Genomic DNA, 221,369 nt, shown 5'->3' on the forward strand with positions numbered 1-221,369 from the left:
CATCAACGCTAAGAGTGGGCCAACCCCACATTGAATTCCAGCATTACCTGAGAAGGGCGCCACGAACTTGTAAGTCATTTTCAGTCAGGTGTCCGGATACTTTTGATCACATAGTGTAAATACCTCCAGGCTTTCAATATACGAAAACTACAAGGCATATAGTGACACATATTAGTGGATAGAGCATCTATCCAAGTTTTTAACTTACGCTACAGGTGCTCAGTATGGGAATAGTTTATGTTGCAGCGTACGTCAATTTTTGAGTGCATTCCATTGAAGTGGCAGACTTGAATTACAAGGGCAGCAGCGGCAACAGCCCGCTGTGCAAATCTATTCATTGGGTTGCCTGTCTGCAGGTGCGCACGGATTATGTGCGGCAATATGGAGCGGATGATTCGTCTACTCCAGGCCCAGCCAGACAGCGCTCCGAGATCGCGAGCGCTCCTAGCACAGTGGCAAGGGGGGCTGAGAGGAGAAGAAGGGAAAATGAAAGCTGCAGCCGGACACCGATAGAGCAAGCCTGTCGCAAAGCAGTCTGCTGACAATAACACTTCTGTTAAATCAGACTTACGTTCCGCATTAGGAATACTATGACATCTTCATACTTGCCCACAAAAAAAAAAAAAAAAAAAAAAAAAAAAAAAAAAAAAAAAAAAAAAAGAAAAAAAAAACTGGAGAAGCCACATCGCTCAATGCCGAATGGGAATTACCTTACTTTTCGTATCATTTGAATGTCATGCAATATGCCATCACATTACTATGAGTTGGAACAATATACGAGGTGCGGCTAGAAAAAAACCGGACTGATGCTGGAAAAAACATTTATTTACAATTTCATGTTATCTCCTTCAATGTACTCTCCTCCTCGGTCTCTACACCGCTCCATACGAATTTTCCACTGTTCATAGCAATGCTGCAGATCATTTTCGGTAAGTCCATACATTACTTCCGTCGCTTTTTCTTTTACTGCTTCAACAGTCTCAAATCTAGTTCCTTTCAAAGCTGACTTGACTTTAGGGAAAAGAAAAAAGTCACAGGGGGCCAAATCAGGTGAGTAGGGTGGATGATCTAAGATGGGAATGTTGTGTTTTGCCAAAAACGTCTTCACTGACAGCGCACTGTGAGCTGGGGCATTGTCTTGGTGAAGGATCCATGACTTTTTTCTCCACAAATCGTTCCGTTTTCTCCGTACTCGCTCACGTAGGGTAGCCAGGACGCTAATGTAGTAATGCTGATTCACTGTTTGTCCCTCTGGTACCCAATCAATGTGCACAATCCCTTTGATGTCAAAAAAAAAAAACAATCATCATTGCCTTGAATTTCGATTTTGACATTCGTGCTTTTTTTTGTCGTGGAGAACCAGGAGTTTTTCAATGCATCGATTGGCGTTTAGTTTCGGGATCGTAAGTAAAAAACCACGATTCATCGCAAGTAATAACATTTTGTAAGAAGGTGGGATCACTTTCAATGTTTTCCAGGATGTCAGAACAAATCATTCTTCGGCGTTCATTCTGTTCAATTGTGAGACGCTTTGGAACCATTTTTGAACACACTTTGTTCATGTTGAAACTTTCATGAAGAATCTGCCTAACACTTTCCTTGTCAACTCCTGTTAACTCAGACACTGCTCTGATTGTTAAACGGCGATCTTGTCGAACAAGTTTACCGATTTTTTCAATGTTTGCATCAGTTTTTGCTGACAATGGTCTGCCAGTGCGAGTGTCATCACTGGTGTCTTCGCGGCCATCTTTAAATCGTTTAAACCACTCAAACACTTGTGTTCGCGATAAACAATCATCGGCGTACGCTTGTTGTAACATTATAAACGTTTCACTTGCAGATTTTCCTAGTTTGAAACAAAATTTTAACGCGCTGTTCTTTCTGTACACTCAACAGTTTCCGACCGACAGACAAAACGTCAACTACTTAAAACAGACGCCACGGGCAGACTGAGTGCAGGAGGCAGATGAAACTCGAGCAGTAGGCGGAGCGAGAGTCACGTGACAGGCCACGCGACTTTCAGCCTTATTGCATTCGTTTTATTGTTTCACCAGTACTAGTTCGGTTTTTTTCTAGCCACACCTCGTATATTGGAACCCCAATACAATATCACAAAACCGATATAATTCACTTATTTTCTGAGCAACGATAGAATATGTCAGATGAACTGGAGTGGTGGTTATGGTGAATACTGAGTGTACGATAACTCGACCGTCGACAAAATCTTCTATGTTCGACTTTACCAATTATTTAAATTCGTGAAGTGTCTTAGTGCAAGGTGTAATCTCCCCCGTCCTTCTTAATTCCTGCTATTATCCACAATAAACAAAGTATTTTATGAAAAATTTGAGAATAGAGGAAAAAATGGCTCTGAGCACTGTGGGACTTAACTGCTGTGGTCATCAGTCCCCTAGAACTTAGAACTACTTAAACCTACCTAACCTAAGGACATCACACATATCCATGCCCGAGGCAGGATTCGAACCTGCGACCGCACGGCCACTCCGGCCGGCGAGAGAATAGAGAAGATTACCATAAACTTTCTAGTTGAGTTAGCTTTTCGCGTAGAGTTGGCTCCATTTTTTATCTAGGGTCAGATTCTTGAAGCTGAAATTCTCACATTTTAGGTCCTCGTGGTTGAATTGGTCTAAGCAAATTTGAAGATTGTTGTTGCAGAATTTTTGTTGTTACGTTAATACGTTTTGTCACATTTTAGTATATCATACAGTCTTTTGAATTTTCACATCAACAAAGCCGAAATACAAAAATACGCCCGGTTACATCAGAGGCATACTTACTACTACTTAACTCTTCGGCAATAACCATATTCCAAAAGGTTTACATTTTTTCTTGACAAACGAATTTCTATTAATTTCGATTATTATTTCATAAATGAGTCCATAAGTAAAGATAGTAAACAGTACTGGACTGCGCAATTGATCATAGAAATTTTAAGTGTGTCAAATAATTCGTAATTTCAAATGTTTCTAAATTGTAACATCGAAAATAAAGAAATTTCTTTCCATAAATTTTAGCTTGAAACATATTGTGTATAAAATCACATGAAAGTTTACAGAAAAGCAGCTGAGATAATATTGGCCTGTCCAAAATTTGAAAAATAATACTGGTATCGACAACTACTGTTGAGAAAAGGCAATGCTACAGGAGGATGTCCCGTTGCAAAGGGGAGAATCATATGGTGACAGATATGGTGGGCAAGATTGATGCTATGAAACAAAACCTAATCTTATGGGAAAAATCACTTTCAGGGTCATGACATGGAACATTTCGAGTAACTCAAAGCAGTAATTTGTAGACCAGATGTGACTGACTACGTCGGAGTAATCGAAACATATCTCCATGAGTTCTCAAAGTATCTTCTAATACATTATACGACTGAAGACAGATTTCGAGTTATTTGTCAGACCATTACCGCTTTTGGCTGCTAATTAACTTCCAACTTGAGCTGACAGACGTACAACGATCTGTTTGTCCAAACGAGAAATTAGTCAGATTTTTATAAATGTTACCCCAGGAGCAATATTTTCGACTGAACAGACAAGCCCACCAAAATTATTTCAAGGTTTGGTTCAACACACGTGTCTGAACTTTTTCTTTCTGTTCTGAAACCGACAAAACTCCGCCACCATGAAAGTTTAATAGATTTTAATCTGCGTAATTTCAAGTGTTGTCTGTATGACGAACCTTAATTCCAGATATATTACATATTCTAAAGTCGAAATATGTGTAAATTTATAAACCTCACAAGTAATGGTAAATGCTTGTATGCAAAGCTTTTTATTCTGCTCTTCATGTTAGCACTATCTCTATCTACATATACATGGATACTCTACAAATCACATGTAACTGCCTGACAGAAGGTTCATCGAACGAACTTCACATTTCTCCATTATTCCATTCTCGTATAGTGCGCGGAAAGAACGAACACCTATATCTTCCCGTACGAGCTCTGATTTCTCTTTTTTGTTATGGTGATCGTTTCTCCCTTTGTAGGTCGGCGTCAACAAAATATTTTCCCATTCGAAGGAGAAATTTGATGATTGAAATTTCGCCACAACGAAAAACGCCTTTCTTTTAATGATGTCCACCCCAAATCCTGTATCATTTCAGTGACACTGTCTCCCCTATTTCGGGATAATACTAAACGTGCTGCCCTTCGTTGAACCTTCTTGATGTACTCCGTCAATCCTATGTGGTAAGGATCCCACACTGCGCAGCAGTCCCTTTAGCAGATCTGTTGCATATTCTAAGTGTTCTTCCAATAAATCACAGTCGCCTTCCCTACAATTTCTATTCGTTCTTTGCAATTAAGTTGTTCGTAATTTTAATTTTCAGGTATTTAACTAAATTTACATCTTTTAGATTTGATTGATTTATCGTGTAACTAAAGTAAACTGGATTTCTTTCAGCACTCATGTGCGTGACCTCACACTTTTCATTAGTTAGGGATAATTTGCAATTTTCATACCATACAAATATCTTCCATAAATCGTTTTGGAATTTGTTTTTATGTAACATTACAAGTCGATAAAAGACAGAGTCATCTGCAAACCATCTAAGACGGCTACTCAGATTGTGTCCCAAATCGCTTGTATACAAGAGGGACAGCGAAGGACCTATAACATTGCCTTGGGGAACACCAGAAATCACTTCTGTTTTACTCGATAGTTTTCCGTCAGTTACTGCAAACTGTGACCTCTCTGACAGGAAATCACGAATCCAGTCACATAACTGAGACGATATTCCATAAGCACACAATTTCACTACGAGTAGCTTGCGTGGTACAGTGTCGATAGCCTTGTGGAAATCTAGAAATACGGAATCAATTTGAAATACCCTGTCAATAGCACTCAATACTTCGTATGAGTAAAGAGCTAGTTGCGTTTCAAAAGAACGATGTTATCTAAATCCGTGTTGACTGTGTGTCAATAGACCGTTCTCTTCGAGGTAATTCATAATGTTCGAACAGAATATATGTTCCAAAAACCTGCTGCATATCGATGTTAATGATATGGGCCTGTAATTTAGTGGATTACTCCTACTACTTTCCTTCAATATTGGTGTGAACTTTGAAACTTTGCAATCTTTGGGTATGGAACTCTAGTCGAGCGAACGGTTGTATATGATTGTTAAGTGTGGAGCTATTGCATCAGCAAACTCTGGAAGGAACCTAACTGGTATACAATCTGGACCGGAAGACTGGCTCTTGTTAAGTGATTTAAGTTGGTTCACTACTCCGAGGATATCTACTGTACTTCTACATCACTCATGTTGGCAGCTGTTCCTGATTCGAATTCAGGAATATTTACTTCGTCTTCTTTGGTGAAGGAATTTCATAAGTTTTTGTACAGTAACTCTTCTTTGACAGCACTCTCTTCGATAGTACCTCCACTGCTATCGCGCAGAGAAGGTTTTGACTGTGTCTTGCCGCTATCATACTTATGTAATGTACTTATTTAAGCAAACAATAAAAGTTGTTGCTTTGACAGAAAAATAAAAAGTTGAAAATAAGCACACACATTAAACTCCTCCTTATAAAAGTATGCTGCAATATTCGACTCTCAGAAGTAATTGTACTGTGTTACAAATATTTCTTCTTAAGTTCGCCACCGGTGCAGCGTTCAGCTCCGGGAGAGCAAGTTTTGGCCAGGCCAGATATGTTGTGACGCACCTGTCCCCCTAGTGCAGCTACGCCACAGCGCTCTATCCTTTGTTAAGTGTCGTTTTCAATCCATGTACAGTACTACGTTCGCCTAGAACATGGAATAGTCAAAAATGTCTCATTATCGCCTCCAAAAAAATTAAGTCACATATTTAATGTTTGCAGGCAAACCCCTGGAGTCTTGGAATACATAGAAATCCCTGCGTCAAATTACCGTAGCCCGCAATTTAGGTGTGAAATTTATATTCAACCATTTTCCCAGTCTGTTGTTGTTTACAGTGGCATTATAAACTGTTAAGACATGTTAAGACATGAAGGCAACATGAAACTACCAGATCAGTAGTGATTTTTTCAAAATATTCTCCTCTCAATAGGTCTATCCATCCTCACAAAAGTTCGTCAGAAATTCTTGTACAGCTTTAGACCGTTTATATAGTAACCTTCCTTTTCTTCATCTTATACTCTTACCAGTCGACTGCATCGGGTTAGAAAGATTATCTTTTCAGCCCACATCCTCCTCCTGTGATCCAAAATAACCAACTCAGTGTGTGACTGGAGAAATGGAGAAACTGTGCCCTCGCTTTCAGCATCTAATATTTTCCGTAGACTCGGTCTTCGGCCAAGTCGCACGGAGATTTTTTGCTTGAAGGGCTTCTTTTCTTCCTACGCAGCATTTATGACAGCCTTCATCATGGCCTTCAGTTTTGTCGATTTGCAAGGAAGATAGTAGTGTCGCTATGAAGGCAGTGGCTGAAGAAGTAGTCTGGTCTTAACAGACGGATGTCAGCTTCTGTGTTCATGTCACAGGTAAGGAAATAAACTGGTCCTCGAGTATTACCTCAGAGCTACTAAATATGCATTAATTTTAACCGTCAAAATTTTTGCCCCTCAAATCGTTCAGCGTTCGTCTTCAGGCGGTATCCACATTCACCACTGTCATTTCCAGCAGCATTTCGGTTTATACGGCGTCTTGTACAAATTAATCCATCGGGACGGTGTAATGTTACAAACCATCGTTATTGTTCTGACGTCAGAGAATGTGTTTTCTAACTGTTTATTTGTCCACATTTCTCTGTGTAATGTTGCCCACAAACTGATGATCAAGCTGACAAATTTTATAAGTTATAACATTTTTATAGTATGAAGACGACTCTGAATGCTACGATTATTAGAACTAATTTACTTTTAAGACACAATTGGAATTATTTATAAGTTCGTGAAATCATGTAGTTCTCCAAAAATGGTTCAAATGGCTCTGAGCACTATGGGACTCAACTGCTGAGGTCATAAGTCCCCTAGAACATAGAACTACTTAAACCTAACTAACCTAAGGACATCACACACATCCATGCCCGAGGCAGGATTCGAACCTGCGACCGTAGCAGTCGCGCGGCTCCGGACTGAGCGCCTAGAACCGCTAGACCACCGCGGCCGGCTTAGTTCTCCTGTGCAGCACTTGGTTCTTAGGACGGCCGTAACTGTCACTGCGTCTAAAAATAAAAATCATTCTAACACTGACAACTGGTGCAAATGTCTGTACAACTTAAGTTTTAAGTACATATCCGCAGTCCTTGCACACATCAAAATCTCTGTTCCACAGCACCACAGTACGCCAGTAGAGGAACCGAAACGAATAGCGAAACCCATTGACGAAATGGAGCATCGGGCAGAAATTCGTTTCCTGCATTTGAAAAGGAACACCGCTGCAACAGACCATACTGCGATGGTGGAAACATAACGTAAACTGCAGATTTAATTATTAAGGGTCAGTAGCCTGGTTATATCTGTATGTATTCCGGACGTGCCTTCCTATGCCCTCAGAACTAAGTAAGTGAAGTATACAAATTGCCTAAAAGTGCTTTCAATTTTTACGGCGGAGACTGTGGCAATTTTGGAAACAATCAAGTTTGTATTTTTCACTTCCTTGTTAAAGAAATTAATCGTGTCCGATTCCCAGACTGTTCTTAAAAAGATGGAATAAAACAACCAACCGCTACATTTTGGATGTGGTGCTGGAATATGTTCGCTGTAAACAGTAAAGAGCAGACAGCCATTCTGCTGTGGATGCCATTCCCGCGCTGGCATCCACAGTAATGAGGAAATTGATGTCTTAGCGAGGCAGGCTGTGCCTAAATGAACTGTTCTCGATTTCAGATTATCGTATATAGGCTTCTTACGTGAAATTTAGAGCAACGGAAATCAGCAATGACAAGAGATGTGGAATGTGTCCGAACAAACAAAAAATGGATACGATGGGCTTTCAATACATAATGAAACAAATTTTTATCGGCCAATTTCCTCTGAAAAAAATGGGGAATTTACTCTGGGACATCGTGGAATATTCCTGCTTCCTGTTTCATTGAATTTCCGGTAGGTGGCGGGGCTATACATAGCCTTCAAAATGGCTGTGGGGCGGCGGTTGGAAAAATTTTCTCTATTGTTGCCGTTCTCAACACAGGCTCTCTAACTACAATCCTGGCAATCAAAAAGTGATTAGCAAAAACGTGATGCCTGTAACTGAAGATCACTGTGCCCACTCTGATGGAAAAATTGAAGGTCATTACACTGAGGATTTGGGAGATGATAGATAAACTCCAGTAGAAGTCTCTGCAGGAGAGACGCTCAGTAGCTCGGTACGGGCTTTTGTTGAAGTTTCGCGAACGTACCTTCACCGAGGAGTCAAGCAGCATATTGCTCCCTCCTACGTATATCTCGCGAAGAGACCATGAGGATAAAATCAGAGAGATCAGAGCCCACACAGAGGCATACCGACAACCCTTCTTTCCACGAACAATACAAGACTGGAATAGAAGGGAGAACCGATAGAGGTACTCAAGGTACCCTCCGCCACACACCGTCAGGTGGCTTGCGGAGTATGGATGTAAGTGTAGATGTAGATGATGTCTGGGATTCATAGAAAATGCAGTTTACTATAAAATTTTTCACTATATTCTGAAAACGAGAAAGCATAAAGTTCCAGACAAATGTTTACCCATGCAATGCTACTATCAGCTATTGTACTATCAGAGCTGTTCAAAGTCTATTGTGCGGGTCCTATTATCCCTAGATAATGAAACTGTTCAATAATTGTTATCGATGTAAATGTTCAAAGTGAATGCTCGCCAAAATTTGATATTAACACTCAAATGCCACGCTAGTAATGGTAGAAGGTCTGTCCTGCAGTGACACGTGAAAATACGACATCCGCAAACAGAAGAAATCACTGAGGTCGTTCCACAATTAACACTTTACCACAATGCGAACTCATTGTTACGTGTATACCGATTTGCGTAATACGGCATCCAAGGCAGTTCCTTGCAACTGCACAGACGCGACGCGTCTTCAGACACTGAGTGCGCGCTGATACGAATCTAGAAGAGAACTGGGGCCTGGCTCTAGCTTGCACGATCGTATTTACATAGCCGCGGTGCGGACCGCCGAAGGCGCAGCCGACAACATTTGCCTTCCTGACTAGCCACTGGGGCTAGCAGAACACCACTTCAAGTCACTAAATAATTACTTGCTTCATTCGCTGAAGGCCAATGAAGCTCTCAATTTAATTCTGTTATCAACACATAGGTAAGTATCTATAATAAAATTCTGATGTGGCTATGTTAAATACTTTTGGCGAGAGAATTATTTTAGTTGCACTGCACGCAATAGATGAGCTCTCAATTTTCCCTTTGGAGAGACGCTACAGCTATAGTTTTATAGCTATCTTTTGGAAACTTCTCACATCTTTGTTATTATAGCGTATCTCCATTCTACCTAGATCTAAACATCCTAGCTTTATCTAATCACTTACTTAATCTATCTTGCTTCCATACTTTTAGGACACAAAAACAGAAAATCATGAAACTCAACCAAAATATTACTTTGTGTGATCTGGCATGCTGTTTCCACTAAATTACAATGAAAAAGGAATCCGAATATAAATTTTGAAGTTTCTAGCTCCTTCCTGTTGCGCCGATGATTTTTACGTAAAACGTCCAAATTTCGAAAATTGTTACTAAACTGAAACTTAACACATTTTTATTTTAGCATCACTCCTGACACGCTATTAACTTTTCAGATTATTTACTTTACTTTTAAGGTATGACGCAACATTCGTGATGTCACAGCTAGTTACAGCGGACTAGGCTGGCACGTAATGGAAAGCATATGACATCTACAGGGTGTTACAAAAAGGTACGGCCAAACTTTCAGGAAACATTTCTCACACACAAAGAGAGAAAATATGTTATGTGGACATGTGTCAGGAAACGCTTACTTTCCATGTTAGAGCTCATTTTATTACTTCTCTTCAAATCACATTAATCATGGAATGGAAACACACAGCAACTGAACGTACCAGCGTGACTTCAAACACTTTGTTACAGGAAATGTTCAAAATGTCCTACGTTAGCGAGGATACATGCATCCACCCTCCGTCGCATGGAATCCCTGATGCCCTGGAGAATGGCGTATTGTGTCACAGCTGTCCACAATACGAGCACGAAGAGTCTCCACATTTGGTACCGGGGTTGCGTAGACAAGAACTTTCAAATGCCCCCATAAATGAAAGTCAAGAGGGTTGAGGTCAGGAGAGCGTGGAGGCCATGGAATTGGTCCGCCTCTACCAATCCATCGGTCACCGAATCTGTTGCTGAGAAGCATACGAACACTTCGACTGAAATGTCCAGGAGCTCCATCGTGCATGAACCACATGTTGTGTCGTACTTGTAAAGGCACATGTTCTAGCAGCACAGGTAGAGTATCCCGTATGAAATCATGATAACGTGCTCCATTGAGCGCAGGTGGAAGAACATGGGGCCCAATCAAGACATCACCAACAATGCCTGCCCAAACGTTCACAGAAAATCTGTGTTGATGACGTGATTGCATAATTGCGTGCGGTTTCTCGTCAGCCCACACATGTTGACTGTGAAAATTTACAGTTTGATCACGTTGGAATGAAGCATCATCCGTAAAGAGAACATTTGCACTGAAATGAGGATTGACACATTGTTTGATGAACCATCCGCAGAAGTGTACCCGTGGAGGCCAATCAGCTGCTGATAGTGCCTGCACACGCTGTACATGGTACGGAAACAACTCGTTCTCCCGTAGCACTCTCCATACAGTGACGTGGTCAACGTTACCTTGTACAGCAGCAACTTCTCTGACGCTGACATTAGGGTTATCGTCAACTGCACGAAGAATTGCCTCGTCCACTGCAGGTGTCCTCGTCGTTCTAGGTCTTCCCCAGTCGCGAGTCATAGGCTGGAATGCTCCGTGCTCCCTAAGACGCCGATCAATTGCTTCGAACGTCTTCCTGTCGGGACACCTTCGTTCTGGAAATCTGTCTCGATACAAACGTACCGCGCCACGGCTATTGCCCCGTGCTAATCCATTCATCAAATGGGCATCTGCCAACTCCGCATTTGTAAACATTGCATTGACTGCAAAACCACGTTCGTGACGAACACTAACCTGTTGATGCTACGTACTGTTGTGCTTGATACTAGTATTGTAGAGCAATGAGTCGCATGTCAACACAAGCACCGAAGTCAACATTACCTTCCTTCAATTGGGCCAACTGGCGGTGAATCGAGGAAGTACAGTACATACTGACGAAACTAAAATGAGCTCTAAAATGGAAATTAAGCGTTTCCGGACACACGTCTACATAACATCTTTTCTTTATTTGTGTGTGAGGAATGTTTCCTGAAAGCTTGGCCGTACCTTTTTGTAACACCCTGTATATGGCGTGAGTAGGCTGCTTCCCTACATGGCGTCTGTAACGGAGGTGCATTCCAAGCGAAAGCTGTTATTGAGAGACATCGTAAATATTCATAGGCGCTCGCAGAGTGTCTGCTGAGAGATGACAGTGAACAAAAGCTCACTGAGTCGTTGGGCAAGGCGTTTGTCATCATTGCAACACAGTTGCGCAAATCTGTCCGATCTTCCTCGTGTCGGTCGGCAGCTCACCAATTGTGACTCCTGCAACGTTGGAACTTGCGAACACTCTCATTCGAGGTGATGGACGGATCACAATCAAACACCTCGCTGCTCTCTGTTGGTAGCGCTGACATACTCGTCCACCAGTTGGCGTATTCAACGGTGTGTGCCCGCTTGGTACCTCACCCTGTAACAGAAGACCAGAAAGAACAACGAAGGGTCATGTATCTGGAATTGTTTGCGCATTACAAGGCTGATCGTGACAATTTTTTGTCAAAATCGCCACTGGCACCTTCATCACTTCGAACCAGAAACAAAACGCCACAACACGTTGTCTTTGAAGAAAATGTTCTAAGCCGTGCCCTCAGCCGGTGTCATGGCAATGATCCTCTGGGACTTCGAAGTGGCTATTCTGTTAGATGTCGTCCCTCATGGTGCAATGATCAACTCTGAAGTGTATTGCACTACCCTCGGGAAATTGAAGACAGGACTTCAGGGTGTTCGTAGCTACAAAAATGCGAACGAACTTGTCCTCCATGAGAACGCAAGGCCTCACAAAAGTCTGCGCACCCGAGAGAAGCTCACAAAACTTCATTGGACTGTTCCTCCTCATCCACCCTACAGCTCAGATCTCGCATCTTCCATCTGTTTGGCTCAATGAAAGATGTGAACCGCGGGAAGCAGTACGTGGCTGATTAGGGGGTTATTGATGCCGCAAGGCGTTGGTTCCGAAGTCGACTAGTACAGTCGTGCCATGTGGGTAAACAGTCCATCACAGGAGGGTGGCATAAACCCATCGCATTGAACGGAGATTATGTTAAAAAATAGGGTCATGTGGCCAGATGTTTGAGAAATGTGGTTTATTGGAATCCTGAATAAAACCAACCTACTGTCAGAAAAAAAATGTCTTGCATTACTTATTGAACGCAAATCGTATTATGCGGCACTACAGTATACAATTTTTACAAGACCTTGGTTGACGAGAACGCATTTGGACCGATCTACCATTTTCACCATCGTTCGACTGCGATTTCACGATGCCACGGCCCGCATCTCGTGGTCGTGCGGTAGCGTTCTCGCTTCCCACGCCCGGGTTCCCGGGTTCGATTCCCGGCGGGGTCAGGGATTTTCTCTGCCTCGTGATGGCTGGGTGTTGTGTGATGTCCTTAGGTTAGTTAGGTTTAAGTAGTTCTAAGTTCTAGGGGACTGATGACCATAGATGTTAAGTCCCATAGTGCTCAGAGCCATTTGAACGATGCCACGTTTCCTGTACATCTGTACAGAATCAACATTTATAATTCCTCTGCACGTGAGTGCGATTCTGAGTCAGAAACTGATGTAAACCACATTTTGTTTTCGTGCGCGAAATTTTACAGTTGAGGATCGGAAATTTTGAAGACTTTAATGAGAATGGGCTACCTCCACCCTCAATCAGCGTCTTCTCTTTTGGATTCTAGACATTCGCCTTTATAAAGCGATTGTGAATTTCCTTAAGAGTATAGGGAAAAAATCTGTAGACTTTAATAGTATTCATATACTCATTTATCTGTATCGCTTATTATTCAATTTAAGAAATGGTGAGAACTGATAACACAAAAATTGCTAGTTTACATATTAGCTACGTACTGCTTCCCATGGATAGAAATACTTAAAAAGGTAGAAACATTTTTATGTTTAGCAAAAGTGACAAAAAGCAGATTTCAGAGTACTTGACGGCTCAACACAAAAGTTTTGTCTCAAGTACGGGTAGTGTTGAGGATCAGTGGACAAAGTTCACAACCATCGTACATTATGCATTAGATGAGAGTGTGCCAAGCAAGATCGTAAGAGATGGAAAAGAGCCACCGTGGTACAACAACATAGTTAGATAACTGCTGTGGAAGCAAAGGGAACTTCACAGCAAACATAAACATAGCCAAAGCCTTGAAGACAAACAAAAATTACGCGAAGCGAAATGTAGTGTGAGGAGGACTATGCGAGAGGCGTTCAATGAACTCGAAAGTAAAGTTCTATGTACTGACTTGGCACAAAATCCTAAGAAATTTTGGTCTTATGTCAAAGCGGTAGGTGGATCAAAACAAAATGTCCAGACACTCTGTGACCAAAATGGTACTGAAACAGAGGATGACAGACTAAAGGCCGAAATACTAAGTATCTTTTTCCAAAGCTGTTTCACAGAGGAAGACTGCACTGTAGTTCCCTCTCTAGATTGTCGCACAGATGACAAAATGGTAGATATCGAAATAGACGACAGAGAGATAGAGAAACAATTAAAATCGCTCAAAAGAGGAAAGGCCGCTGGACCTGATGGGATACCAGTTCGATTTTACACAGAGTACGCGAAGGAACTTGCCCCCCTTCTTGCAGTGGTGTACCGTAGGTCTCTAGAAAAGCGTAGCGTTCAAAAGGATTGGAAAAGGGCACAGGTCATCCCCGTTTTCAAGAAGGGACGTCGAACAGATGTGCAAAGCTATAGACCTATATCTCTAACGTCGATCAGTTGTAGAATTTTGGAACACATATTATGTTCGAGTATAATGACTTTTCTGGAGACTAGAAATCTACTCTGTAGGAATCAGCGTGGGTTTCGAAAAAGACGATCGTGTGAAACCCAGTTCACGCTATTCGTCCACGAGACTCAGAGGGCATAGATACGGATTCACAGGTAGATGCCGTGTTTCTTTACTTCTGCAAGGCGTTCGATACAGTTCCCCACAGTCTTTTAATGAACAAAGTAAGAGCATATGGACTATCAGACCAATTGTGTGAGTGGATTGAAGAGTTCCTAGATAACAGAACGCAGCATGTCATTCTCGATGGAGAGAAGTCTTCCGAAGTAAGAGTGATTTCAGTTGTGCCGCAGGGGAGTGTCATAGGACCTTTGCTATTCACAGTATACATAAATGACCTTGGGGATAACATCGGAAGTTCACTGAGGCTTTTTGCGGATGATGCTGTAGTATATCGAGAGGTTGTAACAATGGAAAGTTGTACTGAAATACAGGAGGATCTGCAACGAATTGACGCACGGTGCAGGGAATGGCAACTGAATCTCAATGTAGACAAGTGTAATGTGCTGCGAATACATACAAAGAAAGATCCTTTATCATTTAGCTACAATATAGCAGGTCAACAACTGGAAGCAGTTAATTCCACAAATTATCTGGGAGTAGGCATTAGGAGTGATTTAAAATGGAATGCTCATATAAAGTTGATCGTCGGTAAAGCAGATGCCAGACTGAAGTTCATTGGAAGAATCCTAAGGAAATGCAATACGAAAACAAAGGAAGTAGGTTACAGTACACTTGTTCGCCCACGGCTTGAATATTTCTCAGCAGTGTGGGATCCATACCAGATAGGGTTGATAGAAGAGAAAGAGAAGAGCCAACGGAGAGCAGTGCGCTTCGTTACAGGATCATTTAGTAATCGCGAAAGCGTTGCGGAGATGATAGATAAACTCCAGTGGAAGACTTTGCAGGAGAGACGCTCAGTAGCTCGGTACGGCTTTTGTTGAAGTTTCGAGAACATACCTTCACCAAGGAGTCAAATAGTATATTGCTCCCTCCTGCGTATATCTCGCGAAGAGACCATGAGGATAAAATCAGAGAGATAGAGCCCACACGGAGGCATACCGACAATCTTTCTTTCCACGAACCATACCGGACTGGAATAGAAGAGAGAACCGATAGAGGTACTCAAAGTACCCTCCGCCACGCACTGTCGGGTGGCTTGCGGAGTATGGATGTAGATGAAGATCACGTCTTTCATTGGGCCAAACAGATGGAAGATGCGAGATCTGAGCTGTAGGGTAGATAAGGAGGAAGTGTCCAATGGCGTTTTGAGAGTCTTTGCGCAGACTTTACCGGTATTGGTTTTGCCACATTTACATTGGAAATGAAAAGAAAATTGAACCGTGTTTGTAGTGTAATATCGAAAACATTTCAATGAAAACATCTTAGAAATTATGAAGCAGTTGTGTAAAGAAATATCAAAATACAAATCCTCTATACGCTGGGCGCAGCTGATTGGCGTGTCTGCAAAGCGGTTTTGTAAACTGCTGTATGGCAACGCCTCTTCATAGCTATACCGACGGCTATTGTTTTCGCCTACAGCCGTTTGCGGTTCGCAGTTGAAAGTTGTCGAAAGCGCTGCAAGGTGTCAGTATTTTACTTAAGCTGACTCGGCTGTAGGAGTGTCTTAGTAGTAAAGAATAACTGTACTGAAACTTCATGCACGATGCGCCAGTTTTTCAGGCATCCCAGTGTCTGTGACGCCCATATCTCTTGAACTACGTGTCGTAAAATGATGTATTTGTGTAGGTACATTCAGTTGCGTGTGTAGATAGTATCCGCGAAATCTGTCGCAAATACATTTAGTAGCAAAAAGGCAATAAATTTAAATGTCATGGATGATGCGACAGTTTTTCACGGGTCTCATTGTTTATGACGTCATATCTCCTGAAACGTGGCCTACGCTAAATACAGCCCTAAGCGCACGGCTTTATGACGGTAACAATGTAGTGTTCGTGGCCAACGATACTTAACGAAGCATACAAACATTTGTGTGTCTGTGTCAAAGCCCTTTGATCATATCATTGACAGTGTAGTAGGGAAGGTTCTAACAATGATCTATGCAAAAGGCCATTTTACATGTCACATCGATTGTTTCAGTAGTCCGTTTAAGCAATAAATTGACGAAGTATATCTGGTGCGGGGCTACCACCACAATGATCGTTGCGAAGTGTGAAAAATATAGGATTCTTCATACCACAAAGCACGCTGACTACAAAAACAGTAATAAGAGGTTGCAGTCTTACAAAGAAGTAGTTGTAGGAATCAGCTACATTCGAAGTTGCTGCATTGTGGATAATGTTAAGCCTACATTTAAAAAGAAAGGATGCTGAAGGAGGTGGAGGTGTGAAAAGCCAAGGGTGTTCGAAGAGTACCTAAGTGGAATAAATGTCTTTGTTTGTACTCCAAATAACGTAAAATCACCTTCATAAATGCCTCATTGGGTGATTTATATATTGGTTCACATGTTGCCGCAATAATACTTATAATGGTACATTGTGGGATGCGAGTAATATATATGGAAAGCTAGAATAGCTTTCGCCTGTTGCTAAAAACCTTAAATTAGTCATGAGATCATCTTTAGCAGAACCAACATTCATGATTTAAAGGATGTAACACTGCACCAGTTATGTATTTTTCACGATTTGCACAATGCTTTGCGGGAATTTATTCTCATGATCAAGTACAAATATTTACACATGTATTTTGTGTGATGTTTCGGAAAATCGCCCAAAAGAAATCTGTCCAACTGCAGTTGATCGTAACAACATAACAGCAGGGTAAGATAGGGAGAACAACATACATACCACATACCATATCTATTTGAATATTTCTTTTTGCTAATGAGAATAAATTCTCGAAAAACGTCATCGTAAGCATAAAAAGTATGTAACTAAAGCAGTGTTTCATTATTTAAATCGTGAGTGATACAATTGCAGGTTTTCAAACGCGTCGACTATAAGAATGTAATGCGTATCGTGTATGGAAGTATGACGGACCAGTTGCACGAGGGCAGACTGAAATGCCTGTTCTCCTACTGTCAATTAATTTCCGTTGTTCTTTATGTCCTCGCATTATATCTCTCTCACTATCGACGGTTTCATCCGCTATCGTTCCCATTTCTCTTTCTTTTCAAGCAGTGCACTCGCCACCAACATAAACAGAACTGTTCGGCATCCATTCCCAAACAACTGTGACGATGAGTTGTACTGTTGTGTAATACCTTCAGTGAAGTACTTTGGTCAAAGAAGTTTGACGAAATCTTTGACAAAGCAAGAGTTTCTGTCGGCCTTCCAGGTTAAAATAAGGGCAGATAGCGTTCGTTACCTATACTGAGTACAAGGAAGATTCTAAACTCATTGGTGTTCAAAAATGGCTCTGAGTACTATGGGACTTAACTTTTGAGGTCCTCAGTCCCCTAGAACTCAGAACTACTTAAACCAAACTATCCTAAGGACATCACACACATCCATGCCCGAGGCAGGATTCGAACCTGCGACCGTAGCAGTCGCGCGGTTCCAGATTTTTTCTTTTTATTTGTTTTTCTAAGCGCCTAGAACCGCTCTGCCACACCGGCCGGCACTCATGGGTGTCAGCCGACAGTTAACATTACATTGCTGATGTCACACAGATGTGCGCTTAAGGCTGTATTTATCGTTGGCCAAGTCCCGAACTATGACATTTAAATGCTGTTGCCTGATACTAAGAAATACACTCCTGGAAATTGAAATAAGAACACCGTGAATTCATTGTCCCAGGAAGGGGAAACTTTATTGACACATTCCTGGGGTCAGATACATCACATGATCACACTGACAGAACCACAGGCACATAGACACAGGCAACAGAGCATGCACAATGTCGGCACTAGTACAGTGTATATCCACCTTTCGCAGCAATCCAGGCTGCTATTCTCCCATGGAGACGATCGTAGAGATGCTGGATGTAGTCCTGTGGAACGACTTGCCATGCCATTTCCACCTGGCGCCTCAGTTGGACCAGCGTTCGTGCTGGACGTGCAGACCGCGTGAGACAACGCTTCATCCAGTCCCAAACATGCTCAATGGGGGACAGATCCGGAGATCTTGCTGGCCAGGGTAGTTGACTTACACCTTCTAGAGCACGTTGGGTGGCACGGGATACATGCGGACGTGCATTGTCCTGTTGGAACAGCAAGTTCCCTTGCCGGTCTAGGAATGCCAGAACGATGGGTTCGATGACGGTTTGGATGTACCGTGCACTATTCAGTGTCCCCTCGACGATCACCAGTGGTGTACGGCCAGTGTAGGAGATCGCTCCCCACATCATGATGCCGGGTGTTGGCCCTGTGTGCCTCGGTCGTATGCAGTCCTGATTGTGGCGCTCACCTGCACGGCGCCAAGCACGCATACGACCATCATTGGCACCAAGGCAGAAGCGACTCTCATCGCTGAAGACGACACGTCTCCATTCGTCCCTCCATTCACGCCTGTCGCGACACCACTGGAGGCGGGCTGCACGATGTTGGGGCGTGAGCGGAAGACGGCCTAACGGTGTGCGGGACCGTAGCCCAGCTTCATGGAGACGGTTGCGAATGGTCCTCGCCGATACCCCAGGAGCAACAGTGTCCCTAATTTGCTGGGAAGTGGCGGTGCGGTCCCCTACGGCACTGCGTAGGATCCTACGGTCTTGGCGTGCATCCGTGCGTCGCTGCGGTCCGGTCCCAGGTCGACGGGCACGTGCACCTTCCGCCGACCACTGGCGACAACATCGATGTACTGTGGAGACCTCACGCCCCACGTGTTGAGCAATTCGGCGGTACGTCCACCCGGCCTCCCGCATGCCCACTATACGCCCTCGCTCAAAGTCCGTCAACTGCACATACGGTTCACGTCCACGCTGTCGCGACATGCTACCAGTGTTAAAGACTGCGATGGAGCTCCGTATGCCACGGCAAACTGGCTGACACTGACGGCGGCGGTGCACAAATGCTGCGCAGCTAGCGCCATTCGACGGCCAACACCGCGGTTCCTGGTGTGTCCGCTGTGCCGTGCGTGTGATCATTGCTTGTACAGCCCTCTCGCAGTGTCCGGAGCAAGTATGGTGGGTCTGACACACCGGTGTCAATGTGTTCTTTTTTCTATTTCCAGGAGTGTATGTGTACCAAGTTTAGTTGAAATCGGCGCAATGGTTCAGGAGGAGGAACATACATACACACACACACACACACACACACACACATATATATATATATATATATATATATATATATATATACGGATTTGTTAAATATTCGTTCTGAAAATCTATAGATGTGCCTTTCTTTGTACAATTATGTATTCCGTATAAACATGTGTTTTCGATGGGTTTTCGATGGGTAAACAGAGTAAGAACTCAAAACGAACCAAACATACGGCAACAATGAACTATCATATGTCAAAGTGGTTAGGTGCTACAGGCGCTTTTAGTGCGTTCACACAAGTCTTAAGGAGGAAGAACGGAGAGCAGATCATCTCTCTGTGAAGAAACGGGAATCGCTAGAGAAATGGATGCGATGGTGCTCTAAGACCACCGTATCGCGATCTAGGCGATAGTGGAAACAACAAACCTTAGTCACGGTCAGTTATCAACATCTTGCAAGGCATTCTGATCGTGAAGAAGGTCGCCGCTCGTTTAATTCGGAAACTGCTCACATCTGTTCAAAAAAAAGCCTGCCGAAGCGAGGTAACAGGGAAAATGTTGCAAGTGTGAGAGGCCAATCCAGATAACTTCTTTAGCCGCCTAATGAGGAGTGCTGAACGTATTACTACGGCCCCGAGACAAAGGAGCAAAGGAAGCAATGGAAATGTGCCAGAATGAGATTTTCACTCTGCAGCGGAGTGTGCGCTGATATGAAACTTCCTGGCAGATTAAAACTGTGTGCCGACCGAGACTCGAACTCGGGGCCTTTGCCTTTCGCGGGCAAGTGCTCTACCAACTGAGCTACCGAAGCACGACTCACGGCCGGTACTCACAGCTTTACTTCTGCCAGTACCTCGTCTCCTACCTTCCAAACTTTACAGAAGCTCCCCCAGGCTGTGGCTAAGCCATGTCTCCGCAATATCCTTTCTTTCAGGAGTGCTAGTTCTGCAAGGTTCGCAGGAGAGCTTCTGTAAAGTTTGGAAGGTAGGAGACGAGGTACTGGCAGAAGTAAAGCTGTGAGTACCAGGCGTGAGTCGTGCTTCGGTAGCTCAGTTGGTAGAGCACTTGCCCGCGAAAGGCAAAGGTCCCGAGTTCGAGTCTCGGTCGGGCACACAGTTTTAATCTGCCAGGAAGTTTCAATGGAAATGTGAATTCGCCGCCGCCGAACTGCCATGGTGTGCTGCTAACAGATCGCTCTCGTAAAGGGCAACGGTCACACGAATATACAACTGATATCTCCTGACGAGATTAAGAGAGGCTTTCGAGACGAAGAGTCACGGAAGGCTGACCACGTGTGCGTGTTTGATCCACGACAGTGCTCCAACGCAGTTTGCTCGGGACTCTGTCACACGTGTTGGCTGCTTCTTCGGACTATCAAATTATACCTCATTTCCTGTATTCTCCTTACATCTACAGCTACATACATACTCCTCAAGCCACCATACGCTATGAGGCGAAGGGTAACCTGTACTACTACTAGTCTCTTCCTTTCCTGTTCCATTCACAAACACAGTGAGCGATAAACGACTGTCTATATGACAGTGTATGAGTCCAAATTTTTCGTATCTTATCTTCGTAGTCCTTACGTGGAATTTATCGGTTTTCTGAATTTTCTCAATAGTTTCCTCGAAAAGAACGTCGCTCTCCCATTTTAGCTCCCGAAACATCTCCGCAGTACTTCTATGTTGTTGTTGTTGTGGTCTTCAGTGCTGAGACTGGTTTGATGCAGCTCTCCATGCTACTCTATCCTGTCCAAGCTTATTCATCTCCCAGTACCTACTGCAACCTACATCCTTCTGAATCTGCTTAGTGTATTCACCTCTTGGTCTCCCTCTACGATTTTTACCGTCAACGCTGCCCTCCAGTACTAAATTGGTGATCCCTTGATGCCTCAGAATATGTCCTACCAACCGATCCCTTCTTCTAGTCAAGTTGTGTCACAAACTCCTCTTCCCCCCGATTTTGTTCAGTACCTCCTCATTAGTTATGTGATCTACCCATCTAATCTTCAGCATTCTTCTGTAGCACCACATTTCAAAAGCTTCTATTCTCTTCTTGTCCAAACTATGTATCGTCCATGTTTCACTTCCATACATGGCTACACTCCATACAAATACTTTCAGAAACGACTTCCTGACACTTAAATCTATACTCGATGTTAACAAATTTCTCTTCTTCAGAAACTCTTTCCTTGCCATTGCCAGTCTACATTTTATATCCTCTCTACTTCGACCATCATCAGTTATTTTGCTCCCCAAATAGCAAAATTCCTTTACTACTTTAAGCGTCTCATTTAGTAATCTAATTCCCTCAGCTTCAACCGACTTAATTCGACTACATCCCATTATCCTCGTTTTGCTTTTATTGATGTTCATCTTATATCCACCTTTCAAAACACTGTCCATTCCGTTCAGCTGCTCTTCCAAGTCCTTTGCTGTCTCTGACAGAATTACAATGTCATCGGCGAACCTCAAAGTTTTTATTTCTTCTCCATGGATTTAAATACCTACTCCGAATTTTTCTTTTGTTTCCTTTTTGCTTGTTCAATATATAGATTGAATAACATCGGGGGAAGGCTACAACCCTGTCTCACTCTCTTCTCAACTACTGCTTCCCTTTCATGTCCCTCGACTCTTATAACTGCCATCTGGTTTCTGTACAAATTGTAAATTTGTTGTTCGAGCCTACAAATCTAGCAGCCGGCCTCTCAATTGCTTCGACGTCTTTCTTTAATCCGCCCTGGTGGTGATCCAAAACACTCGAGCAGTACTCAAGGATAGGTCGTACTAGGATCCTACATGCTTTCTCCTTTACAGATGAACGAGACTTTCCTAAAATTCTCACAACAAAACCGAAGTCGACCATTCGCCACCCCTTACACGATCTTCGCATGTTTGTTCCATTTCATATCGCTTTGTAAGCTGACGCCCAGATATTTAAACGATGTGATTGTGTCAAGCAACACACTACTAACGCTGCATCCGAACATTACAGGTTTGTTTTTCCTACTCATCCGCTTTCATTTATATTTTTCTACTTTCAGAGCTAGCTGCCATTCGTCACACCAACTAGAAATTTTCTCTAAGTCACTTTGCATCCCGATACAGCGGTCCTATCACACTTCCCTGGCGCACTCTGACGAACAATCGCCGACGAGGACAACATGTTGCGTTCTGTTACTTAAGAGGCCTTCGAGCCACTCACATACCTGGGAATCTATTCCATATGATCCTACCTTCGTTGACAGCCTGCAGTGGACTACCATGTCAAATGCTTTTCGGATATCTAGGAATATGACATCTGCCTTTTGCCCTTCGTCCGTAGTTCGCAGTATATCATGCAAGAAAAGGGCAAGCTGAATGTCGCACCAGTGATGCTTTCTGTATTCGTGTTTATTCATGGCCAGGAGCTTTCCGTCTCAAGGATATTTATTGCATTTCAACTGAGAACATGTTCAAGAATTTTCCAACAAACCGATGTTAAAGATATTGGTCTGTAATTTTGCGGATTCGTTCTTTTATTATGTACATGAGCCACCTGCGCTTTTTTCCAGTTGTTTGGAACCGTGTGCTGCGCGAGTGATTCGCGATAAATGCAAGCTAGGTAAGAGGCCAATGCTGTAGACTATTCTTTGTAAAATCGAACTGGATTCCATCCGGAGTTAGCAACTTAATTTCTTTTTAACTGTTTCAATTGTTTCTCTCCGCCAGAGATGCTTATTAGTACATCGTCCACCCAGGACTCTGTGCCATGGTCAGACGACGGTATGTTTGAACGAATCTCCTGCGTGAACGATTTCTTAAACTCGAAATTTAAAACCTCAGCTTTCGTTTTGATGTTTTCTACTGCCACACCAGACCGGTGAACGAGTCTGGCAGCTACTGACTTCTGCCCCGCTGCTCGGATGAGTAAATCTTTGGCGTTTCCCTAATGACATCGATTTTGTGTAGAATCTTAGAGCATATTCTGGACTCAGACGTAATGAGGTTACTTGTACAGTACGACCACCTCCTGCCAACCGGCATGGACACCGTAAACTTTGATCGTGTCAGACCCAACTGATACTTTTCTCACATGACGTAGCGAAAACCTTGGATCAAGGCAACCAGGTAGATGCAGTATTTCTCGATTTCAGAAAAGTGTTTGACTCGGTACTACGGCTACTCTTACTGTCAAAACTACGATCATATGGGATACCAAGTGAAATTTATGGCTGGACTGAGGACTTCTTGCTAAAGAGGACGTAGCAAGTTATTGACAGATGTAAAAGTATCTTTGGATTTGCTGCAGTGTGCAGTGAAGTGTGTTCCGATTCTTGCTGTTCATGTTGTACGATAACGACCTTTCGGACACTATTGGTAGTAATCTCAGGCTGTCTAAAAGAAGCTGAACAAATATTGATTCTGATCTTGATAAGATTTCAAAGTGGTGCAAAGACTGACAACTTGCTTTAAATGCTCAGAAATGTACACCTGTGCACTTCACAACACGAAAAGCCGTAGTATACTATAACACCAATAAGCCGTAATAGTAATCGGTCAGCTGAATCAAGTGGCAAGGTATGAAACTTATTGATCACATAGGCTCAGTATGGATAACACAGGTGACGACTTTGGTATATGTGTAGAATACTGGGGACATGCAACCATTCTACAAAGGCGATTGCTTACGAATCACTCTTGTGACTCATCTTAGAATACTGCTCAAGAGCATATATGAGACCCATAGCAAATAGGAGTAGCAGGGGACATTGAACGTACACAGAGAAGGACAGCACGAATGGCCACAGGTTTGTTGGACGCGTGGGACAGTCTCACAGAGACGCTGAAGATACTGAACTAACAGATTCCTCAAGATAAATGTAAACTATCTCGAGAAGGTCTACTTACAAAGGTTGAAGAACAAGCTTTAAATGATGTACTACAACTCCCTAAGCATCGCTGCCGTAAGGATCGTGAGGACGAGATTAGATTAGTTATAGCACGCACGGAGACAATTAAAAATCATTCTTCCCAACCTCCTCACATGAATGGAGCGGGGAAAAAAGACTAATAACTGGTACAATTGGACGTATTCTCTGCAATGCGCTAAGCAGTGGTTGAGAGAGTATAGCTATAGATGTTGGTGTTGATTTTCGAGGGCAACGGTTTCTGAGCAGCCAAAATGTAGACTTCTACAACCAAGGCCTCCACCAAATCATTCGTCATTGTAAAAATGTGTCACATTGCAAGGAATATGTGAAGAGAAGCAGCAACTCTTATCAGCAAGTTTCGTGGTCGCAGATCGATTTGTTCGGGGGTGAAAATTAAAAATTTTTGACTACACCTCGTAGAAGATGAAAAATGAACCTTCAGAAACATTAGCCTATTTCGTACTTCAAAACTTGCGCTTTAAAAATATCTGAATGGACCGTTAAGGTTAGACTACCGTAGAGGAACGACCTGAACTCAGTGGAAAGCGAGGATTTGACGGAGAAGCAGAACGGTCGTAGCAATAAAATACCGCACTAGAATCTAAATGACGCAATTCTCAAATAAACGCAGACTAGTTGATGAACTGTTTGCTTGTCTTCGCGTGTGCTATGCCTGTGGCTGTAAATCAGGAAGTTAGCTGCTGCTAGCCATCAACATTGCCGAAGAATTAAAGTGCAAGAAAAGAGATCAGAGGAAGTTTATTTTCCACATCAGTTACACGCGGTTTCTTAGAATAGAATAAAATAGTGTAATAATGGAAAAAAATGAGCTGGAGAATGTACACTTTAAGGGGAAAAAAACGACGAACCACGAAGGAATTATCCGAAAAGTACGGAAATTGGTAGATGTGTTGTACATGTACAGACAAACAAATGACAACGATTTCAGAAAAAAACGGGTGTTTTGTTCAAGAGAAAGAGGTTCGCAAACTGAGCAAGTCAATAATTCTTTGGCCCAACTCTGGTCCTTTGTTGTTGTTGTGGTCTTCAGTCCAGAGACTGGTTTGATGTAGCTCTTCAAGCTACTCTATCCTGTGCAAGCTTCATCATCTCCCAGTACCTACTGCAACCCAATCCTTCTGAATCTGTTTAGTGTATTCATCTCTTGGTCTCCCTCCGCGCTGCCCCCCAATACTAAATTGGTGATCCCTTGATGCCTCAGAATATGTCCTACCAACCGATCCCTTCTTCTAGTCAAGTTGTGCCACATATTTCTCTTCTCTCCAATTCTGTTCAATACCTCCTCGTTAGTTATGTGATCTACCCATCTAACCTTGAGCATTCTTCTGTAGCACCACATTTCGAAAGCTTCTCTTTTTTTGTCTAAACTATCTATCGTCCACGTTTCACTTCCATACATGGCTACACTCCATACAAATACTTTCAGAAACGACTTCCTGACACTTAAATCTATACTCGATGTTAAGAAATTTCTCTTCTTCAGAAACGCTTTCCTTGCCATTGCCAGTCTACATTTTATATCTTCTCTACTTCGGCCATCATCAGTTATTTTGCTCCCCAAATAGCAAAACTCCTTTACTACTTTAAGTGTCTCATTTCCTAATCTAATTCCCTCAGCTTCACCCGACTTAATTCGACTACGTTCCATTATTCTCGTTTTGCTTTTATTGATGTTCAGCTTATACCCTCCTTTCAAGACACTGTCCATTCCGTTCAGCTGCTCTTCCAGGTCCTTTGCTGTCTCTGAGAGAATTACAGTGTCATCGGCGAACCTCGAAGTTTTAATTTCTTCTCCATGGATTTTAATTCCTACTCCAAGTTTTTCTTTTGTTTCCTACACTGCTTGCTCAATATACAGATTGAATAACATCGGGGATAGGCTACAACCATATCTCACTCCCTTCCCAAGCACTGCTTCCTTTCCATGCCCCTCGCTCTTATAACTGCCATCTGGTTTCTGTACAAATTGTAAATAGCCTTTCCCTCCCTGTATTTTACCCCTGCCACCTTCAGAATTTGAAACAGAGTATTCCAGTCAACAATGTCAAAAGCTTTCTCTAAGTCTACAAATGCTAGAAATGCTAGAAACGTAGGTTTGCCTTCCCTTAATCTATTTTCTAAGGTAAGTCGTAGGGCCAGTATTGCCTCACGTGTTCCAACATTTCTACGGAATCCAAACTGATCTTCCCCGAGGTCGGCTTCTACCAGTTTTTCCATTCGTCTGTAAAGAATGCGTGTTAGTATTTTGCAGCCGTGGCTTATTAAACTGATAGTTCGGTAATTTTCACATCTGTCAACCCCTGCTTTCTTCGGGATTAGAATTATTACATTCTTTTTCAAGTCTGAGGGCATTTCGCCCGTCTCATGCATCTTGGTAGAGTTTTGTCAGGGCTGGCTCTCGCAAGGCTATCAGTAGTTCTAATGGAATGTTGTCTACTGCCGGGGCCTTGCTTCGACTTAGATCTTTCAGTGCTCTGTCAAACTCTTCACGCAGTATCATATCTCCCATTTCATCTTCATCTACATCCTCTTCCGTTTCCATAATATGGTCCTCATGAACATCGCCCTCGTATAGACCCTCTATATACTCCTTCCACCTTTCTGCTTTCCCTTCTTTGCTTGGCACTGGGTTTCCATCTGAGCTCTTGATATTCATGCAAGTGGTACTCTTTTCTCCAAAGGTCTCTTTAATTGTCCTGTAGGCAGTATCTATCTTACCCCTAGTGAGATAAGCCTCTACATCCTTACATTTATCCTCTAGCCATCCCTGCTTAACCATTTTGCACTTCCTGTCGATCTCATTTTTGAGACGTTTCTATTCCTTTTTGCCTGCTTCATTTACTGCATTTTTATATTTTCTCCTTTCATCAATTAAATTCAATATTTCTTCTGTTACCCAAGGATTTCTACTAGCCCTCGTCTTTTTACCTCCTTGATCCTCTGCTGCCTTCACTACTTCATCCCTCAAAGCTACCCATTCTTCTTCTACTGTATTTCTTTCCCCCATTCCTTCCATTTGTTCCCTTACACTCTCTCTGAAACTCTGTACAACCTCTGTTTTAGTCAGTTTATCCAGGTCCCATCTCCTTAAATTCCCACCTTTTTGCAGTTTCTTCAGTTTTAATCTACAGTTCATAACCAATAGAGTGTGGTCAGAGTTCACATCTGCCCCTGGAAATGTCTTACAATTTAAAACCTGGTTCCTAAATCTCTGTCTTACCATCATATAATCTATCTGATAGCTTTTAGTATCTCCAGGGTTCTTCCATGTATACAACCTTCTTTCACGATTCTTGAACCAAGTGTTAGCTATGATTAAGTTATGCTCTGCACAAAATTGTACCAGGCGGCTTCCTCTTTCAATTCTTACCCCCAATCCATATTCACCTACTACGTTTCCTTCTCTTCCTTTTCCTACTACCGAATTCCAATCACCCATGACCATTAAATTTTCGTCTCCCTTCACTATCAGAATAATTTCTTTTATTTCATCATACATTTCACCAATCTCTTCATCATCTGCGGAGCTAGTCGGCATATAAACTTTTACTACTCTGGTAGGCGTGGGTTTCGTATCTATCTCGGCCACAATAATGGGTTCACTATGCCGTTTATAGTAGCTTACCCGCATTCCTATTTTCTTATTCATTATTTATTCTCTCCCTTATGCAAACAATTATCTAGCTTGACATTGATTGGCCGAGTTGTTGGATGTCTTCCTGAGGGACACCGTGCCAAATTTTGTGCAACTGGCGCGTTAAATCGTCAAAATCATAAATGTCCTCGATTAGGGAGAGATCCGGCGACCTTGCTAGCCAGGATGGGATTTGGTAAGGACGAAGACAATCACGTCTTCGCTGGTTATCGGTGCTCAGTTCGAAGCGGTCCTCATCACTAAAGACAGTTCTACTTCAGTCAATGAGCTTCCATCCCGTTTTGTTGCCCTTCATGGGAAGCCATTCTGGGCTCCCATTTCAGTAAGATAATGCCCGCCCACACACGGCGAGAGTTTCTGGCACTTGCCCTCGTGCTTGCCAAACCCCACCTTGTCCAGCAAGGTTACCGAACGTCATTCCAGTTCAGAACGTATGGAATATTATAGGTAACCGTCCCTCCCCTCCAACTATCTCGGGATTTTGACTGTCTAACGCGCAACTAGAGGGAATTTGTCACAATATCTTTCAGGAGGACATCAACAACTCTGTCAATCAGAGCCAAGCCGACAGTTTGTATAAGAGCCAGAGATGGACCAACGCTTTATTGACTTGTTCAATTTGGGAAACCCTTTCTCTTGGATAAAGTCTCCAATTTTTCTGAAATGTCTGTATAGGTACATCACACCTACCTACATCTACATACATACTCCGCAATCCTCCATACGATGCGTGGCGGAGGGTACCTCGTACCACAAGAAGCATCTTCTCTCCCTGTTCCACTCCCAAACAGAACGAGGGAAAAATGACTGCCTATATGCCTCTGTATGAGCCCGAGTTCCTGAAGCATTTCCGTAACACTCACGTGATGATCAAACCTACCAGCAACAAATCTAGCAGCCCGCCTCTGAATTGCTTCTATGTCCTCCCTCAATCCGACCTGATAGGGATCCCAAACGCTCGAGCAGTATTCAAGAATAGGTCGTATTAGTGTTTTATAAGCTGTCTCCTTTATAGATGAACCACATCTTCCCAAAATTCTACCAATGAACCGAGGACGATTATCCGCCTTCCCCACAACTGCCGTTACATGCTTGTCCCACTTCATATCGCTCTGCGATATTACGCCCAAATATTTAATCGACGTGACTGTGTCAAGCGCTACACTATTAATGGCGTATTCAAACATTACAGGATTCTTTTTCCTATTCATCTGCATTAATTTACATTTATCTATATTTAGAGTTAGCTGCCATTCTTTACACCAATCACAAATCCTGTCCAAGCCATCTTGTATCCTCCTACAGTCACTCAATGACGACACCTTCCCGTACACCACAGCATCATCAGCAACGCTATCAACGTTGGAATGCTTTCTGTGTCTTCGTCCGCATAAAAATAACTTTGAAACTCTAATACACCGGTACATTGCTATCCACCCCATCCGAAAGATCATTTATGTAGATAGAAAACAACAGCGGACCAACCACACTTCTCTGGGGCACTCCAGATGATACCCTCACCTCCGATGAACACTCACCATCGAAGACAACGTACTGGGTTCTATTACTTAAGAATTTATTTCCGTCCCATTCGAATAATTCCTTCGTGCTACATCGTTCTTCTTCTTCTTTTCTTGTCGTTATTTTTTAAGTTGTATATTCCCTAGGTTCTTCCTTTCATTAGCACACTATGAGTAATGGCGTCTCTTATTTGAACATTTAATGTTTCTTGTCTAACGCGTTAGATTACGTATTTATTCGCTCCGCCAACTGACTGACAAAGAAGAGAAGAATTCCGAAGTGGCCACACCCTTTTGCCAGAACAGGTTCGCTGCATCACGAGATTTCTAGGTCTGTGTAACCACTTGGCTGCACAAGATGTACCGAAACGCAGATTTAGGGGCTTACGAGACGAGGTTGCAACGCGTGTCTGTCGCATCTCGGTGACCCTCTTCCTTGTCTGCGCCACGGTACAGTAGCCACCTGGCGAAACTCACAACCGCTGCCGCACGCACTATATCTGCCTCCTGCTACAGCCGCCAGTGGCCACAATCACCAGTGCGACCGATACCGGGATCTCTGCAACAGGCCACGTTGCTCTCACAGGTAAGACAGCCGTGGAGATATAATGCACGCTATCAACGTTGGAATGCTTTCTGTCTCTTCGTCCGCATAAAAATAACTTTGAAACTATAATACACCGGTACATTATTTTAATCATGTGGGTAAAGTGTAGCAAAGGGCAAGTTTTCGATAAGGCGAATCTGTGAAGCGTTCCACCAAAACCCTCGGTTTGGCCGGTAGAACCGACTGTGTGTGTGTGTGTGTGTGTGTTAGTGTGTGTGTGTGTGTGTGTGTGTGTAAGTACAATCTAACTTCTGCACCATTTCAGTGCAGTAATGTGTTCATTGTAAATAAGTATTATAGTAGTTGTATTACACGTTTATTACCTTATAAATAAATAAAAAAACTTTTTTATTTTAAATTCAGTGCATTAGTATTTGTAAAATGACTTTCATATAGTGTTCATTAAATAATGACGATCATTCCACCTGGGACCTGTGAATGGTACATTAGCTTATTTGTTTTAGTTGTAAATATTTGTCATGTATTGTTGTTTTTCTGACATGTTCTACATCCTGGAGGACCTCCTCGCTACGGATCATTTGGAATGAAAGTAAATCTAATCTAATCTAATCTAAGAGTGAAGTAAGATGGTCCTCGTCTCCCCAGTTCGACTCTTTGCTCTGCAACCATGGCAAATGAACTGCGGGAATCGTAACTCTATGACAGCGTAATGTGTTGTGTCGTACTCGATACGTAGTGATTCCCAACATTCCTGAGACAATTACCCCCGACCTAGTTTCCCCGGCCCCCTCCATCCACATCATTAACTTTAGCGCCTAACTATAGAATGAAAAGGGTTTTCTTTGAACACTTTCATTTTTAAAATGACGAAAGATAAATGATATTTAGTTTTTATAGGTGTTTTATCGAGCCACGATTTAATGAGTCAGTGAGACATTGCTACCGTTTATTTCTAACGACTTTTTTTGTAGAACAATGCCGCGCGGGATTAGCCGAGCGATCTAAGGCGCTACAGTCATGGACTGTGCGGCTGGTCGCGGCGGAGGTTCGAGTCCTCCCTCGGGCATGGGTGTGTGTGTTTGTCCTTAGGATAATTTAGGTTAAGTAGTGTGTAAGCTTAGGGACAGATGACCTTAGTAGTTAAGTCCCATAAGATTTCACACACATTTGAACATTTTGTTTTGTAGAACAATGAAGCAATTCTTAGCGTATCGAAACTGCTACCTACAACTCCTTCTCAGAAAAGAAAGCTACCTGTCCACACTGAGGACAGACACTTGTTACAAAACATGCTTCCTCTTCGCCACTCCTCTCCCTAGCAACACTTACTTCACCTATATACTACACCCCATTTAACTAATAATAATAATACTGTGTCGGCCCTACGCTCAGATTGTAGACATTACATAGTAACTGTGTTGTGCTGTCAATTAGTTGCTTTCAGTGTTGTGAGGTGAATAATGAAGGAATTTCTGGTCCACTGAGGGAACTACCTGCAACTCAGAGGAGCTATTTTCGAGAGCTATTTTAGCATATATGACGAAAATGTCCCAAATTTGCTATCATAGACGCACAGTATAAAGTACAAAGCATGTATGTAGTGGATAGACTATGTGAGGAAGACATGAGGTGTACTAGCAGTTGCGAAAGTGAATATTGGTGCCCTGCCGGGACTCTAACACGGATTTCCCTCTTATCGAGAGCAGTCGCCTTATCATTAAGCTATCCGAGCACGTTACACGACCTGACTCGAACCATGTGTCTACAGTCTGCACTATTATGGCAAGTTATGGCTCTGAGCACTATGGGACTTAACATCTATGGTCATCAGTCCCCTAGAACTTAGAACTACTTAAACCTAACTAACCTAAGGACATCACACAACACCCAGTCATCACGAGGCAGAGAAAATCCCTGACCCCGCCGGGAATCGAACCCGGGAACCCGGGCGTGGGAAGCGAGAACGCTACCGCACGACCACGGGCTGCGGACCTGCACTATTACATCCATCATGTATATTCACGTACATGGGAGTCATATTAATTGAAAGTCTGTTGCCAGGTTCAAAAAATGGCTCTAAGCACTAGGGGATTTAACATATGAGGTCATCAGTCCCCTAGACTTAGAACTACTGCGACCGTATCAGCAGCGCGGTTCCGGACGGAAGCGTCTAGAACCGCTCCGCCAGCTTGCCAGGTGTCGGCAGATAAATACGATACTGCAGTACCAATGTTGTTCAGAAATACGATGCAATGTTCCTTTGGAAATGTATGCATTTCCGAAGGAACAGGCACAAAGGCAAAGCAATATCGTATGTGAGGAAGATGTTTTTCATACATTCGTTTCACAAACTGTAATCTACGCCACAGTGTCAAGCGTTAATCCCGATATTTGAAAAAAATATAGTAGTTATTGGTAACTTATGCAACCGGTAACACAGTCTTAAGAAGTAGTGAAAATAGTAACGATCTTTAAAAAATAATATCGTAACGGAAACCCAATAGAACCTTCTTGTTTTCATCCCTCAGAAGATTTCTTTTTGCCTCTCAGGATTAATGACATCTAGAATGGGAACCACTGAGACACAATTTTAGAGGACATGTTTTCGATATTGAATTTTCAGAGTTTTTTTCCTTCTCTTCCAGTAGAGAAAACGGTATCTCTTTTTCTCGGTTGGTGTATTTGGGGTCACAGATGAAGTATGAATGAATATACTACATAGCATGGCCGTGTTCTTCAGGTTCTGCTACAACAGTTGTGCCTTGTAAAATTGAATGTGGTGTCAGGAAACCTTTTAGTGCAGCGTAGTGATTAAGATGTAGGAGGGATGTCCTTCTGGCATTTGGGTACAGTGTCGAGTAGGAATACTGCAGCTATGTTTGTTTTCTAGCACTGTTTGAACTGCAGCTCGATAACGGTTGTACAAGGATGCGATCTCCATTTCGGCAATGTTCTACAAGTTTCACAAACGGCATTACTGCAAAACCGCGCCGAAACTAGCGCCGCTCCATGGAAACGGAATAATTTACGATCAACAGCCTGACAGTCAAACGAAACCCAAGTTATGCATTTCTCTCTGAAACCACGGTATTTCCATTTGAACTTGGCAACGCTATATTGCAGTTTAGACGGTTATTTTTAGAAATATGTAATAATTTTGTAATGAATAAAAAGTTTGTCTATCAAATTCTATAATGGACAAGTGGTTTCTCTTGCCGCTCCTCCTTCTTCCGTCCCCTTTTAAGTTTATAACCGTACTAGAAGTACTACAGCTTTAAAAATTATTTTTTCAGTTTTATTATTCGAATTATCAGCAAAAAAAATGAAAGGTCATGAAAGTAACACAAAAATGAAATAACATTATCAGCTGTGAAGATCTGTCTGCAAAAACGGTGTTTTAAATGGTATCGAAGCTGAATAAGTGTTTTTCAAACTTTATTTTCTGTTCCTACACTTTTAGGTGTTAATCACTGACATTTTTGTTGGCTATTTTTGTTGATATCCAACGGTGACGTTATTGGTCTACAAAGAAATATAAATTTTGCTGTTATTTTACAATCGTGTGGGGATGCAGTTTCTGGTCGTTAAATGAAAATGGTGTCATACATGCACATATTAATAATACATTAGATTAATACTTGTTCCATAGATCACGAGTACAACATTTCGTAATGATGCGGAACGTCTCAATTTAACATATATTCCTTTTTTCTTTACAATTACTTCTTTATATTTAAAAAGTCATCTACTGAGTAGAAGGAGATGTCATTAAGAAATTCTTTCAATTTGTATTTAAATACTGGTTGGCTATCTGTCAGACTGTCAGACTTTTAATGCTATTTGGTAAATGACCAAAGATTTTTTTGGTAGCATAATTCACACCTTTCTGTGCCAAAGTCAGATTTAACCCAGAATAGTGAAGATCATCCTTTCTTCTAGTGTTGTAGCTATGGACTTTGCTATTATTTTCAAACTGGGATGGGGTATTAGTGACAAATTTCATAAGTGAATATGTGTATTACGAAAGTACTGTGAATATCCCGAGTTCCTTAAATTAATGTCTACAAGGTGATCTGGGTGAGTTCCAGCTATTGTTCTGATTACACACTTTTGTGCACTGAAAACGTTTTCTCTTAGTGATGAATTGCCCCAAAATATGATGCAATATGAAAACAGTGAATGAAAAGAGGCACAGTAGGCTAGTTTAGTGATATTTTTACGACCACAATTTTCAGTAACCCTAATAGCATAAGTAGCTGAACCTAAACGTTTCAGTAGATCTTCAATGTGTTTCTTCCAATTCAATTTCTCATCAATGTACACACCCAGAAATTTTGCATATTTCGCCCCTTAGCAACCGACTTCTGTTCAAAGTCTATATTTATCAATGATGTTATGCCATTTACTGTACAGAACTGCATATACTGCGTTTTCTCAAACTTCAGTGAGAGTTGCAGAGAACCACTTAATAATTTCCTGAAATACATTATTTACAATTTCCTCAGCTAATTCTTATTCGTTGGGTGCGGTTACTATATTTGTATCATCAGCAAAAAGAACTAGCTTTGCATGAATATAGAGTGGCAACTCATTAATATGTACTAAGAACAATAAGGGACCCCAGACTGAACCCTACTGGACACCATTCTTGATACCTCCCCAGCTAGAGGACCCTGAAAATGAACTTTACATACACCAATGAAACGCCTTTTAGGTATCAAAGTAATCTACTTTTTTAAAAATATCAAGTTGATAATTATCAAATGTTACAGATAGTTACAAAAGGAAATTCTTGCACTTGCTGCCAAATTTCGTTCTTTCGGGATGACATGTTCTCAGACTCACCGAATCAGTTATACTAGAAATGGAAATTTTTGGCTCTTACTCCTATTGGGTAAATTTAGGCGGATGCCCATAACATCGTCCTAACTAAGCACGAAATAGAAATTTCGGTCGTTCTCGATATTTGCTCCCTTACTAACAGCATATAAGAACACCTTCTGCGCCTTCAGATTTGCCACCAGAAGTCTGACGTTATTTCAGGAGTGACAGGCCGAGCGAAGTGCAGCAGGGCTTAACACTCTATTCACATTACATTGGAACAGAGACCTCAAGTCTGGTAGTCCGTATTTCGACCCCCGCACCAGATCACTTAATGTTGGGAGGGTCCCTATGAAAAGGACTTGGCTGATTTCCTTCCCCACCCTGGTTCTAGCGCTCTGCCACTAATGACCTCATCGTTGACGGTTTAGTTAAGTGCAAACTTAATTGCTTCTTTGGCAAAATTACTATCTCGAAATATGCTTTGTTATTTCGTACTGAGGCGAAAGTAAAAGGTACCAGTAGTTACCTCTTTTAGCGTATTTCACTTGCTCACATCAGTGTTAATGGTAATTAAGCGATCAGTATTCAGTTATAGTCCGAAAGTTACGACCCAAAGTAACCCTGGATATTTATGGAATGCATTGCTATACTGAGGAAGGGTGGCCCTCACTTAAAAGCGCTCTTTGTCGAATGTTCACCTTCTTCTTGTAGATGACTGTGCGGGTTAAGTTAGGGGCGGAGGAGAGGGGAGGGGCAATAATGCTGCATGTGTCGACGTGTGTGGAATTCAAGAAAAGCAGATATAGCAAAGTGCTCTGTCGAACAACGTCCTCATTTCACGGATAGATCACCGCCAAACGTACCAAGTGCCCTCCCTCATTGTGATCAACACAGGGTACAACTCAGAGTATAGCGATCAGGGACTTCTCTACCATCTGTCCCCCCATTGTCGGCCAAATGAACGAACGATAATTTGTTTACCACCACGATTAAAACCGGCTATCTTCACGTCGAACGTCATATCACTAGCTGGCGCGTGAAAGCAAAAGGATGAAAATTTTGTTGTTACGTCCCGTTGACAGCGAGGTCATCAGCGATGGAGGGCAAGCTCTGATTGGTGAAGGACATCTGTGTGTTTTCATACGAACCATCCTGGCATTTTCCATAAGCGACTCAAGGGAACCACGGAAAACTTAACGGGAGTTGGACAAAAACATAGAACCACTGTGAGAAATGCATGCTCGAACACAAATGCAGATGCTAGCCAAGCGTGCTAGTTGCACCATTGTGTTTCACCACGGACGGCATCTGTGCAATGTCCTCAGTACGTTGCAAGTGTCAGTCGTGATCAGACCACAGTTGTGAGTGCTTTTTGTGAATTCGAACGTAGGCAAATTGTTGGTGCTCATATGGCGAGTGCTTCAGTAACAAGGGAGCCAAAGTGTTTAGTGTTTAAAGAGACATCGTATTGAAGATTTATCTGAAAAACATCATCCGATAAGTCACAACGCAGACAAAAGTGTGTGTTGAGCGATGGTGGCAGATGTGCACTGAAGAGTGTTGTGACGAAAAATAAGGAGATAACAGCTGCAAAAGTGACTGCAGAACTGAATGTCGCACTCGCGAACCCTGTCAGCACCAAAACAACACGACGGGGGTTCCAGGCGCAGGTAATTACTCGGTGAAGTGGAATTCCGAAACCACTCATGAGTGATGCAAATGCCAATAAGAGGAAAACGTATTGCAGATACCGTAAAACTTGGACTCTGGATAAATGAAAGAATTATCATTTGGATGGATGGGTCTTGTTTCACACTGTTTCCAACTTCTGGCAGAGCTTATGTCCCAAGACTGAAAGATGGTAGGGGTTCGGTGATGATTTAAGCAACCACATCGTGGTATTGTGAGGTCCCATAGTTACTCTAAAAGGTCGCATTATTGCCAGGAATACGTGACCATTTTGGTTTATCGGGCCCATCCTACGGTAAAATGTTTATTTCCAAATGGTGATGCTGTTCCAAGACGACAGGGGCGCTGTTCACACATCTCGCGTCGTCTAGGACTAGTTTTATGAGCACGAGGATGAAGCGTCGCTTCTTCCTTTGCCACCAGTCACCACATCTCAATATTATTGAACCTTTGTGGTCAACTTTGAGAAGATGGGTGCGTGATCGGTGTACACCTTCATCGTCGTTACCTCAACCTGCCACTGTTTTGCAGGAAGAACGCTACAGGCGTCCCTTGGAGACCATACAGGACACGTATTTATCCATTCCGACACGGCTGGAAGCTTTCTTTAACCTACGCCGTATGGTAACGTGCTTTTGGTGTTCCCGTATTCTTGTCCATCGCCTGTAGATCTGCACAGCTGGACTCGGATTTGTATCTTACTTAATACGAGCCCAGTTTGTTAGCACTGCGCCCTCACACTCGGTGCTGGCCTTAGAGATCTCTGCTGTGGGAATGGATGGTAATAATAAACATACTGAATATGCAAAGACAGTTCTGTCCGAAAGAAAAGGTTGGTTGCAACTACCGATAGGAGCAATTTGTTTTAAGTTAAAGCTATTTCTTTGTTATAGTATCATCCTTCTGATTCATAAGTGGAGAATGAATTGTAAGAGGTAACAATGATCGTCTCCTCAATCTTATAAGTTTAGAAATTTATAATTATTTAAACAAAAAAGGAGATTTACAAGGAAAATAATGGCTCCACAAAACGCAGCGTAATGTTGGAAATTACGAAGTAATGCTGCAGTATACCAAAATATAGAAAATATCTCGAATGCAATGAGAAAAAGAAGGCCCTTGTTTTTGGACATTTATTGCGAATGCAAGACAGTAGATTAACTAATATGATTGTCAAATATTTGTGGAGTGAGAAGTGCACAGCAAACATGGTCAACAAAGTAAAAAAGCATTTAGAAAAAAAAACAATATAAAAACAGAAGGTATAAACAACAGAGAAGCCTTTCGGGGAAAAGTATTGAAACTGAAAGGATTCCAAGGCAGGGTAGCTAAAACGACTGGTTCGAAATGGTATCAAGATAGAAAGAAGAAACACAGCGAGTAGATTAAATATGCCGATAGAAAAGAAAAGAACAAGGAACGAAGAACTGCAATCGGAACGAGATCCTCGGATTGCTTATTCGAAGAAAAAAATCTTTTTAATGTAACGCTATTTAACAAGGTCTAAGAAGTACAAAATAATTTCCCCTAGCGCTGTACAGATTCCTAACCCTTTACAGATAATCCTGAAAATTGGCGCTTGTGAATTTTTAGTAGCTTTGAAAATACTTGTACAACTTAAAAGGGAAAACTCGGGGTGTATGCAACGGATAATAGTAACTAGGTGAACCGTTCAGCCATTAATTATGTATTGCGCGTGCCCCACGTTTTTCGTTTTAAATTCTACAAATATTTTCATAGCTATAAAAACTTCACAAGCACAAATTTTCAAGAGTGTCTGTGTGGCGTTAGGAATCTGTATGGGACTAGCAGAATTTTTTTAAATACTTTTTAGGCCATATTAAAAAGCGTTATATTAAAAAGTTTTTTATTTAAATAATTATTTTCTACTTTTTAGGCCTGTGTGTATCAAAGTTTTCAATCGATTTCAAACATTTTCATAAGATTACAACAGAGACATGTAAATTTCAGGATGATTACAGTTTCTCTTCACTTGAATCAACCAATACACTGCTTCCTCTTATGATTATCTCACGAAGAGACCTCAAAGGTAAAAATCAGAGAGAATTGTGTGGTGTCGCTCTTAACAAACTGGGTACCACACCAGTGATGGAGGAAATTGCAAGATCAGAAAGGCCCATGTGACTGAAGTGAAATTCTCTCCATATCAGAGATGGCCCTAATTATGGATCATAGCATTTGAGCTCCAGCTCCACTGGGGCACCGAAGGCTGAATGCTCAATCAATTACGAAGCAAATTACTAATTTCTATTACAATATTATTAATTTTATTTTACATCTAATCTTGAGCAATGGATCAATTTTATTTGAGTGACAGGTTTCTAAACGCATATGATTCACATGTTTAATCTGGGCGTCTTTTATGTAATTCCAATGCTACAAAATTTTTGTATTTCGTACTGGACATAGCCACTAGTTTTGTGTGGAGAGACTAGGAAATGTCATCTGGGTGATAATAAGTGATAATTCTGCAAAATATGTTTGTGTGTAATTCTGAAACAAAACTGATTCCCCAATGCATTTCTGAACACCAGTACTAGGGAGGGATTATCTTGTCAGCCAAAGTTCAATATTAGCAGCAGGTTCCAAGATAGTGATTGCACCCCAACAATAGAAACGCTAGTCCATTTCTGTAGTCAACAAATTAGGTATATAATAACACACTAATGATTATGTAGAAGGGCAATATTTTTACTGTTAACAGTTGAACATTATGGTCAGTTAAACTGTTTGCTATTGGGTTTACAGCCAAATAACTGCAGGTTGTTAGCTTTAAAACCAAATAGCCCATGGGTATCACACACTGTCTGTCAATCCTACTAGGAAAATTTGACATCAAATTCGGTAAATTTCCATTCGTAATCAACTTTTCGGTTAAAAATAATCTGAAGCTGGACATCAATAACTCTACGTGCCCATCTGATATAAAATCAACACTAAAGTCTCCACACACAGCAGTTCCCCAGTTAAGTTGACATAATCTTATGAACACTGCTTCCATTTGCTTTGTGAATCTGAAGATACTTCCTGGTAGTTGTCTATAAAATGTCAGTACTACACTCTTGCACGTTTCATAATCCTCTATTGTAGAACAAAACATTAATTAACCTGAAAAGCCTGGGACATAATTCCATTTTATGCATGTAGCAACTCTTCCTTTCGTCTTATTGGTTCTATGGTAGTGACATATTAGCTTTTGTTCATCAAGATGAACGTCTTCAATTTCAGTAATTTCCATAGGATGGTCTGATTTGCACAACAAATCTGCTGAAATTTCACTTATCTTCTCATTTATCCATATGGACATGAGAAGTTCATTCTTTTTATGAATGGATCTTTTGATGGAAGACACTGACTGTATTTTCTATAATACGTTGCTTTGTCCATGCTGTAGTATTTTGTTTTGCTAGTACCCATTTAATTTTAACTCTATATTTACTGCAGCTCTATCTTTCGAATGAATTACCCTAAAAAGGCCTAGTGAACACATTGGAAATCACTGGGGTAGGACAGATACTGCTTTAGTCAGAATGAATGCCTCTGGCAGTTAGCCATGCAAGTAGCCTCTTACCAAAAGCATTCAGATACAAATCTGCCATGTATTATGTGACAAAGGGACAGGCAAAGCATCAGTTACACTCATGTGAATGTCCTCTCTGCTGAGCAATCTTCCAAGCTCTGCATTAACATATCCACAGAACACTTCATCCAGAACTTATCATATAGCCCCAAGAATGACACAGTCTTTGCACTAGTGTGAGGAGCATCCTCAACAACTTGCCAGTTGTCATCCTCAGTTGTGTGGCTAAGGTTATGGTCCAAACTCCCGTCTGATTCCCCTACTATTATTAACATGATCGTCTTTTCCAAGAGCTTTCCCCAAAGAGTCTAAACAGCAGATGACATCACTTAGCACTGCACTAGGCTTAAAATCTTAGTTACCCAGTGTGAACACTAACAAAAGACTTCTCTACCACTCCCATGACTACTACCCAACAATAAGATCTGCTTGGTATTCTTAATGTTTATCTTCCTACAGTTAACTTGCAACTTATGTCCTGCGCTGTCAAACTACTTTTTCTCCAAACCAATGATGCGGCCATCACTCTGCAAAAGACTAAAGTGGGACTTGTCTGGAAATACTATATTTTGCCTTTGGCACAACTTTTTCATATGCTCATTTCAGTCTCAGTGATTTTGTACCAAGTGAAGTCGAAGAATGAGACAATTACCACCTACTGCAATGTTTTTTGTGGAATAACATTTATGATCTAATTTGAAGTACTAGCTGAATTTTTATCTCACTTGTCTGGTGGGCAGGAATACACTTATTATCTGAGTGAACTATCTGTGCATACTGTCAAATACATATGTTATTAAGCAGTAAATACGGAGATGATTCAGTCATCTTTCATAAAAAGACTAAGCATATAGAGTGTGGGAAAAAAAGTACAGAATTGTTAAAACGTTCACAGCAGTTATCAGAAGAGTCATCTCATGTTATTAGCAAATCTGAGTGGGTGACAAAAAGTTTATTCAAATATGGTTGTAGGTTAATGCCAGTTATTGGCACTTTTCAGTAGCATCAGAAATAATTTAGTGATTTGTTCATCAGTTGCTGCTAGAAAGATGATTACATATTTGTGTAGAGAGGGCTAGCTAGAAATCCTGCAGTCAGTGGATTCCCAGACTTTGGAGATCCAGTGTGATGTGGCAGAGGATGGTAGAGCACATTGGTTGACAGATGGCTCAGAATTTGAAGTCTGATGGAATGCAGAAATAGAGGAACCAAGTGCATAGCTGGTATTATGATTACTAACAGCTAGCAGAAACAGTACTGGTGAACCAGCGCAGAAGATGGCACAGAGCAATGTTCGCGCACCTGACAAGTGCATGTCAAAGGTGTCCAGTGCTGGTGTAGTGGAAGTACTGCACCATATTTATAGTAAGTGGCAATAGCATTTTGCTTTTTGCTGATCATTCAGAAAGATGGTTTTCCAATTAAATTGCTGTCACATATGTGCACCATCTGATCATGGTTGCCATTCATGCTGTTCTTGTGGATGGAGTAATTTCTTCCAGCTGCACACCACACTGCCCTCAACCAGGTGACATCTTGAGTAAATCTGTGATCAGGTCCTGAAGAAACCATGATGCTCACTGGCCTGCCAATTGCACCATTTGAAAGTGATACGAGGGAGGAGGGGGGCATGTAGTGAGGACACCATTCTCCCGGCGTTTCTCAGCTTTCTGAACATTGTAGATGTTACTTCTTATTTAAGTAGTTCCTTAAATGGCCTTATGAGGCTGCGTGCATCCTGGTCCAGTCCTCCCACCAAGGGAAGGTCGATGGCAATTAAGGAATTCAACACAGGTTCTCCACATGGCATGCTTACTGCTTCGCTACAGATGCAGGCAATGAGTCATCTGGAATTCAGAATTGAAGTTAGATTTCAGTTTCAGTGGAACAGGAAATACAGTGCTATAAATTACAGTAAATGCCCCCCTCCCCAACCCTTGCCTCCCCATGCAGACACACAGAGCAAGTAAGACCAGAAACATTCTGCCTTATATTGTGCCTCAGAAACTCTCCACAAATTACCTGCTGCAAATGTCATTCCTACTCCCAATATATGAAGGTCCCTGTGGTTAAAGGGACCTAACAGTACTCTTCCACAGACAGCTTACTATTTGGAACACCCTTCACATTTACAGGTACACAGAAATATTACTGTCCTATTTCGTTACAACAGAGGTAACCATACTTGACACTGTCTGAGACCCAGCCGCCCTGATGATGCTCCCCATCATACATATTCTTTGGGTTCCAAAGGTACAAATCATAACTAGGTCTCTAGGCTGAAAGTCGAGCTGATAGTGCATTATGTTCCTGCTATCCGTCATGTGGAATAATTACTGCAGCATCAGTGAGTGATGTCATGTAAAATCTCAGTCAACCTCTTGTCACTGGCATGCCACCCCAGTACATGCTCAGAAACAGTATTTCTGCATTATCCCTTGTCTTTGGCTGAGTCTTGAGCATATTATTTCAGAAGTCCAACCATTTGTCTGTCTCTCCATTGCAGATGGAACATGGCCAGGTAATCCCATTCCTGCCACAATATTCTAGAAATATATGTAACCTAATTTTTGAGGTCATTGTCTGTGACTATCATCTGTGACAGTCTTTCCATAGTGAGAAGTTTTATTAGCATTCACAAGATTGTGTCTTTCTTGCTAGAAGTCCTGGGTATCATGAAGTTAAAGACTCTGTGGCAGAGAAACCCTAAAAGATAATTTAAAATATATTTTCCAGTAATGTACTATAGGACTTGAATGATGAGGAAGCATTTAGAATATTTTCCTCTCACATTTAAACAGTAACAGTAAACGCTTTTTGAACTGTTCATATCCAGTGATGATTTCCAAACAGGTAGTAGCTAGTGTTAAGGCTTCACCTTAAAATGCCAGTTAGCTCCATGTAGCAGAGGTATAGGGGTGTGCCTTCGGTAAAGTACAGTTCTTATGGACTTCTGGAAGGCTCAAGTAGCAGAGCTTAAGGGAATCATATTAAACTCCACATGATTTTCATGTTTAACTTTTTTATACAAAGGGTAATCAAAAGAATGGCTGAAATTTCACTCACAAATCACTGTCTCTGGATCTTTCTATGTTTTGATGCATCAAGAAATATTCAAGAGTGGAATTAAAATTCATGGTGGAAGGATACCAATGACAAGATTCAATGATGACTTTGCTATCCTGAGTGAAAGTGAAGAAGAATTACAGGATCTATTGAATGGGATGAACAGTCCAATGAGTACAGAATATGGACTGGGAGTAAAGCAAAGAAAGACAAAGCCAAGGGGATAGCAGAAATAAGAACAGTGAGAAACTTAACATGAGGATTGGCGATCATTAAGTTTAGGAATGCTACGACCTATGCAGCAAAATAATCCATGTCATATGGAGCAAAGAGGACATAAAAAGCAGACTAGCACTGGCAAGAAGGGCATTTCTGACAAGAGAAGTCTACTAGTATCAATCATAGGTCTTAATATGAGGAAGAAATTTCTGAGAATGTACATTTGGAGTACAGCATTGTGTGGTAGTGAAACATGGACTGTGGGACAACCAGAAAAGAAGAGAATTGAAGCATCTGAGATGTGGTGCTACAGAAGAATGTTGACAATTAGGTGGACTGATAAAGTAAAAAATGAGGAGGTTCTCCAGAGAATTGGTGAGGAAAGGAACATATGGAAAACACTGACAAGAAGAAAGGACAAAATGGTAGTACATTTGTTAAGGCATCACGGAATAACTTCCATGATACTAGAAGGAGCTGTAGAGGGTGAAAACTCAAGAGAAAAACAGAAATTGGAACACATCCAGCAAATAATTGAAGACATAGATGGCAAGTGCCACTCTGAGATGAAGAGGTTGGCACAGAAGAGGAATTCGTGGAGGGCTGCTTCAAACCACTCAGAAGATCCAAAAAAATAAAAAAAATAAGAAAAACAGAACATGGGGTGCATATTGACAGTCTTTGTAACGTGTGCATGGTATTTTGAGACAGCTGAAGTGCACAAAATTTGTTAAGTCTCTTGACACTAGAGAATTTGTTCACTTTGCAACAAATTCACATCTTCCACATTGTGGAAACTGTAAGCCACATCTGGTATTGTGTATAAAAAATCTGAAAATCTGTGAATGACAAACATCTATCAAGATTATAGAAACAAGCCAGCAAACTCAACATATACTTTCAATCCACATATATCTTCTTTTGTGTAGCCATATTCTCCGTAGTTGCTTTATAATTATGATTGCTATTTTAAATTCGTCTTTGCAACTACAAGAGAATGCTTATTTTTGTTAAAAATATTCATTTTCTTATAGTTGCAAAGACAGATTTAAAATACCTTTAACATGCATCAAATGGCTATGGCAGGATGGGCCATGGGGTGGTTTGGCTGGGTGCCGCTTGATGCTCAGTAAAAACTTCACATCCACAGGCTTACCATTCTGTCATTGGTAATGTGAGTTTGGTAAGAACAGTGGTGCACCAATTGCCTCAATATAGCTATATCCACAGATTTTGATGTAATGAGCAGAGTGTCCCCACCAATTAGTGGCAAAGGTATTACCTCCAAACATCTGTCAATGAGTAACTGAAGTAGAACAATGCTTTCTAGTACTATCAGATGATGTTGTAAATGAAAATATTGTATAATTTCTGGATCAAGCACCTGTCTCTTTGAGGATGGCCCAATATATGAACTTCCAAACTTCTGACAGGACTGAATTGTGGTTAGCCAATTTGGGCAATGGGAGACGTGTCCACCGAGTGCAGTTCCTTCTGTCTGAGCTGACTGTGCCCATATCATATCTTCCTTTGTGTCAAGAGCTACATCATGTTCTGATGGCAGGTGATACACCTGACAGCAAAAAAAAATTGGGCACTGTGGACAAGACAGCAGAAAATTAAGACCATTTGGCGATATCAGCAAAAAAATGGTCCAGAGTGTGACTTCACTTTGAGGAATTGAGGCATTGATCTAAGAAATGTGAGAGACACCCAATGCTGTATGTGTAATGGCTTATATCCTGCACATTGCAAGGTGAGCCAGGCCAAGCATCAAAATCCTGATGATGTAACTGAAAGATACAGCTTTTTCAGGACAAGTGGGCAGTTCCTACACCCTCCAGTCATGGATTTGTTATTCCATTTGAGGCTGAAACAGTACATTGACACAACAAATGAATTTCCAACCAGTACAAGTATCCATCACTTCTAGCAGAGGCACTCGCAGTCTGGCAGTGCTTACTACTACAAGAAGAATACACCAATGCTGGAGTGATATGGGTCATCAACCAACCAACACAACTTCAGGCCTCAGTTACTGCTGGACCATCTTCTGGTACTAAGTCCTCCTCACTGGACTTGGTGCCTTCTACAGGTAAGCTGCCTTTTGGCTCACTTCAGCAGCATCCCGATTCCTGCCCTGTGGGACAGCAGATCATGACCAGGGCTGTACAGCCACTCACCCGCCTACACAGATGTAGGTGTCCGGACACGACATACCTCTGCTCACAGGGACCAGTTCTGCCCCTGGAAACTGGCACCCCCTGCAAAAATTCAGGCAGACTTCTACGCGATGCTTAACTGAGACACATGCCACTGGCCAGCTCCTGGGTGTCAGCATTCCTGGTGGGGCCCCGTCATGTGCATCACAGCACATTAGTTTACAGATCTTATAAGTTGCAGCAACCATCTCCAGGAGGAAGTGAGTCGCTATCTCAGAGCACTTTAATACTTCATAGCTGCACATTTAAATGGACTCATGCCTCGACAACATGTAAGGACTTTATGGGGTACCTTCTCACTGCCTGCCCTGGATGTAGCTGAATGTTCGCGATGTATGGTGGGCAAGGTGACTAACATCATGTCACTGGTTCACTGCTGGGCCCCAATTACTAGATGCTGACATCATGACTGGCTTCCTGCTGACACCTGACCGCAGCATGCACTGCGGGTCAGCCACACAATCTGCTGAAATGGGTGTGGACAGTGCACTGCAGTGCTATGACTGTAGTAGCATGAATTTCAAAAACGTGTTCGACTTTCTGATACTGTTTTCATGATCTATCAATCGTCTGCACCCTCACCAAAACCAGCCACCCCAACTCAAGCCTGCACAGTAGTGGCTCTTCACCGTGGGCCAATAAACTTGCTTGGCTGGTTGGAAAATGACGCTTCAGAATACCTGGTGGTTACAAGACAGATTATGGACCTGATTGACCATTCAAAAAGTGGCGATGGCAGTTGGATATGAATACATATGAGGCAAGGGTGCTATAAAACTAATAAGAATGCGTTCAAAAATCCTCAGTAACTATCATTTAGGGTTAATTGTTTAAATGGAAATAACGAAAAAATGAAAGTCCTATTATACAATGAGGTTACAAAAATCATAGGATACCTGCTAGTATGGTTCCAGATCTCCTTTTGCCTGGTGTAATACAGCCACTCAACTTGGCATGGACTCAACAAGCCACTGGAAGTCCCCTGCAGAAACAGTGAGTCATGCTGCTTCTATAGCCATCCATAATTGCAAAGTTGCCAATGCAGGATTTTGTGCATGAACTGATCTCTTGGTTATGACCCATAAATATTTGATGGGTTTAATGTCAGGCAATCTGGGTGGCCAAATCATTCACTCAAATTGTCCAAAATGTTCTTCAAACCAACAGTGAAGAACTGTGGCCTGGTGACACGACACATTGCCATCCATACTAATTCCATTGTTATTTGGGAACATGAAGTCCACGAATAGTAGTCAAACATAACCATTTCCAGTAGTCCATAATTGGTTCAGTTTGACTAGAGGACCCAGTCCATTCCACATAAACACACCCCACACCATTATGGAGCCACCAGCAGCTTACACAATGCTTTGTTGACAACTTGGGTCCATGGCTTCATACGATCTGTGCCACACTCAAACCCTATCATCAGCTCTTAACAACTGAAACTAGGACTCATATGACCAGGCCACAGTTTTCAAGTCATCTAGGCTCCAACCGATATCGTCATGAACCTGGGAGAGACACTGCACACAACGTCATGCTGTTAGCAAAGGCATTCATGTCGTTCATCTGTCGCCACAAACCATTAACGCTAAATTTTGCCACACTGTCCTAACATATATGCTCGTTGTACTTCCCACATTACTTTCTGCTATTATTTCACAAAGTGTTGCTTGCCTGTTAGCACTGACAACTCTACGCACACACCTCAGCTCTCGGTCATTAAGTGAAGGCCCTGGCCATTGTGCTGCCTGTGGTGAGAGGTAACACCTGAAATTTGGCATTTTTAATACGCTTTTGACATCTCAGATCTCATAATACTGAATTCCTCAACTATTTTTTAAACAGAAAGTCCCATATGTCTAGCTCTAACTGTCATTCCACAATCAAAGTTGCCTGACTGTAATCACATTGGAAACCTTTTCACACAAATCACCTGAACACAAATGACAGCTCCGGCAGTGCACTACCCTTTTACACCTTGTATACATGATACTATCGCCATATGTATATTGCACACAGCTATACCATGACTTTTGTTGCCTCACTGTACCTGCATGTTTTTTAATAATATCACCAAACCTCATCTTTTGCAAACTGAAATTATAGCTTTTCACATTTTGGAATGCAGATTAAGGCCAAAACGTTTCCTACCAAAAGTGTACGGACTCATGTGATGATGTACAACACTCTCTCACATCAATTTTCTCATGGTGTAATGGTTTGAGGAGAGGAGCAGGAATCTGAAATTGAATGCTGTCCATTTTTTATTAAAACCTTTATTTGTCATGATCATAATGTAGAAAACAGTGATTACCAGTTTCATCCTCTTAAACGGTGATCTTCAGATCAGAATACAAACAAATGGTGTCTACTTCAAGAGAATAGATAAGACTCATTGTCAGTCATGAGGATGAAAAACTGTCTTGTTTCAAGTCTCTTGTATCTCAAATGTTCTTAAAATTCTGTTAGTGAATAGAAACAATGATCTAATGAGAATGCCCTTAGGGTTTTACAAAAGGATGTGAATAATGGTATGATTTTCACCTTATGTGGAAGGCTATTGTAAATTTGTACATCACTGCTTATTGTAGAAGTTTTTTAGGCTGATGAATTTACTGATTGGACATACGCTTTTCCTTTTGCCTTATATCATGCTCATGGATAATAAATTTTTCATTTATGTCTTTTAATTTCTTCCTAACATACTTACAGATTTCTAGTATGTACACACGGGGATGTGAGAGGATTGATGACTTTTGAAAGAGGGGTTTGGAAGAATCTGTTTGTCAAGCATGTTGCTTTACTCTTGCAGATCTTTTCTGGGTTAGGAATAAGAGTGAACTAGGCACTGTATTACCCCAAAATATACTTCCATACAATAGGATGCCATGGACTGAACAAAATAGGCAGTTTGGACAATGTTAAAACTTGCTTTAACAGAGAGTAACTGTAGACTATAATGTACTTTATTTAGCATTCCATTTATTTTGTTTATATGTTTATGCCATTTGAAGTTGTTTTGAAGCCATTTGCCTAAAAACATTATTTGTTTATTGTTACCCTGGTGTTGCATTCATCACCTTTTAAACAGATATTTTGGAATTTTTTTTTTTTTATTTTTTATTTTTTTTATTTTTTTTTTTTTTTATTCCACTCAAACCACCTACTTAGCTGTTCTGTAGTTTCATTTACAGCTGCTTGTAGCCAACTTGGGGTGTTTCCTGTAATATGGATGCTAGTGTCTTCTGAAAAAAAAATTTGCTTGTAACTCAATGATTGGGTCTCAGTTGTTTATTTAGAGGAGAAAGAGGACTGGCCCAAGAATGGATACCTGAGGGATTCCTTCTTTTAGAATTTCTCCATCTGAGGGACATAACCTAATATTTTCCCTTAGTTCAGGTTTTATTTGTTTTTTATGCTTCGTGTTTGTCAAGTATGATGTTAACCATTTTAGTGCAATGTTCTAATGCCATGTACCTGGATCTTGTCCAACAGTATGTTGTGGTCCAGTATGTCAAAGGCTTTATTTAAGTCTAAAAATGGTAGTGACACTTTGTTTTTTGTCCATTGTTTGCAGGGCATTGTGTATAAAATCATAGATGACACTAGTTGTTGATTTTTACTAAATCCTTGCTATCAGTGAGAATTTCACTTTTCTCTACAAATTTCATTAACCTATCATACAATACTTTTCCTATGATTTTACAAAATCCTGATTATAAGGCAATTGGTCTATAGTTTTCTATATTTGATTTGTCTCCTTTCTTATGGATAGGACCACTTTACCAATTTTTAAACAGTCAGGAAATGGCTCTGTTAGAAAAGATGAATTGACTACATCTGCAAGAGGCAGTGAAATGTGTGTAATAAATTGCTTATGATACAATCAGAAATATCATTAATTCCTGATGACATTTTCTTAAGAGCTGATGCAACATGGATGATTTCATATGGAGTTGTTCAACAAATACAGATTGAAGAGGAACATGAATGCACTTTGTTTTCCTATTTCTTTTTGGTATTTGTTTTATCACTGACTATTAAATTATTTGTGATATCTGCACAGTAACACATGAAAAGATTTGCAATGTGCTGGGGATCAGTTACCTGCTTGTTCTCATGGTTCAGAGTGATGGTTTCCATTTTCAGGATCACTTTATTTGCTTCCTTCTTCATTACTTTCCTTATTGTTTGAGATTTATTTGCTGACTCTGTTATGAACTTATCTTTGGACTTTTTTTGCCTGGGTTATGACTCTCTTGTAGATTTGAAAGTATTTCTGAATGTAGTTGTTCAGAAGTGGGGTTATGTTATTATTTTTCCTATATTGGAGTAATTATTTTTCCTATATCTGAGCAATTCTCTTTTCCTTGCACTTGGGATTTTGATACCTGTTGTTACCCATCCCTTTGCTTTCGGAGTTGTGCCTCTTATTACTTCACAGGGAGTGCAATTTCAAAGTAATCACTGAAGGTGCTAGAGAATTTCTCAAACTTTTGTTGATGTCATCTATTTCTAAAACTTCTTCCCACCTTTCTCCTGATAATAGGAAACTGAATGTTTCTATATTACATGTACTGAAACTTTTTGCTGTTACAGTTCTTTTGTAGTTCTGGGTAGGCAGAAAGTAGCTTTGGAGAGCAACAACTTGAGCTTCATGATCACTATGGCTTGTACTTTTATATTTTGCAGTACAGTTTGTATTCACAAATAGCTGATCCAGAGCAGTGGCAGCAGTTTTTGTGATTCTTGTTGGGGTTGTTATAGTTTGTTTCAAGTTGAAAGTATCTGTGAGGTCGAGCAGTAGCTCTTTTCTTTTGTTGGTTCCAAGAAAATCCCCACACAGCATTATTGATTTCTTCTCTAGATGGTGCCTATTTAGTACATATTCAAGCTTATTTAGGGCTGACTCAAAATTTCCATTTGGGGAATGGAAAAATATACACTAATACTAACAAAGAGATAGAGGGGCTGGCCAGTACTTACCTCAGCTCAGTACAGCCGATAGATACACATGAAACAGAACTGAAAATTTACATTCCTAGCTTTCGGAACTTTGTTCCTTCATCAGGGAGGAGAGAGGGGAAAAAAGGGAAGAAGGGAAAGTGGATTCAGTTACTCACAACCCAGGTTATGAAGCAACAGGGAAAGGTAAACAGGGAGGGTAGCAAGGATGGAGGCATGGTTGTCAGAGGGAAGCCAAAGATATTCTACTGTAAGTACTGTGCCAGCTTCAAACCAAAGAGGATGCATACAGAAGTAAAGAGGTCTATGGTATAAAGATAAACACAACTATGTAGGATGACAAGATGCGTGAATGGCTAAAGAGGAAAGGGAAAGAGGAGAAGACTGAAGAGTGAATGGGAGTGAGGTTGTTTAATGTAGGTTCAGTCCAGGGGGATGGCGGGATGAAAGGATGTGTTGGAGTGCAAGTTCCCATCTCCGCAGTTCAGAGGGACTGGTGTTGGGTGGGAGAAGCCAAATGGCACATACGGTGTAGCAGGTTCCTAGGTCCCTAGAATTATGCTGGAGGGCATGCTCCGCTACTGGGTATTAGGCATCTCCTAGGCGGACAGTTCGTCTGTGTCCGTTCATGCGCTCAGCCAGTTTAGTTGTTGTCATGCCGATGTAAAAGGCTGTGCAGTGCAGGCATGTCAGTTGATAAATGACATGTGTAGTTTCACACGTAGCCCTGCCTTGAATTGTGTATGTTTTACCAGTAGCAGGGTTGGAGTAGGTGGTTGTGGGGGGATGCATGGGGCAGGTTTTGCAGCGGGGTCGGTTACAGGGGTAGGAACCGCTGGGTAGAGAAGGTAGTCTGGGAATATTGTAGGGTTTAACAAGGATGTTATGGAGGTTAGGGGGGTGACGAAAGGCAACTCTGGGTGGTGTGGGGAGAATTTTGTCAAGGGATGATCTCATTTCAGGGGTTGACTTGAGAAAGTCATATCCCTGGCGGAGTAATTTGTTGATGTTTTCGAGGCCAGGATAATATTGGGTGACAAGGGGGATGCTTCTGTGTGGTCTGGGGGTAGGAACATTGTTGTTGGACAGGGAGGAATGTATTGCTCGGGAAATCTGTTTGTGGACAAGGTCTGCAGGATAGTCGCGGGAGAGGAAAGCACTGGTCAGGTTATTGGTGTAATTGTTGAGGGATTCGTCACTGGAGCAGATACGTTTGCCACGAATACCTAGTCTGTAGGGAAGGGAGCGTTTGATGTGGAAAGGATGGCAGCTATCAAAGTGAAGGTACTGTTGTTTGTTTGTGGGTTTGATATGGACAGAGGTGTGGATGTGAGCTTCAACAAGATGAAGGTCAACATCCAGGAAGGTGGCTTGGGTTTTGGAGAAGGACCAGGTGAAATTCAGATTCGAAAAGGAGTTGAGGTTATGGAGGAAATTAAGGAGTGTTTCTTCACCATGAGTCCAGACCACAAAGATGTCATCTATAAACCTATACCAGGCCAGGGGAAGCAGCTGTTGGGTCTTCAGGAAAGCCTCCTCCATGCGGCCCATAAAGAGGTTGGCATAGGAGGGAGCCATCCTGGTTCCCATGGCTGTTCCCCTGATTTGTTTGTAGGTCTGGCCTTCAAAAGTGAAGTAATTATGGGTGAGGATGAAGTTGGTAAGTGTGATAAGGAACGAGGTTTTTGGAAGATCTTCGGGTGGGCGTTGGGAGAGGTAGTGCTCAAGGGCAGAGAGACCATGGGTATGTGGGATGTTTGTGTAAAGGGATGTAGCATCTATGGTGACAAGAAAGGTTTCAGGTGGGAGAGGAGTTGAAGCTCATATCCACACCTCTGTCCATATCAAACCCACAAACAAACAACAGTACCTTCACTTTGATAGCTGCCATCCTTTCCACATCAAACGCTCCCTTCCCTACAGCCTAGGTATTCGTGGCAAACGTATCTGCTCCAGTGACAAATCCCTCAACAATTACACCAATAACCTGACCAGTGCTTTCCTCTCCCGCAACTATCCTGCAGACCTTGTCCACAAACAGATTTCCCGAGCAATACATTCCTCCCTGTCCAACAACAATGTTCCTACCCCCAGACCACACAGAAGCATCCCCCTTGTCACCCAATATTATCCTGGCCTCGAAAACATCAACAAATTACTCTGCCAGGGATATGACTTTCTCAAGTCAACCCCTGAAATGAGATCATCCCTTGACAAAATTCTCCCCACACCACCCAGAGTTGCCTTTCGTCGCCCCCCTAACCTCCGTAACATCCTTGTTAAACCCTACAATATTCCCAGACTACCTTCTCTACCCAGCGGTTCCTACCCCTGTAACCGACCCCGCTGCAAAACCTGCCCCATGCATCCCCCCACAACCACCTACTCCAACCCTGCTACTGGTAAAACATACACAATTCAAGGCAGGGCTACATGTGAAACTACACATGTCATTTATCAACTGACATGCTTGCACTGCACAGCCTTTTACATCGGCATGACAACAACTAAACTGGCTGAGCGCATGAACGGACACAGACGAACTGTCCGCCTAGGAGATGCCCAATACCCAGTAGCGGAGCATGCCCTCCAGCATAATTCTAGGGACCTAGGAACCTGCTACACCGTATGTGCCATTGGCTTCTCCCACCCAACACCAGTCCCTCTGAACTGCGGAGATGGGAACTTGCACTCCAACACATCCTTTCATCCCGCCATCCCCCTGGACTGAACCTACGTTAAACAACATCACTCCCATTCACTCTTCAGTCTTCTCCTCTTTCCCTTTCCTCTTTAGCCATTCATGCATCTTGTCATCCTACATAGTTGTGTTTATCTTTATACTATAGACCTCTTTACTTCTATATGCATCCTCTTTGATTTGAAGCTGGCACAGTACTTACAGTAGAATATCTTTGGCTTCCCTCTGACAACCATGCCTCCATCCTTGCTACCCTCCCTGTTTACCTTTCCCTGTTGCTTCATAACCTGGGTTGTGAGTAACTGAATCCACTTTCCCTTCTTCCCTTTTTTCCCCTCTCTCCTCCCTGATGAAGGAACAAAGTTCCGAAAGCTAGGAATGTAAATTTTCAGTTCTGTTTCATGTGTATCTATCGGCTGTACTGAGCTGAGGTAAGTACTGGCCAGCCCCTCTATCTCTTTGTTAGTATTTGTTTCACATATTATATGAGATTTTCCATTAATCATTTAAAATATACACTAAAACGGTATTTGCCTCATTGAGTTCAGTGATTGCCAGATCAAAGCCTCTTTCTGCATTGAGATGCTGAAACGTATTAACAGCTATATATTTTAGGCCTTGGTTGATAAAAATTACAGTACTTCTATTTTTATAACTATTTCTACAGAAATAATTTGCTAGTATGTACCCTGGTGTAGAGATAGAGAGAATTTGGTCCATATTTAGCCGGTGTTCTGTAATGCACATTGATAGATTTGGAGTTCTGAATTTAATTAAATTTCTATATCTAAAATTGTGTTTGTTATTAACTGAATACTTTGATGGCGAACAAAACGACCTTTACTGCTGCATTTTATTTGATTACCATTACTGATTTTTATACTAACATCAGAGATCTGTTACACCCCTAACCTCGTTCCTGCTTGGTAAGGATTTTTCTATAAAAAATCATCTGTAAGGGAGCCTGGATGCTTCTTTTGAGTTGCTGGAGTCCAAATCTTTTCTTCCAATGAGCTATGGTCCACTTGTCCATAAGAGGGAAATAACAAAGAAGACATGAAGATTTATCTGTTTTCTGTGATGCTGGATGTCTTATCCCCACTTTCTTGATGACACATCTGCTAATTTTTCCGACCACAAGCCGCTACCTTAGCCCATTTAAGTGTAGTCCATGTGCAGTGTAGAATCTACAGCCTATACCACTGAGATTACAGCTTCTACATTCTCATAATGTGTGCATATTTTCAAGAGTAGTACATTTGCCATACTTATCTCTTTGTTTACACGTGACCATGAAGGTAGGTTATATCAGTGTGGAATAGTCATTAACAGGATATTATGAGTTAAATTACTGAATTCAGACAAGTGGACAAGTTTTTCTGTTTTGCAAGCACCAGTTAACACATGCTGTTGCTTTTCCAATTATTCTGTAATTGATCTGAGTTGAGTAGTAATCCCAGGGCCATGACTATCAGCAAGGACAATAAACTTTCTGTTACTTTTTCATATTCTGATACACTGGGGCTGTACATCATAATGAATTCCAGTATCTATGGCAGGTACCTGTGAATCTTCATTAAAATTCGAGAATCACATTTTAGTATGTCTTTTTTGTGTCTATTTTCCATCATCCCAAAAATAATAAAAAATATCAAGCACTATTTATTTAAATTATACATTATCATTCATTTCTCTCTCTCTCTCTCTCTCTCTCTCTCTCTCTCTCTCTCTCTCTCTCTCTCTCTCACACACACACACACACACACACACACACACACACACACACACACACACACATACTAAAAGAGAGGTCTCGAGCATCCAGAGAGACACACGAAACAATGATTAATTCTGGCAACATTGGTTTCTCAAGTCATTGAGGGTTGGGGCGGGGGGGGGGGGGGGGGGGAGGGGGGAATTCTAATTTATGTGTCTATGTGTGAACACTGAGTTCCAACAGCAGTTTCTGACCTTTGAAGGTGAGTGTTGTAACTTAGTAACGAAGTGCAAGACATTACAGAAGCAATTTCCAGAAATTTTTGGCTGATTGGTAATTTTTTAGTTCAAAGTAGTGTGTGGAGACTTAGATGGAACCAGCATTATTAACAGAAGGCAACTTTATCATGTAAATAACTTGTAGTTGGAGTCTTCTTCAAAAGAAAATTAACTGTATTGTTTCTGTAAGAACCAATATGTTTTATCTTTGTTAGATTTTCTTGTTTTAAATATTGACCTGAGAATTTTTCTTTACTGACATTTTTGATGACGTTGCAGTGTTGTATTTTGGAGTTAAGTGAAGTGTGATAGTGATGTATGTTTGTGGTTCAGTGATACTGATTTGGAACTTAATGGAATGTAATCAGTTTGCTACAGAATTTTTGGTAGTATATAGGTGGTTCAACTTTTTTATCCTTATCTTGTGAATCAAGGCATGGCTGGTGACCATTTTCTAAACTATTTTGTGAATACTCAAATTTTGGAAGATGATCTGGGTCCTTGCATCAGTTCTTACCATAACAACCTATCTGCCTAGTGTAGAGAGACTGCACACCTTATCATATCAGAACTGTGTTGATGCTCGCCACTGTAACCACAAACTGCAAAAGTAACACTAAGTCATTAAAAGACAAATAAAAATATGAAAAGTAACAGACACAATGCACTTGCTTTAGAGTACAAATATTTTGTCCGTTCCATAGCCATATTCTCTAAAACTGTTACTTTAGCATTTTTGAGCTATTCTTGGCTTCCAACTGTGGGGCACTAATCTCAGTTTGAAGTTGTTGTTCCCTTTTGTTATATTTAAGTGAGCCCCCCCAGTTTTTAGGTTAACTCTCAAGCAGTTGCACCAATTTTTACAACATAAGTGGTTGCATGGTTGACTCTGTCAGCCAGCCACTGCATCCTTTAGAGGCACAAACAATACTGCTTCAGTATGTCGGGTAATGAAAAAAAAAGCTTTATTTTGCTTTATACATACATAAACATATATTTTAATGTTTGAAGTTTACTTCTCCTTAATAGGTAGTTACAAAAGCTAATAAAAGTACTCTTTCAATTAACAACAAATTTCTAAAACACACAAATTAATCTCATGTCACGCTTGGCCTACATTTATTTTGCACTGCACAATACTTCCACAGCACTTATTGCACCACATCAGTTTATTTATTAGATGTGTTTTTATTTTTATTATGTGTACTCAAATTTTACTCATCCTCTTCCTCCAGGTTGTCCACAGTGTTACATGCACACTTTTCACAAACAATGAATGAATGTTTTTTGCACACAAAAATCTTCCACTGACAACAAAGAACTGTAGCAACAATATTCTTTTTTCTACCACATGTAAATCAGTGACTCTTCTTTTATTTTTAGGCTCTCCCAGTTGTTGAGGTTCTTCCAATTTTAATGTTCCAAAAATATTTTGAGGTCATTTGGAATCATAGGAGTGTGGGACCCTGTATCTAAATGAGCTTTCATAAGTTGCTGAGAGAGCTGTTTCAGAAATATCCTCCTTGATTTTCTTGGGTTTTCTGCATTGGACTGAAACAATATTTGGGCACTGATGTCAATGATCTTTAATAAAGTAAGCCATATAGCCACTGTTCATCTTCTAGTTACATGATCCATAGAGTATTTACTGCACATCAGTTGCACTGTGCCAACCCCTCCCTTTGTCATGTTGTAGTCTGTGATAATGTGTGGTTATTGGTTCCTTCATCAATAGTACTTTCACTGTGCATGACGCTAACTAGAACAACACTTTTACTTCCTCTGGGGCATGACTCCATTGTGATTTCCAATTGGTAACTAGTATACCAGTTATCAAAAGAAATATTCTGACTGGAGCCATTCAGAAATTCTGCCAGTTGATGCACAGGTCATTTGGTACTTGTAAGGGCCATCAACTGATGCTGTGTAGAATGTTTTGGCATCACAAATAGCAAATAATTTCAACCCATATTTGGCTGGTTTGTTTGGTGTGTATTGAACAAATCAACAGCTTCCTCTAAAAGGTGCTAATCTCGTATGTGGTTGTGAACTCTCCCAAACTACACCTTTCCTTACAATTTGTAACAAATTTATCCAAATACAACCTGATGGCTACTAATTTGCCACTTTATTGTCAAATCTCACACTTCTGAGGAGGAATAAGAACTATATGTACAGCATACAAGCTCTGAGAATCATCACACCAGTGCAATCATTACTCCAAATTTCTTCAAGATTTGCTTTATTTTCACCCAATAAGAGCACAGGCCTCTTCCCTCAATGCCTCCTTTACATCCCAATCTCTGGAATAGTAGTTTTGTGATATCAAGTGTCTAATATGAAAGTTGCTGTATTCCACAAGTGAATCAATCATGTCCTCACTAATAATCCTGTTGAACATCATCACTTCCTGTATAACACCCTCAGTAGATGTCTTTAGCCACAAATGGTTTTTATTATATTATCTAAGGGAACTGTTGCTTTTTTTCTATAACACCTTCCCTGGACCACTTATTTTTACCATCTTCACCAAAAAAAGACCCACAAATAAAATCAAAATCATCACCAACATCTTCTTCATGATGTGGGATTTCCTCTTCTTCAAAATGAATATGTTCATTTCCCTCCAAAGGACCTGCTCCTATTTCTGATTCACTGTTGTGATCACTAACTAGTATTTGTTCTTCCTTACCTTTGGACCAGATCATTTAGAAGTTTTTCAATTTCCTCTTCTGCCAACCCTTTTTTGAACTGTGCTCTTAAAATATAAACAAAAATGAAACTTATTTGATAATGATAGATTTTAACCCATAAAAATGATGGTGTAAGTAATTAAAATAAAGAAATTTTGACTTACGTTACTGGCTGCATGGTTGACTCTGCATGCCAAACAGTGCGCAGACAAAAATAAGCTGCAATTATTGCCAAATCTTCTCACTAAAACTCCAGCAATGATACAGGTGACTAACAGACGTGCAACTTGAAGGTAGGTTGAACTGCAAACAGTCCAACAATAATTAATTAGAATTCAGAGTAAAACAATGACTTCTAGTAGACTCAGTCAACCAATGCAATCATTTGAGTGTTAAGCAAGAGTTTATAGGTATTAACGTCAGGAGATAGATTGATGTCCCCATTACCTACCTTGAAGGCATTATTCTGGCCTTACAACAGCATCCAAGAGCTTTTGACTGGATTTGGATATCCTGAACAGTTTATGTGCTGAAATCAAATAATTTTGTTTATACATCTTTAAATCTGTAAATTAGAGGGTTTAACTACCACAAAGAATGACATTCTCATTTGAAAGTATCAGATTATTTCCAGGGACATAAATTACACTGCATCCTCACCTATTTAACAAACTGTTCAGTGCCACTCAGTATTTAATGAAATTATGTGCTCAAAACCAATTAAAGTTTTTCAGCTGAAGCTGAAAATTTCTGGGCTTAAGCTTCCAATATGGGTGCTTATGTGTCAGATATGGAGTGACAGTGTTTGTTACCTTATCTTGGAAAGCAGGAGGGAGGGAAATCCCCCCTTTGTTGTAGCCTCCTCTTTTGGCCCCATCCTACTTCAGTCCTGACCACTGCCTGCTACGGTAAACAGCAAGCTAGTAACAATTGTTTTGTTACTGAGGAATATGCGTGACCCTCCGTGGACGTTTTTACATCAGTTGGTGTCTCCATGCAAAAAAATAAATAAATAAATAAATACAATAAATAAATAAATAAAACTTTTCATTTTCTCTTATATATTATTAAATGTTTAATGCTTATTAGTTATTTAAAGTACTGTACATCTACATCTACATATCTACATATATACACTGCTAGCCACCAAGTGATGTGTGGTGGAGGGCACAATTCGCGCCAAAGTCATATTTCCCCCCTCTGTTCCACTCGCGGATCGCACAAGGGAAAAACGACTGTCTGAATGCCTCAGTATGAGCTCTTATTTCCCTTATCTTTGATGATCATTATGCGATTTCAAAGTTGGTGGTAATAATATATGCTCTGCATCCTCAGTGAATATTGGATTTCAGAATTTAGTGAGCAGCCCCTTCTGTTTAGCGCGTCGTCTATCTGCAAGTGTGTCCCACTTCAAACTTTCTATGAGATTTGTAATGCTCTCCCAATGGCTAAATGTATCAGTCATGAATATTGCCGCTCTTCTTTGGACTTTCTCAATTTCTTGATTCAGATCCAACTGGTAAGGGTCCCATACAGATGAACAATACTCTAAGACTGGATGAACTAACATATTGTAAGCTATTGCCTTTGTTGAAGGACAGCATCGCTTCAGGATTCTACCAATAAACGGCAATCTAGAGTTTGCCTTACCCGTTACTTGTGTAATCTGATCATTCCATTTGAGATCATTTCGAATAGTCACACCCAGATACTTGACTGATGTTACTGCTTCCAAAGACTGATCATTTATTTTGTACTCACACGTTAATGGGGATCTTCACCTTGTTATACGCAGTAGGTTACACTTACTAATATTGAGTGATAACTGCCAGTCATTACACCATGCATTTATTTTCTGCAGATACTCATTGATTTGTTCACAACTTTTGTGTGATACTACTTTCCTGTAGACTACAGCATTATCCACAAACAGTCTAAGGCCACTGTCAATACCACCAACCAGATCGTTTACGTAAATTTGTAAAAAGCAGAGGACCTATTTTGCTGCCTTGGGGCACACCTGAAGTTACTCTTGTTTCTGTTGAAGTTACCCCATTCAGGATGACATACTGCTCCTTGTCTGTTAGAAAACTTTCTGTCCACCCACATATGTCACTGGATAGACCATAAGCACACACTTTTTGTAGCAAGCAACAGTGCGGAACTGAGTCGAACGCCTTTTGAAAGTCAAGAAATATGGCATCAACCTGGGAGCCGGTATCTAGAGCCTGTTGTATATCATGCACAAAGAGGGCCAGCTGTGCCTCCCATGACCACTGTTTCCTAAAACTGTGCTGGTTTCTGTAGATGAGCTTCTCAGAGTCTAAAAAGGTCATTATGTCTGAACACAAAATATGTTCCATGATTCTACAACAAATCGATGTCAGTGAAATTGGTCGGTAATTATGTGCATCCGATTTTCTACCCTTTTTATAGATTGCTATGACCTGGGCCTTCTTCCACTCCCATGGAACTTTCCACCGTTCCAATGATCTCTGATAGATGATGGATAAGAATGGTGCTATATTTGTAGTATAGTCAACATAAAACCTTACGGGGATACCGTCTGTGCCAGATCCCTTTCTGGCGTCTAAGGATCTTAACTGTTTTACAATCCCGGATACACTAAACACTATGTCAGCCATCATTTCGTTTGTTCGATAATTGAAAGGGGGAATGGTGCTGCAGTCCTCTATAGTAAATGAGTTTTTGAAAGCTAGGTTTAAAATTTCGGCCTTCTGTTTATCATCATCAGTTACATTACCCATACTGTCAGCAAGAGAAGGTATTGAATTATTTGTAGCGTTCATAGATTTTACGTATGACCAAAATCTTTTGGAGTTATTTTTAGAATCTGCAGATAAAATATTCCTTTCAGATTTGTTAAAAGAGTCTCTCATTGTCCTTCTGATGGCGGCTTTCATATTGCATAATTGCTGTTTGTCAGATGCTCAGTGACTACGTTTAAAACAACTGTGCAAAATTCTCTGTTTTCTCAGCAACTTCCTAATATGTTTGTTGTACCAAGGTGGATCCTTTCCCTCCCCTATACTTTTGCTAGGCACATGGTGAATTTATGTGTGTCTTGAATTGACAATGAAATTAAACTAAATTGTGTGTGTCAGATACGCGTGACCTTCAATGCTTGCATCATGTTATTTATTCAGTTTCGTTTCATATTTATTTCTTAGGTACTATGGGGGACAAAGAGACGTACAATTTTAACAATCCTTTGGATGTTGAAGCTGTGATAAATGCAATTCTGCATGATACCAATTTGAGGATGATAAGGACAACAGTTTTAGAGGACAGTGACACTGATGAAGAAGGCCACATATTGGAAAGAGATGGAGATTCTGATACAGAACTAAATGCTCAGTCCAACTCAGAGGATGATGACGATGGGAGCACCAAATTGACATTTCAAGCTGTTCAAAGTAAAAATAAAAAAATAATTGAAATTTGGTCATGGCAAAAAAAAAGCCAAGAAACAAGCAAAGAAAAGGTAAACAAAATATTTTACTTCATCTGCCCGGAGTCATCAGACCTGTGAAAAAGTGACTAATATTCTAAATTCATGGAAATGCCTCATATCTGACACAACAATTCAACGTATTGTACAAAATACAAACAAATTTATTTTTACAATACAAGATAACTATTCTCATTCAAGGGATGCTCGACAGACAGACAAAATGAAAACCTTATTCAGGCTGTTTTATCTCACTGGGGTGTACTACACAAATTGTATGAATATCTATGACTTATGGCAGATGGATGACTTCCTAACTGTCATGAGTATACAAAGATTTTTATTTTTAATGCGATCTATTCATTTTGATGATGTGGAAACAAGAGGGGCATGAAGAAAAACTGACCACCTAGCTCCTATAAGTATTATTTTTGAAGAATTCGTTGTGAACTGCCAAAAATGCAATTCTCTTGGTGAAAATATCACAATTGATGAAAAACTTGAGGCTTTTTGAGGTAGATGCAGTTTATACAACAATTGAAAAAAAAAAGAAGCAGAAGCAAATATGGCACAAAAATTTATGCTTTGGTCGACTCTCAGCTATATTATACATATAATATGGAAATATATGCTGGAACCCAACCAGAAGGTCCATGTAGTGGAAGCAATAAACCATTCGATGTTGTGAAAAGGTTAGCAGCACCCATTTTCCACAGTGGGAGCAATATCACGACCGACATTTGGTTTATGGATTACATTTGGTAAAGGAATTGGCATACAAAAAAAATTTCATACGTTGTCACGTTACTTTAAAAAAAAAAATCAGATTCCTCCAGAATTCACAGCGACCAGAAAGTGAGAGCCCCACTCAAGTCTGTTTGCTTTTCGCAAAGAGGCAACACTTGTTTCATAGATGCCAAAAAAGTACAAGAATGTTTTGTTGATATCCAGCCTTCACAACAATGGAAAAATCAATGAAGGAATAGGTGATCTCAGGAATTATAACTTTTTACAGTCACACAAAATGAGGTATTGACACTGTCAATGAACTTTGTGGGTTTTTCAATGCTGCTAGAAACACAAAGCAATGGCCCTTGGTGGTGTTTTTCTTGATGATGAACATTGCTGCCATAAATTCATTTATAATGTGGAACGGAAACACCAGCTATAATCTCAAGAGAAGAAAATATCTCAGATATTTTGGAACAAACTTGTGCAGGAACATGTAAAAAGGAGAAGTACTAAAATAACTGGAGACCTCCATACAAAAGTTTTAAAAGTGTCACACACAGAAGATGAACACCAACAGCAACAAGGAAGAGGAGAAGAAATCAGTCTCAGGAGCCTCTGAAGAAAAGATGTAGGTCATGTTTAGTTAGTAAGAAAATGAGAATCACCCATTTCAAATGTGAAATACATTGACAGTTCATTTGTTCACAGCATTCAAGAAATGTTTGCAATGATTGTATTTCAGCTTCTAAATAATCAACCATTTCAAATGTGAGATATGTGGATGGTATATTTTGTTTACATCATTCAAGAAATGTTTGCATTGATTGTATTTCAACTTCTGAATAACTTTAGTATATTGAGAAACCAAAATTTCAAGAATAATCCTGTGTAAATTTGACATTCATTAGTATCAGTACCTCGAGAAGCTGTGGGAAGAAAATGTGTGTTTTGAAACATGACTTTATTGTTAAATAAATTATTTACCTTGCTTTTGTTTGTATAACCCATGAATAATACCTAATATTACTTTTATGATAAAAATTTAATGTTTAAAAAGACAAAGTTTATTAACAACGAGTAGTATCTGCGAGATGTGTGCGACCGCCCTTGTCCGAATAGAAGGCGCGCCTGTCAGAAGGTTAACAAGTGTGTAATTTGGGAATTTTGTGAGTTTTTCATCTTCAGATCTGTAAGGTACAGATCAGGGTTATGAGCAGATTTACAATACAGAGGTTTTCTTAATATTTCCTTCTTGATTTTCGATCTGGCAATTTAAATAAGAGGAAAAATGCAGGTGCTATATACTAGTCCTCAAAAACGACCACTGTTACAGAACCCTGGTAGTTTAGTATAATGAATTAATAGTCTCCAATCTGAATCATCCCATTCATATTTCCTAACATAGCTATGGGGTCCTGGGTGTAAATACCAAACCAAGTGAAAACTTCGTTTTGTTTTTAAGAAATTAGTGTCGTGGAGCCCTTCAGAAGTATAAGAGCCACAATATCTTACTAATTGCTACTAAGTGCAGCAGTTTGTTCTAGCAATTACTCTTCAGTGACTCCCTTACAAATATTGTATGCTGTAGAGACATCATTTCTATGAAGCCATCAAGCAATAAATTAAGAGCAAACTGCAATGGCTGTGAGGCATTTCATTTTGAGTGTGGCCCACTCTCAGCTAGGTGAACCTCTTATTGCAATTTCTGTCTCTCTCTGTCATTAACATAGTGCAGATTGAACAGCTTATTCATAACAAGGTTTTCACTTCTATGAACAAACCATGGCAATCATTTGTTTTGTATTCTTTATGGGTAGAAGTTACTTTTTATCCTTCTGGTTACTGTAGGCTGAATAACAGTTTTACTTTAGAATTACAAGTTAAAGACTTTCCTGTCAGCATACCATGTTCCATTCTGCATTCCCTGCTTTCATTCATTTATACCTTTGCAGTGTGTTTTTTCAATCATTATGCATTGTATATTTGCAAAATTCACTTGAAAGTTTGTGGCTTTGTATTTGGTGTAGCTTGAAGAATTTCTCTGTGGATATTCATGTTTTGCACTCAGTGCTCTGTTATTGTCTTCTCATTTGTGTTCCTCTATGCTGGACATAGTGCCAATGACAGAATTCTTAAGCAAAATCTTTTTTAAGTCCATAGCAATCAATAGATGTGTCACCTGTGCATAATGCTTAGATTATAATCGCTATAGTCGCTCCACAAAAGAGAATTGCATCTGATGAATGTAACTTTTTGTTAGCTGTACACATGAAAAAGAAAAACAATAGTAATTGTGCCAGCTACCGATTTATCAACAATCAGCAAACATGGAGTTTCCCTTAACTGAGCTATTGATTTTTGATGTTCAGCTTGCAGTGAGTGTATCTGAGTATTATTATCATCCACCCCTACCCCCTAAGTGTATTTACAGAAATGAGAGTAAAAATCACTGTATTATTCTATGTTATTTTAACCTTGACTAAATTCAATGGCCATGTCTTTAAGAAGTGAGATGCATTCCTCAGATAAAGTACTGGCTGTACAAACATATTCGTGCTATTGTGAGTATAATCAGCAACAGCACAGAATATGTTTGGTGTGCCACGATCATTGAGTTACTTACATCACTAACACAGAATTATCCTTATTCTTTTTATGAAACCCCCAACCCCAACTATTTATCCTATAAATTTACCTTCTATTAATCATTCCAGTTTCTTCTAAGTCCCACAACACTGAGCTTCAAACTACGAAATTACTGATCAGCTGTTACTACTGGAAGTTTCCTCTGCAAAGTCTCACACCTCTGTACTAAACAAACACTCACTTTCAAAAAGGCTTCTGTTGAACCTCCACATTCACACACAGGAACATAACTTAGACCTCTTGTAATCTGTAACTTGTGCTGTCCCCACAGACAATAAATGAGTTCAGAAATCAACATGTTGCCAAAATTAATTGCTGTGTCAATGCATCTCTCTGGATGCTACAAACTCTCTTAGGCCATGTTCAGAGTGACACTAACAAAACTCAGCAGACATTATCACCAGAGGCACCTGATAACATTGGCCGACAGCCTGGTCACAGTGGGTCTGATCTCTGTTGTCAGCTTTTGTGGGATCAAGCAGGTGAGATTAGTTTACGTAAGAAAGATTAGAATTTAATATAAATATGACTAAAAATGCTGATAGGCTGCAGAAGTGGAGGGGATCTTGTTGGTAGTAAATCCTCTATTATGCTGATGCTTTTCAGGCAATACCTATCATCAAAGTTCCACTTCTTATAAAAGAAGTTAAGGTGGACATATAATGACGTCCATACAAAACGACAAACAACGTTTGTTGTTGAACACAGTAAGTGACATGTATCAGTCAAAACCAAAACATTTTGCTTGCAACTGATATGTCACTTACTGTATTTGACAACAAATGTTGTTTGTCAGTTTTGTATGGACATCATTATGTGCCCACTTTAACCTCTTTTGTAAGAAGTGGCACTCTGATGATGGGCTTTGCCTGAAACACTTCAGAACAATAGAGGATTTATTACCATCTAGACCTCCTTCATTTCGGCAGCCTATCAGCATTTCAGAGTCATACTTATATTGATTGTGATTATGGCTGCATACATCCATCAAGACTTTAAGTCTGATCTATGAGATTAGAATTTAACATTCTTTTGACAGTATGATAATGAGCAATGGAGCACAAGCTTGGGTTACAGAATGGTGAGGAAGTTAATTGGTCATGTGCCCTTTACAAAGGAACCATCCTGGCATTTCTTTGGAGCAATTTAGGGAAATCACAAAAAATCTAAATCTGGATAGCTGGACATGAATTTGAACCATCCTCCTCCCGAATGCAAGTCCAGTGTGCTAACCGCTGCACCACCTCACTCAAAATGTTATGTTAGATTACAATTTTTTATGTGAAGGAGATCAGAATCAACTTTAAGCACCATGGGTGGGTTGGATGGCATGATGCGTCTGTACTTGGAGATAACTCCTGCATTGTGGCCTTTGCTGTTAAAGAGACAATGAGTGCATGTGAATGAGCTATATCTGTCTCAAAAAGAAGCTGGTGAGTACTATGCACCCTTCTCTCAGCTATTGTAATGACCAGACAAATTTTGCAAATATACAAGATGAAGAGAGAATTGTTCTGTTACATACTCAAGGTAATTCATGGTGACACTGAAAAGCAAGATTACAAACAGTCTACACAACTTCAAAATAATTCAGCAAGACAGACACATGTCAATTAACCTTCAGTGACTGTCATTCAGTTTTATGTGTGAAAGACAAACATAAATTTTAGAATAAGGTACTCTGAACACCTAAAAGATTGGAAAATGGAGACACATACCGCACATTTGCAAACCACCTCATATGAAAGAATCACCATCCTACTTGCGTAACACCAGTTATCAGTACAAACAATTCATAGACAGCTAATGCCCATCCATCACAACCCAAGAAAGTTCCACTGAAGTAACTTTAAACATGTAATATGCCACCCTTCTCACTTGAACAAATCAGTTGTTGGGATTATAATTTACTCCTAAAATTTCCAATAAAGATTTTGCCTAAACGTGGTTTCTGATAAGCCTGCAATTTCAGTCCATAGATTCCAAGTTATATCCTGATTATGATATTTTTCATTCCCAGGATGCCACAAACTCATTCTTTTTTGACTAAACTTACCAGTTTCTCACAGTCCGTATTTCATGTGCAAGAATTTGGGCTGAATCAGTCGAAGAAAAAAAAAAAGAAAAGAAAAGAAAAGAAACTGATTTGCATTTCACTGACTGTCATCCAAAATCTGAAAAATCAGATGATGATATCACTACATTGTGAGTGCATATGTACTGGCTTATTGATTTGAAAAGATCTGCCATCCCCAGCCAGTGTAGGTCATCGGTGGAATCTATCAATGTTGGTGCCACAGTATTATATCCTTAACCTGTGTGTGTGTGTGTGTGTGTGTGTGTGTGTGAGAGAGAGAGAGAGAGAGAGAGAGAGAGAGAGAGAGGTGGGTAGCAAGGAATAAGGAGGAGATTGTAAAAGTAAAATAGATTGAGAAGTAAGCAAAGTAAGATAAGTATACCATAATTCCATTTATGTTAGGAGAGAGAGAAAATGATACTGGGCATGAATGTTAGAATGAAGAATTGGTAAGTAAATCAGGATCCAAAATTGAACTATGTCATAGATTTTGGGAGAAATGATACAGGAGGAATGTAATAGAGTGATATCTTCAAGAAAACATATACATTGGTGTCCAAAATTAAAGAAACAAACCACTATTTCCCAGCCTGTGTCTAATTCACAATATAATCATACAAACTGTCAACAGATGTCCATAAGATCATGTTCTGCATGCAAGATGGCATTCCAGTCAATGGACAACCACGCCAATGATGACATGGCACCTATCAAATGGGCTAGTATTTAACAGGTAGTCTCACATCCACAATCTGTGTGTACACAGTCACATATGGTGCAGTATGGCACAGAGAAGATGCCTACCAGACTCTCTGTAGTGGAGGGCCATAGGAAGAATGGAAATGGGACAGTCACAAATTGATGTTGCCCAATGCCTTAATGTGAATCATTCTGTTATTTCTCAGATGTGACGAGAGTTTATAGAGACCAAAACTGAATTCCGAAGACTAGCACAGAGTTGATCACATGCGACATTTGGCTGTAAGGGCACAACTGTACCACCTTAGTACTGCATGCCAACTGGCATCTGAACTAGCAGCATCCACTGGATGTCTTGTGTCAAGGCAAACTGTGTACAGAAGGCTTCAGCAAAGTGGCCTTTATTGTTAGAGACCTGCTGTATGTGTACCTCTGATGCACCTTCAAAGAAAGAACATCTAGAGTCAAGTTGTCAACATGCCACCTGGATGATCAAACAGAGGGCCAATGTTCTTTTCACAGATGAGTCACTATTTGATCCGGAGAATGATTCTCGAAGGATTTGCACCCGGAGGGAATGTAGAACACAATGTCAGGACCAAAAGAGTGTGGAGAGAGACTGATATTAAGGAGTAGCACTAATGGTGTGGCAAGGGATTATGTTGACAACTCTTCATGAAATTGTACAGGTGAATCAACAAGGTTTAACTGCTGTCAGGTATTGTGAATAGATCAGACTTTGTACTGATGGACAATTATGCTCGACATCATAGAGCACGGGTAACTAATCTTTTCTTGGAAATAGGAGGTACTACACACATGACATGGTCTGGTCACTCTCCCGATTTGAATCCCACAGAGCATGTCTGGGACTCACTAGGGAGACTGGTTGCATCATGTCAGCATCCACCAACCACTCTCCAACATTACGAGTAGCTCTGCATGAAGAATATGCATTATTGTTTCAATATGACACTGATGACATCATTCACAGCATGCCCCTTCATTGTCAGACCTGTATTGCTGTCAGAGGTGGTCACATCCCCTTCTGAGAACATTAACCAGTTGTCGGAATGTGTGTACCAGTCCATTAAGTTGAGAAAAACGAAGAACATGTTTGTCTACCATTACGCATATTGCAAATGTTTATGTTCTGTATTCTTTACAGTGCCTCTACTCTACCATCTCCTGTTTATACTGTTTCATGGCAAAATAAATGCAACCTTGCAAAATAACCATTTTTGCTTTAATTTTGGACACAAGTGTAGTGTAAATGAACATCATTTAGTATGTCACGTTTAGGAGAATGGAGCAAACGGGCATGGGGAGGAAGATTGGAGACTTAGAATGAGGGGAAGAGAGAGGAAAAATTTGAAGTTCAGTTCTTTCTTTTAAGAATCACTTTCCAAAAATCTATTATTTTTCGTTGAATACTTTTTCTGACATAAGGCACCATATCTATTTCAATTAGATAAATAGCCTCTTCAGTTTCCCCGTCCTTTCCTTCTAGTGAATTCATTCATCGAAATGCTAAGAAAAGCTATGCAATTTCAGATTACCACTCCACTCCCAGAACCATTACATCATGAGAAAACTGATGCAAGAGAGTGTTCTCCATGACGACACTAGTGCATACACTTGTGTTATGTTACAGGCGGCCACCAAGTGCTCAATTTCTCTGTCAATACCGGGCCAGTACACATGTCTGCGAGCCAAGGTTTTAGTACGGGAAACACCCCAGTGCCCCTCATGTAATAACGTGAGGACTTCCCTTCGCAAACTTGCAGGAAAAACCACACGAGGAGCTGTATCATTGGTAGCCAGAAGGAGAACACCTTCCAAGGCAGAGAGGCGGTCTCATAGAACAAAATAATTATGAATAGGGTCCAAGGCCCGGCCTGGAGGTCGGGATGACCACCCCTGCTGAATGAGGCCAACTACTTGCCGGAGAACTGAGTCAGCTGCCATTTCCCTGGCAACTCTAGAACTAGTGATCAGGAAGCCATTAAGCACTTGGCAGGATGCCACATCCAAATGAAAACGCATAATCTCCTCTCGATCGAACTGAGGATCCGGGCCCACCAGAAGACGGAAAAGAGCATCTGCGTTGGCATGCTGTCCGGTAGGGCAAAAATGAATGTCATAATGGTACTTAGAGAGAAACAAGGCCCAGCGCTGTAGTCTGTGGGCCGCCCTATCCGGAATCTGAGAGGCGGGGCCAAATAATGATATTAACGGCTTATGGTGATTAACTGAAACTTCGTGCCATACAAGAAAGGGTGAAACTTGGTAACAGCATAGACAATGGCCAAAGCCTCTTTTTCTACCTGGGAGTAATGGGCCTGTGCAGGACTATGAGTTTTAGATGCAAACGCCAGTGGCTGCTCGGAACCATCCCTGTTGCGATGGGCCAGGACCGCCCCCATCCCATTCTGCGAAGCATCTGTAGCGAGGACTAACAGCTTATGGGGGTCAAAAGTAGCCAAACAAGGCGCTGACGTGAGGAGGCCCTTCAACGAGGTGAATGCTCCCTTGCATGCAGGTGACTAATCAAAAGGAACGCCCTTGCGCAGAAGACAGTACAGGGGCCAGGCTATGGTGGAAGCTCTGGGAATGAACCGGTGGTAATAGACAATCTTGCCTAAAAAAGCTTGTAACTCCTTCAGCAAAGCAGGCCGCGGAAGGTTGGCGATACCTTGGACCAAACTTCCTAGCGGCTGGATGCCGTGCTGAGAGATGGTGTATCCCACATACCCAATGGACAGTTGGAAGAAGTTTGACCTATGCAGGTTGCAACGCAAGCCCACAGACCTGAATTTGAGAAAGAGGGTGCGAAGCTTGTGTAAGTGTTCCTTCATGATGCGGCCTGTGACAATTATGCCGTCTAGGTAATTAACACAATGAGGGATTGTCGACATGACGTGCTCAAGATAACACTGGAAGATCGCCAGAGCACTGGATATTCCGAAGGCCAACCACTGGTATTGGTAAAGACCAAACGGGGTGTTGACGACCGCCAGTCGTTTGGAGTCCTCATCAAGTGGTATCTGATGATAAGCCTCCAAAAAATCGATTTTCGAAAAATATTGGCCTCCCGCCACGGCGGAGAACAATTCATCAGCACGAGGCAAAGGATAGGTGTCCACCACCAATTGGGAATTAATGGTGGCCTTGAAATCGCCACAAAGACATAATTTTCCCGAGGGTTTCCTGACAATAACGAGGGGCGAAGCTCACTCACTAGAATAAATGGGAAGAACGACCCCTAGGGCTGTCAGACGGTCTAGCTCTTCTTTAACCTGAGGGCGGAGAGCCAAGGGGATCTGCCTCACGCGTAGAAAACGCGGGCGAGCCGACGCCTTCAATGTTAAGTGAGTTTCAAAGTCCGAAACAAGCGCCAGGCCCTCCTCAAAGATATCCGGAAAGTCAGAGATCAAAGATTCCAATGATTGATAGGAAACATCTTCAGAGACCAACTGTATGGTGTCAGCGATAGAAAAACCGAAAGCTTGAAAGGCATCCAGCCTGGAAAGGTTAGCGGAGCTCGCATCACTGACAACAATAAAAATAATAGGTCGAGTGACTGATTTGTAAGTCACGTCAGTAGTGAATTGACCCAGTAGGGGAATGAACTGTTTACCATAACCACGTGGATGCCTGTAAACTGGGGCCAACGGGGGCGATCCAAGCTCGGAGTAAGTTTGTGCATTCAACAAAGAAACTGCCGCACCCGTATCTACTTGCAGTTGTAATCGGCGAGACCGAACCGACACCTCGATAAAGAGTTTGTGTGCTGATGCATCAGGAGCCTGGCCCAATGAAACTTACTGAATGTCAATGTCCATGTCCTCTGTACCTGCTTCCTTCGGTTCTTTTGAGGCTGAGCGGCAAACTTCAGCAATGTGTCCTTTTTTATTACATTTGCGACAAACAGCCCAACGCTGGGGGCACTCTGACCGATCATGATGTATATAGCACAACGCACAGGATGGCAGCAGGGGCCAGCGGGCGGAACTCTGCTTACGCGCCGTGTGGGAGCGGCCGTAACGGCCGGATTGTACCGCTCGCACGTCGTCCACCCCGGACGCAGTGGACGCGGCCGCACCGCCCTGAACCGCCGCGACGTCGCACCACGCTTCCAACTGTTGGCCTGCGGTGTGAGAGACTTCATATGATTGAGCAATGGACAGGACTTCCTCAAGGGAAGGGTCTTCTAACTGCATGGCCCGTTGCCAGACCTCCCTATCAGGGGCCGAACGAACAATGACATCATGCCCCATAACGTGGGCATACAACTCTCGCGATTTCTCCGTGGCAAAATGACACTTGCGATTAAGACCGTGCTGGGTAGCGGCCCACGCTTGGTAAGACTGATGGGGCTGTTTCTTGCATTGATAGAACTCGACCCTAGCCGCCACAACATGGGTGTGGCGGCGATAATATAAAGACAGCAATGAACACAATGCATCAAAAGACAAGGACGAGGGTTCCTGCGATGGCGCTAGCTGCTGCAAAACTTGATACAGCGAGGGAGATATCCAAGACAAGAAAAGAGCACGACATACCTCCGCATCAGCAACATGAAACGCCTGGAAATGCTGCCGAAGGCGATGTTCATATGCGCCCCAATCCTCTGCCGTCTCGTCATATGGGGGAAAGGGAGGAGGGAATGGCACTGGAGCAGACTGCATGGAGAGCAACGCTGGAAGCACTTGTTTCATGGTGGCCATGAGCTCCGTCTGCTGCTCAACCGAAACCCGCACTAAATTCTCCATGCCGTGGATAAGCTGTGAAACCGGAACAATGATGCAACACGCGAAAGAATGACCCTACTCGTCGCCAAATTGTGTAGTAACACGGATCGCGTTTTCCGTCGCACTTCACATAGCGTAGACCGGGAACTGTCTCCTAGGCAGGCCCAATGTGAACTGACTGGGCACGGCCCGTGCTGCCTGAGTTGTTGTTGTTGTTGTTCCGTCGGCAGAGGTCGCGGCCGAATTCTCGTGTGCCCTCTGGTGGACAGGTCTCTACTTGCGGCAACTACCGTCCGTGATGCGCCGTGCCGATGTGCGCCTCCCGCGATCTTTCTGGTGGCTACTGCATGTATATTCAGAGGACAGATGGATTCCAAAACAGCAGTACATCATCTGCACATCAGGCATCCATCAGTGTTCTCCAGAGACATAGGTCAGGATCTGGCAAAATGGCTGAAAAGATTTGACCAAGTCAGCAGATGCAACATATAGGTGACATGATATGTTTGGCAATTGTGAGCTTTTACTTGGATGGCCCAGCCCAGCAGTGCTTCAGGAAAACTGAAGAGAAGCTGAATAGCTGGTACAAATTCCAGGCTGAATGGAAGAAAATGTTCTGCAACAATCAGCAGCAAGTCCATTTGGTGGAAGAACAGGTGAAGAAAAGACACCAACATAATGGGGAAACAATACAATTGTACACACACATGTTCTGGCTTTATGTCACACCATAAATAAAAATATGACAGAAGCCAACAAAATCTCACACTTGATTAAAGAAGTCAGGTACAAATCTCTTTTTGGGAAAGGATATCACAACAACTGATGAATTCTTCAAGTGATGCCCAGTGAACTGAGGAAATGCACAGAAAAGAGTCGGACAATAAAGGTATGAGCGACTGCCGAATGTGGTCCCTATGACAGTTGTGGAAGACCACCATGAGCTCACCACTCTCATATTCCAGACAGCAAGAGAAGACATACAGCACTGTAGGGCAGCTAGAAATGTCAGATAAAGTATACAAGGGATAGTAGCCATGAATGTCAACCCCATATATCAGGAGATAATAGAGAATGTCGAGAGGAGGTGGGTAATTCTTCAGGCTTTGCCAGTGGTCTGTTGATATCTTGAGATGTCAGGTATCAGCATTATTCATATGTGATATTTCAACAATGTGATTCATTATCTTCATTAGGTACTACCTGAGACTGCTTGTTGAGTGGAATGGGTTGAGTAGTCGACTATTTAGACTTATGTCCTTCCCCCTGAATGGCTGGTTCAGGTATCCTCTCTGCGGAATGCCAGATCTCAGCCTGGCAGATTGGACTGAAGAGGGAATGCCTAATGACACTTCTAGCAGGAGTGGACCACAAAGGGAACACCTGGAACTGGCTGTGGAAAGGGATAACCGTAAGTATAAATACTGGACCCATTCCACTCAATGAGCAGTCTCAGGTAGCACCTGATGAAGACAATGAGTCATGTTGTTGTGAATGACATTGATATCTGGCAGAACACCAAATACCTCAGCATGTCAAGGAGAGTTTATCAATCTTCAGCACCAATCTCCACCACTTTTTGAATGTGCTATAAAGAATGAACTCTGCCAGCTCCAGCTTATGTCACAACCATCAAAGGACAACCCTCTGTCAAATACAATGTTCCACAGAAAAACAAACATTTTGAGAACTGATTAGATTAGATTAGATTAGTACTTGTTCCATAGATCATGACTACGACACTTCATAATGATGTGGAACGTGTCAGGTTAATAAAAGGTGTCCATACAAGATATTACATTAGACAAAATATTACATGACACTCAATATCTTTAATTTTTTTGTTTGTGGGGGTTGGGAAAATACCCACTTACTATATCCAAAATTTCATCTAATGAATAGAAGGAGTTGCCATTAAGAAATTCTTTTAATTTCCTTTTAAATACTATATGGCTATCTGTCAGTCTTTTGATGCTATTAGGTAAGTGACCAAAGACTTCTGTGGCAGCATAATTTAACCTTGAGTAGTGAAGATCATCCTTTCTCCTAGTGTTGTAGCCATGTACACTGCTATTACTTTTGAATTCGTTCGGATTGTTAATAACAAATTTCATAAGTGAATATATACATTGTGAGGCTACAGTGAAGATTTATAGCTCTTTAAATAAGCGTCTACAGGATGATCTTGGATGAGCTCCAGCAATTATTTTGATTACATGCTTTTGTGCAATGAACACTCTTTTACTCAGTGATGAGTTACCCCAGAATATGATGCCATACGAAAGCAGTGAATGAAAATAGGCATGGTAAGCTAATTTACTGAGATGTATATCGCCAAAATTTGCAATGAGCCTAATAGCATAAGTAGCTGAACTCAAATGTTTCAGCAGATCCTCAGTGTGTTTTTTCCAGTTCAACCCCTCATCAATGCATACACCTAGAAATTTTGGATATTCTACCTTAGCTACTGAGAACAATGTCCTGGTATGTTTTCACAGTAGGCACATTGTAAGCTAAACTACAGAGAGAGAAGACAAGTGTTCAATGACTATTACATCACAGGAGGTCAACCATGACATCAGTCCTATTCATGCCAGTTCACTGCAAATGATTATAGCTGACCTGTTGGATGAAGCGCATCACCATACCCCCAAACATGCCCTAGGTGTTCCCCACCACCTACAGGGATACCAGCTGCTCACCTAGCCGCCAAATTCAGGAAAACCAAGTGAGTTGATTATTTATGGAAGTGAGGCCACTAAGAGGAAATTCTTCTATGGATGACAGTCACTAAGATGTCAGGAAATCTAACTGGAATCATCACTGACGGCCAATCAGTCTGGGTGCTAATCGATTCATGTGATTCTTTTTCTGTAATGTTGAGTGCTTATCATCATCATCATCATCATAGCAAATGTGCTAAAGGAGCAAATGGAAAACTTAACTTGCTGATGGGAGCATACATTGCAAGAATAACTACCAGTGATAGAATGCAGTCTTTTGAATTTGTCATTTTAGCAGATTGCAACAATATTAGAAAAGGATAGTTGCTACTCACCATATGGCAGAGACACTGAGCCGCAGACAGGCACAACAAAAAGACTGTCAGAAAGTGATCTTTTGACCAACAAGGCCTTTATTCAAAATAGACAACATAAACACACACAAACACACTCAGGCAAACACAACTCACACACACTCGACCATAGTCTCTGGATGCTGAGGCCACACTCTCAGCAGAAGCCTATGATAGGAAAGGCAACTGAGTGTTGGGGGTAAGAAGGAGAGTAGGGCAGGAAGGCTGTGCCTTTGGATTTTTACACCTGTGCAGAAAGTAGGAATATCGGATAAGTTAGTAAAGGGCTACTTCGGATGGTATCAGATCCATTGTTGCTTGTCGGATGTCACATATGAAGTTGAGGATTATGATCTTTTATCAGGAAGGCAACAGTGCAGAGATGTTTTCCACATCCTCCGTATGAAGCCTTACAATGGTCCAATGCAGAGATCGACACTAGGAGACGCAAGCAGACTGAAGACCCACTCAACAATAGCAAAGCTTCAGTGATAGAGCCTACCTTTGATGCTTATCATAGTGAAGAGGATGTAACAACATGACGAGAATGCAAGGATCCACCAGCACTGCCATCCAGAGGACCACTGACAAGATGAATGAGTAGATACATGATGCTGTAGTCAACTTCAATGAGAAATTCTGAGCAGCAGGTCACTGTCTCTCAATGCTATGAGCTATGGCACACACAGTGTGGTGTAGTGGTTAGTATCACAGCAGCCTTGCTGTGTGTCACCAGTTCAAACCTGACATCAGCAATTAATATTCATCATTTCTGGAATGTTTTTGAAATACATTATCTTATGTTTTTAATGTCTGTATATTCTGGAATATTTGATGTTTGTGAAAATAGTTGCACTCTCTGTCCAAGAGCTCAGTTCTGTTCTGGCTGTGAGCTGGTGTCAGTAATAAATGTGCTTTCAGTTCTAAGTGTTATTCTTCACTGATGTCCCTGCATTGAACTTAGCCTTGACTGTGGTTTTGATGTGACAGTACCATATTTTACATTTTAGATTAAAGGGTTATTACTGACATTACTCATAGGCTGTGGAAAAATACTTCACTTCCATCTGAAATTCTGGTTTTGTGTCATGAAAATATTTTTGTGTATATAGTTTTATTTTCTGACTAGACTTACTTTAATTTTACAGGTATTCACCATTTTTATTAACAAAAATAACTAGGAATATGATGCACAAGAGCTTACAAACAATGCAAGTCTTCATTATCACATTGTCAGCAGTGGCAAGTATTCTTGCTGAAGACAATGAGATTCACCCAGTGAATTCTAGTCCAACTCAAGAAATTACACAGACACCATTTCACAACCATGAAACATCTGGACATGGTAAGACTTATTCATTTTGGTCTGTGTTACCATATCTCACATGTGCTTTGGTGCTGACATTTTTTTAGGCTCTTTGGAAACACTTTTGCATATAGCAGCAAATCATATATTTTTCATTGTTTTACATTGATGTATTCCTTCATGTTCAAGAATGGCTGTCAAATACTCAATAATGCCTACATTTTGTGACCATTTAAATTTGACTATCAATCCAACAATTCAATCTATCTCATGTGATGCTTGTGTCATTAAATATCTGTAAAAGTCTTGTTGTGCTATCAACCATGTTGTTTGCAGTGCAGGATTCCATGTTGATATGCAGGTGGATAGTGCATTAAGTGGTAGGATCCACCTGTTCATTAACTGCGTCAAGATTTTAGTAGATCAAATGTCTGATGGGTTGCACAGCTTCTCAAAACGATAGACATTCCTCATGTATTCTAAAAGTCGTTACTGCACAAAATGTGCACATTAGATAGGTGCATTGTCAGCTGAGAGTCTTCCAGTTATGAGGAAGATTCATAACTGGATGTGCTCAGCATTTAAGTACTAGGAACCAGTCATACATTTCCGAAAGGGCACACAATGTGAGCTCCAAGGATTGTGAATCCCTTGCCTTGGTCCTACTAATTCACAAAGTAGAGTAAAAACTATGACACTGCATACAAAGAACTAATTTTTCAGCATTCAAGCACCCTCCTGCCACAATTGTTGCACCAGGTGAGCTGTTTTTCATGATGAGCCCACAAGGTTCAAGTGAAAGAAGGAGTCTGCAGGAGTAGTTCATATGTACATGTAAGTTAGAACAGAGTTTTCAAAAGAATGTTGTCTGCATGACCACTATAGGTCTGGCTGGCCATGTGCTGTGCTTGTATATGTTGACTTCTGTCAAGTCAGATATCTGTTGATCATTGTCATCTGCTCTTTATTAAATATTGCAACATTCAGTTTCTCATAATATTAGATTTATGGGTGACTGCTTATTGATCTATCTAGTGCTGTATCCATAGGATTGGTGGAATGATTCATCACAAACCTAATGAAAAATCAAAGTGATTATTTCAGTCTAAATTGTGAGATGAATCAAATGATTATTGCTAACCATCATTTGAGGCTTACTGCATACAAAAGAAAAAACTGGTTTTGAAATATGATCTCATAAGATATCGCATATAGTTAATACATGTACGGGGAGACTTCAAAAAGTAAGTGCTACACACTAAGACTATTGAACAAAAAGAGTTGAGTACATGCTCTGGCTCAATGTCAACAGGACATTAAATTCAATCTTCCATCCTTACATGTTCTCGGTTTCCTCCCAGTTCTACTGTAGTATGGGTAACCGGTGGATCACAGTGTAGAAGTGAAATGGTGAGGTAACTGGAAATGTACTCCAAAGTTGGAACATGTAAGACAGTACAATTCTTGTGGGCGAAACATCTAAATTGCACACAGATTTACTGAAAGGCCTGGCAGTATATGGACCAAATGCAACGTCCCATCCAGGCATAGTGAAATGGTCCTAGTGGTTCAACCAAGGCCACACAGACTTGTCATGATGATCGGGAAGGACATTCATTAACCTTGACCTCAGATAACAATGTCCAGGCAATTGAGGAACTGATTCATAGCAATTGCAGAGTTCCTATCAATGAGGACAAGCACACAGCAGTTCTTGAATATCTCCATGACCAAGGAGGGGATTTCTATTGAGGAACTGAATGACTGGTAGAACATTTTAACCATTGTTTACTAGGACTTCGGGTCTATGTTGAAAAATAGTGTCAGGTATCTGTGTCACTTTACAGTGTAGTTTAGCAATCAATACCACTTACTTGACCTGCCATAATAATGCCTAGCTTACTTTTTGAAGTCTCCCCAGTAAACAAAAGCCATGCACTCTGGTGTGCACACAATTGCTTGCAGTGAATGTAACAAGTTCTAGTGGGGCAGACAAGTGGGAACAGTGAGATGTGCTTTAAAGAGCACACAATTGAGAATCAACAATACAGTGCTTATCACAATTGAGGACTATTTTTCCAGAAGATGATAAATGCAAAAAAGTAAATTTTCAAGAAAATGCATTTTTAGGTGTTACACCAAATGACTAATTAGATAAATGAGGTAATTTAACATTTACACTGCTCTCCAGGCATGATTCTGATTTTTGTCTCAGAGTAGAAGAACAAAGTTTATGAGTGTCAAAAGTCAATAAATGCAACAATGGAAGTTAAAGTTTTTCTTAATATAGATATTTAAAGGGTCTTTTTGTTTTCTTTTTATCTTCAGTTACAAAGAAAGTTATATATTGAAAGTAATCAATAGATTTTCAGTTTAGTATGGTTGTATCCAGTATTTCATGTTGTATTTTAATAATGTATATTTGTTTAATAATGTATATTTGTTTAATAATGTATATTTGTTATACTTTCCATAAATGTTTGATAAGCAGAAGTACAAAATAGCAACAAACAATATTAAAATACAACATGAAATACTGGATACAACCTATCAAATTGGAAATCTGTTTATTACTTTCAACAATGTCCTTATAAAAGTCTTCCGCTCCTTCTGTAGATTAAAATGCCTAGCAAGTTTTAAGATATCCTTCTTCTTTTCTTTGTTGATCATATTCTTCATTTCCAAGGTGGCTGCTTTCCTGATTTCCTAGTTGCAGTTTTCGGATTTCCGTACCTCAAACTCTATGGGACTTCCGTTATAAGTGTCCAGTACTGATAACAGTACCTTCTTCTAAACAGTTTCATAAAACATCACTCTCTGAGCAATTACTCTCAAATGTATCTTAGATTGTGGGCCTGTAGTGCACTGGGCATGAAATCCTTTGTTTCCCAATCTTTATTTAGTATCCTGTTGAAGCCATGTTGTTCCACAACTTCATAACATTCAGTTGGTGAAAGAATATCTTCCTTTTTTTATAGTCTTTTTCAACTCTACCAAACACTCTGTCAGGAGGCATTTAGCGGTAACCACAAGTAGGGAAATAGTGTATACCAGCTTATTAAATTATTAAATTGTCTGGTCTCTTCCATGAATGCCATTAGTATGCCCATCCTTGCTGTATTTTTATTTTAACTGGTACAGGAATCAGAAAATAAATTAATTTCATTTTGACCATCTTCTGACTGGGACACCTCAAGGTTTCTGAGAACATTGTATAGAGCAGAGGCCATGGGGTTATATCCTTTTGGTCCTTCTGTCTCAAGCCAAGTATAAAAGCAATCTTTTCCTTTGACTGTGCTCAGGAATGAATCATAATTTACAAACTGCATAGTCAAACCTGTCTTGAACAGAATACTTCACCTACAGAGAGCTTAGGTACTGGCTAATCCTGTTGTATATCAAAACATACGTCAACCACAGTTGGATTTATGATTTTCCTCCTTCTTTATTGCATAGAACTTTTTTGCATAAAGTTTGTGTAACTTGTGGTTTGTTATTAATTGATTCTCTTTCTCCAAATCTTGTTCCCTTTTTTTAATTTTTGAAGACCAGTCTGGCACATTGAGTATATACTTGTATGGGGAGGTTTAAATGACACATTAAAGCAGTGATAGTAAATATGTTTGTAATTCAATAAAGAGCAAACAGAAAGGCCTGACAACTCCCTTCCTTCACAAAAATGTTTCCATGTTTTGACTGTATTCAGCTCATATGGTAAATATCATCTATTGGACTTTTTTCTTGAATAGTGGCTCTCTCTACATATACAGGGTGGCATACGAAATGTGTTACCAATTGTTTCTTTCACAATTTACGATGCACATTAGATATCCCGCTGGGATCTCTACAGCAGTACCAGCAGAGCTTCAAAAAACAAATTAGTTATGAAATGATGTGTAATTCATGATTCTGCCACTAGGAGACTAGTAAGCAGCAATGGCTGACAATGGAAGACTGACGAAACAGCAACGATCGGCAATTGTGTTACTTTTTCATGAAATGAAAAGCCTTGTTGTGACTCAGAGGCATTTTTGACAACAGTTTAACACACAATGGGTCCCTTGCAAGAAGACCATCCACAGGTTGTACGATAAATTTGTACAGGAAGGAACAGTATTGGAAGTGAAGCAACCTCAGCCTAAGCCTGTTTGTTTGCCGGAGAATATTGAAGTGGTACAAGTTGCTGTACAGAGAAGTCCCAGGAAATAGTGTAGAAAGGCAGCAGTGCAACTGGGAATATCCAGGCACTTCGTTCAATGCATTCTTAAAAGTGACCTCTATATGTACCTATACAAGATGACCTGTGCACAGAAGCTCACTGAAGAACACAAGCAACAGAGACTACTGTTTGCTCAGTGGGCAGAGTATAGGGAAGAAACTCTCAACAACATTTGGTTTTCAGACGAGGTGCATTTTCATTTAGTTAACAAACAAAATGTATGCTTTTGGGCCACTGAAAACCCGCAAGTGCTTCATGAACGACAACATTATGCTCCGAGGATTACAGCGTGGGCAGAAATTTCCAGTTTCTTTGAAGAAACAGTCAACAGTGAGCATTATTTGAACATGTTTCGCAGTAGCTTCATTCCACAGCTTCTTGCTCCTGCCTTGCCCTTCAACACACAGTGGTTCATGTAAGATGGAGCAAGGTCACATACTGCAAACACTGTGTTCGAGTTTTTACACGAGCATTTCGACATGCGGATCATTTCACTCAGGTTTCCAGGTCGCTTCAATGACAGACAAAATTGGCCCCCCCAATAGTCTAGACCTCAATTCATGTGACTTTTTTCTTTGGGGGTACCTAAAGGAAAAAATTTTCCCAAAACGTCCACGTGATTTAATGGATCTCAGAAGACTTATTCTTCAAGCTTGCAGTGAAATTACGAAAGACATGTGCCGCAGAGTAATCACTAACTTCAGTGTTCATTTGAAAGAAGTTAGGAAACAAAATGGTGGACATATTGAGCATGTGCTGAGTTAGAACAAATCTCCATGGATGGCTCTTCATTGTAGTATATGTTCCTTTCAGATTGTATTGACAATAAAGTTTATATTCAAAACAAGATGGTAACACATTTCGTGTGCCACCCTGTATATGTTTTATATGTTTTGATATTATTCTTTACAGCTTGTGCAATGTCCTCATCCTTAGTAGTGCTATGGTCTTCCCCTAAGTTTTCAATCTGTCACTTCCTTGTTACGTGAAATTTATTGGCCAGATTTGAGAATGCGTCTTTGGACATCCCTGATGTTGCATGAAACACTGTGGCACATTCAGGTACAGTTTGGTCATCTCTTCTCCTTATGCTGTGCTTTATCAAAACAGTATTCTTCCTTTTTGCTTCTTTCTTGATGTTCCTGTATTTTGGTGATGTGATTACCTGTATTTTAGTAATATTTTATCCTGGTTAATTTTGTTTAAACTATCCATGAAAAGTTGTGATATCATCATAAGTGAGAGCAGCTGCTCTGCATTATTTTCTTCCTAACACTTTTGGGTCCAGTGATATATCTGGTAGTCCATATGAACAGGCAGTAGCTGGCATTTTCTTGTTCTTGATGTACTTCTTGGATGATTTCACTCTCAACCTGGACTTCCTACCACTCAGTTACATGTATACCATTTTCTGAATCTCTCGTATTAACCTCCATTTTATAGTTTAACAGCCTACTCTTTTACCGCAAACTTGTATCTGACAATTTTTAATTTAACACTGGAATATTCTGAACAACCAAAACTGGAAGCGAAAATAAAATAACTTTTCGATTGCACAGCTGTTTGGCGAATTTCACTGTTAACTATTTGACCATCCGCTGTCCCATGTCCACAATGGATCATCAGAGACTGTCTCTGACAATGCTGGCTTGAACTGAGTGATAATACTGCAACTTAAGTAATTAAAACAATATTGATTGTTTATTAAGCTGTATCAATTTGATGATATATATGTTTAGAAAAACAACATTGAAAAGTTTTCTAACCACTTACAAAAATAAATCACTTTTCTTAGATCTTGTTCCAATGAGAGCAGATGACGTGTTGCTGCAGGACAGATGGCCAAATATGAAGAAACCAGTTCCTTATACAAATAGTGCTGGAATGTCAAATGCCATTGATGCAGAGCCTCAGGCATCAGCTAGTATATCCTATCAAATTCCACACACTGGTAAGAAGTTTTCTTTCTGTATTCTCAGTTCACAATGTTTAAAAATATTGAAGGAGACACTCTTGTATAGCACCACTGGAATATATTACTACCAATGCATTTATAAATATTATGTCCAACAGGATTTCCTGTGCCGGGCTTGCCACAGGGCGTAGATTACTATGGAACACCTTATCAACCACTAAATAATTTCTTACCTCTGAAGGAGCATCCTACAGGTCACAGGTGATTATGGTATTTGTCTTGCATTGACTCATCCTATGCGCTGCAGTTTGTCAACTAATGAAAATTTATTTTGTAATCAATTTGTGTATGAAATACAATGACTGTCTCACTTCTGGATTGTTTAGTCTTTCTGTATCAAATTGTTAGATGTGCTGGTGTTTATGATGATAAAGATAAATACTAATTATATCATTCATAATATTTCTGTTCATAGATCAGTATTACATGCATACACAGATAACAAAGAAATAATGACTCAAAGATGGTTCACACTTAATCAATGGCTACAACAAGGATGAAATTAGGGGCCACATTTCCAACATAACAACCCTACCACTTAATCTGATGACAGTTTCAACTTATGAATATGATACATATTGCTCCCTATCAAGTTGTTTAGTTCATAAATCAATAGGCGTTTCATTTGCCTGTAAGTACTTAATAACAATCCCACTTCTTTTCACACGTTGTCTATTAAAATATACATTAGCACAAACATGTTTCAATCTAGAATGCAGGAGAGAATTTTGTGACAGTGTAACAGAACTCTGGCTGTCATGCTCTAGAACACTTGCCCGCAAAAGGTAAAGGTCCTGAGTTCAAGTCTTGGTCCAGCACACAGTTTCAATCTGCCAGGAAGTTTCATATCAGCACACACTCCGCTGCAGAGTGAAAATCTCATTCTGGAACATCCCCCCAAGGCTGTAGCTAAGCCATGTTTCCGCCATATCCTTTCTTTCAGGAGTGCTAGTTCAGCAAGTTTCGCAGGAGAGCTTCTGTAAAGTTTGGAAGGTAGGAGACGAGGTACTGGCAGAAGCAAAGCTGTGAGGATGGGGTGTGAGTTGTGCTTGGGTAGCTCAGATGGTAGAGCACTTGCCCGCAAAAGGCAAAGGTCCCGAGTTCGAGTCTCGGTCCGGCACACAGTTTTAATCTGCCAGGAAGTTTCAGCACTCCCATATTTTGACAACCTAGTGGAAAATCCCCATTTTTAAACACAATTCCAGGGTTCATAGCCTTCTTGAGATAGTGAAGGACTCTTTTTCATGCGCTCCAATGTACTCTAGTAAATTTACAATCATACTGCCTAAAAAATAGGGTATAATATGAGGTCTGTCTAAAAAATACCCAACCTCTGATTTCCCCATGCAAAATAGAGATGATAGTGCAGTGCAGCTGTACACAGTAAAGGAAGAGACCTTTATGTGTATGGGTGATTTTCGTCCCCGCCTTCCAGCACTTCAGTGGCGCCTGTCAGTCACTGAGTGAGGTGTTACACAACGTGTTTGTCAGATTACCGATTCTCTGAAAAAAACTGAGTGTGTTGAGCAAAGATACTGCATCAGATTTTGTGAAAAGCTTCGTGATTCTCAAAGCAAAACAATTCATAAGATTCAGCAGGTGTGGACGGCGAAAAACTTGACAACTGCATCATGACAATGCCTCCGCACATTCATCCCACTTGATCGAAAATTTCTTAGCCAAACATGGAATTACATCCACTCACCAACCTCCCTACTCTCCAGACATGGCTCCTTGTGACTTCTTATTGTTTCCAAAATTGAAGACGCCACTGGAAGGATCCCATTTTGAGGGTAGAGAAGAGATCATGCAGAACACGACGACAGAGCTGAACACCAATCCAAAAGAAGATTTACAGAAGTGTTTCCAGCAGTGTAAGGATTGGTGGGCTAAGTGTGTGCAAGCACAAGGGGTCTACTCTGAAGTGGATTAGAGTCCCAAGCCCATCAGGTACTCGAAATATTTTTTTCTGGCCAAAGGTCAGATACTTTTTAGACAGGCCTCATATATGTCAGATCTTGTATTAGTATTCATATAAAGCAAACATCCCACTCAAACCTTATCACTCTGCACATCTCAAATTTCAATGCAGACTCAGTTGGTGTTTTACAGGAGTACAATCAAACATATTAAAGCATTTCAGCACATCTGCAGTCTAACCCTTCTGGTCAAGTTTTAAATTACCTTCCTCCCAGTTTCTAGCAATACACACGCCTACACAGGACTTTGCATTTCCTTGATCTTTAACTTCAAAATGATCAGATAATCCCTGATACTCTTTGGTTTTCACCACATTGTTATTACACAAAGAATAAAGTAATCTACATACAAAGCAACAATTGCAAGATTTTTACCTGATCTTTTAATGAACACACTATGTACATCAGTATTTACAAAATAACTCAGTTCTCAAAGTACATTGTTTGCCTATACATTTCACTGTCTAGCTGGTCGTTTTAAATAATAAATGGCCTTGGGTAGTTCATACACTTTACCTTCATTACTTTCTGATATAAATCCATCTGGTTGCTTTGTGATAAATCCATCTGGTTGCTCACATATGGTTGGTCAGTAATAACACACACTAAGCATTGAATATGAATACTGAATCACTGAGACAGAACAAACAAACATGGCAGAAGAACAAGTTACACACCAAGAAAAGAACTAGAACAATGCAGTCCAAAGAAATAAGAGTCAAATATAGGGTGCTCTGTGCCAGAGATGATACAGAGCCCCCCCCCCCTTCCTTCCCCTCGAGTAGTGTGCAGCATGGTGGAGGGAAGCTTCATCACATGAATTCATAATCTTCATGCCAGCATAGCGGTTGTAGGCAATGAATTCATAATCTTCATGCCAGCATAGCGGTTGTAGGCAGTGGCTGGAGTGAGAAGTAGGCACGGTGAAATCTGTGGTGCAAGGGTCCCATGGTTCCAACGGCTGCACAGGCAGAGAGACGTTGGCCAAAGGGAGCATCAGGAGCAAGTCGGTAAGTGACCACGTTGGTTTCAGTCAATTAACAGACACAGTCTGTGGATGGCCATGTAGGTTGATAACGAACATGTTCGTACCATGACGTAGCACACAGTGAGGGCCCAAATAAGGCAACTGCAAGGCTGCTCGCACAGTGTCGTCCAGCAGCATCACAAAGTCACATGAAGCAAGGTCTTTGTGGACGAACACAAGCGGGCATGGAAGGGGGAGGCAGAGGCACGCAACGTATGTATGAATCTGTTCAACCAGAGTGAGAAGATCCACAGTAGCAGCTGACAGTGAGTCCTTGATGAACTCAGTGGGAAGGAGGCGGGGGGTTTGCCATATAGAATCTAAGCGAGTAAGGCATTCAAGTCTTCTTTATGGGCCAAGGGAATGCCCAGTGGGACCCATGGGAGGGCCTCAGACCATAGGCCACCATGGCACATAAGCGCGTCCTTGAGTGTGTGGTGTCACCGTTTGACCAGGCTGTTTGCCTGCGAGTGGTAAGCCGTGGTGTGAAATTTGGCGATGCCACAGTGTTTCAAGAGCCGTGCAAAGAGGACAGACAGAAACTGGTGTCCCTGGTCAGTCGTGACAGATAGGGGACAGCCGAAAGAGCAACCCACGCTGAGACAAAAGAACATGCGATGGTCTCGGCCATGATATCAATAAGAGGGACCACCTCGACCCACCAGGTCACATGGTCGATGATCAGTAAGATGTATCTGTAACCCTCAGAATGGGGGAGGGGACCAATGACATCTATATGGACGTGCTGAAGATGCCCCTGGGTCATTCCATGTCAAATGAACACACTGATTCAGACTTGATGTCTCAGATTTCCATGACTTTTGGTATGCAGCGATATATCATAGACTTTTGGAAAAATACCAAATTTCAGTTATGAAGCACAATTATTTTTGAAGTTATAATTTTTAAAGATTTAAATTTTTATGAAGAAATTTCATGTTTTGGCACCTTTGGATGCCTACTGGCTGGCAACCAGTGATGATATAAACCTGGGAGTGGTCTCATTTTAAAGCTATTGAATAGGGCTTTAATATGATATGCCACAAGATAGTGGTTGCAATTTTTAAAAAATTGAAAATTTTAAAATTTAAGTTTCTCAAAAAGTAGCAATTTTAAAAATTGCTAAAAATTATCAAATATAGTTTGTAATGTCTTAATACATTCAGCAAAATTCTATCATGGGATCTCAATGGGATCAGGAGGTACAGGACTTCAGAAATACACGTTTTGTGAAAAATACCAGAATTAGTATAGTTTCAGAAAATTTTGAATAGTTCATTGAATGAAACAAGCAACATATTACAGTGAAACAAGCAGTAGCTATTACTTTTACATTTTTCTAATGGAGAAAGTTCACACAAACATGTAAGTGTAACATTAAAAATGTAATATTATGAGTAAAGTTACGAGTTAACAAATTAGTTCATCAAGACTTCAATCGTTGGAAGATACCCACACATTTGTTCACTTCACTGACAGTCTGTGTGACACGGTTCACCTTGCATATCACATCTGCAAAAGGGATCCACAGTGTATCAGGTGGTATGGGATAAATAAATGAGTGTGATGGACCAGAAAGATGGAGAAATGTAACTTGCACTTTACTGCAATCTTCATCTTTATCCAGAACATAACTCAACCATCAAGTGTCACCTTAGATTGATATTACATACCCATTAATATCTGCAAAAAATATCTGCTGTACGTCCTTTACAACAGGAAATATGCTTGAAACAGCTGCGGAAAAAAATAATTTCACATTTACTTTGGTTCCATATTTGGAGGTATGAAGGCATGAAATTTCTGGATGCCTGATATATCAGTATTGTACTGGTTGGTCAGTTGTTCTTCAGTTTTAATGTATTCTCCAAGGGTCATAAATACAAAGTCTATGTTAGATATGTTCTGATGTGACCATTCAAATAGTTGCCTTGCATCCATAATTTGGTCCTTATACAGTCTTTGTAGGCTTGCTCTGACTGCTAGTCTTTTTACTGTGGCCTCCAGCCTATCGCATGGTCCTTTGCCATGTGTTGTTGCTGAAAAATGCGATATTCCATCAACTTTGTCTGGAACAGGTAGACAGCTGTAGTGTTTTAGTTGAGGCAGTCTGATATTATTACAAAATTTAAATGTTTGACTTCTTTCTTTTTAAAATACACCATAAAAGGGTGAGTGGTTGGCTGATTATTTGACCAATAATACGATTGTGCCTCATCTTGCAAAATAATCAAAGACTTCACAAATGACAGCCACTTCACATTCCAGAAGATTTTCCTTAGTATGTCTCAGAAATGCACTTTGTTCCTTTGCTGTGAAATTATGACGAAGTAGGACAGGAAGTTTTTCACAAAATACATCAACAAATTCACTTACCAGTTTTTGAATTATTTCTAAGTTACATCAATCCACAGAGATCCACTGTCTGTATGTGACAGCCTCAATTGCATTGTCTTCATATGTTTTTCCTGAAAGTTCTCTAATCCTTTTGGTACCTGGACATGAAAAACAATCAGAAAAGAAGCAGTCAGTTGATGGTGGGCTGCAAACCATCATTTGCACAGGCAGTCCTTGTATTTTTCAATTTTGCCATCCATCACTGAACTCATTCTTGCATTTTCAAACATAAGCTTCACATTCTGATGAGTGGTGCACACACAGACTGAGTGTGTTCCCCTCTGGCCTGCTAGCACACAATTTTTAGGCTTAAGTTCTGCAAACTTAGAAAATCCCACTTTTACCGTTGGGAATTGAAAACTATACACGCTTCTTTCAAATTATTAAGCATCAACCTTTTTGGAACATGTTCTGTACCACCTGTCCACCTGTGCTGTTGTCTTTCACTGATATAAAGTCCTTCATCCCTGACATCACTCTGCTCATTTCATCACTTGTAAAAAATCCTTTCTTTTTTTTTCCAACTTCTTGGCTTGTCAAACTAAGTAGTTAGAGGCCAAAAATTCCTGTATTACTTTTCTCACACTCCAGCTGTCAGGCAAAAGAGTCAGCAGTTAAAGCTTCTTCTTCCTACTAGTGAAGCTGTTGTTCACCTTTACATGTGTTAAGAACTCATCTTGTGAATCATCATTCTCATCATCACTAGATGCATTCATTAGCAGTTTTCTCTTGACAGCCACATTGATTCTGTTGGCCTTCTTAGTAGAGTAAATTTTGGATTGCATCCTCTTTTTGTCTACAGACAACTCTCCCATCTCTAAAGGAGAGCTGTTAAGAGAACTCAGAGCTACACATTCATCTGAAAATGGCATATCAATAGCTTCTTCAGTTTCAGTATCAGACTGACTTTCTTCATGTATGTTGCTAGTTCCAGTGGAAATTTCTCTATGTTTTCATTTTTCAACTTTGTCAGCTGCTTCCAACAAATGTCAACTCAGGTGTTCCTGGAATCAAGTCACACATCCATGAAGTAACATGTCTCAAACCTTTTCTTGCATGGGAGTGATTAGGCTTATCAAAAGGATTAAAACAATCTATTTTTACTATCTTGTCAGTGGTATCCTTCCTGCAAGGGATAAACAGTGAGAAATTAGTTAGGAAAAGTGCAGTGGCCAAGAAATGGGTTGTGTTCTAAACATACAATATCACAGAAAACATCAAATGAACATCATACAAGCAACTCTGATGCTACACTGGCTATAAATGACTGGTCTTGTCCAATTAACCAATCAGCTTCCACCTTGTGAAAGGGGATTTCCCATGAGGGAAATCCCCTTTTTATCTGAGTAAAAGAGGATTTCCCTCTATTTGTAGGCCAATCAGCTTTAGTTTTCTTTTAAAGAGAGGTTTCTAAACATGGTACACTATAAAGTAATCATTGTGTTTTATTAATTTAATAGTGTCTTGTACACTGCTTTGCAAAATTAGTAATTAAAAAATAAAATTTTACTAATTTGGTACATTATTTACAAAATGTGTATTTCTGAAGCCCTGTATCTCCTGATCCCATTGAGATCCCATGATAGAATTTTGCTATAAGTTATAACACATTACAACTATATTTGATAATTTTTTACAATTTTTAAAATTTCCACTTTTTGAGAAATTTAAATTTTAAAATTTTCAATTTTTTTAAAAAAATTGTAATGCCTAACTTGTGGCATATCATATTAAAGCCCTATTCAACAGCTTTAAAATGAGATCATGCCCAGGTTTATATAATCACTGGCTACCAGCCTATAGGCATCTAAAGGTGCCAAAATATGAAATTTTTCAAAAAAATTGAAATCTTTAAAAATTAATAACTTCAAAAATAATTGTGCTGTGTAACTGAAATTTGGTATTTTTACATACGTTTATGATATATTACTACACAACAAAAATCATGAAAATCTGAGACATCAATTCTGAAAATCTCCCAAAATTGTGTTGATTTTACATGGAATGACCCCCCTTTGGAATGTCAAACTTGCCCAGTGGAGGTTGAACGTGCCTGCCGACCTTGCTGCGCTGGCACAGGATGTGCGCATGGGCCAAAGTGTGGCAATTATGCTTCAGTTGGGCCTGACAAAAAGCTCCGTAACCAGCCACGTCATGGCTTGCATTCCAGGGTGGGCCAAGCTGTGAAAGGCAGTAAAGACCCAGTGACGAAGGGTGGTAGGGACCAGGCAGCGGGGTGTGCCTGTAGCAGTGTCACAAAAGACAGGAATCATCGACACTCGTAGTATATGGGGCTGGACAGAGAGTGATGACTCATTGCTTGATATTATTCACTGTATATATCATTGTCTTAAAGCCTGAAGTTGGGTGAGCTCCTCCAGATTCAGCAGTGCGGTTAGCAGGTAGATGCGGGAAAGATAGTCCACCACAATGTTCTCCGTGCTGCGGATATAGCATGCGTCGGAAGGGTGATGACAGATGTAGTCCAAATGGCAGAAACGCCTTGGTGGAAGGTCCTTAGCTGGATTATGAATAGCATCCACAAGTGGCTTGTGATCTGTATAGATTGAGAAACGTCACACATCATGGTCACTATGGAAATGTTTAATCGCCTCGTACATGGCAAGGAGATCACAGTCCAAAGCCAACCATTTACACTGGCTCTTAATCAGTTTCTTGGAAAAGAAGCAGAGGGTTAGGGTGGAGTCAGTGTTGTGCCGTTGTAAAACAGCACCCACAGCTGAGTCACTGGTGTCTGTAGTGATTGAGACACGGTCCTCAGGATCAGGGTGGGTGAGTGTGATGGCTTTGATAAGGGCAGTTTTAAGGTTACGAAATGCATCGAGCATGGGTTTGGTCCACTCCAACTTCCATTTCCCAATGGTGTTTTTGCCAGAGAGAGTGTCAGGGAGGGCCATTTGGTGGGGGACAGCCTGAGGAATATGGCAGCGATAAAAGTTAGCCATACCCAGAAAACGATGGAGCTGAGCATAATCCTCAGGGAGAGGGAGATCAAGTATGGTTTTGACATGAGAACTCGGTGTTGGTTACAAATGATAATGCAAGCCTGATCCGCCATGTATAAGCAAACCTCTAGTGAGTGTGCAACGTGAGACAGTAGATGAAGTTGCAGATCTGAAGCCAATTTCACCATCCACAATATCCAAAGAGTGGCATCATGTAATGCTTGATCATCGATTAAAGCATGTAGGCACCACCAAAGTTGCGAAGGGGTGCGGTAATCAAGATGCTCCTCGTGAATAGTTTAATGGAAAGCCTCCACCAGATAGTGGGAAAGGCGCTCAATAAGCAGTGATTTGGCCATCAAATATTTGTGCGAGGTGAGTGATGAGAGGAGCAAATCGCTGATGAGGTCCATATGTATCGTGGATGTGGTTCATCAGGCAGACAAAACAAACGCCAGCACCAGAAATGCCATGGATGTCCAAGAGGTGGTCCACTAAGGCGAACCAAGTTTTTGGATTGTATTTATGCAAAGCAGGTAGCTTTGGAAACCAGCTGGATAACACATGTCAAGGCAGCACCGGCAGCTGGAGATCTGTGTGAGCAGAGCAGGACACCTCCGACACTGAAAGTGCAGTAGCCGTGAATGGTGCGTCGCCTGAGGTCTGCATGTGGCAGTGGCTGCATGTAGCATATGGTGTGGAGGGGGTTGGTGTAAAAGTCGACACCATGTGTCCAAACTGCAGTCCTGGAGAAGAACACAGCACGGTTGTACTGGCCAGTGCCATTGCAACAGCAAGCAGAAGGCAGTCATGGCACAGCCATGGGGATGAGGGGGGGGGGGGGGGGGGGGGCTGACCTAGGAGTCAGCCTGGGTGGAACGGCTGGTGCCATTATGAAAACAGGTGGAAGACAGTCGTGGTACAACCATGGTGCAATGGCCGCAGAAACCAGCACAGTCAGGGTGACTGGCATTGCTGAGACATGTGGGGGGCGTGCTGCGACACTAGGCATATAAGAATTTGCTACCCCGTGCATAGGAATGTTAAATTCACAGTTCTGGAACTTCGTCGGCACGTCAAAGCAACCTGAAGGTAATGCCGTAGATGAAGGATGAACCACAATATCTTTAACAGGAAGATCATCCACGTTGTCGTTAGGTGGCTTGCACTGTTTGTGTTGTGGCTCTTGTTGTACTCCCATGCTGGGCGGTGGCCATGTTGTGGCGGTTAAGGTTAGGTGGCCACCAGTGTGGCCGGGTGTAAATAATTGTTCACTTTTAACCAAATTCAAAGTAGGTACATTTGTCCATTTGTGGTCGCAAGCATAGTTCATAGGGCCTGTCACACTTGCACCGAAAGACGCTGGTAGATCCATTGTGGTGGGGGGGGGGCAAAAAAAAAAAAAAAAAAAAAAAAAAAAAAAAAAAAAAAATATGGCAAAAGACAAAAGAACAAGTTATGCACCAAGAAAAAACTAGAACAAAGCAGTCCACAGAAATAAGAGTCAAAGATAGAGCGCTCTGCACCAGGGACACCACAGCTTCATGAGAATGGTTCCCTGCAAGTCCTCATACAGAAAAGTAGTCTTCACATCAAAATTATTAATGTTGGGATCAAGATTTACATTTACACTAATGACAGCTCTGAGAGTAATAATCTCACAACTAGTGAAAATGTTTCATCATAATCTATACCAAGCTTCTGAGTAAATGCCTTAGCAACGGGTCTAGCATGATAAAGTGCTGTGCCATTTGTACTTCTTTTCAACTTAAATACCCACTTGTTACCTACAATACTTTTGCTCTTTGGTATGTCCACAGGCTACCAAACACCGTTATTCAGAAAACACTTTATTTGCTCTTTCATGGTACTTATCCAGTCTTCTCTGTCCTCTTTGAAGTGGCATCCTCCATGTTAACAGGATCTTCTCCCAAACTGAAAATGTCACTTACCAAATAGGTGACATAACCTGCATTGTCCTTGGATTTTGGTATATGGACTGACCTTTTGACTGACTTTTCATCTTCTGGAGCTTCAGGGTCCACTGGTAGCATCTCATTATCCTCGATGTGTACCAGTGACAGAGCATCCTGCATGTAGTCTGCATTTTAATTGGAATCTACACTGTCACTCCCAGTATGGCTGACTTCCATCACTACTCCTGCCTTGCCCCATTCAGCATGCTGTTCACTCAGACTGAATGTACAGTAGTCTTCATTTGCATCTGGTGCCCTGGTACTGCCACTCCTGCACTCCACTCATCCTCCAGAAAACAAAATTCCCATCTTTCTCAATTTTGTTAGAATTCTGTGTATCACTTAGTCTGTAACATTTCATCATTTACTTGTAGTCTACAAAAACAAATTCCTTAGCCTTGGCATCCCACTTTGGTCTATTCTGATCTAGTATATGAAAAAGAGCTTGGTAACCTAACACTTTTAAATGGTTCAAAGAAGATACTTTACCCTTCCAGATCTGCGGAGTCTTATCATTAAGCACTCTGTGAGGAATGTAGTTCTTCATGTAAACAGCAGCATTGCATGCCTCTGCTCAATATTGTTTAGGCAGGCCAGAATCAAACAACATACACTATGCCATCTCTCAAATTGATCTGTTAGTCCTTTCCACTGCAACAATAATCAAATGCTCAATCACATTCTCTCAGAGAAATTAATCAAACTTAGAGTATACATATTCACTGCCACTGTCTGCTTTAACACCATTGATTGTTTTAAACTCACAGAAAAAATCAGATGTTTGATCTCTACTACTGAGAAAATAATGGAATATCTTTCCGGAATAATTATTCTCTAGTACAGCATTTTACAACTGCCACATCATGACTCATGGTATGTCACAAATACATGTCAGATGTGCCATGAGATTTTAAATTTTTTCTATTTTTCCACAAATAAAATATCTACAACATAAATACTATTTTGCCAAATTGTTTCTGAGAGAAGCCCAAATTTCCCATCATTAGTTACTATTACACACATTTAAATACGTATCATATCATAATAATTATATATTCTTTGCATTCCACTCTAAAATGAATGATACCTCATTCAATGAATAATCTTCACCACAAAAGTCCCATTCAAGAGTCTTAGATAATAAATTTGTAAATTTTGTAGCTCATAGTGGTTTCTTAAAAAAGAAGATTGTATTTCATGTACTTTATGTGTTTGCCTTTTTGCATCTACAAAAAAGATCACTTAATCATACTTAGTGACATCCTCTCCTTGGGGCCACATAAGTCCATATACACCAAGCTAAGCACCTCAAGGCACGTTGTTCTCCAGACTTATGAAATGCAAGTTTAAACATCTTACCAAGCACATATGATTTAAACATGTACAGAGATTAAGAATCACAACACTTCAGCGTTATGCCTCTACCTCATAAACATAACTTAAGTCCAATGCCAGCACTAACATGATCGAATCACTAATTTTTCTAACAACTAGAGCAAACTCAGCTGACACAAGTTCAGCATTTCTTTGTTTATAAATGCTATTTGACTCTGCTCCAGAACAAGTAGCTTGAACATCTTACATCTTATATCAAAAGGAAAGCTGCTACTCACCATATAGTGGAGACCTGAATCGCAGATAGGCACAACCAAAAGTCTGTCACAATATAAGCTTTTCGCCAACAAGGCCTTTGTCAAAACATAGATGACACACACACACACACACACATATATGACTGAGTCGTGTGTGTGTGTGAGTGTGTGTGTGTGTGTGTGTGTGTGTGTAGTCTATTTTTGACAACCTTTCTGTCTGAAGATACAGCTGATGAACTGACAATAACATTGCCTTTCCCTTCACTTACTAAGGCAACATTACTAGCACAATTCACAATTTTTTGTTTGCAATTTTCTGACAAAATCTTGAAGCCACAATTTTCTAAAACCCATGTATGGTGATGCACGAGAATTCATGATCTATTCATTGTGGTCGAAATCTGACATATCAAGTGCACAAAATAATGACATGTCTGCTCCCATGGCATATTTCTTTGGCGGTTCTTGCTTCTTGAAACAGTCATATTTACAATGATAACATTTCCAGAAACTGAAACTTTTTTCATTTATTGTTTGTCTTTGCAAAATCCTACTGTGATTTCTTATAATGTTCTGTGAATATAGCACTATCACCACCACCTTTTCCCAACTTGCATTTAGCGACTTTTCTTTGATGTTTTCTGATGTGAAATTTTCATCCATCATCCTGGGCTCTATATGCATCCAGTAAGGCAGACATACTTTTGGTAAGCCTATCAGCTTAATGACTGCAGTTAGTCCACCATTAACTAGTTCGCCCATGCTCTGAAGTTTGTTGGCTGCATCCAGAATATGAGTTACATAATCCGAACATTTCCTTCAAATCTGGATAATTTGGTGTCCAACTCATCGTCCCAGGAATTCATCCACCTATTTTCATTCTTACCAGGGGAAAAAGATAAGTATCCATGCATCTGTATCCTTCTTTGCATTAGTAACAACAACATCCATAGTGTTTTTTAAGCTTCTGTAGCGTGTCCCCAGTTTTAGTTTACAGTAATTAGGAAGTGACCCAAATTAGCATTTCGCTCTTTGAATCAAATGAAAAAAGGTAGTCTCCTATGACTATAATGTCCGTGAGTCACAGTTGGAATTGGCCAACTCATACAGATACCTGTAGGGATATACAAATACTTTGTAGGGCTATGAAATGGAATGATCACATAGGTTCTGTTGTGGGTAAAACAGGTGGTAGACTTCAATTTATTGGTAGAATACTGGGTAAGAGCGGTCAGTATACAAACATTTGTGTGACTCTGTCTGGGATATTGCTCAAGTGTGTGGGATCCATATCAAATAGGACTAACAGGGGATATTGAATGTATACAGAGATGGTCAGCATGAATGGTTACAGGTTTGTTTGACCCCTGGGATCATGTAACAGTGATCCTGTAGAAACTGAACTGCCAGACTCTTGAAGATAGACTAAACTATCCTGAGAAGGTCTATTAACAAAGTTCCAAGAATGGGCTTAAATGATGACTCTACGAATATACTACAACACCTTACATATCACTCACGTACGGATTGTGAAGACAAGATTAGAATAACTACATCACACACACAGGCATTCAAACAATCATTCTTCCAATGATCCATACATAGATGGAATGGTAAAAAACCCTAATAATTACTACAATGGGACAAACCTTCTGTCATGCACTTCTCAGCAGTTTGCAGAGTAAGGGTGCAACTGTAGATGTAGATGTAGAACTAGCTAACATACATGACATTCTTCTTATGTGTTGTATGTATCAGAAATTCAGTGTCAATATCAGAAATAGGTTTGCAGTCCTTGCACAAGATAAAAATGGGAAGAGGCAAGAAAATTAATGGCAAATGCGCAGAAATATGGCCAACTGTCAGAGAGTGTACAGAAAAACTTTGTTGGAAAGATGAGACCCAAGAGTAAATGGCTCAGTGGGGTAGCTAGAACAACAGGAAGACTGTTATATGTGAGATAACCACTGAGTCCCCAAGCAAAACTTCAAAAATCGAAGAGAAGCATCATGAGTGTCCACTGAAATTCATCGAATAGGGGGCAAGATTTTAAAATTGCCATTTTTTATATACCAGATTAGGTGAGTTTGAAGATGTGTGATGACCCAAAAACTAAATTGCCATTTTTTATATACTTGATTAGGTGAGTTTGAAGATGTGTGATGACCCAAAAACTAAATCTGATAAAAGTACACAAAACTTATTGTATCTCAAACAATTGATAGTTATCCATTAAACATATTTTTAAGGCAGATACACATTGGTACACTATTTCACTACTATAAGCAAAGTAAATCATTTTATATTGTTAATATGATTGTGAATAGCACCTTTTTGGCCCAATTGTCTGAAATTACATCCTCCTCGCATGATTAAATCCAACATATGGTTAGGAAATTAAGGCACTAAATATATATAAAAGCTGTATTGCTGCACACCTAAATAATGTTATGTTGAGACTGAAAATTAAAATCGAAAGTGAAATAAAGCCAGAAGAAATGAGAAAATTCTGTTAAATATCAACAAATATAAGAGGAAAAAAGACAAGAAATAAAAACACTGATTTTACTCATCATAATGGATACATATTTGAATAAATTTAAGAACATTTTACTTACAAACACTTCTCATTCAGTTGATGAATGTCTAAAGATCAGTTTGCATTAAATCCACTTGAATCTTAATCATTCTTATTGTTAGTACTGCATTATAATTCTTATTACTTCAAATGTTACAGTATTACAGAATTGTAGTGTATAAGGCTGCAACATAAGTTACACAGTTCCTATTGAACTGCTGTACACAATTTTGTTATTATGGCTTACTATTGTACCTTATAATGTTTCTCTGCTGCATTTTTGTATTTGTATGTACATGACTTGTTCTATATGTTTTGTACATTGTACAATGCCCGATTCTTGAGACTAAAATAAATAAATAACCAAGGCCACCTTAACATTGACAGAAAAGAACTGATGCTGTCTCTTCGAAAACACAAAGACTTCTACATGTGCCCATAGGGCACTGTGGCTTGTCATAAAGAGAGAGGTTATATATTATATCATAATGTGCTAATGAACACAGAAATCATAGGAGGTATTTTTCAACCTAAGTAAGAACATTCCTCATCACTGTCATTATTCTGATTTTAATTATGATTGCATTCCTCATAAGGGGAAAGCATACATATTAGTTAGCACATTTTTTGCATTTACCTCTTAGCAACAAAGCTTATAAAAACAAGACTTTTCACTTCTAAATGTTATCTACTGCATTTTTCATCAGTAAAAAGCTTTTATATATTGTTCATTTAGTTATATTGAACTACGCAGACCATAATTTGATAGTTGTCTTTTTATTTTGATTTTCATTTATTTGTTTATTTATAATAGGCATTGTGTTTTAATGGATCTGTGCCAAAAGCCTCAGTTTTAATATGCAGTTGGTCCTATGATTTTTCTATCAGTTATCACTTCTTTGATTAATCTGAAATATGCAGATCTGCTATATTGTCTGGTTAAGTCAGCTCAAATGCCAGAGGAAGGAAAATGAAACAGTCTCTAATAGGACCAAGCCTAGTAACAGACAACTGTGTTCAAACCAACCTTCGAATTGAATACAAATTTACTTTAAATAACAGGTCCCAGATACATGAGAGTGTAGATATAATTTTTAAAAATGATAATTGGTCTTCAAATATTAGGGGAAACTTTTGAAGTGATTCATTTTTACAAGGATAAGGCTGACAGTATTCAGTACCCACTAATATACCCATCTACCCATTTAATACCAATTTTCTTGTTACCTCCATCTCATGGAAATAAAATTTAGTAGCTTTAAATTGTTAATTGTGTTTTGATTATAAAGATGAAATATTGTAAACCAAAGAAAAAATTTCTCAGTGTTCTAATTTCATTTCAGGCTAGAAGAGGGTCACGAAAAGCATATCACAGCTAAGGATGTCGCAATGGCATTTCTGGCTTATATGGCTGTTTTAAGCATTTTACAGGTATTTACAGTTCTCTCAACATAATTATATTGAACTGATAGAAAAGAAAAAAGTATACATCTTCAGTTAATTATCAAACAGTATGTTAATAAAATTTAGAGATTAGAGGTATGATGGAGGAAGGAAAGGGGGTGATACACATTCATATTATGTCTTAAATGATGTTCAACATTGTTTGCAGTTTTTTATGTTGATGTAATGTTCAAAAGCCTCCATTAAGAATACAGAATGTATTCTGCACTGGTAACCCATAATACCTCGTCTCAAAACATAACCCACAACTATATATATACTAAGATGGTATCTGTTCTTTTGGACATACATATAATTAAGGCTCACTGGCCACTTGACCATCTTCTTCTTCTGTGCGGATGCACCAACAGTGCCCGAACTCTTACAGGAATCGGCAACGTGCCGCGAGTAATGAGTATAATGGGCGGGGGCACTGTGAATGTAGTGCAGGACAATACGATGAGAGCGTGATTGTCACAGGAGGCGTGCCAGAGATGTCCCTGCAGTCGCACTATCCTCTGCGTCCTTGGTGGCTCAGATGGATAGAGCGTCTGCCATGTAAGCAGGAGGTCCCAGGTTCGAGTCCCGGTCGGGGCACACATTTTAATCTGTCCCCATTGATGTATGTAAACGCCTTTCGGTCATGTCCGAAAGAACAGATACCATCTTAGTATATATATATAGTTAAGGCTCACCAGCCACTTGACCATCTTCTTCTTCTGTGCGGATCCACAAACAGTGCCCGAACTCTTACGGGAATCGGCAACACGCCGTGAGTAATGAATATAATGGGAGGGGGCACTACGAATGTAGTACGGGACAATACATAGAGAATGTGGGTGTTGTGTGAGGTGTGCCAGAGATAAGTCCCTGCAGTCACACTATCCTCTGTGTCCTCGGTGGCTCAGATGGATAGAGCATCTGCCATGTAAGCAGGAGATCCCGGGTTCGAGTCCCGGTCGGGGCACACATTTTCATCTGTCCCCGTTGACGTATGTCAATGCCTGTAAGCAGCTAAGGGTTGTCATTTCACTGTAATAACCCACAACACCATAGACATGCTGATGATGTCTACTTCACAGTGAAATTTATTCTGATTGTACCATCAGTGACTCAGAACCCTATAGATGGGAATTTGCTCTGCAACCATGTACCAACTTTTATTAATCTCTGTTGCTTATTTATATCTTCCTTTCCCTTTGACATATTCCTTATTTTAATTTCATTACTACCACCACATCAATATATATAACTTTTTTTCCTTTCCATCTCTTGTCTATATTTTATGGTTACTGTTGTTCTCCCCCTCTATTATTCCACCTTGTTTTCTTTCTGTATCTGACCAGTTCTGTTTTGTTTAGAATTTCTTTCCTAATATGGCTATATTTTATCTCTCACATGTCAGTTGATATCTGTTGATTTGGTTTTTCCTTTTCACCTATTGTTTTTTTTTTTTTTTTTTTTTTTTTTTTTTTTTTTTTTTTTTTTTTTTATCCATAATTCTGGATTGCTTTCCTAGTTGAATCTGGTACATTTCCATTTCCTCCAATTATATTCTCTCTCTTTAGGCAGACAAAGAAACTCCATAACTATGAAAGTTAGTGCATTTGACAACTTTTGTATATTTTTGTCTGTCTGCTGCTAGCTCTGTCAGATTGTAATTTCGTTTTTTGCTATTCTTTTCTTTCTAATGTAAAAAATTTTGCTAATCACCTAACTTACTCATGGTAATTATATGTGCACAATACAATGTCATTTTCAAAACCATTTATCAGGTTTGCAGATAATTTTTTGATTCTTTTGAATGAGTATGCCATAAAAAGAGGAGGAATAACTGAATTGGATTACCACATGAATGCATCCAGAGCAAAGAAAAGACAATGACACAATAAACTAAAATATAATATACATCCCAATTTTACTAGGTATACAAATGTTACAGGTTTTTAAAGAGTGCTGTGGCCAGTAACAGTTATTACAAATGAAGATGCCTTCCCAAAACACAACAAGAAATCTGAGGCCATATGGACTGCTATCAAATCTGAGCTTCTTATTGCAACTGGCAGCCAATAAACACCCCCAAAATTAAGTTAGGCAATGAAGTTACCATAATAGCTATTCAAATATCAGAGCAGTTGAATGTATTTTAATGTGTAGAAAACAGTAGTTGATGTGGATGGTCACTTAAAAAATTTGAAATTAGATTTTATACTGAACTGTATTCAAGTATGGTAGACAAAATTCTTCCATTCACATATTGTGTCCCCATCAGTCCCACCTTGAAGGAGGGCCTCCTGGGATGTGAAAGAAGTCATGTTATACATTAACAGGCAGAAGCAACCACTATTTCTGTAAAATACACTAACTTCACATTATGGCTAGCACTAACCCACTCAAGCTGACAGCTGTGGTAATTACTTCTACATTACTTTACATATGTATGCTCAGGTTGTGTTATTATAAATGCTTTGTCAGACCAGCACACAGTAGAACTAGGTATGAACATAAAAAAGGTTCTTACACACAGTTTCTACAGATACATTATGATGAATATAGACCAAAACATAACTCATTCGAATAACACGAAAGGAATGTGGATTGGAACAGTATTCTAATGACACATTATAGTTATGGCAAATTCTCAAGTGAACTATACTACATTCTCAACCAAGCATGCCCATTAATAAAAAAGAGAATTCAATCACAAGCCATAACCCGAAACTTGATATTCAGTTCAGTCACTGAGGCTGCAGAAAAACTAAGATGGTATGATAATGTTATGTTAACTGACTTGAGCAATAAAAAATTAAAAGAAGAGTTCAAAAAGTACGAGAAATACTACACGGACCTCGTAATTTCTGAAAAACAGAAACATTTCGAAAGTCTCATTCAAAACTCAAATGGTTCAAATGGCTCTGAGCACTATGGGACTTAATATCTTAGGTCATCAGTCCCCTAGAACTTAGAACTACTTAAACCTAACTATCCTAAAGACATCACACACATCCATGCCCGAGGCAGGATTCGAACCTGCGACAGTAGCAGTCCCGCCATTCCGGACTGCAGCGCCTAGAACCGCAAGACCATTCAAAACTCAAATAATATTTCCAAAACATCATGGTAACTAGTAAATAGAGAAATTCTGGGAAACATACAACTGAAAATCATTTGCTGATAAATGACACAATAGAAACTGATCAGAATAAGGTAGCAGATCTATTTAAGAATAACTTTGCCTCTGTTGGCTCCAGCATAAACAATCAGCTTAAAAATCACAAATACAAATTCAGAAGAACACCAGTGTCAGGATAGTATATTTTTGACAGCAACAAATGGAGAAGAAATAATTAAAATTGTTAGTGGCTTGAAGAATTCTCATTCAGCAGGATATGGTGGTCTAAGTCTGGACACTCTTAAGAAATGTATTCATAAAACTGCATCACCTTTATCAGCAATTATCAACTTTCATATGGAAGATGACCTATTTCCAGAAAAGTTGAAAATTGCTCAAATTCTGCCTATTTTTAAAAAAGGAAAAAGAAATCTAGTAGAAAACTTTCAACTCATATCTGTTCTTCCAATAATATCCTAAATCTTTGAGAAAGTAATATATATAAGAATCTGGAACTTTCTGGTAAGCAAAAAAATGATTTCTAAGGGGCAGTATGGGTTTGTGAAGTGGTCATCCACCATTACAGCAGCGTCCAATGTAATCGAAGATGTCACTCAAGCAATAGATAATAAAGAACATGTTTGTGGCGTCTTTCTAGATTTACAAAAAGCTTTTGACTGTGTTGATATGATCATATTGCTGAACAAACTGTGGAACTATGGCATTCAAGGCACAGCCCATAATCTGATTAGACCCTGCTTGACAAATAGGAAGCAGTTTGTGTCTATTAGCGCAACAAAGGTAGCATACAAATCAAACACCACTAACATTAATTTTGGTTTGCCACAGGGGTCAATATTCAGAACACTTCTTTTTATTATTTATGTTAATTTATTTAGCATCATTGTATCTCATCATTATAAAAATGGTATAGGATTCAGTCTACAACAAATCCCACTACAGTTATCTCATATGCTAATGATACCACATTAATATGCCACAATCCAAGCTATTCGCAGCTCGAAGTGGAATTCAATACTGCAGCACGCATAATTTTGCAGTATTTTAATGAAAACAATCTAAAATTAAAACCAAATAAATCTGTCTATATTGAATTTGATCTTGGGAGGCAAAAAACTCATGAAAACCAAATTTTAATGGGTGATGAATACATTAAAAAAGAATACGTGACCAAATTTCTTGGCCTGACACTTGACACAGAATTAAACTGTTCTGATCATGTAAATGATATTTGCAAAAAGCCATCTACTACCATATATGCCCTAAGAAAACTGACACCCCTTTGTGACATTACCACCCTGAGACAAATATATATTGCACTATTTGAATCCCATCTAAGCTACAGGATAGAGGTATGGAGATCAAGCAGCAAAGGTAATATGAAAAGCGTACTTATTCCACAAAAGAAGGCACTTAGAATTATGGGAAAGAAATGTGCCAGACAGTCCTGCAGAAATTTGTTTAAAGAATTTAAAATACCAACAGTTCATAGCCTGTATGTAATTAAAGACATCAAAGACACCAACCACTTTCTCGAACGCCTGGAATCCTTACCCAATCTGTTACCTCCAGAAACCATCCTTGTAACTATTGATGCCACTTCCTTATACACAAATATCCTAACCCACAACTTCTTCACTTTTGAAAGCCAGACATACCAACAATTAAAGGGAACAGCCACGGGTACCAGAATGGCCCCCTTGTACACCAACCTATTTATGAGTCACTTAGAGGAAGCCTTCTTGGTTACCCAAGCCTGCCAACCCAAAGTCTGGTATAGATTTATTGATGACATTTTCATGATCTGGATTCACAGTGAAGAAGAACTCCAGAATGTCCTCTCCAGCCTCAACTCCTTTGGTTCCATCAGATTCACCTGGTCCTACTCCAAATCCCATGCCACATTCCTCAACATTGAACTCCATCTGTCCAATGGCCAGCTTCACACATCCATCCACATCAAACCCACTAATAAGCAACAGCACCTCCATTATGACAGCTGCCACCCATTCCATATCAAACGGTCCCTTCCCTACAGTTTAGGTGGACGGCGGACGGTGGACACCAAGAGTGTCTTTCTGCTGTCCACCTAACCTTCGTAACCTCTTGGTTCATCCCTATGAAATCCCCAAACCACCTTCCCTACCCTCTGGCTCCTACCCTTGTAATTGCCCCCGGTGTAAAATATGTCCCATGCACCCTCCCACCACCACCTAATCCAGTCCTGTAACCCGAAAGGTGTACACCATCAAAGGCAGAGCCACGTGTGAAAGCACCCACGTGATTTACCAACTGACCTGCCTACACTGTGAAGCTTTCTATGTGGGAATGACCAGCAACAAACTGTCCATTCACATGAATGGACACAGGCAGACAGTGTTTGTTGGTAATGAGAATCACCCTGTGGCCAAACATGCCTTGGTGCACGGCCAGCACATCTTGGCACAGTGTTACACCGTCCAGGTTATCTGGATACTTCCCACTAACACCAACCTGTCAGAACTCCGGAGATGGGAACTTGCCCTTCAGTATATTCTCTCTTCTCATTATCCACTAGGGCTCAACCTCCGCTAATTTCAAGTTGCCGCCGCTCATACCTCACCTGTCATTCAACAACATCTTTGCCTCTGTACTTCCGCCTCGACTGACATCTCTGCCCAAACTCTTTGCCTTTACAAATGTCTGCTTGTGTCTGTGTACATGCAGATGGATATGTGTGTGTGTGTGCGAGTGTATACCCGTCCTTTTTTCCCCCTAAGGTAAGTCTTTCCGCTCCCAGGATTGGAATGACTCCTTACCCTCTCCCTTAAAACCCACATCCTTTCGTCTTTCCCTCTCCTTCCCTCTTTCCTGATGAAGCAACCATTGGTTGCAAAAGCTTGAATTTTGTGTGTATGTTGCGTTTGTTTGTGTGTCTATCAACATGCCAGCACTTTTGTTTGGTAAGTTACATCATCTTTGTTTTTATATATATATCCTTTTCATAATATTGTCATTATTACATTCTGGCTTTTCCATTGTTTAATCTTAGTTACAACTATTTACATAATGGCTTCAGCAGTAGACCTCTTCTTTTTATTTCATAAATAGTGTGATAGATAACACTCTTTCTGCAGTAGTATTCACACAAGATAGAGTTAACACAAACACAGTAATTAGCTGCAAATTCTTGCAGCATATAGATTTTGTTCAGTTTGGTTTAATCAAACATTGTATTTTCTTTATTCTTTGGGTATAATCACATTTGCTCTTACTTTGGTTATGCTGCATGTAACTTAAAAACACACTATTTCAAAATATAGAGGACTGTTAATGAAATACAGGAATATGTACAGGGTGATTATGATTAAAGTTAAACTTTCAAGCTGCTGTTGAAATAACGGCCCTGGTCAGAGTGATGCCAAATTGCAACAGCATATTATCAGAGATGTGTGGCATAAGAAAAATACATAGTTACAAAATGTAGCAATATATGGCGCTGTAAGCATCATAATTTAATAGTGGTCAACCACAAATGACAAATGAATCATACAATAATGCCTAATGTGTATGTTTGCCATTAAACTAACTGTACAACTCAGTGTGCATGGGTGTACAGGTGTGATACTGTTAGTTACGTAAGCCCATCCACCATGACAAGGTCATATCACATCAGATGGGAAAAATCGGTTAATTGTCCTGAGGCCAAAAATCGCATAAAAAACATTACCCACATTGGTTTTTAATTGTCCTGAGGCAAAAAACAGCATAAAAAGCATCAATCACATCAGTTTTTAACTGTCCTGAGGCCAAAACCCACATAAAAGACATCAATAACATTGGTTTTTAATTGGCCTGATGCCAAAAACTGCATAAAAAGCATCAGTCAAAGTCAAATCGGATTACTAATTTCCATGTAACTGGCGCAAAACATGTTCAATATGCTGTCCACCATTTTCTGCAACAATTTGAAATTGAGAAACAGCATGTTCCACAACTAATCAAAGTGTATCTGGGGTCACATTCAGAGTGTGTTGCGCAAAGCATGCCTTCAATGCAGCTAAGTTTTCAATCAGAACACTGAACACAACATCTTTCAGATAGCCCCACAGCCAGAATTCACACAGATTAAGATCAGGTGATTGGGATGGCCAGGCTGTAGTGAAATGGTGGCTGATAATTCTAGCAGTTTCGAAATGGTGTTTCATCAGCTGCTTAAATGGATTTGCAATGTGTGGATGTGTGCCAACGTGCATAAAAATGGTCCCATCCACACATCCATGCTGTTGGAGAGCTGGAATGACATGGTTGTGCAAAAGACACTTGTAGCGCTTACCAGTGATGGTATAGGTAACAGGACCAGAAGCACCTGTCTCTGTGAAAAAATGTGGCGCTATGGTAAATGATGCCATAAGCCCGCACCACACAGTGTCCTTTTCAGGATGAAGTGGTACTGGTTGATTTGCATGTGGATTTTCCGTTGCCCATATTTGACAGCTCTGTGTATTGAGATATCCTGTCAGATAGAAGTGGGCTTCATCTGTCCACAAAATCTTCCATGGCCAATCATTGTCCACTTCCATGCAAGCAAGAAATTCTAAAGCAAAGGTCTCTCTTGCTGGCATGTCAACAGGAAGCAACTCGTGCACATGGGTAATTTTGAATGGATAGCAAAGAAGGATGTTTCATAGGATTTTACGCACTGTGTTCATGGGTGTGTCCAATGTTCGGGCAATTCTCTGTGCACTACATGTTTGCCCACCAGCATTTGTCTCCTCCTGCATTGCTGTGCCACTGCTTCCATTAACATCAAATCAATTTGTTTCCTCCCTCTATCAGGTTGCACACCAAAAGAAACCATCTTTTTGAATTTCCGAATCATTTTCTCCAGACCCAAGGCAGTCATCAGACCAAAGCCATCCTTCAAACCCTTCAGTGTATGGAACTTCTGCAGTGTGTTGTGTGCACGTCATCATTCTTGTGATGCAGCTTTACAAGCAGCGTGTGACCCTGCATTGAGACAGCCATGGCGAACATTGCAGACGTGAAAGGAGGAAAAGCTGTATCTGCAGCATGTTTACACCAACTTCAATGAGTCGTGCGCATGGCAGGTGTTTTCATTTACGTATTTTGATGCATACAGTGCCATCTATTGATCAATTTTAACACTATTTGTTTTCTTCTGCCATACGTTTTCCCCCTTCTCCAATAATATTCCGTTGCAATTTGACATCTTTGTGACCAGTGGTGTTATTTTTACAGTGATTTGAAAGTTTAATTATTATCACCCTGTACATCCCATAGACATTTTGTCAGGACAATGGGACACTTAAGCTAAATAGTGGATGATCCTGTAAAATATGGGTCATCTAGTCACCGTACTGAAGCTTATGGTAAAAACATATACATTCACACAATGTAATATCTTGTACACCTTAAAGTTGGGTTTTCACTTACTAAAACAGCTACATTGCTCTCTCTCTCTCTCTCTCTCTCTCTCTCTCTCTCTCTCTTCCTTACTCTGCCTTTACCTGTTGACAGGATTGCCACATTACTTAAGGTTGAGGATGACGGTAACAGTCTTGTGGGCTACAAATTACTTCAGTTCAGTGTTCTCTGTTCATCACTCTTGATTTTGTCCTTGAGAAATTTGGAAATATTACTCACTGTTTACATTTTTTTGTTCTCAGGGTGGTATATTTACACTGATTAAGGATCCCCCAACTCTGGGAATTGTTACTTCTGCTCGAAATAAAAGAGAAACAATGGTGCCTGTGCCAGTTATTCCTGATTCATCTACTCCACCACAGGTAACCCTAGCATTTCATATTAAATATTAGGAATTGGCTGAGATAATCAGGTATACTTATCATAATTAAACATGATTGCACACATCTTAATAAAACTCAATAAATAATTATAACATATTATTAACACAAATCTATATAAATTGTTGTACAGTATGTGTCTCTCTTATATAGCAGATATACTGGATAGTAAATATTTAATTAAGTTTCATTCAAGCTTAATTTTTAAAGGAACTCCTCGACAGAATAGAAGGAGTGACCCATGAGAAAACTCTTCAGATTCGATTTGAAAGTGTGTGGATTACTGCCAAGACTTTTGAATTCTTGAGGTACCTTATTGAAAATGGATGCAGCAGTATACTGTACACCTTTCTGCACAAGAGTTAAAGAAGTCCGTTTGATTTCTGCCAAGTATTAACTGAGTGAAACGTGTTTATTCTTGGGAATAAGCTGATATTGTTAACAAGGATTAACAGTAAGGAACATATAAATATTGAGAGGCCAATGTCAAAATACCCAGACTCATGAACAGAGGTCGACAAGAGGTTCGCCAACTTACACCACTTATTGCCCAAATCACCCATTTCTGAGCCAAAAATATCCTTTCAGTAATGGAAGAGTTACCCCAAAATGTAATACCATATGACATAAGTGAATGAAAATAAGCAAAGTAGACTAATTTTTGTGTCAAATGAACACTTACTTCAGATACCGTTCGAATAGTAAAAATGGTAGCGTTAAGTCTTTGAATAAGATCCCGAATGTGGGCTTTCCATGACAATTTACTATCTACCTGAACGCCTAAAATTTTGAGCTGTTCAGTTTCACTAATCATATGCCCATTCTATGAAATTAAAATGTTGAGTTTTCTTGAATTGTGTGTTAGAAACTGTAAAAACCTAGTCTTACTATGATCAGCATTAGTTTATTTTCTACAAGCCATGAACCTATGTCATGAACTCCACTATTTGAAACCGAGCCAATGTTGCACACAACATTCTTTACTACCAAGCTTGTGTCATCAGCAGACAGAAATATTGTAGAGGTACCCGTAATACTAGAGGGCATGTTGTTTATATAAGTAAGGAGCAGGGGCACCCCCCATTTGACCATATTCCACTCAGACCCCACATCATGGCCACTCTCAGCACTGTGAATAATGACCTTTTGCTGTCTGTTGTTAAAGTAAGAGGTGAACCTATTGTGAGCTACTCCCCATATCCCGTAATGGTCCAACTTCTGGAGCAATATTTTGTCATCAACACAATCAAATGCCTCAGTTAAATAAAAAAAAAATATGCCTAGCATTTGAAACCTTTTGTTTAACCCATCCAGAGAATTTAGCATTTGCAGCTGTTAAACGACTTCTAAAGCTAAACTGTACATTTGATAGCAAATTTTGTGATATAAAATGATCAATTATCCTTACGTATACAGGCGTTTCAATAAGTTTAGCAAACACTGATGACATAGAAACAGGTCTAAAATTATCTACATTATCCCTTTCTCCCTTTTAATAAAGCAGATTTACTATGGGATGCTTTAATAGTTCAGATAAATGACCAGTCCTAAAGGAAAATTACAAATATGGCTAAACACAGGGCTAACATGTGCAGCAGAGTACTTTAATATTCTGCTAGGCACTCCATCATATCCATGAAAGTCTTTACTCTTCAGTGATTTAATTATTGACTCAATTTCCCCCTTGTCTGTATCACAGAGAAGTATTTCAGACATCAGTCTTGGAAAGGCCTTTTCCAAGGGAGTTTATGATTCCCTGTAGAAACTAATGTTTTTGTAATTCACCAGCAATGCTCAGAAAATGATTGTTAAATACTGTACATATATCTGATGTATCAATAACAGAAATATTTTTACTGCGAACTGACTTTATATCATCGACCTTTTGCTGCACTTCCTTCACATCTGATCATTTGGTTTTAATTTTATAGTGTGAATTAGCCATTCTATTTGTGCACCACATACTCTTCACATTCCTAATAACGTTTTTAAGTACCTTACAGTTCTGTTTGTAATGGGATGTTGTGGCTTGATTGTGACTACTTCTAACATTTTGATATAATTCCCACTTTGTTCCACATGATATCCTTATCCCATTAGTCAGCCACCCAGGGTGCCTTTTACTGCTAGAACCCCGTTTAGAATGTTCTAATGGAAAGCAACTCTCAAAGAGCATGAGAAATGTGTTAAGGAAAGTATTATATTTGTCATCTATGTTATTGGCACTATAAACATTCTGTCACTCTTGTTCCTTGATGAGGTTTAAAAAACTGTCTATTGATGTTGGATTAACTTTCCTACATAGTTTATAATTATATATGTGGCATTTGTTTGAGTACAAAGCCTTTTAGTGTGTAAAATTTGTGCATCATGGTCTGAAAGGCAATTCATCCTTTTACTAATGGATTGCCCATCTAGTAATGAAGAATGAATAAAAATATTGTCTGTGGCTGTGCTACTGTTCCCCTGCACCCTAGTTGGAAAAAGCACTTTCTGCATCCAATCATATGAATTTAGGAGATCTACCAACATCTTTTTTCTTGCACCACCATATACAAAATTAATATTGAACTCAACACTTATAACCAATTTCTGGTACTTTCTATAAAGTGAATCAAGGACCCTCCCTAGCTTGAGCAGAAATATGCTGAAGTCTGAGTTTGGGGATCTATAAACAACAACAATTAGAAGTTTAGTTTCACTAAATTTAACTGCCCTTGCACAACATTCAAATATCTGTTCAGTGCAGTGCTGTGATACATCTACGGACTCAAATGGAAGACTGTTTTTTACTTACATGGCCACTCCCCCAATCCGCAAGGAACTCCTTGGAGAACAGCCAGCTAATCTGTATCCTGGTAAAGTAAGCCTCTGAAATGTCTAATTATTTAAGTGGTGATGCAATATACCAATAATTTCAGAGTCAATATCTATAAGCAGTTCACTAACTTTATCTCTAATACCTCTTATATTTTGATGAAATATCTAATTCCTTCTCTATTTGGAAACATGATGTCCTCTGAAGGTGAGCCCTTAGTTAGGGGGATTTCCTTTAAGCAGGTATACCTATCTGCTGACTTCAATCTAAAAAAGGTGCAGCTCTAACACCAACTACTACCAGAATTTTTCCATGGGTGATCCCACCACTACCCACTACACTGTCACCTATAATCTTTGCCAGCCTCCCCTTCCCATACCTATTGAGGTGCAGGCCATGCCTAGTGAAACCCGATCTACTGATGGACTCAACTGGCACCACTGCAATGTGACCCATTCCCTCTGCAATCATTGCCTTCTCCAGCTTCATGTTAATGCATCTAACAGCTGCATTAAGATGTGGCTGAGCATGACGCTGAAACAGTTGCACAAAATGCACATCAGCACCACCAGTTTGAGTAGCTATCTTTACCAGGTCACCACCTACATCATATTCTCCGTCCCTATCAAGACTATTCCCTGCTCCACCCACTATCTCCACCTGATCCTCCATAAAATTCCTACGTAACTCCCCTATGCTGTCGGTCACCTGAGGCTTCACAATGCTGGTGACCTAGTACTCATTCCCCAACACTTCCTGCAATTGCTGGCCCACACCTCTACCTTGTTAACTACGTAGCAGCATAACCTTCTTCTTTCTGTTAGACATTGCAACTAACCTAGGCCTCCTAACTGCTCAGGACAGCTGCATGTTTCCTATACCTATGGCTACAAGAGGTTCCTCTCCACTAAACTTTGACAGTTAGTCAAATCTATTGCATATATGCAAAGTACAACTGTCTTACTAGCTCCTCCTCCTTGCTGCCTTCCCAGCATCTTTCACTCTCCTCAACCTATCTGTTTCCTCCTTTGCATATCATAACTGCACCTGAAGGGCACAGATCTTACACTCCTTCTCCTTTATCAACTTATTTCTACTACAGATTCTGCATTTCCAGGAGAGGATCTCACTAGAATCTCCACTGGCTTCCCCACTGTATTCCCCCTCCCCCCCCCCCCCCCCCAATGAAAAGACTTTGAACAAATCCCACACCATATTCTCACTCAGGGTAAAATTTTACAGTTACTGACAAAAATTATACGTCTATGTTACCTAAGTTTAGTTACCACAGTAGGACTGTTTATAGAACTGACAATTGCGATCTCGAAATTCTCTTTCTACTAAGAAAGCAGCTACTTTTATTAATGTGGCTACTGTCCATGTTCAGTGTCAATGTGCAATAACCAGTCACAGATGGCATGTGGCAGCACTATCAGTGGATGGTAATGAAGCATATCAGGGGAACAGTTTTCGGAAAACATAGCAGTCGTCATAATGCAGAAATGGAGCAATTTATCTGACGTCTGAAGGGCATGATCATTGCCTCCTGGACCAAGGCTGGAGGCATTTCCAAACTGGCTAAGTTTGTAAAGTGTTTGTATGTCACTGTGGTTAAAGTATACCCTGCATGGCCAAATAACTCTGTCGAAAATGGGCAGCAAGGTAACTGTGGTGCGCCACAAACCACAGATGACAGGAGTAAATGATGGCTGCAAAGATGTGTTCAGAAAAGTAGACATGCAACTGTTGAACAACTGACTGAACCAAGGGGTTGCCAATAGCGGCTCCTCAATAACTATTTAGTGAACATTGCTGTGCATGGGTCTCCATGGCAGGCAACTAGTTCATGCACCCATGCAGAATGCTGTTCATTAGTGATGAATGCTGGAATCTGCATGTTATTACTGCAATTGGACATCAACTGAGTGGCATTTTCAGGTGAATAATGTTTTATACTCCTGCAGACAGATGGCTGTTGGCATATACGGTATGAAACGTCTGAAAGCAAACAACCTGCAACAATTGTCTGGAGCATCAAGGCCAGAGGAGGGAGCATTATGGTCTGGGGAATGTTTTTGTGGCATTTCCTGGGTGACCTTTCCACTCTGGAAGCCATAATGGGTCAACATAAGTATGCATCTATCACTGGGAACCATGTCCACCATTACACACAGTTAGCTTTTCCTTGGCACGATGCCATCTGCCAGCAGGACAATGCAACATATCACAGAGTCACAGTATATGTTCATGGTTCAAAGACTACCAGGATGAGTTTACCACACTCTCCTGGCTGCCAGACTCTCCGAATTTAAACCCAACTGAGAATCTGTGGGACTACCTTGATTGGGCTGTTCACACTATGGATCCTCAACCAAGAAACCTAGCACAGCTGGCCATGGCACTGGATTTGACATGGCTCTACATCCCTGTCAGAACCTTCCAGAACATTGCTGACTCTCTTCCTGCATGTCTTACACTCGTCTATGCTGCAAAAGTTGGTTATTGAGGCTTTTGACAGCTGGTTACTTCAATGTGACTGGACAGTATATGATTACAAGTAGCATCAAAATAATCAGACATTTTCCTATGTCATATTTAATTTTAATGATATTAGATCTAGACATGAAACTTGTAGCTTGTTATGGCAAGAAAATTGTGCAAATATCACTTAAAATTATCATCTCATTAAGTAAGCTCATAGTAGTAAAGTAAATTGTTTTAAAAAATTAAATTCACTTGAGAAATATAGCCAGCCATTCTGTCTCCATTTAGTATTACATAGTTTATGAAATAACATGTTAAAATTGAGACACTGAAGCACACTGCAATTACTTCTATAGATTTATTTGAAATACATGAGAAATAGCCCTAACATGTTTGAAATTCATCTATTCCTCTTCAGTGCATATTGCAGTACTGTTACAGACAGTCAGTGGACTTGATTATCTACTAAGCACTTAACTATTACGAGTGCAACAATTAGTTCAATTAGTTTTGGACATTAGGTTTCATAGAGCAGGGTGTTACATTTCAAACTGGCAGTCAGCACTGAACCGCCGTTTCCACTGATAATGTCACCGAATTGTCAATTAGATAACTACATCATCTGTTCAGAGTGCTGCAGAGATATCTGGAAGGAGTATAGGCTGTAAATTCAGCAGTTAGTTCAGATTGTGATTCACATACTACATGTATGATTTGAGAAAAAAATGTGAGAACAATTGCAGGCATTCCAAACAGAGAGTCATGCCAGCTACACTTCAAAGAACTAAAAATGTTAATGATGAACCTTCCCTCTACATTAAACCTTATCTACTCATTAAAAAAAAAAGCTGTAAGTTCTATCCACAATTATGGAACAAGGAACAGAAATAATATACACTTAGAACATAAAAGATCAAGTAAGTCCCAAAATAATTTCAAATATACATGCATAAAGCTGTATAAACTATCCGTGGCAGTGAGAAACCTTGCTGTGTTTAGGAAGTAGAAGAATTCTATAATAGAATGGTATCCTAAATGAAACATTTAATTTTTAATGTAAAGTATAAATGTAATATCTAACTTTTAATAAAAAAATTTATTATTGCATACGTGCTAAAAACCATATCATGTACACTATCAGTGGTTAGTTACTTACTTAGTTTCATTTTCAATGGATCATTTGCATGATAAATCATAATGATGTGGAATGAGTCATTTGATAAATAAATGTGAAATACAATATGCATAAGTGTAGTTAAATTTTGGTATTCAGTGCCATCTGGCTGGTTACAATGAAGAAAGAAGAAAGCAACCATGATACTGACTTGCTGAGAACTCTGATTTATTCAGAAGTGAAATGCAGTTAAATAAGCAAAACAGACAGTAACCTGCACATACAGAGTCAAAGACGTCTACATACAAAGCAGAACACAATAATTTAACTATAAATGCCACAAATCCAAAGCCAAGTCATTGTACACAAATATCAATGTCTTTCCAGCAGAATCCAAGTCCAATAGCATGGCAGGTTTTTTTTCATTCAGTCAGGCCTGTGTCACAAGCTGCTACAAAATGAAGTAAAAGGGCTGATGTGGACATGCAAATAGGGGCCACATTCCATAACTGAGGGCACCATCATATATGCTACAAGCACTTCCTCCTGCTGACAGCTGTGTCTTATGGGTGCCACTTAGCACTGCCTGTGGTTTAAGCCACTAAATGTGTCTTGCGGTGACTCAAGTAGTCAGATATTAAGACCAAGATGAAAAGTGTGGAATATCCTTCTTTTTTATGACTGACAAGTTCTTTGGTTTGTTTCCTGTAACTGCCTTTGTCTTTGTTTTTCTGTTGGATAACATTTATCTCTTACTGTGTGTCATATGGGTGTTTTTGATAAATTAATAAAGTGTGTTTAGTATCTACACAGACATCACAACCACTAAAAACACTGTTGGCAGAAGGTACTCTATGGTCCGATGGTGGCTCGATAACAAGCTGGGGAACAGAACCCCACAGTAGGAAATGCAAACTCCCCATGTGAGTCAGTCTATAGAGAAGCAGGAAGTCCAAAACAGTGTACAGATGTGCACAGGTATAAGCACGACATATGGCAGGTGTGGGTGGTCTGCAGGTAAGCACTTCCATCAGTGGATCCAGCCATGCAATGCTCCGCATGCGCGCTCATGGTAATTGCTCGCACTAGTCCGCTGCACTACCCATGCCAGCTCATCTGCCTCAATTGTGATATCCACTGGTAGTGATATTAAATCCCGTCCCCCTAAAAATGACATTTAGGGCTGAAAATAGCAAGGCTTGGGCTGCAAACTCTGGTGCAGAACTGGAGAGAGTGCCAGAGAGCTGGGCAGTGGACTGACCGGCAAAGGAGGCAATGCCAACACTGCTGGCTTTGCCAGAGTGGTGGAAGGATGCTGAGGCTGAGGCAATGGTCAGTCCACCAGTAGTGGTGGAGACAAGGCCATATCCACCAGTGAGAGGGGGGAGGGGCAGAGGCAGAAGCTGAGGAGGAGGAGGAGGAGGAGGAGTAGGCCAGGTCAAAATCTGTGGGCTCCACATCAGCAGGTGTGGCAGAGCAAGTCTTACTGTGGCATAGGGTCACAGGCAAAGTAAGGGCAGCCTGTACCAGACATCCTGTGTACAGAATTGTCGCAACTACTTGACGATTAGCAGGAAATTAATTGGATTTCTGACAGATTTCTCAATAAAGTCCAATGATACGGCTTGAAGAAAGACAAGGGAACAATATTCTGATCATACTGCCACTGTGTTTATAGATGAGATGGTGCATTTTGAGTACTTCATCTTACAAATAGAGGACAGAAAAGATAAAATTATACCTGCCAAGGAATCATATAAACTGATTTTTGGTACGATGGCACAATCATATTTCCTGAATGTAATGATAGCATTGCCAATTTACAGAAGTCTGTTGATTACATATGGCACAGGTGAACATAACTTTTTGAAATTGAAACTAATCAAAATCGGTCTTTGTTCATCAGTGTCTCAGAATTGTTTAAATTCACTGGTGATAATAGTGACTGAAAATTATATATTGGAAAATCTCAACCTTCAAGGTGCTTTAAATGATTTTGTATCTAAAAAAACTCAGAAGCGTTAATATTTAAACATACTGTACTTTGCAAAACGAGTTAATAAAAAAATTATGCATATTTTCCTTCCACTTGTTTCAATTTTTTATTGACTATGGTCATGGTATACCTTCATAAAGTAGTAAAATAACAGCATAATTATGAATAAAATTGCATTGTGGTAGAAAAAAATATATTATAGGGAGTTTGAAAAGGGTAAAGGAGTCCTGAAATGTGCATTGCCTGGGGGCCCCAACATGGTTAATCTAGCCCAGTTTACGTGTAATGCAAACACTCTGACCTGTTCTTGTTTTAAAAAAAATTATCACATTAAGACACTGTTTATATTTTTAAGTGATACCATGGTAACCATTTACTACTATTCACTATAATTTCCACAACTGCAAATTTCAACCCTAAGTCATTTTGAAGAAATTACAGTGCTGAAAACACAGAGCTGTAAACATTAATAAAATAAGTAAACAGATGTGAGTCTAAATGGGTCACATCAGCATACAGGCTCAAACCTTTTCACTTATTTTTTTAGTGTTGACAACTGCTGTTTTTCAGCACTTTAATTGCTAGAAATTGATATAAGGTCAAATCTGCAACTGTGCAATTTACAATAAATACTCATAGTACACTCAATGGCAAACATTATGTCACTTAAAAAATTCAACAAAACTGTAATCCCAAAACAAATACAAGGCTGTCCTTTCTATACTGATTGCATGCATCTTTCTGCATTAGGAGCAGTCATGGATACTTGGAGAAGAGAAGCAGATAAGATGTATACAAAGGAGTCTGTGTGCAGTTAACAGACAGTTAAAGATGGAGCTTGGCATCACTGGAAGGATATTAGGCCAGTATATAAGGTAAGACAACTTACAGTTACGTAATTTATTGACAATTCTTTCACTGTTTTCGACAGTACTTTTAATGATAATGTGGTAAGCATTATTTGAAGTACATACAGTCTGTTTGATCCTGTATTTTTTGTCTAAACATATATGTGTGTGTTCACTGTAACTGTTTGGAACCATTATGGTAGTAAAGTAGTGGTTGTTAACTTTGTTTTATTGCTTTTGAAACATCACAGGCAATTATCAGCAAAACATGAGAGCCATTGAAAAAGTAAATTCCATTAGAATACAAGTAAAATATTAGAATACTTAAAATAAGTTTATTAGAAACATCTTAAAACCATGCCTTCATATTACTTCTCTGCATAACCATCATTCAGATTTAATCATTTACCATATGTATCTATTCATCATGTGACAAATTTTCTCTGTATAGAATTCTGCTGCCTGGGTGATTTAGAACCCAACAAAAAGAACTGTACTAGAAAACACGCAATATTCAAAATATCTGTTTTGTAGCTACAAGACAGATTGTAATTAAGTAACCGAACAAATCTAGTATCACTCTACATAATTGAGCATATGAACTGAATTTAAAAAGACAAATGAGCAAGGAGAGGAAAAAAATTTAAAAAAAAACTTCATTCATCATGTTTCATCCATATTCAGCATAAAGAGTGGATTTCACATTTGACTGAATTTGTTGTTGTTGTGGTCTTCATTCCTGAGACTGGTTTGATGCAGCTCTCCATGTGACTCTATCCTGTGCAAGCTTCTTCACCTCCCAGTACCTACTGCAACCTACATCCTTCTGAATCTGCTTAGTGTATTCATCTCTTGGTCTCCCTCTACGATTTTTACCCTCCACGGTGCCCTCCAATGCTAAATTTGTGATACATTGATGCCTCAAAACATGTCCTACCAACCGATCCCTTCTTCTAGTCAAGTTGTGCCACAAACTTCTCTTCTCCCCAATCCTATTCAATACCTCCTCATTAGTTACGTGATCTACCCACCTTATCATCAGCATTCTTCTGTAGCACCACATTTCGAAAGCTTCTATTCTCTTCTTGTCCAAACTATTCATCGTCCATGTTTCACTTCCATACATGGCTACACTCCATACAAATACTTTCAGAAACGCCTTCCTGACACTTAAATCTATACTCGATGTTAACAAATTTCTCTTCTTGAGAAACGCTTTCCTTGCCATTGCCAGTCTACATTTTATATCCTCTCTACTTTGACCATCATCAGTTATTTTACTCCCTAAATAGCAAAACTCCTTTACTACTTTAAGTGTCTCATTTCCTAATCTAATTCCCTCAGCATCACCCGACTTAATTCGACTACATTCCATTATCCTCGTTTTGCTTTTGTTGATGTTCATCTTATATCCTCCTTTCAAGACACTGTCCATTCCGTTCAACTGCTCTTCCAAGTCCTTTGCTGTCTCTGACAGAATTACAATGTCATCGGCGAACCTCAAAGTTTTTACTTCTTGTCCATGAATTTTAATACCTACTCCGAATTTTTCTTTTGTTTCCTTTACTGCTTGCTCAATATACAGATTGAATAACATCGGGGAGAGGCTACAACCCTGTCTCACTCCTTTCCCAACCACTGCTTCCCTTTCATGCCCCTCGACTCTTATAACTGCCATCTGGTTTCTGTACAAATTGTAAATAGCCTTTCGCTCCCTGTATTTTACCCCTGCCACCTTCAGAATTCGAAAGAGAGTATTCCAGTTAACATTGTCAAAAGCTTTCTCTAAGTCTACAAATGCTATAAACGTAGGTTTGCCTTTTCTTAATCTTTCTTCTAAGATAAGTCGTAAGGTCAGTATTGCCTCACGTGTTCCAACATTTCTACGGAATCCAAACTGATCTTCCCCGAGGTCCGCTTCTACCAGTTTTTCCATTCGTCTGTAAAGAATTCGCGTTAGTATTTTGCAGCTGTGACTTATTAAACTGATAGTTTGGTAATTTTCACATCTGTCAACACCTGCTTTCTTTGGGATTGGAATTATTATATTATTCTTGAAGTCTGAGGGTATTTCGCCTGTCTCATACATCATGCTCACCAGATGGTAGAGTTTTGTCAGGACTGGCTCTCCCGAGGCCATCAGTAGTTCTAATGGAATGTTGTCTACTCCCGGGGCCTTATTTCGACTCAGGTCTTTCAGTGCTCTGTCAAACTCTTCACACAATATCTTATCTCCCATTTTGTCTTCATGTACATGCTCTTCCATTTCCATAATATTGTCCTCAAGTACATCGCCCTTGTATAAACCCTCTATATACTCCTTCCACCTTTCTGCCTTCCCTTCTTTGGTTAGAACTGGGTTGCCATCTGAGCTCTTGATATTCATACAAGTGGTTCTCTTCTCTCCAAAGGTCTCTTTAATTTTCCTGTAGGCAGTATCTATCTTACCCCTAGTGAGACAAGCCTCTACATCCTTACATTTGTCCTCTAGCCATCCCTGCTTAGCCATTTTGCACTTCCTGTCGATCTCATTTTTGAGACGTTTGTATTCCTTTTTGCCTGCTTCATTTACTGCATTTTTATATTTTCTCCTTTCATCAATTAAATTCAATATTTCTTCTGTTACCCAAGGATTTCTATTAGCCCTCGTCTTTTTACCTACTTCATCGTCTGCTGCCTTCCCTACTTCATCACTCAGAGCTACCCATTCTTCTTCTACTGTATTTCTTTCCCCCATTCCTGTCAATTGTTCCCTTATGCTCTCCCTGAAACTCACTACAACCTCTGATTCTTTCAGTTTATCCAGGTCCCATCTCCTTAAATTCCCACCTTTTTGCAGTTACTTCAGTTTCAATCTGCAGTTCATAACCAATAGATTGTGGTCAGAATCCACATCTGCCCCAGGAAATGTCTGACAATTTAAAACCTGGTTCCTAAATCTCTGCCTTACCATTATGTAATCTATCTGATACCTTTTAGTATCTCCAGGATTCTTCCAGGTATACAACCTTCTTTTATGATTCTTGAACCAAGTGTTAGCTATGATTAAGTTATGCTCTGTGCAAAATTCTACAAGGCGGCTTCCTCTTTCATTCCTTCCCCCCAACCCATATTCACCTACTATGTTTCCTTCTCTCCCTTTTCCTACTGACGAATTCCAGTCACCCATGACCATTAAATTTTCATCTCCCTTCACTACCTGAATAATTTCTTTTATCACGTCATACATTTCATCTATTTCTTCATCATCTGCAGAGCTAGTTGGCATATAAACTTGTACTACTGTAGTAGGCATGGGCTTTGTGTCTATCTTGGCCACAATAATGCGTTCACTATGCTGTTTGTAGTAGCTAACCCGCACTCCTATTTTTTTATTCATTATTAAACCTACTCCTGCATTACCCCTATTTGATTTTGTATTTATAACCCTGTAATCACCTGACCAAAAGTCTTGTTCCTCCCGCCACCGAACTTCACTAATTCCCACTATATCTAACTTTAACCTATCCATTTCCCTTTTTAAATTTTCTAACCTACCTGCCCGATTAAGGGATCTGACATTCCACGCTCCGATCCGTAGAACGCCAGTTTTCTTTCTCCTGATAATGACGTCCTCCTGAGTAGTCCCTGCCCGGAGATCCAAATGGGGGACTATTTTACCTCCGGAATATTTTACCCAAGATGACACCATCATCATTTAATCATACAGTAAAGCTGCATGTCCTCGGGAAAAATTACGGCTGTAGTTTCCCCTTGCTTTCAGCCGTTCGCAGTACCAGCACAGCAAGGCCGTTTTGGTTAATGTTACAAGGCCAGATCAGTCAATCATCCAGACTGTTGCCCCTGCAACTACTGAAAAGGCTGCTGCCCCTCTTCAGGAACCACATGTTTGTCTGGCCTCTCAACAGATACCCCTCCGTTGTGGTTGCACCTACGGTACGGCCATCTGTATCGCTGAAGCACGCAAGCCTCCCCACCAACGGCATGGTCCATGGTTCATGGGGGGGGGGGGGGGTGACTGAATTTACATTGAAAATACTCCTTTGGAACAGATATTTCAGTTTGACGGAGCTTTGGAAGACTTGTGAACAAAAAGGATACATAATATTCCATCAGAATAAACAAAAATGCCTCCCTCCAAGAACCATGGACCTTGCCATTGGTGGGGACGCTTGCGTGCCTCAGCGATACAGATAGCCGTACCGTAGGTGCAACCACAATGGAGGGGTAACTGTTGAGAGGCCAGACAAATGTGTGGTTCCTGAAGAGGGGCAGCAGCCTTTTCAGTAGTTGCAGGGGCAACAGACTGGATGATTGACTGATCTGACCTTGTAACACTAACCAAAATGGCCTTGCTGTGCTGGTACTGTGAACGGCTGAAAGGAAGGGGAAACTACAGCCGTAATTTTTCCCGAGGGCATGCAGCTTTACTGAATGGTTAAATGATGATGGTGTCCTCTTGGGTAAAATATTCCGGAGGTAAAATAGCCTGCATTTGGATCTCCAGGTGGGGACTACTCAGGAGGACGTCATTATCAGGAGAAAGAAAACTGGCGTTCTACAGATCGGAGTGTGGAGTGTCAGATCCCTTAATTGAGCAGGTAGGGTAGAAACTTTAAAAAGGGAAATGGATAGGTTAAAGTTAGATATAGTAGGAACTGCTGAAGTTCAGTGGCAGGAGGAACAAGACTTTTGGTCAGGCGAATATAGGGTTATTAATACAAAATCAAATAGGGGGAATGCAGGAGTTGGTTTAATAATGAATAAAAAAATAGGAGTGTGGGTAAGCTACTACAAACAGCATAGTGAACGCCTTATTGTGGCCAAGATAGACACAAAACCCATGCCTACTACAGTAGTACAAGTTTATATGCCAACTAGCTGTGCAGATGATGAAAAAATTGATGACATGTATGATGAAATAAAAGAAATTATTCAGATAGTGAAGGGAGATGAAAATTTAATAGTCATGGGTGACTGGAATTCGGCAGTAGGAAAATGGAGAGAAGGAAATGTAGTAGTTGAATATGGATTGGGGCTAAGAAATGAAAGAGGAAGCCGCCTGGTAGAATTTTGCACAGAGCACATCTTAATCATAGCTAACACTTGGTTCAAGAATCATAAAAGAAGGTTGTATACATGGAAGAAACCTGGAGATACTGACAGGTTTCAGATAGATTATATAATGGTAAGACAGAGATTTAGGAACCAGGTTTTAAATTGTAAGACATTTCCAGGGGCAGATGTGGACTCTGACCACAATCTATTGGTCAACTGTAGATTAAAACTGAAGAAACAGCAAAAAGGTGGGAATTTAAAGAGATAGGATCTGGATAAACTGACTAAACCAGAGGTTGTACAGAGTTTCAGTAAGAGCATAAGGGAACAATTGATAGGAATGGGGGTAAGAAATACAGTAGAAGAAGAATGGGTAGCTTTGAGAGATAAAGTAGTGAAGACAGCAGAGGATCAAGTAGGTAAAAAGACGAGGGATAGTGGAAATCATTGGGTAACAGAAGAGACATTGAATTTTATTGATGAAAGGAGAAAATATAAAAATGCAGTAAATGAAGCAGGCAAAAAGGAATACAAACGTCTCAAAAATGAGATCGACAGGAAGTGCAAAATGGCTAAGCAGGGATGGCTAGAGGACAAATGTAAGGATGTAGAGGCTTATCTCACTAGGGGTAAGATAGATACTGCCTACAGGAAAATTAAAGAGACCTTTGGAGAGAAGAGAACCACTTGTATGAGTATCAAGACCTAAGATGGAAACCCAGTTCTAAGCAAAGAAGGGAAAACAGAAAGGTGGAAGGAGTATATAGCGGGTCTATACAAGGGCGATGTACTTGAGGGCAATATTATGGAAATGGAAGAGGGTGTAGATGAAGATGAAATTGGAGATACGATACAGCGTGAAGATTTTGACAGAGCACTGAAAGACCTGAGTCGAAACAAGGCCCCAGGAGGAGACAGCATTCCACTGGAACTACTGACAGCCTTGGGAGAGCCAGTCCTGACAAAACTCTACCATCTGGTGAGCAAGATGTATGAATAGGTGAAATAGCCTCACACTTCAAGAATAATATAATAATTCCAATCCCAAAGAAAGCAGGTGTTGACATATGTGAAAATTACTGAACTATCAGTTTAATAAGCCACAGCTGCAAAATACTAACACAAATTCTTTACAGACGAATGGAAAAACTGGTAGAAGCCGACCTCGGGGAAGAACAGTTTAGATTCCGAAGAAATGGAATACGTGAGGCAATACTGATCCTACGACTTATCTTAAGAAATAGATTACAGAAAGGCAAATCTACATTTCTAGCATTTGTAGACTTAGAGAAAGCTTTTGACAATATTGACTGGAATACTCTCTTTCAAATTATAAAGGTGGCAAGGGGCAAAATACAGGGAGTGAAAGGCTATTTACAATTTGTACAGAAACCGGATGGCAGTTATAAGAGCTGAGGGGCAAGGAAGGGAAGCAGCGGTTGGGAAGGAAGTGAGACAGAGTTGTAGCCTCTCCCCAATGTTATTCAATCTGTATATTGAGCAAGTAGTAAAAGAAACAAAAGAAAAATTCGGAGTAGGTATTAAAATTCATGGAGAAGAAATAAAAAGTTTGAGGTTCGCCGATGACATTGTAATTCTGTCAGAGACAGCAAAGGACTTGGAAGAGCAGTTGAACGGAATGGACAGTGTCTTGAAATGAGAATATAAGATGAATATCAACAAAAGAAAAATGAGGATAATGGAATGTAGTCAAATTAAGTTGGGTGATGCTGAGGGAATCAAATTAGGAAATGAGACACTTAAAGTAGTAAAGGAGTTTTGCTATTTGGGGAGCAAAATAACTGGTGATGGTTGAAGTAGAGAGGATATAAAATGTAGACTGGCAATGGCAAGAAAATTGTTTCTGAAGAAGAGAAATTTGTTAACATCGAGTATAGATTTAAGTGTCAGGAAGTCGTTTCTGAAAGTATTTGTATGGAGTGTAGCCACGCATGGAAGTGAAACATGGATGATAAATAGTTTGGACAAGAAGAGAATAGGAGCTTTCGAAATGTGGTGCTACAGAAGAATGCTGAAGATTAGATGGGTAGATCACATTACTAATGAGGAGGTATTGAACAGAATTGGGGAGAAGAGGAGTTTGTGGCACAACTTGACAAGAAGAAGGGACCGATTGGTAGGACATGTTCTGAGGCATCAAGAGATCACAAATTTAGCATTGGAGGGCAGCATGGAGGGTAAAAATCATAGAGGGAGACCAAGAGATGAATACACTAAGCAGATTCAGAAGGATGTAGGTTGCAGCAAGTATTGGGAGATGAAGAAGCTTGCACAGGATAGAGTAACATGAAGAGCTGCATCAAACCAGTCTCAGGACTGAAGACCACAACAATACAACAACAACAACAATGTACAGATTTCCAGATACCCCTGTTTCCAATTTTCAAACAGCGAGATGACACTCTTAAGGAACTGTACAGAATCAACGGCTCTACTCATGACAGTTTCCCTGTTCCTTGAGGTCATTAATTTAAACCAACAGAAAATTGTGGCTATGAAAAACGCTGTTGATGTGGCAGAATCTTCAAGTACATGTTCCTCTATTGCATACTGTAACACTGCTGCAACGCTGCGATTTAAAAGTGCGTAAGCAGGACCAATCTTCATTTTATCATAATGTCCTGACCTTATGACATTATCTTTTAAATCCCAAGCAACATTTAATTTCTTTGCCTTGCAAAACTCATACAGTTTTTTGATAGGCTCAATCGAGACTACCGGTCCCGTCAAATTATTGTCTGCAACTACTTGCTGTGGTAGGATAATGTGGTCGGAATTAGTTAGGTGATTCCTCACATTCTTCAAGATATGAGCTACGTCAGGCATGAAGTACAGCTTCCGCTCTGGAGAAAATGGATGTTGGCAGAAATTCTTTGTTTCATTATAACAGCCAGCAATAATACCACATTCACGCCACAGTGCTTGATTTTGTCCACCCATATCTGATACAATAACTTCTACCATCAGACCAACTGCTTCACAGTTCATAATTAATTGCCATGGGAAAGACTTAAGTTCTTTACCTGAAATTGATTTCCCGGTGAAATGGTAACCAATTATGTTTTCTCATCGTGTACTTAGACCACCAAGCATAAATACCAAGGTGTGACAAGCATGTTTTTCGTACGAACCATTGGCTGCTGGAAGTGTTGGATGGCCAATTACGAATTTCGATGAAATGTCGTAATTTAGGCCTGGCGTGAGACTCATCTCATCCATCATTTTTGCAAAATGTCTTTCTAAAGTATTCATGGTGTCTACCTTCACTTTAAGAGCGGATACGAAATCCTCCAAAATATCTGGACTGAATGCCAGAGTTTCCTTTGTAGAGCTCTTTCGATTGGTAATGGTTGCCCCAGTTCTCTTACCGCATTATATCCAATGCTTCCACAAGCTAATCGAATTTTCAAAGCCTTCTTAATAGTTTCCGGTGACCACTTTTTCCCTCACATAGTTTTTTTTTTCTGCAGTGCCGAGGTTTGATCGTCATTTAAAAAAGGTTTCACAGGTCCAGCCATTGTATCATTTTTACCATTTGCACTGTGTAGTTGCTTCTGCAATAACTGGATTTTCCTTTTCAAACTTTCTGGTTCCGTTTCAGTGTCATTCTCATGAGGTAATCCGATGCCAGAACTGTGAACATCCAGCAAAACTTCTTGAGGAAGTACGCAAACTTGCTCATTACCTGAAAAGAAATAATATTAATAATAATAACAAAAAAAATGTTTTGTCGAACTACAATGCAAGAAATTTAAGTTTCGTAAAAAGTTAGTAGTGCATAAGATAGATAAGTTTCTCTTTAGTTACATAAATTTAAACAGTAACTGGCTCCGTCTGTGTAGTGTAAGTGCACTCACATTCCCTTTGCAAACCCCTGTCCTTTGGTGGCTTTCGTTCCTTAATTTGAGGACGATGGCTAAATATAGTGGGTACCGCATTAAGTTTCAGTTTTTTAACACCATCCTTAAGATATGCTTCAAACTGATCAGGTGTGAAGTGAAGCTAAAACTGACAGTCCAAATTACACTGTTAAATAATGTTCAAAACTAATACTTGTCAAGTAGTGAAGTAGTAAAGATGGCATTATGAATCACTAACAAAATAAACCTTTTCAAATTTCATGTACATGAAGTACATCCATATTCGAAGCTCCGATTCTTCAGGTTCCGTCTCTTATTTAATGGTGATCATAGGCATTATTGTAAAAATGATGTGGATGTACCTTTATTAATACTATCAATAACATTGTTAATGCATTTAGAGCTATTTCTATATAAATATTACTACAAAAATTTATAAAGTGAAGAAAAAAATTTTTTGGTTTCAAGTGGAACTGAACCCGGAACTCACATATCAGAAATCAAATGCTATACCAACTTTCTTTTTATTCATTTTCTTTGATATTGTTCATTGCGTTTGGTCTGGGCGGACGTCACAAGACATCCATTCAAGTTGATCGTTGATTCTTTGACTCAGTTCTTTTATTACAGAGAGCACGCAGCTCTCTGACTGAACACGCTGAGCTACCGTGCCGGCCCCCAACTGAGCTATACTTACACTGTCACACTGGGCTTTGTAATACATAATTCACGTAATTATCTGATACAAAGATAAGTTACCTTACCTTCCACAATTTAGCTGTTTCGCATGGAAATGTATCTTTTCTTCCAATACGGTGTAGCCACAATTCGCATCTTTTTGCATTCCTTTCGCCCTGTGGAATGCGGAAAAGCTTGCTACCTCGGACTGGTTTCGTATAACAATTTACAGCACAGCACTGCAGCATTTTCACTATAGAACAGTGGAACATGCCACGTTAAGCTCTTAATTGAATACACAAAGAGTATATATACACTCCTGGAAATGGAAAAAAGAACACATTGACACCGGTGTGTCAGACCCACCATACTTGCTCCGGACACTGCAAGAGGGCTGTACAGGCAATGATCACACGCACGGCACAGCGGACACACCAGGAACCGCGGTGTTGGCCGTCGAATGGCGCTAGCTGCGCAGCATTTGTGCACCGCCGCCGTCAGTGTCAGCCAGTTTGCCGTGGCATACGGAGCTCCATCGCAGTCTTTAACACTGGTAGCATGCCGCGACAGCGTGGACGTGAACCGTATGTGCAGTTGACGGACTATGAGCGAGGGCGTATAGTGGGCATGCGGGAGGCCGGGTGGACGTACCGCCGAATTGCTCAACACGTGGGGCGTGAGGTCTCCACAGTACATCAATGTTGTCGCCAGTGGTCGGCGGAAGGTGCACGTGCCCGTCGACCTGGGACCCGACCGCAGCAACGCACGGATGCACGCCAAGACCGTAGGATCCTACGCAGTGCCGTAGGGGACCGCACCGCAACTTCCCAGCAAATTAGGGACACTGTTGCTCCTGGGGTATCGGCGAGGACCATTCGCAACCGTCTCCATGAAGCTGGGCTACGGTCCCGCACACCGTTAGGCCGTCTTCCGCTCAAGCCCCAACATCGTGCAGCCCGCCTCCAGTGGTGTCGCGACAGGTGTGAATGGAGGGACGAATGGAGATGTGTCGTCTTCAGCGATGAGAGTCGCTTCTGCCTTGGTGCCAATGATGGTCGTATGCGTGTTTGGCGCCGTGCAGGTGAGCGCCACAATCAGGACTGCATACGACCGAGGCACACAGGGCCAACACCCGGCATCATGGTGTGGGGAGTGATCTCCTACACTGGCCGTACACCACTGGTGATCGTCGAGGGGACACTGAATAGTGCACGGTACATCCAAACCGTCATCGAACCCATCGTTCTACCATTCCTGGACCGGCTAGGGAACTTGCTGTTCCAACAGGACAATGCACGTCCGCATGTATCCCGTGCCACCCAACGTGCTCTAGAAGGTGTAAGTCAACTACCCTGGCCAGCAAGATCTCCGGATCTGTCCCCCATTGAGCATGTTTGGGACTGGATAAAGCGTCGTCTCACGCGGTCTGAACGTCCAGCACGAACGCTGGTCCAACTGAGGCGCCAGGTGGAAATGGCATGGCAAGCCGTTCCATAGGACTACATCCAGCATCTCTACGATCGTCTCCATGAGAGAATAGCAGCCTGCATTGCTGCAAAAGGTGGATATACACTGTACTAGTGCCGACATTGTGCATGCTCTGTTGCCTGTGTCTATGTGCCTGTGGTTCTGTCAGTGTGATCATGTGATGTATCTGACCCCAGGAATGTGTCAATAAAGTTTCCCCTTCCTGGGACAATGAATTCACGGTGTTCTTATTTCAATTTCCAGGAGTGTATTTCCAACACCTGTAAATACCAAAATATCAGCTAGTTAACTCAGACTTGCCACTTACGCTCACATATTGCTTAGGCTCAAAATGGCTGCCTCCCTCCACTCACCTCAACTGATCAATAGCAGCCGCCGATTGTCAGCAATCCACACATAAAAGGTTGGCGGCTCTCTCTCTCATGCAGGACTCTAACTTTAAGATGCTTACAGCACCATCTATTGGTAAAATTTTTGTTAAATTTGTTTTCGTTCCATGAAATTTCCCTGTGTTAATAATATGCTGTTCAAATTTGAGGTGATTCTGAGCAGTGGTTCTATTTTTTAGGTGTTTTGAAACTGGAGCTCTAATTATGAACACCCCATACATCAGTGATACTGCACCAGATTTTTGTTTCAATAAATAAATATGAGTCTACAAAACGGTATATCAAATCTTATCTGTTTACTCCTTTGGCCATAGAATATCACAGTCTCCATCTCCAATGTATTAGAGAGGTGTGCACATAACAAGGTTGGTCTATGATGGGATCTGTCCAAGGAATTTTGTGGTGTCACCAACACACTCTGTGACTTTGATCCACACTTCATGTACCAGTTGTTCTCTCTCCTGCAAACTGCCAACTCCACATGTTCCATATGGAGGACATGGTTTCTACTTCTGATCCTCTCTCATAAAACTGATACACTAATAAAACTGTTTCTCCTGATGTTCATGTAATATTTGTTGCACTTAAATTATGAGCATTACAGAGGCAAAATAGGTGTCAGCATACATGCAGTGGCACACATTATGTAGGTCATGCATTGTGTCTGGATAGCTTATTTGTACGAGTATTGCTCACAAGGATCTAGTTTTGGTCCCAGTCTAGAACACAGTTTTAATTTGCAAGTAAGTTTAATCCTGTTGTGTAATCAGCCATTGCCTTCCTGCCAATATGAGATGAATTTGTTTCACATACAAGGTCTAAGGTATACCATTCTCATTAAACTCGTGGTAGTGACAACAGAGTGAGTAAATGTTATATCTCAAAATTAATTTAATAAGTATAAGCTGCACTGATGTATATTTTGACTACACCTGTTAGTATAATGCAAAGTTTTTTCAGTCTTTATTCCTTTAAATCCCTTATCTATTTACAAATAGAAAATGTCCTTTCTATATGTAATGCTGTTATTATTAGGCACTTCCATCCTATTTTTACACAAATCCCTCGACATATGTCTCTATTCTATATGCCAGAAACAGAATTATGGAAAGTGTTGACACGGGAGAAATTCACCATCATGTCACTAGAACTAAAGAAAATTTAGTACGCCAAGGCACGTAATAGCAAGAGCTGGCAAATGTCCCCAAAATCTTAAAAAAAAATGAAAAAAAGAAAAAAAAACACTGTTCAGTTGATACATGTCATTTAAAACTTTTAAAATAGCTATCATTAACTCTTTTAACAACGTAAAAGAGTTCTGTAATATTCTCAACAATGAGCTGTTTTTAAGTTTGTGTATGCTCATCGACTTGTCTATACAACTATTATGCTCTGATGAAGAAGGCTGTTTCATTGTAAATTAACTATTTCGAATACAGGTTCTGTAGCCCTGCTGTGCTGATGCTTTTGGAAGAAAGGTTCATGACTGTGTTTTGGGTCTGTTTAGTTTCTGGATTTCATGTGGTGGTGGTGGGAGGGAGATCCAGAGGTCTACGAGACAGGGTTTATCAGCTATGAGGGGACATGGGGGAGATTTGGAGGTTGTTGTACAGGGTAGCCCAAGGCATGAGTTGGAAGTGAGCAGTTGGAGAGCTTCTTGAGGTGGCATTGTTCTTGTTGCTCTAGTTCCTGGAGGGCAAGAGTTTCAGTGTGTGTTATGGGATCCAGAAATTTTGGATTGCACAGCAGGAACATTTAACAGATGGAGAGAAGGTATTGCAAGGAGGTTTGAGCCTGATTGATATGATTTTGCAGGACTATATTGGTGAGGGCTAAGGAGTGGTGGAATACAAACATATGGAGGTCTTTGTGGAAGGAAGGGTGCAGCTGGAGATGGATTGTTTGATGGTAATGCCATTCGAGGGGATTCCATGAGCCAAGGAACAATGCAGGAACAGTAAGTGGGACTGAGTTGTGGCGAACAGTAAGTGAGACTGAGTTCTGGCTAGGGATAAGAAAAGTTTTCTGTATTGACGCAGATGGAAGGAGCAAGGATCCATGGTGGTGAAAAACATGCATAAAAATACATAAATAACGTGGAATTACACGCAAAAAATTTGCAAAAATATACTCAAACATGTAGGAAAAATTACAAAAGAGGAAGAAACGGATGAAATAAGGGGAAACAAGTTGAAATTGGTGGGAGTAGGCCAATTGCAAAAGGTAAAAAGCAACTGAAATCGGCGTGAAGTCAAAATGAGATCAAATGAAAAATAAAAATATTTATAAAGTGGGTTGCAGATCTGTGGGTGGATAAGAGTTAAAAGTGGGATGACAGAAGTGACTAATAGAGGTTCTTGATTCTTAATCACATCCACAGTGTTCTGAGTTCATCTGATGCAAAATCAATCATTAAAATACAAAATTTTGCCTTTATTTTAAAAATGTAAGTTCTTTTCCATCTTCTTCTTGTCATTTTGTTTACTCTATAGTTATAATGTACTTAGTGGTCCAGTGCCATAATCCTAATTTCATACCTCCGTGTTTTGCACTGATCGTACTTTCATAGATAATTAGTTTCATAGATAGTTAGTCATAAAGCATAGCTGTATGACTAACCTGTCAACAGTTACACTGTTAAATTTTTCAGAATCACTATATACAAACTTTGTAAAATAATATTTATATTACAGCTCAAATTGTTTAGAATCAATCATATTCTAACTGGCAAGAAAGGTGTCAAAAACAAAACAAAAACAAAAAGAAGAAAGAAAGAAAAGAAAAGGAAATAATGTATAAATTTCTTAAATAATGTGGCACAAATTCTTGTTTTAAAAACCTGGGTCTTTCATCAGAAAAAGCACACAACTCTGATTACTACCCTCATTCAACCAGAAAATTAAATCATCACAAAATGTTACCAAATAGTTGAGCTGTCAGAATATTGTCATCCCTCTAGCAACACAGTTATCAGTTAACCAACAAAATTACTTTTTTTGTTCCAGTACTACCACTTCAAGCTCATAATTCCTCAGAATACAAGCAGGTTTCTGATGACCTACAGATCCAATAATGCAGCATTATATGACTTGTACCTCACTAAAATTTTGCTCTTTCTGTTACGCTCTCATTCCCAGCTCCAGTGTCATGAACTGCACAGTATACACAGCATAGTACCCAATGTTGCCTAGTTCAAAACTAGATCCTCGTTATAGTTACACCACACTTGTTTGCATACGTTTACCTTTTTCATTAATCATGTCTGTCAACTACATTGTTTTACTTACATTTCTTACCTTGTTAGCTAGTGGAGCGCGTTCTCAAAAAATATCACTACTGTAGAGACAGGCTCCCTAACCATTGAGACCCTAACTTGATTCATTATTTTATTATTTCATTATTGCTTGATTATTTAATAAATAAACATTTGCTCTGCTTATCCAATGCAAAACTGATTCTATTAAACAACACTTCACACTAACAGATCCTTATGCTATGGCAAACATAACTCTCACTACTAATCAGACAAAGTTATCACTTAGAAAAACTATTATTTCACTGTATTCCATCAAATTGCTTGAGATTCTAGCCTGAAGGTGATATACATACTACTACTACTACGTGATCAGGCCCAGTGGACCGCACGCATCTACAAGTTTCCTCCTCCCCTGTATTCTGTCCATTGCTGCTATCCACCATTCGTCCACATCTATTGACATTTGTTTTAAATCTTCATGGAGTCCATTCCTCCAATGCTTCTTGGGTCTCCCTGGTGGTCTCTTTCCTGTAGGTGTGAAATCCAGGAGCTTCCGAGGCCATCTGTGATCCTCCATCCGGGCCACATGGCCGGCCCACTGCATTCGTTTGGCTTTGACAGCTCCTGCTATGTTGGGCTGCTGGTATAGTTCGTCAAGCTCTTGGTTGTATCTGATTCTCCATTCCCCTGTATCTGCATCCAGAACCGGACCGAAGATCTTCCGAAGCACTTTTCTCTCAAAGACAAGGAGCTTATGGAAGTCCTGTTTCCGGATACTCCATGTCTCACAGCCATATAGAACAACAGACTGGATCAGGGTTTTGTACGGTCGAATCTTGAACTGTCTGGAGAGGGATTTGGACCGAAGCCGTTGTGCTAGGCTGTGGTAAGATCGGTTTCCTGCTTGTATTCTGGCATTGATCTCTGCTTCACATGACGAGTTCTCAGTGAAAAGTGCCCCTAGGTATTTGAATTCTTGCACTCTCTTGTAGTAATGTGCTATACATACAATTTTCTTTATTCTTTCCACACACATTACTCCAGGCAACTATATTTAAGGTTTTATTTCCTTAATTTTAGAAGAGGCTGTACCATGATGCACATCTATAGGTAGATAGTTATCTCCATATACTGACTGCACTGAACACAAACACTGCTGTTATACCACAATTAATATCAAGATCTAATATTCAAGATGGTTTTTACTGCATATTTCCTCACCTGGGCACTATGTGTGAAATTCACCTGCATGCTGATTGGCTACTCCTGTACTCAATCACTGCTTCCACAGAATCCACTCACTGATTGGCTGCTGTCATACTGTGACCATGAAACCAATGCTCTGATTAGCTGTTGCACGTTCTTCGTTAAAATCACTTTATTATAAACTGTTCTTGAGTTCAAAGTTTGCAAGTCCTAGTTTATTGTGCTCAAATAGAATAGTCCTCACTGTAGCGTTGCTCTTGGGGGACAAAAATAAAAAGAATTGTTACTTTTTTTTTAATGTCGAAAAAGTGAATATTTTGGTGGGCCACTTGGCAACAGAATCAGGGATTTATTACGCTATTATAATAACATACGTTGACCATTAAATACCTGAATAAGAGCAGCATATTGATATATATATTTGAGATCGCTCGGAAGAAACATTATCATTTCTGTGCATTTTTATAGTCGCGATGTAGTCATACCCGGATCAACACTAAGGGACCAGAAGATTTATAGACTTTAAAAGAAATGCAACACTACACGATTAAGAAAAAAGTTGGTTCAGAAATAATAGGAAAACAATAATGTTCCTTCTTCCTCATGCTGCGTTCGGCCCATCAGCGTGATCGTAATTTCTGATGATGAAGTAACACAAAATAATTAAGTTAAGTAAATAAGGAGATGGACTCATCAAGGTTAATTTACGAAAATAAGCACACTTATCTTTAACACACTTTTTTTTTAATGCTACGTACCTTTTCATATTAAATTACAATAGATGACCATTGTGGTTAAATACTTTATACATAACAGTCAAAATGTCCTCTTGATGCTGTCTGTTCGATATCAGTTACAAGAAACTACATCTTTTCTGATTAAAAAAAAATAACAATTAGCATATTCACTCAATATTTTCACATCAAATATAAAATACATTTGTGGAACGCAGCAAGTCCGCGTCCGCCTCTCATGGAAAACAAACAGTAAAAAGTGAGGCGCCAAAAGCCTCATTTGTCTTGAAACAACAGAATTCTTTTTTACACCATTAATCGATACATGTACATAGAGATTTACTGGCACCGCGCAAGAACGGTAAAGATAAAGAATAATAGTTTCTGTCGATGCTATGCGATGGTTCATTTCTTTTACTTTACAATTGTTCGATAACTTTAGGCCATCAGGCGTTTACTATTGAGCGTATATCAATGTTTGTGAGGCGAAAATTACTAATATTACACTGCCTCCCATGAGGAGGGAAGGAATACCGAAGGTATTACTTTCATCCTCATGCCCATTGGAATATTTGTAATTTTCGAGTGTAACATACAGGTTATTAAAAGTTTCATTTTATATTCATTCCATAATAAAAGAATTAACGCTTCAATTTGTAATTACTGACGGTGGATCATTGTGAATTTGTTCTGTATGTCTATCAGTGTTTGTATGGATTCAGTCTATCTTGATGATTCTTAAAATTAAGGCTATAAGTACACATATTTACAAAATTTATAAGGAAATAGAGTCACACTTCATTTTTCATCGTTGCAAAAGTAATTTGACTATCACAACTGGTACACAACTTTCTGTTTTGACAGTATTCATTATATTGTCATCGTCTTGTCGATTGATTGCCTTGTCCGTCGTCGCACTTAATTATACATTTATTTTCGTCGCACATACACTATTTATGATAGACTTTGATTGTAGAGCGGCCACTGGTGATGGCTTCGACAAGGAAGTCCATATCTTTCACTTTCAGGGCTCGAGTGTGGCTCTCCGAATTATTTCACATATGAAACAGATAAAATGTCTTATATTAGAATAGCTTACAAAACTAATTTTATATACATGTGGGATGGGATATAGGAAGGATCGGATCCTTTGACGTATTTTCGTGTGCTTATTTTCATTCGTATCGTGACCTTTCGTTAAAGTTTACATTTCAACAGTGTTCAGAGGTGACCTTGTGACTTGTCTCTGTGTACAATCAGTCATTATAATAATTACGTTAACTTCTCTATCTTAGAGTCTCTCGGAAGGTTTATGATACATACAAAATGTTTTCAGTACTGGGTGTGAATGTTTTTGCTACAGAATGTAGCGCACAGCAACTGTGTTGTCGGTTGAACGTTTACATTATTTCGTCACGTGGTGGCTGTCCGCCTCCACTGTTGCGAGCAATCTTGAAATTCAGTCTGTGCGCGCGCACGTGACCGGAGCTTTCTTGCAGAGCGTTGATTTCGCGCTTGAGGTGCCGTGCGTCGCTTTTGTTCGGCGGATCGTGGCTTTGTGCTTTTTAGATTGCTGGAGGGAGCTTCTGCCACCGAAACTGCCTCACATCACTTCCTGTCCACTATCCAGTTACGGATTCACAGGTAAGTGGTAGCTACCGCTGCAACTGCATGTGTGGAATGACACTGATTATTACACACTGCACACATCAACGGAATTGTTCACACATATGGTGCAGTAGAATACTGCCACTGACAATCGTCGAACTTTAAAACTTCACTTGCACTGTGGTGAGCGTCTGCGTGAACGGTGTATTAACAGAAATTCTCGCGTCATAACATCACACGGTGTTTACAAGTTGATTTACATACTAATATTTACAAGAGTTCATTTAAATCGACAAATAATCTAATTGACCACTTTGAATCAAAACAATTGTTTCTTAATTAGTCTTTTTTTTATTTAAGTACTTTTTCTTTGACCAACTCCATTCCAATCTCCTTTACAAATTAATTTCATTCATAGTAATCTTTATCACGCTTGCTTATTCATTTTGTAGGACCAATACTTTTTTTTTTTTTTAGTGCTCGTCTTATTTAGTGTCAAAAGTTTTTCTCGTATGTGCTTGTCTTTAAAGAAAGTTCGAGGACAGATTTGAAAATAGCAATTCCGCCTCTGAGTTTCGTGTAGAAATACAAACAGTCGAAAAAAAATGGGAAAAGCGGGCCTACTCGCGGATCGTCGACAGAATCTAAATTACTCCTCAACCAGGTCGAAAATTTAAATTACCTTGCGCATTACAAAAGCAATATGCGCGTCGCGAACCTACTCATTTTTATATGTAGTGCCTCACTTCCTAAGCACACGTGCATCTTTACAAGTTGATCCTGAGGAGTGGATAGGATCAAGGATCTTAAAGGATTTGCACTTAGGAAAGGGATTCAATAATCACATAATCACAGAGAAAACAATAAATATTGCAGTGCACACTTAAAATAAAATCTATCACTTCAAGCATGTATATCTAATATGTATCTTGCTGCAGCTTGCTTACTACTCTTTGCTCATTTCTTAGACTAAGTCAAGTTTATGCATTACGCATTTGGGTATTAATTATCATTTGTATATATAAGCCTCTCACTAGAGTGTTGTTTTTTGCTGCTGTCGCTACCTGTGAAGCTTGGGCGAGATCCTTATTATATGTGCTGCTAGCTTGTGAATTTGCAGTATCGCTAATGCTCAATAGTACCGTGAAGTTGGCATAATAAACCATGTTACTCATATCTTCTTTGACTCAGCTTGTTTATAGTCTGGACTCATCTTACTTTGCGTTATACAATAAACTTCCTTTTTATTCCATCACGCTTTTACTTAAGGTTAACGTCAGGCCTTTTTAGAACAATTGCACTGCGTCATCAATCTGTTCATGCTTAATCCTAGGTATCTGTTCACTTCAAAGAGATGTTATTTTATCGCTGGCACAGCACTGTGCTGGAATTTACAAGTTAAATCTACCGACTGTTTTACGCTAACAGGTGGTGCCTTATTTATGTCACATTTGAAAATAGGGAATAACCTCATGGAATCGAATCTTTTCTTACAACTTTCCTATTTTGTCTGGACGTTTAAGTATTTCCTTTTAAAACAGGTCATTAATTTGTCCTCGATTAAATTTCACTTACTAATACTAAGCACATATAATCATCATTTTCATATTACTATTTAGTGAGAGAAGTGCATTATTCGCTCCTTCCTGCTCATTCTCAAATTACTATTTAGCGAGAGAAGTGCATTATTCGCTCCTTCCTCTTTCCTCATTTTAGTACCTCGGGGCTAATTAATACCTCTCGAGTACATCATTTTCCTTACATACTAACTTATAACTAAAATTGAAAATCGCCTCTAGGACATGTCCTCCTGTTTACATAAAGATTATTCATGTAAATACTTGTCTGCAACTTATTCTGTATTTTATTTTCCAGACGCGTTGTTTTAATACACAAGGTTTCCTTTCAGCACCGGTTAACGTCCGTAGTCAGTTCAGTTCCGTTCTTGTTACTCATTGGTTAATCCTGATCTCCAATACCTTAGAATTTTCTTACAGCTTAAATTAACTTAATTCCTGGCGTTATAAAATTTTCTTAAATCTTGATGGTGGAACAATCCTTTGATTTTATTCGTGGCAGGGTCAGATAACAAATAGCTACCAATGTGTGGTTTCCTCATTATCACAAAGGGACCTTCATAAATGTGTTGCCACTTACGATTCTTCTTTAACGTCAGGGATGGTTTAAAGTGAGTCCTGACTAATAACTAACTCCAAGAAACTTCTGCAGATGCTCTTCAAGAGCCTCTGGTCTCGTTCTTATGGGTACTATAATTTTATTGATTAATCTCGCATCTAGGACTAGCCTTACGCTACCATCTGATTTTAGCACAGACAATAAAGGACTCGAATAAGGTGAATGAGATACTTCTATCACATTCCAGCGTAACATTTTCTTGATCTCGCACTTGACAGCTTCGCGTCTCGCATATGGAATGGAATAGCTTGTTCTACAGTAGGTTGAATGGGGCAGGACATTCATTCGATATTCAAAGCCTTTTATTAGTCCAGGTTTCTTAGAAAATACTTGAACGTAATCTGTTAACAAATTGTAAAGCTCATTCTTCTGTTGTTTGGATAATTCAATGGACTCACTAGCTTTACCGTATAATTCATTCTGACCGGGAATTAGGTCTTTATACTCATCGTCATTAACACTTTCAAGATCTGTCATGTCTTCTGTCTGACTGTACTGTTGTCTTTTAGTCCATGGCCGTACTGCTGTTTGAAGCACCCCAAAGTTTGTCTTCACCTTACTTCTTAACAAATTTACAGTTACTTGTTGCTGGCTCGCTACTAGAGTACAGATTCCACACTCGATGTCAATTTTAGCTTTCGTCTGCCTCAAGAATTCCATACTCAGGATACATGGCACTGATAGGTTTTTAACAATAAGAAAAATGCACGTTACTGAAATAGACTCTATCTGGATTTGAAGCTGAGTCTGAAGATTTACACGTTGTGTTAGTGGACCAATTGCTCCCGATATGGTGCAACCTTGAATTGGAAGTGATAAAACTTTGCATACAGAGGATATTTGCTTAAATAAACATAAAGATAAGACATTTATATTAGCTCCTGTATCTACAATAGCTGTTACAGGTATGTTGGCAATTGATACCCTTATGGAAGCTTGAACTTGTTCGTCCCATACGTCATCATTGTCTTTCGTCTCAGTGTCTGCTACTAGATCATCCCGTAAGTTTGTCTCTTTGTCATACCTAATTGCTTTAATTTCATGTGGACTAACGGACAGGGTGCCCCCATTCAAACCTGCAGCATCCTCTAGGAGGCTCAAAGGTGCTGCTTTTAATTTTCCGCTCGACGCTTACTTTCCTGCTGATTTATATTTCTTAATGTTTCTTCCGTCTGGAACTGGTGTTGGTTTTGTGGTACGAACTCGGTTGGAAACGGATCTTGTTGTCCTGGCGTATTCGCTTGCGCATAATAAATTTGCGTATTATGCGGGCGTTTAGGCTTCAGAGTTCCCGAAGGTCCGTTCGCTTGTTGCGTGAAGTGTATATTTTGTGGCTGAAAGGTATTTTGCTGTGGCTTGTGTTGATTGTAACCGTTACTGAAAGGTGTACATTGGTCTCCACCTTGATTATGCCATTTATTTCTTTTCCACTGACGATTTGAATCGTAAGACTGATCGTTTTGATAATTACCGTTGATCGGTTGCGTGTTTCCATATTGCTGGGGATGTGTGCTATAATGTGTATTTTCGTACTGAGGTGGTGACGAATTATATATTGGATTGTATCTCTGGCCGTTATTGTACTTATTTTTGTATTTGCTGTTGGAGTACGTAGTGTGTTTATTTTTGAAACCGTTGTGGGGTTGGTACTGGCTGTCGCTGTGACGCGCTTTCGCTCGGCCACCATTGTTGCCTGCGTATTCTGTATTGTGCTGGCCGCCTGCACTGAAGTGGGCGTTGCCAACATCAACTCTAGCGTCCTCGTAAATCAGATCTAACGAGTCTAACACAGATAGGAAAGTGTCCGTATCGTCCTCAGACACGTTTACTAACTTTTCTCTGATCGCAATCGGTAGCTTAGTTTTTAGAATCATAATAACGTCTTTGGCGGTGATCGGCGAATCCCAGAACTTGATTTTCGCTAAATACTTTTCAAAATATCTTCTCAAACTACCGCGCTTACTGTTAAACACTTCGGCGTTGTAAACCTCTTTTCTCAGGCGCTGCTGCACACCAGAACTCCAGAATTTAGCTAAAAACATCTGTTCAAACTCTTTGTAACTTTTACAAGAGTCGACCATTTCGGTTCCCCATAAGGCAGCATCGCCTACGATAAAGCCACTAACGAATTGAATTCGCTGGCGGTCACTCCAGCTACTCGGGAAAATTCCTGAAAAATTTCGGAGGAACACTATAGGATGAATTTCTCTTTTCTGTGGGTGAAAGGTCGGAAAAATACGATGTTTGATCACGCTTTCCTCCTGCATCAAACTGACAAAAATGGATGGGCTGGTAGTCTGGTTAACTTGTGCTTCTATAGAACTATGAGTTTGAGCGTTATCAAATAGTGAACGGTAATGTACCTGCTGTTGTTCATTACTTCGTGGTGAATTATTCCAGTTTCCTGACACGGGAGGTGGGGAATTTTCAACTTGACATTTTAGTGTACGAACTTCATCAACTATCTGTTGACGCCATTCAGGTAAATCTTGAGCTAACGTTCGTCTTATCTGGCCTAATTCTGACATCACCGTGTCTCCTGTTTTTCCAGGGGCTGCCAATATTTCAAAGGTCATGTTTTTGACAGTTTCCCTGAGTTCGTTCTTGACCTTGTTTTCTATGAATCCGTCTTTGTTTTTAATCCACTCTTGGTAGTGATCAGACAATGCTTCAGCATGTGCCTTAACAGTATTCTTTATTTGGTCCTCTACATTAAGAGTCTCAATCTGTTTCGAAAGATCATCAACAACATTCTCGATCGTGTCTACTGCGGTTTTAACTCCTTTGACCTCATCAGAGATTGCAGTATAATCTTCTTTTAAGGTCGCAGCTTGTTTTTGATATTCTATCACTTTTGAATTTATCTCTCCCTTGGCTGCTTCGATTTTTTCATCTAACCGTTTTGAAATATCCTCTATTTTTGACTCTACTTGTGTGTCAATTTCTAGCCTCATGATCGTGATCTGACTGCTGATTTGGCTTTGGACATTACCCAACAGGGTATTTAAATCAGCTGTTATGTCTGCCTTTAGTTCGGCCTTTACCGAATTTAACCGTGTATTTAGGTCATTTATCTCCGTTTGCAGATCTGTTTTTACTGAATTTATGTCTGTTTTTACCGAATTTATTTCTGTTTTTACTGAATTTATGTCTTCTTTTACTGAGTTGCACAGATTTGTAAGGACCTGATTTTTATTATGCCGTCTTTCGGCCTTCTCTTTTTCTTCGCGGGCCTTTTCATCTAATTTTTCCTGCTTTTCACGTTCCTGTCTTTGCGCCTCTCTCTGTCTTTGACTTTCGAACTTGCGTTCCATTATTGCTTCGATCATTGCAGCCAAGTCATTTTTTTCAAAAGCGGGAATAGCTTGCACACTAGGACCAGCTTCTAAAACTTCGGTCGAGGCTGCTTCTGCCTCCGCTCGTGTACCTATCGCGCGTGATCGTAATGGATAGTGAGGTCCATTCGCATCACCGCTGTCGTCTGGTTTTGTTTGTGTCCGCTGTTTACCGTCAGCCATGTTCATGAATTATTTGTCAAACGTCAAAATGCTACAGATATTGTTTGTCACTGCCGTCAGTCGTTTGTCTGTGACGTAGTGCTATGGCTTACTGGGACCTAAGATAAAATTTTAACTCTGGGTAACAACTGACGTTCATTTACGCCAAGAAGACAAGATGGTTCCTACTAATTACAAACAAATGAAATATCACACGTTTTACCAGTTTTGAGCGTAGTTATCCGCCATGTCGTAATTTTTTTTATGCACTGACAACAATGGTACACTTTCACTGAATTTAACTACATAGGAATGGACTATGGACAAATTGAAATAAAGCTGTTTCAAGGCAAGGAAAGACAGGTTTACGTTCTGATCAACTCGAAAGATGCTACGTCACTACGAAAGCTTGGCTACTGCGTATAAAAATTTGACTTACTATGGCTGTCTTGATAATGATACAGCTGGATACTCGCGTTTTTTGGTAATTTCATCAATCGTTCTTCTGAATTAATTAAAAGGTTTTCCCACTTCTCTTTCTCGGTTGAATTGCATCCACATGAAAAAATGAAACAGTTATTAGAACAAGCAAAGAAAATTTTTTAAACACATACATGAAATGATTTTTTGATCAAGTCCCTGTTCGGGCGCCAAGTGTAGCGTTGCTCTTGGGGGACAAAAATAAAAAGAATTGTTACTTTTTTTTTAATGTCGAAAAAGTGAATATTTTGGTGGGCCACTTGGCAACAGAATCAGGGATTTATTACGCTATTATAATAACATACGTTGACCATTAAATACCTGAATAAGAGCAGCATATTGATATATATATTTGAGATCGCTCGGAAGAAACATTATCATTTCTGTGCATTTTTATAGTCGCGATGTAGTCATACCCGGATCAACACTAAGGGACCAGAAGATTTATAGACTTTAAAAGAAATGCAACACTACACGATTAAGAAAAAAGTTGGTTCAGAAATAATAGGAAAACAATAATGTTCCTTCTTCCTCATGCTGCGTTCGGCCCATCAGCGTGATCGTAATTTCTGATGATGAAGTAACACAAAATAATTAAGTTAAGTAAATAAGGAGATGGACTCATCAAGGTTAATTTACGAACATAAGCACACTTATCTTTAACACACTTTTTTTTTAATGCTACGTACCTTTTCATATTAAATTACAATAGATGACCATTGTGGTTAAATACTTTATACATAACAGTCAAAATGTCCTCTTGATGCTGTCTGTTCGATATCAGTTACAAGAAACTACATCTTTTCTGATTAAAAAAAAATAACAATTAGCATATTCACTCAATATTTTCACATCAAATATAAAATACATTTGTGGAACGCAGCAAGTCCGCGTCCGCCTCTCATGGAAAACAAACAGTAAAAAGTGAGGCGCCAAAAGCCTCATTTGTCTTGAAACAACAGAATTCTTTTTTACACCATTAATCGATACATGTACATAGAGATTTACTGGCACCGCGCAAGAACGGTAAAGATAAAGAATAATAGTTTCTGTCGATGCTATGCGATGGTTCATTTCTTTTACTTTACAATTGTTCGATAACTTTAGGCCATCAGGCGTTTACTATTGAGCGTATATCAATGTTTGTGAGGCGAAAATTACTAATATTACATCACCCAGGACACCATATGTGACGTTTGCCTGCTTTTTTTTCTTCATTGATGTCCTCAGTGTCGACGTACTACAGTGTTATACTGGCTGAAAAATGGGGGATGTAAGTTCAACAGTGACTACTGTAAATGATGTAGCCGACAGTTGCTCAAATGCATTTCACAGTTCTTTACTTTCACTGTTCACAACACCCCAATATTACACAGTTAATATGGCCAGTTCACTACTGGTTAACTTTTGATAAGCCTCATTAATAGTTTGCAGGAAAACATCAGCATACTGGTACAATAATTTGCTGTTGAGCATCTATGAGTAGTAAATACCTAACCACACAGTTCACTATTTCTCGAATACATTGAACAGACACTGTCATTGTTTCAACACATGGCCTATTGGTGTTACACAAATTCCACTACATTATTCTTACTCCGATAGATACAGATTTCCTGTCTGAAAATCGACCATGGACTGGCCATCTCAGGACCAAAAATCAGGTCTTTATAAATGTGCTGACAGGAATTGCTAATGTACAAATGATTGAAATTTAAGAATACTGTTCTCCTGACAAACCACAAATGAAACAGAGCTATCAGAAAATATAATGTCTGACAATATCTTTAAAAATACTTTCTACAGTCAAAAAATTCTTTATCAAAAGTTGCATTGGTTGTTCAGGATGGAATCTGCATTATAGCAACAGTTTTTTCATCATCCTCCTGAAAGACTTAGGTATCACTGTTTCCAGGCTAAGAATCCAACAAAAGCAGTTAATTGATTTCTGCAATTAGTTAGAAACTGTTTTGAATGTAATGTTAAAAATGATTCTTTCATGTTTTTCCAGATTTTGATAGGTTGATTATAAGTCATGTTTTTTCCATCCTAATATGCCTTGAGGTCCCCAAAGGCAGATATAAAGCTGCAGAAACAGTAATCCACTCATGCTTATCATTGTTATTGTTGTATATGAACATATCATAACATTAATCAGTTGCACATTAGACTCCGTCTATTTTTGTCTCAAAATGATAAATAGCAGTTTGCTCGCAATTCTTCCATGAAACATGACTCATTGGCATTAGTCATAGCAAATGTAGGGATATGAGCATCTTTGTCTTCATGTCAACTACAAATTAATGACATCTCCTCTACAGTTTTACTTGAAGGAAACTTTGTTGTTTTATGACATCCTACACTGTATGATTTCTTGACTGCTTAACCAGGTCAAAGAAGACTTAAAATCAGCAGTGTCCATCTTAATTGTAATTTGGAGGGCCCATTCTCATAGATCTCCATCAGTAACAGCCCATTGTCTCTCACAAGCAGCTCTATATGGTTCATATCTCAAGAAGACTATTCTAAGGAACTGTTGGTCATGTTATTTATTTAAGTTTATGGGTTTATGTTGGTTATTAATGGTGTGCAGGTGGAGGGGTTTACAGGGACTTTGTGGCTACCCTCTACAGTAAATCTTTCAGATAGTGTTTCTTCCACAGTTTTGGGAGTTTCATCTTGGTGCAAATTTATTACTTTGTGTAGGTCTTTTTTCCATTTATACAGTTCACAGTCAAATTTTACAAAGCAAAACTGTGTTAGCACATTGTTTAACATTAAACATAATGAATACTAATTCAGTTTTATCTCTGTTGTGACTCTTCAAGCTTTCCCGGCGGATGTATTGTAAATAGTCTTCACGTGCTTACTTCAATGACCTTCTTATTTCATGACCAATATGTTGAATAAGTGGACTATGTCGACATGGGAAGCCCTCTGTCTCCTGTGGTGGCCAGTTATTTTATGGAGGACTTTGAAGAAAAAACACTACAGTCAATCACTCTCAAGCCCTCTTATTTTCTGTGGTATGAGGATAATACATTTGTGGTGTGGCAACATGGACTTGATACTCTACCTAGGTGTCTTCAGCATCTGAATTCACTGCATCTGAATATAAACTTCACAATGAAAGTGGAAAGAGATAGTACTTTACCTTTTCTTGATGTTTTGGTATGAAGGAAAGCAGATGGAACCTTGGGACACAGAGTCTACTGCAGGCCACAAGCTGCCATCATCCTGCACACTGCGGTAGTGCATTATGTACGTTAGTTCATAAAGCACACGTGGTATCTGATCCTGAAAACCTGTTGAGTGAACTCAAATATTTGAAGACAGTGTTTGACAAAATGGATAATCTGAGAGACAGATATGTAATGCACTCAGGCCCCGGCAAGTTCAGTCTATGGAACAAAATGAAGGTATGAAGACACCCACCACTTGACCTTTTTGCCATATTTTGGTGCCATGCCATCAAGAATAGGAAGAGTCCTCGGAAGATATGGAATTAAGTGTGTTTTTCAACCATCTGCAAAACTGAGAAACTTGTTGGGTTCAGTTAAGGATAATCTTGGCCTGAGGAAATGTGGTATGTACAAGATTCCCTGTCAATGTGGAGCAGCGTATATAGGCCAGACATGCCACACAGTACAAGAAAGCTGTGATGAACACCAGCGTCATACACACCTTCGTCAACCGGAAAAGTCGGCAATTGCAGAACACTGTCTGAATACAGGACATCGGATGATTTTTGAAAATACAGAAGTTTTATCCCCAGCATCATCTTTCTGGGATTGCGTCATCAAGGAAGCAATACATTTTCATACAGCCAATAATCTCATCAACAAGGATGCAGGATTTCAACTGAGCACAGCCTGGAACCTTGCATTGGCTGCTATTAAATCACGACACGAAAATCCCGATTCTTTGATAACAGGCCCGTCATAACATTGGTCTAGTACAGCCATTGCTGAGTAATGTCTGGCCACACTGTTGGCAAATGCAGAGTACAGCGCACCCGCAGGACAGCCGCTCTGCGATTTTCGGCAGAGGGAGTTTGAATATTGCACCAACTATCTGCAAATCATTGTGCATACACAATTTCCGCACCTACACATTCTTCGCACGCATGTTCTAGATATGGGGCATCAACGTGTGGATACCATTGCTCGTACCTAGCCACCAGCAAAGATGAACCACCTGAAGATGTCAGACAGTTGTTCCAAGAAAATATTGTGGAATCTGCACAACGTGACCTGGCGGCAAACCCGTGAAGACTATTTATCTCTGTTGTTAACAGTTACATTATCACAACAGAAAGTGGTAATTATTATGGATATTAAATGAGTTGCAAATTTGAGAGAACAGTAATTGTGGACAGTTGTTTCAGAGAAACTATCAACAAAAACTGAAATTTGCTTTATAAATTACAACTGTGCTGAGTCTTGTTATCCATTTATTGATGCTCCCACCAACCTATAATATGCATCTGCCACATTGCATGTACACAGACACTACAGCTCCTATAGGAGTGTAAATTTCTCCAACTGCATGGCAAGATACAAATTTGGCAATTTTCAACATTTTTTAAAATACTTGTGGTGCATCTTAGTAGCTAAAATTTCGACAGGGTCTTTCTTTCAGTGCAACATGTCAGTTTGTACCATTCCCTTGTAAGAAACTTGAAGAGTGTAGACAACAAAGCAGCATCTACAGAACGGGGAATAATCACTACACATGTACCATAGGGATTTATAATGGTTCCATTCTTGTTCCTGTTATATATGTATAAATGATCTGCCATCGTATATTCAAGAAATACTTCTCTTTGCTGATGGTGAAAGTCTTAATAAGCATAATGAGGAAACCTCAACTGTTGAAAATGTATGTGCTGTTTGAGGCTTTCCCAATGTCATAAATGGCTGGAAGGATCTCAGGTGTAGAGTCAGATCACGTTGTCTAAACTGCACAATATTTCCATGAGACAGCTGCTCATCTACAGATGCAGCTGTAGCAATGTCATGTCCTGATGCATGACAGAGAGAAGTCAAGATTAGTCTGCAATTTCCAAGTAGTGAGGAGCAAATGCAGAAAGACAAATTTCCGGTGAAGGCAAGTTGATGATTTGGATCAGTAACAAACACTGTCGCTTGGCACCTACAAGAGGCACAGATTCTGGGACTCAACAAGATGCTTGCAGCAGGAGACTCATGGAGTTCAGGGGTCTGATTAACACTATTTATTTGTGATCATACTAACTATTTCACTGATGGCTAATGCTAAACACTAGAAAAAACAAAGGAGGTCATTGGCTGCACAACAGAAGGCAGTGTCTGAAGCCACAGTGGGGTTGCTAAGGCACATAGTGGATACTACCAGCACGTCACATACAAACTTGAGAACAGCACTCAAAGTGAGAAAAACAGACATGTTAGGGCTTACTGAGGCTGGCTACAAGTGACACGGAGTCAATCAATGATCTGACTGAGAACCCCCTGAATATAAAAACATGGGTTTGAAAGAATTGTGGCAGCGCACCATTTCTCCCTTCCTATAGTCGACCCATCAATCCACCAGCACTTAACAAGCTTCAGCCAATCTGGTGAGTCGCTCTGCACCTCCAGAGTGCCCCTGATCAACCACATTTAGATTCCTCCCCTATTCTTATACAGTATGTAGGGAAGCTTCTGGATTTTACATTAACAAATTCCAAGTTTGGTATCAACAGCATTCAGATGAAAGCTAAATGTCACTGCCACTCCTATTATGGCCAGCAACAACAGTGTTTTATGTCACTTGCCCCTACCCTCCACCCTTCTGTGGGTGGGGACTGCTGTAGTAACACTCTAATCTTTGTAAACCCATTGATGTTGCAGTTCGCAGGAGCAAGTATCAAGTTGCTGTCTCTGCTAAGACGTACCTTTTTATGGCCATCTTTTACAGTGATGCCTAACAACTGCATCTAGGTGGTGGATAGAGTTACCAGTTAAATCTCTGAAGTGAAACTTCTCCCCTGTGACAGCTTTCCAGAGCATCTGCAATTTGTACGGCTCTGGTGTTACTATTTATCTTTGTTAACCTAAAAGCTACCACTTTTGCCTGCACTCTGCTTGTGTCTCTGATTTCCTACCTTGGAGTGCCCTTGATAGCTCCCAACAGCCTTAAGTGTAACAATGTAAAAGTCATTATATCGTTCATGTATGACATCTCTCTCCCCTCCCCCCCCCCCCCCCCCCCACCAATGGGGAAAATATGTTGACAATTATTTGCCAAAAAAATTGTAATCTGTCTTCTGCTGTAGTTAAAACATCTTAGCTCTAGAAACTATGTTATACACATTCTTGGTTAATGACCTTATTTCTCTTTATATTTTGCACTTTGTAAAGTTTGTATTTCACTTTTGCACCCATGTAAACAACAGTATAAAGAACAGTTTCATTTTTCACTGCACTTGTATACATGTAGACACATAGTCATAGAAACAGCATCATAAAACATCCCTTCATTTTTCACAAAAGCACATATCACATAGAACATAAATTTTAATCATTGACCAATTAACTTTTGGCTTTTGCACTACAGATACAAATACAAAACAAATTCAAACATTTTTCTCTCTCTTTTTTACATTACATATACATGTCCACATTTATTTGCTATTTTTCTTCACATCACTTATAAATAAATATCTATATACAGCACATTATACGAGGGGCGTTTGAAAAGTCAGTGCAAAGTCTGAGAGATGGCACCACTGGTTCGTATCAAGGTCATGTTTAGTTAGTAGCACCTTTGGAAGGAACACAAATCAAGTTTCAGCGATATTGGTCTATTTCTTTGTGTTTGGCATTCATATGAATCAAGGAAGTCGAGTGATTGTCAAAAAGTGGATGAAAAAGAATTTTGTGTGGTGATAAACATTACTTTATGAAAGGCAAAACGCCTCAGGAGACTAAAGAGACACTTGGTAAACATTATGGTGTCTCTGCACCTTCAATTAGAACAGTTTGTAAGTGGTTTAAAAATTTTTGGAGTGGCCATATGGGCACAAGTGATGCTGAACGTTCTGGCCGACCTGTGGAGGTTACGACTACAGAAATCATTGATAAAATCCATGATATGGTGATGGATGACAAAACAGTTAAGGTGTGAGATTGCTAGTGCTGTGGGCATCTCAAATGAATGGGTACATAATGTTTTGCATAAATATTTGGACAAGAGAAAGCTATCTGCAAGATGGGTTCCACGATTGCTCGTACTTAACCAAAAACGGAATCCTGTGAAGTGTTGCAAGGATGGTTTGCAGCTGTTCAGGAATAATCCACAGGACTTTAAGTGTCATTTCATCACTGTGGATGAAACATGGATACATTACTATGCTCCTGAGACTAAACAACAATCTAAACAATGGGTTACCAAGGGAGAATCTGTACTAAAAAAGGCGAAGACCATTCCTTCGTCCAGAAAGGTTATGGCGACTGTCTTTTGGGATTCACACAGGATAATCCTCCTCAACTATCTGGAAAAGGGTGAAACTATTATAGGTGAATGTTATTCATCACTATTGAACTGTTTGAAAACCAAGCTGCAAGAAAAACGCCGGCGATTGGACCATAAAAAAGTCATTTACCATCATGACAATGCACTAGCACACAACTCGGCAGTTGTGGTCACAAAATTAATGGAAATAGAATTCCAACTCGTTTCACATCCCCCCTATTCTCCAGACTTGGCTCCCTCAGACTACTATTTGTTCCCCAATTTGAAGAAATGGCTGGCAGGACAAAGATTTTATTCAAACGAGGAGGTGACTGCAGCAACTAATAGCTATTTTGTAGACTTGGACAATTCCTATTATTCGGAAGGGATCAACAAATTAGAACAGCATTGGACGAAGTTTATAAGTCTGAAAGGGGACTATGCCATAAAAAAAAGGGTTTACCCAAACATGTAAGTATTTTTTATTTTTGCACGGACTTTTGAAATGCCCCTTGTATATCATCATTATGATAATAAATCTGAAAGAAAACACATAATCTTGCAAAATTCTTGTTTACATTTTACTTATGTGATTCACAACAGTCATTTCTTATGTATTATGGGAGTTTTACAGTGCCCTGCATTATCTTTATCTTTGTGTGGTGAAGGCACAGGCAATACAACTCTTTCCTCATTGATTCAAACATAATGGAGACTTCATCACACTCTTCACTGTTTCCTCTGCTTGACTGAAGAGGCTGTCTACTACCAATGTGTGTTATTTCTGACCCTTCACATATGTTTACTATGGTCATCCTCACACACCCTCTGCAACAACAGTCATCCCCCATGCCTTTCCATAAGAAGTTAAAGCAATCTCTAAAACATTTGCAGTATGTGCACAAACAACATATAAACATAATGGTAAGTATTACAGCTCCTATGTAAGATCTGAATGAATAATGATACCAAGGTATTTCTGTGAAACTATGTTGCTCTTGGAAAGCTAATTCCTCTTCTATTTCTGTTATTTTATGACCTGCTACCTTAAGGTCAACTACATGTTATATGTTCCAACAGCATGTCTAACTGCAACTCAGAAATGTTCCTCTTTTGCTTATTTTTAATACAGCAATCAATCTCCATATTTGAAGCTGGTACTATGTCTTCACTGGTCACATTAATTCTTATTATTTGTTTGGACTGTATGAACACCTGTGTTCCATACTCTTTACATTTTTCATAAAATTTTAGTTTCCCTGTACCTTTGACCAGTAAATCTGTTGGCTCATTGTCATTACACAAAATTGTGAAGCCTTCGTCTTTTGGAGCAACGAATAACCATTGGTCCTGACTCAATAGAGTCCAAATACTTTCATTTAGTTTCACAAACTTCTTGATACTGTTTTTGTGAATTTCCCTTACAGGTTGCAACATCCTTGCATTTCATGATCACATGTGGGCATTACAACAAACTTTCATTTGCAAATTTTGTGAACATTATCTATCTCTTTAAACAACAGTTCTTTGTTACCCAGTTTTGTATAGGACACTTTTATTCAGCAAATAACAAATAATCTCTTTCTGGCTGTATGTATATAAATAAACCTTGACTTCCATCAACTCCAGAAGGTGGGGTAATACTTTGTACATATTAAATACTTCACTTTCTACTAATGGCACATTCAACACATAACTTAGTATATGGCCACCAGTTATGCGTAAGAACTGATACCCACTTTGTTCTGAGAGATCATTTAGGAACTTCTTCTCTATAATATCACCCCAAATTAAATGCAAGTGCCTAACTATTTGCACTGGATTAATTGTATGAAATTCAAGTATTCCTGTCTGAGCATTTACTATGGCAGAAATTAGCTTTTCATATTCCCTTTCTAACTCAGTACAAATCGATGCCAACTGTATTAACTGTTCATTAACAGTAGTGCTCAACCTTAGTGCTGTATCTTTTGATCAGTACTATCAGCATATTCATTCTTGTACCTGTGGAGCTTTTCCATGTTTTTAACAATCATTTTCTCGTTATGTACAAGGCTAGCTGCTGCAGGATTGAAACTCGTCAAAGTTCCTTTGCTACTGTTCTTTGCTCTTTGGTCAACTTAAGCAATTGCCTCTCTTTATTTTCAATTAAATCAGTCTTTGATTTGAAATAGGAGGCATCCTGTTCAACTAATGTCTCAAAGAATATTTTGATAATTTTCACCCACAAAATTTAAGATACCTCGTTTCCTACATGCCTCATGTATGGTTAACTGTCCACTTAGACCTTGTAAATCCTGGATCTTTCTTGACATGGCATTCTAAGGCTTCTTCTACAGTGGTACATTCTCAATCAATTATTCTCAAACTTTTTAACTACTGTTTACAATCTCCTACTGGTAAATGTGTCAGTCTCTCTGTCTCATAAGATTTTCCCTGAAGTTCTCCCAGATTAATATAACTGATGGTTTTCCATGTCATACTGTAGATTTGTACCTTGCCAAAGTCATAATTGTACACCCAGCAATGAAGGAAACTTCTCAATTCTTAAATCTTGAAATTGTCCAAGTGTGTACACTGCAGCAATACAGCTCACCAGGTGAACACTCCCGTCAGTTTCCTCATCTGAAATTCAAGAAAAAATGCTATTTCAGCCGAACTCGTTTAAGCTATTGGCATGCACCATTCAAAATTTGTTTCTCTTTAAACAAATAACAACATTTGAGCCCTTTTCTTGACTACAGTCGTGCAACTGCTCCTTCTAATGCTTTCATCATACAATAAGATTGATTACCTGTTTTAAAATCTTCTGGATTCTAGTCTCTGTCATAGTACTCTTTGTTCTTCTACTTACTGTACTACTACTTTACTGTAATCTCTGGCACATTGATGCAGCTGTCTCATTTTCTCTTTTAATTTGAGTACATAATCATTGTAATTATAAGTAACGCCTGTGGAATCTCTCTGCAATATACTCAGTATGCTACATGCGCTACCGAAAAATAACTGATGTGGTGTATAGTTTGTGGTTCTATGGGGTGTTATATTGTACACAAATACCATGAATAGAAGCCATTCATCCCAATGTGATTGAGCCCTATTGACATAGTGTCTCAAGAATTCTCTTACAGTTTGGTGTGATCTTTCCAATGCCCTGTTTGATTGGAGATGATAATCGGAGGTCTGTACCCACCAATTCTTAACAATCCGCACGCTACATCTACGTCTACATAAATACTCCACAAGCCACCGTAAGGTGCACGGTGAAGGGTACCCTGTACCACTACTTGTCATTTCCCCTCCTGTTCCACACGCAAATAGAGCAAGGGAAAAATGACTGTGTTTACGCCTCCGTACAAGCCCTAATTTCTCATATCTGATCTTCATGGTCCTTACACACGATGTATGTTGGTGGCAGCAGAATCGTTTGGCAGTCAGCTTCAAATGCTGTTTCTCTAAATTTTCTCAACAGTGTTTCCCAAAAGGAATGCTGCCTTTCTTCCAGGGATTTGTATTTGAGTTCCCGAAGTATCCCTGTAACACTTACATTTTGTTCAAACCCACTGGTAACAAATCTAACAGCCTTCCTCTGAATTGCTTTGATGTCTTCCTTCTATCTGACCCAGTACAGATCCCAAACACTTGAGCAGTACTCAAGAATAGGTGCACCGGCATCTTATATGTGGTTTCCTTTACAGGTGAACCACTCTTTCCTAAAATTCTCCCAATAAACCAAAGTCAACCATTTGTCTTCCCTACCACAGTTTTCACATGGTTGTTCCACCTCATATTGCTTTGCAATGTTATGCCCAGATATTTAAATGACTTGACTGTGTCAATCTGGACACTAGTAATATTCTATCCAAACATTACAGGTTTGATTTTCCTACTAATCTGGATTAACTTACATTTTTCCACATTTAGGGCTAGTTGCCATTCATCACATCAACTGGAAATTCTGTCTAAGTCGTCTTGTATCTTCATACAGTCACTCCACTTTGACACCTTACCGGGAAACATGGTATCATCACAAACAACCACAGAAAGCTGTCCGCCAAATCATTTATGTATGTGGAGAACAACAGCAGTCCTATCACACTTCCCTGGGGCACTCCTGACATTACCCCTGATGAGCACTCACTGTCAAGGACAACATAATGGGTTCTATCATTTAAGAAGTCTTCAAGCCACTCACGTATCTGTGAACTTGTTCCATACACTTGTACCTTCATTAGCAACCTGCAATGGGGCACTGTGTCAAATGCTTTCCAGAAATCTACAAATATGGAATCTGTCTGTTGCCCTTCATCCGTATTTCTCAGTACATCATATGAGAAAAGGGCAAGCTGGATTCAAACTGAGAATGTGTTCAAGGATTCTGCAGTAAAGTTATGAAACATATGTTAGGTATATTGGTCTGTAATTTTGTGGGTCTGTACTTTTACCTTTCTTTTATACTGGAGTCACGTGCGCTTTTTTTCAGTCACTTGGGACTTCGTGCTAGGTGAGAGATTCAGGATAAATGCAACTAAACGCTACTACCTTTGTCTGCTCTCTGAATTGGGTCTCTGATTTCCTACTTGGAGTGCCTTTGATTGCTCCCAACAGCCTCAAGCATAACAACATACAAGTCATTATGTTGTCCATAAATGACAGCTAGCTGATGTGGTCACCAGTTTATTCACTTTTCAATGGAAAGGTGCAGGTGCCATGGGGTGCATTAAATGGCAGTATAGAGGCAGGGCTATAACATTATTGCAATGCACATTGACTGCCGGACAAGCAAGCCCTGGCCTTCATATGTATGGCATGGGAAAATTCAGCTGCAAGCCCTGGACACCAGCAAATGTACGCAGGAAAAGTGTTGGTTCCCAGTTTAGCTATCCTGGCTTTGAATACCCATCAGTGTTAACTTGTGGAATTCATATGCCTGTAGACCATGATTCTTCAAGAAGTTTCAGTGCTGGTTCCCACACTTTGTTGAGTTGAAAAACTGTGTGTCTGTTAATTCAGTTGCTAGCTATTCATATTTGAACTACGTCTTTAATAATGGAGCAGTGGCATAGCATATATAACTGGCACATGGAGCATGTCATTTATTGATGCTCCCCCTCCCCCATCTCCCTATCAGTGGCTGGGACACAATGCTTTATTGCCTCCCACCCCCTGCTCGGTGCCCAGGGTCAAAAACACACTCCATTGATGACCCCCTCCAGAAACACATATAGTAATATAATATGTAGAATTTACCCTAATAATGAAATATTTTCCATAAAAATCTTGTTTGTCTTGGAGACCATTTGGCACCCCTTTACAAGTGACACCTAGGGCATGATAGACCCCACACCCACCTCTCTATGCTGCTATGATTGAGTACCAGTATGTGGAGACGGACGACAGAATCTTTGTCTCTCTGTAATTCATGGTGTGTCCCATCCCATGATAATGGTTAGCAACAGCAGAATTTTCTGGGTGACCTATTCTTGTGTGACACCTGTATTCACCGCAACTGTCTTTAAGACTGCAACATGTCTGACCAACCTGTGATTCTGCACACTGACATAAGATCTTGTATACTCCTGGCTTCCTTAGATAGAAGTCATATTTCATGGAACTTAGCATCAATTGAACTCATGCCAGAGGATGAAAGACACATTTTATTCTGTGTTTCTTAAAGAACCTGCCACTCTGGAAGGGCACACTGCCAACATAAGGCAAGAAAACCGTTCTATTGAAGTTCTTCATTTCTTGATTTATGTATTTATTTATTTGGTCCATGTCAGCTGATATCACACAGTGTGCTACAGATGTCAGACAAAATGCATTAATATTTACAATGGACAGATCATGGCTTATATGAAGGCTGTTCAAAAAGTATCAGACCTTACTTTTTATTGTTGAAACCAACAAAGGTATTGGGGCATGTGCACTCTCTGCATTTGTAGGTGTACCTGATGCCTGATCTTTTTCATGATTGCGGAAACAACCAGTCACTGGCTAGCTGTTGACAAATGGGCATGTGAAAGTGGAGTAGTCAGATTTTATGTTGTGGGAAAAATGGCAGAAAAAGTGAAACAAATTTACGGCATCAAATTTTGTTTTAAGCTTTATGATTCTCAAGTTGAAACAATCTGCAAGATTCAAGAAGTGTTTGAGGACAAAGGAATCAGTACCACACAGATAAAGGAGTGGTACAACAACTTCAAAGATGGTCACTCATCATAGAAGAGTGAAGCAACTTCTGTTAGGCCCTCAACATCCAAAAATGAGGTTGTTATTGATCGCGTAAGGACTCTAGTGATGCAAGACAGATGAATCACAATCAGAGAACTCACAGATGAGGTTAAGATTAGTATTGGTTCCATTCATTCCATTTTAGTAGAACATATGGATCTCTGGAGGATCTCAGCAAAATTTGTGTCAAAGTTGCTAACAAGAGAGCAGAAGCAACTTTGTTTGGAAATCGTACAATACAGGCTGGATACTGGGAATGGTAATTTCAACTTTCTTAATGCAGTGACCACTGGTGGTGAGTCGTGGGCTTATGGATGTGACTTAGAAACAAAGTTCCAGTCATTGCAGTGGAAGCATCCATCATCCCCCAGACCCAAAGAAGCAAGACTGGTCTGCAGCTATGTGAAAGTCATCCTGGACATCTTTTTTGACTCCAGTGGTGTGATCCATCACAAGTACACCCCAGAAGGTACTAATGTCAATAAGGAATACTACTAACAGGTTCTGCATCACCTTCATGAAGCATTGAGACATAAACAGTTGGACTTGAGGAGAGCAGGCAATTGGCACCTTCACCAAAATAATGCACCCACTTATCGATCTCAATTAATTCAGAGTTTTTTGGCCAGACACAACATGTCTGTAGCTTGACAGCCTCCTTATTCTCCTTACCTGGCACCAAATGACTTTTGGCTTTTCCTAAACTGAAAAAGACTCTGAAAGATACCAGATTCCAAAACAGGGAAGACATTATGCAGAAGTTGATGGAACAGCTGCACACCATATCAAAGAAGGCTCTCTAGTGGTGCTTCCAGCAGTGGCAGCAGCACTGGGAGATGTGTGTAGTAGCTGAAGGGGACTACTCTGAGGGTGACTTGTGTCAAACAATTGTATATGAGTAAATATTGATTTTTTTAAATAAAATTCAAATATTTTTTGAACAGCCCTCATATGCAGTTTGCTTCATTTAACAGTTCATATGCTGCAGCACATTTATCATCCTAGCCAGTCTTTTATAAAGATAGTGATAGAGCAAATAAGACTTCATGCCTTCATAAAAATTTGTATTTTCTTCAATGGAATTTACACTTGTGGGTTGTTTATTGAATAGCTAGATGCCCATGTGGAATGCTCCCTTTTGACTAAGTTGTGCATCAACATGTAATACATGCAGGTTTCAGTTTATTCTATGGCAATGTTTGTGAGTTCAGTCAGCAATATGTGTTTTTTTAGGAATTTTAGTCTCAAGAATGTATAAGCGAGGGAGTGTTAGCATCACAATATTTGTGAAAATGAGTTGCAATAGTCTCTAGTTTTCTTCCATTTATGATTCTCGTGGCTTTCTTCTGAATTCTAAATGTGCTAGGGGTAGCTGCAGAATTGCCCCAGCATATCACATCATGTCTTTTACAATCCTGAATGTATGAATTGTTTTCCAGTTAGCACATGCTTTCAACAAATTCAGTTTGAAGCAGACAGTATTTATTTTATGTGAAACAAATACTAACAAAGAGATAGAGGGGCTGGCCAGTACTTACCTCAGCTCAGTACAGCCGATAGATACACAAAAAACAGGGGAACGGCCATGGGAACCAGGATGGCTCCGTCCTATGCCAACCTCTTCATGGGCCACATGGAGGAGGCTTTCCTGAAGACCCAACAGCTGCTTCCCCTGGCCTGGTATAGGTTTATAGATGACATCTTTGTGGTCTGGACTCATGGTGAAGAAACACTCCTTAATTTCCTCCATAACCTCAACTCCTTTTCGAATCTGAATTTCACCTGGTCCTTCTCCAAAACCCAAGCCACCTTCCTGGATGTTGACCTTCATCTTGTTGAAGCTCACATCCACACCTCTGTCCATATCCAACCCACAAACAAACAACAGTACCTTCACTTTGATAGCTGCCATCCATTCCACATCAAACGCTCCCTTCCCTACAGCCTAGGTATTCGTGGCAAACGTATCTGCTCCAGTGACGAATCCCTCAACAATTACACCAATAACCTAACCAGTGCTTTCCTCTCCCACAACTATCCTGCAGACCTTGTCCACAAACAGATCTCCCGAGCAATACATTCCTCCCCGTCCAACAACAATGTTCCTATCCCCAGACCACACAGAAGCATCCCCCTTGTCACCCAATATTATCCTGGCCTCGAAAACATCAACAAATTACTCCGCCAGGGATATGACTTTCTCAAGTCAACCCCTGAAATGAGATCATCCCTTGACAAAATTCTCCCCACACCACCCAGAGTTGCCTTTCGTCATCCCCCTAACCTCCGTAACATCCTTGTTAAACCCTACAATATTCCCAGACTACCTTCTCTACCCAGCGGTTCCTACCCCTGTAACCGACCCTGCTGCAAAACCTGCCCCATGCATCCCCCCACAACCACCTACTCCAGCCCCGCTTCTGGTAAAACATACACAATTCAAGGCAGGGCCACATGTGAAACTACACATGTCATCTATCAACTGACATGCCTGCACTGCACACCCTTTTACATCGGTATGACAACAACTAAACTGGCTGAGTGCATGAACGGACACAGACGAACTGTCCGCCTAGGAGATGTCCAATACTCAGTAGCGGAGCATGCCCTCCAGCATAATTCTACGGACCTAGGAACCTGCTACACTGTATGTGCCATTTGGCTACTCCCACCCAACACCAGTCCCTCTGAACTGCGGAGATGGGAACTTGCACTCCAACACATCCTTTCATCCCACCATCCCCCTGGACTGAACCTACGTTAAACCACCTCACTCCCATTTACTCTTCAGTCTTCTCCTCTTTCCCTTTCCTCTTTAGCCATTCATGCATCTTTTCATCCTACGTAGTTGTGTTTATCTTTATACTATATACCTCTTTACTTCTGTATGCATCCTCTTTGGTTTGAAGCTGGCACAGTACTTACAGTAGAATATCTTTGGCTTCCCTCTGACAACCATGCCTCCATCCTTGCTACCCTCCCAGTTTTCCTTTCCCTGTTGCTTCATAACCTGGGTTGTGAGTAACTGAATCTACTTTCCCTTCTTCCCTTTCTTTCCCCTCTCTCCTCCCTGATGAAGGAACAAAGTTCCGAAAGCTAGGAACGTAAATTTTTGGTTCTGTTTTTTGTGTATCTATCGGCTGTACTGAGCTGAGGTAAGTACTGGCCAGCCCCTCCATCTCTTTGTTAGTATTTGTTTCACATCTTTATATGAGATTTTCCATTACTCATTTAGATCACCTACACAGTATTTATTTTAGCATTTACAGGTAAACTGTACACAGACCCAGGAATTTGCCTTCAGTGTTAGTTTCTACTGGACAGTTATTCACTATTACAAGTGGTTGAGAGAGATTTGTCTTTTCTTTGGTGTGGGATTTCTTGGGAACAAACTTGTTGCAATGTTCTTATTCTCAAATGAGATACAAAAATTCTGTGAAAAGTTCTATTTTTAGATTACATTTCTTGTGACAATAAAAATGACAAATTTTTCTAATTATAGAAGTTTTATAGTAGGAAACATTACTTCATAATTACAACTTATCTTCAACAGTTCACACATTTGTTCATTACACATGTCCATTTTACATTGCTATTTTTTGACAACAATTACTAATTAAACAATTCTCACAGAAGAACTTTTTGAAACAAAAAGATTCAACACTAATATACTGATACATTTTCTTCATTTATTCATTCAAACTAATTAATACCTGTACTGCCCTTAACAATTCAAATGAAATACTTCTTCACTTTAAACTGATTACAATACACCAAATAAAACGTTTCTCATAAAAAAATATAATTTTGTCTTTTCCCTATACTGAACATTATATTTCATCTCAAGAAGGATCACTAATATTGACAAAATCTATATAAACTTCTGAGTAAAATGACACAAGAAAAAGTAATTAGTATTAATTTTTACAGTGATGATAAACATAATATCTGGAGAGAACATTACAGACTGTCCCAAGTTTGCACTTCTGCACTGCATAACATTTATGCTTAAGGAAACATTGATTCATTTAACATATCAGCAAGAGTTTCATTGTACTTCCTAAAATGTTGCTAGTTTCATTAAAACACTCTATTATTAATATTTTCCAATATCTCATGAATTTTACTGACTAAATTCTCTACTTGGGCTTGGGTTGGACATTTTTCTTTTCATAAATCATGAAAGTGGATAATATAAACATCCTGCAAACACTAATTTAAAGAAAAAGTAACACAAAAACAATGTTAAATAACAACAATACGCAAAAAATATTAAATAACAACATGTAAACAAATATTATGGAGCTCGATGTCAGCATACATAAACATAATAGCAGAATTATTGATCACAACATTGTACTGAAATGACAGTCAAAACTCAATAACTACTGATGTACTCACAGATTGAAATGCTGAGTATCAGTGCTAAGGATGCTACGATCATCCAATGGCAAATTTTAATACATAAATGAGACTAAACAGCATACCAACAAAATGGCAGTTTGGTAATACTAGCATCAATGTGGGGTCATGATAGTTACCCTGACATTAAAAGAGTTCATTTGTTATTACAAGCATTTAAGGAAATTGGAAAAATCTAAATTATGTTTTAAAGACTAAAAAGTAGCTGTGTAATTCTGTAGAAAATGTTTATTATTGAATGCTACAGCAAATACAGTGCTATTACAGCAAAATACAGCACCATTATAGCAAAATATGGTGGCTTACAGCAAAATCCAGTGGATTACTGCGAAACACAGTAGTATTACAGCAAAATAAAGTATATTAAAAGGTGAATCAAACAAGGCTTAAAAACTACAAAATAATATCAGTATGACAGTTATTTTAGGCTAATGTATCAAGTATTCCATCCCCTCCCCCTCATGAATCATGGACTTTGCCATTGGTGGGGAAGCTTGTGTAATGCAGACAGTTATACTGTAAATGCAACCACAATAGAGGGGTATCTGTTGAAAGGTCAGACAAACATGTGGCTCCTGAAGAGGGGCAGCAGCCTTTTCAGTAGTTGCAAGTGCAACAGTCTGGATGATTGACTGATCAGCCTTGTAACATCAACCAAAATGGCTTTGCCTGTGCTAGTACTGCAAATGGCTGAAAGCACGGGAAAACTATGGCCGTAATTTTTCCTGAGGGCATGCAGCTCTGCTGTATGGCTAAATGATGATGGCACCTCTTAGGTAAAATATTCCGGAGGTAAAACAGTCCCTCATTCAGATCTCCAGGTGGGGGCTACTCAGGAGGATGTCGTCATCAGGAGAAACAAAACTGGCATTCTAAGGATCAGAGTGTTGGATGTTAGATCCCTTAATTGGGCAGTTAGGTTATGGAATTTAAAATTAGATATAGTGGGTACTGATGAAGTTCAGTGGCAGGAGGAACAAGACTTCTCGTCAGGTGACTACAGGGTTATAAATACAAAATCAAACAGGGGTAATGCAGGAGTAGTTTTAATAATGGACTGGAAAATAGGAATGTGGGTAAGCTACTACAGACAGCATAGTGAATGCATTATTGTAGCAAAGAGAGACATGAAGCCCACACCCACCACAGTAGTATAAGTTTATATGTCAACTATCTCCGCAGATGCTGAAGAAATTGGAGAAATGTATGGTGGGCTAAAGGAAATCATTTGGATGGTTAAGGGGGATGAAAATTAAATAGTGATGGGGGACTGTAATTTGATAGCAGGAAAAGTAAGAGAAGGAAATATAATAGGTGAATATGGACTGGGGGAAAGGAATGAAAGAGGAAGCTGCCTGGTAGAGTTTTGTATGTAGTGTAATTTAATCATTGTTAACACTTGGTTTAAGAATCACGAAAGAATGTTGTAGATGTGAAAGACACCTGGACACACCAGAAGGTTTCAGACTGACTACATAATGGTAAGACAGAAATTTCAGAACCAGTTTATAAATTGTAAACCATTTCCAGGGGCAGATGTGCACCTGCATAAGTTGAAAGAACCAGAGATTGTTGAGAGTTTCAGGGGGAGCATTCGGCAACAATTGGCAATAACACGGGAAAGGAGTACAGTACAAGACAAATGGATAGCTTTGAGAAATGAAATAGTAAAGGCAGCAGAGGGTCAGACAGGTAAAAAGACAAAGCCACATAGAAAATTTTGGATAACACAAGAGACATTGAATTTCACTGATGAAAGGAGAAAATATAAAAATGCAGTAAATGAAGTGAACAAAAGTGAATACAAATGTCTAAAAAATGAGACTAATAGGAAGTGAAAAAAGGCTAAGCAGAGATGGTTAGAGGACAAATGTAAAGATATAGAAGCATGTAGGAAAAGGGAAAGATAGATACCATCTACAGGAAAATTAAATAGACCTTAGGAGAAAAGAGAACCATCTGTATGAATATCAAGACCTCAGATGGAAAAGCAGCCATAAGCAAAGAAGGGAAGGCTGGAATGTTGTAGGAGTATGTAGAAGGCCTATACAAGGGAGATGTACTGGAGAGGGGGGGGGGGGGGGCAATGTTATAGAATTGGAAGAGGACATAGACAAAAATAAGATGGGAGGTATGATACTGCAAGAAGAATTTGACAGAGCACTGAAATACCTAAGCTGAAACAAGGCTCCAGAAGTAGATGACATTCCTTCAGAACTATTGATAGACTTGGGAGAGCCAGCCATGACAAAACTATCCCATCTGATGTGCAAGATATATGAGACTGATGTGCAAGACATATGACACAGGTAAAACACCCTCAGACTTCCAAGAAGAATGTAATAATTCCAATTTTTAAAAAAGCAAGAGCTGACAGATGTGAATATTACTGAACTATCAGTATTGTAAGTCATGGTTACAAAGTACTAACACAAATTCTTTACAGAAGAATGGAAAAACTGATAGAAGCCAACCTTGGGCAAGGTCAGTTTGGATCCAGGAGAAATGTAGGAACACATGAGGCAATACTGACCCTATGACTTCTTTTAGAAGATAGGTTAAGGGAAGGCAAATATATGTCTATGGCATCTGTAGACATAAGAGAAAGTTTTGATGATGTTGATTGGAATACTCTCTTTGAAATTCTGGAGGTAGTAGGGGTAACATACTGGGAACAAAAAGCTATGTACAGCTTGTACAGAAACCAGACGGCAGTTATGAGAGTCGAGGGGCATGAGAGGGAAGCAATGGTTGAGAAGGGAGTGAGACAGGATTGTAGCCTATCACTGATATTATTCAGTCTGTACATTGAGCAAGCAGTAATGGATACAAAAGAAAAATTTGGATGTAAATTGAAGTTTGAAGAGAAGAAGTAAAAACTTCGAGGTTTTCTTATAACTTTGTAATTCTCTCAGAGACAGCAAAGAACTTGGAAGAGAAGCTGAACAGAATGGACTGTGTCTTAAAAGGACATAGTCGAATTAAATCAGGTGAACCTAAGTGAATTAAGTTAGGAAATGAGATATTAAAAGCAGTAGATGAGTTCTGCTATTAGAGCAGCAAAGTAACTGATGATGGCCATAGTCAAGAGCATATAAAATGTAAACTGTGCAATGGACAGAAAAGCATTTCTGAATAGGAGAAGTTTGTTGATACTGAATATAGATTTAAGTGTCAGGAAGCCTTTTCTAAGAGTATTTATATGGACATGGCCATTTATGGAAGTGAAACGAGGATGATAAACAGTTTTGACAAGAAGAAAATACGAGTGTTTGAAATGTGCTACTCAAGAACAATGCTGAAGATTAGATGGGTAGATCACATAACTAATGGGGAGGTAATGAACAGAATTGGGGAGAAAAGAAATTTGAGGCACAACCTGACAAGAAGAGGGGATCAGCCGATAGGACACATTCTGAGACATGAAAGGATCACCAATGTAGTACTGGAGGGAAGTGTGGGAAGTAAAAATTATAGAGGGAGACCAAGAGATGAATACAGTAAGCAGATTCAAAAGGGTGTAGGTTGCAGTAGTCATTCAGAGATGAAGAGACTTGCATAGGATAGAGTGGCATGGAGAGCTGCATCAAAACTGACTACAGACTGAAGATCACAACAACAACAACAAGTGCTTCATCAGCATTTATATCAAAATTAAAATGCAATGGAAAAACCCAGGATGGAATGTGTTTGTGAGTTATGTTTGCATGAGTATATGTGTGTATGTTCTTTATTTCCGACAAAGACCTCATTGGCCAAAAGCTCACTTTCTGACATTCTTTTTGTTGTCCCTATTTGTGATTCAGCATCTCTGCTATATGGTGAGTAGCAACTATCCTTTTCAGAAATAAAATACTCATTCATGAGTGCAGAGCAGTAACTAATGCAACTTGTAAAACACATTAATTGTACACACTTTACTCATCTTCCAATAAGAAGTACAAAGGACACATAAGCATGTTTGATAAATCAGTAAAACCACAATGAAAGAACTACAATCTTTCCCAGTCAAACTGTCACATGAGGCAATGAGCAGAATAATACAGGCACAATTTACAGGCTCTGACATGGCTGCCATGTCAGTGGTGGGGCTTCATTTCTCACTCATACATTGCTACCCGCTCAGGTGCCATATATCAATTAGCTGATATGATATGAATTAAGCACAATATAAAGACATTCCTGTTCAAATGTGTTGTTTATTTCCATGATTGAAGTTACATTAAGCCTGTTGTGACACTGATAATGACTCATCTGGTTGTTGATATTGTCAGCAGCAATAACTGCTCTGAAGTCTGTGGCCTTTTAAACAAAAATGTACAGTGGTCTGTGAAATAAAAAATACATGGATGAAGTACTTAACATTGTGATTAGGAAAGTTGGGTTTAAAGGGGGGGGTGGGGGGGGGGGGGGGGGAAGAACCAAACTGCAACGTCATCGGTCCCTTGTTCCCGGTAAAATAATTACACAAGGGAAAGAAGAAAAGAAAGGAGATGTACAGCACAATAACAGGAGAATGGAAGAACTAGAAGATTGACAGAAGGACAACCAACACTACTACGGACAAAACAGGGAAATAAAACCACAGAGAGCAGCAAGAAACAGGTAGAAGGGATAAAAACAAGAGAGCAGATGACCATGGTTGGCCTACCATGAGAATAAAAAGGAAAAGCCAGCCACTCTGTGACACATTAAAACATCCACCCTAGAAGTATTAGAGTGGAGAACACAAAGGGACAAATGACATGCATGAAAACTTATATAGAATGATGAAACCCGCTGTCATGTATAAAATGTAAAACTAAATTATCTGATGAGGCATTCTCAGCTAAAATTAATGGCAATGAGTCCAGTAATGGAAGAGTCCATCACAGGGCAGCCAAAGAAGGACAGCTCACCACGATATGGGCCACTGTCAACCGGGCACCGCACTCCACAGAAGTGAGTCATCACAGGGCAGGAGGTAGCCGTGTGTCACCCAAGCATGTCCAACGCGGAGCCAACAGAGAACCAAAGAGTCCCTGCGAGAGGCCCACATGGAGGTCTTCCACACATTAGTAGTTTCCTTCATGGCATGCAGGTTGTTGTGCGTACCGAGGTTATGCCATTCCGTCTCCCAAAGCCGCAAAACCTTGCAGCGTAGTATTAAATGCAGGTCAGCAGTTGCAGAGAAGCTGATCTCCATACGTGGTTTCCACCTAGCCTGTTTGGCTAGCCTGTTGGCAAGTTCATTGCCAGGGATTCTGATGTGACCTGGATTCCAGACAAACACCACTGAATGACTGGACTGTTCCAGGGCATAGATGGGCTCCTAGATGGTCGCTACCAAAGGCTGATGAGGGTAGCACTGGTTGAGAGCTTGCAGGCTGCTCAAGGAGTCAGTACACAGAAGAAATGACTCCTCAGGTCATGAACGGTTGTGCTCAAGAGCATGAGATATAGCCATCATCTCGGCAGTGAAAACACTGCAGCCACTGGACAAGGAATGCTGTTCAACATGTCCTCCATGGACATAAGCGAAGCCGACATGATCATCAGCCATCGAGCCATCTGTGTAAACCACTTCATGGCCTCAATACATGTTAAGAATCGAGAAGAAGTGGCAGAAAAGAGCTGTGGGGTTAACTAAGTCCTTAGGGCCATGTGAAAGGTCCCAGTGAAGCCACAGCCTAGATGTATAGCATGGAGGTGTACATGAATGGACCTCAAGTATAAGTGGTAAAGGCAAGGACTCCAGTTCGGAAAGAAGGGATCGGACAAGAAATGCAATTGGAAGCCCTGACCTGGGCCACCGATGCGGGAGATGAACCACTGTGGGTGGCAAAAGGAGACAGTAATTTGAATGTGCAGGAGAACTACAAACATGTGCAACATAACTGGCCAGCAGTTGTGCACTTCTAACCTGCAATGGAGGGGCTCCAGCCTCCACCAGGACGCTGGTCACTGGACTTATCCTAAAAGCTCCTGACACTAGGCGAATGCCATAGTGGTGCACTGAGTTGAGTAAATGCAATGCTGAGGGCACCGCTGAGCCATAAACTGGACTCCCATAATCAAGGCGGGATTGAACAAGGGCTCTGTAGAGCTGCAGCAGCATAGAGCGATCTGCACACCAGTTGGTGTTGCTCAGGCTGCAGAGGGCATTGAGGTGCTGCCAGCACTTCCACTTAAGCTGATGAAGGTGAGCAAGCCAAGTCAATCAGGCATCAAAACCAGTCCTAAGAATCGATGTGTCTCCACTACAGCGAGTGGATTGTCATTAAGGTAAAGTTCTTGTACCGGATGAACAGTACGACGCCAACAGAAGTGCATAACACATGTCTTTGTAGCCGAAAACTGGAAACCGTGGGCTATAGCCCATGACTGCACCTTGTGGATGGCTCCCTGTAGGTACCACTCAGCAACGCCAGTACTGGTGGAGCAGTACAAAATGCAGAAGTCATCTGCATTCAGAGAAGGTGCTGCTAGACCATTAATGGCCATTAAAAATAGAGAGACACTCAATACACAGCCCTGCAGGACCCCATTCTCCTGAATATGGGGGGAACAATGGGAGGCACCAACTTGGACACAGAAATTACGAAGCGACAGGATATTTTGGATAAAGATCGGGAGTGAGCCTCGGAGTCCCACTTGTATAATGTGGCAAGGATATGATGTTGCCAGGTCATGTCATGTGCTTTAGGTAAGTCAAATTGATGGCAACCAGGCGTTGGCGTCTGGAAAAGGCTATTCAGATGGCAGACTCGAGGGACACAAGATTATCAGTGGTAGAGCAACCCTGGTGGAAGCCACCCTGACATGGATCCAGTACGCCACTTGACTCCAGGACCCAACCCAACCTCTGACACACCATGCGTTCCAGCAGCTTACAAAGAATGTTGGTGAGGTTGATAGGCCAATAGCTATCCAGATCAAGCATATTCTTACTGGGTTTGAGCACCGGAACGATGGTGCTCTCCTGCCATTGCAATGGAAAGACACCACTGCACCAGATCTGGTTGAAGATGACAAGGACATGTCGCCTGCAGTCAGATGGGAGGTGTTTAATCATCTGACTGTGGATCCAATCTGGCCCAAGAGCAGTGTCAGGTCAATGTGCAAGGGCACTGAGAAGCTCCCACTCTGTAAATGGGGCATTATCGGATTCACTGTGGCATGTAGTGAATGAGAGGACTTTCCCTTCTAGCTGCCATTCGAGAGTGCAAGGGTAATTCTCCAATGCAGAGGCTCAAGCATAGTGCTCAGAAAAGTGCTTGACAATTGTGATTGTGTTGGTAGATAACACGCCATTTATGTTAACACCGGAACACCTGTTGGGGTCTGGTACCCGAAAACATGTTTGATACTTGCCCAGACTTGGGAAGGTGGCATATGGCACCCAATGATCGAGACATATCTCTCTCAACACTCCCGCTTCCGTTGTTTGATAAGTTGGCAAACGCAGGCACGGAACCGTTTAAAGGCTATGAGGTGCTCCGGGGAAGGATGCCGCTTATGCTGCTGTAGAGCTCGCCAATGCTCCTTAATTGCTTCAGCGACTTCCAGCGACCACCAAGGGACTGCCTCTTGCCATGGGCACCCTAAAGAGTGAGGGATCATGTTTTCTGCCACAGAAACGATTGTTGTAGTCTCCTGCTTAATCACCACATCGATATTCCTGTGTGAGGGAGATTCAATGGTGACAGCAGAGGTGAAAGTTTCCCAGTCCGCCTTGTTTAAAGCCCATCTGGGCAGGTGTCTGTGGGCCTGACGCCGGGGCAGTGACAGGAAGATGGGGAAGTGGTCACTACCACACAGGTTGTCATGTGCTCTCCAGTGGATAGATGGGAGAAGTCCTGGGCTACAGATTAACAACTCAATGGCTGAGTAACTATCAGGAGCCACACTGAAATGTGTGGGAGCCCCAGTACTTAAGAGGCAGAAGTCGAACTGAGACAGTAAAGTTTCGGCATCTGTGCCTCAGCCAGTAAGCATGTGCCACCCCACAAGGGGTTATGGGCGTTAAAATATCCCAAAAGTAGGGAAGGTTTAGGGAGTTGATCAATCAGTGCAGTTAATACATTTAGGGATACTGCACCATCTAGAGGAAGATATACATTGCAGACAGTTATTTCCTGCGTCATCCTTATTCTGACAGCCAGAGCTTCAAGAGGGGTTTGAAGGGGCACAGATTGAGTGTAGATATAAATGCAAACTCCACCTGGCACTTGATTATAGTCACTATGGTTCCTGTAGTATTCCTTATAGCCATGGAGGGCAGGGGTCCACATTGCCAGGAAACAGGTTTCCTGAAGGGCAATGCAGAAGGCAACCGTAAAGCTTAACAGTTGCTGTAGCTCAGCCAGGCTGTGGAAAAAACCACCACAATTCCACTGGAGGATGACGTCATCGTCAGACTGGGAAGGCATGGAACATTCAATGAGGCAGTTTACACCTCAGGGTCACCTGCTGCCACCGACTTATTGCCTGAGCAGTCTATATCCATTGTGACTGAGGGTCCGGCAAGATCTAGGTCCTCAGTCTCAGAGGTTGCAGGTAGCGGTGGTGTGGGCGCCACCGCACATCCCTTGGTCTTGGGAATCTTCTTTTTGGAGCCCTATGACCAGCTGCTTTTGGGCTCTTCATCCACTGGCAGGTGTCATCTTTCCCACTAGAAGAAACCTGGGAAGGGAAAACCCAATGGACCCCTTCCTAGTGAGAGGAGCCAAAGAAGACTTAAGCTTCTCCAGCACAGAAGTGGAGACTGATATCCCTGATGGTTGGGGGTGGGGGGTTGCTCCCGAGATAAGTGGTGCAAGAGCAACGGGAGGGAAGTGCCCCCTCCATCTAGGGGGCAGGTGTAGTCTTCCGTCTCTGGGAGGTGACTGTGGTTGGTGGAGCTGATGGGAGTAGAACTGTTGTAGCAAGGGCATAAGATGATGTCACACATACAGGATGTAGGCATTCAAATTTCCTCTTAATCTCAGTGTAGGTCGGTATGTCCAGGGTCTTGTACTCCATGATTTTCCTTCTTTCTGGAGAATCCTGCAGTCTGAGGGCAAGGCAAATGGTGCTCTCTGCAGTTGACACTGATGGGAGGCAGGGCACATGGAGTATTGGGATGTGATAGGTATCCGCAGTCTTGACATGTGATGCTGGAAGTACAGCGGGATGACATATGGCCAAACTTCCGGCATTTAAAGCACCTCATTGGGGGAGGGATATAGGGCTTTACATCACAGTGGTAGACCATCACTTTGACCTTCTCGGGTAATGTATCACCCTCGAGGGCCAAGATGAAGGCACCGGTGGCAACCTGATTACCCCTCGGACCCCAGTGGACATGCCGAACGAAATGTACACATCGCCACTCTAAATTGGTGTGCAGCTCATCGTCAGACTGCAAAAGAAGATTCCTGTGCAATGTGATACCCTGGACCATATTTAAGCTCTTATGGGGCATGATGGTTACAGAAACATCCCCCAGCTTGTCACAAGTGAGTAAGGCCCATGACTGGGCAGAGGATGCTGTCTGATCAAGACTGACCCAGATCTCATTTTGGACAAGCCCTCCACCTCTCCAAACTTGTCCTCTAAATGCTCAACAAAAAACTGAGGCTCAATTGTCATGAACGATTCCCCATCAGCTCTCGAACATACAAGGTACCGGAGCAAATAAGAGCTGCTGCCATCCTTAGCCTGACATTCCTCCCGTAGTGTCGCCAGGCAGGGGAACAATTTGGGATCATACTTCTGTACATTGAATTGAGCCTGTGAATGCTTAGAGACTGCTGGTGTTTCACCATCAGCAAGAGATGACGTACTACACTTAATGGCATGTCATCCACCCTGATGCCATCCACTGTGACCAGGGGCCCTCCCCACAGGCACCACTCAGCTGCAGCAAAGGCCACCTGGTAGGAGTTAACAGCGCAGGCTTCGGCAGAGTGACCCCTGTGTGGTCGGGGGCTAGAACCAACAGGGTACATGGCGGCCCCACCACAACAGACTGGCTACCATGTTGGATATCAGGTGAAAACGAGCTAAGAAGTGTATTATCATTGACAGCACAGAAAGCGATACTGCACAAAGGATGGAGGAAAACGCACCCAGGAGGGTGAGCAGAAGTGCAGATCCACGTCGATGAAGGATGCGAGAGGTCTCAGCACATGATAGACACCATGCACCCTGTAAGGCACATTTCCCCAACTGGCTCACTCTTTGGGAAACTTTAGAAAAATGGAGGTCAAACCCTACAGGGGACCATTACATAAAAGCCAAAACGTGAGACTCCTTTTAGTCACCTCTTACAACAGGCAGGCATATCTCGGGCTTATTCTAACAAATGGACCCAAAGGGGGGATTAGGAGAAATCATACTTTGGTACAACACAGTCGAGTGTTGATTACATAAATGTCGGATAACTGAAAGTAACTGAAAGACCACTTAGCTGAACAGTTACTCATGTGTGCTGCCTTCCCACTGCTACTGTCATAATATCGCAACCCCCCTCCCCCCCCCCCCCCCCCCTCCTCTCTCCCGACAACAATCCAGAGTTACCAACAACAGTAACTGTTTGTGGTATGTTACAATTACTTGTGTCAACTTGCCACATAATGTAAACTCACAATACAACAGCCTAAAAGCAATCATGTGGTCCTTTCTATGAGAGGTAAACACAAGGTTAATAAAAGGTTAGAGGAAGGTGAATTAGCAACCATGTTATCTAATCAGAACAAAGTTGGTAAGTCAACAATTACAGATCTAAAAAAACACAAGGTAATAATCTCAAGTTTTATATCTAAGCTTGAGTTTACTGAAGGATCTGCCAGTTATAAAACTATGAAGCTCATCATAGACATGAATCTAAATGATGTAGTTTACAAGTTGGTTACACAAACAGGTAACAAGGAGAACCTTTCTCTGGTCCCAATGTATGTGAAGAGCAATTCAACATAAAGAAAATCTTGGAAGGCAATAGAAAAATTTCAAGCAAATATGGGCTGGTTAAAATGCTTCCAGTCAATGCATGGAATTCATGAACTTCATATACAAGCTGTGTTCAGCAGCTGATTGTTTCAAAATAAAACCAAGGGATGTATTGGGGGAAGAAGATTGTGCTCTCAAAAACATTTACAGTACTGACAAAACTGGATTCAATTGCGCTGACTCCATGGGGCCTGAGCCCCTCAAAATTTTGTTTGGGGGGGGGGGGGGGGGCTGCGCCCCTCCAATAATTTAAGAATTTAAGAAAACTGTTAGTTATATCATGCTTCGTAGAATCACAAAATTCCATTGGGTAGAGTCTGGCACCGGCGGGCCAGCACTGTGGCTGCGGCGACATCAAAGGGACTGGAGCAGAAGTGCCTGGAACCCTCCACCTCACATCACCTTGATGCTTCGAAATGTTACGATGCCACAGCTATATGAAGCCCACCCTGCTGTCACAGTCATTCAGTGTGGATAGTTTCATTCAGTGCATTCTGCAGACATGTTTAGTGTTATGACTTTAGTGTCTAGTGGACTATTTTATATGACTATATTTTATTTGTTTAGTTTAGTCTCTTAGAGTATTGTGAATTAAGTTTGAAATGGATAAATTTGTTACCAAAAAGGCATGCTTTGAAGCTGATGATATTGCAAGTCAACCTCCAACAGTTATTGTGCCATCAACTCCTTCGTTGTCTTCAGACAAGAACCCTTCACAGCCAAAACCTAGGCAAACCAGTACAGAAAGATCATTTCAGAAGTCTTGGTTGATCAAATATATATGGCTAGAATATGAAGCATCTACCGAAAAAGTTTTTTTGGAAAACCTGCAAATAGGCAAATTCTACAAATCTATTACAATTTTCTTCAAAAAAAAAAAAAGAAGATGCATTTACTGCTGCTGGGTTTTCTAACTGGAAAAAGGCTTTGGAAAAATTCCATCTTCATGAAAATACGTTTACGCATTAACTAAATTCTATCACTAACCAAAGTGTGGCTTCCCAATTGAATGAACAGTTAGATAGTGATATAAAGAAAGGCCATTTAGCTCTTGAGACAATTTTTACTATCATGCAATTTCTATGCCAACAAGGACTAGCAATTAGAGGGCATGAAGTTTTTCAATAGTTGAAACTCCAAAAGAATAATGTACCTGAGTTGGAAGATTGGTTAGCACATTTGGGGCATAAGTGGACGTCCCACGATATTTAAAATGAGATCATTGATCTACTAGGAAAGGCTGTGTTGAGAAAGGTATTGGCTTCAATCAGGAAGACTGAACATTTTTTTTTATTATGGTTGATGAAACAAGTGATTCTTCGATTCACAAACAAGTGTCATTTTGTTTCGTACTGTCGATGATTCCTTAGTCATCAATGAAGACTTTGAAATTTGCTGGCAGATTAAAACTGTGTGCCGGACCGAGACTCGAACTCGAGACCTTTGCCTTTTGCGGGAAAGTGCTCCCGAGTTCGAGTCTCGGTCCAGCACACAGTTTTAATCTGCCAGGAAGTTTCATATCAGCGCACACTCCGCTGTAGAGTGAAAATTTCATTCTAGAATAAAGACTTTATTGGTTTATACGAGACCCCCGAACACAGTCACAAACTCTGTTTTGTATTTTAAAAGACATTTTTGCTCGTCTTGATTTGTCAATGGATAACTTAAGAGGACAGTGCTATGATGGTGCCTTGAATATGAGAGGTAAGTTCAAAGGACTAAAAAAGTTAGTTTTGGATATAACACCAAAACCACGTTATGTGCACTGCACTGCTCACAGTTTAGACTTGGCAGTTGTAGACAGTCTCTGCCATCTTACATCTATGAGGGATATTAATAAACACCATAAGCACTCTGTCTTCAGGCCACAAGGGGCCCATCGGGACCATCCGACCGCCATGTCATCTTCAGGTGAGGATGCGGATAGGAGGGGCGTGTGGTCAGCACACCGCTCTCCCGGTCGTTATGATGGTTTTCTTTGACCAGAGCCGCTACTATTCGGTCGAGTAGCTCCTCAATTGGCATCACGAGGCTGAGTTCACCCCGAAAAATGGCAACAGCGCAAGGCAGCTGGATGGTCACCCATCCAAGTGCCGGCCACGCCCGACAGTGCTTAACTTCGGTGATCTCACGGGAACCGGTGTATCCACTGCGGCAAGGCCGTTACCGAAACACCATAAGGGAATTGAACAAAAGGATGAGACTTTTCAGAAGCATACACTGTGAGAGTGCCAATGACCAAGCTGGCCTACGACCCTTTGCATGACTCAATGGACTATGCAAGCTTCTAGTATCTTAAGAATATTGAAAAACTTGGAAGAACTTCTAGAGTTTTTTGGAACATTTTCTGCAGAGGACAAAACAGAGGCAGGTTGCAAATGTGCAGCCTACCGTGAGTCAATGCTACAATTCAAGACTTACTTCTTTTTATGTCTTTATTGTCATGCAGTGAACCCAGTAGAGGATGTCAATGAAAAAATTCAATGCCCTCATCTAAGTGTTGCTGAGCTGGAAAAATATATCAGGACTTGATTTGTATGTTGAATGGAAGGTGTGATAATTTGAACACTTTTGGTAATTATGTTTAAAAGAAAAACCTTCACAACTTGATTATCCTTCACTTTCTCAGAATGGAAGTATACCAAAGAAGTACAAAAACAAAGAAGGCAGCTTGCCACACACTTTCAAAACCCCAAAGGAAAACTACAAAGCTATTTACATTGAAGTTTGTGAAAGGCGCAATCTTGCTTTGCTGAGCAGTTTTGTTCAGCTGGACTTACACAGGTCATTGCAGTTGAACAAGAGTGCTTGCTTTTAATAAACAGAGGTGAAACAAATTGGGAAAAATCAACTGAGTTTTTCAAAAATGACCTAGACATTGAGAGACTGTGCTTACACTTGAATATGTTTTCTGATATCACTAATAAAAAACAACTGGTATTAAAAAACATGTGTGATGTAAGAAAGTACATTACACAAGAGCCTGTAGATGGAGAAATGTTATGTGAATTGGTGAAGTGCATTAAGTTTCTCCAAGTAGTTCCAATCATAACAGCAACAGCAGAATGGTCATTTAGCGCCCTTAGATGTCTGAAGTCATATCTCTGATCAACAATGGGTCAGAAGTGATTGAACAACTTGGATGTCCTTCATGCCTACTGAGATGTTTTGGATGAATTGGATATCCATCCAATCATCAACGACTTCATATTCAATAATCCAGTCAGAAGGTCAACATTTGCACCTTTCTAAAAACACTCTAGCCCTAATAATGGCATTTACGGCAATATTAAAAATCTTCATAAAATAGATAATTAAATACATACATAATGTTAAATTTTAAGTTTAGAAATATTGGTACTAGTTTAGTACTGTATTACTATATTACTGTAGTACTGTATTAGTTATTTTCAAATACTTAAATATTTTTAGGGTGAAAGACCCAATTAAAACCCGCTATTTACATACTTTCTGTCTGAAAGTATTAGGCATACTGCATTAACTTTATTAACTGTATGAAAGCAGCATTAACTTTGAGATATTGTTTTTATTTAATGAACCCTGAGCCTTATTCAAAGTAAGCTTAAATTAGCTGTTTCACTTATTAATCAAAGTGCTATTTCCATGCAACAGCGATATTATATATATTAGTCTTTTAATGATAATTTAGGATTTATTTAAACATAATTTCAGTCTTTTCAGAGCTATATAGTCACTGCTCTGTAATAGTCTATAAGCATGATTATCACTGTAAATTAAATTAGATTTTTACAAAAATGCCATGCGTGTTTATGTTTTGTTTCTTTTTTCAACCCCAAAAAATATGTCAGGCTTGTCAAGTTTCCTGGTGTGTTGAGTAAGCGAGTGTCCAGTTTTTGGGGTTCTAAAGTTGATCTTACGACTCTAAAAAGCTTTAAAAAACTTTAAAACTCACTTTTTCATCTAAAACTTAGAAAAATTCCCTGGGCAAGACCCCCAGTATGCGCCCCCACAATATTTTTTATAAGTCAGCACCCCAGCTCAGTTGGAAAACTTTGCCAAGAAAATTCTTGCATCATGTTGTGAATTAGCAGCACTTGCTCCTAAAATAAGCAAGGATCACATCACTGCTTTAGTTTCTGCCAATGCTGCTGGTAGCCACTGACTGCCTGTGCTTGTCATTGATAAAAGTAAGAAACCGTGTTGTTTCAAATGTGTTAACACATTTGCAATGTTGTTTGCACCTCACAAAAGATTGCCTGCACAGAGTACAATTTTCAGGGAATAGTTTATGAAAGCTTTTGTATCTTCTGTAAAAACTCATCAGTTAAAGAATGGCAAAAGGAAGGAAACATTATTGCTCATTGTCAACCTGTCACCTCATGCATCGTATGATATCTTAAACAAAAAGGATGAGTTGATAGAAGTGATTTTTCTTCCACCTAAGGTAGCCTCCTTCTTACAACCCTGGGATAAAGGCATTATTGAGGTTTTGAAACAGCACTGCAGAAGAGAAGTGTTACGTAAGTTATTGTTAGAAAGAGAAGAGGAGGGAGCAGAATGTCTCCTATGAAATCATAAAAATACTGATTTGAAAGATGCGCACTACATGATTGGAGCAGCACAGGGTGGTGTAAAGGAATTGAATTTGGAAAAGGGCTGGAATAAAATGTTGGGTATGGCATAAAGATCTCAAAATCTAGTTGAAAATGATGATCAGAATGATATGTCCAAAATGCTCAAGATGCTAAAAGAACTCAATTGCCCTGAATATGACAAAGAAGACGTTCAAGAATGGATGGGTGTCGATGATGCAAATCCAGTGCACCTAATCATGCAGAATAATGAAATTGTCAACCTCACCACTGATAAAGCTGACACTGCCAGCATCTCAATGGTAGTGGCTCATAAAATGAAGATGAAAATATACTGGTTGCTTCTAAAGCATTTACATGTTTAGATACAGTTTAAAGATCAAGATCAAAGCAACTAGTATCAGATATCTGTCCTGAAGAAAGTGCATGATTTAGCTGTTTGTAAGTGGGTAATCTTTCTCAGACAGACCAAAATTAAGGATTTTTAAGTGTTAATTCTGCATAAACGTACTGTACAAGCAGACTGCATATGTATTACCTTTTTTTGTTCACTAGGCTGTACTACATACATTCCTACTTTACTTGCCTTGGTAATAATAAAAGTTATCCATGTCATTATAAATATATGTAGTTTTTACTGGTAAAAATTGTATACAGGTCAATTATTCGAATAAACCAGTTTTCCAAACAATCATACCCCCAATTAGTTCAGATAACTCACACTCTACTGTACAAACTAAATTATGCCTACTGTAGCACAACAAATGTTAGATCGCTACATTTGGCAGCACACAAAATCATGAAAACTATCGACTTTTACTGATCCTTATTCACCTCTCGAAGTGTCCGCTCCGATAGGTGAATGGTCAGCGTGTCGGACTGCCGTCCTAAGGGGTCCGGGTTAAATTCCCAGCTGGGTCGGAGATTTTCTCCACTCAAGGACTGGGTGTTGTGTTGCCTTCATCATCATTTCATCCCCATCCGGTGCGCAGGTTACCCCATGTGGCGTCGAATGTAATAAGACCTGCACCAAGGCAGCCGGACCTGCACCAAGGCAACCGGACCTACCCCGTAAGAGGCCTCCCAGCCAATTGACACCAAACGCTCATTTCCATTTCCATTACCCCTCGATGTAAGCAACTAAATGCTTGGCAGATGACCAGCAATTGTAAAAACTTAAATCAGAAAGCTATGTCACCATATTACCATTCCTCTGTCTGTCTGTCTGTCTGTCTCCCCTACCCCCCCGCCCCCCTCTCACTCTCGACCTTTTGTGAGGAAAATATATCTCTGGGGTGGGAGGGGATATGTAGGCTGGCAGCCTTCCCACCCCTTCCTCCCCCCCCCCCCCCCCCCTCCTGAGTACACCACTACCAAAAGCTCAAAGCAAATAAAAGATAGCAACAAAAGCATCCTTAGCAAATCATAGTACGGGATTCAGAAGTGTTGCTCTACTAAGAATGCCACTTACATGTTCACTCACCAGATTTTACACACATCAAATAATAAAACATCTCTGTTAGTGTTTTCTGACTTCTCTAAGGCATTTGACTGTGAAAGTCATAGTATTCTCCTAGATAAATTGACATCTTATGGGACTGGTGGTATTGCAAACCAATGGATAATGTCATATTGAACCAAAAGAATGCAGAAAGTTGTACATAGTAATTCAAGCAATATAGTCCAAGGACATAATTGTGACTGGGGAGAAATCACATATGGGATTCCGTAAGGTTCAATCTTACGCGGTATTACACGATGATCTGCTGCGAACAGTACTGGTATAGCGCGACAGCCATCTAGCAGTAGAATGGGTGAAACTACGAAAATTAGCAGACATTATCCATGTGACAGAATACGGTGCAGTTCTAAACTGCCAGCAAACCGGCCATGCGCAGTAGGCAGAGAAAACCGTGCATGCGTGGAAGGGTATACCACAGTGCTTTCTGCTTGTTGTTTGGTTATTGTTAGGCAGCTGGTGGCTATTTCAGATTTTCGTGTTGTGGATTTTTCACATTGGGGATCCTCCGCATTTTTTTTTTTTTTTTTTTTTTTTTTTTTTTTTTTTTTTTGCCAGTAAGTACATTTCATACATTCAGAAAAGAAACTTTGCTTCATATTCTAGAAAAGAAATGGAGCAAAGAGGTGTGTTAAGCATCTTAAATCAGGCATACAGCTAGGAAGGTGCATGTATGATCCACTGTACCATAATAAGGTAGTCAGAAACTGTTTCTTTCTGAGTAATATGAATATAACATTATAAGGTGATTTTCGATTTGTATCGTAATGCCTCTGTTTACGAAAGATCAGGTTTGATTTGATTGCATATCTTGCTTGATTTCAGCATGCCAGAAAAGAGAAACTAGCAGTGAAAGGGAGAAAGTCCTTGCAGTTTGGCCCAGTGTGACAGACGTGGACTACAAAACTCTGAGTAGTATATATATAACACAAGTACACCTTAAAGTATTGGTCCTTTAAAGTGTTGCAAATTGCAGCGCATATATTCACAACAACTTTTGAAATGGTGGGCTGTACTATTCTGTGGCTAAAAGCAAGATTCTTAATAGATTCCCCAGTCACCAGGAAACATAATGTTACATCCAGCCTGTAACGTAACAGGGCATTTATCGGTATTTTATTCGTGATCTAGGCTGGTATAATCACAAAACGTATAAACTTATCATTTAATTCTTACTTTTGAGAATGTGAGACAGTCTCCCTCATGAGTGTCACAAGTGCTAATTCCATCTTCTATCATAGATAGCAGATTCTCGAAACAGACCATGTCCATCCTCACGAAGCTCCGAAATTCATGCGGATCCTTGAGCCTCAGTTCTTTCATAAGCAGTGAATATAATCCCCTGCCTTTGTCCCTTCCTTTCAGCCAGGATCGAGCTCAACAACGTCTGGCTTTTTATTTTCGTAGTCGTTCTGCCCTAATCTGAAGATTTACTGTCACTACCAGAGCAATACCTCCAAAAATGAGTGCAAAATGCTGTATAAATACATACACCTGTGTAACCAAGTGTTGCAATATAAAACTAACTGTTGAGTCTGTAATTCAGAACAGTAATAACCTACATAAGAGAATAACAATTACTTAATGAAGAATGATAAACATTTTCTTATGAAATAGGAACCTTAAGTCACATAAATAATTCGAATGGATGACGTTCCCATATGTCACATGGTCCCCCTTGTGTTTCATTTGGTAGAACAAACGACTTTACAAGAGATCAGACAGTTGTTTGCGTTTCGCACATTATCACTGTCTACTTCACATACACACCAGGTACATCCCATGTGAATGGTGTAACAGGTCTACGTGAACCAGTCTGTAGTTACAGATATGCACGCTTGGGGTGCTGGTGCATAGATCTACGGTTTGGGCGCATCATGTAATATGGGCTTGTTGAAAATCTTAGGGAGAGACAAATGAGTAAGTTGACATATTTTTCATATTTTCATTCAATAATGTCATATGGAATAATGTGTTGGTGTAACTCATCTTTAAGAAAGAAAATCTTCATAGCACAAAAACAAAGTGCAGAATAATATGTTGTGCTCATCCATGATCTTCTGGTAGACATCTCTTTAAGGAGTTGGGCATCCTGATTATTGCTTCATAGTATATCTATTCTTTCATGAAGTTTGTTGTAAAAACCCACTACAGTTTGAAAGGAACAATTATGTATATAATTACAATATCCAACGGAAAAATGACATTAATTATCCTATTATTCAACATTAAGGTTGTGTTTCACACAAAAAGGGGTGCATAATGCTGCAACAAAAATCTTTTGATCACTTACCCAGTGATATAAAATGGCAAAGAAAAATTTGAAAACAAACTAAGAAAGTTTCTCCTTGATTACACGTTCCGTTCCATGTAGGAATTTCTGTTACCATAGTGTGTAAAAGATGGTGGGTAGGAATTACTAACTTACAACTGTATATCTTTCTTTCTTTTTGTAATAAAGAAAATAAAATTAAAATTAAAAAGAACTTAGAACTGTTCAGAATGTAACCATACATATTTGTGATGTGAATATAAAATGACTCAGTCCACATCATTACAATCTATCACGCAAAGTGATGTATGAAACATGTAACTAATTAACTACAGCTTTGTTAATGAACTGTCATATAACTAAGTACCAGCTAAATACAGCAAATCAACAACACTAGAGCCACTGTGCTCATAAACTCTTGGGACAAGCAATCTTCCATAAGCTAACAACACCAACTTCTTTCTGAATAATAACCAAGGCCTGTCTGAATAATAACCAAAGCCATACAGCACATGTGCACAGCTATCAGCGCACACTCCGCTGCAGAGTGAAAATTTCATTCTAGAAACAACCCCCAGGCTGTGGCTAAGCCATGTCTCCGCAATATCCTTTCTTCCAGGAGTACAAGTTCTGCAAGGTTCGCAGGAGAGCTTCTGTGAAGTTTGGAGGGTAGGAGACGAGATAGAGCTGTGAGGATAGGGCGTGAGTCGTGCTTGGGTAGCTCAGTTGGTAGAGCACTTGCCCGTGAAAGGCAAGGGTCCCGAGTTCGAGGCTCGGTCCGGCACACAGTTTTAATCTGCCAAGAAGTTTCATATCAGCGCACACTCCACTGTAGAGTGAAAATTTCATTCTAGAAACAACCCCCAGGCTATGGCTAAGCCATGTCACCACAATATCCTTTCTTCCAGGAGTGCTAGTTCTTCAAGGTTCGTAGGAGATCTTCTGTGAAGTTTGGAGGGTAGGAGATGAGGTACTGGCAGAGTTAAAGCTGTGAGGACGGGGCATGAGTCATGCTTGGGTAGCTCAGTTGGTAGAGCACTTTCCCGAGAAAGGCAAAGGTCCCGAGTTCGAGTCTCAGTCCGGCACAGAGTTTTAATCTTCCAGGAAGTTTCAACCACCACCAACCTTAACACATAAGATCACTTCATGGAAACTGCTGCTGTTGATGACACAGACCACAGAGACACCAACAGCAGGGCATGTAAACAGTGGCCTGCAGTCCATAGACCCAGTAAAGAGCCTTACAGGCTGAAAGCTGAGTGCAGGAGGCTGCTACTGTTGACACTTGACAGTAGGCAGCTTCAGCACCACAGTGATTCTTCCCACAGTGCCACAGTGTGAACTTGAGTACGTTGCAATAGTGACAACTTTTTGAGTTGGCACAAATTTTATTTGAAATTGTTGTGTAAGTCAGCATTCTTTTCAGTTGTTGCTAATTTCAGTGGCTGACAGATAGACACTACTCTCTTAACAAAAATATTATTATACTATTCCTAAAGAGTCTCACTTGCTTCATTTTTTTCTCTGTTACTGGTTAAAGTAACTCCTCTCCCTTATGCCAGTATTTACCTCACTTTTTGCATGTATATGACTGGTGCCACTAGCTAAATATATGTTTCTCTAATATTTTATAATGCCATTGTTTTACTTTCAACTCTATTATGATATATTGTTTCTTTCTTCAGATTAACATCCATTGCTTAACTCTTCAGTCACTCCTTATTTTTGTGTGAGTTGCAAAATCAATGCTGTGTTACTGCATTCTAGTGAAAAAATGACAGTGTGACAAAGTAAATTTCAATATTTCCAGAATGAATTTTCATTTTGCAGCAGAATGTGCACTGATCTGTAACTTCCTAGCAGATTAAAGCTGTGCCCCAGACCTGGAGTCAAACCTGGGACCTTTGCCTTATGCAGATAAGTGCTCTACTGACTTAGCTATTCAAACACAACTCATGACTTGTCGTCACAGATTTACTTCTTCCAGTACCTCTCTACCTTCCAAACTTCACAACAGTTCCCCTGCATATCTTGAGGAACCAGCATTCTTGAAAGAAAGGATACAGTACAGAAATAGCTTAGCCACAGCCTTAGAGCTTGGGAGGTAGAAAAAAAATACTGGCAGAAGTAAAGCTGTGAGAGTGGGTTCTGAGTTGTGCTTGGGTAGCTCAGCCAGTAGGGCATTTTCTCGTAAAAGGCAAAGACCCCATGTTTGAGTCACAGTATTCCACACAGTTTTAATTTGCCAGGAAGCTTCAGTTTATATACTGAGAAGCTAACACTTCTTTAAAGTTTCAGAATAATTAAAAACTGAACTTTTGATGACGAAAGTAGTACATCCCATAGTAGCACATTAATTCTAATAATCAAGCAAACTTTTGAGCAGCACTACTTTCCAAGTATGTTAATGCATACAGAAGTTAAATTTCACTTTAACAAAGAGTGAACTACTGTCTCACCTCTACTCTTCCACTCATTTCAAAATATTGAGGAAAGTAGCTACAATTCAATTTCAAAATTTTATTTAAAATTATAATATTACTCTAAGTAACCAATTTGGATTCCAGCAAGCAGAAAGTTCTGTGGTTATAGTAAACAACAACAGGAAAAAAAAACCACAGATCGGAGACATAATGTTGGGGGAATTGTCTGTGATCTTACAAAGCTCTTTGACATATTAATACTTCTCACTTCAAACACATGAATTATCCTAAGTGGAGTACAAAATACACTCTAGGGCAGGTCCTGTTTTACTCTACATGGGTAACTTAACCTGTATAAGAGAATGGAAAATCCAGGATGGAATGTACGAAAATATAAAAATGTAAATGGTACATCAGTTTTGTTTGCTATTGATTGTCAGTGTAAATCAAAGGCAGCGATGCAGAATAAAACTGTTGTTGTGTTGTATACGCCCTCAACATCTTAAAAACCTTATTCCAGTGAAATGAATTAAAACAGAACTTATCCAAAACCTGTAAGGTACAGTTCAGAAAGAGAGAATATGTATTCCCTAACCCCCCCCCCCCCCTCTCTCTCTCTCTCTCTCTCTCTCTCTCTCTCTCTTATAAATGCCTGAACAGTGAACTCCATCCTCCCAAATATGAGGTTAGTGTCTTAACAGCTGCACAGCACTGCCTCATTCAGATGGTCCCCACTGTACAATGTTCTTACATACAATTTGCTTCAGATAACTTCTAATGTAAAACATCCTCTGATGGTTTCTGGACCATGATGTTGCTGCTATGCCCCTTGTGCTAACTCCATGGAAAATGACTCCAGGCCCATAACATTCAACTATGCTCCCTGTATGTCTTCCCATCCTTCCCTCTGTCCACCTGAAACACTGAGTCAGCAGCCCCCCCATGGTGAGTAAGATGTTTAACTCAAGATAATCACAAGACTTTACTGTCATACACTTCAAATGTTGATCAATGATTTTCTTGTAAAATGTGCTTTAGCTTTAAAGAAAGATTCATCTGGAAGCCAATTAAAATTTTCAGTCTTGTTTATGTGCCTATCAATAATTCACTGAGTTGTTAACATTACTCCACAAATAATTTATATACCGTCAACAATTTCCCTTTGCCTTATTTATATTAGTATTATGGTACTATTATTATCATTTGTTGTACTGTGATAGTGGTGAAGTTATATCACAAATGTTTTGTGTATCTCCTGTCCTGAATCAAATGATTTAGTAATTCACATTATGAGATTAATACGTCACAATAAAATATTCCTTGACATAAAGTGACACTTCCTAACTTTGGGCCAAGCTTTTTACTCCTAATTCATTCAGACACAGCCGTTTATTATTCACTTAAAACATTTTTAAGTGCTTAAAAGTTATATTATTTCACAGTTCATGGACAGCAAAATCTGTAGATTCCAGTTGGATGCGGCTAATTGCTGATGCTGGTTTGGCTGGAATGAGGGGAGTTGATTGTGATGTGCTCTACAGAGGATGCAACAATAACAAAGGAAATCAAACTTAATTTATGTTCCAGTTATGAATAATAATTTTTTAGATACAGTGTGATATACTGCAACCATATTATAAACATTATTATTCTTGTTAACAAATAAAAGAACCAATATATGTAAAGAAATGATTTTTGTTTTAGTGGTCAAGCTGTATTATTGAATTAGTTAATACTGGAAATGTTAATACAGTGTGATATACTGTAACCATATTATAAACATTATTATTCTTGTTAACAAATAAAAGAACCAATATATGTAAAGAAATGATTTTTGTTTTAGTGGTCAAGCTATATTATTGAATTAGTTAATACTGGAAATGTTAATAGATGAAAATAAAAAGCACTGAACCACAGACTTTAAAAATGATGGTAAATTCAACAAAGCCCATAGATCTTGAAATTCTTATTTCAGAAAAATTAATTACTTCATCAGTTGCTTAGTAGTTCAAAGAAGAAAGTACATATCCAGAGATAAATTTGTAAACAATGACCAGAAAATTATGTATTCTGACTGGTATTTCTAGTAACAACAGCATAAATAAATGTGTAGAATTCCACTAAAGTAAAGGAATGTAATGTGAGAATACCACAATCCTTAAAAAGGTCTCTGCAAGATGTGTGGTTATTCACTTTACACAATATTTTTACTGGTCACCTCTGCAAAACAGGGAATTTATTTACTTCAGTTGCATAAGCCTGTAGGTAGTGGGGAGCAGGCATGATAATTACGATGATATATAATCAATCACACTCCCATCAATTACTGTGAATACTTTATTCTTGGAGCATATGCACAATGCATTTAGCATAGAACACATACCACAGAGAACTGATCTGGCAAACACACAGTTGTTCTTGCTGCAGTAGGGCAGCAATATTATTAGAGGGTAGAGCCAGTGGTTCTACATCCCCACTGGTCCAATATAATTCTACATGACAAAAACGAATTAATATAGTGTAAATAAGCCAACATTCATGTCTTTAGGTCAACATAAGGAGAGAGACCTTGTTACACCTTCCATTACATTTTACTCTGTTCTCATTCAGGAGACGTTACCTCTCACTGAGATCCATGGAACATGCTAAGTGGTGGTTGTGTTATCACTTATTGACTTACTATCATTCAGTAACTTCAAAAATCAGCATTTCAAAACCACCAAAGAAGGGTTGAAGGGGAAGGAAGAGGGGTGAAGGAAAAGGACTGGTGAGGTTCACCAAAAGGGACAGAGTCTGGAAAAGTCACCCAGAGGCTTGGGTTAGGGAAGACATACCAGATGGACTGAGAGGGAAATTCTTTCTTTGAATTTAGAAAAATTCATACAAGCACATCTCAAGAAGCAGTGACAACATGTTTTAGAATGAAATTTAAACTGGCCGTGTGAATAATCTATAAAGTGGTTGTGAAAAAATGAAGAATCATAGAATCTCACAAGCATCACTGAGATGAAAAAATGTTTGCAGTAATCATCATCAGTCTTTCCCACCCATTGCTGGATGAAGCCCAAGACTTCTCAGGGTTTTACTGTTTTTGACTACATTGCATTCAAATAATTCTTTCATGTTTTCTAATGTCATCTTCCCACTTTCTATTAGGTTGCACCCTAAGAGTTCTTTTATTTCTTGAAATTCAGCAAAGAAGTTCCTTAGTTCAGCTACCATCAATCATGCCAACCTCCATTTCGCCTTTCTATTCCTGTCTGTTCCCTAATTCATTTGTTTTCCTGTTTATCCCAGTGTATCCCAACATGTATCTATTTTACAATGAATATCCCTCTGCTTCTCAATGGTTTTCACATTAAAAGACTATGTCTCTCTGACTAAGTCAAAATTTGTAAAACACACTGACTAAACTTTTTTTTATTTCAGGAATATTAGACTCTTCACTATGAAAGCTCTATTTCAGTTACTGAAAACACAACAGGCTCTTCTTTCACTGTCCACTTAGCTGTTGTCTTCAACCACCCTACGTAGAGCCAATCAAATCCATTTCTTTGTCTGGAGACAACATTAATGTTGGATGAGACCTTATCAGTTTAGAACAAGATTACATACTTAATTTGTGAAAAACAGCTACATATCAACAATTTACCAGACCATTATACATGAATTGCTCAATGTTATAAAAGGTCTACATTTTTAATGAAGATTATAATGCCTCTTTAAATTTGTTGGTTCATAGTTCCTGGTACATCTTAAGAAATACTCTGCAAAATAGTTTTTGCTTGTGGATAGTTTTGTCCTGGGGGACATTTATCATCTTGCTATTCTTTGTAGCCTGTAGTATAACTTGGGGTATGTACGAGCTGAGAACAGGAAGTATCTTGTGTTCAATAAACTATGCTTCACAAACTAAAAATGTTTCTAATGACGCTCTTTATGACAGAGGAAAACATTATCAGTCACAACAGCAGTTTTTCAGTGTATTAATCCATAGTTCACAAGAGTATGGAAAAATGCTTAAACCCAAGGTATGATTGACAATCTTTTAATCTCCTTATACGGTACAGTACTGCTGATAAATTATTGCACACCTTTTTCTGCACGGGTGACTCATTATAACTTATTATCAATGTGAATGCCGAACAATTGTACTGATGTCTCCTTATGGTAATATTTATTTATTTATCCTCTGAATCAATATTGTACAAGATATGTACATGGTGATGCACACGGAATGTACATTTGCTACTGTACAAATCATAGTATGGTGTGATGGTTTGATGATATGAAGTGATGTGATGAAACTTTATAAAACATGATTTTAAATAGTGTTTACTCCAATTTCATTTTAGTTTTTTGTCCATCTCATATACAAAACAAGTACCTGGTTGGCATAGGAAAACAAGCAGACATATTATGTCTGCTTGTGTCTGTATGTGTGGATGGATATGTGCGTGTGTGCGAGCGTATACCTGTCCTTTTTTCCCCCCAAGGTAAGTCTTTCCGCTCCCGGGATTGGAATGACTCCTTACCCTCTCCCTTAAAACCCACATCCTTTCGTCTTTCCCTCTCCTTCCCTCTTTTCTGATGAAGCAACCACTGGTTGCGAAAGCTTGAATTTTGTGTGTATGTTTGTGTTTGTTTGTGTGTCTATCGACCTGCCATCACTTTTGTTTGGTAAGTCACATCATCTTTGTTTTTAGGTATATTTTTCCCATGTGGAATGTTTCCCTCTATTATATTCATATTTGTTTTCGTATACCCTCTGGCTCCTACCCTTGTAACCGTCCCAGTGTAAAACCCTCCCACCACCACCTACTCCAGTCCTGTAATCCGGAAGGTGTACAGGATCAAAGGCAGAGCCACGTGTGAAAGCACCCACGTGATTTACCAACTGACCTGCCTACACTGTGAAGCTTTCTATGCGGGAATGGCCAGCAACAAACTGTCCATTCGCATGAATGGACACAGGCAGACAGTGTTTGTTGGTTATGAGGATCACCCTGTGGCCAAAGATGCCTTGGTGCACAGCCATCACATCTTGGCACAGTGTTACACCATCCGGGTTATCTGGATACTTCCCACTAACACCAGCCTGTCGGAACTCCGGAGATGGGAACTTGCCCTTCAGTATATCCTCTCTTCTCGTTATCCGCCAGGCCTCAACCTCCGCTAATTTCAAGTTGCCACCGCTCATACCTCACCTGTCTTTCAACAACGTCTTTGGCTCTTTACTTCTGCACCGACTGACATCTCTGCCCAAACTCTTTGCCTTTACAAATGTCTGCTTGTGTCTGTGTATGTGCGGATGGATATGTGTGTGTGTGCGAGTGTATGCCTGTCCTTTTTTCCCCCTAAGGTAAGTCTTTCCGCTCCCGGGATTGGAATGACTCCTTACCCTCTCCCTTAAAACCCACATCCTTTTGTCTTTCCCTCTCCTTCCCTCTTTCCTGATGAAGCAACCGTTTGTTGCGAAAGCTTGAATTTTGTGTGTATGTTTGTGTTTGTTTATGTGTCTATTGACCTGCCAGCACTTTCGTTTGGTAAGTCACATCATCTTTGTTTTTAGATATATTTTTCTCACGTGGAGTGTTTCCCTCTATTATATATATATACGTGCAATGCAGAGCCTTCACAAAAAAACAACAATGTGTGTACGTACAATGTAGAACCTTCACACTAAACAACAATGTGTGTATGTACAATGCAGAACCATCACAATAAACGATAATATATGCATCCTTTCCCGGGGTACACATTCATTTCCCCCTACAACACATGACATTTCTCCCTTTCTGATGTGTAAGATCATTGTTTGTGTAATCATATTTTTTGTGTGTATGCGTAAGTGTGTTTGTGTAGCTTGATTCTTTGGCTTAAATAAATTTTAGGTTATTGGAAACCACAGAAAATAAGAAGGACATCAGCAAAAGATGTATATGAATATTTAAAGAGAGACCGGTGCTCAGATGAGAAGTAACAAAGGAAAAAGTAGAAATGGTTCCAAGATTGAAGAAGAGAAGGAAGATAGCCCCAAAGACAGGAAACCCTTCCAACCCCCTTCCCCAGGATACCTACTTCGCCGGTACTTGAGTGAGAAGCTGGAGGAGGTATGGTGTTAAACGTCTCCTACAGAACGGTCATTCTCACCTTCACCTTTGAAGTCACTGAAAAAAAAAATCTTAGTAAACCCTATGGAACGGCAAATAGTGAAGAATCAATTACACTTGTTTGTGAGGGTCTTTTGGAAGTTGTGGTGTGTGTTCTGTGTTAGCCGTGTTTGTACTCACATTACCCACCCCTTCCGAAAACTAATATAAATCCTCCCTTACACATCACATCCCATAAAAGTAAAATTATGTATCAACATATCACAATTGCATAATGATTCCAACAAAATCCCCTTTTCTATTAATTTTATATTCTTTGCAGTTTATTAATCTGCATAGACCAACTGGATAAGACATTACTTTTAAAGAATAGCTTAGGCAAAAATAAGACCTAACTACACTCCTGGAAATTGAAATAAGAACACCGTGAATTCATTGTCCCAGGAAGGGGAAACTTTATTGACACATTCCTGGGGTCAGATACATCACATGATCACACTGACAGAACCACAGGCACATAGACACAGGCAACAGAGCATGCACAATGTCGGCACTAGTACAGTGTATATCCACCTTTCGCAGCAATGCAGGCTGCTATTCTCCCATGGAGACGATGCTGGATGTAGTCCTGTGGAACGGCTTGCCATGCCATTTCCACCTGGTGCCTCAGTTGGACCAGCGTTCGTGCTGGACGTGCAGACCGCATGAGACGACGCTTCATCCAGTCCCAAACATGCTCAATGGGGGACAGATTCGGAGATCTTGCTGGCCAGGGTAGTTGACTTACACCTTCTAGAGCACGTTGGGTGGCACGGGATACATGCGGACGTGCATTGTCCTGTTGGAACAGCAAGTTCCCTTGCCGGTCTAGGAATGGTAGAACGATGGGTTCGATGACGGTTTGGATGTACTGTGCACTATTCAGTGTCCCCTCGACGATCACCAGTGGTGTACGGCCAGTGTAGGAGATCGCTCCCCACACCATGATGCCGGGTGTTGGCCCTGTGTGCCTCGGTCGTATGCAGTCCTGATTGTGGCGCTCACCTGCACGGCGCCAAACACGCATACGACCATCATTGGCACCAAGGCAGAAGCGACTCTCATCGCTGAAGACGACACGTCTCCATTCGTCCCTCCATTCACGCCTGTCGCGACACCACTGGAGGCGGGCTGCACGATGTTGGGGCGTGAGCGGAAGACGGCCTAACGGTGTGCGGGACCGTAGCCCAGCTTCATGGAGACGGTTGCGAATGGTCCTCGCCGATACCCCAGGAGCAACAGTGTCCCTAATTTGCTGGGAAGTGGCGGTGCGGTCTCCTACGGCACTGCGTAGGATCCTACGGTCTTGGCATGCACCCGTGCGTCGCTGCGGTCCAGTCCCAGGTCGACGGGCACGTGCACCTTCCGCCGACCACTGGCGACAACATCGATGTACTGTGGAGACCTCACGCCCCACGTGTTGAGCAATTCGGAGGTACGTCCACCCGGCCTCCCGCATGCCCACTATACGCCCTCGCTCAAAGTCCATCAACTGCACATACGGTTCACGTCCACGCTGTCGCGGCATGCTACCAGTGTTAAAGACTGCGATGGAGCTCCGTATGCCACGGCAAACTGGCTGACACTGACGGCGGCGGTGCACAAATGCTGCGCAGCTAGCGCCATTCGACGGCCAACACCGCGGTTCCTGGTGTGTCCGCTGTGCCGTGCGTGTGATCATTGCTTGTACAGCCCTCTCGCAGTGTCCGGAGCAAGTATGGTGGGTCTGACACACCGGTGTCAATGTGTTCTTTTTTCCATTTCCAGGAGTGTATACGCGGATGGCAGAAAGACTGGCTGGCTAGGCATTACAGTCGAGACCACCACTGACTAGAGCAGAGCATGAAGGTGACTCAAATACTTATTGAGCACGATCCTCTAACAACCAAGTACTGAGAACACAGACTGTTCTGGACATAATTGTAGATATATCAAATTGGAATCCAACTGCTTTTAATGAGCATATTATGAAACCAGTAATAGGTGCTTCTGTCCTGAGTTGTGCTTCATGACTGGACTTACTGATGAAATGAGAAACAATTTTAGAGTGATGAAAGATATTGCAACATACACACGTGTAACACCAAATCAAAGACAGGCGTCGGGGATGTAATCACACTTCCACACGGATATGTTTCTCTAAAGGTGGATAATAGGATAATATAAGAATTCAAAAATAGATTACAGGATAGTTTAAGATTTGAAGATAATTTGGTGCAGGAAAAAATAGCACAGAAGAAACACCGAAAACAACTCGGGATCTGACAGTCGTCACTCCATCCATTAACACAGAATGTTAATGTCCCTGGGAGATATACAGCTCTATGTCTTTTACATGGTATTTTCCTATTTCTGATCCTGTTATAGGACCTACTAAAAGCAAGGCTTTGGGATGTATTATCGCTCGTACTCGGTAAGGTCATTCATATTTTTGGAAAAATTTATGTCTCCCCTTCTTCAGGGCAGAGCTCTGAAGATGCTGTTTTATGAGAACTAGGTCACTGACCTTGTATTGAGATTCGACAGTCTTCTCATTATGTTTACTCACTTGTTGTTGTGCTTTGTTGATTAGATTTTTAGAGACTATTTCCTGTTTAAGTTGGTAATCATCAGTAGGTTGTACAGGCCAAATGAAACATTTAATAAGGGGCTCTCCCATAAAGGGTTTACCAATTACTTCCAAATGTGTTAATCCAGTTGATAAATGTGGTCATTCATTTAAAATAAGTTCAAAGTCTTTAACTTTCGTTGCCCAAGATGAATGTTTTTCATGGCAGTAGGTGCGGCATAATTTCCCAATTTCTTTCACAACCCTTTCACACAGGTTAGAAGATGGATTATAGTTGGATATTAGTACTTGATGAATATCTTCCCAAGCTAGAAATTCTTTAAAATCGTTACTAACAAACTGAGGTCCATTATCAGTGAGAAACCGTTTTGGCTTTCCTACCTGCAGAAAGCATTGTTGCAGACAGTGAATCCCAGTTGGTGTATTTGCTTTCTTAATTGGATACAATTTAACATACTTCAACCAACACTTGTGATGTTACAAAATAGAAGTGATGTTGCTATTCAATGGAAAGTTGGAAATTGAGATTTAACTAACTGTTTTATCAATCACAATTGGCGTAAGAATCATGGATTGACCATTGTCATAAAATATTGCATTATGAGATGTGAATAGTTTTTACTTGCGGTTTCGCGTGGCTTGAGGCAGTCACAACTAGCGTGCTATTGATTAAGAAGTTGCGTTATCGTCTTTCTAATTACTTCATGATCGTAGATACGATCATACCCGGTTGTGAAGTTATTGTTATGACAAAAAAATTTCCTAAGGGACCAGAAAGTTCTTAAGGGCGCAAAAACAACTGTAACATCACACAAAAGAGAAATTCAATATTAAAGCTGATGCAAGAAGACGATAAAACAGTTTTCTTTTTATCAAGGTAACACGCACATTGGACTGCTGATCTTGGAGTCTGTAATATTAGCAAAATGCATAATTAAAATGAAAATAATACTGAGGAGATAATAGAAATGAGCACTGCTAAATGATTCAGTATTCCCAGAACAAATATTTATTATAACTAAAACATATATCGTACCTTAAGCTTAATACTACAATGACGGTAGATTTTTATGTCCATATCATGTCCATTGAGCGCTCTTTTATATAGCCATTGTCCTCTTGAGTCGCTCGTGCTTCGTCACGGTAAGTTACAACAGTTCTTCTTCCTATACTTCACTCAAAACTTAGACGGAACACGTTTTTATTTATTTAGTAAAAATAATTAGATCAGACCGCCACAAATCTGCGTCCGTCTTACTCGAGAAAAACAGTAAAAGTCTTCTTAGCGCTCAAGGCTTCATTTGTTCTCCAGCGAACAAAATAGTGAAGGATCGCATATCCATCCGTACTTTTCTGTTTATATTGCCGCCCAAAGACAACGAATTACATTATCTAGAAAATTCCACCGTCGCCATGCGACGCCTTAATATATATTAATCATTCTTTATAAACAAGTATTTGCCTTCTGGCTGAATTTGCTGTTTTAATTAAGCCAAAAATAGCGAATATCACACACTCTATGAGGACAGTAATGTATGACACTCCTCCCTTTCCTTTCGGAATTGGTCCAAACAAATCTGCTGCTGTACGATTGTGTAATGTCTTAGGAATGATTGGATACATTTTGTATTTAATATATGTGTTACTCTCTTTTACCTTCTGACAGGTTTTGCAAGTCCTAATTAGAGATGCTACCTTCTGTCCTAGCTTCTCAAAATAATAGAACTTATTCATATGAGCTATACATGAACATACCACACAATCTCATCCTCCCATTAACTTCAGAACACATGTGCGCCGATGTTGAGATGTTATACTGTCCCTCCAAAATAAATTGTGCCCTATAATTTTCCACCTCCTTACTTGATTACGAGGTAAGGAATTCTTGTTACACATAGCATATATTTCTGTAAAGTAGGTATCATTATGGATGTTTTGGGTTATTCTTCAAGCCATATCTTGTACCCTGTTATGTGGATATTCTATTGTCAAAAAATTAATTGCAAAAATTACGCTGGGCCCTTCTGTATGTTTAACTCTTTCATATCTACAGGTATCCTTGACAAAGCATCAGGTATAATATTTTCAGAACCTTTTATATACTGTATTTTAATGTCATATTCCTGTAGGAACAACATCCACTGCATTACTCTACTGTGTAATAATCAACTACTCATTAAAAAGGGTAGAGCTTGGTGATCCGTGTGTGTGTGTGTGTGTGTGTGTGTGTGTGTGTGTGTGTGTGTGTGTGTGTGTGTGTGTGTCTATATATATTTTTATTCCCAAACTAGTGTTTGGAATTTTTGGATACCCCATACTAAATAGTTCCTTTTCTGTGGCTGTATAGTTTAATTCATGTTTGTCGAGACTCCGGTTAGCAAAAGCTATAGATCTGTGATTTATACTTTCCAGATTTACTCTGCTTGGAAAAGTTCTGCTGCAAAACCATCGTTGGATGCATCTGTTGAAATTTTAAATGGCTCACCCATCACCGGATGGTGTAATATGGGTGATTCGACCAGTGCTCGTTTTACATTTTCAAATGCATCATTGGCCTCTTGGTCCCAAACCCATGGTATTCCCTTCCTTAATAAACATAAAAGTCTTGGGTTGTTCAGCTCTTGACTTCGTATATATCGTCTATGGTACCCAGCTATTCCAATAAATCCCTTGAATTGTCTTATGTTTCTATAGGGTGGACACTCCTTAATGGCCTTTATACATTCTGGATCTGATCTAATTCCTGGCACTCCTACGATATGCCCTAAAAACTTAAGCTCTTGCCTCACAAAGTATGATTTAGAGCATTTTACTGAAATACCTTTCTCTTTAAACCTTTTCAGAGTTTTACTCAAGGTCAGGTAATGCTCTTCCCAGATAGAAGAGATGACAAGTATATCATCTACATATATTAGTAAATCCTTTAACAATTCCCTTCCTAACACCTCGTCCAGTGCCCATATAAACACAGATACTAAGACATTTAGCCCGAATGTCAACACATTAAAATGATATGATTTCCCATCAAATAGAAACGCTGTATATTTCTTTGATTCAGGATGTAACCGAATTTGCGAATATCCAGCAGTCAGGTCCATCATGCTAAAATACTGTGCTATCTTAAATTTGGACAATAATTCATCAGTGTTAATGGGTCTGTCTCATTCTGTCTCTGTATGCTTATTCAAAGTACATGCATCTAGTACCAACTGCACACCTCCTGCAGCCTTTTTTACTACTACCAATGGGTTATTCATGATGTTAGTGCTACATTCTATTATGTTTTGTCAAAAATTTTGTCAATTTCTTCCCTAACTGCTTCTTTTAAACTTACTGATATTAGATAAGGTTTACAGAAAAATGGAGTACTGTCTTTAATTTTAAATTTACGTACATAGTCACTAATACTACCCAAACAATCAGAAAATACCACTTCATATTCCAATAGAATTTTAGATAAATATAATTTTTGTTCACTGGTTAATATTGACGATTCATTTATTTTGTTTTGTATGTCAGTGTGGTGTGATGTGTGACGTATGTTATCAATTGCTGGTGACAATCTGGCTGTAGCAGTTAATCTCAGACATCGACTCTCAGTTGTTTGTTTACTAATATAGCTGTCCGTCACAAACTTTACACAATATTTGTATACACATTTCCAGAATAAAGAAGATCCTCCTCAAAATTCAATATGACATTAAATTCTGATAGGCCAAATAACACATCCCTGTCGATATTTTCTACTACTAAGAGTGTCTGACGAAATGGGATATTCCTAATGTTGCAGTTCACCTGGGTCTCGTGTTTTACAGCTTTGCTCTTTGTTCCAGTAATACTGACTATGTACACTCCCATTACTGATAATACGGTAAGTGATATTTTGTTTGTAATGTGTTAAAGAAAACGCTAGAAATAAGTGACACTTCCCTCCCGGAATCTATAAATATGTTAACATCAAAATCCTCTACTTTTCCTATTCTTATTGGTTGTGGATTAATGGCAGTTAAGCTCCATTCTTCCAGTAACAACCATTCTTTTGTTGGTATTTTGTGCATGAAATTAACATACCTATTATAAACCAGGCCTCCTAATGTATTTCTATGACCTGGGCCCTGGCCCTGGATCCAGATCGCACTACATTTTCCTCTTTATTGGTAGTCACTGGCTGGTTACCAAATTGGGGTATTATGTTACTACTTTGTACTCTATTACTGCTTGGTACAAATTCCTGCGACATCACTGGGCATATGTTGTTGTTGTGGTCTTCAGTCCTGAGACTGGTTTGATGCAGCTCTCCATGCTACTCTATCCTGTGCAAGCTTTTTCATCTCCCAGTACCTACTGCAACCTACATCCTTCTGAATCTGCTTAGTGTATTCATCTCTTGGTCTCCCTCTACGATTTTTACCCTCCACGCTGCCCTCCAATACTAAATTGGTGATCCCTTGATGCCTCAGAACATGTCAGAACATGTCCTACCAACCGATCCCTTCTTCCCGACCGATCTCCCTTGGGGAGAAGAGAAGTTTGTGGCACTGGGCATATATTCAAAAGTAAATGCTTCTTCTGATAATTTTCGTTACCCTTATTCTGATTCCACTAGTGTACTCTAGCTAAATTGGTCTCATGTCTCTTTAAATTGCTATTACTGTTATTACTACCCCTTCTGAAATTCTGATTTTCACTTTGATGCATGTTCTCATTGTGGTCTTTGTTTAAGGCATCAAGTGCATCTACAAAGGGTAATAAATCGTCTATGGTTTTCCACCTGCTACATAATATATCCTTCCTTGCATAAATGGGTAAATGTCTTATTACAATTCACACCAACCCTTCTTCCACCATAGGCTTATCTAAGTACATCGCTCTCATTAAACACCAGTTGAAATACTTTCGCATTGTACCCCATGAACTGTTGTAATACTTTGGGTCCCACAAGTCGGATATTAGTTTTTCCTGGGTGCTCGCTGACCAATACTTCTATTTAAACTTTTTCTGGACGTCTGCCGAAAACAAAAAATTCTCTATGTTCACCTTGCCCCACTCTGAAGCTTCTCCTAAAAGGTACTCCACCACAAATTCAATCTTTCTTGAATCTTCCCAGTTTTTCAGCAAGGCTTGATTAAACCATTTCAGAAAATGAGTAGGATGTACTTCTCCGTCTGGCTTAAACTTTGGAAACGGTCTGGATAATCCAGAATTTGCTTCCCATTGTAGGTCAGTCATTACCTCACTGGTTAACACTGTGTTAGTATAAGTCACCTTCTTGTCTACCTTATCATGGATAAGTTTGAATTATTTCCATAAATTATCTATGCCTCTCTTAGTATCGTTAATTCTGAAGCTAAATTTGAAGAAATGTTGTTGGGAGTTACCCTCTCAGCAAATTTTTGTTCGATTATTTCCTCTACCTGTTCCTCCAGATATTTACTATGTCTGAAGTGGCTAGTTTCTCTTTAACATTTCATTCCACATCATCTACTCAAATGCTCACACCTGCAGTTTGTGATTGGACTTTTTAAGGTGTGCAACCTATGCTTTACAGCATCGAATGTAACATTGCATATGCTTTGAAATGATCCTAACTTTTTGCTAAGTTCAGTTTCTACATTATTACATTTATCTTCAATATCAAATTCTAGTTTTTTTAGCTCAGTCCGGAAACTGGTTATTCTGTGTCTGACTAAAGTCAGTGAACAGTTGGTTTACATGGATAGTCAGGCAACCTAATTGCAAACTCTCCACTTAATCACTTAAGGCATTGAACTTAGCATTTAAAACCTCACCCTATGCTTCTAGTTTTTCACTTAAAGTAGCACTTAGTTCCTTTCTTCTAGCAGCTGAATCCGCCTTCTGTTCACATAATGTATCATCTAACTGAGTAATTACTGAATCTAACTTAAGACTTAGTTCTTGTCTTAAAGTAGCTGAATTGGTACTCTTTGCATCTAATCTAGAATTTAATTGTAAACTCTGAGCTTCTAGATTTTTACTTAAAGTAGTAATTTGGGCGTTTTGAGCTTTGATGAAATTCACTTCTTCAGACCAGTCTGGCATTTCCCTAGTCAGTCTAATAGCTGTGGCTGGTTCTGCTAGTTGCTGTTCCTCATCCATATTCTTTCTACTTTTAGGTCGCGTCATCATTAAAAAAAAAATCCACCTCTGAGTATAATAACTATACTAACAGTCTATTATTGAACAGTGTCCTTAACTTCATACTCAATTAATTGTCTTTTGCTCACCCGTTGTAGAGTTTTAGGCTGCGTTGGTGTGCAGGTGTGGAATCAGCACTGATGAACAGCGCGGGTGTTGGCAGCGTCAAAGATTGGTTTCAGCATTGGTGTCGGTGAATGGATTTACAGTCAGCACTGATGAGCAGCAGCTTGCGTCATTGGAGTTGGTTGCTGATTACAGGGTCCACGCCCTCGCGATGTGTGTGAGAGCTGCTTACTCCCCACACTGGATCTTCATCATCGAATAATTCTCATTGTAACTCTTCTTAGTCTAAACTGTTCAAATTTTCCTTGCATCTTTTCTTGTATGGTATTTATTAATTTTCACTCCTTTTTGACATTTATGCAGAATCCAACTCTGGGAACCATTTCCCTGTCTTGTTACTAATGGTTGCTATGGCAACTCATAATATCCTTTTATCTTGATTTCGTGTCAAAATTTCTCTTTCTTCGAGTTCTGATCATGTCGGTCGCCATGTTCTAACACTTTCTGACGATAGAACATGTGGAGTAAATATACAAACTTTATTTTTTCACCAATTAACGATGTACTGGATTATGAAGAATAACATTCTCGCATTTCACATGTAAATATTTCCATCTTCTCATATTTCACTCATTTTTTGAGCTTTTAACTACCAGCAATTCAAAAACAACCAAATAATTTATAGATGTCCCCTGTGTCTTGCTTCGTTCAGAGCTAAGATATGAAGTAAGTTAAAAGTCTATAGTCAAAATGTTCGGTTCTTTTTTTTTCCCAACAATCTCATTCACTAACCCAGCAAAGAGTAGCATTTAATTACTCCATGTCCTCTCCTACAGCATCTGTGGGGCTAGCGGCAAACGCTTGTCCATGCCGCTTGTCTGATGCAGCTCCTGTCTTCCCACGATAAATGTCAATCCTGCACACACAGACATATGTTGCACAGTGAATAGGCTCTCTCTCACACTTATCTTTAAAATATCGTGTGTTCGAGGTGGCAGGAGGCCGAGTGGTTCCAGAATTTACGTGTAAATTCTCGAAGCACTACAGGGTCTGCAGCTGTCAGTTGGCTGAGCTGTGTGTGAAGTCTCCCCAGAAAATTACGTCATACTGCATTATATTACAAAACTGTGCATAGCAGGCAGTGCAAATGGTCTCTGGACTTCCACAGTATCCAAGGACACATAAGGTGCAGCAAACATTGTTCAGCTTACTAATAATTTTATTGATGTGTCTTTGACATTTTAAGTTGTCCTGGATCCACAGACCTAAAAATCCTGTTTCTGAAGTGGGGGATATTTAAGAGCCCCATATAATTTGATATTGGGATAACATTTCTTGGTTGTCAAGTGGAAGTTCAAGAAGGCGGTTTTCTTCATTTTGCACTTTTTGTTTGAGCCTCCTGGAGTTCATGGTCATTTCTGCTGGTAATGAGGACACTAGTATCAACTGCAAAGAGTGCACTGTTCATGGAACTGACATTCAACAATAAGTCTTTTCTGTAAAGAAGGAACAAAATTGTATTAAACCTTGAGGCACGCCTTGTGCAATATTGCCATAATCGGAGTAGTGTATTTCAATATGTCCCGGATCATTGTGTATTATTGTTACTTTTAGTTTCTTGTTTTTGAGCTATGAGCTGAACCAGGTTAGAGGAATGCCTCTGATGCCATATGACTGCAGTTTGTCCAGAAGAATTTTGTTGTCTTTGACATCAAATGCCTTTGACAAATCTAGGGAAGATGCCGACTTTTTTGTTTTTCGGATCGAGTGTATGTACTTGTATACAGGAGCTGTCATGGGTTTGTATTTCCTGACATCATTCTGAGCATCAGAGGGGTTTTGGTTCCTTTCCAGAAAAACTTATCAACAAATTCTATAACTTCATGCTAATGTTGTATAATTTTCTTTTCATGTAATTACTTTTGTCTACTTATAAATAATTTTCAGCTCTACTTTTTGGTTGGTTGTATTTAGTTCTTCCATTACTTTTTAAATTCTGCTACATTATAAGCAAACAACAATTTAATTAGCAAAGTGATTTTGATAGTGGTACATTTCATTAAAATTAATGTCTCATTTTTTCCAGTTCTGACACACACATGTCCACTGCCTCTGGCTGTGTATGTTGTCTATTTCAGAAGAACGTCTTCTGGGCAAAAGCTTACGTGTTTAGTAGTCTTTTTGTTGTGTCCATCTGCGACTCAACATCTATATATAATAGAGGGAAACATTCCATGTGGGAAAAATTATATATAAAAACAAAGATGAGGTGACTTACCGAACGAAAGTGCTGGCAGGTCGATAGACACACAAACATACACACAAAATTCAAGTTTTCGCAACAAACTGTTGCCTCATCAGGAAAGAGGGAAGGAGAGGGAAAGACGAAAGGATGTGGGTTTTAAGGGAGAGGGTAAGGAGTCATTCCAATCCCGGGAGCGGAAAGACTTACCTTAGGGGGAAAAAAGAACAGGTATACACTTGCACACACACACATATCCATCCACACATACAGACACAAGCAGACATGACTGCTTGTGTCTGTATGTGTGGATGGATATGAGTGTGTGTGCGAGTGTGTACCTGTCCTTTTTTCCCCCTAAGGTAAGTCTTTCCGCTCCCGGGATTGGAATGACTCCTTACCCTCTCCCTTAAAACCCACATCCTTTCGTCTTTCCCTCTCCTTCCCTCTTTCCTGATGAGGCAACAGTTTGTTGCGAAAGCTTGAATTTTGTGTGTGTGTTTGTGTTTGTTTGTGTGTCTATCGACCTGCCAGCGCTTTCGTTCGGTAAGTCACAGTCTCTTTGTTGTGCCAGTCTGTGACTCAACGTCTCAGCTATAAGGTGAGTAGCAATCTATCCTTTTCATAATATTGTCATTAGGGTGATTCCATGAAAAGCAATAACCATATGAGTACTCTTAAAAAAATATTTTTAAGTGCTACAAACTGTATTAAAGGATAATGAAATATATCAACAGCAGTACTTAAGGAAATGTGTATTTTATCAGTTGGTAGCTTTAGGTTAAAGATGGTTACCCATCAGCTGAAGTGTGTATGCTGAATTAGTATTTCTTCAAGTGGTACAATTGCATACCTGGAGTATGATACACTGAAAGTGAAAATAGTAAGTATTAATATGCTCAGCAAGCATATTTTATTAACATTAACACTAACAAATCTGCCGCTCATGACCATATAATTTTGAGTTCAATTACACAAAATCAGTTGTCCTGCATGTGACAAAAATAAGGTTATGATTTAAATAGCATTCAGAGAAAAAAGTTTAAAATGAGAATTGCCCTATTTCCTAAGATAGGAGTGGAAGTACTGACTTATGACAGCAATAGTTCAATTATGTGTTCATTAAAGTCATATATATCTTAATTTTATCTTTGTCCCGCAATATCTTAATTTTATTTTTGTCCCACATAGTTTCAAAAAGAAGAAAATAAAAAAATTAATGAAATTAAAAAACATAAAAAAGAACATATGGCAGCATCAGAGGAGCCTTCAGAGGGCAAAATAGAATAATGCTATGTAAAGGATGCTAATTTTACTTAAACAATGTTGTAAGAATATGAATTTACTCCTTTCTGTCCACATTTACCTGCAGCCACAGGCAAATAATTTAATTTTAAGGTGTTCATAAGTCTAATTTGGTTTACATTTTGAGAGAGAAGTGCTACCTGGGATAAGAGTGCAACATGCAAACATTTCAAAAATATTGCAAAACAAGCAGCTACAGAACAGGACACGGAACACAAACGAAATTACAAAGGTGTTTTTATACATTTTGAAACAAACTCACTTAAAAGCAGCAGCAAATATGAATTAGTGAATGAAACAAGAAACATGATTCATGCTGCAAGAAGTGTTTATGAAGGATCCAGGCTCTTACTTAGTGGAATCATAAAAAGGAAGTCAGTGAGTGACAAATACATATCCAAAATAAACAGTGCCATCAAACAAGAGTGTAATTGTCTTGGTGCTATCTTCATAGACCCAAACAAATTCCTGTGTGAAAATGGTCTGGGAAAGGATAGCACACATTTAAATAGATTACGTTCAGCAACACTCAGCAGAATGTATACAGATGTTTGTAAAATCATTAGAAAAAAGTGAAACCAACATTGTATAGTGGGAGTGAAAAATCAGGAAATCTGATATCCACAAAAAACAGTGATAACAAAAAAGAATATAGGACAAAAACAAACAGAATTAGGATATTCAGGAAAATAATGCACCAGAATTACAATACTTGAAAATAAGGTAACCCAATTAGAAATAATACTAGATGAAGAAACTCCTGACATTCTAGCTCTGACAGAACATGGTCTAAATGAGCATGAAATTCTAAATCTTACTGATGCAAATTGCAATGTAACAGCTAGTTCATGCAGGAGGAATAGTAAGGGAGGGTGGAGTTGCTACACTAACTCATAACAATGTAAACACAAACCATATAAACAGCCTTGACATATGTAAAAAATATAACATTGAAAATGTAGTCAAAGTAAGAGCCAAAAAATAGTTTTAAGTAGTTCCTCACTGTACTTCTCAAACATCTACATACCGCCAAATGGGTGCATAGAAACGTTCATTGAAAACATAGGTGAGCTCTTACATATCATCCTATGCAAGGACTATGCACTTGTACTACTAAGTGACCTAAAAACACACTTTGCAAGACACAAATGACAGAAGGGAGCTCCTAAACACAATGAAAACATATGGCTTATACAATGCAATAGCTACTCCAACACGTATAACTGCAAACTCCTGTACTCAAATAGATCACATCTTCACAAATTTAAGGGGTTTCAGTACAAACGTGAAGTTATAGAAACGGCCCTGTCAGACCATGATGCAATAAAAATACATCTAAATCATATCACCACAAATGAAAACACGCCAAAAATATGGGAAAAAAGAAGATTAAATGAACAAAACTTAACAGCCCTTAGGATAAAACTTGAAAAAGAAGGACGGGAAATACTGGAAAAAGACTCTCCACCTGTGGATCATAAAGTGACTCATTTTATTGACACACTTTCCTACCATCTCAATATTACATGCCCAGTAATAAAAACTAAAGCCAAAACCACAAATAAAAACAAAAAATGGATAACAAAAGGCATTTTGGTCTCTAGGAACAAGATAAAAATGATGCACAGAATAAAGTACTGCAAGCAGCCAAACAACTAGAAGCAAAAAAAGTGCATACATAGTGCTGCTAATAAAAGCAAGGCTTGTTGGTCTATTATAAATACAAATCGCAAACCCTCCAACTCACAGGAACACAGCAAAATACAGTTCATTATCAGCAAAAAAACTATAACTAAACAGAATAAAATCATAAATCTCTTCAATGACTATTTTACCACAGTAGGCCAAAAACTAAAAGAAAAAACAAATAATAAAAAACACAATAACACCCGGAAAACATTTATTAATCCCCGGGCAAAAAAAATGGCATTTTCCCCAGTGACATAAGAAGAAACATTAAAGATAATAAAAAACCTAAAACAAAGTCATGTGGAATTGATGGAATATCAAGTATAGAAATTAAACACTGTATGCAGGAACTCAAGAAACCTCTTACAAAACTAATCAATTCATCATTCCTGGAAGGAACTTTTCCAAAGTGCTTAAAGACAGCACTGATATAACCAATACATAAAAAGGGGAACGAATACAGTCTAGAAAATTATAAGCCTATATCTCTTTTGCCAGTCACATCAATAATATTTGAATGAGTTATGTATGCACAGAAACTCATTGCTTTTCTGATGAAATATGAAATAATCAACAAGAATCAGTTTGGCTTCCAGAAAGATAAATGCACCATAGATGTAGTAACAGATCTCATAGAAAATGTCATAACAAACTTGGACTCTGAAAATAAATGTGTACGAGTATTTATGGATCTAACAAAGGCATTCAACTGTGCAGACCACACAACTTTAGTAGAAATATTAGGAGTATATGGCACAAGAGGAAATGCAGCAGACTGGATTCTCTAATACCTGACAAACTGGAGCCAATATACTGAAATTACAAAAACTACTGGTGAAAAAATAAGATCTAAAGTAAGAATTTTATACTTCTCTGTGCCACAAGGCTCCATTCTTGGCCCAGTACTCTTCATTCTGCACACAAATCACATTCCAAATATGATATAGGTATGGTAGTATAGTTACCTATGCAGATGACACAATTTTTCTGTTCACGGATAAAGACACAGAAAAGCTAGAAATAAAAGCCAATGTAGAATAATGCCATCCAAAGATTTACCGAATTAAACCTGCACAATAATATTACTAAAACACTTTGTGTAAACTTCAGACTTCGAAACTTTCACAGTGAAGATATCAATGTGTGCATAGCAGAGAACACCAAATATACTAAATTCCTTAGGATAATTATTGATGAAAATGTAAACTGGGATAAGCATGTAGAATATATAAGGGGGAAACTCAGTTCAAAACTATTAGTTCTGCACAAACTCAGCTGCCTAAAGGATACAGGCATTATGAAAACAATATACTATGCATTAATTCATATGACATTAAGTTATGGCATAACTTAGTGGGGAGTACCTCGAAAACAAACATTAGTAAAATATTTAAATTACAAAAAAGAGCCATAAGAATGATAGCCAACCTTAAATGGAAAGATTCATGTAACCCAGCATTGAAAGCTCTCAAAATACTAACATTACCCAATATATACCTATACGAACTCCTCTGTTGGACAAAATTCAAGTATTCTCCCAATACTAGAGATAACAACACACTCTTCCATGAGTGTACACACAACACCACAAAATACAAAAAAAGCCATCATACGCTGGACCGAAAGCCCTTGAAAAACTCTCTTCATTCTTGAGAGAAATAAACAATAAAAATATTAAAAATTATAAACAGCCGACCAGTTGCAATGGATAAAGAATTCTTTACCTAGGTTTCAACAAATTTAAATTTGTCTTCTTCAGAACGTGGCCTAAGGACAATGAACATCATAGCTTACGTTAGAAAAGTATGAAACTTAAGTCAAGAATAGATTTTAACATATCCATCCACACATACAGACACAAGCAGACAGATGTCTGCTTGTGTCTGTATGTGTGGATGGATATGTGCGTGTGTGCGAGTGTATACCTGTCCTTTTTTCCCCCTAAGGTAAGTCTTTCCGCTCCCGGGATTGGAATGACTCCTTACCCTCTCCCTTAAAACCCACTTCCTTTCGTCTTCCCCTCTCCTTCCCTCTTTCCTGATGAGGCAACAGTTTGTTGCGAAAGCTTGAATTTTGTGTGTATGTTTGTGTTTGTTTGTGTGTCTATCGACCTGCCAGCGCTTTTGTTCGGTAAGTCACCTCATCTTTGATTTTATATATAATTTTTCCCACGTGGAATGTTTCCTTCTATTATATTAATATTTTATGAGAGGTCTTCCAGATCTTCAAGGAATAATGTAGTACAGATTTACATACAGGCTATTCCAAGTTGTGCTCCTTGAGATTACAGAATTTTCTACTTTTGAAGTCTACTCAACCTAGCCAATGCAAGTGTAAAATTCATGAGAATTTCATTCTGAAGTTGAAGAGTCTGCAATACAACTGCAATGATGACTTTTGGAAATCTCATTTGTGTGATTCTACTTTAAATTCTAACTGTTGGCAAAATAAATGTTCCCCATGTGGTTCTGGGAGTAAGCTTTTGGCTCCAAGTGAGCCTGCAAAAGTAATAGCTTGGAAATAATGGAGAAAAGATGATACTGGAAAATTTCAGCTCCTCTGTAAAGAAGGGTGTTTGGGAGAATTGTTTGAACTGCTCATAGAACAATTCCCTAAAATGCTGCCTCACGCAAACATTAAATGCATACAGCAAGCAGACTCTGAAAAGGATAAAAGAATACAAAGAGTGAATGTAGTCCTTCACGTAGATTTTGCTGTGTCATACTCCTGCGACTATCAAAATGAGATTCAGAGCGCATTGTGGTCAAGGAGCAGCATTGTACAAGGAAAAATGTAAAACTTACTTGATATGTTCAAATACTGCACAAAAGGAAAAAGACACAATATTTGTCTTGATTAATACACAATTTGCCAAAACAAATTTTGATACTGATGAGGTGGTAATTTGGAGTGATGGTCCATCCTCAGAATTTAAAAATCAATTCATGGTTAGACTTCTTAATTTTTTTGTTTGCAAAAAGAAATTTACTTCAAAATATTTTGGCACTTGACTTGGAAAATGTGCTGTGGATGGAGTGGACGGAAATGCAAAGCACATTGAATGGCAGAAGAGCGTAGCCCAAGGAGAGGAAACAACAACTGTCCAATCTGTCAAGGACTTCTACAAAGTGGCATGTGAAGTTTGCAAAGACACTACCATACTCTATGCATATCAGGAGACCATTAAGCAAAACACTGAGCAAGAGAAAACTTGGAAATATGTTCCCGAAATTGCAGGAATATCACAGTCTCATGCGATTGAAATAAATGAAGAAGGAATAATATATAAGAAAAGTGCCTTAGACTGCAACGCAATTTACTCCTGCAAGCACAATCAGTGTAGCAGTTGGCCAGTTGGAGACTGGGTAAATGTGCCACACAATGGACAAAAATATCCTGGAGAGATTCGTAAAACTGACTCTGAGGGGATCGAGATATTAGTTATGCACGAAGTTGGCCCAGGTGCCTTCAAGTCGCCAGTTCCCACTGCACTTATTATGATGATAATTAAATTATGAAGAAGATTACTGTTGTGTACATAGTTCCGCATAGTCAGCGCGTACACAACTTTCCCACTAGAGCGCGCCCCGCTAAGCACAACAGCGCAGGCGCAGCACTCGTCCATCTCCACACTACGAGATGGCGCTGTCTTAGAGATGGACCAAATTCTGCTTCTGCCAATCAGCGTATTAATATGTAACGCAGCCAATGAGATTGCTGCTAACGTAGAGCCTTTTCTCCTCATGGATCACACTCGCGCAGTGGTACCTAACACGCGAGGTATTATAACGAGTGTACAGACCTCTGATTAGTCAGTCTGCATTAGTCTGCATTAGTCTGCATTTGTCTGTAGTCAAGTTTCAGTCTCCACCTAATAAGATTATCATATTCCTGTACATAGCCATGAAGATAAATGTATAGACACTTTGTCAAGTATCAGAGATATGTGAGAATAAGATTAACGTACCAAGACCAAAGGAACTTCAGATTGTCAATTGTAAACAGCATCCAGAATCAAGTTACATAATATCTATGCCTTTTTATTATTTTAATAAATGTGTGTGAAAATTAATCAAGTTCTGTTTAAAGTTGGTCACCGGCAATCTGCTACTCAAAGCGTGCAAGTGGCATTTCTATCGTCTGACATAACGGCAGAAGATAAACATGCCACGATAAGACCACAAGACATATTGCTGACACTCGCCTACTTCGTTAGAGCAACAAGTCAAATAGTCTGATGGTGTGTGTACCGAAGGTCTTACAGTACGCACACCACAATTACAGTACAGAAATTGTAAAAAACCATGGACACTTCCCTCTTCATGGGATATATTTAATTGCAACTGTTTATATTATCTGCTTTCACTTCACATTAAACTGAACCTAACAACCTTAAAAAGTGTTAATTTTAAATACTGCATTTTGTTTATCTCAGTATTTTTATAAAATGAATCTGTCAGACAGATGACATTGTTTTTGGAACTGTATCTATGACTTCCTATTAACACTAGATCACACATATTGTATAAGCTATACATATGTAGTCTTGGAATATAGTTAACTGATTGCTTCACATACTTGTGTCTTACCAGACATGTGCACAGAGTCCTGTACGTGACACATCTGTCCCACACACAAAGGAAATAAATTATTTTTTTCTATTTCCAATACTCAAAAATGTTAACTCAAGAAAAAGTTGTCTTATTACAGTAATATTTTTCAATTAGCAGGATTTTTGATTAACTCTTGACATGTGCACTTTGTATTTTGTGCATGACATCTGTATAGAGCATTTCTTCAAGAATATGTAAAAGTACAAGATAGTAATTTATAGTAAGCAAAATAAAGAATGTCCCCTACTTTAGATAAGTAGTACTGTTTTAATATTTTTGTCAGTCAGTAACACATAAAAGTGTTTTATGAACAAAAAAAATGCTGTATAAATGTCCCACAGATGACAGTAGAATTCCCCGCCAGTCTTCAAATCTGATTTTTTCACTATCCAGATGACAGGTAATGCAAGCTGTAGTATCAAAATGTACTTATTATTATTCATGTTTAGGGCCTGCTGGTCCACGCAATGAACATCAAGGGGCATTTCTTTGTGCCCATACTACTTTCATTCTCTCAAAATGTGCTGTTCTCAGCTTGCAGGCCAAGTCACTGCAGTCTTGTTGGGGTTTCCTGCCAGGCAAACTGTCCAGTCATGAATTTATGGTGAAAATTATTTTTCAGTCTCATATATCAAGTTGTGTTATTACCACTTTCTTCAGGACTTCTTTTACTGCACCAATCCATTTTATTGTTTCAATTTTTGATTTAGTGTGAGTTTCATAAAATTTTGGAACTGTCTAGTTAATGTGGTTGGCTCCATTCTTTTAATATGCTCACAGAATTTTACCTTGCCTTTTTCATATCTGTATACATCTTAGTATACTCTTCAGTTTCTTTATGTGCTCTTAGTTGGAAAGTTCCTTCTTCTTAATTTGATCTAAAGTTTTCCTGATTACTTTTTGTTCTCTTTTTCAGTTTCTATGTATCTCTGTGTGTTTTAGATCCATAAAAACACTCTTGCTTGATAACTGTGTTATAGTGTCTCGGTTTGGTGTATCTTAAGATGCATAATTTGTTATAGACACTTCCATAGACCTCAAACATGTTGGCATCTTGGGACAACGAATTCTGTAACCAATGTTTACCGGTAGTCTCAATATTTTAATTGAGAAACTCTCACAGTTGTCCTGTATTTAGTGTTTATAATTTTGTGTGGCACATATTTTGTTTTTTCGTATGAAATTTGGAGCCCTACTCTTTATTCTGCTTCTTTAAACACCTTTGTTTGTTTTTAGGCTGTCTAAGTGGCCTGACACAGAGTCACCGCATTGTTTGCAAAGGCTAAGCAGTCTGTTGTAATATTGTCTCTCCTAATTTGATTGGTTCATCAGTTTTAAGCTCTGATTTCAGTTTCTGTCATTCCTGGATTACTTTTTCTTAGTTGTAGTTAAACAGTATGGTGAATGTTCATTGCCTTGTCTCAATCCTATTTTTAATTTCAATATATTCAAAAATTTCTCTCCTGAATTTTACATTTGACTTTGTACCACCTAGTGTTTCACTAATAACTGCAGTGGTTTTGAGGTCCAGACCACTCTTTCAGAATTTGGAAGAAAGACTTACAGTCTACTGAGTCTTTTTTAAAATCAATGACGGGACAAATTGAATTGAACTGAATTTTATTTGATCCTGTAAGATTACATTTTGTACAATAAATGTACGTGTAATATAGGACATGTCCACTGATAATGAATAACAATACATACAAATTTAATGGCATAAGTATTCTGCAACACTGTAAAACTCTTTTTCAATGAGATAGTCTTTAAATTTCTTTGGAAAATCATTGTGAAGTACACTATCTTGCAGGTTTTTGGGCAGACTTCTTAGTAGTCTGATACCAGAGCACTGGGGTCCTTTTTCTAGCATTGCCAGTTGGTGGGGTATGCTCCGTACTTCATACTTCCTTCTTGTATTGTGGGTGTGTACACTAGCATTTGTAATCCAGTCCTCACAACCTTTTGTGATGCACATTATTGTTTTGTATATATACAATGGTGAAAAAGTTAAGATACCTAAATTCTTGAAATAGTTTCTGCACATTTCAGAGGTCTTTCTTCTTAAAATGGTCCTAATTGCTTTTTTTGTAATGTGGACACTCGTTTTGTCTCTTGTTTGTTTGAGTTTCCCCACACAGTCACTCCATACTGTAAGTATGGTTCAAAAAATCCATGATACACTGTACACAGAAGGTTCTTGTCTGAATACTGTGATAGCTGCATCATTAAGAATATGACAGAGCTCAGTTTCTTACAGACATTATTAATATGTTTTTTTTCCATTTCAGTTCATTATCCACAAGAATACCTAATAATCTAGCAGATTCTACTTCTTCCAGCCTTGTTCTATCAACATCTAAATCCATGTCTACAACCTTTTCCTTCTTTTTAAACACTGCATACATAGTTTTTTTTTGATTTATAACCAGTTCATTTTCCAACAGCCATTGAGCTGTGACATTTGCAGATATGTATGCTCTTCTCTCAAGCTGTTCCATATTTTGGTCACTATTTAGTACTGTCATGTCATCAGCATACAATATTTTCTTTTCTTCCTCCTCAACACCTATATCATTAACAAACACATTAAATAACAATGGCCCCATTACCTAATCCTGCGGCACTCCATATTCGATGGGTTTGGTTTCTGATTGGTACGAGTTTCCTAATGATACATACTGCTTGCGGTTGCACAAGTATGATTTTATCCATTCACCTGGTTGCCCCCGAATGCCATAGTTGCTTAGTTTTTGTATCAGCATTTCATGGTCAATGGTGTCAAATGCCTTTGAAAGATCCAGAAGCATTGCAGAGACAACCTTTTTCTCATCTAAGGACTGTAAAATGTATTCTGTTAGACTGGTAATTGCTGATTCTGTAGATTTACCCTTTCTGAAACAATGTTATGTTTCAAAATATCCACAGGTGTGCTGCTCAAGAATCACAATGTTATGTTTGTCCAAATAGTTAACTAATCTATATTTAAAAACAAAGATGATGTGACTTACCATCCGAAAGCGCTGGCAGGTCGATAGAAACACAAACAGACACATACATACACACAAAATTCAAGCTTTCGCAACAAACTGTTGCCTCATCAGGAAAGAGGGAAGGAGAGGGAAAGACGAAAGGAAGTGGGTTTTAAGGGAGAGGGTAAGGAGTCATTCCAATCCCGGGAGCGGAAAGACTTACCTCGTTTTTAAATATATTTTTCCTGCGTGGAATGTTTCCCTCTATTATATAGTTAACTAATCTGATATACACAAGCATTTCTAGGATTTTTGAGAAACCTGATATCAGTGAAACTGGTCTGTAGCTGTTGGGATCATCCTTATACCCTTTCTTGTACACTGGCACTACCTTCGTTCTCTTCAGTTTTTCTGGAAAAATTGCATCTCTGAAAGAACAGTTTGCTGTGTTCAGCAGTGGTGTTATTAGCTCCTCACATACCAGCTTTATTACATGATTTGATATTTCATCATCACCAGCAGATTTCTTGGACTTCAGTTTCTGTATAGTTTTCCATAATTCATCTTCCATGACTGGTCTTAAGAACATAGTACTGCATGATCTTTTTGGTGCCTTAATACCATTCTGTTTCTTATTATATGTTTAAGCCTGAGAATTAGTATCAAAAGCAAAATTTGTACTGAGCAGGACCTATGGTTTGAAAACTGCTTGATATTTATCTTTTACTTTCTAGTTGTTAGTGTACTCAGTCCAGGAGACAGGTGAGATAGGATTTCTTGTCAAATGAATATATGGTAATATCAACAGCAGCAGGAAATGGTGTGGTGGAAGTAGGGTTAATTATGAATAGGAAAGGAGAGCAGTTGGTGAATTACTACAAACAGTTCAATTATAGGATTATTTTCGTCACAATTGACACCAAACCAATGCCAACTACAAAAGTTGAAATATAAATGCCGACATCACATTCAGAAGGGATTAAAAGAGAAATAAACTACATGAGGATCTTGAATGAGTAATTTAGTGTGTAAAAGAAGGTGATAATCAAATAATTATTGGACATTGGAATGCAGTAGATGTGGAAGGAACAGAGAAAAGAGTTACAGGAGAACATTGTCTTGGCAGCAGTAATGACAGAGGAGAAAGACTAATTGAATTCTGCAATAGTTTCAGCTAGTAATAGTGAATACACTGTTCAAAAATCGCAATAGTAAGAGGTGTAAGTGGAAAAGGCCTGGAGATATGGCAAGAATCCTGCTGGATTACATCCTGATCAGAGACTCCAAAATGAGATATTGGATTGTAGGGCATAATGATGAATAGTGGACTGAAGTTTAAGATTCGTCCAGAAAAACCAATGTGCAAAGAAGTGGGACACTGAAGTACTGAAGAATGATGAGATTCAGTTGAAGTTCTCTGAGACTACAGCTATTGCTATGATAAATAACACAGTAGGAAATACAGTTCAAGAGGAAGGGACATCTCTAAACAAGGCAATCAAGCCAGTTGGACTGACAAATATAGGTACAAGAAAGTATCTGAAGAAACCTTGAGTAACAGAAGAAATACTTCAATTGTTTCACAAAAGAAGGAAGTACAAAAATATTCAGGATATACAGAAATATGATTCATTTAGGACTGAAACAAATACAAAGTGTGGGGGACCCAAGGTGAAATGGCTGAAGGAAAGATGTGAAAACATATAAAAAGGAATGGTCATTAGAAGGACTACTTCAAAAAATAGAAAAGTCAAAAGAACCTTTGGTAAAATTAAAAGCAAGGGCAATAACATTAAGAGGAGAGAGTGGATAGGTTGAAGGCCACTATGAGGGGAAATACAGCTATAATTACTAACATCTGCTCTGTCTCCCTTGTCATGTAGCAGATGGATTAATGTTGTTTTCCAGTCATCCAGAATTTTCATGGTTTGCAAAAGTGTTGCATGATCCCTGCAAGTTCTTTTAAGGTTTCTCAGCCAGCTGATTTCAGAAGTTCTGCAACAGTTCCATCTTCACCACATGTTTTGTTATTTTTTTATCTTTTTAATATATCTAGAAGTTATTCTTCACTTGGTGCTTGTGAATCTGGATTAGTTTATGGGAGAATGTCTGCTTGTAAACTGTCTACGGACTCTTGAAAATTTTGGATTTTTTTAAATATTTGCATAGGTCTTTGCAGTTTTATTTCCAATTGTCCATTTTGCTTCTTGAAGCAGAGATTTTGGAGCTGGTACCCATTAGAGCTGATTTAAACATTTGTATGGAAGTGCTGGTTTTTTTGTTTTTGTTTTTGTTTTTCTTTTTTTAAGCAGGGGGGGGGGGGGGGAGGGCTTCTCCTAATTACTTTTTGTTTGTCTAATTGCGTTCATTTTCTAGTTGCCAGGAATGTATAATGTGCATTTTCTGATCTGTTACTATTCCATGTTTTGAATGCCTTGTGTAGAGTTTTTACAGTCTGTTCACAATTTTCATTCTGCCAAAGGCATTTTTTCCAACTTTGTAAAGGAATTTGGTTTTGGGAAGTTTTATTAACTTTTGTTTGAGTCCCAATATTGTGCTTGCATATGTATCTATAAAAACATATTGCATATTGCAACGTTAAAAAAAAAAAAAAAAAAAAAAAAAAAAAAAAAAAAAAGTACAACACTGATATTAAGAATATTATGAAGAGTGCCAAAGTAATTTATTTATAATGTGTGTGCTGTTTGCATTTCAACAACATATACATCAACCTGGAAAACCATATGGGCCACAAGAAAACAAATTGCCATCTAATGGAACATTGTTGTTGTTGTATGTAACTAAATACAACTATTTCACATGTATCTAAATTAGTGCAAGCACTTTGGTGTGTTTTCGTTAATGAAACAACTTGTAAAGTGGCACTAAATATTCAAATATTCACGTGTAGCACAGGAGCAGTGACATGCTGCTGATTAAAACATCTAAGTAACTGAAAACATCAGCTATCTGAAGATGGATGTGGCAGCCCAAAACTGGTTATGGGACTAAAATAAAATATTTAAAAAGTATTTATGGCTGGTTGGATCATTCACTAACTATCGTTAATGGACACAAGAGATCACAAGATGCAATACGGATAAAATAATGTAAATATATACTGATGGAAAAAATTGCAACACCAAAAAATAATTAATATAGAATAATGAAATTTCAGGAATACATCTGTCTAGGTAACACATTTAAGTGATTAACAATGCAGGGTCACAGGTTAATGTAACTCTAAGGTAAGCCATTGCAAATGCGAAATGCTAGTACATCACTAAGCGGTATAACCACCAGAATGTTGAATGCAAGCATGCAAATGTGTATGCTTGCATTGTGTTGTACAGGTGCCAGATGTCAGTTTGTGGCATGGAGTTCAAGGCTTGTTGCACTTGGTCGGTCAGTACAGTGAAGGTTAATGCTGTTTGTGGATGACACTGGAGTTGTTGTCTGATGATGCCCAGAATGTTGAACGCAAGCATGCAAATGTGTATGCTTGCATTGTGTTGTACAGGTGCCAGATGTCAGTTTGTGGCATGGAGTTCAAGGCTTGTTGCACTTGGTCGGTCAGTACAGTGAAGGTTAATGCTGTTTGTGGATGACACTGGAGTTGTTGTCTGATGATGCCCAATATGTCCTTGACTGGAGACGTATTTGGTGATCAAGCAGGCCAAGGCAACATTTCGATACTCTGTGGTTTGGTCTCAGCGGAATGCATGCTACAGGACATCTGGCTTGGAGCTGTCCTTAAAGTAACCAATTTATACCGGTTGGTTGTGTCACTGTGCTGCCAACTGCTGCTCAAATTGCTGCTGCAGATGCTGTATGGTAATGACACTGCCACACATCAAACACGGTGGTCATCCCTCTTGGTAGTGCAATGTGGCTATCTGAAGCCTGGCCTTCTTATGACTGCTGCCAGCAATCATGTGCAGTCTTTCTGCAGTATCCCAGGAGGAAGATCCACCTTCTTGTAGTCCTATTAGCCTACCTTGTTCAAACACAGTGAGCTGTTGATAATGGAATCTTTGTCACCTTAAAGGCACTGTTGACTAATATCAACTCACCAAGTCCAGTATCAAAGGTAACCACTGCTCACGATCGTTAAGGCATGTATTTACAGCAAATGTGATTTGCATCCTCGTAGTGGAGCTACTAGTGCCATTCTGAAGCAACTGGAATAGACATTATCTTTAAGATGCAGAAACAAGCCTAACAACTCTCATTTATGTCACACAATTCCTTCTTGGTGCAACATTTTCCATCAGTGTAGACATAATTTTTTATGTGTAATAAAATAAGATGAATCAATGCCATCTTTCTATAGTGCTGTACATACAGATTTTGCTGAAATTCAAATGCTGTTTCAAAATGTATGAATTGTATGGGTGATTTATACTCATTGCTCTACACTATAATTTCAACCATGCATTGTAAACAGGTCACTGCACTGCAAACACTATGTGAACAATTAATTTCTTTGGTTTATCAGTTGCTAATAATGTTAATGAGAGGATTGAGATAGGTTTGCAATTTTTTTATATTTATCTCTTTCCTCATGAAGTAGGACAGTTCTAACACTGTTCAAGTTCTATACATATTCTGTAAATAATTTTGAAATTTCCTTTTGAATACTTTTATTATCTTATATTTCTGTATATTAAGCATGAACACTGCAACCTGTAATGTCAACAGTGGTGCACTCAATACCTCCAACTAGTGTAGTAGTCAATATCAAGATTGTGAGTGTGGAAATGTTTTACAACTTCTGTTAACATTTTATCGTTTATTATTTAATATTGTAAGACAGTACAAATGGTGTCAAAATAAAAGTATATTAATATTTTAAATTTGTAATATGAATTCTTCTTGCTGGCATGCAAATCGACATAATACTAGTTCTGTTTAATAGCATATTCAAATTGTATATTTTCAAAATAACTACTGCAAAATGTGCAGCACCTAAACAAGAGCTTGTAAGAATTTTAGTATCTAAAATAATGCCATAATTAACAGATGAATTAACTAAAAAATGTAAGGTTACATATTGAAAATGAACCCTTACCAAAATTTTGTTTATGTCAAAGACTTTCAGTTCTTTTGCAAAATCTAATGTACAAGCCCATTTGTGAACTTATGATGTTCAACTACAAATTTATTAAGGAACATGTTTCATTAATGGATTTATCAAACTGCCCTGTCACAATTTTATATACACACTAGTAGCTCCAGCCAGCAGAGTAGAACATTGTGTAATTGTTTTAGTCTACAAGTTTTTACCCATCAGTGAAGTTGTAAAAAGTTTTGTCATGACTTTTAAAAAAAAAAGAGAGAAAGAGAGAACTATGTAAAGTTCTGTATCTGTCATGTGCTTCTGGAAGCAATAAAAAGATCAAATGCAACTAGTTGCCATGTAATTAATAAATGTCTACAAACCCAGGAATCAAATATTCAGAAACCCAAAGTTAAGTACAGTATTTAAAATTAATTTATTTTTACACTACCATTCGATAAACTTAGCTCTCAGAAATTTTCAATTCAATTCAATTTATTAGTGTCCTTGTAGTACATCATCAAAATGACATAGAACGTGTCAATAAACATTACAATTTAAAATACGTGTACAAGAAAATTTATAATTGAATTTACTTGTCACTTAGACATTACAATTTTAATAGAACTACAAGAACATTAACATAAAAATATGCAAGTAGGATAACAATGTACAAAAAAAGCTAGTGATTCTCACATCAAAAATTATTTCCATTCTTACATTAACACTGTTTCACACTTTCATAGAAACAGCAAGTATTTAAATGTGAGAAATTACACATATTTATTACGTCAGGGAAATATTAACTGCACTTTCATTGTCAATTATTCACAAACTCTTCAATACCGTAAAAACTATTGCTCAATAACATGTTTTTTTAATTCTCTTTTAAATATGTGCAGTTTTGGTATTATTTTTAGTTCTTTGGGGAGAGCACTGTAGAAGATTTTGTGTTGGTATAGTACACTTTTGTGATACATAGCTGTTTTATGAATTTCTCTGTGGAAATCATTCCTATTCCTTGTTTCATAGTTGTGAAATTCTCTGTTTAATGTAGAAAATTCCTCGTGTTCTTTTAAGAAACACATGCTTTCATATATGTATAAGGATGGTAGTGTCATGATTTTTAATTCTTTGAAAGCATGCCTACAAGAGTCTCTATATCCTATACCTTTTATTATTCTGACTGCCTTCTTTTGTAGTCTAAATGAATGTTTTGTTAGACTGTTGTTCCCCCAAAACTGTACACTGTATCTTAATAAACTGTGCATGAATGAGAAATAAACACATAACACTGTTTTAATATTACATGAGCTTTGAAGCATTCTAAGTATATAACATGTTTGACTTAATTTTTTGTTCAATGATATTACATGCTTTTCCAATCTTAAGTGTTCATCAAACCATACTCCCAAGAATTTAGTGTATGATGCTTGTTCAATCTTACACTTACCCAGTTCTACTGTAAGGTTAGTTTTTATTTTATTTGTAATATGTCTGAAGTTGATTCACGTTGTTTTTTTTGGCATTCACAATGAGTCTGTTTTCATTAAACCATCTGTCTGCTTTGTCTGTTGCTAATGTGACTTTTTCCTGTAAGTCAGCTTCACTATTTGCTTTAACAAACAAACTTGTATCATCAGCAAACAGTACTGCCTCTGCTTCATATAGTTCACTTGGTAGGTCATTGCTAAATATTTAAAACAGTAATGGCCCTAATACAGATCCCTGGGGTACTCTGTACAAAGCTCTCTCGAATCTTGATGAATATGTCCTATCTGCAAGGCTTATCTCCACCTTCTGATACCTGTCCGACAGATATGATTCAAACCATTTGTGGGCAACTCTGTGTAACCCACGGGCATATGACTTCCTAAGCAGTAACTTATAGTAGATGACATCAAAGGCCTTTGATAAGTCTAAAAACAATCCACAATTTAATTCCTTTCTATTCATGGAATTTAGAACAAGTTGCAAAAAATTGAAGATAGCTGTTTCAGTTGATTTATTTTTACGGAAACCATTTTGTGCATTAACCAATATTCTATTCTTAATAAGAAATTTGTATAGTCTATGATACATTATCCTTTCTATTATTTTTGAGAAATATGACAACATTGATAAAGGCCTAAAGTTACTAACATCATATTTATCACCGCTCTTGTAAAGTGGCTTTATAGTTGACTTTTTAAGTTTTGATGGAAACACCCCTGTCTTAAAAGATTCATTTATAATTTCAGTGAGATGTGAGGCTATGTTTCTTGCACTTTGCTTAATGACTTTGTCAGGAATCCCATCACATCCACATGACATTTTATTTTTTAACTTATTTATAGCATTTAGTACCTCTGATTCAGTTACTGGATAAAGGAACATTGTCATATCATTCATGGGGATTTTTACCTTGCTACTGGAATTGCATTTAGTTTTAATTAAATTTATGGCTATATTTGTGAAATGTTTGTTAAATATGTTGGCAATCTGAAGTGGGTCCTTAACAGTTTTACCCCCACTTTTAATGACAAAGCTGTTATCTTTTCTTTTGTGTCTACCTATATTTTTATTTATTACCTCCCAAGTTGACTTCATTTTGTTGTTACCTTTCTCAATATATGAATCATTATCAAGCTTCTTAGCTGCAATTATTACTTTGTTGTACAGGCTTCTATAACATTTCACATGTGCTTTCAGTGCTACATTCTTCCTGGCTGATTTATTTAACTTTCTGAGAGTGCCTGATGACTTTCTAATCCCCTGTGTAACCCATGTTTTGGTTTTATGTTTAGTTTTGACTCTTTTTATAGGAAAGGCAACATCAAAGCAGTGTTTGTAGCTTTCAAGGAATGAGTCAAACTTTGTGTTGGACATCACCACTTGACTCACTACCCCAGTTGTTATTTTCCAGAATGTAATTAAAAATTCTTATGCTGTCATCATTTATAAATCTCCTTTCTCTGTAATTGTTATTGATAACAGGATCCTTGTAAGATGTGACATTTAAACTCAATTTGATACCCTTGTGATCCGAGAAACCAGTGTCAATTACTTCAGTGTTATATTCACATTTGTCCTTGTTTATAAATACTTGATCTATTATAGTTTCAGACATATTTCCGCATCTGGTAACTTCATTTACAGTTGCCATCATATTATGACACAAAAACAGACTGCACAGTTGCTGTTGTTTACTACAATCATTCTTAAAGTTAACATTAAAATCACCAAGAACAATTACATTATGTTTAAGTTCATACAGTAGTCCCTCAAGGTTTTCCATAAAAATGGCAAAGTTGCCCAGTGGTGATCGGTACAAGCACACAATAGTAATTTTTAATTTGGTTAGCTCACATATACTGTATTCAAAATCTTTTTCTATGCATTTTAGTTTACATTTAATTTCTTTTGATTCTACCCCTGTCCTAACATAAATACATGTCCCGCCCCCTTTATGGTTGATTCTACAAAATTTGCTAATCATTTCAAAATTTGGAATCATTATGCTAGACGCTTGCATTTCTTTTACCCAGTGCTCACTTATGCATAGTATGTTAATGCCTATTTGATAGTCGGTTAATAAAACTTCTATTTCAGCTAATTTTCTTTCTAGTCCCTGCACATTTTGGTATACAACTGTTAAAGTTTCATGTAGTGGATTTGCTGCACTATTTACCTTTGTACTTTCTTGTTGCTGACACTGTAAATATTCTGCCTTTTCTTCTTCTTCGAATTGCGAAGATCCCATAAAAAATAGCCACTACGCACAGCAGCTCTTCTTATCCTGAGGCTCTTCCTTTGAGATGTCTGCAGAGCAGTTGATAAGTTTCTGGATCTAGTAGAATGGTTCTTGGCTGTTGGTGTGGTTGCAGTCCTAGTTACAAGTGAGCATGAGGCATTAAGTGTGTGGAATGTGCTGACAGCTTCATCCTTGGAGGTTTCAGGTGCACACGAGTTTACACTAGGTTTGTAGGCTTTCTCATCTGAAGAAATTGTTTCCTCTTCAACTCTGCTGGATGTTTCTGATATTTCTGCTGATTCATTGATTTGCTATTGCCTATGTCAAATAAAGATTATTATTACTTGCAAATATGATATGGTGATGTCAGAAGTCTCAAATAAATAATTTAGAGGTAGTAATTTCATCTTATGGCAACCAATTTACTTTAAGAAATTTAAATCTAGTTTTAATTAAGTAGCAGCCATAAGCAGAAATGACCACTTTCAAAACCATTTGTATTATGTTTCCTTAAGCTTCACCATTTCTGTTGGGACACTATCTTCCCCTGATCACTATCTTCTTGTGATCCCTTCCTTTTTCCCTAACTCAGATGGCTTTATACACCACATCTAGCATTACTTCTGGAATTATTTTCATTCCTAACTTTCTGATTAATCTATAGAACTAAACAAATAAAAAAAGAAAATGTGGAATGGTGGTGCAACATTCTCTTAATCTGCATCCACACTTTGCGAAACCATTATGTAGTGCAAGACGGACTATATTGCCATTTTAGTGTTTATTATAAGTTTCTTCCCATTTCATTTACATATGAAGCACAGGAAGAATGACTGCTTACATTCCTCTGTGTATGCTGTAAATGGTCAAATCTCATCTTCAATGTCCCTGTATGAGCAATATACATGTGACTGTAATATACTCTGAGATTTATTACTAAATACTGGTCCTTGAAATTTTGTAAGTGGAATTTCATGTTTATCTTCAAGCTTCAGTCAGTCCTGGCTCTTCTGCATTTTTGTGATGCCCTCCCATAAGTTAAACAAACCTCTGATCGTACCTGTCGCCCTTCTCTATGTGCTTTCAATATCTATGATTAGTCTTACCTGATACGGATCTGAAATGAATAATATTACAGGAAAGTTCGTACATGTTATGTAAGCACTCTCTCCTGCAGAGCAATTTAACTTTGGCAGTGTCCTATTAAAGAAGTCTGCCATTTCTTTTATGTATGGTCGAGTCCATGTGATCATTCCATTACACATTCCATCAAATCGTTACAGCCAGACATCTGATTAATTCCAACTGCGACACACTGATTTGTAGTCATAATATCCTGCTACATTTCTGTATAGTTTTACATTTTGGCCATTTAAAACAAGTTGTCAAATTCTGCTCCATTTTGAAATCTTATGAAGCTTGGACTGCATATTCGTGTATTTTTCTCCATTACAGGTAACTGCATCATCTGAAAAAACCTGAGGTTACTATTAATATTTTCCACCATACCATTACAAAATAATATGAACAGAAAAAGTCCCAGCACATTTTCCTGGGGTACTTCTGACAATAATTCTACATCAGTTAATGACTCTCCATAAAAGACAATGTGGTATATCCTCCCTAGCTAGGACCCTTAGTCCAGTCATAAACTCATTTGATTATACTTATGTAAATAAGTGTTGACATGGCAATAAGTCAAATGCTTTTCAAAAGTCAAGAAATGCTGCATCCTCTCGATTTCTTTGATCTACAGCTTTCGGGACATTACATAAGAAAAGATTGAGTAGGGTTTCTCTTTATCTATGTACACAGAATCCATGCTTGTTGGACTGGAACAGGACATTCTGTTACAGATACTTCAGGACATTCTGTTACAGATACTTCATTATATTTGAGTTCATAATGTATTCTAAGATTTTACATTTTACACATCCCACTGAAATGGACATATATCAATGAAAATAATCATTTCTGAAAATATAACGAGATAGATAAAGAAAGACCTACTCACCAAGCAGCAGCAGGAGAAATCACATACTCGTATAAAGATCAAAGAAATGTGCAAGCTTTCAGAGTCAGTGGCTCCTTCTTCGGGCAGAAGGTTTAAAGGGAAATGAAGAGGGATGAAGAAGGAGAACTGGAAAGGCTTACAAAATGGGGAGAGTTTGCAAAAGTCACCCAGAACCCTGCATCAGGGAAGACTTACAAGACAGGATGAGAAGGAAAGACTGATTGAAACTGTGTGCCGGACCGAGACTCAAACTCACGACCTTTGCCTAACACGGGCATGTGCTCTAATCCACACTCTGCTGCAGAGTGAAAATCTCATTCTGGAAAGACTGATTGTTGGGATCAGCACTTGATGAGATGTGAAAACCTGAGAGCTCAAAGGTGGATGATAGGGTAATAAGAAAGACAGAGATTACTGACAAAACATTGTGCAAGACTTAATAAAAGTGGGAAGCTACATGCATTATATGTTTATATGTGGTAGAGGTGGGTGGGGAGAGGAAGGGGGGGGGCATAGACAAATCAGAAAGTAAAGGATGCAGAAAAGTAAACGGGAATGAAAAAATGAACAGCTACTGAGAAGAAATGCTGAGACTAGGAAAATTAAAAAAAATATTAACTTACACTAATGCCAGGTTGGTAGCTAGAACTAAGGACTTGTTGTAATGCCAGTTCCCCTAAAACACTAATAATCATCATCATCATCATCACCAGTTCCCACCTTCAGGGTTCAGAGAAACTGGTGTCTGGGGGAAGGATAGATGTGGCACGTGCGCTGAAACAGGCACCAAGGTCATAACTGTCATATTGTACAGCATGCTCTGCAACAGGATATTGTATGTTGCCAGTATACACCCTCTATCTTTGCTCATTCAGTGTAAGTGATAACTTAGTGGCAGTCATACCAATGTAGAAGGCCGAACAGTGTTTACGTAACATGTGGTACACGACATGTGATATTTCACAGGTGGCTATCCGTTTGATAGAATATGTCTTGTCAGTTACAGGGCTGGCATACATGATGGTACTAGGGTGCACAGGGCAAGTCTTACAGTGGGGACAGTCACGGGTGTAGGAGCCATGTGACAAGAAACTGGTGCAGAAAGAGCATAGGGTCTACCCAGGACATTGTGGAGATTTGGAGAGGAATGGGATGAAAAGCTATTAGAGTGTGTTTGTTGTGTAGTAATAATGAGTGACAAGAGATGTATTGCAAAGTTGTTTTTTGGGGAGATCAGCACTACCAGTATAGGGTGTGATGGCCTGAGAAATCCACTACTGAACTAGGGACAGGCTAATTATGTCCACTGAAGGCTG

The 221,369-nt window shown here is 39.6% G+C and overlaps 1 protein-coding gene, 2 non-coding genes and 1 pseudogene across 3 annotated transcripts; 2 read left to right on the forward strand and 2 right to left on the reverse strand.

Annotated features, from left to right (window-relative positions):
* Positions 1-20,090: 20,090 nt before the first annotated feature.
* Trnas-cga (transfer RNA serine (anticodon CGA)) lies at positions 20,091-20,166 on the reverse strand. Its single transcript has one exon. It is a non-coding gene; the product is annotated as a tRNA-Ser (tRNA).
* Positions 20,167-36,217: 16,051 nt separating this feature from the next.
* On the forward strand, positions 36,218-183,149 carry LOC126455471 (uncharacterized). Its single transcript, XM_050091225.1, has 8 exons — positions 36,218-36,523; positions 76,615-76,811; positions 82,787-82,942; positions 83,065-83,167; positions 98,825-98,912; positions 107,727-107,846; positions 117,027-117,151; positions 182,929-183,149. Exons 1-8 carry the CDS (start codon positions 36,465-36,467, stop codon positions 183,059-183,061), a joined length of 981 nt encoding a protein of 326 aa, XP_049947182.1. The 5' UTR covers positions 36,218-36,464; the 3' UTR covers positions 183,062-183,149.
* On the forward strand, positions 99,818-99,891 carry Trnat-ugu (transfer RNA threonine (anticodon UGU)). The gene has a single exon. It is a non-coding gene; the product is annotated as a tRNA-Thr (tRNA).
* LOC126458976 (5S ribosomal RNA) lies at positions 172,750-172,866 on the reverse strand (annotated as a pseudogene).
* Positions 183,150-221,369: the final 38,220 nt, after the last annotated feature.

Source organism: Schistocerca serialis, chromosome 2 (genome assembly GCF_023864345.2).
Source record: "Schistocerca serialis cubense isolate TAMUIC-IGC-003099 chromosome 2, iqSchSeri2.2, whole genome shotgun sequence".
Classification (NCBI taxonomy): Eukaryota; Metazoa; Arthropoda; class Insecta; order Orthoptera; family Acrididae; genus Schistocerca; species Schistocerca serialis.

What these genes read in the sequence shown, in the direction of transcription:
- LOC126455471 (XM_050091225.1), top strand. Translation starts at nt 36,465, where the DNA reads ATGTCGCACTCGCGAACCCTGTCAGCACCAAAACAACACGACGGGGGT. An exon ending in CCATGAAACATCTGGACATG is followed by an intron (nt 76,812 to 82,786) that starts GTAAGACTTATT and finishes CACTTTTCTTAG; the next exon opens with ATCTTGTTCCAATGAGAGCA. An exon ending in ATTCATCTACTCCACCACAG is followed by an intron (nt 107,847 to 117,026) that starts GTAACCCTAGCA and finishes TTTCTGCATTAG; the next exon opens with GAGCAGTCATGGATACTTGG.